A 288,358-nucleotide genomic window follows, 5' to 3' on the forward strand; every position below is an offset into this window, starting at 1 on the left:
CCTGAGGACTGGTGCCCAGAACTGGAGAGCATACTTCAGGTACAGCCGGACCAGAGTCTTGTAGAGTGGGAGAATTATCGATTAATCTCTGGAGTTAATCCGCTTTTTAACCTCCCTGGCGGTATGATTCTTTCAGAAAAAAGGTGCTGAAAGCGGTACCATTATTTGCAAGGAAATTTGGTGATTTGTACTGTAGGCCTGTCATTTTTAGGAATAACTCACTTAAATCTGACCAAACAAGAGTCTTGTAGGCATCACGGGTATGAAATTTTTTTAAAAACAAAATTATAATATAATAAATAATTATAACAACTAATAATATAATTATAATAAAAATTATTCAATAATGTAATCAACTCAAAATCACTGAAATTTGCTCAGTTGCAGAATTGTCGCTGTCATTATTATTATTTTTTTATGACGAATTTCCCCACAAATCGCTATCGCACAATTCTGCAAGTGATTATAATTTATTATCACTGTTTTCTAGCTGCTCTAAAACCATTTTTGACATAAATGGACAATTTTTGGTTGCTATGGACAATCTACAGTTTGCAGGCAGAAAGAACAGTTTTTATTATATAAAATAACATGTAGGGCACTGGGCAGACCACTAGGGACAAGGGGGGTATGTATTTTTTACATACAGTACTGTAATCTATAAGATTACAGTATACTGTATGTAATGTGTTTGTTTACATTTTTGAATTTGGCGCCGTTCTCCACTCCCGTGCGTCGTAACGTCGCAGGGAACGGAGATTGGCGGCACAGGAGAACGCTGTGTGAATCGAGCGAGGTCCCGCTTGCTCACACAGCACAGTGGCATCGCTGGATCCAGGGACAAGGTAAGTAAACAATGCCTGTGGATCCAGCAAGGCGAGCCCGAGTCTGACTCAGGGTTACTGATCCTAGCACAAAAATCTAACCCCGAGTCAGACTCGGGAATACCGCCAGGGGGGTTTATGTATGCCAATTTTCTGTTTAATCTGTTAGCAGCAGCTTGGCATTGCATGCCATTGCTGAGCCTATCTTCTACTAGGGCCCCCGGGTCCTTTTCCATCCTAGATTCCTCCAGAGGTTCTCCCCCTAGTGTATAGATTGCAGTCATATTTTTGCCACCCAAATGCATTTTTTTAAATTTTTCAACATTAAACCTCATTTGCCATGTAGTTGCCCGCCACAATAATTTGTTCAGATCTTTTTGCAAGATTTCTACATCATATGGAGAAGTTTATTTTTCTTTTTATCTAAGTATCATCCGCAAATACAGAGATTGAATTGTTTACCCCATCCTCCAGGTCGTTTTAGAACGAATTAAATAGGATTGGTTTACAGCACAGAACCCTGGGGAACCCCACTACCCACCCCTTACCATTCCGAGTATTCCCCATTTATCACCACCCTCTGAACTCGCCCTTGTAGCCAGTTTTCAATTCATGTACTCACCCTATGGGCAATGCCAATGGACCTTATTTTGTAAAGTAAACGTTTATGGGGAACTGTGTCAAATGCTTTTGCAAAATCCAGATACACCACGTCTACGAGCCTTCCTTTATCTAGGTGGCAACTCACCTCCTCCTTGGTTTGGCAAGAACGATTCTCCTTGAATCCATGTTTATTACTGCTAATGATACCGTTCTCATTACTAAAATCTTGTATATAGTCCCTTATCATCCCCTCCAAGAGCTTGCATACTATTGATGTAATTCCTAGGGATGTATTTTGAGACTTCACTTGTTGCAGACTGTTACTCCTCCAGACTAGCTAGCACCACATGGTTAGGTCTGACACTACTTCAGTCAGGCCTCAATGAACTGCTTTTTGTGGGCAGGGACCTCGGGCCCCTGTGACGTAGAAATAGTTCAGGTGCTAACTATCCTCTATTCAGCTACCACTCCCAGATAGCTCTTTTCGGGGGCCCTGCCAGCCTGCATGGTTGCAAAGACCTCTTTTCACTGCCCTTCCCACAGTCCTCTCTTCTGGTTCTGCACCCATCTCAAACTGAACTCTCCCAGGTCTCTCAGGCATGCTTCCCCAGTCGTCCCGACTGTGCTCACTCACCAACCCCCCCGGCTGCGACCAGTAGTTCTCCCTGGAGACTCTTAGAAATGTTCTCTCCTGCTGTCCTCTACTTGATCTCTTCACTCCTCCTGGATGCACCCGAGCCCCAGCACAGGGTCACCCCACCAAGACTGCAAAGCTCCCAATGGGCCCGACAGCCTCCACACTCTCTCACTCCAGCTCTTCCACCCAACAACTCCTCTGCAGCTGGGCTGACCCCAGGTATTTGAGGAGGCCTGCCAATTCAAGTTGGGGATTTGTCCAGGCTTATTTAAATACCCCAGGCAGCCCCACCGCTCCTCTCCTCCTTTCCTTCTAGCATCTTCTAGAAAGAAGAGGGAGTCAACAGTGATGCCACCTGTGAGTGACCCAGCCCTACCCTAGGCCACTCCCAGCCCAAATTGAAAATAAACAGGCCTAGCCACCAGCTAGACCTGCCAACATTTTCATACTCTCCAGAAAAATCCTCACTCTAACACCTACCTAACTAGAGGACGCTACAACAAAGAAACAAAGTATGGTTGGTAGTGCCCTGCAAGGTGCATCTATCCTTATTGTACATACAAATGCAGAGTTTTGCCCATTGGGACTTTAGATGAAGCACCACGCGGCCAGTGATAAAAACATAGAACAAGGTTTATTGAGTATATACTAGCAATAGTTGCCACAGACTAATCTGTGGGAAGAGAGGGATCGTAGTGGGCACAGGCTAACCTGGTAGGAGGGGTTGCTGTGGGCAGATACTAACCTGGGGGGGAATTGTAGTGGGCACAGTCTAACTTGAGTGGGGATAGGGATTGTAGTGGAAACAGACTAACCTGGGGTGGGGTTATAGTGGGCACGGCTTAATCTGGGGGGGGGGGGGGGTTGAAGTGGGCACAGACTAACCTGTAGAGGGGAGGGATGGATTTAAGTGGGCACAGACTAACCTGGGGGTAATTGTAGTGGGCACAGACTAACCTGGGGGGACCTGGGTGGATTGTAGTGGGCACAGTTTAACCTGGGGGGTATTACCTGTGCAGTTATTGTAGTGGACACAGACCAATCTGGGAGGGGCAATTGTAGTGGCCACAGACTAATCTGGGAGAGGAGAGGAATCATAGTGGGCACAGACTAACCTAAAGGGTGAGAGAAATTGTACTGGGCACAGACTAATCTGGTGTGGGGGGGGGGGATTGTAGTAGGCACAAACGAACCCGTGGGGATTGTAGTGGGCACAGATTAACCAGGGGGAGAAAGAAACTGTACTAGGCACAGACTAACCTGGGGAAAATTGTAGAGGGCACAGATTACCCTGGGGGGGAGTTGTAGTGGGCACAGACTAAGCTGTGGGAGAAGGTTGTAGTGGGCACAGACTAACCTGGGGGTTGTCACAAACTACGGTGAACGAGAGTGAACCACAACTGTGGTTAGGAAAAGATTTCAACGCACTTCTCTATGCAATGTGATTTTCAGTACTGGACCCCAGGCGTCACTCTAATCAGAGAAAATTAGTTTGGGGGTTCACTACATCATCTAACTCATCGAGTAACATGGGGGGGAGGTAATTGTAGTGGACACAGACTAATCTGGGGGGATTATAGTGAGCACAGATTAACCTGGGTGGATTGTAGCGGGCACAGACTAACCTCGGTGGATTGTAGCGGGCAAAGACTAACCCTGGGGAGGGGGGGGCTATAGTGGACACAGAATAACCTGGGGGGAATTGTAGTGGGCACAGACTAACCTGGGGGGTTGTAGTGGGCACAGACTAAGCTGGGGAGGGAGGAAATGTAGTGGGTACAGACTATTTTGATTGGGGAGGACTGTACTGGGGGTTATTGTAGTGGACACAGACTAACCTGGGATGGGGAATTGTATTGGGCACAGACTAACCTGGGGAGAAACCATAGTGGCCACAGACTAACAGGGGAGGGAATTGTAGTGGGCACAGAGTAACCGGGTGTTATTATAGTGGGCACATACTTACCTGGGGGGATAGTGGTGGGCACAGAAAAACCTGGGGGAGATTGTAGTGGGCATAGTGGGCACAGACTAATCTGTGGGAGGAGGAATTGTAGTGGGCATAGACTTAGCTGGGTGGGATTGTAGTGGGCACAGATTAATGTGTGGGGGGGGGTTGGAGGAATTGTATTGGGCACAGGCTAACATGAGGGGGGGTTTTAGTGAGCACAAACTAGCCAGTGGAGGGAAGAGAGGAATTGTAGTGGACACAGACTAACATGGGGGGGGGGTAATTGTGGGCCAAGCCTTTTAGAATTCTAGCAACAACTCTATCAAAACCATGCTCATCTTTGCTGCATTGCATACAGCACACCACATACCTCCCAACTTGTTGAGATAGTAATGAGGGACGCCTATTAGCAAAGGTATGTAGGCATAGGACACACCCCCTGCCACGCCCCATAAAGGAGAATTATTCAAAATTAAAATGATTAGTTAAACCCGCACATGCTTTTCTTTACCACTACTTTTATACTGGCTTGTGAAACTTACAAATGCAGCAAATTATAAATTGGATGAAAGGTTTAGCACCAGGAAGCAGTTTTTGAAAGCTAAATATTGCATTTTATATACATCTATATAAATTAGACCAAAATTAGGGACAAAAAAGGAGGAAAGAGACAGAGGGACTTTATTCCAAATCAGGGACAGTCCCTCGAAATCAGAGACCTATGAAACCATGTTTTTTTTGTTTTGTTTTTCTTATCAAGCAATGGGCCCATCTTATACACAGGCCCAATGATTTCATAAATTGCCCCTGGTTTAGGCATCATGGGCCAGATCCACAGCCAGCCGCCGTAACTTATCTTTTCCCATTTAAGTTACACTGCCGGAAAATTTCTACCTAAGTGCCCGATCCACAAAGCACTTACCTAGAAATTTTCGGGTGTGTAACTTAAATTCCGCCGGCGCAAGGCGTTCCTATTCAAATGGGGGCGAGTCCCATTTAAATTAGGCGCGCTCCCGCGCCGGACGTACTGCGCATGCTCGTGACGTCATTTTCCCGACGTGCATAGCGCGAAATTACGTTACGCCGAGCTTCGTGAATCGCGCCGGGTCAAAAAAGTTGCGTCGAAAAAAAAGATACGGCGGAAAAAATAAATAAAAAAATAACAGCGTTGCGGGTAAGAAGGGTCTACTTTTACAAGGTGTAAACAGTTTACACTTTGTAAAAGCAGCCCTAATTTTACACATGCAATTTAATACTTACGGAGAAAAAACGAAGCGTCAGTAGATACGCCGGCGTATCCCTTTTGAGGATCTGGCCCTAAGTTTTGTTTTACCTTCATCATTAAGAGGTTAATATAAAGTAAGTGCAGTGTAAAGATTCACCTAGTACCTAAAATGCTATCCTAATTGTGTTTACCCAAGGCCAAGATTATTAGCTTTGTGTGCCAGTCTTGCCAGTCTTGATTAATGCTAAACTCAATACAGATAAAATATAGTAATAGTAATATAAAAACAAATACCTGATATTGTCTTGATATCGGCCTCCTATAATTCCCTATATACTTAAAGCGGTGGTTCACCCTAATAAAACATTTTTTTTTCTATCATTAAATTAGGCATAGTAGCGCGAGCTACAGTATGCCTGTATTTATTTTTTTAGTCCGGTACTCACTGTGCAATCCTAGCGAGACGATTCCGACTCCTGGGCGTTCCTATCCAGAGGCAGCATGATTGACGGCCGGCTATGGCGCGTCACGCTTCTCCGGAAATAGCCGAAATAGGACTTGGCGCTTCACAGCGCCTGCGCATAGTCTGTGCGCAGGCGCCGTGAAGAGCCGAGACCTACTCCGGCTATCTTCGGGGACCGTGACGTGCCATAGCCGGCCGTCAATCATGCTCCCTCTGGATAGGAACGCCCATTCCCCGGGGGGAGACGGAATCGTAACGCTAGGATTGCACAGTGAGTACCGGACTAAAAAAATAAATACAGGCATACTGTAGCTCGCGCTACTATGCCTAATTAAATGATGGAAAGTTGTCAATAAGGGTGAACCACCGCTTTAAAGTGGGAGAAGAAGGAGAAGCAGTTATGTGCTACTACTTCCACATGTGATGACAGGGAATAATTTAAAATAAGAGCAGAGGGCTAACCTGCCCAGTGTGCTGGTGATCCTTAATTGTCCAGTCAACAGGCTTTGGTGTAGTTTATTGTCTGGCAATGGGCCCTGGATGAGAAAACTAGCCCCACAAAGCTTCAAATCTTTTAGCAGTAGCATGCCTTTAAATTAACTTTAGAAATGGAAAGATATAACGCCTACTAAACATACTGAAATATTTGTTATATAATGCAACTAAATGAATAAATGCATAATGCTAATAGTGTCATGTATTTTCAATGCATATTTTTCATCTGTTTCTGTTTACATTTATTTTCCTCAATATAGCAGCTTTAGTTTAGCTTTAGAGTTGGAAAGATATAGCACCTACTAAACATATTGAAATATATATGAACTAAATGTATAATTACATTGTACTAATAGGGTCATGTATTTTCACATTGTAATTTCCATCTGTTTCTGTTGTTGTGCATTAATTATTATCAACTGATCCATATGAAAAGACATTTTGTTAAAAAAGAGTACTGTATTATTTTAAAAGATGTGCTGTGTAAGCTATTTGAAGTCAGTTTCTTTTTCCTAGAAAAATAGGAGTTGTACTGAAAAATTGTAATCTTAATAACTGCAACAGGAAATAAGTTATCAAAGTACTTAATTACAAGTAAAAAATATTGCGTAATGTACTGTATATAAATACAGTATATTTGTGTAACTACATCAGTGAACAGATTTATGCAATTGAGATTGCATAACCAGTTCACTGATCTACAACTTTGATTTATGATCATGAATTTTATTTTTCCTATTGCATTATTAGAAGAAACAATGTTAAATTTGGCTTGTAAAATAAGTGAAAAGCATACAATTTAAGGACTTTTTCCACTTAACAAAAAAGGCTACTCCATTCTTGTGAGAACGCCATCATTTGGTCCTGTTTATATAAGAAATAGATGTACCAGTTAAAGTCCAACATCAGTATATTAGAAAAGTCAACCCACTGTTGGTTGAAGGCGCTGTCTGGCATGAAACGTGCAGCAGGGTAGGATAGCATTTAAAGTGCACCACCTCCACCCAGTCATCCAGTCTGGACAATCAAAAATTGATGGCTGTGAGGAGTAAAACAGTATGTGCATCAAAAAAGTTATTAGTTATTAAAATGCCGCCTCTTAATCACTAAGTTACCCTGCTGCTATGAAGGCGTCATTTACTGTATCTCACATGACACGTGCAGGAAGGAGGGTACTTTGAGATACAGAAAATGTACATGTGTACATGTCAGGCCACCTCTAAACAGTGGTCCAGACTGGGCACCCAAAAATTCACAAATGTGATTGCTTGTTAGCTTTATTTTTATATACTATACATGTATCTCTCACAATTTGGGTTTACAAGCAGTACCGCATTTTTTGTGTACAATTATAAACCCTAATCGCTAATATTATTGCCCCAAATAAACTCAACACTCTTGATTCTTCATCTCCCTTTTTCAGTTTTTCCAACATATGAGGGGCCTACAAATATGGATTCAGTTTTAGAAAATGTGCCTTCATGGAGCACAGAAGATAATAAAGTGAGAGACTTCCATATCAAGTGATTTATCAATTTTTCTTAATCTTATGTAGTCTATGGTCTTACCCTTCAAACTATGGCCCTCCAGTTGCTCAGGAACTACAATTCCATCATGCCTAGTCATGTCTGTAAGTGTCACAGTTTTACAATGCCTCATGGGACGTGTAGTTCCACAACAGCTGGAGGGTCATAATTTGGAGATCCCTAGTCTTACCTTTTCTTATGGAAACAATAAAATAGGCTACATGATTCACACCCTCAGGACCAAGTTTGTTGAGCAAGAAAGAAACATTATTAATAAAAAGTGGATCATAGTGTTCTATGTCACTTTCTGAAACATCGTATTGGGGATCGAAATCATGATACAGTGTTGGCCATGAAATTATAAACACCAGCCTCGCAGAGGGGGTACATGTCAAACGTTTGTGCACCTAGGAAAAATTGGGGATTTTTACCAGGAATAGTAGACATGTGCACACTGAAATATTTTGTTTCGGAATTTCATTTTCGTCCGAAAAATAACTTTATTTAGTTACTCCCGAAATTCGTTTTTATTTATTTAGTTTTTCGTTAGAGATTGCATTAGTCCGAAAATCCGAATGAATTAAGGTTGAATCTGCCATTGAATACTTATGGTGTCTGTCGAATGTTCAAAGAAGATTCGACGGAGCTGTGAAACTGTACATCGAATCGTACATTTACGGTCGAATGTTCCGCCTACAAGCTATAGAAGAATTCTAATGTTGTATGACTAGTAATAATTATATTTATTAATTATTATTACTAGTCAACCAACATTAGAATTTTTCTATAGCCTATGGGCCGAGCATTTGACCAGAAATGTACGATTGCTGCGTCGTACAGTTTAGCTGCTTCGTCAAATCTTCTTTGAACATTCGACAGACACCATAAGCCTTCAATGACAGATTTGACGTTTGTATGTTTGTTTGTTTTTCGATGCTTTGTCGAATCTTCGTCGTTCATGTTGAATTGTCAAGTTAGTTCTAGCTATTTTACTGCTCCTCCTCTTTGGTTACAATCAGCCAATAAAATTCATCATCATCATTATTTTTATTTTACTTCCAGCACCCAATTCCAGCAGCAATCTTTTCTCTCTATAATGTTGAATCTTTTCTCTCTTTAAATTATTTAATATTTTCTCTCTCTAATGTTGAATCTTTTCTCTCTATAATGTTGAATCTTTTCTCTCTATAATGTTGAATCTTTTCTCTCTATAATGTCGAATCTTTTCTCTCTATAATGTCGAATCTTTTCTCTCTATGTTGAATCTTTTCTCTCTATAATGAATAATCTTGGACTAATAGAGTTAAGGTTAGGCACATTCGACCAACGAAAACGAAAATAAAGCATTTGTTTATGTCGGATCTTTCGGTTTTCGTATTCTGCACTTTCGTTTTCGTTTGTTAAAACATAACGAAAATTGCTGAAATTCGGACGAAAATGTATTCGGACAAAAACGAATGCACATGTCTAATGAATAGTTTATCTCTACATAGTCTTAATTAGGAACCCATACTTTTGCATAATATATTATTTTCTACTGCTGCTTCGCTTTTATACATTGTTTATCTTAGAGTTTATAGATTACATTTTTTAACAAGGTTTCATCCATTTATAACTATTATATATATATATATATATATATATATATATATATATATATATATTACTTTTCCTTGTAGTATTGCATTTTTATACAGATGTGGCAACATATAGTGACCTTGTATCTGATGACCTATTTATATGATATAATACTGTGATAGGATCCGGGAATACAAGAGGGATTCTCCCAACTTTGCATACAGGATGTTGTTAGCCATGGAGCGCCTGACAGATCTGTGTTTACATCTGACTCTATGACAATTCTTACAGCTAATCTGGCTCATTCCTTTTCACTTGCCTAGCTCTGAGACTTCCTTCTCCCTGGTCCTGTGATGCTGTGGGGTAACTTTGGGCACCATTTTCCCAGTTCTTTTGAGCCTATTGAAGGCTCCCAGTACTTCTTTCTGCACTCCAAGAATTTTCTGCACCAGTTCAGGATTTTTTTGTGATTCCTTTCTTATGAATCTCCCAGTGTCCACTTCAGAATATCCAGCTGGGCTTTCTTCCTCTCCTCCTGTTGGATCCTAGTTAGAGTGCTATTATATCTTTTGGTGTGACCTGACCTTCCCCTTGATTTGTTTTACTGAGATACACTGATCAAGTCACTTCAATGTAGGTGCAATTTTATCCTTTCCACTCATTAAGGTGGTTTACCACCATTAGCCTTGCTGTCTCTACATACAATCTTTACTTTTCCAGCCAGGGACAGCCTTTACAATGAAAATGAAATAAACCTCTTTCATGAAAACAATAAACAAAGGCTGATATTCTTCCAAGTAATTTAGCAAAACATAAAAATATACTATTGACAGAAGGGAAAATGGGTTGTCCTGAACCAATGTTTGGCTTTCATCACTTCCTGAGGCAAAAAGCATGGTCCAGGTGTTGCAGTGTAGGCATGGCCTTCTGGAAGAAAAATGATCAACTGGTACCTGTCTGTGCTGTGCAGTACAGGCCATAAACTGGTGTATCCATGGAGGGCAGGAGACATCCTATGGCTTTTTCACCTGGGGTTCACAAGGACCCTTTTCCGGACAATGAGTGTGGTGCTTTTGCTACTACCTCTGCCCATCTCTTTGGTGCATAGGCTTGTGTTTCCCCATGCATTTGGTACACAATAAGGCTGAAGACTGCAAAAGTGCTGTTGGCAGCTGATACATTAAAAAAACTCACATTGCAGAACTCTCTCAATTTGCTTCCTGTTCAAGTGCTCAGAAACTGCCCAGAAGCTAAACAATTCCTTTAAACACATACCTAAAATTCTTATTTTGAATATTTTGGGAAAATTGAGGATATAGGGATAGGAGAAGGGGTTCAGGGAATGTGGAGTTAGTGTTTTAAAGTGCTCTGGTTCACTCTCTTTTGACATTTTATTAACCACTTAAGGACCGCTCCCAGGGTATATATACATCGGCACTTTAAAGATGGATATCTCAGTAACGGCAGCAGCTGCTGCCACAACCAAGACATTCAGTGAGCAGTCCTGTAAATGATAATGGTGGTCTCTGCGGTGGATTCGCGGCGAGAGAGGGGCCCCCTCCCGCTGCTTTCCCACGCCCTCCGCCGCTTACCGGAGCCATCGGTAGCGGCTGAGGCGATCGGGTCCTCTTCCTTGCTGGGTATGGAGACGAGTGAGGGGAAGATGGCCCCCACCCATCTCTATACCATAGCAGGTAGTCTAAATATGAGATCTGAGGTCTTTTTGACCCCAGATTTCATATTTAAAAGGACTTGTCATGCTTTTCTCTATTACAAGGGATGTTTACATTCCTTGTAATAGGAATAAAAGTGACGCAAATTTTTATTTTTAAAAACTGTGTAAAAATAAATAAAATCAAGTAAAATAAATACGCCCTGTCCCGACGAGCTCGCGCACAGAAGCGAATGCATACGTGAGTAGCGCCCGCATATGAAAACAGTGTTCAAACCACACAAGTGAGGTATCACCACAATCGTTAGAGCGAGATCAATAATTCTAGCCCTAGACCTCCTCTGTAACTCAAAACAAGCAACCTGTATATTTATTTAAACGTCGCCTTTGGAGATTTTTAAGGGTAAAAGTTTAACGCCATTCTACAAGCGGGCGCAATTTTGAAGCGTGATATGTTGGGTATCAATTTAGTCAGAGTAACATTATCTTTCACAATATAAAAAAAAATTGGGCTAACTTTACTGTTGTCTTGTTTTTCAATTAAAAAAAGTAAATTTTTTCCCCAAAAAGTACGCTTGGAAGACTGCTGCGCAAATACGGTGTGACAAAAAGTATTGCAATGATCAACATTTTATTTTCTAGGGTGTTAGAAAAAAAAAACAATATATAATGTTTTGGGGTTCTAAGTAATTTTCTATCAAAAAAACTTGTTTTAAACTTGTAAACACCAAATCTCAAAACGAGGCTCGGCCCTTAAGTGGTTAAACTTTTAGGAAAAGGCAGTGTGTTAGTGTGATAAACAAAGAAGCACAGCAACTACAAATTCTACAGCATTTAGATCTGTTGTGCCTGCCTGCTAAATCAGGTGTAGCATCTGCAACCAACTGAAAAAGCAATTTTTTCCTAGTTATTTGAATTAATTAGATTAGAGTGCTGCTGATGTTACATTAAAGCCAAACCATAATATAACATTAAACAAATTTTAACAATACAAATTATGGGATGTCAGTGTGTGGTGCCAATGATGCTATCTGTGAGGCCCCATACACACGATAGGATTTATCCGCGGATACGGTCCGCCGGACCGTATCCGCGGATAAATACTCTGCGGATTTTAATTCGATGGAGTGTACACACCATCGGATTGAAATCCGCGCCGAATTCCCATGGCGGTGACGTGTCGCGCCGTCGCCGCGATGATGACGCGGCGACGTGCGCGACGCTGTCATATAAGGATATCCACGCATGCGTCGAATCATTACGACGCATGCAAGGGATGGGTTCGGATGGATCGATCCGGTGAGTCTGTACAGACCACCGGATCGATCCGCTGGAGCCGATTCCAGCGGATAGATTTGTAGACATGTCTACAAATTTTTATCTGCTGGAATTCGGAAATATCCGCTGGAACGTACACACCAGGGGATCTATCCGCTGAAACCGATCCGCTGAGATTTTTCAGCGGATGGATCCTCTCGTGTGTACGGGGCCTAAGAGTTGCACTGTACTGTAACATCACATACAACTTAAATGCATCTCCCAAGCATGTCATTGAAAGGGTTGGTGTTTTTCCCATGGCACACTTAGGGGATCATTTATGCAGATTATACTCTTTTGGAATCAAAACATTATTTGTAGTTAAAATGTAAAGTGTTGAATTCAAAGTATAACTAAAGGCAAAACTTTTTTTGCTTTTGTTTTGGTTAGAGTGGAGAGGGATTAGAATTCTTATTTGCTTTTATGGCTGTATGTGCCCCTGTTAAGGAGATACCCCCTCTTTAATTGTCCTGTTTACCATTATCATTGAAAGTGAAAGAAAATTTGAAATTTTGCATTGTCCCCAGAAAAGTAATAGGGGGAATCTTCCAATGGGGAAGCTAGTTCTGGGAACTCGGGGGTCCCCAAGGAATTCCCTTAATTTGCAGGGATTTCCTCTTGCTTCCTGTTTGGCTATGGGACATGAAGACCCAAATCTGACAGGAGTTATAACCCAACCTTACTCTATCCAAAATAAAAATAAAAGTTTTGCCTATAGTTCTACTTTAATGTGCTTCTTTTGGTTGGGCTGGGTTGCCATTACAACAATACTGGGTATCATAAATGTTGTATCTTTCACGATAACAAGATCAGGCAGGCACTCGTCACTTCCATGTGCAGCTTTATGTTTACATAGACATGATATGATTGAGGCAATATGCTGCATATTTGCTGTATATATTTATGATATTCAATTAATTAACTAGATAGGGACATTTGAGTATACTTTGCTATCGGTTTGTTAAGAATTGTGAATTCTTGCAACATATCAACATGCATGACACCTCAGGGATGATTGATTCAAGTTAAAAAACTGAAAACTGGAGACCATAAAAATCTTAGCTGTACTTATCTGTATTAGCCATATGAAAACTGGCATCTAATCTCTTTCTATAGGAAAGATCTCAATTAACTGTGTATTTATACCATATGTGTCTTAGGAATGTTCAGATTCTCCTATTGGAGTCATGTTTCATTTATTAGAGACTTATTCAGAAAGCAACGTGAAAAGCAACGATGTACGGCAAAGTGTAAAGTCTCGCAACCATTCATGTTTCAGTTCTGTGAGATCAAATATGTGAATAAACAGTTTGTTTTGGTTGCTATAAGTTTAGCACTTTGCAAGTTGGCATTTACCTTAGACCTGGTTCACGCTTGTGCATTTTGCAGTGCTTAAAAGTGCATGTGTCATGAAAATACAATGTTTCCAATGAGGCTGTTCACATCTGCTGCTATGTTGTAAATGATGATGCATTTTCAATATCTTATGTAATTACTTGCATTTTTATGGCCCATTGAAGTCCATGGAAGCACATGGAAACACATTTTGTTTGTCTAATAGGGTATGTCAGATTATTGGTATGCTAAAAAATTCTGTGCTTCTTGATATTGTAGCAAGAAAATGATCTACGTTAGAATATAAGCAATTAAGAAGACAGGATGTACTTAGGCAGGCTCTGCTGGCTATTTTGGAGAAACCTGTATTTGGGTAAGATGCTCAACCTCTTTGAGGCTAAATATACATTGTACAGGAATTCATATAATGTGAGTATGTGACTATACAATCTTTGTATAATCACCTTTATAATTTAACGTACCTTTTACCTTTGCACTATACATTTTTTGTTCGAGCGGAAAACCAAAATCAACACACCTTGTGCTGATGGGGGAATCTTTCCCGCAGTGCTTGTGTTCTGCCGACGGGGAGCCTTCCACCTGCCATTTTGATTTTTTTTGTCTCTCATATTGTAGTTATCGTATGTTATAATTTATTACCTTTTTTTATAACAATAAAACACTTACAAATCCATCGGAAAATAAAACTTCTTTAGTTCATTATAACTCTCCTGTTGTCAGTGATAAATCATTTTATTGCCCTCCTTTATAAGCTTCTTCATTTTCTTACATTTTAAAATAGTTTTTTTTAAGTAGTTTTATGGTGATGACACCAACATGTTTTCACAAAAATTGAACATATACTCTCCAAAGATTAAGTCATACATACATCTGAAAACACAGACTTAGAGGAAGAGGGGGACAATAAGAGTTCTCTAGGCGAAACGAAAACCCACATTTCGTTAGCATTCCTAAAAAACGTTTCCAGCCTTTGTAACTTCTACTGAAGTTGAAATATGCTCAGCATCACCTCAAAAGTGTCCACGCTAGGTATAACTACAATACCATGCTTATTCTTTATTGTTCATGAAGTGCCTTTGTTTTCCATGGCTTCACTACATTAGAAGTCTTATGCAAGAAAGTTCAAACTTCATGACATTATTAACTTTTCTTTTACCAAAAGGAGTTTTGCATTCACTGATTGTGTAGGTGTTTAAGTTGTAGCAGTGCTCCAGTTCAAAAGCATCTTACATACATAGCAGCATTAATCTCTTGTTGTGGCTTTTCCTAATGTGCCAGTTACTTGGCTGGAATAAAAGGAGGGATGGCCATTGAAGTCACTCACTATTATTTATTTTTCTTCTGTTCAGTTTCTTTCTTCTTATCTCCTTCATTCACCATGGCTTCACTGCATTAGAAGTACTATATAAAATAGTCTCATCTTAACTGCAGTATTAACTCATTTTTTTATATCTAGGAGTTTTGCATTTGCCAATTGTGTAGGTGCTTAAGTTGTAGCAGTGCTCCAGTTCGAGCAAGCATCTTACATACATAGCAGCATTAATCTCTTGTTGTGGTGGTTCATAGAGCTACTTTGCTGGGAGAGAAGGAGTGATGGGTATGGAAGTTACTCGCTGTTGGTTTTTCCTTTTTTTGTTTCCACTTTCCTCCTTGTTGCGATTTCTGTTCTTTTTTTCTTTTCCTTGGTTTTCCTTCTTGGGTTTTCCTGTAGCTACTACAAAAAGTAAATATGTATGCATTAGAACTTGTATATCTAAAGATTCATGTGCATAGTCATAATATGGAATTAAAACTGAACTGTAAAACTATACTATAACCCTATAAATTAGCATTTTGTCTAAAGGCGCTTACAACCTAAAAAAAAACCTGGGTTCTGATATATATATATATATATATATATATATATATATATATATATACACTGTATACAGTAGCTCACAAAGTGGCTTAGGGTCTTGGCAATCTTCTCATAGCCTATGCCATCTTTATGTAGAGCAACAATTCTTTTTTTCAGATCCTCAGGGATTTCTTTGCCATGTTGGACTTCCAGTGATCAGTATGAGAGAATGAGAGTGATAACACCAAATTTAACACACCTGCACCCCATTCACACCCGAGACCTTGTAACACTAACTAATGACAGAAAATGGCTAATTGGGCCCAATTTGGTCATTTTCACTTAGGTGTGCACTCACTTTTGTTGCCAGCAATTTAGACATTAATGGCTGTGTGTTGAGTTATTTTGAGGGGACAGCAAATTTACACTGGGCTGTACACTCACTACTTTACGTTGTAGCAAAGTGTAATTTCTTCAGTGTTGTCACATGAAAAGATAATAAAATATTTACAAAAATGTGAGGGGTTTACTCACTTTTGAGAGATACTGTATGTATGTATATATATATATATATATATATATATATATATATATATATATATATATATATATATATATATATATATATGTATGTTGTGACAGTAGGAGCTACTGTCAAGATAAAACGGACAGTTTGCTGGACACAGGGTATGCACATTTGCAAGGTGCAAGTCTACAAGCGTAGATGTGGACTGGAGAAGACTGCTTTTGCAGCTTTCTCCAGGCTTTGGTATTTCATCATGGGGCTCTGTAGTTTGGAGATTCCATGGTGTCTTGGGTGGGACAGGATCTCCAACCCTGTATCCAGACTGTTGATTACCAGCAGGATGTGTGCTCAGGTGAGCGGGGCCCTTATATTGAGTGTATAGGAAGACCTCATGGCTCCCAGTTATAGACAGCTCCACACCAAGTGACAGGAGGCCTAAGGCCTTGTACACACGATCAGTCCAAACTGATGAAAACGGACTGAAGTTCAGTTTCATCAGTCCAAACCTACCGTGTGTATGCCCCATCGGACTTTGGTCCTTCAGACCAAAGTTTTAGAACTTGCTTTAAAATCGGACTGATGGATGCCTGGTCGGTCAAAACCGATGGTTAGTATGCAAAAGCATCAGTTCAAAACCCGTGCATGCTCAGAATTAAGTTGACGCATGCTTGGAAGCTTTGAACTTTGTTTTTTTCAGCAAGTCGTTGTGATTTACGTCACTGCGTTGGACTCGATTGGTTTTTGAACCGATGGTGTGTAGGCACATCAGACCATCATACCATCAGTCAGTTTTCATCAGTTTGGACTGATCGTGTGTACAAGGCCTTAGGGAGTCAGAGAGGCTGTAGGAGACAGCCAAAACGTTGGTGACTGCAAGAGGCAGAGCTGTGGATGCTAAAGGGAAGCCGTCTACTTTGAGGAGTCCGGTGGTCTGAGTGACCCGGATAAAGTGCAGAAGTACTGCTACAGATACTGCTACAGAGAGCCAGGTGGGCTAGCATATTCTGTTCTGTGTATTTGATGGAGAAGAACACCTGCTTTTATTTTGCCTTTTTAATAAAAATGGGCTACCATGCCCTTATAGTTCCTGACTGGCTTGAATCACTGGAAAAACGCATCTACCATGAGAGCTAAACAAACCCCCATGCCACAATATATATATATATATATATATATATATATATATATATATATATATATCACAAAATGTTAAAAGGGCACTGTCTTTATATTTAGCAGTTAGCAATGCATGGCATGGTACAATGATGGTGCTAGATGCGCAACAACCACATCTAAACGTATTGCTACTCTTGTTTTGCTACCAAGCATCTGTTCCAGCACTGTGCACATGTGGGTCTTAAATGATATTCATTCTGGCTTTATTAAATTGTGTTTGTGATTGCACATTAAATTACAGTAACTCAGAATGTAAACCCAGCCAAAGCTATTGCATGAGTTCTATTCTTTTTTTACACTGAGCATTCTACTTGGTAAATTATATCTGTACCATACCAGAGTCTTACGGGAAACGTTTCCCTTCAGTTCCTTAAATGGCAGTGGCTCGGGGCCCCATGGGTATTCAATTGCATAACAGTTCTAATATTTATGTCCCATCTAAGTGGATGTAGTTAAGAAAGCTCTTTTTTATACCTTCCATGAAACAGACCCAGCAAATTCTAGTTTATGTAACACCTTACTTGCTGGGAAACTTCCACTTATGTGTTTATAAAGGAGAACTCTTTACAGCAAACTGATACAGATTGCAATTGTTTACCCCCAAAACAACAGCCTTCAGATCTGCGCTTTCCAATAAAAACTCACATTTTTTGTTTTCCATGGGGGGTTGGAATAAAGTGACTCTATTGCTAGATTAAAAAAACTTAAAAACAAATGCCTTTACACAAATAAAAATAAATTAAATTCACCTGAGCTGTCAATCTTTACTTTTTTCAAAAGATAACATTGCTGGAGAATAATTTGCATTTAACATATTTCAGGGTGTGTCAGGTGTCTTGTCCCCTGAGCTGTGCTTCCTTCCACCCTTCCTACATCATAACTGTGTCATGTAGTGAAGTAGAGGCTAGGAAGATCAGACCAAAGATCATAGGGGTTCCAGGAATCCAACACACCTAAAAGTGTTTCAGATGTTGACAATTCTTCAGAAACTTAGCTCTTCAAGATAATGAAGATTATCAGCATGGATGGCATTGTTCTGCACCCATGAGACAAACTACATATAGCACTTTGTACCATGTAGCTAGGTGTTTCAACCTGCCCCGATGCTCATCACATGATAAATCAGACAACAGCTAGGAAGGAGGCCGATCCATTGAACCTGCAGCTTGTCATAGCTCAGGGCATTTTCCCAAGACCAGAGGAATGAAGGGGGGGGGGATGTCAGTCCCCTATCTTTCCACATTCCTCTTGACAATGCTTGTCTCTGTAAACTGCTCTGAGCCAAGACAAATCATAGTTATGATGGATCCATCTCTTTACAAGCTGTTGTCAGATTTGCCATGCAGGGAACAGGGTAGGTGGAACATCATAAGAATACTACATGCATTTACTTTGTCTCATGGTGGGCAGAACAATGTAAACAAATTGTAATAATAATTCCTCTGTAATTATTTTCTTTGCAGGGAGATGTTTATTAAATCAATCAACAGAGCTTCTGTTGGTGATTGGTGAGCTAATATCAGTCACCTAAGGATTTATCTTTCTATAGACCTTGGAGTGCACTTCTATGTGTTAAACCCATGCAGCTCTCTCTTTTGTGTCAGATACGTCTATTGATCTGTCACTTACTACCGAGAGAGGGCATTTTAGTAGATCTAGAGTATATTTAAAATCATACTTGTCATTTTAAACATCCTAATATGTGGAACCGGGAGTAGGACATTACAGTTCTCTGCAATGCTAATAAAACTGTTGACTAGAGTTCTCCTTTAGAAATGCATTTAAATGGGTACAGAATTTCAGAAGAAGCATGACTATAGTTATACTGATTCTTCACAGACCGTGGCTGTTGAGAAGGAGCAGGCACATCATAGATTTGTTTCTGCAGTTTTTCTCCCTCTGTTGATGTTTTGCAGCTCTAAAACTTGAGGTTTTGTTTTGGAGATAGCATCCGGGGGTCCAGCCAAGTTTGTACAGGAAGAATGTAAGCTGGCCCCTTTTAATTAATGCCCTTTTAACAAATGATACGTATCAGACTAAACCAGAGTCTAGAAGTTCACTCCAGAGAAATTCCTGGAGCAGAAAGGTATCTTAAACAGAAGTCCACTTTCACAAACTAAGCCACTAAGACGCCTGTGGCACAGTCTGAATTCACATAATCCTACAAAGCAGAGGGCAGACAGCTGCAGGCACCACACTTTTATCATCACTGTTGGCCCTTACAGAATTTTATGGTAGTCTAACATATCTTCGCGGTAAAACTTTCATTGCCATAACGTATTTTGAATAAGGCTTGCTACAAAAAATCTCACAGCCAATATAAAATTCTCTGCTAGCTTTGCTGTCTGGAGTATTCCCAAGTTTCAGTGGCTATGTTTCTAAATTATCCAAACATAAGGGTGGGGGGGGGGATAAGAAAATTAGAATAAGGTAATACTTTTTTACTCGAAAGACTTTACATTCCTAATTGTAAACAAAGATCAAATTGTATGAGCCATAGATGTGAATAATTATCTATTTTATGCTTACTAACATTTTAACTGAACAGACGACATCTGAGATTTGTGTAAAAATGCTTTGACATATGTTCATATAAGAACATTTTGAAAACTGCAAACACATTTCCTGAAAAATTAACATAAAAGTACATTCTATCCACTCAGTACTTCAGTTTTTCCTACATGCACTGCTGCAGTGCACGAGTCCAGGAACAGGATGGGAGGTGTGAAAGTTGTGGAACGACTCTGTTCTAGTAACACAATCCAATCCTTGGGGTCATGAAGTCATTGTAGGTGTCAGTTCTTTGATTTGTATAGCTACAAGTGTGAATTGCTGTCAAAAGGCAAGGGCAGAGATCTTAAAACAGCATTATACGGTATGTGGAAGACAGATGGTGTCAAAGGGCTGCACTGTTCAGTGATGGTTCTTCCAGTTTGACATACTGTAAGTGGCTTCTTTCCCGCCTCTTGGGAACAAGTTGTCCTCCATATATTTTTTCTTTTTCTTTAAAGTGTAGGAAGACTGTAGAATGTACTCTCCTAATTTGAGACATTTGTTTGTTGAAAGGTTACTTTGTCATCCTGATGTACAGGTCTTTCATTCTTCTCTATGTTGCACTGCATGTGCTACTATTACTACTACTACTACTAATTGTAGCACTGCCCCCTGGGGGGTTGCTTGGTAATGTATTTTCTCTAATACCGCCTTGACCCTGTGAATTCTCCAGTCCCACTCACACACCTTTAAATGACACACAGATACAAAGCAAGCAGTTTCAACTCTCTCTCTGACTTTACTTGGTGTAAACTAGAATTGTTCAGCCAAATCCTTGGTTGAACCAAGACTAGGTTTAAATAAATCTTGTGACAATAGTAATTAGTAATGACACATATATGCAACAATGTACACAATCATGTAGGATATTATAGTAGCTATCAATGGATATAAGGAAAGTATTCACTTTAACCTCCCTGGCGGTCTTCCCGAGACTGACACGGGGTTAGATTTTCTTGCTACTATCGGTAACCCCGTGTCAGTCTCGGGCTTGCCTCGCTAGATCCACAGGCACTTTTTACTTACCTTGTCCCTGGATCCAGCGATGCCACCGCGCTGTGTGAGCGAGCGGGACCTCGCTCGATTCACATAGTGCCTCCGTGTGACGCCGATCTCCGTTCCCTGCGACGTTACGACGCACGGGGACGGAGAACGGCGCCAAATTCAAAAACGTAAACAAACACTATACATACAGTATACTGTAATCTTATAGATTACAGTACTGTATGTAAAAAAAACACACCCCCCCTGTCCCTAGTGGTCTGCCCAGTGTCCTGCATGTCATTTTATATAATAAAAACCTTTTTTTCTCCCTGCAAACTGTAGATTGTCCATAGCAACCAAAAGTGTCCCTTTATGTCAAAAATAGTTTTAGATCAGCTAAAAAACAGCGATAATAAATTATAATCACTTGCAGAATTGTGCGATAGCGATTTGTGGGGAAATTCGTCATAAAAAAATAAAAGTAATGACAGCGACAATTCTGCAACTGAGCAAATTTCAGTGATTTTGATTTGATTACATTATTGAATAATTTTTATTATAATTATATTATTATTTGTTATAATTATTTATAATTATTTATTATATTATAATTTATAATTTTGTTTTTAAAAAAATGTAATACACGGGATGCCTATTAGAATCTTGTTTGGTCAGATTTAAGTGAGTTATTTCTAAAAATTACAGACCTACAATATAAAACGCCAAATTTCCTTGCAAATAATGGTACCGCTTTTAGCATGTTTTTTCTGAAAGAATCATACCGCCAGGGAGGTTAAAGGAAACTCCAGACTGACTTATAATACCTTTATCCTAATGGGAGCTAGTATACTATAATGCCTTGTACACACAGTTGGACTCTTGACCGTGCAAAAGTCTTCCGTGAGTCCACTGGAAGTGCGACGGAAAGAACAGGTTCTCTATCTAAAGGTTCGTCGGACTTCCGAAAAAAAGAAGTCAGATGGAGGCTAGACACGGCCAGACTTTCCTAGAAAAAATGCCCGTCTGACTTTGTTTCTCTGAAAATCCGGCCGTGTGTGAGGCATTATGATCAGTTGAGTGTCCCCTTTAGGAATACTAACAACACTGTCTAACAGCAAGGCCTTGCACTGTCTTCACCGGGCAGGGTTGGAGCTAATAAAATAGAAATTCTTGGCTTCAACGGGATCTGTGAGCATGAGCTCTCTCACCAATCCTGATAGACATCAAAGCCTCCAGACGGGACCAACGAATAATTATTCCTCAAGCAGGTAGGTCAAGCAAGCATTCGTCTGTGGATTCAGCGATCTGGTTCCCAGAGTCCAACGCTGCTGCAGTACGTCTCTCCCAGCAGCCGTCAGCTGAACTTGCTGGGAATGGAGTGGTGGTTGTGGATCATGCTATCGGCCACAATCCTCTGACAGCGGTGGCATGGTGCTCACACAGTTAGATCCAGGAAGCAAGAGAGCATGGGCCTGATCTCCAGATCCCTATATAGTCTCTCCCACAATCCCCACTTGAGAGCAGACAGTCTTCTGGGAGATGCGGTGCACAGTCAATTCTGTAATCTCAGCAAAGCCTACTAAGAAACTCCCACAATACCTTTCTTTGTGCTTCAGGAAATTATGTCAGTGATTTAAATCCAGCACTAGGGGGTTATAGAAACAAGGCTAGGATAATAATAGACAGTCTGCAGAGGTCAGATAACCGTAGTCCGCTCCTGGGTTCACCCCCCCCCACTTGAAAGTCTTAGGTCATGACTATTCAGTGGGATTGTATCCTATCTTTGAGGGACCAAACACATTAAACCCTGTAGTACCCTAATAGTAATCTGCTAACCATAATCTACAGCGGCAAGGAGCTGAGTAACAGAAGTATTTGCCAACAGTAAGTTACATAAGTCATTAGACAGAGCTAAATCACTTTGTTTACAGGCCAATAATAGAGTAGTGGCCCACTGAGCAGTGTCAGAGGGTGAAACAGAATCATTCTTTACCAAAGGTTCGGTGGAAGAAACTGGCTCTTGACTAGAATGTTGAGCTGTAGGAATTAGTTCATCAGAGCTTTTCAACCAGAGTGTCATAGGTTAGTCTTCTGGGAGGCCAGATTTTCTGGAGTATATGCTCTTCAAAGCTTCGGGCCCATGGTCTGTTCCCCAAAAACTACAACCAGTCTCCGGTTTCTCCTCTCTCTCAGGTATATTCTTTTCCACAGCTTCTTGTAGGGGAGAAATGAAAGCTTCGTCCTTGCACTCCTGATTTGTCAATCGGTTCTGGTTTGACCCATCCAGTCTCACTTCACTCACAGGGAGTGGTTCGGGTCTCTCCTCCTTAACAGGTTGGGGTTCCACCCTTTGTGTCAGAGAGATTTCCTTTATGTCATCTACTGGAGACAAAGGAACTCTAATGACGTCTTCAGATGGGAGAACCCACAACCAGTCAATTACCAGTCTGGTAAAGGAATCAGCTTGGAGACCCGACGAGTCCTAGGGCTCAATGTAGGAGGACAGTGTACATCAGGGCAAGGGGGTGAAGGCACCCCAACATAGGCAGAAGGTGGTTTTGATGCCATGTCTTTAATGGGCCGGTCTTTCCCTCGGGATGAATTTGGTAAACAGGAAGCCCCAGGAGCCATCTGCAAACAATGTAGGGTTACGACCACCAGCAGTCGGCTAACTTATGTTTTACAGCACTCGATCTCCTGGTTGCAAGACTTGAACTCTTACTTTCAGATCAAATTTCTTTATGTTTATTTTTTCTCTGGCAGTGGATGCTTCCATTAGCTCACTCATAGGCAGGCATCAAGTTTTTCCGAAAGTCTCTTGTAAGAAGCTTGGGAAGTATGTTCCAGGGATGTCTCAAAAGCCAGGTCCACAGGCAAACAAGCTTTTCTTCCAAACATCAACCGATAAGGGTAATATCCAGCGGGGTTGTTCGCATGGGCCACTGCGGCAATGTTATCACCCCAGTGCTCATTCTTTTTGGAAGGTAAAGTCCCTAGCATGTTTAGCAAGGTATGATTAAAACTTTCTGGTTGTGGGTCTCCTTGAGGATGATAAGGGGTAGTTCTGGTCTTTTGAACACCCAGAAGTTCACATAAACATTTCACAATTTTACTCTCAAAATTCCGACCTTAATCTGAATGTAGACGTTGAGGCAGACAGTAGTGAACGTATAACTTCTTTACCCTAGTCTTGGCGACCATATTGGCTTGTTGGTTTTTGATTGGGAAAGTTTGAGAATAGTGGGTGAAATGATATGTCACAATCAGGACATTGCTCCGCCCACTCAAGTCAGGTTTGAGACACTAGAAATCAATGCACATCAGGTCCATGGGGCCCTGACTTTGTAAATGGCCCAGTGGGGCAGCTCTACTAGGCAAAGTCTTCCTTTGGATGCACCGGACACAGGAATGGCAGTAGCTTTTGACTTCAGTCTGCATGGATGGCCAATAGAATCGATCCCTAACTAACCTAAGAGTCCTATCTAAACCCAGGTGTCCATGGTCGTCGTGAAAAGCTGTTAATACAACCAATCTGTACTTTTCTGGGAGAAACAGTTGTTGAACACCTCCTGGTTCTTCTGTGGGGCCTTTCCTGTAGATGATACGGTCTTCAAGTCGCATTCGCTCCCACTCTTCGTGCACCACTTTTGCGCCATCCACAGAACTTTTCAACAACTTTTGAGGATCTCGAGCTATCAGTGCTTTCTTAACCAGGTTGCCCAATGGATACTCCCCAGCTGATATCTCCTCATGTCCTCCTTGGTCAACTGAGGCAGTTCTTGACTACGTACTTGAGTCAGATCACAATAGTACCGATGTACTCCTGGGTGACCCCTTGTGATGATGCTCTACTCCTTGACGCACAGCATGAACTCCTTCAGTGTGAGATGAACCCAATTTCTGATCGATGGCCAGTAGCATCTAGTTTGGCAGTAGACGGCAAGTAAGGGGAATGCTGTCAGTTTTTACCACAAAAGTTTCCCCATTCAGAAAGTCTTGTCGTTTATCCACTACAGCTCATTTGAGGGGCAGAAACTCCAACTTGTGCACTGAATAATTCTTCTCAGAGGAAGTGAGGCTTCTACTCACATATGCAACGGGGCAAAGTTTTCCTTCCGCCTCCTGATAGAGGACTCCTCCTAACCCATCTCAGCTGGCGTCCACGTGCAACTCATAAAACTTGGAAGGATCAGCATAGGCCAAGACAGGATCTTCAGTAAGGTAGATGTGAAAAGCCTTTTCACATCTAATGTCCTGTACACATGATAGGTTAGTCTGATGAAAACGGTCTGATGGATTTTTCCATCAGTTATCCGATGAAGCTGACTGATGATCAGTCGTGCCTACACACCATCAGTTAAAAAACAGATCATGTCAGAACGCGGTGACGTAAAACACAACGACGTGCTGAAAAAAATGAAGTTCAATGATTCCAAGCATGTGTCGACTTAATTCTGAGCATGCGTGGATTTTTAACCGATGGACGTACCTACAGACGATTGTTTTTTTCTATAGGTTTTTTATCCATCAGATAATTTTAAAACAAGTTCCTATTTTTTTAACCTATGGATAAATAACCGATGGGGCCCACACACAATCGGTTTGGTCTGATGAAAACGGTCCATCAGCATCAGAGTTCACTGATCATGAACAGGCCCCTGCGGCCTTCTTAGTCTCAGCTGTTTAGACTCCCTTAAATGAGACTTCTGCAAACTTTTATTTAACTTCCTTCTGCAAAAACTCATTGAGAGGCTTTGCAATCTGAGCAAAGATTTTCACAAACTTTCTGTAGTAAGAGCAGAATCCTATGAAGGATCTCAGCTCTGTAACAGTCCTAGGTCGAGGCCAGGAGGTAACAGCTTCCAAATTTCGTGGGTCAGTTGCGGAGACCAGATGTCCTAAACAGGTGACTGAGGTCTGGTAGAATTTGCACTTCTCCAATGACAGTTTCAGCCCCTCCGCATGAAGTCTCTGGAAGACTTTCTCAAGTCTGGCCTCATGCTCTTCTAGTGTCTTCCCAAACACAATATTATCTAGTTACACAAGCACCTCTATCAGATTCATGTCACCCACAGTGTTTTCTATCAATCTCTGAAAGGTGGCTAGGGCTCCTGCTAACCCTTGTGGCATGTGATCAAACTCGAAGAACCCCAATGTGCTAGTAAACACTGTCTTCTCTTGATCATCAGGATGTATTGGGATATCATAGTATCCACTCTTCAAATCCAGCACACTGAACCATTTTGCTCCAGACCGACATTGCAAGGCATCCTCTATGCGGGGCGTGATATACTGATCGGGAATGGTCCTTCGATTTAATGTACTATAATCAATACACATACGAATAGTCCCATTTCTCTTATGCACTAACATGAGAGGCATAGGGGCTCCTGGACACTCTAATGACCCCAGACTTCTTCAGTTCAGCCAACTGCTCCCAAAGATCCGCAAGGTCACTCAGAGGGATCCACTGAGCTCTCTCTAAAAGTCTTGTCCTCACTCACTCTGATACAATGCTGTGCACTTTTAGCACAGTCTACATCAAAGTCATTCTCGGAGAACATCTCTTCCTACCTGGCAATATGAGCTTTTACCCTCTTTCTCCAGCAAGGAGACAAATCTGGACTTTGGACGCAGAGTCCTTTGCCTATATCCGCTAATACCAAGTCATCCACCGTAACAGGGGTGGCCACATGTACCTTCTCCAACACCATGCAGGACTTCAGGCGGATTGGCTGGTGATGTTCCGCACACTGACAGGGGTCCTCTCCCCATTCTGCAGCAACATCCTGGTAGGCACAACTTCTGGAACCAACTCTATACCAGTTTCCTCTTTCAATGGGTCAGCTTCCAGCACTCCAAATGGACCTGGCTGGTCCCAGGACAGCTTGATGGTGGCCTTTAAACATACTCTCTTGCCCGGTTGTAGGGTTCTATCCTGAGTTCCCAGCTGCCACAGCCTTTTCACCCCATCTATAGGTGTTTTTTGTTCCTGCATGACATGCTGAAAAACCTGTCTAAACTGAGGGTGAATCTTCTTTACCTGGGAACACCTCACTGCCAATGGAGTGAGCAGTCATCTCACAAGATCTTTATTTATTCCCATCAACAAGAAATTTTGTCCAGGGGGTCGAGAGCAAACAACAGCCAAAGTATCAAAAGGTTCTGGCTTCCCAGCCAATGAGTGGTCAAATGTTATCTTGAGGGTGATATATCGTTTGTAAGGGAACGTCTTGGTACCAATACCCCCATATTTCTAAATCTTTCAGCTTCCTTAATGGGATATGCTTCAATTGTCGATCATTGAAATCCCTATATAGTAGCATTACTTGATCACCTATATCAAGCAGGGCTTTGGTGTAAATCCCTTCCACTTAGAGTGAAACTATTGGAAAAGGTCCTATCAAATTCTTTGGCAAATCTCCCATTTGAGTCTCCATTTTGTGAGCCCTAACTACCTTCCTTAATGGTTGAACAATCCAAGTGTCATTACGACTAGGATGGGGTGCATTGATCTCCTGTGTCCGTGTACCCTTTCTGCACTAATTTTTTGTTTTTGTTTGGGTGCAAGCAAAGGAACAGAAGAAGGGCAGATGGGAGACCCTCCATGAATCTTAGAGCTACGTTTTACCTTGGGATGCCCAATTGGCTCTTTCACTGAGGTCCCCAAAAGTTTCCCTCCTTCTTTGAGTAGAGGGCCCTTTGTAATGCTTTCAACACCTCTTTTAGAAGCTCTGGGCTGATTAGTGTCTTGGGGAATCTAGCCTTAAAATGCCCAGTTTCTCCACATCCAAGTACTTCCTTTTCCGGACCTCCTGGGCTGAAACGTTGTCCGTGTGCCATCCTTTGAGTTTCCATCACCCTTATCAAAGCTTGATACATCTGTGCTTGCGCATGTGCAACTTGAGTCATCAATTCCACGACTCCGTTTCAACTGTCGACTTCTTACTATCATGGCTCACAGGTACTTTTGGCTTGGTTTCTGCCTCACTGTCCTCATCCAAAAAGCTGGGCTCAACATGAGCAACACAAGCAGACACCTTCTCTATCCTTCTGGTAATGACAGCAGAATTTTTTGCCACCAAGCTTTTCTCCTCCAACAACACTTTCGCCTCCTGAAGTTCTCTCATCAGCTCTGGGTAGGTTGGAACCATTCAGGCTCCCTTCAATAGCAATTTTAGAATAATAGGGTGGTTTGGACGGGCCCCTGGTCTAAACAAGCTTGATCAGCTGTCTTTTGATCAATGCCTTTTTTAAGGATGACCTGGTGCGGCATTCGATCTATTCGAGAGATATAATCAGAGAGTTTCTTTCCTCATTGCTGATGAGTGTGATAAAATTTGTATAGGAGATCGGGGGTCTTTTCCACCCTTCCAAAGACAGCATACAAAGCATCTATGTAATCCATAGCGACACAATCTTTCCCTCCTATGGGTAGGTTTCAGATCACTTCTGCGGCGGGTCCCTAAAGACCCTCATTTCCGCTGCCATTTCACAGCCTCCGAGACATTCCATTCTTCAACCCACTGAATTGCTTCAAGCCTAAAATTGCTCCTCCCAACTTGGGAAGGGTAGTTGCCCTGAGAAGAACCAAAAGCCTCCTATAATCTTGATTGTCGGTATTGGAGCTATTCTTCACCAAAGTCTCTTCTAAACGGCTCATATCCAAGTAAAATGAGACAGGAGGAGCATTAACCCCATGGGAATTTGTACCAACTAGTCCCATGCTTCCCACACTGGCTTGCGGTGGCGACTGCCCCCCAATGTCCTCTTCCCTCACCTGAAGTGGGATCACTCAAGCAACTATGCCTTCTGCTAGAGGCACCACTTCTCCCTGGAAACAGGCAGGTATGTCTTCCTGCCACTCCAGCAGCATCCACATCCAGAGTGTAGGTGTCCTGGAACTAGGGCCCTCACCCACTTCTGGATCTCCTTCTCTGTGCATTCACTTCCTGAGATCCCCAGAACAGTGTTTCACTTCATCTGAACTCCTTTTGCTCTTCCCCAGATGACTGCAGCATCTCTCCACCATGTGATGGCTCGTGTCTGGAATGCCTGCAGCAGAAAACATCCCGGATGTGCCCCCTGTTGTAGTACTGCCCCCTGGGGGGGGGTTGCTTGGTAATGCACGTTCTCTAAAAAGGCCTTGACCCTGTGAACTCTCCATTCTCTCTGACACTCTAGGTTCAGGCATGCTATGTACACCTTTAAATGACACACAGACACAAAGCAAGCAGTTTCAACGCTCTCTCTGACTTTACTTCTTTGAAATGAGAGGTGTAAACTAGAATTATTCATCCAAATCTTAAGTTGCACCAAGACTAGTAACAATCAAAATTACAGGTGATACACATCCACAGCATGGGGACAAATAGATAGATGCATTTCACGCTGCTGTCAGCGCTTACTTATTACCCTATGGTAATGAGTAAGCCCTGACTAGTAGCATAAAACCCATATACCCGTTTGCCCCCTGCTGTAAGTGTGTACCACCTGTTATTTTGGTAGTTTAATTGGCAATAAAGTAGATCTTTGGAGTGCAGCCATTTGGACTTCTTTAATTCATAGTGTACAGCATGCAAGCTGGGCTAGCACCCAATTGAGTCTTTGCATGCACAACCTACCATCTCAGTGTATTTTTGGGATACAAGACGCTATATTTACTAAAGATCCTTCTGAGCTTTTCCAGCACTCAAACTACATATGTGATGACTTGACCTTGTGGATGTTTTAATCAAAACCCAGTCTGCATTGCCACAAACATCCAAAGCACTCCTGAGATGTCTGCGTTTTTTGTTTTTAGACTTTGTGTTTGTTGTTACTATCTCAGCCCAATGTTGTAAAATCCTAATATTTCCCAGTTTGTGTTCCAGTTGGTGGTGGGAGTCAAAAAGCAGATACAGCTCCGTGTGGATAGGTTTTCTGTTGGCCTCAGTGTCCAAGTCACCCCCCCCCCTCTTTGACATGTAACACACAGTCCAAAAAGGGCACCTTTCTTGTGCATCTTAGGGAGTCTGTACAATCATGATGGAGCTTCCCCAGGATAGAGATGGTGGCACTAGGTTTAATCAATAACTTTTACCTTTTCTATCTGTTTTAAACCATCTATCACCTGTTTCCTATAATAGCTGATGGGGACCTCTTAAGTGGCCCATAAGTTATGGCATCACTGAGAAGAGTGGTCACTTTAAAATGGTTATCGTATGCATTCAAGACCATGGTGCATCTTTCCTAGTCTGATGGCAGAACGGTGATGTTTGGATCGTTACTAAGTAATGTAAGAGTGCGTCTCCTTAGTGGGGTCAAGTTGGAAGGAGATAGTTTGGCACATGACATGAGAGACTTTCAGACAGAGTTAATCAGCTACTGAGCAAGCCTATGAAACACGCTGTTCCACTACTTTACACTTCCCATGCTGTTCTTGGACAATCAACAACTACATTTTCCATAGGTATACTTACTAAGCGATATAAGAGCCCTTCTCCCTAGTGGTGTCAAGTTGGAAGAAGGTAGTTTGGCAGTGGACAAGAGCGACAATTAGACAGAGTTATTCAGCTACTGAACAAGCCTTTCAACACGTTATACCACAACTTTTACCCTTCCCAAACTGTTCTTGAACAATCAACAACTACACATTCCATGGTGACTGGATTAGGATGTCTGTGGGAAACAATAAGCCTCCTCATATATGCATAGACCCCACTAGGTGGTTTAACTTTTAGCAACCGTTTTTTAAGTGGTAGAGTATCGTTAAATTTATGTGAAGACAAAATTAATGCTTTGAGTTACTTCTCAAAATTCCACCAAAATTCCACCAAATAATATACCAATGGAGACTGGAGACCCTGCCTTAGAATTTTGTAGATGTGGCATAAATTGACAACAAGATGTTTTAATATTCAGTCTACCTCTGTTTTAAACTTCCAGGCTGCTGATGTATAAATATTGCATAATCAAGTGAAACAAGAGCCAGAGTGTGGGATGGTTTGTGTGCTGCGATCTGTTTTCTCTAAATGCATATTACGTAATTTGTGCAGTAACAGTTAAAGCTCTTTAAGAGAGGTGGGTGGACAGTTGTAAGGGTAGTAACTAATGCTACAGTGATATACAGGGATCTAATATTTTTAAGGAGGAAGATAAACACTTGTACCCTTTTTGCTTCCTACAGATTTCCATGTAATTCAGAAATGGTGTCATGAACAGCTGGATGCTGTTGATGACCTCTCTGATGGCCTTTAAACCTCAATGCGTCTTTAAGGCTGGTACCAGCTCTGAACATCAATGAGCCTTTTAAAGAAGTCCTGAAGACATTCACCTTCTTGGGAAAATTGGGCAAAATAACAGAACAGAAAGTTTATAGCCTGAAAGTGCTTTTCATTAGAGTATTGTATATACAAAGCCAAAACTATTATTTTATTTTAGATAGAATAGGGAATACAGTAGTTAAAACCCTTGATGTTTTGTTTGCCATTCATGTCCAACTGGGGAGAGTTCTCTTCTTCACTTCTTATCCTGTAGACAAAGCAGGAAGTATGAAGAAATCTCTCCAAAGTAAGGCAAATGCTCTTTTAGACAGTTGTCAAAGAAACATTTCCCCCCCATTGGAAGATTTATCTTTCTTTTTCTGGTGACAACTCCAAATTTTGTGTTTTCTCTCACTTTCAGTCCCAGTGACTGTGGTCACCAGGACTAATACAGACACTAGGGGGGTTATTTACTAAAGGCAAATCCACTTTGCACTACAAGTGCAAACTACAAGTGCACTTGGAAGTGCAGTCGCTGTAAATCTGTAAATTTGCCTTTCGTAAATAACCCCCTAAATCTTTCAAATGGAGACACAGACATACAAATCTGACAAGAGTTGGAACCCTACCCAAAACTAAAGTTTTAAAACACCTTGATTCCATATTTTTGTTCTGTTATTTGACTACCACACTTCTTTATGTCTGCGGACATTACAAAATCTGTACTTCCTAAACAGCCATCAATTATGATTACAGGCATATCCCACTTTTAAGTACACAATGGTGTTTATTTACTAAAGGTGGAAAGTGCAAAATCAGGCTCACTTCTGTATAGAAACCAATGAGCTTCTAACCCCGGCTTGTTCAATTAAGCTTTGGTAATATAACCTGGAAGCTCATTGGTTTCTATACAGAAGTGAGCCTGATTTTGCACTTTCCAGCTTTAGTAAATAAACCCCATTGTGTACTTAAAAGTGGGGTATGCCTGTACTGTTGCTTGCAGTTTATGCAGTGTTTGATTTTTTTCCCTATGTGCTTTTTGATAGTAAATATTAATGGTATAATATCTGTGAGAAGTGATTTTCAAGTATCCTGGAAAATCTGATCAGCATAGGATTCTGGATCACAGACTTGTCTACTATGCATTGTGCAGATTTTCAAACTGTGCTAAACAGATTGAACTGCCTGTGGGTATTACAGTACACCGTTTGTGACCAGCGTATCTTTGCAATTACACCTGAAAGCTCAATTTTAACCATGTGTCACCTAGAAAAACATTCATAAAAAAGCAACTAGAAGACCTTTAAAATAGAACTATTGTGCACTTTGGTTTTTAGTGAGATCGCATACAAACCTTTTGGACAGGGGGTTTGGAGCACTGTGCATTTCCTCCTTTCTTTATTGATAGGGCAAAGGGATGCTTCCCCCAGTGGTGCTTTTAGAACTTTCCGACTTCTCACTTGTGTTCCTTTTTTTTTCCAGCACTGTTTTGCTGGACGAGAGCAATGACTCCAAGATCCCCACTCGCTCATTTCACATTGTTCTGAAATACAACATAGGAAACCTCAAAACTCATAAAAATGCACACAGCAATTTTTGCTACATGTTTAAGCTGCCTTTTTTCTTTATATTGAGATCAAAGCAACAAAACAGTATGTCAGGCCTAAGGTTAAAATGGAACTTAAAGGGGTCCTATCAGTAATGTCACAAGTCTGCATGGATAAATTCCTGAAATGTGAAAATATAGAGTTTAATAATGCTTCAAAAAACTTGTAGCCATAACAGTCCTTTTTTTCAATCCAGAAAATAAATTTACTAAAGGAACTTAACTCACTGTACAATTACAGGGTTAATACAGGAATACTGGCCTTTGATCCCTGTTATCTCAGACCATGTAGGAGTTGAAATGGAATGAAGCTACACAATAAAGCCCAGCAAAGCCAAGTTGTTTGTCATGGGCACATATTTTCTGTTTCAGTTTGAAATGGCTACTCGCTCTTGCTCTGTCAGGTACTCAGAGCTAATGAGATTCCCTTTTATACTTTATTTTCCTAATTTACACAATTGCTTGCTAAATCCTGACAGCCCTCTAACTGCTTAATCAGAAGTGAGAGAAACACTGTAAATCAGGGTTGTCCAACCTGCGGCCCAAGACAGCTATGCATGAAGCCCAACACTAAACTTACCTAAAAATTTACATTTTGTTTTAGAATATTTTCTGTCCCTTTTCTGAGCTAATAGGCAGATTATTCTCAAACAAAAGGCATAGGGACTGTACACTGGCCTAGAGGACATGTAGCAAAGCAAAAAATAATCTTTAACTACTTCCGGACCGCCCGCCGTAGTTATACGTTGCTTCTTTGAAGTGGAGTACCGCAGCTAGCTACTATAACCCCCGGTATCCTCATCAAGAGCGGGCGGTCCGCTTCAAGATAAAAGTGGTCTCTGTGGCGGATTCGGCACAAGATCACTTTTATCGGCGGCGGGAGAGGGCCCCCCTCCCGCCGCTCTCCGGTGACCTCCGCCGCTTACTAGAGCCGTCAGTAGCGCCGGAGGCAATCAGATCCTCTCCCTAGCCTGACATTTTTTCTAGCAAAAAAAATGTTTTTAACTTGTAAACACCAATTCTCAGAAAGAGGCTCGGTTCTTAAGTGGTTTGGAAGGATCAGTGGTTTAAGAAATTCTTAAAACATAAAAAATGCAAAACTCCATCAAATACCATGCCTGGGGGATGCCCTGACCTTGCTTGTGAAGTGATTCATCTCAGGCTGATTAAGCCTAATGCTTGTCAGTCTTTACATACAATTTTACAGCTCTCACAGACATAACTTGTCTGTTCCCCAGGCTCTAGAGGACTGACTCTAAGTTCCAGGTGATCCTTAGCCTCAGTTCGCAATATTAACTGCACATGAATCTCACTGGAACCGCACCGCATGCCTGTGCAATTCACATGCAATTCAGAGCGGTGTGATGTAAGCCTATTCATTTCTGAATGTGTTGATAGGAGAATCTAGCATTTTTTTTCTTTTAACCCATGGTTGAAGGAAAGAAAATTGCTTAATGTATAACTAGCTTTAGGCTTTAAAGCTCGGTACACACATACAGTTGTTCTCATAAGTTTACATACCCTGCCAGAATTTATGAGCCATTTTTCAGAGAATATGAATGATAACACAAAATCGTTACTTTTACTCATGGTTAGTGTTTGGCTGAAGTCATTTATTATCAATCAACTATGTTTACTCTTTTTAAATCATAATATAAACAAAAACTACCCAAATGACCCTGATCAAAAGTTTACATACCCTGGTAATTTGGGGGTTTTGAATGGCTATTAAAGGTAACCATCCTCCCCTGTGATCTGTTTTCTTGTAATAAATGTGTGTGTGTATAAAAGGCCAATGAGTTTCTGGACTCCTGACAGACCCTTGCATTTTTCATCCAGTTCTGCACTGACATTTCTGGATTCTGGGTCATGGGGAAAGCAAAAGAATTGTGAAAGGATCTGTGGGAAAAGATAGTTAAACTGTATAAAATAGGAAAGAGATATAAAAAGATATCCAAGGAATTCAGAATGCCAATCAGCAGTTGTTCAAACTCTAATCAAGAAGTGGAAAATTAGGGGTTCTGTTGAAACCAAACCACGGTCAGGTAGACCAACTAAAATTCCAGCCACAAATAACTTTAAGATGCACAATAAGGAGGCACCTGAAGAAATATGGGCTGCATGGTCGAGTCGCCAGAAGAAATCCATTAATATGCAAATTGCCACAAAGTATCCCACTTACAATACACCAAACAGCACAAAGACAAGCCTCAAACCTTCTGGCACAGTCATTTGGAGTGAGGAGACCAAAATTTAGCTATTTGGCCACAACCATAAATGGAGAGGAGTCAACAAGGCCTATGATGAAAGGTACACCATTCCTACTGTGAAACACGGAGGTGCATCGCTGATGTTTTGGGGATGTGTGAGCTACAAAGGCACAGGCAATTTGGTCAAAATTGATGGCAAGATGAATGCAGTATGTTATCAAAAAATACTGGAGGAACATTTGCATTCATCAGCCAGAAAGCTGCGCAAGGGACGTACTTGGACATTCCAACATGACAATGATCCAAAACACAAGGCCAAGTTGACCTATCATTGGCTACAGCAGAATAAAGTGAAGGTTCTGGAGTGGCCATCTCAGTCTCCTGAACTCAATATCATTGAGCCACTCTGGGGAGATCTCAAAACGTGCAGTTCATGCAAGACAGCCCAAGAATTTACAGGAACTGGAGGCTTTTTTGCCAAGAGGAATGGGCAGCTTTACCATCTGAGAAGATAAAGACCCTCATCCACAGATACCACAAAATACTTCAAGCTGTCATTTAAAGGGGGCAATACACGGTATTAAGAACTGGTGTATGTAAACTTTTGATCAGGGTCATTTGGGTGGTATCTGTTTTCAATATGATTTAAAAAGAGTAAAAACAGTTGATTGATAATAAATGGCTTCAGCCAAACACTAACCATGAGCAAAAGAAAAGTTTTTGTATTATCATTCATATTTTCAGAAAAATTGCCAAGAAATCATAAATTCTGCCAGGGTATGTAAACTTATAAGCACAACTGTATACTGTGTGTGTGTATATATATATATATATATATATATATATATATATATATATATATATATATATATATTTATATATATATATATATATATATATATATATATATATATATATATATATATTCATCTGGTTCGGTAGGAACCGGGACACATTTCAATCTGTGTGTAGTCTTTCCTGTTCAACAGAAGCTGATCTGGCCACAGTAATGATCAGTGTATTCTGACTGGGCTGGGGGGGGAGTCCTCACTGTCAGAATATGATCCCTGCATCCATATCGCTTGTGTAGATGCGGGAATCATTTTTTTTGTGTTCAACTCACTGATTGAATGAAAGGAAAACTGTGTTGACTGTTAGACAGTCCTGTTTTATATACAGTACAGCAAATCCTATCCTATGGTAATGAGATTCACAAGTTGTATAAAAGTGTACACTTACCGGAGCTGCATTCCATGGTACCATTTGCTGCAATAAATCCCTCTGGACAAGTGGAGTAACAAACTCCTTTATGTAAGTAGAAGCCATCATTACACTTTGTGCAAAAGTTCCTGCTGAAACAGTTCTCACAGTTTGTCACTCTACATTCTAAAGAATAAAAAAATAAAAAATAATTGTAAAACTCAATTTTAAAGGTGTCATGTATGCTATCCAATAAATTATAATAAAAGTCGACGTGACTGAGATTGCTTCATATAGTATTAACAATAAAAAAGTAAGTTTATGCAAGCCCAGGAACTAAAAGGATTGTAGTACTGTATATCAGTCCTTAAATGTATTTATTGCATTTGTTTTTAGTCCTTCTTCCTTTTACTTGGTGATCCTGCCAGGAACATACTTTCTGCCATAAACCCCCTATCGGCAATGCAATTTTCCTTGTATTTTTGCAGATGTGTATTGATGTTGTATCAGTTTCTGAAATAATAAGACTAATGACAGTGTGCGTTTGAAATGTACATTTTGTCTAAAACAAGTTGGTGCTAAAAAGTGTACTTTTCCTCTTTCAATACTGCAATGATAAAATTGTTGAGATGAGGTATCAAGCAGAGAGCACTTATTACTGTAATATACAGTAGAGCTGCACGATTCTGGATAAAAAGAAAATCATTTTTTTTTTGCTTAGAGTAAAGATCATGATTCTCATGGCGTAACATCATCTTTTACAATATATGAAAAAATTGGGCAAACTGTTTTTTTCTTTTTTTTCGAAATTAGTTAAGTCTATTTTCCCCCCAAAAATTGCCTTTGAAAGACCGCTGCAAAAATATAATGTGGCATTAAATATTGCAACGATTTTATTCTCCAGGGTCTCTGCTAATAAAATATATATAATGTTTGGGGGTCAAAAGTAATTTTAATTTTCTAGCAAAAGGCACAGATTATAACTTGTAAGCAGCAAGTGTCAGAAAAAGACTTATGCCCTGTACACACGATCGGAATTCCCGATGAGAAAAGTTCGATACAAGCTTTTTTTTTGGAAATTCTGACCGTGTGTACGCCCCATTTGACTTTTTCTGTTGGAATTTCCGACAGCAAAAATTTGAGAGCTGGTTCTCAAATTTTCTGACGGGAAAAGTTCTTGTCGAAAATTTTGATTGTCTGTATGCAATTCTGACTCGCAAAAAAACATGCATGCTCGGAATCAATTTGACGCATGCTCGGAATCATTGAACATAATTTTTCTCGGCTCGTTGTAGTGTTGTACGTCACCGCATTCTTGACGGTCAGAATTTTGTGTGAGCATGTGTATGCAGCACAAGTTTGAGCCAAAATTCCGTCTGAAAAAAATCTACGGTTTTCTTGTCGGAATTTCCGATCCTGTGTACTCGGCATAAGTCTTTAAAGTGATTGTAAAGGTTTGTCTTTTTTTGTAAAATCACAAACATGTCATACTTACCTGCTCTGTGCAAGGGTTTTACACAGAGCAGCCCCTATCCTCCTCTTCTGGGGTGTCCCGGCAGTGCTCCTGGCTCCTCCTCTTCATCGCTTTCCCTGGGGACCCTCATCCAGGCATGCTCCTGAGTCCTGTTGCTGCGTCCATTTATACAGACAGCAGGACTCGGCCCTGTCCTCCCATGTCACTGGATTTGATTGACAGCTATCAATATATCCAATGAGGACCCAAGACTGGAGCTGCTGGGCTCGTGCTCATTGCTGGAACGATCAGGTTTAGGTAAAAAGGGGGGCTCTGGGGGGCAGTTGCAGCGCAGAATGTTTTTCACCTTAATGAATAAAATGCATTTAGGTGAAAAACTCCTTTAAGTGGTTAAACTGCCCTCATTTGCAGACAAAAGTGTATACCAGGGACATGAAATTAGCGGACCTCCAGCTGTTGCCAAACTACAAGTCCCATCATGCCTCTGCCTCTGGGTGTCATGCTTGATGCTGTCAGAGTCTCGCTATGCCTCATGGGACTTGTAGTTTGGCAACAGCTGGAGGTCCGCTAATCGCATATCCCTGGTTTATACCTTTGATCTAATAGGACCAAATGATACCATGTGTCTTTTTATCTCAGCGCTGAGCAATGTTGTGATAAACTTTGCTGAATGCCTTTTTTTTGACAGCTCTGAGCAGATAACGACTCTGTACTTGTTACATGAATCATGGAAATGCCGGATTAAGATGGTGAGGGGGGTTGAATCGCGATCGCAATTTTTTAACAATTAATCGTACAGCTCTTATATACAGTTACATTTTGTAGAACATATATAACATGTTGGTAGACTTGTAAATAATGGTAACAAAGATAAATCTTCCCTTTCTGTGTTCCCACCACTGCGCTTATGAACAAATAGTGATAATCAAATTGGCAAAAGAGAGAAGCAGCTACTTTAAAAAAATCAAACTGATCAATCCCATGACTAAGTCTTTTATGACGAAACATGTCGGGGCGTGGCTGTGTGGCAACCATCTGAAGTGAACGTGTGACGTATCAATGCCGATCAAGGAAGCAGAGATCCAGGAAGGAACAGCGGGGGGGTGGTGAGCGATTAGTTGACACCTTGGGTCTGCTGTGACCAATATACTCGGTTTTTGGTTCATCTCTGAACGAGTGTTTGCTGTGCAGTGTATTGCTCTATTTTTTTGAGATTCATGTGAGTGCTCTATTTGAAGATTCAAGTGTGTTATTAAACTGATTTTATGGTATCGTGCTATTTTGAGCACTTTTTTTATTTACATGCAGAGCTTTCTGGCAGTAAATTGGTTGGAACTGGAATTATCTGCTATACCTACCAGTGAGGTCTTTTTGTACACGTTTACACGCCGAACACGAGAGTGTAAGGCAATTTGAGTTGGTGAGTTGTGCATCTGACGGGAGAGGATTCACTGACACCTGGTGTGGTGGAAGATTGGAAGCTATTATCATTATTTTTTCACAAACCTACTTGATGTGTTTTATGGACTTATATTTAATTAATATTTAAACACATTTATATATATTTTTTGGAATTTTTGCACATATTCACTTTTGTCACATGGTGATGTTTATGGACATTAGCATTATTTTTGAATACCTGTGAAAACGGATATTTCATTTTACATTGTTTACCATGCTGTTTATATTTTATTACACTAATTTTAGGGTTTTAGAATATGTTTTTCACATGTTGGTAGACTTACTTGTACACTTGTTTATTTCGCGACTACGATCACCATAAAATCCTGGGGGACAGGACTGCAAGCAGACTCCAATCTGTCGAATATCATTCCTTTCCAAAAGTATAAAAAGCCTTGGTAAGCACTTAATACATCCATTCACCTCTGAACATGCTTCACAACCTTTGGCACAGCCCAGGCTCACCTCTGTGCTTCCTGTAAATAAACAGCATTTGGAAAATATATTTAAAAATATCTAATTTGTCACTTTAATGACATACTGCAAATGAAAGCATAAAGTTATTGGGTGTATTCAGTAAATCAGAGCTATCTTTTTGTTAAATATGTTGCTGTTTTATTTGACTCAATCCAGACACTTTGAACTGTCTACCACTACAGATCTGCTGCAGCTTTTATCCACAAATATCTAATGCCAGGTGTACACATATTCATACATTCATTCAGTAATTGTCAGTATATCGATTGTATCAGACAACGTTTTAGATAAGGAAAAAAGGATATTTTCATCAAAGAGGAACGATCCATCCTGATGGAAAATCAAATTACAATCACTAAATAATTATTTTCTGTTGCGTCAAGTGTTCATTTTCAAGCAAGGGACATTTAAAACCATCATATTTATAAAATTTCCATTTATTGTAACATGTATGGGCAGCATAAGGGAGACTAAAAGCAAAAATGTAATCTAAAAATGGAGGTTTCATTACATGTTCGGCTTGAACTGATCAGGTGACACTTTTACTTTATTTAACACTTTGGTGGTATTAAGCAACACTCCCTCAAAGTGCACTTACCGGTAATTAACATTACTAACAACAAATAGCAGAGGCCAGCCTCTAAACCAAATTAGACCCTAGTTGTATAACACATAATAACACACACCTATCATTTTTCGATTAACATGAGCTTGATCTTAACCCAGCCTGTTCGCAGTTCAGGGAATAGGCAAATCGACTGTCCATATTCATCCAGTTCCCCCGACCGAACCTCTGGTTGATGTTTGTAAACAAACATTAGTCAGAAACCTTTCATTTAGCAGTGGTAGCACTGATGCTGCCTAATGATATAATAGATCTATGTTTGTAAACAAGCCGTCTGGCTCCTGGGTGATGTCAATGACCAATTCTTACCATATTTGGTCAATAACATCACTCAGGACCTTTCCTGGCTTGTTTATATATAGAACCTGTCAGGGATCTGTTATTTGCATTGGTGAGTGGCACTGTCGTTCAGTAGGTCATTGTAGTGGTGGGTCAACATCTTCAAGCGGTGCTCTTTATGAGTGATGAGGATCTACATTGCTGGACGATGTGATTGATGTTGGACTTTTCGTTTTTTGATTTAATCTTACTTTCAATAAAGGATTTTTTTATGGTGTGTTTTTTTAATTGTTATTTACTTTTAATTTGTGTTTGTTTTGTTTGAGTATAAAAGGGTACTATGTATCCTGTACTCATTTACATGGCGCAACAGATATTTGGGGCCCTCTTTGCCCCAGGCCAGGCAGAGGGTATATAGAGTATGTGGCCCCACCCTCCTAAACCATACCAGGTCACATGCCTTCGACATTGGGAGGGGACCTTACAAGGGGGCAACAAACCTTAACCCCTATGTTAAGAGGACAAGGGCCTCACCCCCCATCCCAAAAGGCATGTGGGGTCTGTAGGTGAAATTTTTTATATGAAACTCCACTTTACAGCAAAGCAGACCTCCGATATCTACCCCCCCCCCCCCCCAAAGTGGACCAGTACAGGTTATATAGTACCACTTGTTACTCATTCACAAAAAAATGTAAATAGTGAAAAAAAACATCCACACTGTGAAAATACTTTTATTAGAAATAAAATGATAAATACTATCCCCCCATGTAAACCCAACATCAATCAAATTGTCCAAAGATGTAGATCTACCTAAATCATGTTGACTCGCTGACATGAGACCTGCAGTGCCTGATGATGTCCACCTGCCACTTCTCCCATTATTACAACTGATTACTTGTTTACAGTAGCCAACAGTGATCCTGTGTGGTATCACTGACCAAATGTAGCCAATGATGTCACCTAGGATTCCTGCCTGCTTCTTTTTGTAAGCATCTGCCACCAAATGGCAGATCGCCTGGTTTGCTTACAACCAGAAGCCAGACAGTGACTTTTAATTTAGCAATATGCTAAATGACAGATTCACAGTCACTGTTTGTAAACTCAGAATGTCACTTTTAAATGAGTACATCCTACTCCATCTGCAACTCTATGTGCAGGTCTAAGGCACCCCCAAAGCATGCTATGTTAAGAATTTGTGCATTTTATTGTTTCCATTTTGCACACATTAAAAACCCCTCTCCCTGCTAAATGTTAGTTTTATTTTTTTGCAAAAATTTGCATTGAAAAGGACCAGAAACAAATAAGATTCTGCTCCTTTAGACTTCAATAGGGTTTGGCGCTATGTTTAGGTTTAGAGGACATTTTGCTGGGTTCACTGGACCTCCCGCAAACCAAATTCATTAGTTGTGGCCATTCAGTGCACTATCATTTGGCACTTTTTTTTTCTTAAAAAAATATTCAGGTAAACACGGAACAAATTAACAAATTAGTGGCATTAACAAATTAGTGGCAAATTAGCAGCAGAACAATTCAACAATAACTAAACTCATATTTATGTTATGGTAGTTGAAAGTACAAGGGGTTATCTTTAATATGTATTCAGTGAATACATCTATGTAATAAAGTACAGTATGTGATGACAAATATTTGGATGTATAAATATTTCAGTCGGAGCCACAGATGAATGATGAACCAGGTTCCTGGACCCTAAGCATTATATTCCGAGTACAAGTAGATATCATATTTAGCAGTGTTAGGGGTTGTCATTATAAATAGCTCAGTGCCTTATGAGTTTGTGGTGAGGATGGTTTTCCAGAAATGCCTAACCCTTTCCATGCTAGAAGTGTTTACAACCTTCTGTCTGAAAAGAATGTATGATTATTTATATTCTCAGCCCAAAACAGCTTGTTATATCCTGTAAACAACCAAAGCAAATTACATCTCTTTTTATTCCAGCAGATCTTGGACATTATTATAGTACTTGTGGTTTGTGGTTACCTTGTTGTAAATCCTTTTTCTACTCAGATTTTAATAGTCTCCTAGAATGTGAATTTAGCATGCAGTGTGACTTATATGTTGTTCTGATGTATCAAATTAGCATTAATAGCCAGATTGTATAGTTGAAATAGCCTTGACATATAGATGACTTTCTTGTAAGTGTAGCTCAGGCATTTTTGCCTTTTAATATTATATTACTGTTGTGCAGAGTTATTCCATGACTAATGCTATAAACTGGTATTTGGCAGCACCTAGTGGCTAAAACGTGAAATGGACTTCATTTATTTTTGTTTTCAAGAACATGGTGAAATATTATGCAAATGACCTACCCATGAACACTCGGGGCTGAAGTGCATGCTGGGTAGGAGATAAAAGGCCCTGTGGTGGCCATCTTGGGTCTCTTGTTCCTGGGACGCATGGCCTGCCAGCAGAGCTCTGTTTGTGTGTGGGTTCCATAGAGGTCTGGCCTACATTGTGCGGAGCAAAACAGCAGTCCTTTGATTCTGCTTTATACCACAGCGTGCTGGAGCAGCAGTGTGGTCGAACCAGAGACCCTTGAAGGAGGTAACTGAGGACTCCCGGTCGTCTGTGAAACAGAACAGCGTGACAGTGTGGTCGCAGCAAACAGACTGAGATCCTGTGGAGCGGAGGCATCCATCTGTCTGGACCTTGTGTGGTGAGAGGGCTGATGCTCAGAACTTTGTACTGCTTTTCACACACCTAGACTGATTGCATAGTGTTGCTGGGACCGGTAGTTCCACGGAACAGTTCAGTTCAATAGAGTCACCTGTGCATAGGCCTCAAGCCTGATTTAACTATTTAGTGACTACCGCTGGAGGTACATTTCTAAGAAGAAGTACACAGATACTTTTCACAATTTAAGCTACTGTTCTATGTTCTACATTGCTTTATTGATCAGAGAACCCTTTGGATTACAATCTTTGTCTCACAATAGCTAGCAGAAGACAGAAGAAATAAGACCAGAGACTATACTGTATTCTTACTGCAAGACCTTGCAGTGCTGTTACCACTTACTAGAGACTGTAGGGGGAATATTGAGTTAATTATACTGTGATATATCATTCTTGCCAAATACTGTGTGCCACATAGGGGATTTCATAGTGTCTACATGGTGTGCTGGAAGTGGGAAGGTGCCCAGTGCTGAGGTTGTTGCCAGAGCATAAGTCCCACTTGGAGACACTCCTGCCAAAGCAATACAGGTGGCTCTCAGGCAATTGCCACCTACAACCTCTTGTCTCATTATTGTATACCAATTGTGGTTCCATGTTAACGATAAAGCCTGTTCTAGTAAATTTACCTTTTGTTTTAACACAATCTGTTGTGAGACTTGTTAATTCTCCAAACAGGTGTAGCAGTGTATGCCCGGGTAACAACACAGGTAAAGTGAATATAATCTGTGTCTATTCACCTGTTTTTTATTATTGAGCTTCACACCAGCACTGCACCACAGGGGAGTGAGACCAAATTATTGGGGGTGTTAGAGCAGAGTACAGGCCCAATCAATCACCAGCGGCTCCTTCGGGGGTGAGCGCTACATAAGACAAGCAAAGTTTGCTTGTCTTACAAGAAAAATGCCAAGCCACAACTCCTATCTGTTACTGCTAAGATGTTTTTTTATGGGACATGATGTGTTTAGGCATAGATCCCACCATACCATACATGAAATTCAGCATCCTTTCCACAGGTATAAAGTTTGTACTAGGGTTGTCCCGATACCACTTTTTTGAGACCGAGTCCAATTACCAATGCTTTTTTTTTAATGTCATGTGACAGTGGCAGTATTTTTTATCTTTCTTATAATTTTTTTTTTACAGTGCTTTCTTCTTTTTTTTAGGGGGGGGGGTGGGGGTGAATTGTCAGTGTGTTTTTTTTTATTTACATTTTTATTATTTTTTAGATTTTTTTTTTTATTTATTGCAATTTTTTTCTTTTTTTAACCAGCCCTGTTGGGGGTCTTTGGTGAGATATCTGGGGTCTTAACAGACCTCTGAATCTCCCCTTTAAAACAGAGAAAGGGACTAAGGACCAGGGGTGGATCCAATGGGGGGGGCAATGGGTCCTGTCCTCCTCTCCGTCTGGCTTCTCCCACCCTGTCCTCCTCTCCATCTGACTTCTCCCACCCTGTCCTCCTCTCCATCTGACTTCTCCCACCCTGTCCTCCTCTCCATCTGGCTTCTCCCACCCTGTCCTCCTCTCCGCCTGGCTTCTCCCGCCCTGTCCTCCTCTCCATCTGGCTTCTCCCAACCTGTCCTCCTCTCCATCTGGCTTCTCCCGCCCTGTCCTCCCCTCCACCTGGCTGCATCCACCCTACAAATTGCCCGCAAATATTTGGCAGTGTCCCTCCCAAGATTAGACTCTGGATCCGCCCCTTTTAAGGACACAGATTCCCCAGTCCCTTTCTCTCAATCCTTAGCTAAACTGAATGGAGAGAAGCTCCTCTCCATTCATAAACTGAAGCATCGTAAACACAGGTTTCAATGCTCAGTTATGTGAATGGACAGAGTCAGTGATCACTGACTCTGTTAATTCGGAAAAGGTAGGAGCCGCATGGGGACAGCACAGAGCACGGAGGGGACAGCACGGAGGATGGAGGGGGACAGCATGAGGGGGGACAGCACGAGGGGGGACAGCACAGAGCACGGAGGGGACAGCACGGAGGGGACATCGTGGAGCATGGAGGAGTACAGCACGGAGGGGACAGTACGGAGCACGGAGGGAACAGAACGGCGCACGGAGGGGAACAGGTTGGAGGGGGACAGCACTGAGGATGGAGGGGGACAGCACTGAGGATGGAGGAGGACAGCACAGAGCGGGACAGCACAGGGACAGTCAGCGGTGATGATCGTTGTGGCTTTGGGGGGAGTTACAAGCACCGATGACCACTGTATATACAACTCCCCTGCCGCATCGATCACCCTGACTGCCTAGGTATCGGGTGAAGCATCGGAGCATTTCCCCGAGTACTTACTCAGGGAAATGCTCGGTATCGGTACCCATACTGATACTAGTATTGGTATCGGGAGATCCCTAGTTTGTACATGTGTACCTTTGACTTGGAAATAGATCTCTACATCAAAAGAAGTATATTGTATTTGGCCTACACACTTTTGGGTTATTACTATCAGGGTGCCTTAAACTTAAAGCCTGGAACAATTCCCCCTCCTACCTACTGCATTCCACTGCTGGTCAAAACAAATGACCATCAATTGAGGCAATGAAAATGCCCTGGAGCTGTGCTTCTCTGAGGGAGCGTGAGGGTGTTTAGGAACATGTTACACTCTAAATACAGGTGTAAAATGTGACAGGTTCCTAAAGATGAACTTAGCCTTCTTAGCCTTTATAGAGGTATAACACCCAAGATCAAAAAATATAAAACATTGCAGCTTACCACTTCATATATGTGGTGGCTACATTAGTTATCTTTTCTTTGGGTTTTTCTCCTTTATTTTCACCTGGCGATCCGGTCAGCAAATCTCTTATTTTTCAACTTCCCCTAGCAGACTAAGGCAGGCCATACATGGGTCTCTAAGAATTTTTGTTTGGGCTGCAGCAACAGCCGATTTTCGTGCGACAATCAAATTTAAGTAATTGGGCATATTAAAAATATTGGAAATGTATTCGAAAAATAAATGTGCATGAGTGCAAGAAAAGAAAATTCCCGTAAAGAAAAGAAGATTCTCAGCCACAAAAATAATTGAAGGCTTGGTTGAAGGTGAAATTGAAGGCTTGGTTGGTCGAATTTCTAAATCAATGGTGGCACCATCTGATCACAAAACACACAAAATTTCTGATTATCAAAAGGAAATTCTTTCAGTATTCGACCATTTATGGCCAGCCTAAGCTGTCCAGCAAAAAGAGGCAGTTAGAAGGTTGAAGTAAACTATTTAACACTGACAAGGGTGTTTACAAAGGCTAGCTTTTGTTTATTTACAGTATGTAAAACCTTTATCCAAAAATAAAAAAATGCTGTTTCTGTAACTGCTTAAAAGTGTTAACTTTGCCCTATGGTGGTACTAGAAGGTTTGAAGCAGGCCCAGTGTGTGGCGGCACATGACACAACGCATAATGAGGTTGCATGCGGGTGTGGGTCCTCTATGTGTCTATTTGAGAGTCAGAAATGTTAGAAAGAGCCCCTATCAGTGCCCATCAATGCAGCCTCACCAGTGCCCATCAGCTCAGCCTGATCAGTACCCATCAATGCAACCTCACTATTGCCCATCAATGTAGCCTGATAAATGCCGTTCAATGCAGCCTCACCAGTGCCCATCAATGCAGCCTGATCAGTGTCCATCAGTACAGTCTCACCAGTGTCCATCAGCGCAAGCCTCACCTGTGTGCCTATCGGTGCAGCCTCACCTGTGCCCATCAGTGTAGCCTCACCTGTGCCCATCAGCGCAGCCTCACCAGTGCAGCCTCAAATGTGCCCATCAGCACAGCCTCACCTGTGCCCATCAGCTAGTCTCACCAGTGCCCACCAGCTAGTCTCACCAGTGACCATCAGCGCAGCCTGACCTCTGTGCCCATCACCGCAGCTGCACCTGTGCCCATCAGCGCAGTCTCACCTGTGCCCATCAGCACAGCCACAACTGTGTGCCCATGAGCACAGCCTCACCTGTACCCATTAGCCCAGCCACAACTGTGTGCCCATGAGCACAGCCTCACCTGTGCCAATCAGCGCAGCCACAACTGTGTGCCCATGAGCACAGCCTCACCATTCCCCTTCAGCGCAGCCTCACCTGTGCTATCAGCACAGCCTCACCTGTGTGCCCATCAGCACAGCCTCACCTGTGTGCCCATCAGCGCAGCCACAACATTTTTTTTCACGTTATTGCATTCCTTGCATTAAGGTAAAAAATTCTGTCACATCCCCCTTCTCATAGTCCACATTAACTAATTTTGCCTGGCGTATCTCTCCAATAGGGCTGCAATTTACGTAGTTCTGATTAGGACTTCGGCAGTTCAATCCAACACCCGGGGGCCTGTGGTAGATAGGGGCCTGGGTCGCTTGGTACATGTTCTATAGGGGGGTTAGCTCTCACTACCAGAAGCGTGACTCCTTTTCCCTAATCACCACCTGCTCACAAGCTGACCAGGTTTGCACAAAGATACACGCTTGCTCTTCTCCCCAACTGAGACTGAAACTACAGTATCACACTTCTAGTACGCCAAAGCTTCAGGCAAGAAAGAGGCATTAAAAGTTTTTCCTGAACTTTACTTAAGAAACCAAAATTAATAGAAATATGAGCAGATTCCAAAAAACATTGGCAGAAAGTTGCATTGTAAACATTAGCCACATCTTGGCTATCATAGCAACTTGGTCCTCCTATCTTGATGGGGGGGGGGGGGGGGGTGCTGTGTTGCTACTTACAATTTAGGATTACATAATGTCTTTTTGCTGGCCCTAGGCCCCATCTCTTTCCTCTCTCAGGCCTCCAGGGGAAGCGCTTCTTCTGTAGTGCTGCATCCTGCCATCCTTGCTGTTGATAAAGACCTCAATTAGCTCCTCACATTCAAATTTAATGGAACAGGGCTGGGCTATTACAGAGGATACACCTCCCGAGAGGAGTGGCCACACTTTAAAAGGAAACACCTGCCTACACTCCCCCCTCTAAAACCTGGCATGTCCCTGTGCCTGCGACTACCACTAAAGACATAAATTGAACACATTGCCCCAATACAAATAACATATGTAAACATTTTAGAAACAAAAAAATAACCAACAACATACACATTGAAATAATAATTAATCTGTAACACTTTAACAATTATGAGTCTCGAGATTATTGAGTTCAATGTGTCATTAGACGTAGTACAGAGGTGCACATTTTTCAGTCCTGGGATGAGGCAGCTGAACATAACAGATTAAGGGGCAGATCCACAAAGCGAGTACGCCGGCGTATCTACTGATACGCCGGCGTACTTTCAAATTTCCCGCGTCGTATCTTTGTTTTGAATCCTCAAAACAAGATACAACGGCATCTGGGTTAGATTCGACAGGCGTACCTCTTCGTACGCCTTCGGATCTAAGATGCAATTTTTCGGCGTCCGCTGGGTGGCGTTCACGTTGTTTTCCGCGTCGAGTATGCAAATTAGCTATTTCCGACGTTCCACGAATGTACGAGCGGCCGTCACATTTTTTTACGTCATCTCTAGTCAGCTTTTTTCGACGTATAGTTAAAGCTGCTGTTTCGTGGCGTATAGTTAAACCTGCTATGTTAAGTATGGCCGTCGTTCCCGCGTTTAATTTTAATTTTTTTTTTTGTTTGCGTAAGTCGTCTACAAAATAGGGGTAGTTTTATAGTATTTTTATTATTATTATTTTTTTTACTTGTTATGATGGGAATCTGCGATTTTTATCGTGACCACGACATTATGGCGGACATATCGGACACTTATGGCGCTATTTTGGGACCATTCACATTTATACAGCGATCACTGCTATAAAAAAGCACTGGTTACTGTGTAAATGTGACTGGCAGTGAAGGGGTTAACCAGTGGGGGCGCTGAAAGGGTTAAGTGTGTCCTAGGGAGTGATTCTAACTGTTAGGGGGTCTGACTTACTGTGACACGTCACTGATCGCTGCTCCCGATGAGAGGGAGCAGACGATCAGTGCTGTGTCACTAGGCAGAATAGGGTGATGTCTTATTTACAAAGACATCCACCGGTTCTGCCATTCCGTGACTCGATCGCGATACACCGGCGGACATCGAGTCCGGGGTCCCACAGGCACGGTCACGGAGACTACGGCATGTGTGCGCTAGGGGGCAGGCTTAAAGCAACATATATATGCGTTGCTTTGTCTGCCCGTGCCATTCTGCCGACGTATATCTACATGAGGCGGTCGGCAAGCGGTAATGTAAAACCCTGTGCGGGATTGTTTTATCAGGTTTACTTCTGGCATGTGATATGTACAAATCCTAACATTCCAAGTTTGCCTTATTTATACTAAATTATTAATGAGATACAGTAGCTAGATAGATAGATAGATGGCTACAAAGTTAACACTATAATACATGTGCAGTCTGATAGCTGCTAGCACATATAGTACTACAACTACAAAATGCTCTTTTATTTCAAGGTAATACTGTATTTGTTTGAAATGTTGCTAGATGGCACTGCTGCTTTAAAGTTCTATGTCTGTGTATTTTACAGTTCCTGTTTCTTTCAGGATACTGCTAAACTGCTTTTAAGCTGTTACACTTGAATGACAACGAAACCTTTTGTAACCAATCAGCAACATCACAGAAAGACAACTACCTCTCCGTACCAAGTTGTAAATATTTGATGCAAAAGATGAGCTCATGTCCTTGCAGAGAAAGCATGTACGTGTTATATGATCAGTAGCAGTAAATAATTGATCTTTGTTGTACCTGCAGCAAAACACCATGCCCTGGCTTTTTCTACAATTACCGATGATTCTCTGTGATTCTGCCAAAGGGGCTTATCGCTGAATTTAATGTTGGTGTGACTTATTAACCTTTATTTCCCCACAAACCTAAATATGCACATGGCCCAGCAAATGTAGTCACTGCATGTTCCTAATATCATAGTAAGAACACCACTGAGAAGAAAATTCTGCGACTTTTCAGGTGCCACAATGATATTTTGCACATACCACATTGAATTATAAAAACACTATGGGGCAGATCCACAGAGCAAGTACGCCGGCGTATCTACTGATACGCCGGCGTACTTTCAAATTACCCGCCTCGTATCTTTGGTTTGAATCCTCAAACCAAGATACAACGGCATCTGGGTAAGATCCGACAGGCGTATGGCTTCGTACGCCTTTGGATCTTAGATGCAATACTTCGGCGTCCGCTGGGTGGAGTTCGCGTCGTTTTCTGCGTTGGGTATGCTAATTAGCGATTTACGACGATCCACGAACGTACGCACGGCCGTCACATTCTGTAACGTCATCTCTAGTCTGCTTTTTCCGGCGTATAGTTAAAGCTGGTATTTTGCGGCGTATAGATAGACTTGCCATGTTAAGTATGGCCGTCGTTCCCGCGTCCAAATTTTTTTAAAATTTTTTTTGCGTAAGTCGTCCGTGAATAGGGATGGATGTAAGTCACGTCTAAGTTAAAAAAATTACGTCCTAGCAACGTCATTAAGCGCAATGCACGCGGCAGGAAATTTCGGGACGACGCATGCGCAGTTCATTCGGCGCGGGGACGCGCTTCATTTAAATGAAACCCGCCCCCCTAATCGCCGATTTGAATTCCGCCGCCAGAAATACACTACGCCACCGTAACTTACGGCGCAAAATCGTTGAGGATTCAAACTAAAGCCAGGTAAGGTACGGCAGCGTAGCGTATCTCTGATACGCTGCACGGATGTAATTCTATGTGGATCTGCCCCTATGTTTATTAGCACAAAAATATAAACCACATAAAAATAAGAAGATGACTTAATGAATATCCACAAATGCTTCAAGAAAACAGTAAATAGTAAGGACAGCTACTCCACATACAGTACGCTTTGACACCCCACCAATTAGCGCTTTACATGTTCCATTGATTGTAATAATGGGGTAGAGGTACCATTTGATGCATTTTGCAGATCAAAAAAGTTACTTCAGTAGGAAGTATGGGGAGCAGTTCTGAAGATATATTACAGGAACCTTTGACATTATTAACATAGCACAGACCTTCCAACATGTACCAACATATATGGTAGTAGGATGGTAGCAGTATTATATGTGTATGGTTAACCTATATATGTCTGAACTGTGTGTCAAACAAATAAAGAATTCAAGCCCAGTTTTCATACAGAGGGAGATAATAGGGGACTTAAAAAGAGGGGTCCAAGCCTACCAAGACTAACCAGCATACTCAAAGGAGCAGTGGCGGCTGGTGCTCTATTTTCTGGGGGGGGGGGCAAACAACCCCTCGCCGGTTCGTTCTGTTAAATTCCTCCTGCCGCTCGGTTGATCGACGGACAAAACCCCCAACCTTCTCCGTTGCCCCAGCCCATCCACCCATCAGTCCCGCACTTAACCCATCCAGGTCGTGGGAAGCTTTTGTGGCTTCTCCCTGTGCCTCCTCCTTGGCACCTCCCCCCTGCTCCCGGCCAATACAGTAGTTTCTAATCTGGACCAATCGGGTCTTAAGACCCGCATCCTGATTGGCCAGGAGGAGAAGCAGGAAGACAATCGCAAATATTAATTCGCTATTGTCACACAACTGGATAGGCTCGGAGCGCAGTGCTCTACGCCCCAACCCACACTTTTTGAAGCCATTTAGAGTCTCAGACTCGAATCACGTGCTTAAAAAAAACATTTAAATCAATGCATCCAGCATGTAGATTAGGGGCAGGACGCATTGATTAGGGGGGCCCCTAATGGAGAGGCTGCCACTGCAAAAGGGCCAGAAATTGTATAACGTATGCATGGGTATTAGTGTTGGACTGGTATCCATTAAATTAAAAAATATAATTTTTCATAGTTATATAAAATTGTGTTTATTCCTAACTTTACCTATTCATATTAAGATTTCATATTTCAGTTCTATGCACATTTATCCAATTGTAGTATAGCTTTCCAAAGGCACCAACACTCACCTGTGCAATCAAAATAGTCTAAACATGTTAAATAGTAAAAGCAAGTCTATATCAAACATATCCCAAGTATCAGTGTTAATGCTTTGTATATATATTTAAAATTGTGGTTATGCCCAATTTTACCTGTTCATGCCAGGACTTATTCTGGTGACATGCTTGTATATTCAGTTGTTATATAGGTTTCCAAGATAGGGCTAGATTCAGAAGGACTTACAACGGCGTATCAGTAGATACGCCGTCGTAAGTCCGAATCCGCGCCGTCGTATCTTTAAGCGTATGCTCAAACTGAGATACGCTTGTCTGTTGCTAAGATACGCCTATTCACGAACGTACGTACGCCCGTCGCAGTAAGATACGCCGTTTACGTAAGGCATTTTTCAGGCATAAAGATAAACCACCAAAAAGATGGCGCAGCCAATGTTAAGTATGGCCGTCGGGACAGCCGTCGAATTTCACGTTGTTTACGTCATTTGCGTAAGCCGATTCACAATGGTGGCTGGGTGTAGGTTACGTTCACGTCGAAAGCAAGGAGTACTTGCGACGTGATACTGAGCATTCGCGCGCATGCGCCGTACGATCGGCGCTTAATTTACATGTATGGTAATGAATCGTGAATTCATTACCATACAACACGCCCCCTACCTGCCTATTTTGAATTAGGCGGGGTTACGTCGGGCCATTTGCGCTACGCTAATGTAACTTAGGAGGCAAGTGCTTTGTGAATACAGTACTTGAATCTAGCCCATAATATGTAAAGGTTACTCAAGGTGTTCTAATACAAGGTAACACTCGTCATGAAGGTGATAAAGTCTGGTATGAATAAGTTATCAAGTGAAATAATATCAAAGGCTTATTGGTAAATGATAAAAAAAAGTACCTGGTACGATCTAAAGGCTCACAGAGTTGGTGATGTCATGTCAGCTGACGCCAAAAGAGGACCCTTGCAAAAGGGGAAGTGAAAGCAGACTCCCGATGCAATAGGAAGGAGAGCCAACACCCCCTTAATAACACCGCAGCTGTGAACACATGGGGGTTGATTTACTAAAACTGGAGAGTACAAAATCTCGTGCAGCTGTACATGGTAGCCAATCAACTGCTAACTTTAGAAGTGGTTCTGAAGTCAGAAGTTTTTTTTTATCTTAATGCATTCCATGCATTAACCTCCCTGGCGGTATGATTCTGTCTGGAATTACGTACCAAAAGCGGTACATTTATTTTGCAAGGAAATTTGGCGTTTTATACTGTAGGCCTGTAATTTTTAGAAATAACTCACTTAAATCTGACCAAGCAAGAGTCTTGTAGGCATCCCGGGTATGATTTTTTTTTTAAAACAAAATTATAAATTATAATATAATAAATAATTATAAATAATTATAACAAATAATAATATAATTATAATAAAAATTATTCAATAATGTAATCAACTCAAAATCACTGAAATTTGCTCAGTTGCAGAATTGTCGCTGTCATTATTTATTTTTTTTATGACGAATTTCCCCACAAATCGCTATCGCACAATTCTGCAAGTGATTATAATTTATTATCGCTGTTTTCTAGCTGATCTAAAACTATTTTTGACATAAAGGGACACTTTTGGACAATCTACAGTTTTTAGGCAGAAAGGACAGTTTTTATTTTTATAAAAGTACATGTAGGGCACTGGGCAGACCACTAGGGACAAGGGGGGTGTGTATTTTTTACATACAGTACTGTAATCTATAAGATTACAGTATACTGTATGTAAAGTGTTTGTTTACTTTTTTGAATTTGGCGCCGTTCTCCGCTCCCGTGCGTCGAAACGTCGCAGGGAACGGAGATCGGCGGCACACGGGGAGACTGTGAATCGAGCGAGGAGGTCCCGCTCGCTCACACAGCGGGGTGGCATCGCTGGATCCAGGGACAAGGTAAGTAACTTGCCTGTGGATCCAGCGAGAAGGTAAGCCGCGCCGCTGCACGTCCACCCCGAGCGTGACTCGGGGATACCGATCTTAGCATTGAAAACCAACCCCGAGTCACGCTCGGGTTTACCGCCAGGGAGGTTAAGATACAAAAAGCCTTATGTGTGCAGCAGCGTTCCCCAGCCCCCTAATATTTACCTGAGCCCCATCTTGATCCAGCAATGTTGCACTAGAGACTCGGCTGTCCAGGACTCCCTCCTCATTGGCTGAGACAGCAGTGGGGCGCCATTGGTTTCCGCTGCTGTCAATCAAATCAGTGATTCAATGAGGAGAGAGAGGGGGTGCTCCCATAGCAAGCTGCTTGCTGTGGGGGCACCCAGCAGGAGGGAGGGACCAGTGGAGCCAGTGAGGGACCCGAGAAGAGGAGGATCGGGGCTGCTCTGTGCAAAACCACTGCACAGAGCAGGTAGGTATAACATGTTTGTTATTTTTAAAGGAGAGCAGGAACCAGATTTTGCACTCTCCAGTTTTAGTAAATCAACTGCATTGAGTTACTTTTACATTTCATGTACTTATATTATAACCTTGATATACAAGCATGACAAGTGGAATAGAGAAACCCTGACATGGGGAGGTAAAACTGTCCACAATTAAAAAAAATAAAATAATATATATATATATATATATATATATATATATATATATATATATATATATATATATATATATATATATATATATAAAGCATTAATATATAAGTTCATCTTTACAGGGAGAATTTCACTTTTCATAATAAATAGAAGCGTTTTCCAATGCCTGTCCCAGCCATCCCAATGTACTTTCCTTATCCACAGGAGGTTTAAAATCTTTTCAGTTAATGCCATTTTTAAATTGATTTTCAGATTCCATCACTTCCTGTAGATCGTCTCTAAGCATTCACTTCCTGTAGGTCATCTCCCATAAGCCTTCACTTCCTTGTTGCATCACAGAAGAGAGCGTGATAGAGTGTGTTCTCTTCCACTTCCTATACAATCTGTGTACAATCTCCTTTAGATCTCCCATCAGCTCTGTAGTAGAATGACCTGTCTGATTTGATACAAATTGAATGCATTTATCAGGAGTGTCCTTCAATTCCATAATCCTGGTAAATCTAAAGGAAATTGTACAAAGATTGTGCAATCAAATTGCATAGTGTATGGACCACTTTATACAAGTACATAGGAGGGAGTGGACAGAGATACTCAGTTGTCAAGCCTTGTTCGCTCCATGTAACAAAATTTTACTTTCCCACGTGTTTTGGCCACCTCGCCATTGTGATGGGTGGATTGGCCACAATTTTCCCGCCAGTGTGACATTGGGAGGGAGTGGTTTCCTGTATATTGGCTTAACATATGGGTTAATTTTGTTTCCCCAGCTGTTTGGTAAACTTGCCGCCTCGTTCTTATGTGAGATTTGGGATCCTCCAGTAATTAGTTTTATCCCCAACTCCCGGACAGAACTGTGTGGAACCGTTGGCACCTTTTCCTTCCCCTCTCGTGTTTGTTGGGTCATTTTTCACTATTGGGATTTACATCCTATATGGGTTGATTTTGGATACCCTGGCAAATTGTAAGTACACTTTTTCTACAACAAATACATTCTTTTTCTCCCATTTCTTTCCACTCTTTTTCATGACCTGGTTTCTCCTTGCAGATAAATTTGTTTCTAATTCTCCTAATGAAGTGAGTGTTGTCCCGTGAAACGTGTTGAGAGATAGTGTACAAGAATCAAATTTTTATGTATTATCAGGCATGTTGCTAATTATGTAACTATCTACATTTCTATTGTGCATTCTTGCTGAAATGTTCTATATTTCAGATTTTTACTTTTTAGGACAATATTGTTTTAATAAAAAATGTATTTTATTCATTTCAGTATGTTTCTCATAATCCCTTGGGCATTGTTTTGTATACTGTATATTTGCTTCTGTGTTTTGTGTGCCGTTAACAATTAATGACACTGAAATCGCAACTAGGTGTATAAATGTGGCCATACGCTATACATTCTAATTGTACAATCTCTGTACAATCTCCTTTAGAATTACCAAAACGATATAATAGGAGGATACACCATCTATCCAATCACATGCCCTTGCATTACACCAGGGGTGTCCTGTGGGCTGCATGCAGCCTAAGGGAGTTCAGCACATGGCCTGAGACTGTCTGGAGAGACGCTGGGGAAGCCAGGCAAATGCACACGTGGAGGCAACGCTGTATCCTGACCTAGGCCAACAAGGCAGAACTTTGCAGGGGGGGCAGCACGGAAAGGGTCCCCGCCAGCTTGAGCTACACTGTTAGTGTAACGCAAGCTGCTTCTAATTTTAACTGTCCTATCAGCCTGGACCACAAACCCTCCTCACTGTGCTATATGTTTTCTGCTGCACCATCGGCATGTTATAGCTTCTTAGTCCTCTCCATAAAATTATCAGAAATTTGTGCTTAAAGTAGAACTATAGGCACATTTTTTCCATTTTGGATAGAGTAAGGGAGGGCTATAGCCCCATGTCAGTATATTTTTTACCCTGACCCATTGCAGAGATTTTCCTTCACTTCCTGCCCCATAGCCAAACTGGAAGAGAGAGAAAATCTATAAAAATTAAGGGAATTCATTGCCCCGCCCACCCCCCCAGGCCCCTCAGAACTAGTGTGCCCACTCGAAAATTGCAGGGTGGGTCTTAAAGAGAAACCCGTGTGGCCTTGACAGGAATGGGTGGGTCATATTTAAATGAGGGGATGCATGAGTTTAGTCAGGCCTAGGGCAGCACAAAACCTAAATACACTACTGCGTGGAGGGATGCATTCTGTGCAAACATAGTTGATGGGTGAAAGGTGTGTGCTAATGAAGTCAGCAGGTAAATACAGCAAGGGCTAAGGTAAATGCCGTGTTCTAAAAATCATAGAAAGCTTTTATTATTCTGCAACTGTGGAACATTAATGGCATATTGGTACATAGGGGAGCTAGATTTTAGAAAAAAGAAAGGTGAACTTAGCCTTTAATGCTTAGAATCTTTAAATTAATGGAGACATATATAGATATATTTATATATTTACTTACATTATATACTATTTTTAAACTCCATTATATGCATGGGTCAGTCTTGGTGCCTTTTGAAAACGATATTAGAAGTATATATTTGTGCATGGAATTGAAATAGGAAGTCTCACTATAGACAGTATAGCAGGTAGCAGGTAATAATTGCCAATACCATATTACATTTTTAGACACTGGGGGCCAGATTCACATAGAATTGGGCCACTCTGCGGCGGCGTAACGTATCCCATTTACGTTACACCGCCGCAAGTTTACAGCGTAAGTGCTTGATTCACAAAGCACTTGCCTGTAAACTTGCGGCGGCGTAGCGTAAATCCGCCCGGCGCAAGCCCGCCTAATTCAAATGGGGCGGGGACCATTTAAATTAGGCGCGTTCCCGCACCGAACGTACTACGCATGCTCCGTCCCTAAAATTACCCGACGTGCATTGCGCTAAATGATGTTGCAAGGACGTCATTGGTTTCGACGTTAACGTAAATGGCGTCCAGCGCCATTCACGGACGACTTACGCAAACGACGTGAAATTTCAAATTTCGACGCGGGAACGACGGCCATACTTAACATTGGCTAGACCACCTAGAGGGCAGCTTTAGTTTTACGCCGCCTCTCTCTACGGAAACGACGTAAATTTACAGCGACGGGCAAAGTGTGCGTTCGTGAATCGGCATAACTAGTCATTTGCATATTCTACGCCAACCGCAATGGAATCGCCACCTAGCGGCCGGCCTAGAATTGCAGCCTAAGATCCGACAGTGTAAGTCAATTACACCTGTCGGATCTTTGTGAGATCTATGCGTAACCTGATTCTATGAATCAGGCGCATAGTTACGACGGACGGATCTCAGAGATACGGCGGCGTATCAGGAGATACGCCGCCGTATCAGGAGATACGCCGCCGTATCTCTTTTGTGAATCTGGCCCTTTGAGTGTTTGGTCAGTCTTGATGGCCTTAGACCTCTTTTTTGTAGGCCTTTCTTATCTCCCTCTGAATAGAAACCAGACTTGGATTACATTTTTTGTTAGGCAGACAGTTCAATACATATGTAAGTTAACTATACACAATCTTTGATAAATATTGCAACAATATACGTTGGTACATGTTGGAATGTCTCTGATATGCTATTGATGTAAAATGTATCTTTGATATATTCTCTGATAAGCTCTCCACATTTCTTGACAAACGAGATTGTTTGATCTGGAAAATGTGTTGAATGTCACTCCTACCCCATCATCAAAATCAGTTTTGGCTTTATGTTTATATCTTTTATTTCTTGCCTTGTGAGATTGGCTAAGTCATGAATATAAAGGAACGGGATTGTATCTCTTAGAATATGTCCCAGAATACAGTTTATCTAGTCTCAGCCATAGCCATAGCAGAGTCTAATTAACTTTGTTTTCTGTTTAATCCTGCAATATGTTTTGATGTACATTTTCCTTTCTTTATTGTCTTAAAATGTCATGTACATCACCATCATCAGCAACTCTTCACGTAAAGTCTCTGGTATTTGGTACATTGTTATGGGATCTTAAAGTGGTTGTAAACCCTCACATATACCCAGTAAAGTGAGTATACTCAGATGATACACAGAGATGAAACAAATCCTCTTACACAAATTTTACTTGCTTATCTGCAGTCTTCTATTCTCTACACCCCTACAAAGGGCAGAAAAGTGTTAAAATCTTTCTTCATCTGTCAGGAGCATAGAGGAGGGGGCGAAGAGGCTGCAGTTACAGTGTGTGAGAGCTGATTGGAAGAAAGGAACACACCCCCATCCACACAGCAGAAGAACTTTGCTCTGAATGGAAAATCTGTCTGCTGAGCTTCCCCCCTCCTGACACAAATGTATCTCACGTGTCAGGAAAACTTCTCAAAGTACCAGAGAGAAAATACACTTAGAGCTTTGGAGAGAGATAAGAAAACACTATGGATATATGTGCTTTGCTTAGATTTCATGGCTGAGGTTTAAAACAACTTTAATGTTAATCACTAGGTAAACAGCATTAAATTACATATGTGTAAGCTATTTTACAGTATATGACAAAGATTTTGCTTCTGTATTTCTGTCCAGCCAGTCTTGAAATATACACACCCTGCCAGATAGCACATCAGCTAGGTGACGTGACTTTTCTTCCTGCTGCAGTTAAACACAAAGTCTAATCACCTCTCTGTCCCCAGGCTACAATTGGACAGTGAAGGAGCAGCAACAGACTGAGTAAGTCCTTCCTTTTCTCTCTCCTCCCATCACACATGAGAATGAAGCACACCTGACTATCTTTTAGTGCCACCCCTCCCATTCCTTAAGAACTGCTTAGCAGGGGATTACAAGGGGTACCTAAACCAATCAAGATGAAATCTCTCCAACATAAAAAAAATCCCCTTATAGACAGTTGTCACTGGAACAAGTGTCCTTGTTGACCCTCTGTTTCTGTTCCAGTGACAACTCAAGATTATTAATTTTCCCTCACTTGAAATCATGTCACCAGGACACAGAGAAAGAGTGTGAATCTCCCCAATGGGAACAGAGACAACAATACAAACATGAAAGATGATCTAACTGTTTCCTGTTTTCTTCATAATTTTCGTCAGGGGTGGGAGTGGCTGGCTCAGGCTCTCAGCGGCTCACATAGAGACTGAGCTGGGTGCCAGTCCAGGCATGTGAGCGGATCCCAACCATATGGTTGCAATCTTTCCCCAGCCTGGACCGACTCTTTGACATCAGCCGAGAGTTGGCTTAAGCCCCTATCAGTTGAAAATGGGTCAGGCCCCGTACACACGGCCGAGGAACTCGACGTGCCAAACACATCGAGTTCCTCGGCCAGTTCAGCACTGAAGCCGCCGAGGAGCTCGGCGGGGAGAGAGCTCCCATAGAACAACGAGGAAATAGAGAACATGTTCTCTATTTCCTCGCCGAGCTCCTCGTCGGCTTCCTCGGCCGAAAGTGTACACACGGCCGGGTTTCTCGGCAGAATTCAGCCAGAAACTCGGTCGGAAGCTGAATTCTGCCGAGGAAACTGGTCGTGTGTACGGGGCCTCAGAGGTGTGCAAAACAATCTGCACTGCTGTGATCCACAGGAGAAATCCAACCAAACAGTCTTTGGCTGTACTTCTCCTTTAATAAATCTATCACATGACCTGTCTCTCTGCTCCTGTTTGGCATTACTTGCGACAATTGATAAATGTACCCATCCCCTCCAGGGCCCAGGCAGGCTCTTCCTCTGCTCGGGCTTCAAATCCAGGCTCTTTCTCCCTGAAGCTGGAAGGTCCTTTAGGCACCCTCTTTCCTAGTCCACAGGGCCTTTACGATCCCCCTCCCATAGTCCAGGGCCCCCCAGACACCCCCTCTCCTAATCTGGGACCTCCAGGCACCCCCTCACCTAGTCCAGTATATCCCATTTACCCCCCTATCCAGGGGCCTTTGCCAGACCAACCACCATTTCCTAGTCAATGGCCTCCTCTGTACCCACACCCCTAGTCCAGGGCCTCCTCTGCACTCCTGTACTAATCCAAGACCTCCTCTACAGCCCACCCCAAGTTCAGAGGCTCCTCTGCACCCTGATTTCCGAATCCAGGTCCTTTACCACATCAACCCCATTGCTCTAGGGTGTCACTGCCTCCGGTTCAAGTGTAAGGGACAGGCTGCACCCACTGTATAGTTTGTCAAATACTGGATAATAGGAGGGAGACTACACAGGTGCACTCGTGCTGAATCATTCCGCTCCTCCCGCTCGGCTGTCCTATAGAAAAGCATTTAAGAGCAATGCTGCAGCTACTGTTGCTTAGCAACACAGCAATAGTAGTTGAAGCGTCACTCTGGAATGCCTTTCTTTAGGGTGGGTGGGAGGAGCAGAGTGATTTAACGCTAGTACATCTCTGTAGTCCCCTCCTATTTGATTCTCCGGTATTTGACAGACTATGCAGCGACCGCTGCCTGTCCATTACACTTAATCGGGTGGCAGTGACACCCCTATAGCAGCAGTTCCCAGTGCGGGCGGGACCCCTGGCGACGCCCCCCTAGATTAGTCACCCAGGGCAGGCGCCCCACCTGCCCCCACTAGTTTCGGCCCTGAGTTAGACCATCAATGGCTGTTATTTGCAGCCTGAAGAGGGATGTTCTATTTGGATAGCGGGGGCTTGATTGTGTAGTTAGCCCTCTCACACACTGCCTCTGAGATACACACCTGCAGTGCTGATTGGATCTCTTAGACCCCTTTCACACTGACACATTTTTTAGGCGGTTCAGCACTAAAAATAGCGCTGCTATACCACCTGAAAAAATCGTGCCCTGCAGGCTTCAATGTGAAAGCCCGAAGGCTTTCACATTGAAGCTGTGCGCTAGCAGGACCGCTCCAAAAGTCCTGCTAGCCGCATCTTTAGAGCGTTATAGGAGCGGGGTGTTTACCGCTCCTATACTGCGCCCCCCTAGATTAGTCACCCAGGGCAGGCGCCCCACCTGCCCCCACTAGTTTCGGCCCTGAGTTAGACCATCAATGGCTGTTATTTGCAGCCTGAAGAGGGATGTTCTATTTGGATAGCGGGGGCTTGACTGTGTAGTTAGCCCTCTCACACACTGCCTCTGAGATACACACCTGCAGTGCTGATTGGATCTCTTAGACCCCTTTCACACTGACACATTTTTTAGGCGGTTCAGCACTAAAAATAGCGCTGCTATACCACCTGAAAAAATCGTGCCCTGCAGGCTTCAATGTGAAAGCCCGAAGGCTTTCACATTGAAGCTGTGCGCTAGCAGGACCGCTCCAAAAGTCCTGCTAGCCGCATCTTTAGAGCGTTATAGGAGCGGGGTGTTTACCGCTCCTATACTGCTCCTTCCCATTGAAATCATTGGGAAACCGCGGTAATCCCGCCAGCAATGCGCCTCTACAGAGGCGCATTGCGGGCGGTATTAACCCTTTTTCGGCTGCCAGCGGGGGTTAAAACTGCACCGCTAGCGGCTGAATATCACGGAAAATACGCTATACCGTCACCGCACCTCCACTGCCCCGTGTGAAAGGGGCATTAGTCCAGTAAAGTAAGGGCTGTGGAAGATGGAGTGCTCTGATCACATTGATCCTACAAGGACTGTGGGCTCTCTGCTGTCTGTGGACACACTCAAACTTCATACTAATATATCGAGGCCCCCTGAAGGAGACCTGCTCCTTGTCAATAGGCTTTGCAGCTTGTCCACTATGGGAGAGTAGCACACTTTTTTTTACCCTTTTGCTGCCAGAGCTGTTTTTGAACCCATGCTTAAAAAAATCTATTTAGACCGAAGATTACATAAACCACCCCCCCCCCCCAAAAAAAAACATTATATATTTTCTGAAAGCAGACAAGTTCATGTAAATGTGTACTGCATAGGGGGCTTTATCACACAAAGAGTTTTTATTATTACTTTCTTTTATTTTAAAAATACAATTTTGTCAAAAAAGCAATATTTTTTTAATGAAATTTGGTTTACCTTAAAGACATTATATAATGACTAAATCTGTGTCTGTAGTGCAACCTTAATACCAAACATAATAACATATTCGATTTTTCAATCCAGGAGTATATAATGAGTTTGGAAATTGTAGAGAAATGCTTAAAGCGGGAGTTCACCCGAAAAAAAAAATGTAAGATTAGATTGAGGCTCATTTTGTCAAGGGGAATCGGGTAGTTTTTTTTAAATCCGAGCTGTACTTACCGTTTTAGAGAGCGATCTTCTCCGCCGCTTCGGGTATGGTCTTCGGGACTGGGCGTTCCTATTTGATTAACAGGCTTCCGACAGGCTCCCGACGGTCGCATACATCCGCGTCACGAGTAGCCGAAAGAAGCCGAACGTCGGTGCGGCTCTATACGGCGCCTGCGCACCGACGTTCAGCTACTTTCGGAAAATCGTGACGCAATGTATGCGACCGTCGGAAGCCTGTCAATCAAGTAGGAACGCCCAGTCCCGCAGCCCATACCCGGAAGTGGCGGAGAAGATGCATCTCTAAAACGATAAGTACTGCTTCGATTGTAAAAAAAACACCCGATTCCCCTTGACAAAACGAGCCTAAATCTAATGTTAAAAAAAAAGGTTTTAAGGTCAACCTCCACTTTAAATAATGCATTCCAATGTAAATAAACCCAATAAATTTTAGTTGACATAAATGTACTGGAGGTTTTAGTCCACTAAATATGACTAAATCTAAAACAATTGCAGATGACTAAAATGGGAGTAAAACTAAAATGACATTTTAGTCAAAAGACTAAGACTAACTAAATCGAAATTTGCTGCCAAAATTATCACTGCTCTTTCCAATTATACCCAAAATTGAAAAAAGTTTTGGTTATAGATATATTTTAATTGTTTAATAAATAAATAACTGTGTACCGTATTTTTTATTTTATTATTTTTTTCAATCTGCTTAGAGGTCAGCTTTAACTGAAAAAAAAATATTGTTCATTCATAGATACAGTGGATATACTAAAATGTAGCTACTGGACCAATGTATACAATTTGCATATAGCAAACTGCTATGAATCAAGAGTTTGGTTTAGACAAAAATAAAAACAAATGACCTAATTTCAATGTTTTAACTAAAAGCAGATCTGATACAACAAGCAACAAAAGACATCTTATTTAAAGAAAAAAGTGAAAACCTTTTTTTGAGTGGGCTTAGTTAGTCTGTTTGCGTTTCCCTTTCTAATCTGATGAGTAGCCCGACAAATAGCTGGATAATTCCAGGGTAATGCTCACTTCATTGCATCCCTTAGACAAGCACTTCCTGCAGATTACACAGCATCAGGCACATGCCAGCATCCAGAGCTTGCAAAACATACAACCAATGAGCCAAGCGGGCAGCAATCCCAGCAATATCATTACAGGGCAATGAACAGGACAGTCATTCTCATCAGTTGGTTTATGCTTTGCTATTGTCAATAATATGGCTACAGAATGGACTTTACAGTCAACTTTGCTGTTGTTTATTGCTAAACTGGTTTGAGTTGAATGTTCTTGATATCAGTTTTATGAATAACACTGAAACAATGTGAAAAAAACCTAGGCCCAGATTCTCGTAGAATGGAGTAAATTTGGGCGGGCGTAACGTATCTCATTTACGTTACGCCGCCGCAAGTTTTTCATGCAAGTGCTTTATTCACAAAGCACTTGCGTGTAAAGTTGCGGCGGCGTAGCGTAAATCACCCGGCGTAAGCCCGCCTAATTCAAATAAGGCGGGTAGGGGGCGTGTAGAATTTAAATCAGGCGCGTTCCCGCACCGAATGTACTGCGCATGCGCCGTCCGTAAAATATCCCAGGGTGCATTGCTCCAAATGACGTCGCAAGGACGTCATTGGTTTTGACGTGAACGTAAATGGCGTCCAGCCCCATTCACGGACGACTTGCGCAAAAAACGGAAATTTATAAATTTTGACACGGGAACGACGGCCATCCTTAACATTGGTTGCCCCTCATAAAGCAGGGGCAACTTTACGCAGGGAAAACCTAACATAAACGTCGGAAATGTACTGCGTCGGCCGCGCGTACGTTCGGGAATTTGCGTATCTAGCTAATTTGCATACTCGACGGGGAAAATGACGGAAACGCCACCTAGCGGCCAAAAAAAAATTGCAGTTTAGATCTGACGGCGTAAGAGCCTTACGCCTGTCGGATCTAATGGATATCTATGCTTAACTGATTCTAAAAATCAGTTGCATAGATACGACGGCCCAGATTAGGACTTACGACGGCGTACATGGCGCTGCGCCGTCGTAAGCCCTTTGAGAATCTGGGCCCTAGAAATGAACAGTACAGTCTGCTTGTGTATATATATATATATATATATATATATATATATTTTTTTTTTTCATTTGTATTTTTATAATAAACTGATTTTGAAGGTGCCTACCGTGGCCGTACCACTGCTTTAAAAAGAACACATTTATAATTCAGAGACCTGTGTTTTACAAATATATATCACTTAAACCTATTGATTTAACTGTTTCCCAAAGCATTGAGGCTACATTCACACCGCCAAAAACAACAAAAAAAGTCTTAGGCCTCGTACACACGACAGAGATTCTCGGCAGAATTCACCGAGAAACTCGGTGAAAACCCGGATTCTGCCGAGAATCTCTGTCGTCTGTACAGTTTTGGCTCGATGGAGCCGCCGAGGAACTCGACGAGAAAATAGAGAACATGTTCTCTATTTTCTCGTTGTCCTCGTTCTTCTATGGGAGAAGCCGGCCCGCCGAGCTCCTCGGCGGCTTCATCCCAAAACTCGACGAGGAACTCGACGTGCCAAGCACGTCGAGTTCCTCTGTCGTGTGTACGGGGCCTAACACCAGGAGGATGTTTGGCTCACAGCGCTACACTCTCCCTGAACCGATCATAACAAACAATAAAAGCTATGTTTGACATAAATATGGCATCAAATTATAAATATACATTTATATACAGCAATCAATAAATAATGTGAACTACTGAATAGTAGCCCAACACCTAGACACACAACTACATTCACACCAGTGATTAAGGCATATACAAATTGTAGTGGCAGTACCTGCTGCAGCTCCATTCACCACAATGACAGGTTGCCAGCGGCCACAGCTATTTGGGTCTCTCTGTACATCCAGTGATCACAGATGGACACACACAAAATGTTGCTGCCAGTGACCTCTCATTATAGTGAACAGGTCCGGTGGCCTCACCTAGCCTTCTTTTCGCACTGGCCCTAATCGCCGGTGTTAATGTAGCCTTGAATTCAAGGTATGTCGCTAAAGATAACTGTAAGGCCCCGTACACACGACCGAGTTTCTCGGCAGAATTCAGCCAGAAACTCGGTCGGAGCTGGATTCTGGCGAGAAACTTGGTCGTGTGTACACTTTTCAGCGAGGAACCCGTCGAGGAACTCGTCGGGCCGAAAAGAGAACATGTTCTCTATTTTCTCGTTAGTCAATGGGAAAAGTCGGCCCGCCGAGTTCCTCGGCGGCTTCCACACTGAACTCGACAAGGAACTCGATGTGTTTGGCACGTCGAGTTCCTCGGTCGTGTGTACGGGGCCTCACAGTTTCATCTGCTCTCAGCCATCAAATCAAGCCATCAAATGTTATAGCTGATCACATCTACAGCACCGTGGCAACGGCACATCAAGCACGGTCTAAGGTGGTGGTTAACTGGGCTGTAAAGAATAGTAGAGTTCAATTCAGCTTTAGCATTAAAAAGATGCACCCTAGCCCATAGGGTACAGCCCTGGGACTGGGTCAAGGGTGGTTACAAAAATGGCAAACAACGCTTAAAATAATATACTTTATTTCAATAATTTAGTATCAAAAAGAGTAATAATTATAAAAAAAAAAAATCACACAGTGCTTAGTTCGCTAAAAAACAAAAAACACCATACTAGTGCATATATAAACAATGTACACTAAATTAATATCCGGACGTCTAATGTATGTATATATTCCACAGAAAACCAGCGTAGATTATTAAGCAAGAAAGTGCGGTACATATATGCAGCCAATTGGATCCCATTCCCTGCCATTGACTGACGCCTTTTTGACTGACTGGTACTGTGGGTTATGTGTGATTATGACTAGTAGCCACACTTGGGTAGGAACGCATCTCTGTCCCACTTAGTTCAGGTTCCTCATTCGCCCGCTGTTGCTTTAAGGTAGAGCACTGGTACTTGGTGGGGTGGGTTAGGTTCCCCCTTCTGGTGTGGGGGGAGGTTGTGTTTAGGAGAGGGTGGGCTCAGCTCCACTTTGGGACTGAATCCTCATCCCTCTCTATATCTATGAGGGTGGTCATGGTTCCAGTCTGGGAGGGATTACAGGGGGAATCAGGTGTTTTTTTAGGAGCACATGGGGTTATTCAGGTTATATATATATATATATGCTTGAACATTTTGTTGAGCCAATTGCTTAATAAACATATAGTTAACTCAGTTTAGTGTGTAGTGCCTTCTTGTTTTTTTTTTATGTCTGTGAGCACATATGCACCAAGACCCAATGTTGGCTGCTACCAAATCCTAAAATCACAAACCTATTGCTGCTAAAAATAATCTCTTTGTGTAATTGGAGAGCAATCTCACTAAAATTTAAAATATATGGGGGGGGGGGAGTTCATCCACAGTTGTTGTTGCTTAAAGCGGAGGTCCACCCGACACTTACCTGTCCCGCGATGTCAGCAGACGAGGCTAAGCAATCGCTTGGTCCTCGGCTGCTTCAGCCGCCATCACTGGTCCCCACTCTCTCCTGGGAACAGTGTTTCCCAGAAGACAGCGGGGGGGGGGGGGGCGGGGCTGGACTCCTGTGGGAGTTAGAACCCGGAAGTGGTGCAAATATCTGTCTCAGACAGGTATCTGCACCCCCCTCCCCACTGTAAGGTGCCAAATGTGACACCGGAGGGGGGGTGGAGGGATCCAAAAAGCGGAGGTTCACTTTTTGTGTGAACCTCCGCTTTAATGCTAGACAGTCCCTCCAAGAGATGGATAAATCAGCTAAATCTCACTTAAGATGATAGAGCAGCTTGGCAGCAGGAAGTATAAGCAAGATGAATAGTAGGATCATATATTAGTGACTTAGGCTGGCCATACAATATACAATTTTCTTATAAAATTTTCCTTTAAATTTATCAAAACCATATAATATGAGGTCTAATCCAAAAACTTTCAATTTGTATGCAATCAGGTGGGCCCTTGTACTACATAATAGTGTATGGCCAGCTTTAAGCTTCCAAGAATCCATGGATGCTTGAATTTCAATTGATCTAAATAACCATGTGTCCTCCAGGCAGACAGCACACAGTTAATAATTGAAATCAAGCTATAGGCTCTTACAGTTCCTCAAATAAATGGCCACTCGTTGCAAAGCAGAAGCAGCAATGGAAGTAAATACGGTCATTGCTGACTAAATAGGCTTGCAAAGAGACAGACACTCAGTATAGTCCACGCCTGTAAGCAGGCTGCGATAGAGCTAAGCAGTTACACTGGCAGTATACCAATAGAATGGTGTATCCACACCAACCGCAATCCACAGCTCAACCCAACTATACAAAAGTTAATAAAGGCAGAGGGCTGTCACTGACTCGATGCTCCTTTACTTGACAGCGCTTCACATACTGTATATTTGTCTTCCCGTGCTCCAGGAATGCCATTCAAGCCCGCTGTTACTTGCTGTCTGTCATGTGTATAGTGCGTCCCTTAGTTGGCTGTGGCCAGGAGGTGTACCAGTCTAACTCCTGGTAATCTCTGAGATCCCGCTGTTGAATGGGTTAAATGAGGCAGCATTCCTTACATAACGTGATGCACTGATGACGTCAACGCGTTTCACTAACGTATGTGTAGCTTCGTCAGGAGTTCAGCCTCAACTTGTTTTGGGATTCTGAAGTTAGCAAAGCTCCTTCAAGTTAATGAAGGGAAAAAAGCTGTTAAGCCTCGTACACACGGCCGAGGAACTCGACGTGCCAAACACATCGAGTTCCTCGGCCAGTTCAGCACTGAAGCCGCCGAGGAGCTCGGCGGGACGAGAGCTCCCATAGAACAACGAGGAAATAGAGAACATGTTCTCTATTTCCTCGTCGAGCTCCTCGTCGGCTTCCTCGGCTGAAAGTGTACACACGACCAGTTTCCTCGGCAGAATTCAGCCAGAAACTCGGTCGGAAGCTGAATTCTGCCGAGGAAACTGGTCGTGTGTACGGGGCCTTAGGAGGAGAACCTGACCACATGACCTGTCAAAGTCTTGTGATCAGCCTCTCCTCAAATCACAGAGTGTTCTTTCCAGTGTTATGTTCACAGAGCTCTGTGAGACACCAAAAGCCTCCACACCTCAGCCTGCATTTATGAATTTCTACTAAAATAAAGGAATAAACACTGCAATACCTAGTGTGGCAGGAAAGTCAATTGCATAATGTATGGACTGCTGTTGTATTACGAATGTATTCTCTGTGCTATAGTATGTATGTATATATATATATATATATATATATATATATATATATATATATTCAGTATCTCACAAAAGTGAGTACACCCTTCACATGCTTGTAAATATTTTATTATATCTTTTCATGTGACAACACTTAAGAAATGTCACTTTGCTACAATGTAAAGTAGTGAGTGTACAGCTTGTATAACAGTGTAAATTTGCTGTCCCCTCAAAATAACTCACACAGACATTAATGTCTAAACCGCTGGCAACAAACGTGAGTATACCCCTAAGTGAAATTGTCCAAATTGGGCCCAATTAGCCATTTTCCCTCCCCGGTGTCATGTGACTCGTTAGTGTTACAAGGTCTCAGGTGTGAATGGGGAGCAGGTGCGATAAATTTGGTGTTATCGCTCTCACTCTCTCATACTGGCCACTGGAAGTTCAACATGGCACCTCATGGCAAAGAACTCTCTGCGGATCTGAAAAAAAGAGTTGTTGCTGTACATAAAGATGGCCTAGGCTATAAGAAGATTGCCAAGACCCTGAAACTGAGCTGCATCACAGTGGCCAAGACCATACAGAGGTTTAACAGGACAGGTTCCACACAGAACAGGCCTTGCCATGGTCTACCAAAGAAGTACAGTGCACGTGCTCAGCGTCATATCCAGAGGTTGTCTTTGAGAAATAGATGTATGAGTGCTGCCAGCATTGCTGCAGAGGTTGACGGGGTGGGGGGTCAGCCTGTCAGTGTTCAGACCATATGTTGCATGCACACTGCATCAAATTGGTCTGCATGGCTGTCATCCCAGAAGGAAGCCTCTTCTAAAGATGATGCACAAGAAAGCCCGCAAACAGTTTGCTGAAGACAAGCAGACTAAGGACATGGATTACTGAAACCATATCCTGTGGTCTGATGAGACCAAGATAAACTTATTTGGTTCAGATGGTGTCAAGCATGTGTGGTGGCAACCAGGTGAGGAGTACAAAGACAAGTGTGTCCTGCCTACAGTCAATCATGGTGGTGGGAGTGTCATGGTCTGGGGCTGCATGAGTGCTGCTGGGGAGCTACAGTTCATTGAGGGAACCATGAATGCCAACATGTACTGTGACATACTGAAGCAGAGGATGATCCCCACCCTTCAGGAGACTGGGCCACAGACCTAAACCCTATTGAGCATCTGTGGGGCAACCTGAAATTGAAGGTGGAGGAGCGCAAGGTATCTAACATCCACCAGCTCTGTAATGTCGTCATGGAGGAGTGGAAGAGGACTCCAGTGGCAACCTGTGAAGCTCTGGTGAACTCCATGCCCAAGAGGGTTAAGGCAGTGCTGGAAAATAATGGTGGCCACACAAAATATTGACACTTTGGGCCCAATTTGGAAATTTTCACTTGGGGTGTACTCATTTTTGTTGCTAGCGATTTAGACATTAATGGCTGCGTGTTGAGTTATTTTGAGGGGACAGCAAATTTACACTGTTATACAAGCTGTACACTCACTACTTTTGTGAGATACTGTGTGTATATATATATATATATATATATGTATATATAACAGGATGGCCCGTGGAACCCATAATCCCTTATAAAGTATGGGATACCCTTGCTTCAGCTCCAGCCACCTGTCTGTCTGTTATAATGTAAATGAGTCTAGGATAACTTCTAAGGATCTTTCATTGCTGCTTGTGCTAATTGACCCTGCAATTGTGTGAAGGTGTATTTATGATAATGTGTATTGTAGTTAGGAAGCTAGGTGACAGCAAAACTAGGACCTGAAAGTTCATGCCTTTGAGTCACCTATGTTGTCTAAAGAGATTAGTTAATTAGCTCATGTTAATTAGGTCAGGTCACAGGTGTATTTTCAGAGTAAAATGAGCAAGATATGTATGCACCTCCTCTTTTACTGTATACAAGCCTGTAGTCTTTCAATAAAGATTGTGATTCCTGCTTGAACCTCAGCACGGAGCTTTGTCTCGTATTTGGGGGAGAATTATTTGTATGAGGTCTTATTCAGCTGGTTGGAGTGTCTGGTAGCTGCCTTGTGTTCGGGAATGGAATATCCTAAACAACGTTAACCCCTTTCATACTTGGGGTGTCGTTACAATATATATATATATATTATACATTCCCACTGTTTAGGTACACCTTTCTAGTACCAGTTTGCGAATCTCTTGTTCCACCATATCCCAAAGGTTGATTAAGATCTGGTGACTGTGGAGGACATTGAACTCATTGTCATGTTCAAGAAACCAGTTTGAGATAGTTTGAGATTTGTGACATGGTGCATTATCCTGCTGGAAGTAGCTACACTGTAGTAATAAAGGAATGGACATGGTCAGTAACAATATTAAGGTAGGACGTGGCGTTTAAACAATGATTAATTGGTATTATGGGGACCAAAGTGTGCCAAGAAAATATCGCCCACAAATATCCCCCACACATTACACCACCGCCAGCCTGAACTTTCGATAGGCAGGATAGATCCGTGCTTTCATGTTGTTTACGCCAAATTCTGAACCTACTATATGAATGTTGCAGCTAAAATCAAGACCAGGCAATGTATTTCCAATCTTCTATTGTCCCATTTTGGTGAGCACAATTCTGTGTGATAGGTAGCCTCAGTTTCCTGTCCCTTAGCTGACAGGAGTGGCACCCATTCTCCCTCTGACCTCTGACATCAACAAGGTATTTTCATCCACACAACGGGTCTTTTGGACCATTCACTGTAAACCCTAGACATTTTTGTGCATGACAATCCAAGTATTTCCAAGCAGTCCAAACAGTTTTTTATATACTCAGACCAGCCCGCCTGGCACCAACAACCATACCACGTTCAAAGCCACTTAAATCCCCTTTCTTCTACATTCTGATGCTCGGTTTTAACTTCAGCAATTCGTCTACTCTTCACCACATCTAGATGCCTAAATGCATTGAGCTGCTGCCATGTGATTGGCTGATTAGCAATTTGTGTTACCAAGCAAATTAGCAGGTGTACCTAATAAAGAGGCCAGAGAGTGTATGTATATATATCTATATATAGAGAGATATACATCTCTCTCTGTATCTATATATATATGTATAGATATATCTATATCTAATATCTATATCTAATATCTATATCTTTATATATCTACTGTATATATATATATATATATATATATATATATATATATATATATATATATATATCTATATATAAACTATAAATAAAATCATATAATAAATCCCTATAAATAAAGTCATGCATTAAACTGATAACTAAATAATAGCCTGACAAGACGATACACAATTTTACTGACAAATTAGAATATTGTTTCTGTTATTTTTAACCAACTGGATTTAATTTATTATAAACAGAGAGACTACAATGCTGACGCAGGTTTTGGAACAAGGGTAGCACTTACTTCTCCTGTGTCTCCTCCCCTTCACAAGCTTGCTGCTGTCTGAAATATCCATCAAGACCAAGACAAGCACAGTAAATAGTCCAAACTGCATAGTAACTCTCCAGCACTGAGTACATGCACAGCCGGCTGATTGGAGGGACTCTGTGCCACTCTTATCGTTCTTTCAGTGAGTGCTGATTACAAATGCAAGTCTGTACTTGCCTGGTTCATCTCTGCAAACCATACCAGTTGTATAAAATAGATGTTTTTCTTCTGACATCCTGGGCTTCCACTGAGTCCCATTGGGGTTAACACGAGATTTGCTACATAGATTGATGCCTATGCGGTCTTCTTGAGCCACCTATAGAAAAAATAAAATAATTTGTTACTAAAGTGTTTGATGATTTTAAACTCAGGGTTTGTTTGTGTGTACAGGCATACCCCACTTTTGAGTACACAATGGGACCAGAGCATGTATGTAAAACGAAAATGTACTTAAAGTGAAACAATACCTTTTTTCACTTCTAGGGTGTAGTGGGGGGGTCAGGGGCTGTAGTGGGGGTATCAGAAGCTGTAGTTGAGGTCCCAGGGGCTGTAGTGGGGGTGTCAGGGGTACACTGAAACAGGGCGGGCTATACTCTCGGAGCTTCAGCTCCTTCTACTGTGGCTGCAAAATGTCTGTACAGTACTTGTAAGCCACTTTACATAAACTCGCAGGTATGTCCTTACTCGCGAGTGTATGTAAAGTGAGTGTACTTAAAGCGGGGTATGCCTGTACTGTATGCAATCACTGAAGATAGTTTTTATTTTCTATTAAGAATGAATCCACCCAAAATCTGGCGTTTTAGGTTTGGATAGATAGGATGAATTACCAACCATCAGATTTTATGAGAATTAAATATTTTGATTAATTAATTTCCTATTTTTTTTTTTTTTAAAGTGTATCTAAACCCAAGACCACAAATTGATAGTATTGCACCTTGCAAGCCCTTAGATGTGGTGGCTGCATTTGTTTTATTTTCTCACACTTTTTTGCTTAATTTTAACCACTTCAGCCCCGGACCACTTGTCTGGTTAAAGACCAGGCCACTTTTTGAGATTCGGCACTGGGTCGCTTTAACTGACAATTGCGCGGTCGTGCGATGTGGCTTCCAAATAAAATTGACGTCCTTTTTTCCCCCACAAATAGAGCTTTCTTTTGGTGGTATTTGATCACCTCTGCGGTTTTTATTTTTTGCGCTATAAACAAAACTAGAGCATCAATTTAGAAAAAAAATTCAATATTTTTTTACTTTTTGCTATAATAAATATCCCCCAAAAATATATATATAAAAAAAAAAATGATTCCCTCAGTTTAGGCCGATACGTATTCTACATATTTTTGGTAAAAAAAAATATTGATCAGTTTGCGCAAAAGTTATAGCGTCTACAAAATAGGGAATAGTTTTATGGCATTTTTATTAATAACTTTTTTTTACTAGTAATGGCGGCGATCAGCGATTTTTACCGTGACTGTGACATTATGGTGGACACATCGGACACTTTTGACACATTTTTGGGACCATTGTCATTTTTTCAGCGATCAGTGCTATAAAAATGCACTGATTATGACACTGGCAGTGAAGGGGTTAACCCCCAAGTGGCGCTGTAGGGTTTAAGTGTGCCCTAATGAGTGCTTCTTACTGTACGGGGGATGGGCTGTGTGTGACAAAACAGTGATCACCGCTTTCGATTACAGGAAGCTGCGATCACTGTCATTGTCACTAGGCAGAGCGGGGAGATGCTTGTTTACATCATCAGCATCTCCCCATTCTTTCTCACCGTGAGATGATCGCGGGTATCCCGCGGCGATCGAGTCCGCGGGACCCGACTTCGGGCTCACGGAGCTCGTGGCGGGTGCGCGTCCACAATGCCGCTTCCTTAAAGGGGACTTACAGGTACGTCCTTTTGCCCAGGAGTGCCATTCTGTCGACGTATAAGTGCGTACGGCGATCGGCAAGCAGTTAACCTAGTAATTCTGCCATTAACACACTATCTGATTGTGACAACCATACTGAGCAGTATTGTCACCATGGAACAAGGGAGTATGTTAGGACTACATAACACCTCCCTCTCTTCTCCATACAGGAGCAGGAATTTTGTAGTCCACATAGGAAGAAGGGAACAATGATAACTGATACTACACAACACTACAGGAAGATTTTTTTTTTTTTTTTACACTTGTTGAACAGATATAACAAAACACTTTTAATGGTATAGGTAACAGACCAAAATGAAGTAAATAAGGGAAGTTCATTGTTAGGTTTTACATACACTGTAAGTTTAGAGGTATACAGAATACTGGGCCAGATTCACAGCAGAGATACGATGGAGTATCTCAGATACTCCGTCGTATCTCTCAGAGTATCTATGCGACTGATTCATAGAATCAGTTACGCATAGATAGCCTGTAGATCCGACAGGTATAATTGTTTTACACTGTCGGATCTTAGAATGCAATACCGCGGCCGCCGCTGGGGGGAGTTTGCGTCGTAAACCAGCGTCGGGTATGCAAATTAGTAGTTACGGCGATCCACAACGGTTTTTCGCGTTCGCTACGTCGCTGCTAGTCTAGTTTCCCGTCGCAAATTTAGTCGTCGTTTTAGGTGCCCTAACTTTACACAGCACACGTATGTGCTGTATAAAGTATGGCCGTCGTTCCCGCGTCGAAATTTAAAAATGTTTCCTTCTTGCGTAAGACGTCCGGGAATACGGAAGTACGCTACGCACGTCGCCGTTCGAAAAAATGACATCACTTCGCGCAAAGCACGGCGGGAAATTCAAAAGGGAGCATGCGCAGTAGGTCCGGCACGGGAGCGCGCCTAATTTAAATGGCCCACGCCCCTTTGAATTACGCGGGCTTATGCCGGAGGCCGCCGGCGTAGGTTTTCATTGCAAGTGCTTTGTGAATCAGGCACTTGCGATGAAAACTTGCGGCGGTGTAACGGATCTACGATACGTTACGCCGCCGCGATTCTACGTGAATCTGGGCCACTGTCTCTACAGCACCTGTGCAAATACTTCAGTACTGCTAAAGAGTGTACAGGCCAATATGGACAAGCATACCAGTCGATGAACACATGATAGGTACCAGTAAATATATTTATATAAATGTTTTATTTTTTTTCAAATGTGTAAACTGCAAATTTAAAATGCTGTGTGTTGTTTTGAAATATCCATATATTTGTAGATCAATGCTGTGTGATTCCTGCGTTTATAGAGAGATAGGTACATGTTGTTATTAGTTGTCAGTTATCAGTTGCAAGGTAGAAAATCATATCTGTCAGTTTTGATGTATAGCTGTCAATTCACACAGAGGGATGTTAAGCATGTGTAAAAAGTAAGATACAATGTGGTGTGCATTTGAAGCACTGTACTACATATATTTATGCTTAAAAAAAAAATGATGGATAGTGACGACATTGGGTCTTGGAGAACCCAGGAAAAGAAAAAAGTGGGGTACATGACCTGGGCTCCAGGTGCTAGCAACTACTCTGGCTTTCCAACACCCGGCTGACAGCAGGACCCAGCCTAAATATGCTGTGTCAGTTATTTTTGTTTTTTAATCCAATGCAGCGGCGGTGCGTCCATAGTGGGCACAGGAGCGCCGCCCCCTCTCTCCCCTGCAGGGTCACATTGCATGAATCTCTATGTATTGTCGCCGCTGCCACCCAGTATTCAGATGGCCATCCCCCTGGTGAGCGCCGGCCATCTGAATAACAGCAGCTTGTTGGTTTTTGTAAGTGCCTATCAGAGCCATCGGCCAGCTTTCCGATTACAGCTTGTTGGCTCTAATCGGCCTCCAAATAGTTAACCAGGGGACGCAGGGTGTGTGCGTTCCCTGGTTAACAATGACACTCGTCTCAGCCAATCACGTTCACCGGGTCTGGTTACCGGTTTGATGGGCACAGTGAGGCTGCAATTGATGATTTATTTTGTTTGTTTGATTGCGCCCCCCCCCAAAAAAAAAAATTTGAGCACCAGCCGCCACTGATCCAATGACAGTTCTGTGGAGTCTGGGACTGTTAGGAGATATGGTGGCAGATGTATAAGAGGGAGGTCAAGACACCAGTAACTATTCCAATAGGACTGTTACAGCAGAACCTAATCTGGGAGATACATTGGAGTGATTACCTTGTTGCAGGAAGACTTTCCCATGTGTTCCCATATGTTCACTGCAGCTGTCATGTGACCTGTGATGTCATTACTGAGTTAAAGGGAACCAATAGGAAAGTTTTCCTGGCTTCAGCTATCAAGTGGAGACCAATCACCGAAAAGGTTGAAGTTGGGCACTCCAGGAATGTTAACACTAACCACAAGGGCCAATCGGGGTTCTTGGACATATCTGCCCTGCTTTATACCAGCCTATGAGATATGACTGTAGCTTGTGACATATTACAAACTACTGTACTACAGTATACCCTCTTGCACCATCACTTGCTCACAGAGAGTGAAGACAATATAATTATTTACATAATAAGACCTCCATAAGGTGCTAGATCAATCCCCCCACATAATGCGATGAGACCCTCCAAAAATGCTCTTTTTTATGAAGTAGGAGAAGGCTAAGCAGGAACCACCATGACTCCCAGTGATAAAAACACTCAATGTCTAAGCCAAGCTCAATCACATGAGGCAAGGCAGTTAGCATGTATTTGTGTAGAAACCTTCATAGGGTACAGTGGGGGGCCTGCATTTGGGATTAGATTAACAATAGGCACCTTATGGTCCATAAAAAGCTTAGTTTACCAGCCACAGCACAGTAGTACACATAGCAGAGGTACATTTCTATGGTGGTCACTTACAGAACTAGAAATGTCTGCAAAAAGATCTAGCCAACAGTGTCACCAAGAAGTACTGGAAGTAAGTGAATGATTTAACCCATCAGTATGCACCTATATAATTTTTGCCTTGAAAGGTCTGGGTTTGGCTGAAAACCTCACTGGTAAGTCATACTTTTCAGTTACATGAGTGTACAGTCATAATTCTTACCAGACCGCTTTTTTTTCTGATGACAAACACGCTCATTGCTCAGTAATTTTTAACTATGTAATTGCATGTTTTTTTGTTTTGTTTTTTTTTTAACTACAAATGAATCCCATTAATCAATACTATGGTAAATCTTTATGAAATCTATTTATTTTACGATAGAAACCTGTAAAAACGAATCTTACTTTTACCCCTGCATGAAGGTTTTTGTTACAGCAAAGAACTGGTGACTATTGTTTAAATATTTTTTTGGCATGCATCCTATAGATCCCTCTACCATATTACTAGGGAAGGCGTACCAGCTTTACATATCTCACACAGTTTTCTCAGTTCAGAAGAGGTAAAAGAAAGATCAGCCTATTAGCTACAGTAAGCTAGTGTGTTGATAGTAGGTCTATTTTTTAGGAAGGCCCTTTCTTTTGAATCACCAGCATGAAACCAATGGAAGGGATGGCCAATCTGAATCTAGTGAATAGTACGTGTAGTTGATTTGTAGTTCCTTGGTGCTCTAATACAATTGCATATGGCTGCCTTGTTAAAGGTTGTAAAGCCAAAACATTTTTTACCTTAATGCATTCCTTAAAAAATGTTTAGGCATCAGCATCCCCCTCACCCCCCCCCCTTTTATTTTCCTGAGCCTTAATTTGATCCAGTGATGTGCACATCTGCAGCTCTTCTCTACCCTCGCTTCTAGGTCTCACTGGGAGCCATTGGCCACAGACAGTGCTGTCAATAAAAGCCAGTGACAAGGGAGCGGGGGGCAGGGTCAAAACTTGATGTCTGTGTCAATGGAAGTGTCTTCCCGTGGGGCACTGGACAGAGAGGAGAAGCCAGGAGCACCATCGGGGGACCCGAGAAGAGGAGGTTCACAGCTGTTCTGTGCAATTCCACGTAAGTATAGAGATTTTTTTTTTACCTTTACAATCGCTTTAATGATTACTACAAATTAATAACAAAGTGGGGTGTGTTTTCCCAAATTTCTGAAATGTAAGTCCAAATCTAGGCCTTACCTTTTTTTACTTTTGGATAGCGTGAAGGGTTAGCACCTCTGCGAGCATTTTATTGATGTCTTTTAGGGACTTTTTTTTCTTAATTATTGTCTTTTTAATGAGTGTCAAACAAGCAGGAGGGAAGTTTACTTTCACCCACTTCCATTTATTTTGATGTGTGTCAGGCTGAACAAGAAGTGAGCGGAACACCCCCCACCCACCAGACACAAACATATATATTTTTTTAGCAGATTGAGGAAATTTTTTTGACCTTTGCCACAATTTTTTCCCTGTGACAGGTGTCAGAACAGGAATAAAACCCCTAAAGCAGTGGTCATCAACCCTGTCCTCAGGGCCCACTAACAGGCCAGGTTTGCAAGATAACTGAAATACATCACAGGTGATATCATTTGCTGCTCAGTGATTGCAGTATTCTAGTCTGCATCTCCCCAAGGTAATACATAAAACCTGGCCTGTTAGTGGGCCCTGAGGACAGGGTTGATTACCACTGCCCTAAAGGAACCAGACAGAATTTAAAACCTCAGAACAACATACTCAAATAGGCACTGTGAACTTTTATAGCCAGATGAGTGAAAACTTCAAACAAACTCAATAGCTCTGGCAAGACACTCCCACACAGCAAGGCTTCTCTCGATGGACACCCAACAGTACCTCAAACTATAGGAATACAGAAAGGAGCGCTAGACCAAAATTGTATAAAAAGTCAATAAAAGAGTCCAAGGTAATTAGAATTTCTGGTAGAAAGACATAAAAAAGCAGCTAACACATTTTTTCTGGGGCAACACCACTCCCCTTCATCAAGACTCAATACAGAATAAAAGTTGGACTTTTTAACAATTAAAATGATCTTGGGTTGTTTTGGATTATTTTGGATTATTCTGTTTTGGTCTTGCGCTCTTGGCTTCCCAACTCTATACAAAACTAATGCTGCGTACACACGAACGGATTTTTCGTCGAAAAAACTGCGATGAGAGCTTTTCATCAGGAATCCCAACGGTGTGTATGCTCCATCACAGTTTTTCAGACGGGAAAACTGCCGGAAAAAAAGAGAGCAGGATCTCTTTTTTTCCATCAGGACAAAATCCTAGCGGGAAAACCGTTTATCTGTATGCTTTTCCGAGGGGAAAAAAAACATGTATACTCGGAAGCATAGAACTTCATTTTGTCGACTCGTCATAGTCTTTTACGTCACCGTGTTCTTGGCAGTTAAAAGTTCACCGGATATTTGTGTGACTGTGTTTATGCAAGGCAGGCTTGAGAGAAATTCCGTCGGGAAAACCATTGTTTTTTTATGCAATGGGAAAGCCGGTCATGTGTACGAGGCATAAGGGCTCAAACATGGTTCAAATTTAGACAGGTATTTATCCAGCAGGTATTGGATAAAATTCGAAAGATCTATGGCCAACTTAAAGTGGAGTTCCACCCGTTTTTTTTTAACCCCAAAAATCTTAAAATAAATAAAAAAAATTGAATTGAAAAATAAATGTTTTATACTCACCTGAAAGGGTGGTTGCTATGCGGAAGTAGCTCTTCTGCCTCTTCTTCCACCGCGGTGGATCTTCTAGCTTGTCCTCTGTCGCTGTGTCTTCTGGTGAATGAGCCTTGCTGCCTTCTGGGAACTGTGTGTATCCCAGGAGGCAGCCGCCCATTCACAAAGCGCCGTGCGAGTCGCGCATGCGCAGTAGGAAATGGGCAGTGAAGCCATAAGGCTTCACTGCCTGTTTTCCTTAGTAAGGATGGAGGCGCTAGGACCGAGCGATCGGCGTCGGGGGACCGACATTGCGGGCGACTAGGACAGGTAAGTGTCCTTATTAAAAGTTTGCAGCTACAGTGTTAGTAGCTGCTGACTTTAAAAAAAAAAACGTGGGTGGAATCCCGCTTTAACTTTTTGGACAATACAAATCAATGAGAAACTTTTACTAAACATCTCACTTCATGTTTCAACCTCTTTGTGTGCATTCCAGTCTTTTACTTATTAATGGACAGAATTAAATCTATTTTTGCTCTCCTGGAATGTGCTAAAGGTCTGTTGACTTCCTATTTTTTATTATGCTAAGGGAATTCCAGTGACACGATCATGACATCAATAGTTTTCATCTCCATCAGTTTGTCAAATCCACAGCTCAGTTTTCATTGAGGAGTTTCAACGATTTCTATTTACAGTATGATATTATAAATGCATCTGTACGTATTGGCAATGGTGGGAAGCAGGGAAGGAAAAATCAAAATAGTATCTGCAGTGGATGATTTGTTTAAACTCTTTTTTCTTATTTTCTACAAGAGTTGGGGACAGTTACAACCTCTGCTGGGTATTTTTGACAGTGACCTTATTAGGGGAAATTACAGTGCCTTGAAAAAGTATTCACACCCCTTGAAATTTTCCACATTTTGTCACGTTACAACCAAAAATTTCATGTGATAGACCAACACAAAGTGGCACATGATTGTGAAGTGGAAGGAAAATGATAAATGGTTGTCAAATGTTTTTAACAAATAAATATCTGAAAAGTGTGGCGTGCATTTGTATTCAGCCCCCTTTACTCTGATATCCCCAACTAAAATCTAGTTGAACCAATCGCCTTCAGAAGTCACCTAATTAGTAAATAGTCCACCTGTGTGTAACTTCATCTCAGAATAAATACAGCTGTTCTGTGAAGCCCTCAGAGGTTTGTTAGATAACCTTAGTAAACAAACAGCATCACGAAGGTCAAGGAACATACCAGATAGGTCAGGGATAAAGTTGTGGAGACGTTTAAAGCAGGGTTAGGTTATAAAAAAATATCCCAACTTTTGAACATATCACAGCGCAGTATTCCATCCATCATCTGAAAATGGAAAGAGTATGGAAAAACTGCAAACCTACCAAGACATGGCCATTCACCTACACTGACAGGCTGGGCAAGTAGAGCATTAATCAGAGAAGCAGCCAAGAGGTCCATGATAACTCAGGTGGGAAAATATTAGTCGTTCACGCCACAAATCTGGCCTTTATGGAAGAGTGGCAAGAAGAAAGTCATGGTTGAAAGAAAGCCATAAGAAGTCCCGTTCGCAGTTTGGGAGAAGCAATGTGGGGAAACAGCAAACATGTGGAAAAAGGTGCTCTGATCAGATGGGACCAAAATTTTACTTTCTTGCCTAAAAGCAAAATGCTATGTGTGGCAAAAAAACTAACACTGCACATCACCCTGAACATACCATCCCCACTGTGAAACGTGATGGTGTCAGAATCATGTTGTGAGGATGCTTTGAGAATCTGACTTGAAAATTGCTGTTTACAGATGCTCTCCATCCAATATGACAGAGCTTGAGCTATTTTGCAAAGGAGAATGGGCAAAAATGTCACTCTTTAGATGTGGAAAGCTGGTAGAGACATACCCAAAAGGATTTGCAGCTGTAATTGCAGCGAAAGGTGGTTCTACAAAGTATTGACTCAGAGGGGGCTGAATACAAATGCACACCACACTTTTCTGATATTTATATATATAAAAAAATTGAAAACCATTTATCATTTCCTTCCACTTCACAATTATGTGCCACTTTGTGTTGGTCTATCACATAAAATCCCAATAAAATAAATTTACGTTTTTGGTTGTAACATGACAAAATGTGAAAGGGGTATGAATACTTTTTCAAGGCACTGTAACTATGACTTATTGGAAATTGATGGGAATCCCAGTGTAGCACCCTGTCTTACAAAGGGACTACTGCCTAAATTTAGTCGTGCTGGGAGGTACTCAGCCAAGACTGATTTGTAATTTGGTTCATTGCTTGGTTTTCCTCTAAACACGGCAAAGCTGTGATTTCTCACTTCTGCCAATAGTTGTCACTGGAAACACTGGCAATAGCATGAGATTCCAGAAGAATATTACGTGCATTTTTATATTTCCCCTAGCCAACCCAGTATGGGGACATGGCCAATGGTGCATGCTGGGGGAGAATTTAAATAACTGGCACAGGCCTTGTAATCTCTCTCTTCCCCCAGACTGTCAACTGGGGAGGTGCTGTTGGACCAATTTATCCTGGATGTGGAGACAGGTCGGAAGTTGTTCTGCAACTGTCCCGTCTGTCGATGGGGGAAGCTGTGCCAGGATCAAGACCAGAAGAAGGACCATGCTGGAGAAAACCAGGATGAAGGCTGGTTTCTTGCAAGGCATGGTGACTTTTGAAGAGGAGGCACTGAAGCCTAGGAAAAAGTACAGAAGGCACTGGAACCAGCAAGAGAGAGGATGGACCAGCCAGGTCACTGTCTACAGTGTTACTGGGTAGACTTAAAGGTTCTGACACTGTGAAGTGGACATGGATCTGGAGAAGTCTGTAATTAATCTGCTTGGGTATCTGGGACCCCCAACCCTCACCTCCTTGTGTGTAAAGATCAATAAAACCTCTAAAAAGACAGAAAGTGACTGGCTCCCAATATTATTTTAGCCATGGGGTAAAATGATAGCCCACATCAAGGGTCAGATGGGTGCTACACCAGCATTGACAGATAAACTACTGGATAAGTAGTATAGAGGCAGCTCTCCCAATGGAGACACCAGTCCTGGTGACAGCTGTCAATAGAGGAAGATGTAAGCTCTCATAAACAGGGCCTTCCTAACCCTCTTTAAAACTGCATTGTAACTGTATTTTCTCCCTTTATTTTGTAAAGTGCTACACGTTTGACACTATATACATCTTGTATAATAATATTAATAAAAATTTCCTTGAACTTTCAGCTTTGTCATCATGACAGGAAATGAAAGCAGTAAACTGACAAAAATAAAACCTGACAAAAATTATAACTCTTTTTTTTATTCTATCTAAAAGAGTAAAAAATGTCCTGGAACTGCACTTAAAAGTTTTTGATGGCATTGAAAGATAAGTGCATCCTGTAATGCAAAAATATCCATATGCTGTCCTGTAGACATGCTTCGGGGTATGGAGCCAGCACATGTGCAGTACAGCAGAAACCTCAACCTCTAATTTCCAAGATTTCCTGATTGCAACAGTATAAGTGACAGAGGTTCAGAGAGGAGGCAAGCGTGATCTGTATACTATTACTTTTATTACAGATTTTAAGAGTAAGTTGAGGGGGGGGGGGGTGGCTTTTTGCTTCAATGAATTGCCTATCCTTTAACCTTAAATTCTTAAAAATGTGCTGAACAGTTATAAACGTATCTCAACAACATGGGAGTTGGTATTTGCAGATAAAGAACATAAGCAAATTAACAAACATGCTAAAGACAAGATTTTCCATTGCAAAAAATAAAGAGCAAACAAATCATACTGGAGAGATTACCAAATTATATACAGTAGTTCATAAAAAATCATCAAAATTACAGCCTTGGGAATATTATTATTATAATAATACAGGATTTATATAGCACCAACAGTTTGCCCAGTGCTTTACAACATGAGGGCAGACAGTACAGTTACAATACAATTCAATACAGGAGGAATCAGAGGGGCCTGATCGTTAGAGTTTACAATCTAGGAGGGAGGGCCAAGTAATACAAAAGGTAATAACCGTGGGGGATGGTCTTATGGAGAACATAAAAGTACAGTTGTTGTGAGCAGAATAGGCTTCCCTGAGGAAGAGGGTTTTTAGGGATTGTATAAAAGCAAACAGAGTAGTAAATAGTCGCACAGAGGTGAGCATGGGAGGAGGTGACAAGGAAGCTAGAGAGCAGGAGGTCTTGGGAGGAACAAAGAGAATTAGAAAGTTGGTATTTTGAGACTAGGTTAGTGAACTAGGTGGAGGCTGAGTTGTGGACAGGGTTGTAAGTTGTTAGCATTTTGATTTAATTTGTTGGGTGAGTGGAAGCCAGTGGAGGGATTAACAGAGAGGAGTAGCAAACACTGAACGGTTGGTAAGGTAGATGAACCTGACAGCAGCATTCATGATGAAAGGGGGGGGGGGTAGAAAGGTAATCCCATGAGGAGGGAGTTGCAGTAGTTGAGGTGGAAGATGACCGGGGAGTGAACTAGGAGCTTTGTGGTGTCATAGGTTAGGCATATTTTGGAGATGTTGCAGGGGTTGAGGCGGCAAGATTTGGACAGTGATTGGAAAGTGATTTGGACAGTGATTGGGAATATTATTTAATATGTACTTTTATCATGCTGTTTATTATATTTAACCAGTACTTGTCACTTTAGGTAAGTAAAGACCATCACTAATGATTTAGGATCTGTTGCATACCTCCTAACAGTCTTGGATTCCATGGGACTGTCCCAGGATTTTAACAAACCTGCAGATCAAAGCTGTGTCCCGCTGCTGACTGGGTGTTGAAACATTAATTCCTGCATCTAGCTTTGACTTCTTTACACATAGAAATCAGCCAATACAAAGTGTTCCCTATATCTACCATTGTGGTCACATAGAGAAAGGGGCAGATTCACAAAGATCTGCTCCCGCGCAGCGTATCTGAGATACGCTACGCCGCCGTAACTTACCTGGCTTTGGTTTGAATCCTGAAAGAATTCGCGCCGTAAGTTACGGCCGCGTAGTGTATCTCTCGCGGTGTAAGTTTGCGGAATTCAAATGCGGCGAGTTGAGGATTCAAAACAAAGATACGACGCGGGAAATTTGAAATTACGCTGGCGTATCAGTAGATACACCGGCGTACTTCCTTTGTGGATCTGCCCCATAGTCTGTACACAGTCACACAGTGATGTATATCCATGGTGGAAAATGATAGGCCCAGACATGTAGTGGGAAAAACAAATAGAATCCTAGGATGCATCACTAGAGGGATCACCAGCAGGAGGAAGGAGGTCCTGATTCCTCTATATAGATCTTTATTTAGACCTCATTTAGAATACTGTGTCCAGTTTTGAAGACCTCATTAATAAAAAGATATTTATAAGTCGAGTCCAAAGACGAGCAACAAAAGGATGACCAGTCTAGGGATAAAACATATCAGGAGAGACTTCAGGAGCTTAATATGTACAGTCTGTAGGAAACAAGGCACAGGGGAGACATAATTACAACCTTTAATACATCAAGGGGGTGAATAAGGTTCAAGAGGGCAGTATTTTCAATAAGGAGCCAACACAGGGACATGACCTCAAACTAACTGGAGGAAAGTTCTTCAACTAATCTTAGAAAGTTTTATTTTACCAAAAGAGTAGGTGATCCTTGGAATAGACTTCCAGCATAGATAGTGAGTCAACAGTAAGTGGATTCAAACATGCCTAGGACAAATATAGATCTACATAAGTAAAAGGGAAAAAAAAAACAGAAAAAAATGGGACAGACTCGATGGACCACTCGGTCTTTTATTTGCAGTCACTCTTCTATGTATCTATCCACAGGAAGACTTAGGACTGTAATTCCCTGTACACACAATCGGATTTTCCATCGGAAAAACCTTGGATGGTTTTTCGGATGGAATTCCGCTCAAGCTTGGCTTGCATACACACGGTCACACAAAAGTTCTCTGAACTTTTGTCCGTCAAGAACGCGGTGACATAAAACACTACGACAAGCTGAGAAAATGTAGTTCATTACTTCCGAGCATGCATTGAATTGTTTCCGAGCATGCGTCTGAATTTTGCGCGTTGGATTTGCTACAGACAATCTAATTTTCCGATGTGGAGCCACCATCCTTCACACAGAAAGGCCTTGCATTCTATGACCCCGTGCTCGGTACCTAAGAAGACCCTGTACTGTACCACAACAGGCTCCAGTATAGAGACCAAGCCACTGTATTTTTTCATATTTGCTAGTTCAGCTTTTTAAAAAATAGTTTCAAGTGAATATAAAGCAGAGTTGGTAATTCCTTTTGAACTGTAGACAAAGTGTTCACAAATATTTAGCTTTAATTGTCAGACATGCTACTGTGTGCTTACCTTTGACCCTATCCTTAGGCTGCTAGGTTAGTTGCAAATTATAGTTCTTTAATGTTTTACATATGGTTAAAATATGACAGCATGACTGTCGACTATCATGTCCAATATCCTCTCCTGTCAGAGAGGGGAACACTGCATTCCTAACTGACTAGTAGCAACTCAAAAGTCATTTAGAAAAGTGAGTAATGTGTAAAATAATTTCTCATACTTAACCACTTAGCCCCGACCCTTTAGGCAGCTAAATGCCCAGGCCAGGTTTTGCGTTTCGGCACTGCGTCGCTTGCAACGTGGCTCCCAAACAAAATTTACTTCCTTTTTTTCCCACAAATAGAGCTTTCTTATGGTGGTATTTGATCACCTCTGCGGTTTTTATTTTTTGCGCTATAAACAAAAATAGAGCGACAATTTAAAAAAAAAATCTATATTTTTTACTTTTTGTTATAATAAATATCCCCCCAAAAAATATATATACAATTTTTTTTCCCTCAGTTTAGGCCGATACGTATTCTTCTACCTATTTTTGGTAAAAAAAAACGCAATAAGCGTTTATCGATTGGTTTGCGCAAAATTTATAGCGTTTACAAAATAGGGGATAGTTTTATTGCATTTTTTTTTTTTTTTTACTACTAATGGCGGCGATCAGCGATTTTTTCCGTGACTGCAACATTATGGCGGACACTTCGGACAATTTTGACACATTTTTGGGACCATTGTCATTTTCACAGCAAAAAATGCATTTAAATTGCATTGTTTATTGTGAAAATGACAGTTTCAGTTTGGGAGTTAACCACAGGGGGCACTGAAGGAGTTTCGTTTCACCTAGTGTGTGTTTACAACTGTAGGGGGTGTGGCTGTAGGTCTGACGTCATCGATCGTGTCTCCCTATAAAAGGGATCACACGATCGATGCAGCTGCCACAGTGAAGCACGGGGAAGCCGTGTTTACATACGGCTCTCCCCGTTCTTCAGCTCCGGGGAGCGATCGCGAGGGGGCGGCTAGAAACGAATCGCTCCCTGAGGCTTACCGACCACCGCATGTACCGGGGGGGGGGTCCCGATCCGACCCCCGACCTGCGGAAAGGCAGCGACGTGCGGGCACGTCGTTCTGCCTGTCCGTGCCATTTTGCCGACGTATATGTACATGCGGTGGTCGTTAAGCCGTTAAAGTGATATTAAACACACGCTGTTTAATTTACATTGTCCCTTCTATTTCTGTATATGGATGATGGCACTTTAAGTATTTTAATAAAAAAAAACACATCTATGTACATTATTTCCTAATCAATATACAGCTGTCACATGACCCAGTTCTTTTCCAGCCAGTCTGCAGGGAAACATAAGCGGGGGGAACCTCTAGTCCTCTGCTACTAGTCATATTTAAAAAGAAAAAAAAAAAACTTTGGGATACAGAGTAAAAATAAATAATTCATATCAATAAACTGTTTTAAATAGTCATACAAATATATATTTGAAACAAAATCTTTATTATTTTTTGCCAGTAACATAGTGTGGGTGGATTTTTGCCCACCACAGGCTGTCACGCCCCTCCAGCCTGTGTCTTAGAATAACAGGGAGGTGAAACCCCCATCAATCAAGATGTAACATCCCACCCGCATTGTGTTTAGCTGGCTAGTGGACATGGAGGAGAAGGGAGGGACTGGGCTGCCATTTATCACTGTGTATACACCCACATGTGCGACTCTATAGTCACATGAGCTGCTCAGATGTGATAGAGAGGAAATGCTCAGTGTAGAAACTCACTAAAAACTGAGCATGTGCACTAGCTGCCAACACTGCTGTGCAAAATCTCCAACTGCATTGGGGACATGGATAAAAGGGGGAGATAGAGAACAGCAGGGTCACCAGGGTTTTTGCAGAAAACAAATCTCGTAGTGAGTATGAACAGCATGTAATGCACCATTTATTGATAGTTTTTTTATGATGTGGGTTTAGTGACACTTTAAGCTCAAAGAGCCTGTACTGAGATAAATGTGGTGGCTTCCAGGACTGCCAGACAACTTGTATTTGTAGAAGGGAAGAGTCAACAATGGTATCCTCCATTCTTCTAATCTGAAGAGGTATTCCACATATGGAACCATGTGTAAAGAATAAACTATGTTTATTTTTAACATTTTAACACATCCAATCAAAATGTTGTTTAGACACCCACAAATTCTATGATATCTATAGAATAATTGTTATCTATAATGTATATGTATAGAATAATTAACTGTTAAATTAAAAATCAATAAAATCTCTACCTTATGGCTGCACCATATTTATTGTGTGTAGTAAACAACTGATTTACTGCAATACGGGTATAGAATTTTAAACACATATATTAATCGAATGTTTAATAGTCAGACGTGAGCAGATGTAGAATAATTCCAGCATTGTGGCTAGTCACCACATAAACTCTTAATTTTAGAGGCCCCAGAACAGGGGTCCTGTTGTTGTAAATAACATACCTATGGCAGGGCTCAAAATTTCAAGTCCTGAGCTACTAGCCAGGCCTCAAGAGTTACTCGCCACCAGTTGCCCCACCTAATTCATACACTGCCCTGCGCTTAATTGCACCCGTAAACACGCCCTCGTAGATTATCTCATGGAATGACAATGTTTTATGCAGAATCAAGTTACAACATTAAATATTACCAACAACAACTTTAACAAAATGGGACAGGGCACTGGGGGCAGACCAGAGGGACAGGGCACTGGGGGCAAACCAGAGGGACAGGGAACTGGGGACAAACCAGAGGGCCAGGGCCCTCGGGCAGACCAGAGGGACAGGGCACTGGGGGCAGACCAGAGGGACAGGGCACTGGGGGCAGACCAGAGGGACAGGGCACTGGGGGCAGACCAGAGGAACAGGGCACTAGAACTGGGTCTCTTCCCCATTCTCTTGCTGTCTCCTCTGCAACTCCCATCCATCCTCTCTCTCTCTCCCATTCATCTCATCATCAGGAGCCTGTGTGTGCGGCTCCACGCTTGCATGTCCCCACTTCCCCCTTTTATTCAGGCTGGCAGAGAGGAGAGGAGCTGCAGCACAGTGGGAGGGAGTACAATCCAGCGCTGAGATCCACACAACTGCACAGCCATTGACACCATAGCACAGCGCACACTGACAGCGCACAGCACACATTGAGACCAGTCTGTTCACAGTGCTCAGGCTAAACTGTTGGACACTTACATAGAGCACCAGGAGAAGAAAACTGCACAAACTAGAAGGCTGCCGCTCTCATGTCAGGGCATTTTTCAGTGAGCGCTGCACCGGAGTGGTAATTTTGGCAATCCTCCACCTCACTCATTACTTTCTGCTCTCCAGCTACATTGGTCGGGACCCGGGGGAGGGGGGCAGGCTCAGAGAGGTCATACTGTTGGGTCCCATGGCTTAATGAGAATTGTAAGTAGAGCACCTGTGTACTGCTCTGCCTGTGCGTGGCTCACCAGACTACTTTTCCCGAGCATGCACCTTTCCTCTTCGGCCGCCAATCTCATTGGGACTCTAAGTGTAGGCACAGATTGGAGGGAGATTGGTCATGCAGCCCTGTCATCACTCGCCCCCAGCTTAAATCCACTCGCCAAATGCTAGTAGGCGAGTGGAAATTTTGAGGGCTGACCTATGGCAATGGGCACCTCTCTGTAAAATGTGTCCAATTGCATTGAATCCTATATATATATATATATATATATATATATATATATATATATACATATATATATATATATATATACACACTGTATGTATATATATATATATACACTGTATGTATATATATATATATATATATATATATATATATATATATATATATATATATATATATACTGTATGTGTCAGTTGTAATCCAAAAAAACTTACAGCTCTGTGTCTGAACTACACTATTTCTCTTTATGACAACTTTCTTCTGTAAGGTGTGTTGCAACATACATATTGGGACAATCACACCTTTTTTCCCCCCATATTAAAGCTTTATTTACACTTGTATTTCTCACCTGTATACATGTAATTTTAAGTTAGACCACACGTTCACGGTACTTGTCTTCAAGTAACTAATCATGTTTTAAGACTTTAGTCTTACCTAGGTGAATTGATTTGATTCATTGGGGTTGGTTTACTAAAAGCAAGTAAACCGTTCACTCTGCAAGGGGCATTGTGCTTTACAATGGAATTTTCCTCAGAGTTTAGCTTTTCATCATCCAATCATGTGCAAGCAAAAAGGCGGTTTTCCTATTTTCCGTGCATGTGATTGGGTATTCTTTGCAAAGTGAAATTTCAACACATTCACTAAGCTCTGGGGAAAATTCCCTTGTACAGTGCAACTTCCCTTGCAAAGATAACATCCTATTTGTCATATACTCGGGCAGCTACATTTCTAATAATTATTTAAGGCTTCTGTAGATAGTGGATGCCTATGAACAAGCTTGTGCTTGACCTATCATTATATTCTCCAAGTGTAGGGCCCACTTGGACAAGCAATAGAAGCACATGAGGCTGCAGTGTGAACTTAGACTGTGAGTCAGGTAGATCTTATAGCTGAACTAGGTAAATACACAATAGAAACACTGTATTTACTGTATATGAAATACTTTTTAACTAACAAAGCAATATTTTTTTTGCTTATCCAGTCCTGAGATTTACACAGCTTTGTCACACAATGCAGTGAATTCATATGTTTAAACAGCCCTTGCTAAATGTACCAACTTAATCATAATTTATAAGACATGTAAAAAAACAATCTATAGTGTCAGCCAAATAAAGTAAATGTGAAATAGAAATCCACTTGAATGTGCACTGTACCCGTGCTCCTAAACTTATGAAATGAAACAATAAAACAAATCCATAGTTACAAAAAAATTTAAAGTGAAAAAATCTGCTTCTGAAGACGCTGCCTATTGATGACGAAACGTGCCAAGCAGAGGTTCTAGTGTGTCACTTCGGGTCAGGCGGGTAAAACGCACGGTTGGTTACGAGCGGCTTCCATCTTAGCACACACACAGGGGGCTGATGTCGTACTTAATGTTTTTTTACAATGTTTTTAAACAATAATTTTTAATAACTCCAAGTGATTATACACTATGATAGGCTTCCTCTCTCCTCTTTTATGCCCATCCATTGCCTACTGAAACGAGTGGAGACACATAGGAGACCTCCCACAAGAGGGGATTGGATCCAAGCCAGGAGCCTTTGGGAATTTTGGAGAGGTCCTACAGTGACCTACAAAGCGATAGTGGCTCCTCTCTACTGTACAGTAGGAGGGTCATTGGAGTCTGGTGAGTGCCGTGTGTGTCACATGTGCACGAGGTGGAACAGCATAGGTCTCACAGTGGGACAAAGGTGCACGGAGCATGGGTGCTGTGTACACTCAAGAGGACTTTTTTCACATTTATTTTATTTTGTTGTAACTATGGATTCTGTTTTTTTATTGTTTAATTCCATACGTTTATGGAGCACAGGTACAGTGCACATTCAAGTGGACTTCTATTTCACATTTACTTTATTTGGCTCACATTATGGACCTTTGTTTTTGCAAGTTTTATTTTAAAAGTTATGAATAAATTGGTACATTTAGCAAACACTGTTTAGACATATTGATTCACTGTATAGTTTCCAGAAGGATCACAATTCTGCAGCTGCGCAATTGTTATGAGATTCACATAATTTGGGAGTGTAGTAAGGGTTTACAGTGGCATGGGTGCTTTTAGATATATAATACTTTGTCACACAGTGCAGCTTGGTCTGGTAGGTCAGAAGACATTTTTTTTCCCCCCTACAGTTAGTAACATGTTTTGTTCCTTCCCCATCCTGTCATTAAAAGGAGAAGAGCAGGCTGACAAGCTCATATATCTGTCACACTGCTTTCTCTTTCTTTCAGCATGTCTCTTGTTATACAGCTGACTGGTGCTTTCTGCTGCTTGACCTTCTCCCGTACTTTTTTTTTTTTTAAATATCTTTATTTGTTTTCCATATAAACGCCACATTATAACTTGATACATTACATTTCCCACCCCCCACCCCCCCCCCCACTCCCCCCCACTGATTCCCCGTCCTCACCCATCCAAAATATCACCAACTATCATACTCTCTCTTTGTTATGTACTTTTCCCCTCTTCTCCCTTCTGTAATTCAGTTTTAAATGATTATATAATTTGTTTCTGTTTTATTATGTTATATTATAGTATACTCCCATCACTTCTGCGTATCCCATTGTATGCTTATAGCCTGTCCGTTTCCCGTACTGAGCTTTGCTGTATAGAGGACTTAAAGAGACTGAAACTGGGTCAATCTGAAGTCCTTATACTGCTTGGCATAAAAACATTGTGATATGTTGATAAATATAAAGCTACACTCATTTGTATATCCTCAATTGTGATAAAGTGTCTTGACCATACTAGATAAAATGACCAGATTTCCTAGTTTATAATTGTTGAACTGATTGTTTATTGTGCTAATTATAGGTGGAATTATTCCAAAATGGAGTTCGGTTCAGTCAGGCATGATTTCTAACTTAACCCAGCTATTTTGTGTTTTCACTGACTGTTCAAAGCCATCTGTTTATTTAAGCATTGGCTAATATGCACTATCAAATACCTTTTGAACCTTATACAGCAGATCAGCTTGCAGTGTGTTTTTTCAATTACTGCACCTAAAATAATGTCACTACTGTTGTCAGCAAAATGTTAACCATGTGCTTGTGGACCATACAGTAGGTTAACATCCATGGATATGTAGTTTTGTGTTAGACATATGTCCAATATATCTACTGTATGCTATATATTGTATTATGTTTAGTGGCACTTATTTTGTAGCATTCATCGATAGAAAGTTGCACTTTGCAACAAAGTTTTTGGCAGCTATAAACTAACATCACGTTTGTATTGTATTCTTTGTGCCTTGATTTCCATCCAGTGTAATCAGAAGGAAACCATTCTCAGCAGGAGAGCACAAGGTCTGGAACAGCCGCACAATCAATTCCGAGAAACATCTTAACATGCGGCACTCCAAGAAATGACTTAACGACCGGCAATTTTATGCTAACATTTGGACACCTAGCTGGTTCTAATCTCTGACCTTCTTCCATTCCTATAAATATATTAAAAGACGTTCACGCAATTGACTATGACAGCTGCAGCATCGTAGACTACAGCAAAACATCTGTTGCTTTGACCAGCATTTGTTTGCCATCAAATCCAAACGAAGTTGTGTTTTTTAGATATAGTTCAACTATATTTGGAAGGTACTAGCTAAAGAGCAATGTTAGATCCGAATATATTAATGCTGCAGGCAAGTCAGAGACCAGAATTTACAGTATGATCGTTTTAAACCTATAAATGTTTATGGCTAATGGCTTCTAGCCAGCTGGTAACACTGATAGCTGATGAGAAGTTCAGTGTAAATAAAAGCCCAAGGAACTGTAATGGGGTCAGTGGTAGGAGATAGTGGATATTGATGCTGTACAGTACCTTTAGATAAGTGTATTGCCTTAATTTTTCTGCTTACCTCTCTAATGTGCCTCTGGAGCCCTCTGAAAAGCTGACATTTTAGGGAACATGGCACATGTATGTGCATTCCATGCAGTCCAAGGTGCCTGAGTGACCTGCCACAGACTCCAAGGGCTGTCTTATGGGAGACAGGGTGGGGGTAAGGAAGCATGCCAACCCTATGTGAATACTGACTTTAAAGAGATACACAGTATGTTGCTTTGCTTGATTGCATTAAGATATGACAGGTTTAATGGTGCCTTGTAATTATGAGGACATGGTCATTAAAAAAAACTTATCTACAGGTACCTATGCAGTTTTGAGCCTTTGTGACAATTTTTTGTAAATTTTAAGATTTAAACAGAAGGTTTTGATTTTTGATTTTTCACTTTTGAATACCCAAGATTAACCTGTGAGTTTCTCTTCCCTAGTAATCCAGCAACATGTTCTATTCAAGTGCCTTCATACTTTTTTCTTTTATTCAACTATTTCCTTGGTAAAATAAGGTGAGGCCTTATTATAGGAAACAAGGACCCTCATAGTTAGTCTGCTCCTTCACTTGTCTCCATCTAATTGTAGGCCAATAAAACTGCCTTTCACAATCTGTTACCAACAGGAATAAAAGAAGAACAGAACAGAAGGACCACAACACGATCATAAGTGCTGTGCTAAAAAGATAATGATTTAAAGGTGTTATAGAGGTGAAGCCTACAAGATTTTGACAGTGATTGGATTTGGGGTGAAAGGAGAGCTCAGAATCTAGGATTGCACCTGACGTGACGTGACGTGACGTGACCCTGATGTCAGGAGAAGGACTGATAGTTATATTTTTGATCTTTATGGAAAAGTCAGTGGGGTGATCATGGGCTGGGAATATTATAAACATGGTTTTAGAAAGACTTTGTTTGAGGAAGTGGTGTAATGAGTGAGGTGAGGTGCAGAGAGATAGATTTGGGTGTCACTGGTGTAGAGATGGTAGTGGAAGTCATGGGAGATGTAGATAGAGAAAAGAAGGGGTCCAAGAACAGAGCCTTGGGGAACCCCTAGAGAAAGAGGTAGTGGAGAGGAGACAGAGTTATAGGTAACACTTAATGAGTGCTGTGATAGATAGGAGGAAAACCAGGAAAAAGCAGATGGGATGGTGCCAGTAGAGAGGGAGAGATTGAAGATGTGAGTGAGAGAGCATAGGATAGAAGATGAGGGTGAATGTAGTAGTTGTGAGGGAACAGGATCCAGAGGAAAATTGATTAGGTGGGCATGTGAAAAAAGTTTGGTAACCTCTTTAGAAGAAAATTATTGAATGTGCTGTTAGACAGGGGAAGATATCTGTACAGAGATGTCCTCAAGAATTGCATAGCATCTTGCTTTTGAAATGTTTGGAAATCTCCTGTTAATGTTATATTTACCATCAATATATTATGTTGGCTAAATATTAGGGTTGTCCCGATACCACTTTTTTAGGACTGAGTACAAGTACCGATACCTTTTTTTTATGTACTCGCCGATACCGAATACCGATACTTTTTTTTAAATGTGTCCCCAAATGCAGCCATGTCCCCCCACAAATGCAGCCATGTCCCCCCACAAATGCAGCCATGTCCCCCCACATAGGCAGCCATGTCCCCCCACATAGGCAGCCATGTCCCCCCACATAGGCAGCCATGTCCCCCCACATATGCAGCCATGTCCCCCCACATATGCAGCCATGCCCCCCGTATATCCAGCCATGCCCCCCGTATATCCAGCCATGCCCCCCGTATATCCAGCAAAGTCCCCCGTACCTACTGTTATGATGATGCCGCCGCCGCCGTGTTAATCACATCGCGGGGAACATTACAGCCAGCGTTCGCTTGAATAGCTATTTTCCCCGCCGCGCTGTGTATAGAGACACTCCCCCTTGCTCACGACTGGACAGATCCGTCCAAGGGGGAGTGTCTATGCGCGGCGGGGAAAACAGCTATTCAAACGAACGCTGGCTGTAATGTTCCCCGCGCCACAGTGATTAACGTGGCGGCGATTGCGGCGGGGCCGGCGGTGGCGGGGGGGGGGGAAGTATTCTATTTTAGTATCGGCGGTATTAGCGGGAGTACGAGTACTCCCGCTAATACTCGGTATCGGTCCCGATACCGATACTGGTATCGGTATCGGGACAACCCTACTAAATATAATATATTTTCTAAATGCATCAGAATGCCCTATAAATTAATTTGTTTTTCATAAGTTTTGTTATTTTTTTCTTAAAAGCTATGTAAACAATCATCCTGCATTAATGTGTACTGATGAACTGCTATCCGTTTTATTTCATAATGTATTTTAAATGTTTTGACATGCAGACAGAAAAAAAAATCATTAATATGAAAATATATAATGGTCTGCAAAGAGCATTTACTAACATGATCTAAGCCAGGGGTGCCCAACCAGTGGCCCGGGGGCCACATGTGGCCAGCAGAGCCCTATGATGTGGCCCTCGACCTCCTGCTCTGGGATGGCAGGTTGGCAAGCCCAGATCACGGGTTGCTGACCCGCCATCACAGAGCAGCAGTTTTATGAATGAAGCCGCTGGTAGAGGAAGCAAATGGCTGCGGAGCAGAGCCACATAAGCCAATTGCTTCCTGTATAGCGCCCGCGCCTGTCACAGGCGGAGTGATACCAAATGCATTCCGCCTGGGACAACAACAGCCAGCAATACCCGAATAGAATACTGATGTTAAAAGGTAAGTTTACTACTAAATTCACAGTATATATGGATATATCTGTTTTTCAGTAGGTACTGCTGCTTTAAAACTGATCCGCAGGTGTCATGCAGCTGCTGGTTACCTGCACTGGGCCACAGACTTCTGTTTTTACCCGCGGGTTTGTTGCGCCTTCAGAAAGTGCGCCACATGCGATTTGGGCAAATTGCAGTACATCAGTGTGAAAGCAGCCTTAGGCCCCTTTCATATAATCGGTTTGACCCAACCAGACTTTCTAATCTATGGAGCAACAGATGCAAATGGACGTGTGTCCGTTTACACCCGCCTACCAACAAAAAGAAATAATAGAAAGGGATCGGCCCCCTTCCGTCTGGGCGAATCAGATTGGATCAGGAGGCCCATAGAGTAGAGTGGGCTGTGTCTGTGGACACGGACCTGTCATCCTCCCGCTCCGCTCTTTGTGGCCCGCTTAATTCGCTTAAGTGGCCCTCGCTCTTCAAAAGGTTGGGCACCCCTGATCTAAGCCATGATGTTATCCTGTAGAAAGCTTTGCTGACTTTTCAGGGACATTTTTTATGTCACTGAGAGATAAGTGTAAAATATGAAAGTTTATTTCACTTGGATTACAGAAAACCAGAAAAGACACATCTATCCAAAAACCATAGTGTTTAGGAAGAACACTATAAATCATAAAAACCACAACCATAAAATCAGTGAGAAAACACTGCTCAAGATTTTGCCAAGATCTGATCAAGATTATGAGAAAAATGTATCAAAAGAATAAAATAAGGATGCAATTAAAGAATAACTATTGTTCAAACTATTATTCCTTAAATATCTGCCTGTAGTTTGTATGTTCTCTACATGAGTTTCCTCTTCATGTGTTATTTTCCTTAACCTAAAAACATATTTGCTAGTTAAACAGCTATTTCTTTTTTATTTTCTTTCTTTCTTTTTTTTTTTTCAGAACTAACCATCTCATATGTGTGATAACCACCTCTATTTTTTTGTCACTTTTTGTTCACACCTAACAATCAGTATTCTTTGCTAGAATATTACTTAGAACCTTCAAACATTATATATTTTTTGAAAGCAGCGACCCTAGAGAATAAAATGATGTCACGTGGTATTTGCGCTGCAGTTTTTCAAATTGTTCAGTTTTTCAAATTGTTTAAAAAAAGACAATACATAAGCCATTTTTTTGTAAAATATAAAAGATGATGTTATGCCGAGTAAATATATACTAAACATGTTACACTTTAAAATTGCAAACGCCCATGCAACGGCAACAAAATTCATAAATTTTACTATTTATAGGTGACGTTTTAAAAGCCTTTACAGGTTACCACTTTAGATTTACAGAGGAGGTCTAGTGCTAGCAGTAGCCCATGATTTGACATTCTGGTTATAGCTCACATGTGTGGAATGATCGCTGTTTTCTTTTGCGCACAAGCACGGGAGGATACATTTTTTTCTTCAATTATTAATTTATTTTATTTTTAAACTGTTGCTTTCAATTTATTTTTTTGCACTTTTATTTCTGTCACAAGGAATGTTAACTTCCTTGTGACAGAAATAGGCATGTGACAGGTACTCTTTATGGAGAGATCTGGGGTATAAGACCCCAAATCCCTCCTCTGCACTTGAAAACCAAGATCTGTGTTTTGAATGCTTTTGATTTTTTTTAAATGGGGCAGAGTAAACCGAAGTGATGTCATATCATCTTTTTTGGTTTACAATTACTAGCAGCCAGTCAAAGCCAGTTGGTCGCTGAGGTCTCACAGTGGGAGAGGAAAGCCTGAGAGAGCTGTGGAAGGCGGTGGGAGGTACCCTCCCTTTGCTCATGATAGTAATTACTGGCTCTAAAAAAACGATGACGGGGTAATGCCTGAAGCTGCAGGCATCATCCAAAAATAACCACTGAAAGTCCAGCGATGTATGGGTATGTCGCTGGAAGTGGTTAAATTGTAAATGCCTCTGGGGCAAGAACAGAAATATTCTCTACTCCAAGCTTCTCCTCCCTACAGCCACATTTCACCGAATAGGTTCTAGCCATAGAGATGTCATGCTTTTTGCTTTCCTATACAAATAAATGCAGATAATAGTGATCATTTTGGTGTGCGGCAACATCCTTATTTACCCTTCCTCTAGGACAGGGATCTCCAAACTACGGCCCTCCAGCTGTTGCGGAGCTACATGTCCCATGAGGCATTGTAAGACTCTGACATTCACAGACATGACTAGGCATGATGGAGATTGTAGTTCCTGAACAACTGGAGGGCCATAGTTTGGAGACCTCTGCTCTAGGACAGGCACAAATATGGATAGTTAAGTGCCTTCTTAAATACTAAGCACCAAGTGGTACCAGAGGGTACCCTTATATTTTCAGGTGTGTTCTTCTAAGTGCTTCCAGAGCCTTCTGATAAACCATGACTTCTTGAGGATGTGAAAGAAGACCTCCCCCCATATGACAGTGGTCAGTTTCTGATCAATCAGCTACCATGTCCAAGTACTTTCACACAGAGACAGGGAGCTTCTGCAAATACAGATGTTGGAGAAAGTCCTGGAAAGGAAGTCTTGTGGGATCCTGCAAAGGTGGCAAGCTAGGGCAGGTGTTTTTCTTTGTATTAGTTGCAGGATATTTGTAATGGTTCAATGTCCTGAAAATGTACTGCTAATGGCCCGTACACACGATCAGAATATCGTACGAAAACGATCGTCCGATGAAGAATCGTATGATTTTCGGATTGTGTGTACACTACTTTCGAGAGCCGATCACGACAGTTCATCGGATATTATTCGATCGGACATGCACGAAAATTTTCCTTGTACGATGTTGGATCGTACGATTTTCATTTAGTCAGTACAGTTGTCGTCTGAAAATACAATACAAATACATTACAACACATGACATCACTTCCGATTATTTTTTTCGGTCGTACGAGAATTTTCGTGACTTTAATAACCCATTTCATTTTACTTGCGACTATTAAGCGAAAAAAGTCGTACGATCCATCGTACGATATTAAGATCGTGTGTACGGGCCATAAGTATGAAATATAAAACTGGAAAACTCTGTTCTGTTAGGCCTCATGTACACTGCTGCTGGTAAACGGACGTTTAGGAGCAGTTGGATATTTTTTTTCCCGGCTACTGAACTCTCCCCTATGTTATCTTATCAGTACATGTACACAGGGTAGTTTATAGTAATTTCTAGGCAGTTGAATTTAGAGGCTTTTTTGTAAAGCCTCTTTAAATTTTGTAAAGGCATTTCAAGCGCCAAACACGGCTAGACGCGGTAACACGCGTTTAGCCCTGTTTCTTTTTCAGGCGTTTTTCATTTTTGGCTATTTTGAAAAAAATTATTGTTTTTAAAATGCTTCTAAATGCAAACACGGCTAAACGTGGCATGTAAACGCGGCAAAATGGACGTTTACTATCTGTCAAGTTAAATCATTCAGGAGAGGTTGTAAAAACATCCCGTGTACATTAAGCCTAACATTCATAATATAAATATTGTGGGAAGTGAGGGGGGAATTTCCTGAATAGGGACACTGTAAAAAAAAAAAGTCATGATAACAGGAAGGTTAAACATTTGTGATATCACTCCATTTGGAGGTCTCTATTTTGTGCCACATTTTATTAAATCCACAAACAAAATAGTATGCTAGAAAGTGAGACACTTGCATTATGTAAAATAGCCACAAGGCCCTATATCTTTAAAAGCAGGTATTAACATGATTTGTCCTCAGGAACAAAGAGTCGTTCTCTCTATTTTTGGAGACATATCCATAATGCTGACACATGCTTTAAGTGAATATAGTGTCCAGTAGTTTTTCACTTTTTAAGTTACAGTATTGTGTCTTTTGTAGATTTAATAAAACATACTAAATATTAAGAGATCCCTAACTTTCTTTCATCCTCATATCCATATAGCATTTTGTTCTTTTAGAAATACATACAGTGGTTGACTTACTAAAACTGGAGAGTGCAAAATCTGGTGCTTTCTATGCGGAGCTACAGCAGATTTTGCATTCTCCAGTTTTAGTAAATCAACCTCACAATATATCACTACCTGCTACAGCTCCTCACTTCATCCAAAATTAAATAAACCATTTTGGCTCCAGTTAGGATTTAAACAGGTTCCTGTCGGCCTTTAGCAAAATGATGGCTGGGTAAGATGAAAACAAAAAACAAAAAACCTCACCATGTCTCTTACTAAATACCTTGGACTGTCTTCTTACCTAAAAGGGGCCATTTGGTGGGTGGGTTTGTACTGTCCTGGTGTTTTCGGCCTCAAGAAATTAGATAGTCTGTCAGTACATCAGGACTGATCAGTTTTCAGATACTGTATATTCTATAGTTTATAGACTCTATAATTTTCCTACAGACAAAATAATATACACTGATTTGGGTTACTTGTTTAAAAAAAAAAAATCAGCCTTTTTTTTATTTGTTTAGCAAAAATGTAAAAACCCAGCAGTGATTAAATACCACCAAAAGGAAGCTATATTTGTTTGAAAAAAAATTATAAAAATGTCATATGGGTACAGTGTTGCATGACTGCACATTCAAAGTGTGACAGCGCTGATAGTTGAAAATTGGCCTGGGCAGGTGGGGGTCAATATGCTCAGTGTTGAAGTGGTTAAAATGATATATTTATAAATATTACACATTTGTGAAATGTGTAGAATGCTTTGTTTACTGTATAATATCAGTTATGTTTTGCACCTAGCAAGTTCACTACAAAGTTGATAGTCTTATTTTAAACTTTCCTATGTATTGTAAATTTACATTTACTGTAAATATCCCCTACACACAAGCAATAAATATGCAGATTTTGAAAAAATTCCATCTAAAAAACGAACTTTCCACATAGAGGGCACACCACAGACTTTTGCACATTAATAGTTAAACCATTTTTACATAAATATGACCCCAAATAAATTTTACTGTGTGTGGTAAGTTCATCCACCAAAGTTAAAACCTATTCTTAGCCCATTTGTTTTATTTAAAGTACCATCCTAAGAGCTAAACCAAGCCCAGTGAGTGATTATATAGGAATAGGAATATGATCTTAGCGTCTTGGCAGACGGGAAGCCTAACTTGTTTGACTAAGATGTCATAACAATGCTGGTGTTCTGCAAGAACAATTAAATGTTTTGGAAAGGATTTGTTAGAAATGGGCTAGCGAGTGTCTTGTCGACAGTAACCCTGATTCATAAAAGCTCAAATGCCTAACAAGAGCTCACAGTAGGAGATAACATACTATGCTGCTTATAAAATGCATATAACACACAAAGTGGGGTACTTGTGGGACTATTTCTAACTTTGAAATATCAGACCTATTTGAAGTTTTGGAATCTGATACTGGAGAAGACTCGGTTTAGATGGTAGACAGTGATTATAAGTGTAATCACTCCTAAGAGTATAATTTGTGTGTGTGTGTGTCCAAGTAGAATCAATGACAAGGGATTTGTAAATTGTGTAGTTGATTTACTAAAGGCAACTAGGCTGTTCACTTGGCAAGTGAAAATTCACTTTTCAAAGAATCCCCAATCACATGCTATGAAAATATTTTTTTTTTTTTTTGCTTACATGTGATTAAATGATGGAAGTCAATGGAGCTTTAAGTTATTTACTACACTAAGGGAAGATTGCCTTGCAAAATGAACAGCATATTTTCCTTTAGTAAATCAGCCCCGATATGAGCAGAATTGTGCTACATCCATGGGTGATTGTGAACAATTCCAGGTACCAAATAAAATCAGTCAGTTGACTTGTAATGTTACTTAGTAAACTATACTACTAAACTAAAATCCTCTAGTATGCTTACTTTGCAAAAAATAAATACAAATTATAACTCCATTTTTATTATTGATATAGCCAGGAAGGCAAAGTCATTTTTGCAAAAAAAATCCTACCGCTAGCTTTTTTTTTTTTTTTGAGAGTTGAAACATACATACATACACATACCAGTGCAAACATTGTGTTGTTTACATTACTCTTATCTGCAGTCTGCACTACAGACCAGGACTGAGAACAACCATGACTGTGTCTGCTCACCAAGCTTGATTTAATGCATGTAGTGTCATTAGTCATTAATGAATATCTCTGTAATGTGCTGCACTGCACTTATGTAATTCCTAGAGAAAGAGACCACAAACTGCTGGAGGGACACAAGCCCTGTATAACGTTGACTAAGCTCTCATCTACACATCCCATGTAAATACACATGTCCTTCTAGGGATCCCTTATGTATTTCATTGTTCTATATCATAGTCCAGTGATGGCGAACCTTGGCACCTCAGATGTTTTGGAACTACTTTTCCCATGATGCTCAACTACACTGCAGAGTGCATTAGCATCATGGTAAATGTAGTTCCAAAACATCTGGGGTGCCAAGGTTTGCCATCACTGCCCAAGTATGTGGTCTTCTAGCTCTTTACACTACAGAAAGCAGACATGGTGAATGTAAGCACAGCATTGTTTATGCTTGCACTCACCTATAAAGACACAGGCCATGGGAAAAAGTCAGATGCATGAGATTATATTTGTAGAGCAGCCTATTGTACCTGGATATAATAAAATAGCTACCCTGTTTTAAAATGCAGTTATCCTTTAATTAGCATTTTATACAATTTTTAGGAAGCCTGGATGCATAGTATATCTCTCATTAAGGCATCAGCCTCTTGCCCGTCATTTTAAATTATGCATCCTAACTTCTGATCATTGTCTTTAGAAGTTTGCAATAGCTGTATATGCTGTAATGTAATAGAGTAGAGGCGAGAATGTTTGAGCTGCATTATTAAAGGTTCTCGGTTAGGTGCTTCCAGGACACCAGGTTACCATCAGGGTACAATGGTTTACTATAGGAATGTGGGTTGCCTTCCTTCTATTACAAGCCTTATAGGAGAAGTGACAAATAGCTCTTTAGAGTTGGAGATGGCACTAGACTGACTAACTCAGTTGTGGATCTATGGGTAGGTGGTGGTGGGGGTGGGTTGAAATAGTTCTCTCACAATGATATCTGACCAACTTAGCAAAAGGTGGCGGTAAGCCCTTTTTGGGGGCTTGAGCTGCTACCCCTGGGTACGGCCTCAAGGTCGTTTCTGCATGTACTTGTAACGGTAGGTGAAAAAGAGCACCTGATATTCAATGAAATGCAAGTTGGAAGGTGAATTTGTGATTGTTTTTTTAAAAGTAGCAACAAGTGATCAAACAAATGCATTTCTGGTGAACAGAGACTCTCCCTTATCTTATCAGTACATGTACACAGGGTCGTTTATAGTAATTTCTAGGCAGTTGAGTTTAGAGGCTTTTTTTGGAAAGCAAAAAAAAATAGTTCAGACGCTGAGTTTAGAGGCATTTCAAGCGCCGAACACGGCTAAACGCGTTTCGTTTACAGGCGTTTTAAATTTTTGGCTGATTTGAAAAAAAAAAATGTTTCTAAGCGCAAACGCGGCTAAACATGGCATGTAAACGCGGTAAAACAGACGTTTACTATCTGTCAAGTTAAATCGTTCAGGAGAGGTTGTAAAAACATTCTGTGTACATTAAGCCTAACATTCATAATGTACAGTGTGAGGAAGTTAAAAGTGAACTGATAAGGGACCCCAAAAATCCTTTAATCGGCTCACCTTTAGCTAATAAAATGGCAATGATATCTGCTAAAAAAAATTATCATAGGGGCAAATTTGGAACATCTCAGCTTAAAGGATCTTAACATCTTGTAATATTAATACTGCTGATTTATAACCTTTAGTGCGTTCCAAAGGTGTAATTTAAGTCTATTTAGAGAAGTAAAAAAAACTTCTATACTGCATAGCTGTAAGCTTAATTCCAATCTCAAGACAATTATGTAAAACTACATTTAAAGAGGTGCATTTTTTATTTGATTTCACATACAGTACTGTATAAAAGACCTATATAAGTAGCCTGTGTCCTCTGGAAGTATTTACATGCTGAAGTTTTAAGCCCTTTTTATAAGTGTAATACATTTTAAAAATGCATCAACTACCTAAATGGTATTTGTATACAATTTTATTGTATCATTAATCGTATACAATTCTATTTATAATAATTATATTTGGTGGTGATATGGTTAAAAGATAAACCATTAAAGTCAAATGGATGGATTTACTAAAGACAAATAGGTTGTTCACTTTGCAAGAAAATGATCCTTTAGTTTTGTGAATATGGTGAAAATTCACTTTGCAAATACCAAATTAAGTGCAATGAAAGCAAAAAGTACACATGTTGGATGATGGAAATCAGCAGAGCTTCATCTCATGCACTAATCGAATGCTGGGTTCACAGTTAGTGCAGGGGTCCAGCGTGCCCCTGTTCTCCGTTTCAGGGACAAATCAGGCACACATTTTTTCCTGAATTCGGACCTGAAATGGAGCAAAAGACGCACAGGACCCTTGTGCAATGTGCTCCGTGGCTGTCACAGAGATGTGTGAACAAGCTCCATAGAGAGCGAGGCACACTCTACTGTCATGCAAATTGGATGCAAGGAAACCCACATCCAATTTGTAGTGTGAACCCAGCCTAAGGGAAAAAGCCACTTTAAAGTGAACTCTATTTTTTGGTAAATTAATCCCAAAGTGTGTTAGGTCAAAACACAAAAGCATAGTGTATGTGCAGTACAATTGCACAGAATTAAAAATCTTTTGCACATATAGAATATGCAATTTTTTTCAAGTTTTCTTGGAGTTTAGCTGTTAAGAATTGTGGGAATATTTCCACTTTTTACACATACTTTCAACCAATCTATATCCTCAAACAATGGGTATAGGATATCTAAATGCAAACACATAAATTCTTAGATGCAGAAAATGCATTTTTTTTTTTTTAAAGGACAGAGAAATACATGTTTATATCTCCAGAAATCCAGTGTCTTTGTAACTTCCTGTTGACTTAACTGAAATCTCAAACAATGTTATCAGATTTCCAAGCTATCTGCTGTTAACTAAAAAATGAGGAGAAAGGGAGCTACTTGTAGCTCAAATCATAAGACCAGCTAAAGGTGACAACGCTGTTTCACCATAGATACGGTTGAGCGTAGACAACCTAGGACTGAAAAACATAAAACTAATGTGACCACTACATCTAAGGAATAATACACTGTAATATATTAAATTTTTGCTTTTAAGTTTGACTATCCTTATAAGGATAATGCAAAAGATTATACATTACATTTTAGCTACTTCTAAAAAGGCTTCTACACAGTAGAATTTGCATTGGGTCTATGCATTACTATTATTATAGGTGAGATGAAATGTACTAAAAAAAAAACACGTTAGGCTGGCCATAGATAGATAATTTTCTTTAATCAGGCAGCAGGCTGGTCAAAAAAATCAAACAGATCCACACATTTAAGGTGGCGGTAGCTCTGAGAAACTGATCATTAGATTGACTTCAGACATTAGTCATTTGAGGAATGCATAGCCACAGGAATTTCTTTGTTTAAAATGCAATTACCGTATATACTCCAGTATAAGCCGACCCGAATATAAGCCGAGGCACCTAATTTTACCACAAAAAAAATGGAAAAACGTATTGATTCGAGTATAAGCCTATGGTGTCCTCCTTCTTGCCTCACTGTGCCTCACTTTGCCTCACTGTGTCCATGTGCATGCCTCACTGTGTCAATGCTTCACTGTGCCCATGCCTCACTGTGTCCATGCCTCACTATGCCCATGCCTCACTGTGCCCATGCCTCACTATGCCCATGCCTCACTGTGTCCATGTTTAGACTGATGTTTAACATGACAGTCTATGGAAGGGGTGCCCGGCTTTGAAAAATTGGTGCTCCCCAGTCATAGTTCCCCCAGACAACAAACGTTGTACACTTGTAGAGAATAAATGGGTCTACATGTTTGCCAAGCTCCGGGTCCAGGGGACCTATGACCGTCCGGTACCGGGTCCCCAAACTCACCAGAGAAATTACCATTAAACATGGGAGTCTATGGAAGGGGTGCCCGGCTTTGAAAAAAAATCGGTGCTCCCCAGCCATAGGTCCCCCGGACAACAAACTTTGCACACTTGTAGAGGAAGAGTGGGGCTACATGTGTGTCAAGTTTGGGGTCCCCAAAGTCCAGAAGATCAGGTGCAAAAAGGTGACTCGAGTATAAGCCGAAGGGGGCTTTTTCAGCACAAAAAATGTGCTGAAAAACTCGGCATATACTCGAGTATATACGGTACAAAGAGTCTTTATGTAATTTCTTGCATCCTGTATAAGTAATGAGTTGAGCGACCTGAAAATATAGTCAGATTTATTCTGTCTCAGAGATCAACAATAACAATGGGTAGCTGGGGTGAATTCTGATTTATTTCTTCTTTTAATGCAGCATCAACATTTTCAATCATACAATCATAGTCATAGAATTATTTGCTACTTCTTGTTATCTAAAGAGCTTACCATCCAATGTCCCTAGAAAACTCACAGACAATAGTGACATCTTTGGAGGGAGTTTAGTAACCTACCAATTGGTCTGTGGTAGGAAACCAGAAGAAATGCATACAAACATAATAAAAACATCATTCCTCACAGATATTGTTTTTGATGGGATATAAACCCAGGATCCAGAGCTAAAAATTATGAGGAGCTGAAAATTTCCCATTTAGGCAACATATTTTTTTTTTACAATGTTGGTGTTCTACTATGTGTGCTGTCCAAATTTAAAGATAAATATTTTCATTCTTATTAGTGGCAGAAAAAGTGAATGTTTTTGGATAGCATATTGTCTTTCCGGCCACATAATTTTTTTAGGATATTATCTGTGCATGTGTTGTTTGATTATACTCTAAAAATCAAATTCATCAACTTATTACATGGAACACTCTAATGCTATTTTCACAGAACTGAAAGCCTCATTGCAGAGTTTCTATATACACATTGTGTAATCAAAGACTTTGTTTATTCTACTGCTGCCTATCGTGCAGGCCCAGAAACTAGGACACTCAATTTATCTCTGCCTGCCCAGATAATATAAAGTTATACATGCAACTAAACAGCTATCCGAGCAGAATGATTTTCTGTTGTCACTAACCAGGCGCTGAGTAAAACCAGTTGCATTTAAGTAAAACACTTTCTCAATAATACGCTACTGTGGAACACAGACCCCAAGGATTTTCAATTTGTCACTCCCAGGCAGGGATGAGGAAATATGCCCGGGTACATTTTGCAGAGGGTTCATTGAATCCTGCTTAATAAAATTCATGACACATGAACTTGGCAGCAAATGCCAGTGAGGTCTACGGGGGGAAATTCTGTTAATGCTCTAATATTCTGGCCATTTTAAGGCTAATAGGCAAACTGCTGTTGAAAAGAAAAGGCATGTAAAGTTGGACACCGTGAATAGGGAGCCTGTTTTAATGCCCACCGTTTTCTTTAAAAGGGAAAAATTTCAGTGAGGGCAAGGTCCTGTCCAAATGCCTTAGAGGGTGACAAGAAAAATACACAAATCTTTCAAATACCAGGTTTGAGAATTGTCTTAAAGGCTGGCACACACCATCAGTTTTTTTTTTGTTCAACCCAGGGGACTGAATAAAAAAACAACCGAGGAGCTCGCTGTACTAACTATCTGACTGCCCCCCAGCCAGAACACACCTGGTCAGCCATTGGATGCCAATCAGATGCTGGTTTTCCATTTTACCCAATCGTCAGAAGCTGGCCATTCGGCCGTCTTCTGTTGGACAGGCTGATGTACACACAGGCCGAATGTCGGGCCAGTTTCTGTTGAACCAGTTAATACCAGCCGATATTCAGCCCATGTGTACCAGGATTAAAGCTGTATTTTGTAGATTGTAAAGAGCATGGTCTTAAGGGATATCTTTGGTCACAGTGGCCCAGATTCTCGTATCGGGGAGTAAAATTGTGCGGGTGTAACGTATCTGATTTACGTTACGCCGCCGTAAGTTTTACAGGCAAGTGCTTTATTCACAAAGAACTTGCCTGCAAAGTTGCGGCGGCGTGGCGTAAATCACCCGGCGCCATCCCGCATAATTCAAATTAGCCGGGTAGGGGGCGTGGAGCATTTAAAATAGGCGCGTTCCCGCGCCGAACGTACTGCGCATGCGCTGTCCGGAAAATATCCCAGGGTGCATTGCTCCAAATGACGTCGCAAGGACGTCATTGGTTTCAACGTGAACGTAAATGGCGTACAGCCCCATTCACGGACGACTTACGCAAACGACGTAATTTAAAAAATGTTGACGCGGGAACGACGGCCATACTTAACATTGGTTTCCCCTCATATAGCAGGGGCAACTTTACGCCGCGCACAACTAACATAAACGTTGTAACTTTACTGCGTCGACCGCTCGTACGTTCGGGAATTCGCGTATTTAGCTAATTTGCATACTCGACGGGGAAAACGACGGAGGCGACACCTAGCGGCAAAAAAAAAAATTACATTTAGGATCCGACAGTGTAAGAGCCTTACGCCTGTCGGATCTAATGGATATCTATGCGTAACTGATTCTAAGAATCAGTCGCATAGATACGACGGCCCAGATTAGGACTTACGACGGCATACATTACGTTGCGCCATCGTAAGCCCTTTGAGAATCTGGGCCAGTGTACTTTGGCAGTCGATTTTTCCATGAAGAATAATAGACAACAACAGTCTGCGAATTAACTTTCATTTAAATGATATCAGTTAAAAAGCTCAGGCGGCTTGACTGGCTGAAGTAGTATCCCCAAAATACTGTAATTTAGGGGTGTCAAATTCAGTTTCATTGTGTGACACATCGGCATTATGCTTGCCCTCAAGTGACACACTGTATCTGTAAGACTATCTAAAGGTATCTACTCTTTACCATATTAAATTATTGCCTCAGCAATCGATTATTACTGGTTTTAGTAATAACGTAAGACTTAAGCTGTGATAGGCAGTTGCAGACGAGAACAGAGCCCACTCACGTCCTATAGCAGGTGATGCAAGTCTTAAAAGGAGGGTCATCACTGCTGGTATCATCCACATATAGCTTTATTGGAGACTGCTTAGACAGAACATGGTTCTGCCATGGTGTTCTGTCTGAGCAGTCTCCAATAAAGTTTCTTGCAGATAATACCAGTGATGTGCGACAATCTTTTTTAACTGCAATATAATTGTATTATTATCATAACAGTTATAATTTAGATGTCAAGCGCATTCCAACCCCCCTTTACATCGGATGTCAAGAGCCCCCCCACCATCAAAAGACAAGACTCCCTCCACCCTGCCTTACATCACAGTGCACCCCCTTTTCTTTGTGCTGCTGCTGGGAAGAAGCTGGGGGCAGAGCTGGGAATGAGAAAGTGCAGGGTCTGGAGGAGGGCTGGAGTCAGCTTCCAGAGTCTGCTGAATTCTGAGACCAGGGGAGGCAGAGGATCTGTAGGAGGAGCTCTGTCCTCCTCTCTGCTGCCAACTGCTGAGGCAGAGTGGGGACTGGGTTGCTGCAGCTGCAGAAGAGGTGCCAGGGCCACATGAAAAAACCTTGTTTTTGTCACATGTGCTGCAATTAACTGCTAATAAAAAAGCTGGTATTGCCGATGTACCCTATTCCTCCTCATCCATTAATCCTGAGAGAGCCCTTGAAACTGGTTATGACTGGATACAGCATAATTGTTTGAGCACTACTTACCATGTATTTATACGTCTGTCTATACTTAACTATGAATGTTATCTATCTATTGAATGTTATTATCAGTGTAGCACCCTCGAGTGTACTAGAAGTGTATAGAGATTGTTAGAGTAGGTACATTTCAGGTAGAGCTGGGTGACTTACAGGCAGCTCTAGACTTCCCACTTCTTTCCAGAATGTGCAGGAATTTTCTGGAAAGGAAGGAGGAGCGGAAACCTTTATTGGCAGGGGGAAGGCCTCCATAAATTCTCAGAGTCAGCCCAGCTGGGGAGGAGTTGTTCAGGTGGAAGCTAGAGAAGGAGTGCTAGGCTGTCATGGCCTGGAGGGAGCTCCCCAGTCTTGGGGGTAACTTTGGGCCTGGGCTCGGGTGCTGACAGGACCCTCTATAGACACACAGAGGTGTTCTGGGCAGGTGGCATGGGAGCAAGGAGAGGACAGCAAGAGAGCACTGCCAAGCAAGTCTCCAGGGAGGAACAACAGGTCGCAGCCAGGAGGACTGGTGAGTGACATGCTTGAGAGGACTAGGAGATTACAGTCTGGGATGGGTGCAGAGCCAGTGGAGTGGACTGTGGTGGCACGGGCAGTGGAGAAAGGCAGCTGCAGCCAGGAGTTCTGGTAGGGCCTGAAGAGGTGGTGCTAGGATCAGTAGCCATCTCCGTGTTTATTATACTATTGTCATTTCAGTGTAACTTGCTATTTTCAACACCCTTTTTGACCAAGTTTTGTCATTATTTTTTACTGTATGTTTATATTTTTCTTTGAAAAGGAATTACAATTTATTTGCCTATAAAGTTGCGTTCTGTTTGCAGAGCTTGCAGAGGAATGTGCCTTCTGTAGTCTGTTTAAGATCATAACAATAAAATGAAATAAGCAAAATGAATAGTGCCCCTAAAACATACATGGCAAAGAACTGGTGAAAACATTCCTCTTTGTCTAGTTCATGGTTGGCTGATTGGTCCCACATTAACACATTCCACCTAACATCATACCCCACACACCCTCCAGTAATAATTTTCCCACTGCAAGCTTCCCATCCCCCAGCCTCTAGAGTGAAGGAAAACATTTCCCCAATCCACCTTCACACCCAGCACCTAAATACAAGCCTAATAAAGCTGTTTGGCACTTTAACTGTTTCCATACAGGCTGGTGAAAACAAAACTTTTTTTCTCCAGTTCATATCCTGGGTGGTCCACATTAACATATTTCCACCTGCCAACACAATTTGTTATGTGTTTTATTTTTGGTAAACATTTATTACCAATTTATGTTTTAGTAATGCTTTTTATTTAATTGGTATCATTTTTTTTCCCAGTAGAGCCAACCCTGCCCTAGTCAAGCACATGCAGGCTGGGATGACAAGGCTGTAAACCAGGGGTGCCCAAACTTTTGAAGCTTGAGGGTCACTTAAGCGACCTGGTAACCGATCGTGGGCCACAATAAATGGAACAGGCAGATGGCAGGTCCGTGTCTGCTCTGCATATGCAGAGTGGACACAGCCCACTATACTGTTTTTGTCGGATTGGAGGTAGGACACGAGTCGGTTTACATCTGCCACTCCTTAGAGGTGAATGGAGGGTCCAATTGGGTCAGACTGACCATGTGAAAGGGGCCATAGCTGCTTTCACACTGATGCGCTGCGGTTTACCAACCTTTGGCTTTCCTGCACTTTGCCATTGACTTATATTATATTCTGCAGGTTTGGTGCACTCTCAGAAAGCTCACCAAATTCGCAGGTAATAACGGAAGTCTATGGTTCAGTGCAGGTTCAGTTTTAAAGCAGCCCAGTAACCACTGCAGAACAGATATGCCCATATGATTTTAGTAATAAACTGACCTTTAATAACAGTATTCTATTCTATTCCATCCCAGAGCAGGAGGTCGCGGGCCACATCAGAGGGCTCCGCGGACCACATCAGAGGGCATGTGGTTGGGCACCACTGCTGTAAACAATAACAAAAATGGACTGCTGGTGGAGGATGAGCTACTGGCTGGAGGTGAGCTGATTTCTACTGAAGGTAATGGCTTGCCCTGCTTAAAATGTCACGTCAAAAGGGCCTTTAGTGCAAACACCCACTGTGGATCAATACTTTAATTTTATATCCATGAGAAAATACCAAACATTTTAGTCTTCAGGCCTCGTACACACGACCGAGGAACGCGTCGTAAATGAAACATCGTTTTCCTTGACGAGTTTCTTGTCAGGCTTGTCGAGAATCTTGACAAGCTTTCTTTGCGTACACACTGTCAAGACAAAATCTCGTTGTTCTCAAATGCGGTGACGTATGACGGCAATATAAAGGGGAGGTTTGATTCCACTGGCGCCACCCTTGGGGCTGCTTTTGCTAATCTCATGTTACTGCGTGTTAAGTAAAAGTTTGGTGAGAGACAATTCGCGCTTTTCAGTCTGTTACAACATGACGAATGTGCTATCTCCATTACAAACCCTACTTTTACCGAAGGCACGCTCCCATCTCATACTTTATTCTGAGCATGCGTGGGTTTCTAAGCATACACACGAACGTGTTTCTCGTCGTAAACCAGCCCGACGAGCAAACACGACGAGGAAATTGAGACTCCCGACGAGGAAAAAGAGAACTTGTTCTCTTTTTTTCTCGACGAGTTCCACGACAGTTTTCTTGACGAAAAACATACACACAACCGTTTCCTCGGCAGAAAAGCTCTGCCACCAAGTTTCTTGATGGATTCTGTCGAGAAAAACAGTCGTGTGTACGAGGCCTCACTGTTGCTGACACTGATGGCAACTTTTCCACCCTTCTCTCTCTTCTTCTTTCCATTCTTCCCTTCATTAAAAATGGCCCTCTTAAATCCACAAAGATGAAGCTCTAATTATTTTGGAAGAGAACACTCTTTGCCTTCTGAATCAACATTTGACTTGTTCATTCTTCCTTGTGTCTCCACATTTAGGCCTGTGTTTATTTTAAAAATGTGGTACCATAGCTGCAAGTTTTTCCAAGGCCTGAGCTCTGAAGAATTTCTTGATGATCATAAGCATTTCTGGCAATTAGTGATGGATTTTGCTCCAGAACAGCTCCCTTGGGTACACTAAGCCTACTTTTAAAGTAGTAGTGAATATCATTTAAAACACAAACCTGCCAACAAAATTCACCTGCAGTGAATGTTTGGTGAATGTCAGATTTGAAAAGCTCACGTACTGTAGTGTATTTACATTTTTTATTATAAAAAAAACTGCTTTTTTGCAATTGCACAGTTTCAATTATTCTACTTGGATACGTTAAACAATCAGCTGGTTGCTTGTCATGCTTTCTTAAATGACACTTTTATTTCCAGTGTAACAAAACAGCTGCATTGTCTAAGTCAGTGTTTCTCAACTCCAGTCCTCGGGGCGCACCAACAGGTCATGTTTTCAGGATTTCCCTCAGATCAAACTGCTGTGGTAATTACTAAGGCAGTGAAACTGATAAAATCACCTGTGCACAATAATGGAAAGCCTGAAAACAAGACCTGTTGGTGCGCCCCGAGGACTGGAGTTGAGAAACACTGGTCTAAGTCCTCTTCTCTCTTCAATCCACTAACAAAACAGCGTTGCTGCTGATCAGTTTTTTCCCAAAGTGATTGTAAAGGTTATCCTTTTTGTATCTTAAAGTATTGCCTGCATTAAGATAAAAAATGTCCCAGTAGCAGCATCACCTCTTAAATACTTACCTGAGTTCTCCCCTTGATCCAGCACTGTGCCAGACCGCAGCACCTCTTTTCTCTCTCCATGAATTCACAGGGCAAAGAGGCAGCAGTGGGAACCATTGGCTCCTTCTGCTGCCAATCCTATGAGCAGAGAGCAGGAGGTGGGGCCAAGCCAGACTGTGGGTGTCAATGGACACACACTGCCTCTCTCAGGAGTGAACCAAGAGTGCCAGCAGGGGACCCCAGAAGAGGGGGCTCATTCACAGTTTCCTGTGAATGAATGCCTACAAGTAACATCAGCCATTGCGGCTGATGGCTTGTAGTTCTTAATAAACTGCAGGGGCACTGGTGAACATCCTTGTAGTCTATTGATCTTCCTGCTCTCAAGTAACAGCCTGCCCATACGAGGTATGTGTACAGACAGCTATGCAAAGAGTCTGAAGGAGCCTATGCTTGGGCCTGTGATCTGCTGATTGCAAATACAAGGCTCTGCAGGCTCTTTAGAAAAAATAAATAAATGCACATTTCTTTACCTTCAAAATATGTGCATTTATTATACATTTTTTCAAATGGTAAACTTATCCTTTTAATTCTAAGGTGTTCATAGTGTACATGCTGAGCTACAGGATCTACATTGACCAGCTAACCACTCTTACTATAATAAAAAACAAACAATTTTTTTTTTATTAAAATCATAAATTAAATGGATGTCTTAATGCATTTCATTATTAAGAAGACCTTCCATCTCTTTTAATAATTTGTCACCCACTTTTATACTCTCTCAAAATCTTCTATGTTACTTTAAGCTGGCCAAATCAGTTGTCCATATTTAAAATGCTCTCTTATAAGCAGGGCCGGATTTCCCACAAGGCCAAAGAGGCCAGGCCTCGGGGTGGCACTGTGTGCAGGGGCGGCACCGCGTGGCGGAGGAGACAAATAATTTTTTCAGCCGTGCTGACAGCGGAGAGAGATTCCTTTTATTGCCCACACTGCTGTTACAACTTCCGCTCTAACTTACAGGCTGCGCGACACAGAAGAGAGAGAATGACGTCATCTCTCATCGCCTGCCCGCCCTCACTCGCATCTCATGTGCCTCTGTTTTACGATTCACCTGCAGCTAGTTTCCCCACGTGGGAAAGGAGAGGCTGACAGCCTTGTACCTGGCTGAAAGTACTCTGCAATGCTGGGGGGGGGGGGACTTGATTTTTACATGCAATTAGTGACAAACGGGTACTTTTTGGGTGGCAGCCAGGTAACTGTGACAATCCCCATTCTGCTAGCAGGCAGTGTGGCAAGTGACATCCCCATCTGGTGACAAGCGACGGTGGCAAGTGACACGGCTCAGGGCTCCCACTCATTCTGCTTTATGGTGAGTTGAGCTATTTCATCTTATATTACAATGTAATGATAGAAATAATGCATTTCAATCATCCTGACACCATAAAAACTATGGTGCCGCAATGATTGAAGCACTAACACCAGTCATTGTCTGCGAAAAATCGCTTACCCCCCTCGCATCGCCCCCCCCCATGTGATGATGGGGGGGGGGGCGGCATTGAAGGACCTGGCCTTGGGGCGGCAAAGGGAGTAAATCCGGGCCTGCTTATAAGTGATTTACATAGGTGTAATACTATACTTGAATCAAGTTATTTTTATCTTTCTTTATAATTTCCAAGACTGCTTTTGTAGTGGATGTTTGACATTGAATTAAGCTGATAGCCAGTATTACAAAGATCCTGTCTAAGTCTGTTTTCCCCAGCTGTTTCTATTTAACGGATATTGCAGGGTTCTCCGGACTACGACCCTTTGGCCACTTCTGGTCCAATACAAGATTTTATCCAGCCCTCAGCTAAGGTCAGTGGCCTATCCTCAAAGTGCAAAAATAAATACCGGTAAATAAATAAATATATAAGTGTGCTTCCAGTAGCGTGCTAAGAAATGATAAAACAATATATATTAAATGATAATACAGGATAAAATATTCCAATAGTGCACGTGAAGGTGCTAATTATAATAAAATTACAGTGAACAGTCCATGTGCAACTATATTATCAAAAAAGTGCTGGATGTTGCATAACAAGTGCTTTGTGTCTTCATTCAGAAAGTGCTGGATGTTGCATAAAAAGTGCTTTGTGCCAGTTTCAACACTGTTGCCATGTTCCACACAGTGCCCCCTTCTTTTGTGCTCTGATATGGCTCGCACTCACCAGATCCTACACCCCCTCTTGGGGCGAAAAGCTTTCACAGTGTATGCCCTGTGCTGCACTCTGGTAATTTCTCGTCCCCCTGTATTCCTCTTCAATTTCCAACGTTAATTCATATGCAAAGAGAGAGGTACGTTACATCATAGAAGGCCTGAGGATGGCAATGAGTCATAACTATTTTTGGCATAAAGGGGAATTTTTTACCCAAACCAAAGGCGTGGCAATGGGAGCTAAATATGCCCCCAGTGTAGCTAACATCTTCTTAAATCATTGGGAGGCCAAACAGATACACAGTACCCAAAGGACAAATCTTAAAATGTACCGTAGGTACATAGATGATATTCTAATCATCTGGCGAGGAACAGAAGATGAATTACAATCTTTCTTTGACTAAATTAACCACAACGCCTACGGGATTACTTTTTCAGGTATTTGGAATAAACAGACAATCGACTACTTAGATTTACAACTGTTCAAGGAAAAATGGAAATATTAACACCAGAACTTTCTTCAAGAAAACGGACAGGAATGGTTATATCCCAACCAAGAGTTGTCACCACAAACAATGGCTAAGTAATATCCCAAAGGGACAGTTAATGAGGATTTCTAGAAATTGCAGCAGTGCCAAGGATTTTGAAACCCAGGCAAACTCCATCATTAATAAATGTGTGGAAAAAGGATATAAGAAGAAAGATATGGTAGCACTTAAAGAAAAAGTTAAGAAAATGAACAGAGAACTTATGACAGTAGAAGTACCTAAAAAGAAGAAAAAGGCCATGGACATGGCCTTTCTAACAGGATATAATATACAACATAAGGATCTTGAAACCATAATAAAAAAACACTGGCCCATCCTACAATCAGAAAAAACCCTGAAAACCATAATACCTAACAGGACTTCTTTCATTTACAGAAAGGCACCAAATCTTAGAAACCGACTCGTGCACAACGCACTGGACCCTCCTAAACAGATCAAAATCTTTAAGAATCTAAAAGGGTTTCATAAGTGTGGTACAGGTCTCCCCTGCAGGGTGAGCAAAAAAACTGACAAGAAAAAAGTTGATTTCACCTCCACAGCAAATGGATCAAGACACCATATAAAACAGCTAATAACATGCAACAGTACACATGTGACGTATGTCATTGAATGCCCATGTAAAAAACAATATGTAGGAAGAACTACAAGGGAACTGCATGTCAGGATCCGTGAACATATTGCCAATATAAAGAAAGGGTTCAACAAACATAGGCCTGGATTCACATACATCGGCGCATATTTATGTCGCCGTAGCTTATCTCTTTTACGATACGCCAGCGCAGCGCACAAAGGCAAGCACTGGATTCACAAAGCACTCGCTCCCACTCGCTGTCAAAGATACGCTGGGTTTCCTCGGCGTAAGCCAGCGTGGGTGGAAGTAGGCGTGAGCCATGCTAATGAGGCGTCACCCCATGCAAATGAAGGGCCAAGAGCCATAGAAGTACTTAAAATGATCACGTCGGAACTACTCCCTAAGATACGACGGAACACTGCCTACGACGTGAACGCCCAGCCCTATTCACGTACTACGCAAACAACGTAAAATACAACGGCTCTGTTCCCTGGTCCATACCTTTGCATGAGTTATATATGGGGAATAACTTTACGCCGGATGTGACTTACGCAAACCGCGTATATTATGCGCCGGGCGCAACTACGGTCGTGAATCGGCGTATCTCCCTCATTTGCATATGTGCATAGAAAATCAATGGGAGCGGCAAATGCGCCCAGCGTAAATATGCGCCCACGATACAAAGGCGTAGGCAAGTTACGTCGGTCGTAGGAAGCCTATTTTTAGTCGTATCTCAGATTGTGGGCACGGCGCATAGATACAATGGCGCATAGTTACACTTACTCTGCGTATCTCGAGATACGTCGGTGTAAGTGCTTTGTGAATCCGGACTATAGTGTATCGAGACATTTTAGGGACTATCATAACAGAGATCACACATGCATGACATTTTATGCAATTGACAAGATAAAAGGACATTGGAGAGGAGAAAATAAGAAAATGAAAGTATCACAAAACGAAACCAGATGGATTTTTGAGCTCGATACCCTACAACCCTCAGGTATGAATATAGATTTGGACTTAAACTGCTTCCTGACCAATTTCTAATTTTTAATTTTTAATCTTTAATTTTCAATTTTTAACAGAATCAATTTTTATAGGGCATTAGAAATACCTTAATCCACCTTCAGAATATTATTAATAAGTTAACATCTGAATCACTTTTATTAATTTTATTTTATATATACTGCACTTACTCCACCATTTTAATGAGTACAACCTCCTACCCCCAGAAAATACACATTATTTCAATTATTTCAATTATTTCAATTATCTCTACTTTATTTTTATATATATTAATTCAATTTAATAATATTATTTATTTGCATTTTTAGCACATAAGTATATGCTATTATAGATGGCCACTGATAGGCAGTGAAGCTGTATCACATAGATGGCCACTGATAGGCAGTGAAGCTGTATCACACAAAAAAATATGTCTCTCAGCATATCCATAGACCTCCTATATATTTAGATATGTGTTTTACAACCCATAAATTCATCGTTGCTCGTTTCAAATTCTGTGAAATAAGAAGGTTTTTATTCGTTTCTACATGTTTTTATATGCCTTCGTATTGTTTTTGTATGTTTTTATATACCTTTGTTTTGTTTAAAAGAAAGTCACAATGTGTCCGTTTTAAAATTGGAATTCGATGACGAAAACTATATTAGTCTTCGGTCTGTAAAATCTTTCCAAAGATGGCCGCCATCCAAACAAATGGACTTCGGTCCTCAAAATCGGTAGGAAAATGGCGGCTGTAGCATAGGACACAATGTGATGATAAATAGGAAGTGAAAGTAACGGTCTGTACGCTCCAGACGACGTCTGATGACGAAACCGGTCGAGTGAACAGACGCTGTCACAACACACTTCCGAAAATATGATATTTTTACCGCTTTTTTTAATCTGCAAATTGTGAGTACCCAGTTTTTAACAATAAAAGCAAATGCTTTTTTGATGGTATCACACTATTGGGATCCCTCTCTCTTTGCATATGAATTAACGTTGGAAATTGAAGAGGAATACAGGGGGATGATAAATTGCCAGAGTGCAGCACAGGGCATACACTGTGAAAGCTTTTCACCCCAAGAGGGGGTGTAGGATCTGGTGAGAGCGGGCCATATCAGAGCACAAAAGAAGGGGGCACTGTGTGGAATAAGGCAACAGTGTTGAAACTGGCACAAAGCACTTTTTATGCAACATCCAGCACTTTTTGATAATATAGTTGCACATGGACTGTTCACTGTAATTTTATTATAATTAGCACCTTCACGTGAACTATTGGAATATTTTATGCTGTATTATCATTTAATATATATTGTTTTAGAATTTCTTAGCACGCCACTGGAAGCACACTTATATATTTATTTATTTATTTTTACACTTACTGAAATAGTATTTGCCAGGCAGGCGCCAACTTCTACTAATTTTCTCCATTCCATTCATTACCCCACCTAGGTGGGATAAACACGTAGAGGCAGCCACCTTTAAATAATTCCTTCAACTATCATTTAATTTCTTCATGAACCAGATTGACTAGGTTCTGGTTTTATCAATAAATTTTGGCTGCACATACAGTACAGACCAAAAGTTTGGACACACCTTCTCATTCAAAGAGTTTTCTTTATTTTCATGACTATGAAAATTGTAGATTCACACTGAAGGCATCAAAACTATGAATTAACACATGTGGAATTATACATAACAAAAAAGTGTGAAACAACTGGAAATATATTTCATATTCTAGGTTCTTCAAAGTAGCCACCTTTTGCAGCAGACACATCTCTAGAACTGTGCAGTAAATTTAATAATGCTAAAAGTGAAACAATAAAAGTGAAATATTACTTTAAGTTTCCCGTACATAGAACTGTCCCTGCACAAAGTGTCATTTCTGAAAGGAAAAAAAATCTTTTAAAACCGGACTTGCGGCAATAATAAATTGTCGGCTCTGGCAATTCAGAGAGAATTCATTCATTAAAAAAAAAAAAATTGCGTGGGGGTCCCCCCAAATTCCATTACCAGGCCCTTCAGGTCTGGAATGGATATTAAGGGGAACCCTGCCGTCAATTTAAAAAAGAAATGGCGTGGAGTTCCCCCAAAAATTCACACCCCTTATCCTAGCACGTTAACCTGGCCGGCCGCAGAAAAGAGGGGGGGACAGAGTGCGGCCCCACCCTCTCCTGAACCGTACCAGGCCACATGCCCTCAACATGGGGAGGATGTTCCCATGTTGATGGGGACAAGGGCCTCATCCCCACAACCCTTGCCCGGTGGTTGTGGGGGTCTGCGGGCGGGGGGCTTATCAGAATCTGGAAGACCCCTTTAACAAAGGGGACCCCCAGATCCTGGCACCCCCCCGATGTGAATTGGTAATGGGGTACATTGTACCCGAACCATTTCACAAAGGAAGTGTAAATAGTTGGAAAAAACACACACACACACACACACCGTAGAAAAAAGTCTTTTTAGGACAATAACTTGCATACTAGCCTTTAAAATTAGCACTTTAGATTTCAAATGTTCGAGTCCTATAGACTTTAACGGGGTTCTAAAGTTCACACAAACATTTGGTGTGTTCGCAAGTTCTAGTGCGAACCGAACAGGGGGGTGTTCGGCTCATCCCTACTGAAGAGGTTACAATATGTAACATCCCTACAAAGTGATAAAATCCCTATGCAGAAGGAAGTGGAGAATTGCAGCTGAAAAACTGTAAGGCCTCGTACACACGGCCGAGGAACTCGACGTGCCAAACACATCGAGTTCCTCGGCCAGTTCAGCACTGAAGCCGCCGAGGAGCTCGGCGGGGCGAGAGCTCCCATAGAACAACGAGGAAATAGAGAACATGTTCTCTATTTCCTCGCCGAGCTCCTCGTCGGCTTCCTCGGCCAAAAGTGTACACACGGCCGGGTTTCTCGGCAGAATTCAGCCAGAAACTCGGTCGGAAGCTGAATTCTGCCGAGGAAACTGGTCGTGTGTACGGGGCCTGAGAGAGCTGATTGGAGGAACGGGAAACCCTCTCCCCCCTCTCCACATAAGCAGAGGAATGAAGGAACATGCAGAGCTGTATTCTGAATAGACAAGCTGTGTGCTTATCTCCCTCCCAGACACGAATTTTAGCTTGTGTTATTTCATGTCTAGGGAAAACTTCTCATAAGTGACTCATGCTGATAACAGAGGAACGAAGCAGCAGAAAGAAACGACACTTAGAGTTTTGGAGAGAGACAAGTAAATACTACTTATATATGTGATTAGTTAAAATTTCATGACTGGGGTTTACAACCACTTTAAAGTAATTGACCAACTTGAACACAAAAAACCCCCCCACAATTTTAAACAAATTTTGTTTGGGTGTAAAACAGTGTGTAGAGGGTCAGTGGAGAACATCAGTGGAAATATTAGTGAAGTCTGGTTCCAAGGTCAATCAAATGAAATTGACAGGGTTTGTCACTAAAAAAGGTACAGAAAAAAGTTACAGTATGTTCTCATGAAAGGGAAACAATAACAGATTACTCATGCTAGAAAGAGAGAGATTTTTTTATGATATCCAGATATGCTGAGACTGATGTGCTTACTTAAAGTGGAGTTCCACCCGTGTTTCAGTTTATTAAAAGTCAGCAGCTACAAAAAGCATAGCTGCTGACTTTTAATAAACCGACACTTACCTGCCCCACGGTCCAGCGATGCGGCCGCCCGGAGGCTCGCTCCTCTCTCCCTCCTCTCCTTGGCGCCATAATCTTAACTGTGGACACCCGGCCGTGACAGCTTACGGCAGGGGTGTCCAACCTTTTGAAGAGCGAGGGCTACTTAACCACTTCCCTACCGACGCATTGTCAAATGACGTCGGCAGGAACCCTTCCTCGATCCGGGTGGACGTCATATGATGTCCTGTATTCCCGGCGTTCTAGGGCGCGCGCGCCCCTGGCACCGCTCGTGACCCGGCGTGCGTGCCCGGCGGCCGTGATTGCCAGTGATCACGGCAGGAGTGTGGATCTGTGTGTGTAAACACACAGATCCACCTCCTGTTGAGGTGAGAAGACCAATGTGTGTTCCCAGTACAGAGGAACACACATCGGTCTCCTCGCCTTGTGAGTTCCCTCCCCCTACAGTTAGAACACACTATAGGGAACATTTTAACCCCTTCAGCGCCCCCTAGTGGTTAACCCCTTCCCTGCCAGTCACATTTACACAGTAATCAGTGCATATTTATAGCACTAATCACTGTATAAATGTGAATGGTCCCAAAAACGTGTCAAAAGTGTCCGATGTGTTCGCCACAATGTCATGGTCACAATAAAAAAATTGCAGATCGCTGCCATTACTAGTAAAAAAATAAATAAAATAAAAATGCCATAAATCTATCACCTATTTTGTAGACGCTATAACTTTTGCTCAAAACAAAAAATATACGATTATTGCGATTTTTTTTTACCAAAAATATGTAGAAGAATATGTATCGGCCTAAACTGAGGAAAACATGTTTTATTTTTTATTTTTTAAATAAATTGTGATATTTATTAAATAAAAAAGTAAAAAACTGTGTTTTTTTTTATAAAATCGCTCTGCTTTTGTTTACAGCGCAAAAAATAAAAACCGCAGAGATGATCAAATACCACCAAACGAAAGCTCTATTTGTGGGGGGAAAAAACATAAAGATTTAATTTGGGTACAGTGTTGCATGACCACGCAATGACTAATTGCCATTCAAAGTGCAACAGCACTGAAAACTAAAAATTGGTCTGGGCAGGAAGGGGGTGAAAATGCCCTGTATGGAAGGGGTTAAGCGACTTGGTAACCGGTCGTGGGCCACAAGGAGTGGAGCGGGCGGATGGCAGGTCTGTATCCACTTGGTATATGCAGAGCGGACACGGAAACAGCCCACTATACTCTTTATTTTTTATTTTTTTAGCAGATTGGATTAGAGGTAGGACACAAATCGTTTTACACTCCTTAGAGGTGAATGGATTTCCTGCAGTTTGCAATAGACTTCTATTATATTCTGAAGTTTTGGTGCACTTTCAGGAAGCTCACCAAACTCGCAGGTAATAACAGAAGTCTATGGCTCAGTGCAGGTAACCCACAGGTCCACTGCTCTGCATCTGTGGATCAGTTTGAAAGCAGCCCAGTAACCACTGCAGAACAGATATGCCCATATATACACTGTGATTTTAGTAATAAAACTGACCTTTAATAACAGTATTCTATTCTATCCCAGAGCAGGAGGTTGCGGGCCACATCAGAGGGCTCTGCGGGCCACATGTGGCCCCTGATCCACTGGTTGGGCACCCCTGGCTTACGGCTTTACATGCGTGAGTCACGCTGCACTCTCCTATTGGCCAACCGATCTTCTAGGACCTGAGTTGTGTCCCAGAAGATCGCTGGCAGGGAGGGGCCGCCTAGGGCAAGAGGAGGAGTCGCCTTGTTTGCCGAAAAAAGGAAGGAGGAAGTGGGGCAGGAAGTTCCACTAAAAAGAGGGTACACACTTATGTCACATAGAATACAATAAGAGAGTGAAGCTCTTTAGTAAGCGACAGAACCAGGAACTAAGACAGGCCAATTTCATCGCTAGAATAGCCAAGGGATTATTTTACTAGCCAATAGCCACCATTGAAAACATGGACTTGGCCTTTAAGTTACCCTGTCTTAGAAATATCCCAAATATTGAGATGGCACACACATTTAAATGTGCAATCAATCTACTGTACCCTCTATATAATCAGTATTTCCTTTCATGTACACATTTGCTTATTCTGTTTAAGAAGGCTGCTTAAGCAACTCATTGTGCTCACATTTCAGCATCCCAAATATACACAGCAGTGTTAAAAGTGTGAGAGACCACATGGAAAGAATTTAAGTTAGCTTGTCTGTGAAGGGAAAATTACAACCAAATGAGTTCACCAGCCCCTAGAATTCCCCTGTAGTTCTACCCACTGCTCATCTCTGGTTGTTTCAAAGCTCTGAACATTGTTAGCTAAAAGCATTGTTCTCTGGGAGCTAGAAGGAACTCTCTGTATTCTCACACTGTTTACTATCAGCAGACATATTTAAACACTCACACTTTGGATTGGATGCTTGGCTGAGTTTATCTGAGGATAAGATGTAAGACCTTGAAAACAGTCTCTGTCAGGTGCTGGTAAAGTACAGACTGTAGCACTGCATAAATTACATGAAGAAATCTTCCCATGAATGAATCAGTTGTAATTGGCATTGGTAAATCTCTACATACACATCCGGAGTCAGAGTAGTGTCAGTGGTTGCAGTGCTTTCCCAGAATGTGCCCTATATTTATATCCTGCCTATAGTATTTCCTTGCAGGGCAGCCATCAGAAATTTACAAAGCTTTAGGCCTGGGCCCCCCCAGGGCTGACCACCAACATTCCCGAGGGCCTGCCGACTGGCCATCCCACTTAACCCGCCCACTGGTTATCCTATAGAGTCCTTCAGTGCACCCACTTTGATTTTGATACTCTTAAAAGTTAATGTATACTCCATCCCATTTCCTCCTCCTCCAGTCCTCCCTCCAATTCCATATCCTCCATCTCACATCCTCCTCCTTTATCTGTGTGACTTTTAATGGAGCATCAGAGCAGCCCCCTGACCCAGGCCCCTCGAGATGCCTGGGCCCCCTACATATCCACCCCCCTAATGGGGGCCCTGTTTGCTTGTATTTCTACCTAGGCAAGAGTGCCCACTCATTTGGGTTACAGTATCTCCCATTTCTGTTGAGCATATGATGCCAGCTCTGTCTGTATCATTAATTTATCGGCGTATACCGCGCACTTTTTTGCCCTGAAAATCAGGGCAAAATCGTGGGTGAGCGATATACGCCGATACCCGCTTCCCGCGCAGAGTTTGAACCACTGCGCCAGCATATATCGAGCGCAGTACACTCGGGTATAGTCGGGCAGGCTCGGGTCCTCTCGCGGTCACGTCCTGGATGTACAGGACGCACAGGACGTGACCGTGAGAGGAGCCGAGCCTGCCCGACTATACCCGAGTGTACTGCGCTCGGTATATGCCGGCGCAGTGGTTCAAACTCAGCGCGGGAAGCGGGGATCAAGCAGGGAGGACACCGCAGAAGGACGCCGGACTCGACGAGGAGGACACCACCGAAGCCGCAGACGGACGCCGGACCCGACGAGGCCGCCGATGGACTCCGCGCAAGACACCAAAACTGTAAGTACTAAAATGTTTTGCGCGCTATACGCCGGAGCGCGCAATACCCCGATAAATATGGTAGTTAAACATTATTTGCAGCAGTTTACAATCTCATCTAAACATAAATTGCAAAGAAAAAGAGCCGCTGCTCCAGGTGTATGATGATAACCTGAGGTGGAATGTCTTGTAGAGTGCCAGCCCCGGCCCGCCCCCGTGGGAAACTTGTAAGAAAAGAAATGGCTGCACATCCAGGAATTCCGATTGCCTTTTATTGTTCAAAGTGATAACACCAAAGACACCAACACGAGGTGACGTAGACGCGTTTCACACAAACATCTTGTACTAAATTGGTTTTAAACCTCAGACATGAAATATGAACAAAGCATATCCCTCTATAATGTAGTTGTCTCAGTCCACAGCCCTAAGGGGTTGATTTACTAAAACTGGAGATTGCATAGATTCCAGGTAATTGAACAAGCTGAAGTTAGAAGCTGATTGGCTACCATGTACAGTTGAACTAGATTTTGCACTCTCTAGTTTTAATAAATCAATCCCTAAAGCCCCATGCACACTATCAGTTTTCCTGCAGGTTTTTCTCTTCAGGTTTACCAAAACCATGTAGTGCAAGGGCCTGCCTGATTGCATACAAATTGAAACTCTTAAGGTTTGACCTCATATTAGATGGTTTTGGTAAACCTGAAGAGAAAAACCTGCAGGAAAACTGATAGTGTGTATGGGGCTTAAGAGTAATTTCTGTTTGCTGCGTCATTCCTCTGCTATCTGCATGAGTCACTTCTGACAGGTTTTCTTGACACCAAGAGAAAAAAGGTGACAGGGGAGGGAGTTCCAGCACACAGGTGGTTATTGACATCCTCTGCTTTGTCCATGTGTGCTTTATGCCGTGTCCCTTTCCTACAATCAGCTCTTATTGAGTGCAGAGTGTAACTTTAGCTCCCCATCCATACTTTCTGGAAGCTCTGAAGCTGCAAAAATCCTGGACTTCTAACAAATGTAGAGGAGAGATGGCTGTGTATCACCTTAGGCTAGTCACTTTACTGGGTATATGTAAGGGTTTACAACTACTTTTTAAAGCTATACTGTTTAGGTATCTAGAGAATGTAATGTAATGCAGCTGGATTTTCATTATATTCTATGTCATTTATATGTTAAAGTGGTTCTAAACCCTTACGTATACCCAGTGAAGTGACTAGTCTTAGGTGATACACAGAGACTAAACAAATCCTCCTCTGTAACTTGTACCTGTTTATCTGCCGCCACCTGTCTTGTACAGCCTTCTACAACACACAGATGAAAGGATTTTTCTCAGCAGCAGAAAGCAGGGGATGGCGATCTGATATCACACACTGGAGTTACAGAGATAAAGCACATAACTAAAAGCAATCTAAGACCTGATTGAAGGAAAGTGACACACCTCCTCTACACAGGCTCAGATAAACATAGAGCTGAGGGTATGAGTCATCTGCTGTGTGTTGGGGAGGAGGCGTCTCCCAGGAGGCTGTGGTGTTGGCTTAACCTATTAGAAGTGAGTCATGAAGGTAGCAGAGAGAGGAAAGTTGAGAGAGGAACCAGGTGCTTTGGAATCAGGATAAGACACACTATAGAAGGATATGCGTTGTTCACTTTTCATGTCTGAGGTTTACAATCACTTTAGAGTAGGACTATAGACAAAAAGTTTTTTTTTTTCATTTTAGATACAATAAGGGATGTTATGACACCTGCCAGTTTTTTATCATCTATGTCCCATTGGACAGGTTTCCCTTCACTTCCTGTTCCGTAGTCCAAAACTGGAAGTGAGAGGAAATCCCTTTACAGTGAGGCATTATAACTTATTATACTGAACCTTTACAGTGACTTCTACCTTGCACCTTTAATGAGACTATACGATACCTATACTGTACCTACTGCATGCAGGTTAGCTGGGACTGTCGGTAAGTGCAAAAGATGCTTTTAATGGGCCGCAACGATAGCCAAAAGAATAACATCTCAAAGGAGTACCCCTCCCATAATAATTATTCTACAAGTCCCTTTGGCTACCATTCACCTTTCCTTTTGGACTGTGCTAGGACTAGCATCACCACCATAAATACACTATGGAAGTATTGTTTCGGCTGTTACTGGAATAAACTTTACTATTGCTCACTGCTGCACTTGAGGAGGCCTTGTTACTGTTTATGTTGATCTGGGAACCAGATGTCATCTTATGGCAAGTCCTTACTGTTAATAATTTGTATGCTAAATTGTGTTGTTACTATTGGTAATCCATTTTATGCTTGACACCAAGTTACCAACTATTTTGGGTAACAATACAGTATATTAAGTTTCCCTTTACTACCTGGTTTGATGCCTGTATTCTTTGTTATGGCACTACTGTTGGGTATTAAGTATTACTTTCAGTGATTCCATGTGATAATGTATAGTTGTACACTCAACCTGGTGTGTCAGAGGGGCTGAGGTTCTTGAGAAGGACAATCAAGGCAAAGAACAAAGAACCCCTCCTATCCAGCAGCTTCTATGGGGGTAGTACTACATCTACATTCTCTATCAAAGGCTAAATCCACCTGGAAACCTGAGGACACACTCTACTAAATATATGCGATCTCAGTGGGCCCTGTGGAAGTCTATGTGTGGACATCTACTTTCTTCACAGATTACAGGCTAAATCCATCATAAGACTTCTTTCACACTTTGAATGTTTACATTTCTTGCATTACATCTATACAACACTTACAGATCTGCTATGTCACCCAAGTGTGATGACTTCAGCACATTAATGCAATGGTTATGTTCGAAAGATTGTGCCAGTTAAGAGCACCAGTGTAATCTTGGTCCTCCTTAACTTTCTACGGAGGATCAATAGTTATATTGTCTTTTTGGATGAAGCAGATGACCTAGTATACTCTTGTTCAAATGTTCTAATGCATTGCTGTTTTACTCATTCAAGATGCTTTTTGGAAGCAATTAAGGGACTTTTGTTATTTTAAGAGCGTGCCACCACTATTCCTAGCTATTACATCCGTATTGTCTCTGTTTAATATGTTTAATGTCCTTTTATAAGTAAGTTAACATACATACCTGCATTCATACGTTAGGATGTATTCATATATTTCTCTATTTAAAGGATCGTCTTGGGGGATATTTTGTTTTTAATAGATATACCTTGATTTTAATATGTTTGCTTTATGTCTTTATAATTTTGTAATCAAAAGTTTTGTGTTTGTTACTGTAAGGAAAGGACGGAGTGTCAAGGAAATGTCCGTAGAAGAAGTACTGGCAATCTTGCCAGTAGAAGAAATGGCCATGGAAGAAGTACTGGCAATCTTGCCAGTAGAAGAAATGGCCATAGAGGAAGTACTGGCAATCTTGCCAGTAGAAGTAATGGGATCCATAGGCTCATCATGTGACAGGAAGATCCTTCCTGCTGCCTATTTAAAGAGAGCTCTGATCATCAGGCGGTGCTGACTGGTCTTCAGCAGTTCCCTGATTTCCTGACACCTGTATTATCTACCAGATTCCTGTTACCGACCCGGCTTCCTTGACTCTCCCTCTGGACCCTGATTCCTCCTGAATACCTGGCTTCTGATCCCGGCTATCCATTTTGACCTTGCTCCTGCTGATCCTTGTGTACTTCGCTGCCCGTCTGTTATCAAACCCGGCTATCCTCTGACCACTGCATTCCAGACGTTCCCGCTACTTGTTCAACTTGACTCTGCAAGTGGGTTGGGGTTCCTCTTAACTCCAGCTGTTCTCTTCACACCACCTTGCCCGGTGCCTGCTGCTCTACCAGTGTCTTCTGTCTTCACCTCCACCTGACAGCACTCCAAGCAACACTCACAGGCACTCGTGTTCCTCCTAACCTGAACCGCCATCTGTCCCATCCTCAGAGGGGTTCTGGGCTGGAGATACAAGGGAGGCCGACCTCGTCACATCAGACTCCTACCAGGTACGTGACAGTTACGAAGTTGGCCGCATAAGAGTCATATATATATATATGTATTCCTCATACAGTATATTTAAACTTCTGTGGCAGTCCTATAAAGCAGACATTTAGTAAGTGATTTGCAGATTTAAAGTGTATCTGCACCAAAAAAAAATTATTGTATTGCAGCTTTCAAATCCTTGGAGGTGAATTCTTTTTTTTTTTTTGCATTGCTGCTTTTTTAGGTTATAGGTTGTCCCCTTATTTTTCACCCGTTGATTTAGCCAGTAAGTTTTTTATTTTCCAACCTTCTTTAAACAAATGAATCTGTCCAACAAAAGTGTCAGTTTAGAGGATTGGGGCAAACCTCCTAACATTAACAGGGGTGGTTTCAATGGTTAGTTTTTATTTATATATATGTAAAACCTTTATCCCAAAAAGAAATACAACTTTTTCTGTAACTGCTTATAATGTGTTAGCTGGAGTTGGGCATTTATTTGTTACTCACTTATGTAAAGCCCATTTATATTCTATCAAATCTAATGGTGGCTTTACATGGTGAAAAAACGAAAACCAAAAACATGACTGAATCAGAATCAACTGAGTGAGACAAAAATAGCACAATCAAGCAATAAGCAACTGATAGTGAAAATTTGGATCAACATAAGTTGATAAGTTGTGGCGGAAAAAGCCAATTGTACAGGGTCAATTCATTATGTTTTTTCACTCTTTATGGGACATGTTTATTTACATGTAGTTTGATTCACAATATATAAAAATGCCATCTACCAATCCTGTACATCAATTTTACTCAACCACAATTGAATTCACTTGGGTCAATGGAAATTCTCACTGTTACTCATTACACTACACTCCCCCCAGATCAACATCAATTTTTCTGTCTAAAGGTGCCTCTGTTTCTCCTCCAGTGGAGTAGAGACAACCTAAAACTGGCCATATACTTTTTTTTTATTCTGCCTTGGATACTTGGGACTTTTTGCAACTAAATTATTTTTATTTAAAGTGTATGTAAGCACACTCTAATTTACATGTACAGTAGGTCACATGCTTACTAGAACTGCTATTGCACTCTTACTTTTACATAAGTGTTTTATACAGTGGGGACAATTATTTATTCCCCTGCAGATTTTGTAAGTTTTCCCACTTACAAAGAAATAAAGGGTGTATCATTTTTATCATAGGTGTATTTTAAATGACAGAGACAGAATATCAACCAAAAATCCAGAAAGAAAAAAACATAAAACAAATGTTATAAATTAAGTTGCAGTTCAGTGAGTAAAATAAGTATTTGATCCCCAAGAAAAACACAACTTGGTACTTGGTGGAGGAACCCTTGTTGGCAAGCACAGAGGTAAGACATTTCTTGCAGTTGGCTACCAGGTTTGAACACATCTCGGGAGGGATTTTGGTCCACTCTTCTTTACAGATCTTCTCTAAATCCTTAAGGTTTCTTGGCTGTCGATTTACAACTTGATGTTTCAGCTCCCTCCATAAATATCCTATAGGATTAGGGTCTGGAGACTGGCTAGGCCACAACATGACCTTAATGTGATCCTTCTTGAGCCACTGCTTTGTTGCCTTGACCCCTTCACCGCCCATCTTCAATGTCCTGGCTGAGGGAAGAAGGTTCTCATCTAAGATTTTACATTACATGGCAGAGTCCATTGACTCCTTAATGCAACAAAGCCGGCCTGTACATTTAGCAGAGAAGCAGCCCCAAAGCATAATGTTTCCACCGTTGTGCTTGACTGTAGGGATGGTGTTCTTAGGATCATAGTCATAATTTTTCTTCCTCCAAAAACGGTGAGTTGAGTTAATGCCAAAGAGCTACATTTTGCTCTTATCTGACCACAGCACTTACTCCCAATCCTTCTCTAAATCATTTAGATGTTCATTGGCAAACTTCAGACGGGCCTGTACGTGTGCCTTTTTGAGGAGGGAGACCTTGCTGGCGCTGCAGGGTTTTAATCCATGGCGGTGTATTGTGTTACCAATGGTTTGTTTGGTGACTGTGGTCCCAACTGCCTCGAGATGATTCACAAGCTCCCCCTGTGTAGTTATGGGCTCATCTCTCACTTTTCTCATGACCATCCTTACCCCATGAGGCAAAATCTTGCATGGAGCTCCAGATCGAGGGTGATTGATGGTTATTTTGTATTTCTTCCATTTGCCAATAATCGCTCCAACAGTTGTCTCCTACTCACCAAGCTTCTTGCTGATGGTCTTGAAGCCCTTTCCAGCCTTGTGCAGCTCTCCGGTCTTGCCCATAATGGTAAGGTTTGAATGGAAGAATAAGATTCTGTGGACAGGTTTCTTTTATACACATAATGAGTTGTCGTAAATTGACAGGACTAAGCTGTGTACCTCTTGAGCACATACTGTAGCCAGTGTGTGGGAGCCAGAATTATTGTTGGTTGGTAGAGGATCAAATACTTATTTTATTCACTGAACTTACAAAATTTGCAGGGGATGAAATAATTATTTTCCCCACTGTGTATACATAATCATGCACATTTTTCTTTACAGGAGATAAAGTAGAAACTGTACATTTCCGTCTGCATAATCTTTTCTACTGCTTTTTCATGAAACACAGAGAGAAAAACAAAAGGATCAATTTTAAATATTTGCTGATGTTTTCTGATTTCATACTTTTCTTTATTCGATCTTTTTGTTGATTTTCATCAGACATTGATTTCAATAGACAAACACAAATAAACAGCCAAAAAATGACATAAAAAAGAAACAGCTGACAGCAGCTGTTGCCAAACATACAAGTGAATGCAAACTCATCTAATGTAGTTTGGTTCATCATACAAAGCATTTATTATGAATGACAGAATGCTTAATGCCCAACTAAAGCCAAAACAGTTTTTGTAGTTCTGAATAGCGTGACATAGCAAATCTCTTCTGTTAGGTTGCTATTTTTGTTTATGACTCCATTAGGAATTTCACCATGTTTTTTTTATACCTGTGACACAGTGAAACAAAGGGAAAGGGGTTCACTGGTACAGAAAGATACAGACAGCAATAAAAACCCCAGAGAACTAACTGTTCTAAGTGTTCTCATCTGTGCTAATAAAATGTGGTTTTAGTGTTTTGGTGCTGTATCTGGTCTCAGTTGAGAGATTTATTATCATTTCCTTGACCTATAGTGCCCAGTCACAGGCCAAGGGAGTAAAAGAGAAATCTCTCTAATAAGTGCATAGACGCCAATACAAAATCCACCAAAATCAGACCAAAAAAGAAATTTGGCTTGAGTTAGGCTGTTAGGGTTCATACTGGTTCATACTTGTCAAAAGCTTGTCAATAGTTGTATAGCTATAACACTAAAGCCTAATTTAATTCTCTTTGATGTGGTCAGGCTGCATATACAGTTCTAAATACACTGATCCTTTTGATTTTTTTTTATTCTAAGGCCTCGTACAAAACACATCGAGTTCCTCGGCCAGTTCAGCCCTGAAGCCGCCGAGGAGCTCGGCGGGACGAGAGCTCCCATAGAACAACGAGGAAATAGAGAACATGTTCTCTATTTCCTCGCCGAGGTCCTCGTCGGCTTCCTTGGCCGAAAGTGTACACACGGCCGGGTTTCTCGGCAGAATTCAGCCAGAAACTCGGTCGGAAGCTGAATTCTGCCGAGAAAATTGGTCGTGTGTACGGGGCCTAAATGTTGCATCAAAGGTTTAAATATCCTGTGCTGGCATCTCCTTGAAGAGTTAGACCGCTGCTCTCACACACAAGCTATTGTTTGTCTTCAGAGGTCTGACATGCTTCCATGCACATTGCCCCAATCAACAGCCTGATCGGGGATTGCTGTTGATTGGAGCAGTGTGTGCAAGTGGACAGTAATAATTTAAACATCAGCACAGTCCTTATCAGTATTTTAAAGACAAATTCCAGACATGGTGCATTTTACATAGTTACAGTGGTCCAGCTTGGACGACTATGTATATACCATATTTGGCCGATGACCCTTTGAAACAGGAGATCTCTGAAGCCGACACCCTTTATTCAGATGCTCCGGGGTCCTATGTGCAGCCAGCCTGATGTATTGCAAATATAGGAGGTCGGTTGCATGGCACAGGTGCTAATCAGGGAATACTTTGCATTTTCAGAAGATATGCAAAGCATTCTCTGACTGGATAAGTTGGAGAGTGTGACATCACCCCTCCACCTCATCCAATCAGAGATCGCTTTGCCTCTTTCAGGAAATGCAAAGCATTCTCAGAATGGCGCCCTAGCAGGCAACCTCCTGTGTTAAAAATATCAGGCTGGCTACTCTGGTACCAAGTGATCAATGTAACTCTGGTATATAACATAATATATGATTATAAGTATATAATCTATCTCATTGAACCTGTTTAGCATTGCCTTGCTGTGATAGAATTGACAAATGTCCACCAATGAGTCAACTTATCATTTTTAATACAGTATAAAATGTTTTCCCAACAACATTTATTTTTTTCTTATTTCACAAAGTGTTAATTGGATTTCAAGAAAAAGGAATGATGTGCAATACAAAACATAGAAAAAGAAAAGGGTATAGTCTCGAAAAAAAAGCACATAAACAGAATGCAGAATTGTTACAGTACAAGGGGAATCCAGGATAACAGGTCCAATGCAAAACAAGCAAAGTGGATGAATCGTGAACTATTAGAAAACTGACTATAAGGGGAAAGCGTACCTTGAAGTGGGGAACTCTTTTGAAGCAATCTATTAGCTTGTCAAGTGCTAGGGGAAGAAGAGCCTGTCAGTGGGCTATGCTACGCATAATGGTACGTCCGGAGAAGGGAAGAAAAAGAAAGTGAAAGGAATAAGAAGCAGAGAATGACAGAGAGAGGGGGGGAGAGCTGCAATAAATAAGGTATCAATCAAGAAAGGAAGTGATGGGGGAACAGAGGAGGAAGGAACAGGGATACAGAGGTAAGGAAGCCAGGAGGAAGGGGTTCCGCGAGTCTTGGGCAAATTTCAACGCCCGAGTAAGTCAGTGTAGGTAAGGTTTTTTTGGGGATAAAAGAGAATGATCCAAGTTCAGTTGACCACTATAGTCCAACCAGGGGGTCCAGATTTTGAGGTATTTAGTGTAAGTGTCATTTAATATGGTATAATAATATATTATAATACGAACAAGGTTAATCGGGGATTGTTCCTATGCCTTAGCCAAAACCTGCCTGTTTGCAAGATAAACAAACTCCATTAGTTTTCTTTAAAACTTGGCCGGTATCAGGCCTTTGTGCAAGGTTTTCCAGGGGTTACAAATTATGTTTTCCTTTAGAACCATATATGGCATTATATAAACGTATATCTAGAAGCAACAATTAGGGACAGTGCCACCAAATGTGTTTGGATGTGCCTGGGTTGCTACAGTCTCGTAAGCAAGTCGATGAAGCCTTTGGTCCTTACTTTTACTTAGAACTGCAGATTCTGAAGTTCTGATTGATTGGCTGTATTATACACCAGATTTCTGATATCTACATATTACCTCAGTGCCATGGTCCATGTTCATGATTTAAAATAACTAGTAAGTACAGCTTGTCACTCTAGCAGGTTCAGTCTGGATGAATGACTTAGGGGGCCAGGCTTACAGAAATAGGTTTCAGACTGCTGAAGATGATGAATGATAGCATATATAGCTAAAACAAAAATGTACCGTTGAGTTTGTTTTGAATTTACACAAATGTATAAACTTTTCTTTTAAAGCAGCAGCATACTTGACAGACTTTTTTGATCAGTTAGCTTTCTATCCATTTGCAGGTTTAGATTTTCTTCATTCCATGTGCTGCACTCTGATTACTATTCAGCTTTTACAATCTTTTTCATATTTTCAGTTGGATAAATCAAACACATTTTTCTAAAGATAAACTAAGTAAAAGAATTAAACATACAAACAAATCATTTGATGTTTCCATAGTAACCAAACCATGTTTCCGAAACTTGGTTTCATGCAAGTATTACACTAACCCTTATCTGGTGAATTTCTAGCAGACTGATGTTGACACATGAAATCGCTAACTCTTGCGGTGATATATTAGTCCAAAAAATCCCTTCTAGCTGTTGTCATGTTTATTTCTACACCTATACAGATAAGCCAACTTCTTCTGCTTCTGTTTTCTTAATAAATATTTGGGGGATTGCTGATTGTCGCTGTATTTCTATTGAAAATATAAAAATGTATTTCCATCCAAATGTACTTTTTAGTCATGGACAGAGTAGGGAAATTAATAGAGTTTTTTTTGTTTGCCTTCTGTGCCCCCTTAGGTTTACTTCCTCATGAAAACAATACGTGAAGTGGGTAGAAGTTACCCCAAAGGTAGAAAATAACCCCCCTTAGACAAATGCCCCCTTCTACAGTTGTCTCCATTAGATTTCCCCTCGCCCTCTATTTTGGTGACAATTGTTCATTTGTGTTTTTTTTTATATTTTCTCAGTGACAATGATCCAGTGGCTATAAAAACAGCAGCAAAAAACGGTCAACAGTCAACATCCTGACCCACACTATTGCCCACAGTCATTATAGAAGGGTACACAGCCAAGGGTGGTGCCGATTGATTAAAAAAAAAATAGCAAGCACTGCTTCAACACCTTGTTTTAAAAACAGAGGTTTGAGGCTGGGTTCACACTTGTCCGACAAACGCTCCTACATTGGGAGCTCATGTCGCATGACGTGTGAAAATCAATGTTTCCCTATGAGAGCCGTCTTAACTGGTCCCACACAAGTCGGTCCGACTTTGGAAATGCTCCCTGTATTACTTTGGTCCGACTTTGATCCTACTTCAGCCCATTGAATATCATTGAAGTCGGACCAAAGTAGGAGCCTTGTCCTTATCATCCAACTTTTGACATCCAACATGTGATTACAGCAGCAGTAAAAGGAATTTATCTCACTCTGGGATTGTTTTGATTGGTCAAAGAACAAGTCAGACTATTACAAAGTCGGATTAAAGTAGTATCCTGTTCATGAAAGTCGGATGGATGTAGGATCAATGTAGGACCAATGTAGGACCAATGTAGGACCAATGTCGCAGAGCAAAGTAGGATGAAAGTCGTGTAGTATAGTGTGAACCCAGCCTTAGTTGCATACATGTGCAAAAATATGTCAGACACACTATTGTGTCAGGGTTCCTACTTAGGATGTGGTCCCTAAGTGTAACAGAGCTCCCATCCTGAGATATACAGAGCAATAAATATATAATAACAGGTATGTCTGGAAGTAACTAAATCCTCCTTAAGGACTCAGAGAGTTGGTGGGGGACAGATTTTTTTTTATTTTGAGCTGCATTTTTACTAACTCTACCCCTTCACAACAACCGGACACCTACTGGTGGCAAGGCATCTGGGGGGGGATTGTACACATGCCACAGCCGTGATGCTTTGCTTTCCTGCCATAGTAAATTTCAGGCTGTACTGACTGAAGTAATTGAAGTCAAAAGGAATGCACCACAACCACAAGCCAAACGTCCCCATGTCTCAATACAAACGATACCTGAAGACCTCCAGTGAGTCTCAGCAATAAATACCTATATTTTAAAACAAGGTGCATAATTCCAGCACACTTACCAGCCACTCAGCAAACAGATTCTACACTATGAATAAATGTCCTAAGAGGGGGCAGCATGAACATTTTGGGGCTGCTGGTGACAGCCACAGCCAAGGTAACCAACATTCAACATCCACTGCCAATGGTAGTGCCAAGTAAATCCTAATTTAGATCCAAATAAAGCAAACATATAAACACATTTAGAAATGCTTATGAACAAAAGCTATTAACGTGATAAAATATATCTTGATGGGTATTATTGATTTTCAGATACAAACATAAGCTATTCCATAGAAGCCTGCAAAGCCCTGCATATTTTAATTTTAAATGCACAAATATGCTACATCCCCTTTTTTATATTTTTTTAGAAGCATGGACATTTTTTAGCGTGAGTGGTGTTCATAACCCATCTGGATTTCCAGCCACGTGCTCTTTTGCCTTTAGAAATGTCAGACTTACAAGAGTACTGAGCTGAAATAATACAAAACAGATATTATTGCCCCACATTCTGTTACAAGCTTGTGAAATACGCAGTTCTGGCATTCGAGATGTTTTTACATACAACACTGATATGCTGGTGCTGCAGTGCTGAGGACATATAAAGGTATTCTGTAATGTAAACGGGGTTATTCAAGATTAGTGAGCAGGGGAAGACAAGATCCAGATGTGGGTGATGGAAGAAGAATGAGAAGGAAGAAGAAGAGGCTGCTTGACACACATACATAATGTCTTGACATAATGTCAAGACAAGTCCTGATGTTTCCTGAGGTTAATGTGTTAAACATGAAACTTTCTGTGTCTTACTAAGAAACAAGAAGATGGTTGAACTAATTTTGTGCAAACATTAAAACCAGTAAAACTGTGACGTGCAACAAAAAAATTAGATTGTGTCAAAAAACGAATTCCAGCGTACAAATGGCATCAATATGGCTTACATGTGTTTGTGATGCTTTATACTATGAAGATATATGAAGGATACTCAATGATCTGCATGACATTATTCTAGATGACTTACGTTAATCTGCACAGGGTAGTAGCTGTATATTAGGATGTCTGTGGATCACTATTAACATCTCTGCAAGCATTAACAGATCTGCAGAACTTACTGAAGACGATACCACATAATAGAATGCCGCTGACATTTAAAATATAATTTTAAAGTCTGCAGGCTAGATATCCCGGAGTGTATTTCTCAACAAAATTATAAGAACAGATGGAGCAAAACCATTACCAGTTATATTTCAGCAGCCTTTGGCTGTCAAAGGGTTACCGCACACCCTCTGATATTTGAAGTCAGGGTGATCAGTCCAAGCACAGTGAAATAGAATCATAGTGAATCAGAAATCAATCCTTGCAAGACTGTTTACTTATTTCCTCATATAAAAGAGAGCAATGGATGACGACTTCTGCACGTGTATGTGGCCATTATGTGATTTTGGATTTGTTCTAACTTGTTATGACAGTCTGCTAAGCTGTCACACAACTGGAATGTTCACTTATGGCCAAATGTTTGTGCGGCAAAATGCAGTCATGTGGCACCCATAAGGGTAGTGATGAATGGGGTGTATAACAGACATATTGTTAGGTGCTGTTGATAAGCCAACATCTTTGCCTAAATGAGCAAAATAACTATTCAGTGATGGATGGAATGAGCGCTATAAATTGTATGCTAAATGTTTATAAGGGTGCATTCACATTTCTGCATCCAGTCCAAACCTGGGTTTGTTTTTTTATCAATACAGAGGTACCTAGCATGTATCAACAAGCACCATAGTGGAGTATTAAAGGCAACAATAAGGGAAAGAGGAACTTCTGCGTATTCTGAAAGCGATACTATACAAAAAATTATATTAAAAGTTTGGTTCTATACTAATGTTGCCTAGGCAAATACGCCTGCATACTGTACTTAGTATATTCACCAATTACTAAGTAATTTGTTGTCAGGTGCAGCTTTTATATACTGATTCCAGCCAGCTGCTGTTAGTGCAGATGGAGGGGAATCCCACTTTTCATTTACGACGCTATCATTAACACATTAACAGTTAAGACATTAACAGTTGTGTAAAAGATAGTTCCCTTTTAGCTAATTATTTTTACTTGTTCCATCTTCTGGCCCATTATCACTCCAAGACACAGTAGTGATGTAGAAGGCAGTGGGAGGAACCACAACATAGAGTCAGACAATTAATTCACCTGGAAATGTGCTGGAAGTCCAGACTCTGCCAAAGTTCCTTAAGGCCGCATACACACGGTCGGTCCAAACCGATTAAAACGGACTGAAGTTCAGTTTCATCGGTCCAAACCGACCGTGTGTACGGCCCATCGGTCTGTTGTCCTTCGGTCCAAAAAAAGAGAACTTGCTTTAAAATCGAACCGATAGACGGCTGACCGATGGGTAAAAACCGATGGTTAGTACGCAAAAGCATCGGTTCAAAATCCGCGCATGCTCAGAATCAAGTCGACGCATGCTTGAAAGCATTGAACTTCATTTTTTTCAGCACGTCGTGTGTTTTACGTCACTGCGTTCTGACCCGATCGGTTTTGGAAATGATGGTGTGTACGCACATCAGACCATCAGTCTGCTTCAGCGGTGAACCAATGAAAACGGTCCATCGGACCATTCTAATCGGATGGATCGACCATGTGTACGCAGTCTAACAGAGGCCTCCCACCAGTCCTTTATTTTCTTTTTAAAGCAGCACTGGCCTGAGTAGAAAAAGCCTATCTTCTGGCAGCAGCTGCATAATGGGGCCCCTGCTGTCTATTTGGTAGCAGGGGTCTCATTGCAGAGGTCAGACATGCCCCCTACGTGCAATCAGCAAAGATCACACTCCATGTTAAATGGAAAGGCAAAATGTCTTCTTGCCGGTATAGCCGATTCCCACTGCGGCCTTGTGGTGGTGTGCACTCAAAAAGTAGTGCAGTGCAGGTCACCACATTACGTCACCAGTTAATAGAACTCTATAAAATGTCACGGTGTGACAGTTCAATAAAGTTTGTTAAAAAAAATGGAACAGTGCAATGCGCTGGTATTGCATCAACTCTGCGCTGGTCCAGCTGGACTGCACCGCACACTGCATTGCAATGCAGCTGCATACTCATACAACCAAGGCAGTCAACGGAGACATAGAGCCACTGAAAAAATAGGAACAATGGGCCATATTCTCAAATACTTTACGCCTGCGTGAGACGTCATTTAGCGCAATGCACGTCGGGTAATTTACCCGACGGAGCATGCGCATTACGATCGGCGTGGGAGCGCGCCTAATTTAAATGATCCACGCCCCCTACCAGGATCATTTGAATTAGGAGGGCTTGCGCGGGTGGACTTTACGCGACGCCGCCGCAAGTTTACAGGTAAGTGGTTTGGGAATCAGGCACTTGCCACTTAAACTTGCGGCGGCGTAACGTAAAGGACATACGTTCCGCCGCCTCAGATATTTAAGAATATGCCCCGAAATGCTCAACCAATAAGACAACTAAAGCAAATGAAACTGGGTTTAGGGAAGACAAGAGCAATAATGGTGACTAGTGGTTCCAAATGGACTTCTTCATTTGCATTCAAAGTGTTCTGTGTACAAAATTAAAATGATATTATAGTAGCTACATCTATTAGCCGTTTTTCCCAAAGTTAAAGTACAGCACGAAGAGTAAAGAGTTTAATGTAACTGCAAAGTCAACAAAAAATAACTTGATTGCCTAGAAGTTTCAAATAAAGACTTCCTTTTAGTAACATTACCCAGTCCAGTCTGGTTTAAATCACTTGCTAGATTACAGGGGTGTATGGAGATCAATGTTGCCAGAGGGGGTCAGACTAATTGTAAAGATTTCCTTACATTTCTTCCTGCATGTTCTGGAATAACGGCTTAGGGAACGTCAGCATGTAAGTTTTCATGTATTCCCAAGTATAAATTAGTATGATTAGGAATATGATAGGTAGATCTGCTAGGGCCAGTCTATGAGATATTGCACTCTTAGCTATACTTAGCCAGTAGTATCATAATCTGGTTCACTAGCAGAAACCAGAATTTACTTACTGTGGCATATTTATTTCATTTTCAGTAAGCATTGGAATGTGGGTGGTGTAGACATTCTAGTCCTCATCAGGCTGCAGAAATCAACATAAAAAGACTATTTACATAGCAACATAGAAGATTGATAACAGAAAAAGAGCATGTGGTCAGTGGGCCCCATTTTTTTTGTCTGAGTATAGATCTATGTTTGTTACAAACATGTTTAAAACTATTTAGTGTTGATTGACACACTACCATTGCTGGAAGTTTATTCCAGGCATCAACTACTCTTGTAAAATAATACTTTAAAAAAATAGTTTTGAACTTTCCGTCTATTCTTGATCATTATTATTATTATTATTATACAGGATTTATATAGCGCCAACAGTTTGCGCAGCGCTTTACATCAGGGAAGACAGTACTGTCACAATACAATTCAATACAGGAGGGATCAGAGGGCCCTGCTCGTTAGAGCTTACAATCATAGATCCATATTGAAAATACTAGACGTGCACACTGAAATATTTTGTTTCGTAATTTCGTTTTCGTCCGAAAAATAAATGTATTTAGTTACTCCCGAAATTTGTTTTTATTTATTTTGTTTTTCGTTTAAAAAATGCATTCGTCCCAAAATCCAAATTAAGGTCGAATCTGTCATTGAAGGCTTATGGTGTCTGAAAGAAAGAAGAAGAAGATTCGATAGAATCTTTAAAAAAAAAAAAAAAAATTGACTCTTCATGTCTCTCTATGTCGAATCTTCATGTCTCTCTATGTCGAATCTGTCATTGAAGGCTTATGGTGCCTGTCGAATGTTCTAAGAAAAAAAAAGAGATTCGATAGAATCTTAAAAAAACAAATAACATTTTTTGACTCTTCATGTCTCTCAATGTCGAATCTTCATGTCTCTCTATGTCGAATCTTTTCTCTCTATCTCAAATCTTTTCTCTCTATGTAGAATAATATTGGACTAATAGAGTTAAGGTTAGGCACATTCGACCACAACGAAAACTAAAATAAAGCATTTGTTTATGTCGGATCTTTCGGTTTTCGTTTTCTGTGCTTTCGTTATCGTTTGTTAAAACGATAACAAAAATACCTGAAATTCGGACGAAAATGCATTCGGACGAAAACGAATGCACATGTCTACAAAATACTGCCCTCCTAAACTTTATTCACGCACTTGATTAATTCAAAGGTTTCAGTCATGTCTTCCCTTTCCTTTCTTTCCTCTAGACTGTACTGTACATACTAAGTTCCTGAACTCTCTCCTGATATGTTTTAGCCCTCAGACCTTTCACCATTTTTGTTGCCCATCTCCGGACTCATTCTATCTTACCAATATCTCTTTGTAAGTGAGGTCTCCAGGACTGAACACAGTACCCTAAATCGGGGGTCGGCAACCCGTCGATCACCGACAGGTGACAGGTAGACCACGTCCCTGCCTTGCCAACCCCTGATCTGAACTGCTCTTCCGCCTCCTGTGAAATCCTTCACCTTTTGCGCATGCGTAGGCTCCCAAGAAAACAGGAGAGGTCAGGCGCCGAGCAGAAGAATTATGCAGAAAGTGAAAGTAATTATCCCGGGGAAGAACAGAGGCACGGGGCACACAAGGTCATTGGCAGGATTGAGAACCGCATCCAGTGTAACAGCCGAACAGAGACACAGACATGCCATTACTTATACCAGAGGCAATCTCCCGGGTATACACAGGGGAACACAGGATTTCAGGGGCAGTCTGTATGAGGAGAGGGAAGCTGAGTGACCACACACAGATTTTCCCTCTTCCAGACAGAGAGCCAAGTGGGTGGCTCACAATAAACCGCTGAATTGCCAGGCACTTCTCTCCTAAATATACCAACCACTGCGCTACTGACACCTTCCACTGCGCCACTGACACCATCCACTGCGCTACTGACACCGTCCACTGCCCTATTGACACCTGTAATCTGCCCTGCAAACTGCTGACCCCTGCACACTACCTCACATACTACTGACCCCTGTACGCTGCAATACATCCAATGGACCTCGGTCACTGAAGCTAACTTTTAAGATAGGCTAAGATTATTTTTTTATGACATCTGTTTTATTATACTTTTCTATATTTTCTTCATGCTGTCCTGGCTAGTTAATTCCTTTAAGAGCCTGTTCACACTGATTGCACACTAAATCAAATCGGTTTAGTGTGTGGGCATCTGTCCATTTTGGCTGCAGTGAGCCACTTGTGGGGGGAAGTGTGATGCACATTTAAGCACATCAGTTTCCCTTTTTTTGTGTCATTGCACAGCAGCATGGTGTTGCGTTTGCTGTGTAGTGACATGCAGGGGCATCCACTGAGATGCAATATTTTGCAAATGTTGCATATCACACATCTCTGGAACACAGAGAAACAATGTTCTGGTATGAACATGACACATAGAAAACTATTTTCTTCTGTGGTCATTGTAGTCACCTGCATTTATCCATGAGGAAGAAAACACAAGTAACTGCACATAGTGTAAAAAGAAAAAGGCGCTGAATCCCGGTGATCTCTGATCTCTTGCATGTTGTTTAGGTAGATCTCCAACCATAGGCGTGCGCACTGGGTGTGCTGGGTGTGCCTGGGCACACCCTATTCACCCCATGTGCATTAGCATTATCCAGGGGCAGCACCAGGTGGGTGGTTGGGGGTGCCAGTGGCCAGTGTAAATACCCCCATTATATTAAAGGCTAGGTTTAACTTTAGGAACATATTACACCAGTTTTTAGGGTGTAACATAATATGGTTCCAATCAACCATCTCCCACCACCAGAGCCTCCTCACTGTGACAGCAGGTGGCATTCATGTGTGTTTAAACTTTGGGTGTGCACACCCTAATGCAATATGCTGTGCACACCTACATCTCCACCTCTCGGTTGCCTCCCCTGCTCTACATAAAGTCTAACTAAAGATTTATGAAGGAGAAAAAGGACCTCCTTCCTCCTGGTGGTGATCACTCTAGGGATACATTTTAGAATTCTATTCACTTTTTCTGTCATAGTTTAGCCTGCAGTTTCCTGACTGCGAGTTTCTTACTTCCTTACTGCAGTGGTTCTGCTAAATCTGTGATTCTATTCATATGTGTTCTTTGCCTCCTGTGTTCATCTATGAGTGTCGCCTGCTATACTGTGGGTTTATATTCCTTTCCTTTCTATCACTTCCTGGCTCGCCTCCCAGTTTGGTAGGGAAGATAGGCAGCCGGCAATCCAAAACATCCATTCGTCTTTTTTTGCTACAGTGTAGTTACAAAATAAAACACCTTATGTGTTTTGGCTGTCTGGCCTTAGTCATAGCATATGCTCCCAGTTTTCTCCTCTATATGACATGCTCAATGTAGCCTGCGTTGCTCAAGCAACTTCTTGCTTAATTTGTGCTTGCCTGCTGCCCGCCCTGACCTTTTCTCGATTCTCAAATCTTCTTCTGTCTTCTGCCATCTATAATCTGCATACATGAGTGGTATCCGTTTCATCAGCTGGTCATACCTAGGGGTTGTGAACTGGTTCCAGCTTGTTGCAAGTCCATCCCTACCATCAAGGCCCTGGTGAAGAAGCAGGCTGGGGCTAAAACTCTTCGCCATGGGGAACCCAAAATTGGTGTTCTACAAGGACTCAGTACCATAGTAATCTGACGTTTTCCACTGCTTGGCCACACTTTTTGCATGTTTTGCAATCATCTGAAATAAGTACCCTAAATCTTTTTCTTCTGTAGTTCCAGCGATCACTGTACCTCCAATTTTGTACTCTAGCAGGGTATTTTTTTTCCAAAGGGCATTATTTTACATTTACAAACATTGATCGGCAGATTTCATTGCAATGATCAATCTTCTAGCAATGCCGAATCCTGTTCTATGTTACACACATTCTGGAATATAAACCCTGTTGCACGCCTTTCATCAGCAAAAATAAATACTTTACCCACTAAACCTTTAGTTATAGCACTTACAAATGAATTAAATATAACTGGACCTATTACAGAGCCTTATGGTACACCACTAGGTTCTCTGTTCCAAATGAAATTAATTTACAACCACATTCTAATATATATCATTAGCCAACTGCATATCCAAGGGTTAAGCCCTAGCTTGTACAACTTTTATATGAGATCATTATTGATACAGGATGTCCACGGCACCACACTGGTCCAAAACATTTGTAATATAGTCAAAAATAGCCTAACATGATCAGTAAAGCCATGCTGTTTGGGGTTGAGCAAGTCATGTGTATTTAAATAGACAAATGACATACATAGGATCTGAGGCTTGTTTCCAGATGCACACAATTCCTGTATTAGTGTAAAATAACATTCCAACTAAAACATTTCATTTTTTGATAGAGTAAGCTAGGGTTAAAACCTTAGTAAGGATGCGTTACTTTTGGGGAAGATTTATTTTACTTCCTCTACTAGAGATTATATAGAAAATGATAAGAAAATTTCCCTGAAAGGTGTGGAAATAACGGCTTTGACAGTTTCCAACAGAACCAGTTTGCTGAGCCTGCATCCACTTCCCGTCCAGCGCACCTCTGTTACCTCACTCCCAGTAACAGAACAGGGTCCCGCCGAGCACCTAGCGAGGGGCCTCATGCATTGTCTCACTTAACTCTGTCCTTCCCGTATCACGTGACCAGGCAATAGATCTCTGTAATGCTAGTTTGCTTCCAGTTACCATGGGCGATGGACTCTTAAGCTGGAAGCCAGAACACCAACCCCCTCGCTTTCGGTGGACCTGTCACCTTAAGTGCCATGACCTGTCACCGTAGGTGCCACTCTTAACGTCTGGTTGCTGTAGCTTGTTCCTTCACTTAGTTACCCATAGCAACTACACTTCTTTTCCTTGTCTTGCCAATTTGACTTTTTGTAGCAGCGTTACTTAATACCCCATAGTGCTATTCCAGACCCAGGCTATTTGGAATACACCAGAACCAGCATGCACTCCTTTCAATAACTTCAGACCAGGCTTAGATCTACAGAATGAACAATGTCCTAAAAAAGAGATGCGGCGGGAAAATTATTATTTTTTTTAAAATTTGACAGCGACGCGGGAAAGAAGGGTATACTTTTACATGGTGTACTAAGTTTACACTTTGTAAAAGCAGCCCTAATTTTGCGACGGCAAACTAACACTTACGGAGAATTAACAAAGGGAAAAACCTTTGTGGATCTCCGTAAGTGCTAATTTGCATACACGACGCGGAATTTCGACGAGAAATGCCCCCAGCGGCGGCCACGGTACTGCATCCTAAGATCCGACAGTGTAAAACTATTACACCTGCCGGATCTTAGGAATATCTATGCGTAACTGATTCTATGAATCAGTCGCATAGATAGAAACAGGGATACGACGGCGTATCAGGAGATACGACGGCGTATCAGGAGATACGCCTGCGTATCCCTTTTGTGGATCTGGCCCTATGCATCCAAAGCTGTTATTTGCCACCAATTTAAAACGCATTTTTTGGGGAAAATGTCAGTTTTGCTGTAGTAGTTTGTATATGTCGTACAGATACACCACGTAACAGGCAGGTAACAGCACCTCCCAGGCAAGTTATTTAGCATTTTTATTGTTGACCTTTAAGCATTAAAAGTTGCTGGTCCCTACAAAATGTTTCTATTTTTTTTTTTTTTTCTTTTGCTTTGGTACAAGTTCCACATGGTAGTGTACAGGCCCTCAATTTCTTTGACAATCCCCTTGTGAATTAGCTTAGAAAATTACCATTACTTTTTTTTTTAAATATCAGCTCCCATTGACTTGGGGCTGTAGCGACTCCCCGCAGGGATGTAGTCCCAAGGGAGGGGGTGAGCACGCTGACTAACCTCCAGGCAGAATGGCTCGGATGATGGGGGCAAGCTTACTGAGGAGGAACAGGAAGTGAGGAATTCAGACAAAGAAAAAAAACATTTAGAAGGGAAATGGAAGGAAAAGGTAAGTGAACCAACAATGCACTAGCTTAAAGGAACCTATTTAGAAAAAAAAAAAAAAAAAAAACCCTTTACAACCCCTTTAAGGGGGCAGATCCTTCCGGGGCTGAAGTGGTTAAAAGGAATATTTGCCAATAGTCATTACAGGGAGAATCCATTGTTCTTTGTATGAATTTCATTAAAAAAATATGGAACGGCAATTATGCAAATTGTAAAGATCACTACAAAAATTACTTTCGGGTTAATGCTTAAGTAATGAGTCAAAATTTGTAGTGACCCAAATATATTATAGTTTCAGTTTAAGCATCATAAGATTTGTTTACATATATTTTAATGAGAGCAACTCAAAGTTTTAAGATCAGTGTAATTAACACTTCATTAATCAATTATCCCAGCCGTTGCTAGCACAGAAACATCTGGCTTAGTTCTGTGTTAGAGTTAGAATCTAGGTCTGTTGGATGCATACAAGTCTGAGTCTGATCTTGTGCTATGTTCTTCCAGCAGATGACGAAAGTGAATACACTTGAGATTAACTCACTTCAAGTATCAGACCTCATCATTTACAGTGTGGTAGCAGTCCTCCAGTAATCGGGTCCTGCTATTTCTCATGAAAATAAAATGTTCAAGAAAGTGTCAATGAGTGAGTCTGGAAATTGTAAAAGTATGTATGTAGATTTTAGGGGCATATTTAGTGGTGGCAATACTATATGCCTTGTACTATTGAAAATTACTCTAATATGCCCTCTTATCTAGACTGCACACAGTGGCCCGGATTCAGATAGCAGTTACGATGGTGTATCTCATTCTCCGGATTCGCCGTCGTAACTCTGAGTTGCGGGGTCGTATCTATGCGACTGATTCAGAGAATCAGTTACGCATAGATTTCCCTAAGATCCGACCGGCGTAAGTCTCTTACACCGTCGTATCTTAGGCTACAGATTTACGCTGGCCGTTAGGTGGCGCTTCTGTAGATTTCCGCGAGGAATATGCAAATTAGGTAGATACGCCGATTTAGAAACGTACGTCCGCCCGGCGCATTTTTTTACGTCGTTTACGTTAGGCTTTTTCCGGCGTAAAGTTACCCCTGCTATATGAGGTGCATCCTATGTTAAGTATGGACGTCGGGCCAGCGTCGTATTTTCCGTCGATTACGTCGTTTGCGTAAGTTGTTCGCGAATAGGGCTGGGCGTAATTTACGTTCACGTCAAAAGCATTGGGGATTTGCTGCGTAATTTCGAGCATGCACACTGGGATTCTTTCACAGATGGCGCATGCGCCGTTCGTAAAAAAATGTCAAATACGTGGGGTCACAATTAATTTCAATAAAACACGCACACATCATCCACATTTGAATTCTGCTGGCTTACGCCAGACCAGGGCTCAAGAACTGCGGGAACGCGTGGGAACGGAGTTCCTGCACTTTTTTCACAGCAGGAACTCAGTTCCCTTTGCAGGACTAGAGCAGCCGAGAACAGCCGAGCCGCCCGAGCCAATCCTTCACTAAGCGACGATGCCCAACTCGAGTCACTGTCAGGGGCAGGCGAACCTTAGTAATCCTTTATGTTACTGGCTGCCTTCGTGTATATGGATTCATCAGGTAGTGTGCGGGTATTCCGTCACTTCCTCAATGCCGCAATGTCTCCTGGGAGCTTTTGTCATTGTTCCCAGGAGACATTGCGGAGGTCTGCCACGAGTTATTGCAGGATTTAGAAAGAACTTGCGGTTTAGTAATTATGCATATGAGCGTATCATTTTTATTTATTTTTTGGTGGGGGAGTGAATCTTGGGTGGGAGTTCCCACACTTTTTTCCCCAGGACTTGACCCCTGCGCCGGACCACATACGTTACGCCGCCTTAACTTAGGGCGCAAGTTCTTTCTGAATACGGAACTTGTGCCCTAATTTACGTTACGCCCGCCGATAGATACACTATTGTATCTGAATCCGGGCCATAATATTTATTTGTTGTAGTTTTAAAATATTTTAAACTCTTTCTGTTTAAATTGTATTAATTTTTTTCCATCTGCATCTCTGTTTTCCACCTCCTTTGTAGCTGTCAAAGCTAAGTAAATCTGAATCAATTAAAGATGACATTTAGAACCCAAGGTACTATGTAATGCATAAACTGCGCTGTTATTAGCATGCTATGGTGGGAAAGGTAAGTACAGATTCGTCAGGTAAAAGAATGCAAATTAGTTGTTCATAAACGAGGCTATATTTTGTAATACATGCTTTTCTTCTTCCAAAATACTACGTTATGAGACTGCACTATTCTCCATAAAACATTAACTTTCTTACATTAACTTACATTAACTTCCTGATTTATACAATCTATTGGAAAGCAATTTTGTGTATAATTAGATTTGCATGGCTGTAGCAATGTGTGATTCTAGCCGTACCAATGTTTACATACCTGGCTTCATTGCAAGCTCAAGATACCTTCCCAACTTTACAGATGTTTGACTTCAACCCAAATCTGTCTCACTGTTTTGAAGATCTTTCATTTTTTTTTTCCTTCACAATAACCCAAGGCTATGAACTGAGGCCTGAGTTTTCTAGTTCTGCTAAAATCTGTTGTATCCAATTAAATTTGCTATAAACTGATTGGATTAGAATGAACATTTTTTCTGTTTAGTTATTGAAAGTTTGAAAAGTTTAGTTATGTAAAAAGTTGTTTTTAAAGAATTGCCTTTACCAATGTAAAGGTATGATGTGACAAAAAGAAAATATATCTTTCTAGAATAGAATTATCTGATAGCAAAGTTTAATTATCTTAAATGGCTATCTGTGCAGTAGTTTTTCAACTAATGTAATGGCATGGTTCAGCAAAAATGTCTTCCTACTCCTTGTAATGTAATATTTGGCAGTACCAAAAGTATGTTAATAGTAAAATATATCAAAACAGACAGGTTAATGGGTTTTTAACCTAGACATTGCATTGAGTTTTAAGGAGCCACTTCTGCCCACTATGCAATATACTCATTCAGCTGCCACATCTGCATACCTTACAGACCAGACCAGTTTTCTCATTTCAGCTAGTAACTCACTGGTTCAGCAAAATGTTGTCATTGCTTGTGATTATGAAGTAATACATATATTTTTCTTATTCTTTTGTTGTTCTTGGGACAAGCAAGGCTTCTTTTGGCTTCTTTTGGCTTCTTTTGATAATGCTATACTGTATGACTTGCAAAAATGATTTTATTTTCTACGTGTTCCAAACACAAAAATACATGGTCAAACCATTGACAAGTGTTCGTTATTTAGCTTTACTGTCGATAATGGGACTTTTCCCATTACTAACATTTTAAGTTTCTGGTACAAAGCATGACAATGTAATTTAACAATGTATTTATTTTATGCAAAGCTTTAAAACGCTTAAGGTTAACAGGATGCTAAGTACAAACTATTTTTATTTAAAATTTTTAATTTTCACTTAATTGATTGGTTAGCTGAGAATGGGCTAAATTCACAAAACTTTAACGTGTTTGTAAACCTCTGGAATGAAAGATGAACAACGCATATGCCTTTGTAGTGAGTATATGCTTCAATCCAGATCACTAAGTGGCATTTCTCTCTGGTGATTTTTCGCTCTGCTATCTGCATGACCCACTCCTAATAGCTTAAAGGGTCACTAAAGGATTTTTTTTTTTTTTTAGCTAAATAGCTTCCTTTACCTTACTGCAGTCCTGGTTTCATGTCCTCATTGTTCGTTTTTGCTTTGATGTTGCTGTAATTCCTCTCTGTTCTGGACACTTCCTGGTTGTCTGTTTCCTGATCACCACAGTACTGGGAGATTTCTCACTGTGGTCACTAATCAAGGAGGTTTGATTACTGTGTGTATAATGCCCCGTACACACGATCACTTTTTGTGATGAAAAAAAATGACATTTTTAAAAACATCATTTAAAATGATTGTGTGTGGGCTAAAACAACGTTTTGAACGCGCACATGCCCAGAAGCAAGTTATGAGACGGGAGGTAAAACTACCATTCATAATGGAGTAAGCACATTCATCACACTGTGAGGCCCCGTACACACGACAGAGTTTCTCGGCAGAATTCACCGAGAAACTCGGTCAAAACCCGGATTCTGCCGAGAAACTCTGTCGTCTGTACAGTTTTGGCTCGATGGAGCCGCCGAGGAGCTCGACGAGAAAATAGAGAACATGTTCTCTATTTTCTCGTTGTTCTATGGGAGAAGGCGGCCTGCCGAGCTCCTCGGCGGCTTCATCCCAGAACTCGACGAGGAACTCGACGTGCTTGGCACGTCGAGTTCCTCGGCCGTGTGTACGGGGCCTAACAGACAAAAAAGCACAAATCGTCTTTTACTAACAAGTAACCAGCTAAAAGCAGCCTCAAGGTGAATAGAACTTCCCGTTTAGAGTGCCGTCACTTTGTTCATCATTTTTCAAAAACGATGGTGTGTGGGCAACATCATTTTTAATGATGAAGTTGAAAAAATGTCAGTTTCGTTTTTGCATCTAGTTTCGTTTTTGCATCTAGTTTCGTTTTTGCATGTTATCCTGTCTCTGTGCTATACAGAGCCATAGAGCAGTGATGGTTTGGAAAATGAAACTAGAATCTCCCAGTACTGTGGTCTTTGGGAAACAGACAACCAGGAAGTGTCCAGAACAGAGAAGGATTACAGCAACATCAGAGCAAAAACTAACAATGAGGACATGAAACCAGGACTGCAGTAAGGTAAAGGAAGCTATTTAGCTAAATAAATAAATAAATCCTTTAGTGATCCTTTAAGCTCTGTGCTCTAGCTATGCAGTGTACAGTGATCCACACCTACAATATGCATTTTGCTGCTGAAAAATAGCCATTGATCTGTGTATTTTGAACAGATCTGGGGAAACAGGTACATGTGTATCACCTGAGAATAGTCCTTTGACTGGACATTTGTAATGGTTTACAACCACTTCAACAGTATGAGATCTGTATTTTAGCAATATAACTGTAATTTTTAATTCCTATGGCACTCAACTGAAAATAACTGTCACATTTTTAAAAATAGGTATTTATGCCAATCTAATCCTAAGAATTACATACCTCTGTCATTCCACTGAGCCCTGTCTGGCAGAGCAGAAGACCTACTGCAGTAACAGTTACAAGCAGACTTATGAGCTTATCTTTCTGTGACTTCAATCCCCCCTCCCCCATCAGCATGCTTATTGTTAGCACATGAGCACTGCAGCACAACTCATTGGCTCCTTGTTCTACTTTTTCCTTTCCTATTCTAAGCTTGGCTATGCAGGGACTGCAAGATGCTGATAAATTTGGTTACTTGCACTACTTGTGTCAAAATAAATTGAAATCATATGTAAAGGCAAAATATATCCATAACCTCTCAATGTTCACAAAGAGCACATGGATCTATCAGATCACAAGATTTCTACCAAAATCATTAAGGTCTTGTTTGCACCTAAAAGACAACAGGTATAACGAAACCAGTGGTGGCTGGTGGTATTTTTTTTCACCCGTCACCCAGGTTGGGTCAGTCGGTGCACTTATCTTAACCGTGGGTGGCTTCCCCCGCTCTCCTCCCCAGGCATCATGAGCAGGCATCTCCTTCCTCTGCTTGGCATCTTCCTTCTCCTGCCAATCAGAACACTTCTCCTTTCGGCTAATCAGGAAACACATCTTACGCCCGCGCTTCCTGATTGGTGGAGAGGCTATTCAGTGTTAGAGAAGCGAATATTCATTCGCTATTCTAACACACCTGGGAGGGCTCCGAGCGCATTGCTCTGCACCCAGAAGCCTATTAGAGCCTCTGGCTCTAATCAGGTGCTTAAAAAAAACTTAATTTGTGCGTCCCCTGTCCTGAAAGGGGCCGGACACATAAATAGGGGGTGGCGGCGGTGTCGATGGAAAGGGGAGGTGGCGCCCGTGTGCCCTTAATGGACGGGCCGTCCCTGAACTTGTGGGCTTGTGGAACCCAGTTTACCTTGGAAAGCTCTGGAAACTTTTTGTCCTGCTCAGTGGCTGTAATATCTAATATCTGCATTCAGACTGGAGGAATCGGTATATGGCGGAAAGCACTCATGCAGAGTTCATGACATTCCGTTACAGTAAACATGCACAAAGAATCACAAACCTCCATGTTGCCAATAGTAAATATGAAATGTTGATTTGCAGTGTTTAACGTTTATCTATATAGATAAAATGAAAATGAAAAAAAAAAAAAAAAAGTCCTGAACAAATAAATGAAACTACAACACAGAACTATTCCAAATTCCCCCCCAAAAAAGGGGAAACCTGTAAAAGGCATGTGTCAGTCTTCTTCTTCAATCATAGTGCTCTTTCTGCAGTGTTAGGCAGAGAAAACTGATTGGGATACTGAAGGCTGGCTCTACACTGTGGACTGTATTCTATAAATGGGATGTAAAATGCTGGCTGAGATGTGGTATAATACTGTGGCATCCGGTGTAAAGTGGTTTCCCCTTTATAAACTGGGCCCATATGTTCCCTTTAATGTTCTGTTAAAATATAGCTGTAGCAATTTGGACTATGCAAACTGTTCCCGGGGCAAAACCAGACGCTCTTTGCTTCAGAAAAGCACCATTGTAATTGAGTTTATAAACCAGCTATCCTAACCATACAGACCATGGTTGTTTCATTCTGAAGACAGACCATTTGGCAAGCAAAGAAAGGCAGTTTTGAATGAAAAAAAGGTTCAATCCTTCCAAAATAAAGACACTTTAGATGTATGGGTTAAAGCCAGATGAACCTAATCACTCCTATGAGGCACTGGCAGTGATAAATTAGATATAAACAGAGTAGTTTTATGACTGAACAGATTCAGTTTGTAGTGTTCTCTACGGACTGGCAGGAATGCATTAGTTGACTGTGCCTTTTAGTCTGGCCAATTGGAAAGCTATAGTGTGTAAAATGAGACTTAAATGTCTTACACGGCTAATCGGACCACTACAAAATCAACACTGCCGCATCCCACAGTTCATGGCTGACTTAGAGTGGTTTCCTGTACATGATGCTAAAGCTACAGATAAAATATTGGAGCTAACAGGCCCTATGGTGACAATTAAACTGAATACGGGAAGGTTCATTTAGCTTTTTTGCACTGCTCTCTTAAAGCAGAAATAAATTAAGTTAATGCTGTCTATGAAATTGCAGAGAGTAAACCAGCTAAAGCTGAACACCAGACACATAAATAAAAAAAATCACTATTTAATCCAGCTAAATGCTGGAAAAAAAGTACCCAAAACTGTCTTGGTATCAGTCTCCTATAACCTGCTGCTCATCAGGAAAACTCTGCGAGAGGATTCAGCCTACTGTGCCAATCAAGATTTACAGTAGCCATTCTCAACCAGGGTTCCATGGTACGCTAGGATTTCTCCATAGGGTGCTAGGAATTATTTGAACTGTGGCTGAACAACCTCCCACCTGATGTGGTCTTCACCGTTCCAGGTCCAAGACCACTTGGCAGAGCCAGCAGCATTGCACTGCTATGCTGTATCAGGCACTAATCTTAGAGGCATTCTTCCTCTTGACCCTTGATGAATTCATTTTATCAGGGGTTCCATCAAACCTGAAAATGATTTCAAGGGTTCCTCTGGAGTAAAGTTGATTCCGTGTACACCAGTTATAGAAAATCTCATCCTATGTTTTTTTTTAATATGCTTACAGAAGGGAAGAGCACACCTCCTTTCTATATAATCAGCGGGCCCAACATTTACCAGGCATAACCTTTGCCTGTAAGCACAGGCAATGGTCATTAATATAGGAATGAATGGGAGAGTGGTCTTCTAGGTAGCATTATAAAGTTAACAATAACGTTTTTGTAGCACCCTCCTAGATAGGTGCTAGGTTAGGTAAATTCATTTCTTAGCTCTCTTCGAATCAGTGGAGCTGTTTGTTATTACTCTGATCTGCTCTGAGTTTCACAGACTTCGGGCCAGATTCACGTAGATCAGTGGATCTTTAGATCCGCTCAATCTATCTGATTTAAGATACGCTGCCGCAAGTTTGAGAGGCAAGTGGGTAATTCACAAACCACTTACCTCCAAACTTGCGGCGGCGGATCGTAAAACCCCTGGCGGAAATTCAAATTCCGCGGCTAGGGGGAGTGTACTATTTAAATCAGACGCGTTCCCGCGCCGATTTAAATGAGCATGCGCCGTCCGTGAAATTTCCCGGCGTGCATTGCTCCCACTAACGTCACTAGGACATCAGTGGTTTCGACGTGAGCGGAACTTGCGACGTGCGGGTTTCTGAATCGGCGTACGCAAACGACGTAAAAAAATTCAAACTCGATGCGGGAACGACGGCTATACCTAACATTGGCTGCGCCTCATAGAAGCAGGGGTAAGTATACGCCGGGAAAACCGCTACGGAAACGTCGTAAGAAACTGCGTCGGGTCCGCGTACGATCGTGAATTTGCGTATCTCGCTGATTTACATATTATTCCTTGTAAATCAGCGGGAACGCCCCCGTGCCATTTTCAAATTGAAAAAAAGATCCGACGGTGTAACACAGTTACACCTGTCGGATCTTAGCCATATCTATGCATAACTGATTCTATGAATCAGGCGCATAGATACGACCAGTTTAAGTCAGAGATACGACGGCGTATCAGGAGATACACTGTCGTATCTCTTTGTGAATCTGGCCCTATGGGTTTGGATACTTCTCCCTGTTTTCTGTATTGTTCTGGAAAGTAGTGGGATGGGAGAGTCAAATCTACAGTATGAATATTTATGTGGTCTCAGCCAATCCCTGGGGGGGGGATGGTGCCCAGATAGAGGCTGGGAGTGAGCATAAATAGTCTGAAGCTTGGAGCTGCAGGGTTCTTGTCCAGGAGGAGGGGATCCCAGACTGAAGGGTTATTGCCCTTCTGGGTAGTGCAAGCTGTGCTTCTTCTCTTTTGTTCAATGAGGTCCAAGCTGTGCTAGCTGGGGGGCCTATTCTACTTATCTGTGCTGGAGCTGACTGCTAGACTGTCTAAGGAATTCAGACGAGATATATCTGACAGGTATTGAAAGGAGGCATCCGACTATCTAAGGACATTAGTAAGTATACACCGGTGTGAGATACCAGTGACTGTGCTCTGCTGCTACCCCTCTTGGACATTGGACATTGTTCATGGCATACTTTTTTACTTAACCCATTATTTTCTGTCACAAGTGGACTGTGCACAGGATCTTTAGGAAGAAATTAGGCATCCCTAAGTTACTACTTAACATTGCTGGTAGCATCCCAAGGTTACCCTGCACCCATCCAAGTACAAGTTTTTCAATAAAGCATCAAAAAGAATACCCCTAGACTGGTCATTGAGCTGGAAGAGTGTCTGAGACTGTGTGCCTGGCTGCTAGGGCATTTACTGGGGAAAGAATATTGGGACCAACACAGAGGGTCCTTTAGGGGGTGAGCGCTACATTAACGTATGTAAGGTCTGTAGTAGTGGGTATTTTTACAAGAGTAGTGAAGGGGAGGCACTACAATTTTTTTTTACTTTTTGTAAAAGTACTAGCTGCAATTGTAAAAACTGAAATCAAAGAAGTTTAATTGATAAATAATCTGGGAAGAGTATCTGGATCACTTGAGCTACAAATAAAGCCCCATACACACTAACAGTTTTCCTGCAGGTTTTCTCTGCAAGGGCCTGCCTGATTGCATACAAATTGAAACTCTTGAGGTTTGACCTCATATTAGATGGTTTTGGTAAATCTGAAGAGAAAACCTGCAGGAAAACTGATAGTGTGTATGGGTTTTAAGAAGAAATGCTTTGGTAGAATGTGAATAACTTCACATTTAGACTAGTGGTACACAGCACTTTCACAGGAATGAATAGTGCGAGAGCACTATATATGAATAAATGAATGTTCAATATAGGAAATCCTGTTGCATACTAAACATACAAGTGTACAGTGTACAGAAATTAGATTAAAAGTGGTAAGTATAAGCAATATTTGATGGTGGTGATGAAAGGACTAATGCTATTTAAGAAGGATTGTCTGTTTCCTAATAACCCCATGCCATGTGCATTTTGTACTGATCACCAGGGATTTCTATGACCCCTTTGCTTAAATAACTTGTTTGCAGAGAGTGATTGTCTGTGAAAATTGGGCCACATAAACAGTGCTGAAGCCTCTAGATACACAATCTTTGGATCACATCTTTTACACAGAACATTATCTTGTGCATTGTATTACTGATTCCAAACAATCTTAGAATATTGTTTATGTAAAATAAAGCATGTTGATCATGTGTGGCAAGCCTACTGTACCTATTGGTAAATACACTTACCAAAAATACATATGCTGTACCTGCCAACTGGGACAATAGTGAAATTGGGTTCCGAGACAAGTCCATGTAGAAGGTTGCCCTAGTCCCTTGTTTTACATTTTGAAGATAACATTTTATTTTTTTAGGAATGTTACATATAGATATATCTAAAATTACATATCTATGTATCATGTAATTCATTGTTTCCAATATGCACTGATGGTTCTGTTGACTGTGCAGACCTATGGTATATGAGTGACCAGCTTAGGTACAGTTCTTTAGAAGATAATCGTCACTGGAAACCATTTTAAAATGTTGGCAGCTATGACAGAACTGTCTCATTCTGTGACAAGGAATGATACATCTGAATACACAGACGTCCTTCATCTGTATATTCATATTAAAAGCAATTATCTTTACTGCGGGTGACATCACACATTGCCCCAAATTAGATTCACTGAATCCCAGACAACACTTTTTTTTTTTCATTTAAGAAGTTATAATTTCCTTACATGTTAGGCCCCATACACACGATAGAATCTATCCGCAGATAAATCCCATCGAATGGGTTTCAGCGGATAGATTCTATGGTGTGTACACTCCGGCGGATATTTATCCGCGGATATTTCCGAATTCCAGCAGATAAATATTTGTCGACATGCACAGAATATCTATCTGCTGGAATCGGATCCCACGGATGGATCCGCTCGTCTGTACAGACTCACCGGATCCATCCGTCCAAAGGGATTCCCCGCACGCGTCGTAATGATTTGACGCATGCGTGGAATTCCTTATATGACAGCGTCGCGCCCGTCGCCGCGTCATAATCGCGGCGACGGCGCGACACGTCATCGCCAGAGGATTTCGGCGCGGATTTCAATGCGATGGTGTGTACACGCCATCGCATAGAAATCTGCTGAAATCCTCGAGAGGATTTATCCGCGGATACGGTCCGCTGGACCGTATCCGCGGATAAATCCTCTCGTGTGTATGGGGCCTTATACAAAGCACCAATTTAGGTACAGTGAAAGTGAACCTATAATATGCATTAAAGCTTAGAAGTAAAGTTTTTTTTTGAATCATACTTACCTAGGTGGATGTAGCATCAGCCTGATGCTGCATCAGTCCACAACTGGCTCTAACACTGACAGCTGAGCAACCAAAGTCACAGCTGTCTGCTTTGCCACCCCCCTCACTGAAGTTCTGAGTTGTGGAAGGGGCAGAAGTGGCTGGCTTAGGCTCTAGGCGGCTTGCTGAGAGGCTGAGCAAGGTGCCGGTCCAGGGTTGTGGGCAGATACTGACTTGATTGTCGCAATCTTGTCCCAGTCTGGACCATCCCTGTGACTTCAGCCGACAGCGGGCTTCATAGGACAAATACAACCAAAAGCTGAAGCTGTATTTCTCCTTTAACCCTAAGATGATATAACAATACATGATTGCAGCTAGGTTTTCATTAATACATCATGAAGCATATCATTGTAAACTCAATTAATTAAAGTATCTGGTTTGAATTGATATCAGCCTGTTGCAATGCACTATAGAGGTACATCCAGGCTTTGAGAGGAAAAGCAGGGCTGGGAGTCAATTAGTTGCACTATATGTTCTGACAAGGAGCATGCCAAGAGAGAGAAGAGTGAGCAGAGAGATAAACTCATTAGTCTGTGGTTGCTTTTATACTGTCCAGTGCTGTGTGACAAGACTGTAAATCTCAGAAATGTATGGACAGGAATACTTGGCAGTAGGATTGCATGGTGCCGATACTAAGCATTTGCATGCGTATCGTTACTCGTGCAAATGCTCCGATACCTGAAACCGGTACTTTTTGGCTTGGTTCTTTCAGCTGTCAGCAGGATTTCCCCACTGAAAACTGAAATGTAAAAAATTAAAAAGCTGGCAATTAACAGTTTTTAAGGAGCGGGGCTACCCAGTCCTTAACAACTGATGACTCATTCAGCTGTCAGTGGGGTTCCCCTGTTAAAAAGCTGAAGTGTAAACAAAGTCCTGGCAATTGGAGCTGTCAGCCGGGCAAAGTTTATCAATAACATTGCTCAGCTGCTAAAACAAAAAGATAAAAAGATAAAAAGAAACGTTGTTTCTTTTTGTATCTTTCTGTTTATTCATCTGCAGATCAAAGGGATAAAATTCGATCCGTAGATGAAGTAGGTTTAAAGCAGCCTGTAAAGTGTTTTTTATTAAATGTTCCTCTGCTTAACCACTTATTAACATTTAATTTACTATAATCAGTCTGAATTAACTCCTTATTCTCCTTAATATGTTCCTGCTGAATTTTTTATTTACTTCTAATTTATAAACTATTAATAATTAAAACTATTTTTGTTTTTTTGTTCGTTTATATATCTGCACCTTTACCATGTATTTACATGTTTCACATTGAAAAAAGCACAAAATTAAAAAATACATTTATTTAATTTGTAAATATCTTTTCAATGCTTGGCAGTTTGTATCATTGTCGACAGCTGAAGTGTAAACAAAACAGTTGCGGTAGGTATTGGTATCGACGAGTACAAAAAAAGAAGGATCGGTACTAGTACTCAAAATGGTATTGGTGCATCCCTACTTGGCAGGTAAATCATCTCTTATATTTCTTTAAATATGTGTATTTAGCTTTTTTGCTTGGAATTTAAAATCTCAAAACTACGAGAACTGACATTACTGGTTTGTTTTTGCAGATGCATCCTCCAAGAGCATCATTCATATCTGTCTTTGATTACTTGGTGAGTCAGAGATCTGGAACAAGCATTTGGTGTCAGAACACCTCTTATGCGCATGCTTGTTTTGGGTCAGCAACTCACTGAACAGGTTAGCGATTATAAGAACTGAACAAAACTGAATCTAAAGGTTATCAGAGATATTGCAGATTTTAAAGGACTTTTAAACTGTAACTATTTTACATTTTTGTTTTAGGCATTATGGTTCCTAATCCATTAAAACCTGCATCATAAATAAATTAAGTATAGCATCAACCTACAGCACTGTGGTTACTTAAAAAAATTACAGATGATTGACAATAAACTGTTCAAGCATATGGAAATATTATATCAAAGTTGAACCCTATTAAAGTGATTCTTAAGGTCAATTTTTTTGCCTTAAAATAAAAAAAAGATGTTATGCTTACCTGCTCTGTGCAACGATAGAGTGGTTCCTTTCCTTCTCTTTGGCAGTTTCCCGCCAGTACTGTCTGCTTCTTCCTCCAAGTGCCCCATTTTCAAGCCTTGTGCTATGGGGGGCAACCAGACGTGTTCCCTCCCAATCTGGACTGTGTGTGTGCATAGGCACACACAGCACCAGTAAGCCACACCTCCCACTCCCTCCTCATAGGAGTTTGACTGACAACAATGGTTCCCCTTACTCACATCTTCTGTGAGACCATGAAGATAAGAAGATAAGAAAGTGATATTGCAGCCAAGACAGCGCTGCTGTCCGGACCTGATCCATCTGCTGGTGGCACTGTGATTTCCTGAGAGCAAAGTTGTAGTTCCAGTGTCCAACTGTTGGTGTTTCCCAGCAGCCAGCAGTTTCTAGTGATGAGTCTAGTCTAGATCTGATGTTGGTTGCTGGGATGGTAATTAAAAACCTCTCCCCTGCTAGATCAACTTGTGTCAGTGTTTTGATTTGCTTGTTAAAGGGGTTGTAAAGGTAAAAGTTTTTTCACCTGCATTCTATGCATTAAGGTAAAATAACTTCCGAGATTACCGGCCTCTCCAGCACCCCCCCCCCCGTTTACTTACCTGACCCCTCGAACGTCCCGTGCCATGAACGCGCTGGCATCTTGGTCGATTAAAGCAGCGCAGCCATTGGCTCGCGCTGCTGTCAATCACAACCAATGACGCGGTGTGCCGGGGCCAAGTGATACAGTCGATGGCTATGGCCATCGGCTGTATCACAGGAGCGCACCCGCAAGGACTCCACACCATGCGAGCTCTCCCGCATGAATGTGTGAAGTTCTTGCTGAAAGGACCAAAGACAGCCGCCGAGGGACCCCAGAAGACGTGGATCGGGGCCACTCTATGCAAAACAAGCTGCACAGTGGAGGTAAGTATAACATGATTGTTATTTTTTAAAAATAAAAAAAATTCCTTTACAAATCCTTTAAGCTAAGTCTAGTTGTTGCCATTTATCCTGCTCCTGATTTTAAACTGCCCTGCATTCTGTAGCCTGTTCTTTTCTGACTTTCATCTGCTCCTCTTGTTCCATCCTATACCCAGGCCTGATTCTCCCCTTTCTTTCATGCCTGGTATTCTCTTTTACCTGTGTTCCTTATCTTGTACATATTGTATATTCACTTTCCACCCACCGTATTGCAAAATACAGCTGCGGGTTGGCTTTTCAGTTCTTGGAGGGTGTCCATGGATGTCCTCCCACTCACACGCTCTATGCGTGCCCCCCAGCGCACACACTGGTACGATCCTGTGATCACAGTGCTTGGTACCCAGCTGCTGCAAGAGACCCAGTTGTCATGTGATCAATCACAGCAATCATATGATATAACATATAAACAAACTGTCATGAATGACTTTCATTGATACCATCTTGTTTACTATTGTGATCTCTGTGATAGACCACAGTAATCACATAGTACAGGGCCATTCACAGCAGCCTTGTACCATGTGATTGCTGTAGCCAATCACAGCAATCACAATAGTAAGCAAGCTGTCATTAATAAAAACCATTCATGATAGGTGTCCCTGATCACTGCCACACCAGTTACAGTGTCCCTGATTACTGCCACACCAGTTACAGTGTCCCTGATCACTGCCACACCAGTTACAATATCCCTGATCACTGCCACACCAGTTATATTGGTCCAGATTCACAAAGCACTTACGCCGACGTATAAAAAGTTACGCCGACGTAAGTGCAAATGTGAGCCGTCGTATCTGTGCGCCAGACCCACAAACTAAGATGCGCCTAAAAACAGGCTTCACCCCGCCGACTTAACTTGCCTACGCCGGCGTAGGATGGGCGCACATTTAGGCTGGACGCATGGTGGCGCTCCCATTGATTAGCCATTCAAATATGCAAATGAGGGAAATACGGCGATTCACGAACGTACGTGTGCCTGACGCAGGCTGCGCGAGGTGCACGTAAGTTGTAAGTCCGGCGTAAAGTTATGCCCTAGATAGAGAAAATTCCTGGACTGCCGCACTCCTTGAAACAATGTATTTATTCAGCAAAAAAAAAAATTCAAAAACACAAAACAACCAAAAACAGTGCAGTCAAAAAGGAGAGGTGGACAAAAGGAAAAGGGTGGCTGACATGTTTTTACATCTTTCGATGCTTAGTCGTAGCTTAAAGTTATGCCCCATAAAGGAGGTGCAACCCAGCAGCAGACATGCAAAGCTCTGCACCAGGGAACACAAGCCAGCGTATTTTACGCTGGACGTGTGTCTGGCTGGGCGTAGGTTACGTTCACGCTGTACGCAGTGATCCAGCGTAGTTAAGGCAGTTGTTCCAACGTGGTTGTGAGCAGGCGCAGGGGGATGCGTCCACGTCACGGCGCATGCGCAGTTCGTGATATCTGTCTGGCGCTCGGCCCGTCATTTGCATGGGGTCACGCCTCATTTGCATGGGTCACGCCCACTTCCACCTACGCCGGCGTACGCCTTTGAAACCCACGCCGCGCTGGCGCAGCGTTGGGAGCACTGGCTTGCTGAATTCCATGCTTGCCTATCTGCGTTGCATTGGCGTAGCGCACATTGATTATTCTACGGCGGCGTAATATGCACCGTGCTCTCTGTGAATCTGGGCCATTGTCTCTGATTATTGCAGCAGCAGTTAGATTATCCCAAATCACCGCCACACCAGGTACAGTGTCCCTGATCAGCAGCACACCAGTTACAGTGTCATTAACCACTTAAGGACCGCCGCACGACTATATACGTCCTTAGTTTGAAGAGGGATATATATCGGTAACGGCAGCAGCTACTGCCACAACCAAGGTCTCCATCTCTTCAGGCGGCAGTCCTGTAAACGATAATGGTGGTCTCTGCAGCGGATTCGCCGCAAGATCACGCTATCGCCGGCGGGAGAGGGCCCCCTCCCGCCGCTTTCCCGTGCCCTCCGCCGCTTACCAGAGCCATAGGCGGAGGCGATCGGATCCTTTCACGTGCTGGGCATGGATACGAGTGAGGACAAGATGGCCCCCACCAGTATCCATACAATAGCAGGATAGAAGCAACGTCAAAACGTCACTTCCGCCCATACGTCTTAAAAGGCCAATTTATTTTTGTCATTTGTTCAAATCACAATTTTTTTTATTGCATTTTAGTCTAAATATGAGATCTGAGGTCTTTTTGACCCCAGATCTCATATTTAAGAGGACCTGACATTCTATTCCTATTCTATGTTTTTTAAAACAGTGTAAAAATTTATAAAATCTAGTAAAATAAATAATAAAGCACCCCGTCCCCACGAGCTCGCACACAGAAGCGAACGCATGAGTGAGTAGCGCCATCATATGAAAAAAGGGTTCAAACCACACATGTGAGGTATCGCCGCGATCGTTAGAGCGAGTGCAATAATTCTAGCCCTAGATCTCCTTTGTAACTCAAAACATGCAACCTGTAGAATTTTTTAAACATTGGCTATGGAGATTTTTAAGGGTAAAAGTTTGACGCCATTCCACGAGCGGGTGCAATTTTAAAGCGTGACATGTTGGGTATTAATTTACTCAGTGTAACATTATGTTTCACAATCTAAAAAAAATTGGGCTAACTTTACTGATGTCTTATTTTTTAATTAAAAAAAGTGATTTTTTTTTTCTAAAAAAAGTGAACTTGTAAGACCGCTGTGCAAATACGGTGTGACAAAAAGTATTGCAATGACCGCCATTTTATTCTGTAGAGCAGGGGTCTTCAAACTATGGCCCTTCAGTTGTTCAGGAACTACAATTCCCATAATGTCTAGTCATGTCTGTGATTGTCAGAGCTTTACAATGCCTCATGGGATGTGTAGTTCCGCAACAGCTGGAGGGCCGTAGTTTGAGGATCCCTGCTCTAATACTAATATAAGTAATTTTCTAGCAAAAAAAATGTTTTTAACGTGTAAACACTGAGTCTGAAAAACAGGCTCGGGGGTTAAGTGGTTAATCACTACCACACCAGTTACAGTGTCCCTGATTAATGCCACACCAGTACCAGTGTTCCTGATCACTGCAACACCAAATACAATGTCCCTCAGGGCCATCTTTAATATTGATTGGACCCTGGGAAAACTGTTTTCTTGCCCACCCAATCAGTTTACTGAATCAGATCAGGCAGCGATTACGATTGGTTGCCAGAGGTTACAGTGTATCATTACTGCTCACTGACTGACTGCTAGAGGTTACAGCACACATTATGCTTACTACTTATTTGCTAGAGGTTACAGCACATGACTTCTGCTTATTGATTGGTAGCTATAGATTACTGTACATCAATACTGCTCACAAATTCGTTGCTAGAGGTTACTGGACATCCTTACCACTCACTAATTGGTTGCTAGAGGTGCACATTATTACTGCTCACTGATTGTTGCTAGAGGTTACTTTATATCCTTACCGCTCAATGATTGGTTGCAAGAGGTTAGTGCACATCATTACTGCTCACTGGTTGGTTGCTAAAAGGTTACAGTACATCATCTCCTCACTGCCTGCACACCATGGACTGGAGAGGTGAGGGGAACCATCAATAGACAGAAAACTCCTAGGGATCCTAGTGCCTAGTACACACGAGAGGATTTATCCGCGTAAACGGTCCGGAGGACCGTTTCCGCGGATAAATCCTCTGGCGGATTTTGATCTGATGGTTGTACTAACCATCAGATCAAAATCCGCACGGAATTCCCTCCGCGCGAAATTTTGATCCGCTGGAAATCCATCGCCCGGAAAAATATCCGCGGGATCGTACACACCAGCGGATCTATCCGCTGAAACCGGTACGCGGATAAATTTCAGCGGATAGATCCTCTCGTGTGTACGGGGCCTAGGACTCCTCTGATCAATTGCAATGATGGGGAGATGGGATTAGTTAGGGGGCAGTACACTGTGGCAAATTCTGAATCATGTAGAGAAAAAGCTGGAAATCTTTGCCAAGTATATAGTGGGGGATTCTACACTGACCACCACTGTAATGAGGAATTAACAATGTTCATCAATGTGTGTGTGTGTGGGGGGGGTTGTACTGACCACCAATGTGAGGGGGAATTTACACTGGCCACCAATGTAATAAGGAATTTACAATGACCACCAAAGTGAAGGGGGATTTACACTAACCTCCAATGTGAGGGCGAATTTGCACTGACCACCATGTAGGGGGGATTTTACGCCAACCACCAGTGTAAGGGGGAATATACATTGACCTCCATGTAAGAGGGAATTTACAATGACAACCATTGTCAAGGAGATTTGTACTGACTATCAATGCAAGGTGACACTTCTACACCAACTACCAATGTTAGGGGGCATATACACTGACCACCAATGTAAAGGGGGGTTTCTACACTGATCAACAATGTAGGGGGGGATTTACACTCACCACCACGTCAAAGGGGGCTTCTACATGGACCACCAATGTAACGGAGGATTCAAAACTGACCACAAATGCAAGTTTGATTTTTTTTAACTGATTACCAACACAGAGGAATTTCTACACTGGCCACCAATGTAAAGGGGGGTTACACTTACCACTAATGTAATAGGAGAATTCACAGTAGGACCTTCACACTTGCCACTAGTGTGAATGAAAGTATTGTACACCAAGTACCAATGTAATGAGAAGATTTACACTGACCGCCAATGCAACTGAGACATTTAGCCTGTGTCCACATTTGTATGTGTCCGGAATGCATGAATAATCGCTTTCCTGACACCACAGAAACATGCTGCCCTATAGCAAAAACACACCAGTGCTATTAATTGTTAACGGCACCCTCATGCATCTGCTGAAATGTGCATATTCACATGCACCAAAATTCACGGTGCTGTTATTTAAAAAAAAGGGTTCCACCTTCAAATTGTTGAACTTTGCAAAACAGGCTTAATGATCACAGCTGTGATCACAGACTTTCAAGCATGCTCTTTTACCTCCCCAGTGGGCATAATTTAGCAGAGGTGATGGTGGATATGGGGGCATGATATATATATATATATATATATATATATATATATATATATATATATATACAAAAGCTGCCTCTATTTACATATAAATGCCGCTGATCCATGGCTATTTACATATTAATGCCACCACTATTTACATATCAATGAAGGTTATTTACATGTAAACTCAGCGTCTGCAGGTGAGTCATCTGAACACAGCAATAGGGCAGAGCTGGGCAACATTAGTAACAGAACTTCACACTGAGATACAGCACGGGACTAAAACTTCAAGGAGCAAGGGAATTTAAACTGGAATATTTGGCAAGTATGAGGCAGTTACATTGGGCCCCACAACAATGATGGGGCGCAGGGCAGCTACCCCTTTTGCCCTGCCTTAAAGACGTCACTGGTGTCCCTGATCAGTGCCACACCAGTTGTAGTGTCGCTAATCATCGCCACACACAGTTAGAGTATCCCTGGTCACCACGACATCAGTTACAGTATCCCTGATCATCGCCATAGCAGTTACAGTGTCCCTGATAATTGCCACAACAGTAAGTGTTCCTAATCACTGCCACAATAGTCACAGCATCTCTGATCAACACCACATCTGTCATCGTGTCACCATAAGGATTTGACAGGCAGTAAGGAGGCATTGTATCGCCTCCTCACCACCTGCTTTAACCCCATGGACCCCGCAGAAGCAACCTCATTCAATTAAATGGGTCACGATCGGTGGGCGTACAGGGGATATAATTCCTGCCACAGCTGGAAAGCTAAGCATTGCAACCATAGCAGGTGGACACCTCCAGCTGCTGTCTCTGCAGCTAAAGGGGGAAGCAGTTGAGGGGTGGTTCAACTGTGAGGCTTTACTGCCTCCCAAACTCATGTGTAAACAAGCCCTAATAGTGCAGCCAGTCACAGTTCTCCAATCACCACCACACTATCTACAGTGTCGCCAGACCACTGTAGCTAGAATCAGTGTTCCTGATTTGCTTGTTTATTGACCGTATTTCTACCTGTCGCCTGAACCTTTCCTTTGCCCATATGCTGACCATGTCTCTGCCTGTGCCTGAACTGACCCATTTGCACAATCCTATGACTAATTATATTGCTGTGAGACACCAGTCCCAAAAATCCCCTGTGGACAACTGCACTCCTGGAAGCAACTCTTTTCTTATAATTTTCTTTAGCCTCCATTTCTTCCTGGCCAGTAAACTGGGGGCACGGAATAGGCTTGTTTGGCTTATAGGAAATTAAACTGCAATAGGTGATGCTACACTAAGCTATATTCCCTGACCATTCATATAGCGGTGACCCTTACAGTACATTGGTTTTGATACAATTGGTTGATTTAGAGGATACACAAGATACAATGTCTGGTACATAATCAGTCCAGACTGTGAAAAATGTTACTCGTGTGGTAGGAGTAGCAGAATGAGTTTTGGGTTGTAATTCTAAGTATGCTCATGCTTTATGTAAGAAATATCATATTAAATAAACAACTTTGTGTAATATATATATATATATATATATATATATATATATATATATATATATATATATATATATATATATATATATATATTTATATTCTGAAATTTCAAAAAAACTTGTGGCAAAAAAAAAAACTCTTCAAAAGACTCCCCAAGCCTTTTAGAAAATTCCTTCCAAAAAGTGGCAATTTTGTGGGCGTTTCCTCTGTACTGGTGCTCCAGAGCCTCTAAAAATGGTATATGAGATTAGATACATAAATTAAGGCCCTTAGAAATCCCAAAGGTGATCCTTGGATTTTGGGCCCCTCTATGTGTTTAGGCTGTGAAAAAGTATCACACGTGTGGTATCCCCATACTCAGGAGGCATAGCAGAATGTGTTTTGGGGTGTAATTATAAGTATGTCTATGCTTTGTGGGACATAAAACTTGTTAAACTGACAACTTAATTTCTTAATTTTACATAAAACTGTGAAAAAAAATGACAACTTAAAAAAACTCACAATGCCTCTTACTTAATACACTGGACTGTTTACTTTCCAAATAGTGGTTATTTGAGGGGTATTTGTGTTGTTCTGGCATTTTAGGGCAGTCAGTACATAGCTTGTAGACTCTATAACTTTCACACAGACTAAATAATTTACACTAATTTGGGGTATGTTTGCCAAAGTAATGTAGCAGTATAAATTTTGGCCTAAATTTATGAATAAAAATTACACATTTGCAAAATTTTAAAACAGAAACTAAGAAAACTGTGGGTTTTGTTTTTCAAAAGTTCTGTAGTTTTTTGTTTATTTATAAAAAAACAAAAAAAACAAACAAGGGGTGATGAAATACAACAAGCTCTATCTATCTTAAAAAGAAAATTATGAAAATTATTAAAAAAATATATTAAAATGTAATTTGGGTACAGTGTTGCATGAGCAATTGTCATTTAAAGTGTGAGAGCTCTGAAAACTTAAAATTGGTCTGGACAGGAAGGGGGTGAAAGGTGGATACAGTTAGTTTGTTAGGTTTCTTGTTACTAAGTTAGGCATTTTGGTTGCATGGTTGTAGTTCACATGGCTCTCCTGTAGTCCAAGGGAGGGGGCGAGCACGACACTCCACACCAGGGAGAAAGCCTTGCATTACTGTGTGTAGTTACAGACAGAAGAACAGGAAGTGAGGATTTCTCAGAAGAAATAAGGACAAAAAGCAAAATCGAAGGATGAGGTAAGTGAAGAAGGACTGCACTAAGGTAAAGAAAGGTATTTAGGAAAAAAAATTGTACCTTTACAACCCCTTTAAGCTTGTGCATTGTTGATTCGATCACCTTTGATTTCCCTTCTAAAAAATGTTTTTCTTTGTCTAAATCTCTCACTTCCTGTTCCTCCTCAGTAAGCTGTTCTGGCTAACAAACCCCTGCCCGGATGATGGGGGCAAGCTTACTGGGTAGGAACAGGAAGTGAGAAATTCAGACAAAGAAAAAAACATTTAGAAGGGAAATCTAAGGAAAAGGTAGGTGAACCAACAATGCACTAGCTTAAAGGAACCTTTACAACCCCTTTAAGAACAAGTACAGCTATTTTGCACTAACATAGTACTACTTTCATCTTAGTGCTTCTTTTGTGTAATATATTTTTTTCACCTGTTGATCCTGCCATTATTTTTTACTTCCTTTAACTAACCAAGCTGTGCAACAAAAGTGGAAGTTAGGAGGTTGAGACAGCTCAGCTCTTATCATTCAGAGGGCATTATAGCAATGGTTTGCAGGCATTCAGGAGGCAATTTTGTAGCCTCCTAAACATATGAATTTTTTCAATCCCAAGGAGATTTAGTAAAAATGCTGTGGCCATTGCATATGTACAGCCATGTCATGCTGTAATGTTAGCATTTGGGTGGGTGGTTGGGGGCAGTAAAACAGCTTCTAAGCCACCGTTTCACGTCGAAACCAATAAGTCTTTGCGGCGTAATTTGGAGCATGCGCACTGGGATATGTCCACGGACTGCGCATGCGCCGTTCGTAAAAAACGTAAAACACGTCGGGTCACGATTCATTAGCATAAAACACGCCCACCTCTTCACAATTTGAATTAGGCGCGCTTAGGCCGGCACATTTACGCTACGCCGCCGTAACTTAGGACGCAAGTGCTTTGTGAATACAGCACTTGCCTCTCTAACTTACGGCGGCATAGTGTATATGCAATACGCTACGCCTGCCTAACGTTAGGCCCATCTATGTGAATCCAGCTAAATGTGATCAGCTATGACACAAGCAAATTGATGGCTTGACAGGTCATTTGAGAACTAAATTAAGCAGACTAGTATCTGTAGGAGTTATAATTCACAGCATTCCTTGTATGTAACTGTTGTTGGAAATAGTTATATCAGTAGGTGTAAATCTGCTTTAAGGATTAATAAGGTGCAATATATTACATTTTTGTTTCTGAGTTTAGCACCATTTTAATGCACATGAACAGGAACCTATAAGTACATTGAGTCATTTCAAAGTATTCTATAGATGCTTCCTTCCAAGTTAGTGGTTCTGGTCCCCATGTAGTAAGCTTTCTGGGTAGTACTTTGATAAAGAGATTTACCGCTATTGTTAAAAAGTTGAAATCCCCTTCAGCCCTAAGTAATGTTCTGCAGCTGGGACCATCACCCACTGGACTCTTGCCATCTGAATATTGTTCCAGCAGCAGTACTCAAAAGCTGAAGGGATTTTCCATGTTAATGAAAAAATCTCCTTTAAACTTGTCAGAATAATTGAATGGTAAAGTGTTCCCTATATCTGCACTTTGTTTATTAAATCATCATTATTTTCCTTATTCTTTTAGTTGATGTATTCACTGTTTGTTCTTGTTATTCACACCACGCAAAGGTCTTTATTAAAAAAATATGATGCAGCCAACCAAAAACCATCTTTCATTGGAGTTTCTGGAGTAACCTGCCAAATGCCGATTTGTGAATTTATGTGGGAGCTCGCACAATGACATAGAACGGAATTTCATAAATGAGTCTCAATGATTGGATTTTATTATTCTAAATTGTTCTTCATAGTGGCAACAGCATGGCCAAGAACTAATCCTAACTTGATTCAGAAACACAAAATTAAATATGCTGAAGAGTTACATATGATGTTAGATTTATAGCTAGGGAGTCATTTATACACATGAATAACTGAGAAGACATGCTCATACTGAGAGCGGTTAGTTAATGGTTGGGGACTCAGCATTTCAGACACATTAGAATTAGAATTTATACACCAAGAGAGACCCATAAAGCACACAGAAGACAGAGGAATTAGACTCCAGAAATGTGTTTGAACAAGAGGTCATGATCTGAGTGAATGGCTCAGGGGAGATGTGAGGAAGTTGTACTTTACATAAGGTATTCCTAAAGCCATCATGTGGTGTAGCTTCATAGATTTCATAACCACCAAATGGACGGAGCTAAATGATGTAGCATAACTAATAAAATCACAGGGGAAGACTTTCTTATATTAAATATTCATGTAAATGTCTTGTGAAGAAAAACAAAATAATGCCGAAAAATATGGTAATACTTTGTTGACTTTTCAGTTTTGCTGTAAAGCTATGTGTTCCGGTTGACGCATGGAAATAATTACATGTCATGCTGGTTTTTAGCAGAGTTTCTGACACAGAAGTACAAGAAAACTATCTATATTAACACAGACACAGGTTTATTCACTCTAGACCACTTTCTCAACTAAAACGGTATCATTGTAGAGTCTACCACCCCAGGAGAGATGGGAATCATTTATGAATGCTTGTACAACGCAAAGTATTGGTGGTGCACACAATCAATGATACAAAAGCTTGCCAGAGTCCACATTTATTACTGAAAAATTGGCAAGAACACTTCTAATGCCTCGTACACACAGCCGGACTTTCTGAGAAAAAAAGTCAGACGGGCTTTTTTTCTTGGGAAAGTACGGCCGTGTGTAGCCTCCATCTTTTTTTTGTCGGAAGTGCGATGGACCTTAGATAGAGAACCTGTTCTCTTTTTGTCCGTCGGACTTCCGACTGGGTCATGGCGGACTTTTGCACGGTCAAAAGTTGGACCGTGTGTACGAGGCATTAGGCAGATTCTACTGTCTTCTTCCAAATGAAGTCTTCCCTGTTGTTTTGGCACCACTTAACTGGTGTGAAGTAAAAATTACAGATATATAGATATCTATTGAACAGCTGAGGTATGTGCATTTGGTAAAGAATACAGACAGACAAATATACTGTCAGATAAACTAGATAAATGGCAGCTTTATATGTTCTAGTTTTCATACTGTAAATAACCACCAGTGTACAAAAAAAAAATTAGACACTCACACAACTTCAACTATATTCCAAAACGCCAAGTATAGCTATATAACTTTCTTCTAATACAACATACCAGACTACAAATAGAAAATCTATATTTTTACCTGGACTTAAACTACATGAAAATAGAGAGTGCTAAAAATGAGGGACATGTGTTTTTTTATGAATAAAAGGGACCTCAGCTGAACTGAATTTGTTATCCTTTGAGAAGAGGTGATTAAGAAGGGATATACCCACCTATAAATACAATGGTCTATAAATAGTAAACGTGGTATTAACAGACACTTAGCATTGTTTACTTTAAAATGTATGAATATTGTTTTTGTTTTTTTTTGGATAGATTAGGGAAGTATTAGAATGCCTAACATCTATGACAAATTTTCTTTATAAATTACTTTTATAGACATGCCCATCCAAACAGTTTTTGCTGCCCCAATTTGATGACTTTTGGAAACTGTATATTTATAGGCTTCCTTTCGAGATTATCCACCTTTTTTTTAGGTTTACCACACCTGGTGCCACATATTAAACATGCCTATTTTGGAACCATGTAAATCAATAGTGTTCTCTTTTATTTTCTATAGTTCAGTTTATTGGTACATCTTTGTGCAATTTATTGACAGCAGGCCATTCTCCCCTGAACCTTCCCCTGGCCTCTGGGTTGCTTGGGGGAGTCCCTGGGTGTCTGAACATTTTTGGTCTCCATCAACCACAATGTGAGTTATCTTTGTAATCCAGAATGTTATATTGTTAAAAATTCATTGTTTATTGCTTGTTACTTTTAATTGTCATCTGCTTTTCAGAATCTATCCATCTTACTATACAAATCCCCTGAAGAAGACTTTGAGAGTTGAAACCCGTTGGGGTTAATCTCTTCATCCATGATTTTCTGATTGATGGAGATTCCTCTTTTTTTGTACATGGCCATTATGTATATGGATATGCATGTTGTATGAATTTTAACACACATACCTGGCTTTAAAATAGATGTACAATAAACTTTTTGTAGTTTAGTATAATTTTGGTTTCATGATGCCTATAAAATCCTTTCCATAGTATTGTTTTTGTTATTCTGTTTAGGGATGTGGCACAATTAATTGAGCATTTAAAATGTATCTTACATAACCTACTATTATTATATTTTTAGAATGCCTTAGGTTTGTATTGCTGTGTGTGTGTCAACTGTCACTGGGGCAGAAAGTGATAGCAAATTCAAAATATTCCCATGAGGACACCTATTGTCTAAGAGGAGAATGTCTCTTTTTCTCTCACTCCATGAAAATGTATTTTCAATTCTATTGCGTCTCTGGGACAGGATGTGAAGGAAAATCTCCCCAACAGGACATAGACAGCATGTGTTTGGAGGAAAATTGTCTTTATATACAGTATATACATATAAGTATTTGAATATTAGGAGGGTGAACATCACCAGCAGGTAAAATAGTTATCTATGCATACATATAACCAGGTGTATTTCCCCATGTCTAAAAAACACCAAAATAATCAATAGTATAACTCAAAGAGGTTACAGCACAGTAAGCATAACAGTATAGTTTCATAAAAAAAATAACATAGCAAATTCAGGCATCCCTGTCCTTTTTAATTATTAACCTGCAGCATGCAGTAGAATTGAAGATATGAGTGTTCAGGTCCAGAAGCTATATGTAGCTATTAGTTTATGCTCACTGTGCTTCCTTTGTGATTCCCTCCTGCTGTGCCCCCTGGTTTATATATGTATATAGTTAATTTTTTATTTATTAATAATATTTTTTTAGTTATTTAATAAATAAATAAATGAATAAAGGAGCATTGATTGTGTGCAATTTAACAACCAAAGGCCTAACTCTGTTTTGACAATATGGATCCCACAACAGTTTATCCTATTTATTGCATAGTTTTTACTCCTCTTTCTATACCTTGTTTTTTTACACAGATATACATTTAAAAACACTTTGTACACAGTTTAGCACTGTCAGAATTTAAATTCCCAACCATGAAACGCTGCTTTAAAACAGTGCAAGGAATGCATCTCCTTGCCAGATTCAAGTTTCGAAAGAAAAACAGGATGACACAGTAAAATGGTTGCAGTGCGGATTAATGTATCCAGTTTATGTTTAGCAGATGCTTTATTTGCTGTGCTGCTTAACAGACTGTAGAAGTGGTGGAAGATATTTCTGTAGACAGGAGTGGGATTTCTATCAGTCCATTCTAAGCCAGACTAATAAAACAAGTATTTCAGTCAGAGTTGGTTATCCGTGTTTTATAAATGCATGGGACATTACAATCCTAGAGGTTTGTAAAATTTAGCAAAGGAAGTACACAAATACTATTTATCGGTTTAGAAACTAAAATATCTTTCTTGGATACTTTTTCTTGATTTTCAAGAGGAAAATTCATGGCCCAAAAGGTTTTCTCAATTTTTAAGAAAAGGTTAAAACTTATGTCATGTTATTTTTTGTTACATTTGTCCTGCTGGGGAGATTTCCCTTCACTTTTTCCTGTCTTGGACACGCAACCAAAAATTAGAGTACATCTCACCAAAGTTATGGGAATACACGTGGTTGTTATCAAAACCTTTGTACCCACTGGATTATTTACCCTCACCTGTTGCTCTGCTGACAACTCCTAAATCATGGATTTCCCCTCATTTTCTTTCTTGGTGACCGTGGTCACTAGGACATTTAGAGAGGTACATCTCTCAAATTTATTCTAACCCTTCTCAAATCCATTCACATCTAAAAGGTTTGCCTTTACATTTTGAACCATTGGAGTTAAATCACTAAAAGCCAACAGTTCATTTTGCAAGGGAAGTAACACATTGCAAGGGAATTTTGCCCAGAGCTTAGTATATTTCTTGCGTGTGATTGGGTATATTTGCAAAGTAAAATTACTCCTATTTTACTAATCTCTGGGGAAACAGTATGTTTGCTTTTAGTAAACCAACCCCAATGTCTACACTTTATGCTTGCAATTGGGAAAATTGTTTTTTTCTTATATGTCTTCCTAGATCTCTTTGAATGTTTGAATGATAGCTATTTTGGATCAGCTTTCAATTCCTTATCAGCTGTCAGACTTTTTTTTAACAACAAGTCTCCTGGTAAGCACTTTATCTGGTGAACCTAAAAATTTTTTTTAATATACCAATAACACAGTTTAACTCATTCTGTCCTAGATCCAATCAGTTTATTGAGGAAGTGAATTTTGAAAGTTAGGAGTGTAACCAAAACAGGGCTTTAATTATTCTCCTTATTATTAATGACCTACGAGTAGTAGTGCCACTTAGAGCAAAAAAGCATAATGATGTTTCCATAAGAGCAACGACCATTTCTTAATTAGAGTTTGAACTAGATACCCAGGCCAATTTGACAGGTCAGTACATATGCTACCTTGGTTGGTATGTTGTCACAAATCTTCAATCAAATTGTTGCTTTTGTCCAAATGAAATCCTGTTACAATATACTGTATGTATATGAACAATATGTGCTAATGCTATCACCGCATGCACATCGCAGTAGAATATAATATGCCACGTCCTATAACTTATTTAAGACATTGAATTTGGAAAGAATGGACTTCATAGGCATACCTTAAAGAAATATCACAAAATGTATTTTACGTATAACACATTCATAGACAGACAATGGATTAAACACATATACATAAGTGAAAGTAATTAAAAACTTCTCCCAGGTCTGCCGTCTATCCAGAGACCAGTCGGGCTTAATGGATACAGCGGGTCGGCCTGAATGAATCTGAGTTGTCTCAAGAACAACCGTAACCCACAGGCTCCATTAACTGAGCCCCCTGTGGCTGGTTCATTGATAGTACTAACATCTCTGTAGCCTCCCTGGCGGTATGATTATGTCAGATTTTTTTAATTAAAAAAGGTACATAGTTTTGCATTGAAATTTGGCGTTTTCTATTGTAGGCCTGTAATTCTTAAGAATAACTCACTTAAATCTGTCCAAACAAGAGTCTAGTAGACATCCCAGGTATGATAAAGTTTGAAACACAAAATCATAAAGTATAATATTATAAATAACTATAAATAATTATAAAAAATTATAATACAATGAATTTCCCCACGATTCACTATCGCTCAATTCTGCAAGTGTTCTAATTTACTAATATCAAAAACTGAGAAATAGTAAACCAAGTTCAATATATCTCCCTCAGCGCACGCGGAAAACATTGTTAATAGAAACAGTAAGCAGCTACTATGATAATACAAGATATGTCCAAAAATATGTCAAAAGTACTAATACTCAAACATTAGCAGCGCTACTGCAAACAATAGCAAGCAATGGAAACAATATATTTGAATAAAGTCCACTGGTAAAGAAGATAAAAATGGTAATCCACTTAGATATTGCACATTAGTGTGAGTCCATATAAAAGCAAAAGGTGAGTATAAAATAGTCCATCAGAGAGAAAGGGAAGATTGAATACACTCCAACACTGGGTAAACTTTCCGTCACCACACAGCTTGTGTCACCCCTCCAGGTAATACACTTACCAGATAATACTGGATAGTACGCTTATCTCTCAACAGATGCTGTCAGTGGACAAAGTACTTGCCATCTAGATGTTGCTCATCGCAAGCAAAATAGAGAAAAAGTATACATAGCGTAATCCAGGACAACTCATATTTATTGTTTAAAAGCGTCTCACGATAACACACTTACAATTCATAAATAAAAGGAGGGCATGTAACGATATATTGAGACAATCATGCTTTCCTGTCTAACCTCTCACAGCTCCCGCAGTGATCCCGAGTAGGGAAGACGAGGGGAAGCCAACGTTTAGAGGATTGCTGCGTAGCGTAGCAATCCTCTAAACGTCGGCTTCCCCTCTTCTTCCCTACCTGGGATCACTGCGGGAAATCTCATAAAAATCAAATGGTTGTACTGATATTCCATTTCTACTGAAGGTAACCTTTAAGCTGGCTATACATGAATTTAAAGTCGACCAGTTTGGCTGGGACTGGCTGAATTTTGATCAATGTCTAGGCAGGGAGGTTGTGGCGATCAACTTCTGTACAACCAGCCTGTCAGCAGTTGTATAGCCAGAAACTGATCGGAGTATTCTGATGATGGGGAAGTCTCCTTGCTGTCCAAATACAAAAGTGGGGAGAATATCCTCATCTACAAATGAGGGAAGTGGGACAGTGTTATGTGTTCAGTCTTCCGGTTGAACACAAAAGACTAACTTACGTATGGGCTGCATTTGTCATAATTTTTTTTATCATACAGTATCTCACAAAAGTGAGTACACCCCTCAAATTTTTGTAAAAATTTTATTATACATTTTCATGTGACAGCACATTGACATTCATGGTTCCCTCAATGAACTGTAGCTCCCCAGTGTCGGCAGCACTCATGCAGCTCCAGACCATGACACTCCCACCACCATACTTGACTTTAGACAAGACACACTTGTCTTTGTACTCCTCATTTCGTTGCCGCCACACACACTTGACACCATCTAAACCAAAAAAGTTTATCTTGGTCTCATCTAACCACAGGACATGGTTCCAGTAATCCATGTCCTTAGTCTGCTTGTCTTCAGCAAACTGTTTGCAGGCTGTCTTGTGCATCATCTTTAGAAGAGGCTTCCTTCTGGGATGACAGCCATGCAGACCAATTTAATGCAGTGTGCGGCGTAGGGTCTGAGCACTGACAGGCTGATCCCCCACCACTTCAACCTCTGCAGCAATGCTGGCAGCACTCAGACCTCTATTTACCAAAGACAACCTCTGGATAGAACGCTGAGCATGTGCACTCAACTTCTTTGGTCGACCATGGTGAGGCCTGTTCTGAGTGGAACCTGTCCTGTTAAACCGCTGTATGGTCTTGGCCACCGTGCTGCAGCTCAGTTTCAGGGTCATGGCATTCTTTTTATAGCCTAGCCCATCTTTATGTAGAACAACAATTTTTCTTTTCAGATCCTCAGAGAGTTTCTGGACATTTTAAAACATCTAATATTTTAATTATCCGGTCTTCTGTTTTTCTGATGCACTTCGTCTATTGATGAATTACTCTTAGACACTGTATTGTTCACTTATGAATAAATTATTGAGCACTATGCACTTTATTTGTTTATACTATACAATTTAGCCTATAGCACATAATTCTTGTTTATTGTTTAAGTGCCCCCTTTACACTGTTATACAAGCTGTACACTCACTACTTTTTATTTTAGCAAAATGTCATTTCATTGTTGTCACATAAAAAGGTATAATAAAATATTTACAAAAATGTGAGGGGTGTACTCATTTTTGGGAGATACTGTATATTATGCATGAACGCCGTAGGTTTGTATTAACTTTATTCAGAACTAAATTAGGGTGATACAATGTGTATTTGTACCTCTGTTTTATTTGTTCATCTCTGACTCGTACTCAACCTTTTAAAGTAATTGGGGTTGATTTACTGAAAACAAATAAGTTGTTAACTTTGCAAATGAAATTACACTTTTCAAGGTAATTAGCCCTAGAGTTTAGTGAATGTGGTGAGTGCACTTTGCAAAGAGCTTAACTCTTCTGATTGTAATCACACAAGACCCCATAAAAATACTTGGATTCAAGTGCTACATAATAGTCCATAGATCTGGTATGAGTTAAAGAATGATTGTTGATATCAGAGCTAACCTACATGTTTTTTTGGTTTTGGATATATTCCAATAAATATTAGACACCCCTTTTTGACCTCCAACAATGAGGGCACAATTGGATATCCTTAAAGTGTTATTAAACCCTAAAACAAAAATGTGATATGTTGCCTATTAATGATGTCCTCAAAACTCTAAAAGCAACAGTGTACATAAACCAGACTCTGTGGGTTATTTACTAAAGGCAAATCCACTTTGCACTACAAGTGCAAAGTGCACTTGAAAGTACACTGAAAGTGCACTTGGAAGTGCAGTCGCTGTAGATCTGAGGGGGACATGCAAGGAAAATAAAAAAACAGCATTTTAGCTTGCACATGATTGGATGATAAAATCAGCAGAGCTTCCCCTCATTTAAGATCTGCCCTGCAAATTTACAGCGACTGCACTTCCAAGTGCACTTTCAGTAAAATTTCAAGTGTACTTTGCACTTGTAGTTTGCACTTGTAGTGCAAAGTGGACTTTCCTTTGGTAAATAACCCCCTCTGTCTCCAATGGAACCCAAACTCATTGGACAAGTGCTGCTCAAGGCTCCACCGGGTCCTCTTATTTAGCAAAGAGGAACTGCAATCTGCTCACATAATTTGTAAAAAAAAACATCTTTCCCATTCTGAAGCTTCTCTCCAACGACTTTTCATATTATTTTATATATACTGTGATTCTGTACTTGCCAAATATGCTGCAGAAATCTCTCTCCACTAAGTTTGATATAGCCATTTTAACCATGCAAAACTGAAGCTGCTGCCTGTTCACTTCCTAGATTTGCACAGACACGCAGAGGCACACCTCCAGCTCTGCAGCCCTACAGCTCTCATTGGCCCTCTTATGACTCACCCGCCCTCCCTTCCTGGTACACTCTAACTAACATGAGAGAGAAAGCTGTGCATGATGTCATAAGCCTAGGCTTTTTACCAGACAAGAAACAAGAAGTGAGCTGTATAAGGTATTCACTGGCAGAAAAAAAATGTAAGTTTTACTATCCAAAGTTTAAACAACAAGGGCAGAAGAATAGCTGGAAAGCTGAAACGTTTTAAAGAGGTATTAAACCTAAAAGCAATCATTAATTATATTTCCGTTTGCCAATTCTTAGATGCAATGGCTGCACTAGTTTTCTTTTTTAGACTTTCTTTCATTTTTAATCAAGCGATCCAGACACTAAGTCTGTTGTTTTTCAAAATTAGCAGTTGGAAGGCTGAGAGAAACCATTTAACACTGACAGGGGTGCTAACAATGATCAACTTTTACTAATTTATGTAAAATCTTTATCCCAAAATCAAGACAAAAAAACTGAAAACGATTGCTTTATCTGATTATAAAGTGTGAGCTGGAGATTAGCTTCAATTCATTGGCGTATCTAAATTTGCTAGTACATCTAACACTCCCCTCTCCCCAGACTGACAATGTTTCTGTCCAAAGGTGTCTCTGTTGCTTCTTCATCCAGAGTGGAGATACTCTAAGGCTCCATTCACACCTAGGCGTTTTTACGCCCGACGCTATTGCAGCCTAAAATACGCTGGAGGGGTGATTTAACATTGTCGGCTATGGAGATGGTTCACATCTCGACGCCGAACGCCGAAACGCCGTACGCCTGAAGCTCAAAACAAGTCCTGGACCCTTTTTCTCAGGCGGCTTCGGCATTCGGCATAGCCGACAATGTTAAATCACCCCTCCGGCGCATTTTAGGCTAAAAAACTATGCGTTTTGTCGCGGCAAATCGCGGGACAAAACGCCACAATTTGTCGTGGCAAATCGCGGTACAATACGCGGCGTTCAGGTGTGAATGCAGCCTATTACAGGAAGTGTGTTGAACAACTTATTTACTCACACAAAAATGCCTACAGTAAACTTTGTCTGGTTTGGCAAGGATGTCTGGATGTCCTGGGACTGGCTGCACTACAGCTAGTCATGGACAGGCTGTTACAAATAAAATGTTTACTAGTTGTTTATTGGGTACACAAACTCCCCATGTTACCATCTTATGTATGCTAAGGAGCTTTGCTATACACCAAGACTGGCTGTTTGTATTTGAATGTCTGCCTTATGTTTTTTTTTTTATCAAACTAGGACAATATGCAATGTGATACTTTACAATACAGACTTCCACTATAAGTGCTAATTGTTTACTATAATGTATGTATCTTGATATGTATCTTCTTTTTTGGTCCATTGTACTGTTATAGTATGCTTTTACACTAATAAAAAAAGTTTGATAAAAAAAAATACAGGTGTGTTACTGCCCAGATCACAAGATGAAGGCAGAGGGGAAAAAAAGAAAATTAGGGTAATACATCCAAAACATATAATGATTGGAAAGTTGTATTATATTCATTTTTGTTTTTGGGTTTACCACTTTAAAGCCCTAACTCGGAAATAAAAATGCATGGTAACACATGTAACAATCTATGTATATCCATTAGACATGAGTACTCAGATTGCAAGCAACTGAGCTGTAAGTTTGAAAATGACTTGCTAAGCTATTGCTAGACTTGCCAGGCTTCACCATGGCAGGAAAAATTTAAAACATGTTCTATTTTTTTTCGCCGATGGAAAACAAACCGATGGGGCCCACACATGATCGGTTTGTCCAATGAAAACAGTCCATCGGTCTGTTTTCATCGGACAAACCGATCGTGTGTACAGGGCTTTAGTGTACAACTTGCCAGTGAAAATGTTCTGCAAGTTAACAAGACTTACAATTCAACACAAATGCGTGGCAAGTTATCCTTGCTATCTGGGCAAGGGCACATAACCAAACACCTATGTGTATAAACTTAACAGCAGACACCAGGTAGGCCTGACACTACTAAGGCCACAAAAATGTTGAGTGTTGTTAGCCAACAACCATGCCTAATGCCTTGTACGCACAATCGGAATTTCCGATGAAAAATATCAGACAGAATTTTTTCATTGGATATTCCGACCGTGTGTGTGTGCCCCATCTGAGTTTTTCCTTCAGAAATGTTGTTTGTCTGTATGAAACTCCAACGGAAAAAAAAAACACACATGCTCAGAATCAAGTCGACATATGCTCAGAAGCATTGAACTTAATTTTTCTTGGCTCGTCATAGTGTTATACGTCACCGCGCTCTTGACGGTCGGAATTTGGTGTGATGGTGTGTATACAAGACAGCATGAATGAAATTCCATCGGAAAAATATGTTGGAGTTTATCCCGACGGAAATTCACATTGTGGGTACAAGGCATAACAGAGCCTGGGAACTGAAGGCATTTCTGGTAGATTAATTATTTGTCTATACTTGCAGGGTAGAGATAGGTTGTTCCTAACACTCATTTACAGCATGCTTGTCCCAGACATATGAAGTCAGATACAGCTAGGTATCCAGCATTTCAGAGGAAAGCCAGCAATGGCAGCCCTATGTATTTCTAATCATAGAGTCACTAAAAGGGTAAGTCTACATCCAATTTTAGACATCCTTCTGGTCTAAACAGCTCTTAACCATAATATTGGTGGAGTAGTAGATAGCAAGTACTACATAAGGAGTGCACAAAATTCCTGAAGGCGCTTATTGTTCAAAGATATTTGAAAACCTCTCCAGCAGCAAATTATAATTTTCTTTTCCCTCCTAAAAAAGGAATGTGCATTGCACTAGTAGTAATCTTAAAACAGTCAAAACGTGTTAAGAACATGAAAGGCTGATGTACCATTTACCAATTAAAAAAATTAAAATACATATATATGTTTTTTTGTTTTTTTTCAAATAAATATTGGTTAAATTGGAGTATTTTCATTCTGCCTACGGTTCTGCTTAAATTAGCAGGTAAATATCAAACAAACTACAGGGAATTGGTGGTAAAGTAGACTCGTAAAGAAGATTTCTCATTTCCTAAAGTTATTAAAAACAGATGTGACTGTTAAGGTCCAGCGTTAAAGTGCCCATAGAAATTCAGGGCCAGATCCACAAAAACCTGGCGCAACTTAAAAAATCCCATTTAAGTTACACTGCCTTAAAATTTCTACCTAAGTGCCCGATCCACAAAGCACTTACCTATAAATTTCAGGCTGTGTAACTTAAATCCGGCCGGCGCAAGGCGTTCCTATTCAAATGGGGCGAGTCCCATTTAAATGAGGCGCGCTTCCGCGCCGGCCGTACTGCGCATGCGCGAAGTTACGTTACGCTGAGTTTTGTGGATCGCGCCGGCTTAAAAAAGTTGCGTCGGGAAAAAATAAAAAATTTGACAGCGTCGCTCGGCATGCATTCCTGAGGGAGAACTCCATGCCAATTTTCAAATAAAAAACCGGCATGGGTTCCCCCCCCAGGAGCATACCAGGCCCTTAGGTCTGGTATGGGTTGTAAGGAGACCCCCCCTACGCCGAAAAATCGACGTAGGGGGTCCCCCTACAATCCATACCAGACCCGTATCCAAAGCACGCTACCCGGCCGGCCAGGAATGGGAGTGGGGACGAGCGAGCGCCCCCCCTCCTGAGCCGTACCAGGCCGCATGCACTCAACATGGGGGGGTTGGGTGCTCTGGGGCAGGGGGGCGCACTGTGGGCCCCCCACCCCAGAGCACCCTGTCCCCATGTTGATGAGGACAGGACCTCTTCCCGACAACCCTGGCCGTTGGTTGTCGGGGTCTGCGGGCGGGGTGCTTATCGGAATCTGGGAGTCCCCTCAAATAAGGGGGCCCCCAGATACCGGCCCCCCACCCTAAGTGAATGGATATGGGGTACATCGTACCCCTACCCATTCACCTGGAGGCAAAGTGATAATTATTAAACACACAACACAAGGGTTTTTAAAATCATTTATTAGTCTGCTCCGGAGGCCCCCCCTGTCTTCTTTAGCTCTAATACCAGGGGGGGCTTCTTCTTCCACTCTCCGGGGGTCTTCTCCGCTCTCCGGGGGTCTTCTTCTATCTTCGCCGCTCTCTGCTGTTGAATCGGCGCACCCCGGTTCTTCTCCAGCTGTCCGGTGCCTTCTCCTTCAGCGCTGGCTGCCTGCTATCTTCTTGTGTTAGCTCAATTACTAGCAGGCAGCCAGCGCGGTCTTCTGTGACGTCATGTTCTTCTCTTCTGTTCTTCTCCCCTCTTCCGATGTTAACTCAACGCCTCTTCTCACTGCAATGATGGAAGCGCGCCTTGCATCCCATTTATATAGGCATCACCGTCCCATCATGCTCCGGTAAGGGTACCCACGTGGTGGGTGCCTACCCACGTGCACCCACCACGTGGGTACCTACCGGAGCATGATGGGACGGTGAGGCCTATATAAATGGGATGCAAGGCGCGCTTCCATCATTGCAGTGAGAAGAGGCGTCGAGTCAACATCGGAAGAGGGGAGAAGAACAGAAGAGAAGAACATGACGTCACAGAAGACCGCGCTGGCTGCCTGCTAGTAATTGAGCTAACACACGAAGATAGCAGGCAGCCAGCGCTGAAGGAGAAGGCACCGGACAGCTGGAGAAGAACCAGGGTGCGCCGAGTCAACAGCGGAGAGCGGCGAAGATAGAAGAAGACCCCCGGAGAGCGGAGAAGACCCCCCCGGAGAGCGGAAGAAGAAGCCCCCCCCGGAGAGCGGAGAAGACCCCCGGAGAGTGGAAGAAGAAGCCCCCCCTGGTATTAGAGCTAAAGAAGACAGGGGGGGCCTCCGGAGCAGACTAATAAATGATTGTAAAAACCCTTGTGTTGTGTGTTTAATAATTATCACTTTGCCTCCAGGTGAATGGGTAGGGGTACGATGTACCCCATATCCATTCACTTAGGGTGGGGGGCCGGTATCTGGGGGCCCCATTATTTGAGGGGACTCCCAGATTCCGATAAGCACCCCGCCCGCAGACCCCGACAACCAACGGCCAGGGTTGTCGGGAAGAGGTCCTGTCCTCATCAACATGGGGACAGGGTGCTCTGGGGTGGGGGGGCCCGCAGTGCGCCCCCCTGCCCCAGAGCACCCAACCCCCCCCATGTTGAGGGCATGCGGCCTGGTACGGCTCAGGAGGGGGGGGGGGGCGCTCGCTCGTCCCCACTCCCATTCCTGGCCGGCTGGGTAGCGTGCTTTGCATACAGGTCTGGTATGGATTGTAGGGGGACCCCCTACGTCGAATTTTCGGCGTAGGGGGGGTCTCCTTACAACCCATACCAGACCTAAGGGCCTGGTATGCTCCTGGGGGGGGAACCCATGCCGGTTTTGATTTTACAAATTGCCGTGGAGTTCTCCCTCAGGAATGCATACCAAATGCCGTCGCTTAAATGGGCTTTTACAAGGTGTTACTAACTTTACACTTTGTAAAACCAGCCCTAGTTTTACACTTGCAAACTAAAACTTACGACGAAAAAACGAAGCTGAAAAGCTTTGTGGATCGCCCTAAGTGCTAATTTGCATACTAGAAGCGGCATTTCGACTCGAAATGCCCCCAGCGGCGGATGCGGTACTGCATCCTAAGATCCGGCAGTGTAATTCAATTACACATGCCGGATCTTCTGCCTAACTTTGGAAAACTGCTTCTGTGGATCAGTTCCAAAGTTAGGACAAGGGATACGATGGAGTAACAGCAGTTACTCCGTCGTATCTCTTTTGTGGATCTGGCCCACTGTGACTAAATCCAAGTCTGTGGGTCAGCAGCAGAAGGAGAAGTAACTGGACAGGTTGGAAAACTTCCTTCAATCCCTATATTTTCCCGAAATTTGCCTATGTAGTGTCTGCAGTGGACTTCCATTGCCCTGTCTGTAGGCTAAATTCAAATGGTAGCATGATGTGAACGTTTGAATTTCCTCTAAATATGTTCCCTGAAATGCTACTCTGCTTTAAAATACATCAAAAATAAAAAGTAACATAACCTCTATAGAATTTTAGAACTAAGTAGCATAATGGAAAGGATCATGGAAAACTTTTAGTAGAGTGCAAGACAGTTCATTCTCGACATCCTTTTACTGTATAACCAACCGCTTTCCCAGCACAGGATTATCTGAAAAACCACACCGAGCCTTATCTGCATTTTGAGATAATTATTCCTTGCAGGCCTGACTATATGGTTGTTTGACCCCTTCCAATTTCGGTGTCTTGCAACCCTACAATTGTGAGTATTTGTCCAATATTACTCTATATGAATGAAACCCAAATACTAAATTCAGCAGGATCTCTACTGGGACTTTATATTCCTTGTTCTCTTTTTCACTCTTCATCCTTTGAAGTTTATTCTTATGGTATCTTTTTACCGTAGAAAACGTTATACTTTGAAATGCATTATTAGTGTTAACTGTTCTTGTATAGAAAAGGGGTGGGGACATACAACACTGTACCCAAATGAAATTGTTGTCCTTTTTTCCCACAAATTGAGCTTTCTTTTGGTGGTATTTAATCACCGTTGTTTTTTTTTTTGCGCTATAAAAGAAAAAAGACTGAAAATTCTGTAAAAAAAAAAAAATTCTTAGTTTCTGTTATAAAATTTAGCAAATTTGTAATTTTTCTTCATAAATTTTGGCCAAAATTTATACTGCTACATATCTTTGGTAAAAATAAGTACAAATTGGTGAATACAATTTGGTCTTTGTGAAAGTTATAGCGTCCACAAACTATGGTGCCGATATCTGAAAATTGATCACACCTGAAGTACTGACAGCCTATCTAATTTTTTGAGTCCCTAACATGCCAGAAAAGTACAAATACCCCCCAAATTACCCCTTTTTGGAAAGACGACATTCCAAGGAATTTAGAAAGAGGCATGGTTAGTTTTTTGAAGTTGTCACTTTTCCCACAATTCTATGCAAAATCAAGATTTTTTAAATGTTTTTTTTTTTTTACAAAATTGTCATATTAGCAGGTTATTTCTCACACACAGCATATGCATACCACAAATTATACCCCAAAACACATTCTGCTATTACTCCTGATTATGGCGATACCACATGTGTGAGACTTTTACACAGCGTGGCCTCATACAGAGGCCCAACATGCAGGGAGCACCATCAGGCGTTCTGAAGCACCCAGGCCAATTCTGACATTTCTCTCCTACATACACAGAGGTAGAGCGGATTACAAAATCACCACTAAAACAGAGGGGAAAAGATATTGCATCATAATCCACTGCGCAGTATAGAACATAAACTAACAAGTGGGATCTGACTGTGTTTCTTGCAGTATTAAACATTAGCCTAAGCAAGTAGAGGAAACAAACAAGACCAAAATAAAAAAGGGAAAAAAAATAAAAAATTCAAAACTGAAAATTAAATGAAAATAAAGAGAGCATTAGTGTTATAGCTCACCAGAGTAGTCACATCCCCCAAACAGCTCCGCAGGGGAGCACCACACACCACACCACCCCCAACAACCTACCATCATCACCATTCACAGTACAGTGCTCACACCGTCCACCCTCCTAATAGGCAGATTATCCCTGTAGCAGTCCCTGATACGTAAGTTTCTCACGGATCAGTAACCTATTGACCTGCTTTACCCACTGTCCACCCGTTGGTACTCTCAGAGTAATCCACAGCCTCGCAATCTCCTTGCGGGCAACATATCGGGTAACTCCAAGGCACCAAGCAGGCATACAACTGGATCCTGTATGACTGGAATCTGAAATAGTTGAGATATAGTATCAAGGACGTACCTCCAATACCTGAAACTTTTTGGACACTTCCATAGCATATGTAAAAGATCCCCAGTATGTGCTTTACATTTTGGGCACAGAGGGGTGTCTTTGAGGCCCCATTTATGCAGTCGGGCCGGTGTTCTGTACACCCTATGTAAAAGATACAAATGGGACAACCTCTGTGATGCAGAGACAGAAACCATGGGAGCAGATGTCAGGCACAGCTCCCAGACCTCCCCATCAATAGGCCCCAGGTCGCGTTCCCATCCTCTCCTACAGGGAAGTTTACTTGCATCATGTGTGGAATTAAGTAACCTGGCATACACCCTTGATATCATGCCCGTCCTTTCATCCGTAAATAGTACGTCCCTCATCAGAGGGTGCACTGTCTGAGCAAGCGGGGACAGCCTACCTTCGCAATGTATAGCATGCCCTAATTGAAGATACTGATAGAATTGGGAGTTATGTAGATTAAATTCCTCTTTTATATCTGCAAAATATTTAAGTACCGTGCCAGAGTATAACTGAGTGATATAGTGAATTCCCGCTTCCTCCCATGGGCTGAATCCCCTGAGCTTAAAGAGTTCCTTAAAATATTTATTCCTCCAAATTGAAGTAAACGGACATACAGCCCTAATTTTAAAAATGGACCTTACATATTCCCATAATTTATTCAGTAAACTAATAGTGGGGAGTAGGGATGAGCTTCGAGTTCGAGTCGAACTCATGTTCGACTCGAACATTGCCTGTTCGCCTGTTCGGCGAACAACGAACAATTAGGGGTGTTCGCGGGAAATTCGAAAAGTCGCGAAACACCCTGTTAAAGTCTATGGGAGAAATCTAAAGTGTTAATTTTAAAGGCTAATATGCAATTTATTGTCCTAAAAAGTGTTTGGGGACCTGGGTCCTGTCCCAGGAAACATGTATCAATGCAAAAAAAAGTTTTAAAAACGGCAGTTTTTTCAGGAGCAGTGAATTTAATAATGCTAAAAGTGAAACAATAAAAGTGTAATATTACTTTAAATTTCGTACCTAGGGGGGGTGTAAAGTCAGCATGTGAAAAAGCGCATGTTTCCCGTACATAGAACTGTCCCTGCACAAAGTGTCATTTCTGAAAGAAAAAAAAGCATTTAAAACCGGCTCTAATGAATTGTCAGCTCTGGCAATTCAGAGATGATTCATCCATAAAAAATAAAAATAAAAAAGCTGGGGGTCCCCCCAAATTCTATTAACAGGCCCTTCAGGTCTGATATGGATATTTAGGGGAACCCTGCCGTCAATTTAAAAAAAAATGACGTGGGGTTCCCCCCAAATATCCATACCAGACCCTTCAGGTCTGGTGTGGATTTTAAGGGGAACTCCACCCCATATAAAAAAAAAATGGCGTGGACTTCCCCCAAAAATCCACACCAGACCCTTATCTGAGCATGTTAACCTGGCCAGCCGCAGAAAAGAGGGGGGACAGAGTGCGCCCCCCCTCTCCTGAACCGCACCAGGCCACATGCCCTCAACATGGGGAGGATGTCCCCATGTTGATGGGGACAAGGGCCTCATCCCCACAACCCTTGCCCGGTGATTGTGGGGGTCTGCGGGCAGGGGGCTTATCAGAATCTGGAAGACTCCTTTAACAAAGGGGACCCCCAGATCCTGGCCCCCCCATGTGAATTGGTAATGGGGTACACTGTACCTCTACGATTTCACGAAGGAAGTGTAAATAGTTAAAAAAAAACCACAGACACCGTAGATAAAAATCCTTTATTAATAAAAAAACAATTTAAAAAAATACAGCGATGTGAATCCACTCTCGGCCCAGCCCCCCGCTCCAACGTTGTCTTCTATCCAGCGATGGATGATCTCTCCAGCGACGGGTGATCAGCGGTCCGGTCAGGTCCCCAAACACTATTTATGACAATAACTTGCATATTAGCCTTTAAAATTAACACTTTAGATGTCAAATGTTTGAGTCCCATAGACTTTAACAGGGTTCTAAAGTTCACACGAACATTTGGTGTGTTCGCAAGTTCTGATGCGAACCGAACAGGGGGGTGTTCGGCTCATCCTTAGTGGGGAGGGTAATAGAAAACTGTGTGAGGCCCGCCTCCAGATGCACCAAAGCTGGAAGATCCGAGTTCTCAGGAACTATCAGGGACCTAATCGGGTCAGATTCATCCACCACCCCCCAATTACCTAGGTGGTGGAGCTTCAAGGCTATGAAATAATACCTGGCATGAGGAACCGCCATACCACCTTGGTCCTTCGCAAATTGCAAAGAGCGCAAGCTGATACGAGCCAGCTTGTTGCCCCAAATCAGCTCCCTAAACTGGGTGTCTACTCGGGTGAACCACCTGTGTGTTATCCAAATCGGGGTATTGTGGAAAATATAAAGAAGTTGAGGTGCCCATACCATCTTGATTAAATTGACTCTTCCGGTAACGGAAAGCGGTAGTTTTCTCCAGGCAGAGCACTTCAACGAAGCTTCTGGAGCATCGGGGACAAGTTCTTATCAAGATATTGAGTAGGATCCGGGGTTACCTGTATACCTAAATATCAGAATTCATCAACCACAGCAATGTCTCTCGCGCAGTCAGGTAGGGGACCCGGCAGAGGGTCCAGGGGCATAAGAACTGACTTGTTCCAGTTAATACTGAAACCCGACAGCCGACCAAAATCAGGCCCATTACATTCTGCAGAGACCCAACAGTGTCTCCCAGATATATCAGTGTGTCATCCGCTTAGAGGGAGACCACATCCTTCCTTGACCCCCTATGAAACCCCACTATGTCCTGGGACTCCCTGATATGTATAGCCAGGGGTTCTAGAGCCAGGGCAAACAACAGGGGTGACAAAGGGCACCCCTGCCGAGTGCCTCTAGCAAGACGGAAGGAGTCTGATACATCATCATTAATGCGCAGTCTCGCAGTCGGGGGAACTGTACAACAATTGGACCCATTTCAAAAATGAGGGACCCACCCCAAATTTAGTCAAGACCTCCCAAAGGTAGGGCCATTCCACACTGTGGAACGCTTTAGCAGCGTCCAAAGATAGAACCGCCCTATTTCCCGTATTGTCCAAGGGGACCTGTAAGTTTAGAAAAAGTCTACGTAAATTCTGAGAAGTAGATCTCGTAGGAATGAACCCAGACGGATCCTTATGTATCACTTTTTGGATACAGCTAGCCAATCTATTCGCCAATATCCTGGCCAAAAGCTTGACATCACACTTAAGCAGCGAAATTGGTCTATACGAGTCCGGTGACAGGGCATCCTTGCCGGGTTTCAACAGAACCACAATAAGGGCCTCATTCATGGAAGAAGGGAGAGTCTCTGTTTCAAAAGCATGGTTGTAGACTTTAAGGAGGATAGGGAGAAGTTGAGCTGAGTATCGTTTGTACACCTCGGATGGTAACCCATCTGCTCCAGGAGCCCGACCATTTTTTGCATGAGCCAGGGCTTCTAGTAATTCCTCCTCAGTCAGAGGAGCATTGAGCAGGGCAGCGTCCGAAGTGAACAAGGGTGGCAAGGGGTATCTATCCAGAAACGTACAAATGTCGTCCTGGGTAGGTCTGACCTTGGATGAATAAACATCCTGAAAAAAGTGTTTAAAAACGTCAGTGACATCATTAGTGGAATAACAGGGTGTCCCACTGGCATCCAGTATGGACACAATATGAGAAGATGACTGCTGTGACCTGGCTAATAGCGCTAACATATGTCCTGTATTCTCACCCTCCTCAAAGTGACTTTGTTGTAAGAAAAAGCGTTTGTTCTCGGCCAGTTGCAGAGACAGGTCTTTAAGCATAGTTTGAGCTGCCAACCACGAGCGTTTCGTCCGTGGGGTCAACAACATATCTGGCCTCAGAGGAGCGAGCCTCCTCCAAGACCGACATCTCCCACTCCTTGGTAGAGGTTTTAATCCTGGAAATTACTCTGATAAACTGCCCCCTTAAAAAAGCTTTAATCGTCTCCCAGACCACATCCAGTGTCGCAGAATCTAAGTTATGCCTAAAAAAAGTTGTAAGGAGTTCCAGAATGGGGTCAGGGTCTGGAATAAACAAGAGCCAAAAAGGGTTAAGTTTCCAGAGGGTGTTGCCCTTACACGCCCCAAATCGAATATCTATCGACAGAGGGGAATGATCCGATACTTGTCGGGGATGATATTGAGATGATTCTAACAATGGCAGGAGTAAGTCATTCCCCAACCCTAAATCAATTCTGGACACGCCCCCCACAGAAGCAGATTGGCACGAGTAAATTCTGGCATCTGGATTATGTATCCTCCAAACATCGGTCAGGCCCATTTCTAGCAATAAATGAGCAAACGGGGTAGGCCCACTCTGTCCCTGCACCCCATCCCCCCTCGAACAGAAAGCCTATCCCTAGCATGGTCTAGACAATTATTGAAATCACCAATCACCAACACCGGAATACCAGGGAAGCGGACAATAAAGTCTGCCAATATCTTCAGAGTATTAGCTGAAAAGGCAGGAGGAATATACATCCCTGCAAGAATACATTTAGTCCCGTAAAGGGAACACAGAATAAAAACATATCGACCATCTTGATCAATTTGTACCTCCAGGGCTGAGAACTGTACACCCTGTCTAACCAGAAGGCTCACCCCCCTCGAGTACACCGGGAAAGTAGCATGGTACTGGTGACTGAATTGTCTTCCGGCGAATTGGGGTGTAGAGGTCTGGGAGAGGTGAGTCTCCTGTAAACAAATGATATCCGCATTTATCCGCTTGACTGCACGAAGTACAGCCAAGCGCTTGACAGGATTGCTCAATCCCCGAACATTCCAGGACATAAATCTGGTCATCTTAGACATTGTATTGCATAAATTATCAAAATAAGGATAGCTCTGGTATATTTATAGCACTGTAAGGCGAGGTAGTGAAGTACACTGAAAGAGAAAATTAGCATCAGATCATCGGATGAATTCAAAAAAAGGCAAAGTAAAATCAAGCAACACAGTAATGGTGTCAGGCTCAATGTAAGGTATATCTCACAGTAGGCAGGTAAGGTAGTCACGTGGGGGCCAGTGGCCCTAAGGAACAGTTGGAATGTCTGTGGCGGTGGTCCCACAGCGGAGCTTTCAGAAAAATGAAAAAACAACAAAAATAAAAATAAAATCAGATAATAACAGGCCAACATGGCCAAACTTGTGCGCCCTGAGGCAATGGGAGGCCTGCACCAGACCAACATGAGGGCAACAGTGGAAGCGCACATAAGCGTCCAAACTTCTCAACAGCTAGAACAAATAGCCCCGGTGTTAGAAAAAGGTCCAAACAACAGCAGCTTCTCCGCCTTGGCAAGGGAGGATAGAAGGAACATAACTAAATGATTTACCAGTACATCACCCATCTTGTTGAGCACAACGTCGGTTGCGACCCTCCCGGATCGACTGTTCCTCCCTGTCCATCCATTGTGCGGCCGCAGATGGTAGATCAAAGAAGAGAACAGAGCCCAATGCTTCCACTCTCAGTCTGGAAGGGTATAACATAGCATATTTTACATCCAGGGCTCTAAGGCGACGTTTAACATCTAGAAACTTTGCACGTTGCTCTTGCAGCTCAGCAGAAAAATCAGGAAAAAAATAGATTTTGGCGTTGTCAACTTTCATGGCTTCTGGTTTAATCCTGGCATTGCGAAGTATAGCATCCCTATCTTTATAATAGAGTAGTTTTAATAGGAAGGGTCTTGGGGGAGCCCCCGGCGGAGGAGGCATAGCAGGTACCCTGTGTGCTCTTTCCACAGAGAACAATGGAGTAAACACCTCCTTGCCAAATGCAGTTACCAGCCAGTTCTCAAAAAATTCTACAGGATTCTTCCCCTCTGCTCTCTCAGGCAATCCAACCAGCCTTACGTTATTTCTTCTCATCCTATTCTCCAATTCCTCTAAACGAGATGAGTGTTGTGTGAGAAGATGGTTGTTGTATGTAAGATCCCTCTGCATGGGGGCCATGTCATCCTCTATGGAGCTCACCCTTCCACCGCAGAGGTCCTCTCCCTCAGCTTTTGTGCATCCTGTCTCATTTCTGCTTTCACTCCCTTTATATCAGCGGTTAGGGCAGTTAGGGAGGTATTACATGTGGTTATGGTTGCGAATATGTCCCTAAGTGAGGGTTTACCATCTGAGGCAGGGCTAGTGAGGGTTTGCGGCCTAGTAGAGCTGCCATGAGGTGTACTCACAGCGCTCCCATGATACCCCGATCCGCCCCCATCCTCCAGGGGATCCGTGTCATCTGCGTCCGACGAGCCAGCGGGCGACTTGCCATGTACCCCAGGGTGAGTATTAAGGTCCGCAGCCAGTGTCATGGAGAAAAGTTTTTCCGCCCCCTCCCTATGTTTCTCCTTGGCCGTGCGCTGGGCCTGAGCGCCATTTTGGTGAGCCATGCTGTCTGTGGATCAGGCCGCGAATTGCTGCCTAGCAGCCGACATCCGACGCGTACCGAGGCACAGAAGGTACCGGGATACTCAGGGGACCTTCCCGCAACCAGCGGGCGAGAAAAGCAGGCAAGCCGGGTGTTAGAACAGGATGGATTGAAGGAGATTCGGCAGGGGAGCTGAAGAAGCGTCCGGCTACATCCGCTGCTTGGCCACGCCCCCTAGCCCAATGTTTTTGCATAATATGAAAGATGAAGTTACTCTGAGTAAATAGATACCCAACATGTCACCCTTCAAAATTGCACACGCTTGTGGAATGGCGCCAAACTTCGCTACTTAAAAATCCCCATAGGTGACGATTGAAATATTTTTACTGGTTACATCTTTTTAGTAGGGCCAAAATGATTGCTCTCGCTCTAGCGTTCGCAGCGATACCTCACATGTGTGGTTTCATATGTGGACGGGACTTATATGTGCGTTCGCTTCTGTATACGAGCACACGGGAACAGGGGCGCTTTAAAAAAAAATAATAACATTTTATTTTTCCTTTTACTTTATTTATTTTAGTTTGAAATGTTTTTCCCCAAAAATAAATGTTTTGATCACTTTTATTCCTATTACAAGGAATGTAAACATTCCTTGTAATAGGAATATTGCATGACAGGTCCTCTTTTTCAGTGAGATATGGGGTCAATAAGACCCCACATCGCACCTCTAGGCTGGGAAGCCTGAAATTAAAAAAAAAAACGATCCTGGCTTCGATCGTATCGGTGAGTCGGAAGAAGCACCGGAGGGCGACGGGAGGGGGTTGTCCACTTTCGCCTCCCGTAAGAACGATCAAGAGGTGGAACAGCCACCATGATCATTCTTATGGTGTAGAGAATTTCCGGCTGAAAAATATGGTATCTGAATGATGCATGTAGCTGCAGGCATCATTCAGATATCCCTGCACAAAGTCAAGGACGTCATATGACGGCCGGCGTGCGGGAAGTGGTTAAAGCACATTTTTTTCCAGAGTATTTTCCGGGTATTGCAGAGTATTTTCCGGGTATTGCAGACTATTGGCCGGGTATTGCAGAGTATTGGCTGGGGTATTTCAGAGAATTGGCCAGGGTATTTCAGAGTATTGGTCAGGTATTTCACAGTATTGGTCGGGGTATTGCAGAGTAATGGTCGGGGTATTGCGGAGTATTGGCCGGGGTATTGCGGAGTATTGGCCGGGGTATTGCAGAGTATTGGCCAGGGTATTGCAGAGTATTGGCCGGGGTATTGCAGAGTATTGGCTGGGGTATTGCAGAGTATTGCAGAGTATTGGTAGGGGTATTGCAGAGTACTGGCAGGGGTATTGCAGAGTACTGGCAGGGGTATTGGCAGGGGTATTGCAGAGTACTGGCAGGGGTATTGCAGAGTACTGGCAGGGGTATTGCAGAGTACTGGCAGAGTATTGGCAGGGGTATTGCAGAGTATTGGCAGGGATATTGTACAGTATTGCAGAGTATTGCAGGGAAGGAAGAGTATTGCACAGGGTATTGCAGGGATGGCTGAGCATGGATGGCTGGATCTGTGACTGCAATTGTCACAGATCCAGCCCACAGCGCTGCTGGCACCCGCTCTCTCCTCTCAAATGACGCCGGTTCGTTTACATGTGATCGCTCTGTCATTGGACGGCCGCTCCCGTGTGCACGCCCCAGTGCGTATCTGGGATGACGTCCATAGACGTCCTTCCAGAGTTAACAAACCACCCTGTAGACGTCTTTTGTCTATGGGCGGGTCGTTAAGTGGTTAAATATAGGCATCACAAATGCCTATCCAGTGATACTATGTCAGCCATTAAAGAGTCCCTAAAAACAATGGCTTTGAAATTACAGAGCTAAATTCTTTTAGAACCCGTGAATGTATGCCACCTGGTCCAGGTGCCTTATTGACCTTTTTGCTGTCTAAATATTTCTGGACCATATCAGTTTTGAGCCATAGTGGATCATTTGTCAACATTATCCTCATTCTGGACATGAGTTTATCCATGTTCCTTTGTATACACAGAGCTGAAGAAGGGATTGCCGGAGATGACCATTAAAATGTTACTAAACCCTCAACAGTAAAATCAGTCTGTATATGCAGTAAATCATGCTTGTTATACTCACTGTGAAACCTAAGGGGTTAATCCTCTGCATTGTGTAAAAAGACTATTTGATCCTCCCCATCTTCTAGGATCCCCAATCCATTTGCTGATCTACAGAGCCTTCGGGGCACTCTGCACATGCTCAGTTTGATGTGTATTGCTGGAGTTTTTTTTTTTGGAAGGGTGCATGTGATCAGCGGAGGGCCAATCAGCACTGTCCAGACAGAGGGTCAGGGGTCCTGCAGCCTCATAGCACAGTCAGGGGAGAATGAAAACTCCTCCTACAAACTTTCAGCAGTGCTCAGCTGGACACTGATAGACGTCACAAGACTTCTATATACTGCTGATGAGAAAAGGTATTTAGCAGTTTATATTTACAGCATAAAATGTCCATGCTCTCTGTACTGTGGGACACCTTATATAGTTAATGCAGGGTCCTGGGTTTAGTAACACTTTAACCTCCTTTTGGTAAGCATACCAATAATCCCAAAAATTATACTAAATGCAGCAACAGGGCTTAAGTACAAATATCCTCTGGTACCTGCACATACCTTTCTTAACCACTTCAACCCCGGACCATATTGCTGCTCAATGACTGGGCCCCTTTTTGCGGTTCGGCACTGCGTCGCTTTAACTGACAATTGCACGGTCGTGCGACGTGGCTCCCAAACAAAATTGGCATCCTTTTTTCCCCACAAATAGAGCTTTCTTTTGGTGGTATTTGATCACCTCTGCGGTTTTTATTTTTTGCGCTATAAACAAAAATAGAGCGACAATTTTGAAAACAAATTAATATTTTTTACTTTTTGCTGTAATAAATATGCCCAAAAATATATAAGAACATTTTTTTTCCTCAGTTTAGGCCGATATGTATTCTTCTACATATTTTTCGTAAAAAAAATCGCAATAAGCGTTTATTGATTAGTTAGCGCAAAAGTTATAGCGTCTACAAAATAGGGAATAGTTTTATGGCATTTTTATTAATATTTTTTTTTTACTAGTAATGGCGGCGATCAGCGATTTTTATCAGCACTGCGACATTATGGCGGACACATTGGACGCTTTTGACACATTTTTGGGACCATTGGCATTTTTATAGCGATCAGTGCTATAAAAAAGCCACTGGCAGGGAAGGGGTTAACACTAGGGGGCGAGGAATGGGTTAAGTATGTTCCCTGGGTGTGTTCTAACTGTGGGGGGTGGGACTGACATGAGGAAATGACTGATCTTCTGTTCATAAATTGTATGAACAGACATACAGGCATTTCTCCCCCTGACAGGACCGGGAGCTGTGTGTTTACACACACAGCTCCCAGGTTTTCGCTCTGTAACGAGCGATCGCGGGTGCCCGGCGGTGGTCACGCCTGCCAGGCACATGCGTCGGGACCAGGGGGCAAGCGGGAGGCGTGCGCACCTCCAACGGCACGCACGCGCCCCTATTGGCTGATTCGCGAGATGACGTAATATTACGTGATCTCTCGCAGTCGAGCCGAGCTGTCGCCGTAAAACTGCGGCGGCTGGTCAGCAAGCGGTTAAAGTAGAACTAAGGGCAAAGTTTTTTTTGTTAATTTCAGATAGACTAAGGGAGGCTTAAAACCCCCTGTTACATTTTTTGCCAACCATTTTCTCATTGGGTAGATTTGCCTTCACATCCTGCCCCATAACCCAAATAGGAAATTCCTCTGTTTGGGATTTTCTTTCATGGCAACTCTTAGTGATAACAATAAACAAGACAAATAGAGAGGGGAAATCTCCCCAATGGGAGCACAGACAACAATAAAAACTTGAAAGGTGTTTTAATTTCTCTACACTCTACATATAAAAAAAATCCCTCCATTACTATACTGGTGACAACCAAAAAGATTAGATTTTCTTCCAGGAAGCGCCTTGAGGCGAGTAAGTTCGCATTTGTTGCGCTATACAAGTTACTCACTCACTCAGGACTAATAGAGTGGGTAAATTTCCCTAACGGGGGCACAGACTGCGGAAAAAAAACCCTGACAGGTGTTCTAATCCTTCTCCACTTAAATTTTTTTTTTTTTACTTATACTTAAAGTCAGATATTGTACTGGTACACCAAATAAAATGTATTTTTTAGAGGAAAGGAAGAATCACAGCTCTCATTATTGCACTAGGATCCACCCTATCTGCTCTAGTTGTCTTCCTGATGGCTGCAGAGTAGTAAATGCATCCTTACTGGCCAATGGGAAGGTATGAATTGCGTGAACAAGTGGTTCTTATTGCATATATACACCGATTAGCCCAACTGCCAATTTCAAGCGTTTATTTTGACATGGGTTTTGGATTAAACAATGCAACAGTAAAGAGTAAAATGAATACGCTGCTCAATTCACTAAAAGTTCAAATAGATAAACAGTATTCTATTACAGTTCTAGCAGGTATCATTAAGCAAGTGTGTAGTTTACTTTAGACCTCTGTTGTGCATCAGTTCCAAAACATATGACACATTGTAATTTGCTTCTCTATTGTCATCTCTGTTATCTAGCAAATGATCACCATATGATAGCAGCTAGCAAAAGTGCATCAGTCATCACTGCTTTGTGAACCAGTGTTTCACCAGAATCCCTTTTATCATGTGCTGCTTTATAATGTCAGATGTATGCTAAGTGCCCCCTGGTGCTTGTCAATTTATGTAAAGCAAGTCTGTACATTTTGTAGTACATACCCTCTATATTATTCTTCTTGTGTGTTTTGCATAAGGTGTATTCATTTTTATCAAGCAATTTTATAATGCTATTTTTAGGCTAAGATGAAAAGATAATAATATTCACTGAGCCTTTCAGGACTACCACTAGGGTTACAGGTGCCACTGCTTTAGAAACTGTATTTTACACAGAAAAATTCTAAATTATAATTGCATTGCAATAGTAATTTGGACCTCAATGCAGACTTATGGGGGGGCTAAAGGTGTTTAGATGTTGGTATACTCAGATTATATATTAAACCCTTTTCCGTGGGCGTGTCAGGAAGGCATGTCTTTAGCACAGATTCATCAAAAGATTCTCAGAATTACACATTGATTTACTGGCCAATATCCATTGTATGCAAGCCCTAGATTCTAAAAAAAAAAAACATAAAGGGGAAGGGTGACAATCTGTGTATAACACTGTACTTAAACTGGTACACCTGAAGTAGAGAGTCAATGTAATTAAATTCCCCTGCTGATAATCGCCTCTTTCTACATATCCCGGAGCCGTCTGTCTTCTTAGCAGATGCCTCTTTATTAAATCCAGTAAATGCGGAACATTACAGTGACAGGCAACTGCAGGATGACCAACAGGGGCATAAGAATGATGGAGGAACATCACTGTACTGGCTGTTCACATCAGAGTAACATAAATCAATATAACTGCACAAACACAAAAGGATGACAAAAAAAAACATTCTTGATTGACTGTCTTCTTTAAGTAATTTAAGTAAGAAAGTACTGCAGATGTGCATAAAAGATGGTGCAATGTGTCATAAAAATCTGTTGCATCAATGAAGACTATAAACTCACAAAATACACATAAACCCTCATCATCCATGTGGTTTGTCTTTCATGACCCAAAAAAACAGCAAGGAAATATTATTTCTTTGAAAGGGGAAAAAAAAAAAAAACCTTTCCATTTCTCTGTTTTACATAACTAACCATGATCTAAATTTGTCTGTTTCAAATTAAATAAAAAAAAAAAGAATTGTAAATTTGACCTTGCAGAAGCTACTTTTGCTAAACACATGCATTTATTACAGAGCAGACTTCTCACTCTTTTCTGCAATACAAATAATATATATATTTTTTTTAAATGATTTTTTTTTATTATTTTTTTTTTATTCCAATCACGCCCACAAATGTTTGTTTCCAAATCTGATAACCGTAGGATCTTCTTGGCACTAAATCCTTGAAACGATCCAAAAATTAACAGCAAGAAAAATGAAACATTGCGAGAAATGTTTTCCTTGCTTAGTTTCACCACTTACAACAAGCTGTAAAAAAAAAACATCAGACACCATGCGTGTATATGTGCACTGTGCAAATGAGCTGAGAGTTTTCAAAACTGGCTGTCAGTAAATCAGCATCTCCTGACATGCAACCATTTCTGGTTTCTCTTGCTAAACTAAACTGTTTTCCTTTTACCATCAGGATATAATATACAGTATCGCTGTATATATACATTATGAATATACAATCTAAAGCACACAAATGATTTTCACTGTGGAGCTTGGATGACTTGATCTATAATCATACACTGCAAGACTTTTTCTTTCAAAGCAAAACATGTATATCAATACTGCCTTAAACATTAAAAGGCAGTAAACAGCAAAAAATAAATAAAAAATAACTCAGAAACTGTTAACCTTACCTTCTGTATAGTTTCCAATTTGAATGAATGTATATCTGTATGATTGCAATCCTTTTCCAAAGAATCTTTCCCAAAAAAAGCATCAACCGGCACAAGGAAATAAAAGAATTATAATAAAAGGTTCCAGAACTGTGGGTTTGTTTCTTCTTATTGACACAAAGTGGCTAAAGAGCAAAAAGTAAAACTTCAGCTCTTATAACTGTGCTAGTGATAACTCCAACTGGCTTTCAGAGAGAGAGAAAGAGAGAGAGAGGTCTGGCTGTGTCTGCATTGTAGTCCATCAGCAAAACCAAGTGTTCAGGCAGTGTAAAAAAACAGCGTGTTAGCTCCTCTGGCTCCAACCACTTTCATGCAGAGACTGACTCTCACTTTCCCTCTCATTGTTTTTTTTTTTTTTTTTTTAATGACCAAAGCATCCAGTTTTTTTTTTTCTTAAGTTAAGCCAGATATCTGTTGAATGCAAGTGCCACCTCCTCCATGGGTAACAAAGATTTTTTTTTTATTAACTCTTACCATTCTCTTTTCTTTAGCTGCGAGGTTACAAAATAAGGGAATGGAATGAATGACAAATGGGGGTTCATTTTGCAGCACATCTGTAGACTTTTTGTAAACCCCTCTTCCTTTTTTTTTTTTTTATTCATGCATCCTTGACAGTTTAAATTAAACACAAGTTTCTAGGGCTTCTGTAACATGTCCGGTGTGTGAAATGTACCCCCTCAGTTTCTAGGGCTACTGTAACATGTCCAGTGTGTGAAATGTACCCCCTCAGTTTCTAGGGCTACTGTAACATGTCCAGTGTGTGAAATGTACCCCCTCAGTTTCTAGGGCTACTGTAACATGTCCAGTGTGTGAAATGTACCCCCTCAGTTTCTAGGGCTACTGTAACATGTCCAGTGTGTGAAATGTACCCCCTCAGTTTCTAGGGCTACTGTAACATGTCCGGTGTGTGAAATGTACCCCCTCAGTTTCTAGGGCTACTGTAACATGTTCGGTGTGTGAAATGTACCCCCTCAAAATGTAGGAGTTAAAAATTAAACACCTAAGTTATAATTTTAACCTGTTTTCCGGTGGATAGAATAGTATGACTTTCAGATAATTTTATAGTGTTATTATTTGAGTTACATGTCTGCTTCCTCAAAAAATGATCTGCCTGACAGGTCCCCAAACCGCTCACGCTACCTCCCTGTTTGTAATATTAATAATAATAATAATAATAATAATAATAATAATAATAAATGATAGGCGCTATTCAGAACACCCAAGGTCTCCTTACAAAGATAAAAAAAAAGCCAAAAAAAAAAGCAGGTAAATAAATAATAAAAACAGAAATATATATATTACATAACCATTAAATTACAAAAAAACAAATCACTGAAATCAGAGTATGCTAGCATAAAAGATGAGTTTTGAGATGTAATTTGAAGATGGGTAGGAAATGAATGTTGCGAATGTCAGGTGGCACTGGAAGGGTGTTCCAAAGTCGGGGGGGGGCAAAGCAGCTAAAGGCTCTTAATCCCAGTGATCAAGAGGGTGAGTGGAACATTGAGATAAATGGAAGAAGACCTGAGAGTATGAGAGGGTCTGATATGCAGGAATTCAGAAAGGTATGGAGGAGCGAGGTTATGAATGACCTTAAAGGTAAGTACCAGAATTTTGAAATCAATACGATATTTTACCAGAAGCCAGTAAAGGTGCTGAAGGACAGGAGTGATGTGATTAAAGGGTAATCATGTGGAATCGTGGGGAAAAAAATTGCAAATATAAACAATAATAATATTGCATATACAATTGCGACTCCATATTGTAATTGAATGTTATTTAAAATGCCCTTTCCTTTTTAGACCGTGTTCACACCTATGCGAATTTAATGCGTGTTTCCCCGCATTCAATTCGCATAGCAGGAGAATGTGACTGGCTCTCACATATCTCCACAGTGGGTCCGGTGCGGTGTGCCAGAAAAAACACGTGCCTTTTTTGGTGGGTTTCAGGCTTGATTTCAGCCCAAAATTCGGGATGAAATCGGACCTGAACCGGTGAACCAGCATGCACCGGACCCCTGCTGTGCGCCACCTGCCGCAACAGTGTGAACCGGGCCTCAATCTTTTTTTTTAATGACCAAAGCATCCAGTTTTTTTTTTCTTAAGTTAAGCCAGATATCTGTTGAATGCAAGTGCCACCTCCTCCATGGGTAACAAATATTTTTTTTTTATTAACTCTTACCATTCTCTTTTCTTTAGCTGCGAGGTTACAAAATAAGGGAATGGTATGAATGACAAATGGGGGTTCATTTTGCAGCACATCTGTAGACTTTTTGTAAACCCCTCTTCCTTTTTTTTTTTTATTCATGCATCCTTGACAGTTTAAATTAAACACAAGTTTCTAGGGCTTCTGTAACATGTCCGGTGTGTGAAATGTACCCCCTCAGTTTCTAGGGCTACTGTAACATGTCCTGTGTGTGAAATGTACTCCCTCAAAATTTAGGAGTTAAAAATTAAACTCCTAAGTTATAATTTTAACCTGTTTTCCGGTGGATAGAATAGTATGACTTTCAGATAATTTTATAGTGTTATTATTTGAGTTACATGTCTGCTTCCTTAAAAAATGATCTGCCTGACAGGTCCCCAAACCGCTGACCCTACCTCCCTGTTTGTAATATTAATAATAATAATAATAAATTATAGGTGCTTTTCAGAACATCCAAGATCTCCTTACAAAGATAAAAACAAAGCCAAAAAAAAAAGCAGGTAAATAAATAATAAAAACAAAAATATATATATTACATAACCATTAAATTACAAAAAAACAAATCACTGAATTCAGAGTATGCTAGCATAAAAGATGAGTTTTGAGATGTAATTTGAAGATGGGTAGGAAATGAATGTTGCGAATGTCAGGTGGCACTGGAAGGGTGTTCCAAAGTCGGGGGGGGGGGGGCAAAGCAGCTAAAGTCTCTTAATCCCAGTGATCAAGAGGGTGAATGGAACATTGAGATAAATGGAAGAAGAAGACCTGAGAGTATGAGAGGGTCTGATATGCAGGAATTCAGAAAGGTATGGAGGAGCGAGGTTATGAATGACATTAAAGGTAAGTAACAGAATTTTGAAATCAATACGATATTTGACCAGAAGCCAGTGAAGGTGCTGAAGGACAGGAGTGATGTGATTAAAGGGTAATCATGTGGAATCGTGGGGAAAAAAAATCGCAAATATAAAAAATAATAATTTTGCATATACAATTGCGACTCCATATTGTAATTGAATGTTATTTAAAATGCCCTTTCCTTTTTAGACCGTGTTCACACCTATGCGAATTTAATGCGTGTTTCCCCGCATTCAATTCGCATAGCAGGAGAATGTGACTGGCTCTCACATATCTCCACAGTGGGTCCGGTGCGGTGTGCCAGAAAAAACACGTGCCTTTTTTGGTGGGTTTCAGGCTTGATTTCAGCCCAAAATTCGGGATGAAATCGGACCTGAACCGGTGAACCAGCATGCACCGGACCCCTGCTGTGCGCCACCTGCCGCAACAGTGTGAACCGGGCCTCAATCTGCAGCTCTGAAATTTTCTGTAAAATTCAATGCAGAATAGCAACCTGGAGGTGTTCTGCACACAGAGTGTGTACTGACCACCCCCAGAAACATTATTTAATTGTGTGATTGGCTCACCGATTTTCTCAGAAGTCTGCACTAAGATACAAATCGGATATCCAGCATCCCCTGCAAAAAAAATTAAATTTTTTGTGGGATACTCCCAATAGGAAATCACATCTAAATTGATGCAGGCCCAGCAGCTTCACTCATCAGAGCTCTGCAAGTGCACTGCTTATTGATAGTTATGAAACCACTCCCATTAGATTGACTTTCCAAGTGGACACATTACGCAGTAATTTCTTCAGAATATCATAAGGTAGAAATCTGCAACAAAGTTTGTTAAAATCCTTGCAATGTACATAGCTCACCCAGGGGGGAATGTTTTTTCTTAACAAAAATTGAGTTACTCTTTAAAGGAGGGGGGTCTGGTAATGATGCAAGCAGCAGAGTTCTGAACCAGTTGCAGTTTATGGAGGGGCTTAAAAGAGAGACCAAAAAGAAGAGACTTACACACGTACACACGGTCGGTCATGCCATGGAAGCTAACTGATGGTCAGTCGTGCCTACACACCATCAATTAAAAAAACAAACGTGTCAGAACGCGGTGATGTAAAACACAACGACGTGCTGAAAAAAACGAAGTTCAATGCTTCCAAGCATGCGTCGACTTGATTCTGAGCATGCATGGATTTTTAACCTTATCCATCGATTGAATTTAAAACAAGATTGCTTTTTTTTAACCTATGGATAAATAACCGATGGGGCCCACACACGTTCGATTTGGACCGATGAAAGCGGTCCATCAGACCGTTCTCATTGGTTTAACCGATCGTGTGTACGCGGCCTAACAATAATCTATGGAGAAAGTGACCAGATTGTGAATGAGAATGGCAGTGCTGTTGGGTGTGAGAGACGGACCAAGACGATTAATCTTACATGGATGAAAATATGCTGACCAAATGACATTACTGACTACAAAGGAGATGCATGTGTGCTTCCAACTGACGCCATGTGTGTCCATTGAAATACACACTCCTCCCAGCTCCTGACAGAGGCAGGAGCCAATCATATTCCTACCCTCACTTCCTCTCCGCAACCAGGAAATTCGGAGGAACAGTGTGGATCATGGTAAGGTAAGTGGTTGGGGACAGGGAGTGACTAGCACAAGCACTGGGGTATTTTTAACCTTAAAGTATTACTAAACCCAGGGCCCTGCATGTATTATATCTGGTCTTCGACAGTACACAGCATGTGGAAAAGCAATAGTATTATTAAGTATAAACTGCTAAATACCTTTTCTCATCAGCAGTATATAGCAGTCTTGTGACTTCTATCAGTGTCTGGTAAAGCTTGCAGTAGGAGTTTTCATTCTACTCTGATTGTCCTATGAGGCTGCGGGACCCCTGACCCTCTGTCTGGACAGTGCTGATTGACCCAGAGCTGATCGCATGCACTCTTCAAGAAAAAAACTCTCTAGCAATACACACCAAACTGAGCATTTGCAGCTTGCCACCAAGCCTCTGTTCTATCAGGAGATGATTTGGGGACTGTGGAAGAAGAGGAGGATCAGAGAAGACAGGATCAAACTGCCTTTTTACACAATACAGATGATTAACCACTTAGGTTCCACAGTGACAACAAGCATGCTTTACTGCATATACGGACTGATTTTACTGTTGTGGGTTTAGTAACACTTTAATGCTGTGAGCTTTAAGTGCTACTTTAAAAAAATTTAACACACCTTCTGCTGTTTTTTACCAAATGGATTGTCTTTCTCTGGCAGCTTACATTTATGTTTTTCACGTGTATGCAGAAAAGAAACAATGCTCGATTAGTAAGATTTCATTCTATGGGGTCCGTTCACTAATGAGGAAAGTGCTGTCACATCAAAGAAGTACAGGCAGGAGCGATTGTTTTTGGCCCCCATAGACTTCAATGGGAGCGCCTGAAAAATACGCATGACATGCAGTTTTTGCACGTTTTCATGCATAACAGGGAAAAGTATCCTCCTCCTAGTAACCTGCTTTCCATTTTTTTCCCAGAAAGAATGCCAAAACGTGTAAAAACACAAGTTAAAAATGCTTCAAAAACGTGTGAACCTAACCTTTTAGCTGTAATTATCCACGCTTGTACAGATTTGTTTATTTGTATTGCTCTGGGTTACAGCTCATCACTCTTGTGCTTTCTTTTTCTGTTGTATTCTTAGAGTGCATAATTAAGATAAAAGCTTCTGCATGAGAATATTAAAATATATTCTGAAAATAAAGTTAAAAAGCAGAAAAAATATACATAATACAAAGTGAGGGAAAGCTTGTGTGCGTTAGTAAAAAAAAAATGTTTATCTTTTACATAAAAGCTAGAGAAACATGCATGCCCTAGACTTTTTTTTTATTGGAATTGCTTTATTTCTGCAGTCTTACCTAGTTACCAGTCTAAAAATGAGTCTGCAGAGATTCTCAATTATGCCCATCATAGTGTCACTGCAATTGAATTATGCCCAGACATGATGTAATCTAAAGACGCAAACTGCAGACCATTTACAAAGAATATATTTATACCTCTGCTCCACCCTGCTGCTGTTTACATGAAGCATTACCTATGGATCTAAAGCAGGAAGGGTGCACAGCACAGAATGACAGGGAAGAGGTGGAAGACCTTGTAAAAGACCTGTATTGTCTGGTAATGGCAAAATGATAGAAAAGCTTCAATCACTGCTCTCAGGAGTGCCTTGGAACCCCTGAATCCGGCATTAAAATGTTTACTAACTCATGATCAAGCAATGAGCTTGCCCACCTCCCACCTCACATTACACAACGCTAGCTTCTGGATTAGATGAACAAGTGCAGAGTATTTCATAGTGGCATGCAAGCTGGGGCAATGGTTTTAATTGTTATTATAATACAGGATTTATATAGTGCCAACAGTTTGCGCAGCCCTTTACAACCTAAGGGCAAACAGTGCAGTTAAAATACAGGAGGAATCAGAAGGCCCAGCTTGTTAGAGTTCACAGCAGTTATATACTGTACTGTATATACAGTTAGGTATACAGCAGTTATATACTGTACATGGAAAAAAACTTATCATGTTGGGTGTTCTCCATCTTCACCCCATGTTTGGTGATGCCCCCTTTTGAGTACACTGTATCTAAAAAAGCATGTGTAATCCATTTTAATATGTATTGTTATTTTGTAGATTTTTGTAATAATAAAGAATTTGCAAACTTTTAAAATCCTTTCCAAGACACTTTCTATTCACTTAAAAAATTACCCATTGTCGTTAAAGTCCCATTGTGAGGGTTTTTTCCATGTACTGTATATACAGTGGGGCGAACAAGTATTTGATACGATTTTGCAGGTTTTCCTACTTACAAAGCATGTAGAGGTCTGTAATTGTTATCATAGGTGAACTGTGAGAAACAGAATCTAAAAAATCCAGAAAATCACATTGTATGATTTTTAAGTATTTAATTTGCATTTTATTGCATGACATAAGTATTTGATACATCAGAAAAGCAGAACTTAATATTTGGTACAGAAACCTTTGTTTGCAATTACAGAGATCATACATTTCCTGTATTTCTTGACCAGGTTTGCACACACTGCAGCAGGGATTTTGGCCCACTCCTCCATACAGATCTTCTCCAGATCCTTCAGGTTTCGGGGCTGTCGCTGGGCAATATGGACTTTCAGTTCCTTCCAAAAAAAATCTATTGGGTTCAGGTCTGGAGACTGGCTAGGCCACTCTAGGACCTTGAGATGCTTCTTAAGCCACTCCTTAGTTGCCCTGGCTGTGTGTTTCGGGTAGTTGTCATGCTGAAAGACCCAGCCACAATCTTCAATGCTCTTACTGAGGGAAGGAGGTTGTTGGCCAAGATCTTGCAATACATGGCTCCACCCATCCTCCCCTTAATACAGTGCAGTCGTCCTGTCCCCTTTGCAGAAAGCATCCCCAAAGAATGATGTTTCCACCTCCATGCTTCACGGTCGGGATGGTGTTCTTGGGGTTGTACTTATCCTTCTTCTTCCTCCAAACACGGCGAGTGGCGTTTAGACCAAAAGCTCTAGTTTTGTCTCATCAAACTACATGACCTTATCCCATTCCTCCTCTGGATCATCCAGATGGTCATTGGCAAACTTTAAATGGGACTGGAAATGCACTGGCTTGAGCAGGGGGACCTTGCGTGCACTACAGGATTTAACCCCATGATGTTACTAATGGTTTTCTTTGAGACTGTGGTCCCAGCTCTCTTCAGGTCATTGACCAGGTCCTGCCGTGTAGTTCTGGGCTGATCCCTCACCTTCCTTATGATCATTGATGCCCCACGAGGTGAGATCTTGCATGGAGCCCCAGACCAAGGGAGATTGACCGCCATCTTGAACTTCTTCCATTTTCTAATAATTGCGCCAACAGTTGTTGCCTTCTCACCAAGCTGCTTGCCTATTGTCTTGTGTCTACTCCAAGCCTTGTGTCTACAATTTTATCCCTGATGTCCTTACACAGCTCTCTGGTCTTGGTCATTGTGGAGAGGTTGGAGTCTGTTTGAGGTTGTGGACAGGTGTCTTTTATATAGTTAACAAGTTCAAACAGGTGCAATTAATACAGGTAATGAGTGTAGAACAGGAGGGCTTTTTCTTAAAAAAAAAATAACAGGTCTGTGAGACCCAGAATTCTGTGAGAGCCAGAATTCTTACTAGTTGGTAGGTGATTAAATGCTTATGTCATGCAACAAAATGCTAATTAATTATTTAAAAATCATACAAATGTGATTTTCTTGATTTTTGTCAAATTGTGAACTTATGGCTGAACACATTGCGGGTTTGTTGCCAGAAAAAAGGAATGCAATACATAACCTTAGATCCTGTCAGTAATTTAAAGGAATGGTAAACCAAGCTGAGGGCTCAAAGCAGCCATGTTGTTAGTGTGTGTTGAACCAGTTGGGGAGAGTTTAAAATCCTCTTCCCAACTATGAGATGTTATATTATTTTTATTATTTATTTATTTATTTATTTATTTATTTATTTATTTATTTAGCAAAATGTTGTCCTCAATGGCAGTTGCTGGCCTTTTACGCTAAACAAAAATTGTGACTGTCCCTACCCTTAATTTTCTCCCTTTCTAATATATGCTCCAATATGGAGACTCGATTATAATTAGACAGAGGGGCCTTGATGAGGCAGTGCAGCTTCCACATATATTTGCAACTGTCGTGCAACTAAAACGTTTTAACACAAACTATTGGAACATGTGCTGGGAAAATATCTTGCTTATTAGCCCTACAAATGGTCATGGATAACTAGATTCACTGCATCCCATAGACCAGAATGAGGTTCATCACAAAGTTTGAAAACTTCAAGCAAGATTCACAAAACAGATTTTATTTGTTTTCATCCAAACCCAGGCAGATTTGATCATCCCTATTGCCTTACTGGAGAAACAAAATATACTGTACAATATATGTGTAGTACTGTATACAGTAGTTTTACAAGATGAGCTGAAAGGAGTATATTCGCAGTGGCTACAGTCATAAATCAGTATGGTTACCAAGAAGCATCTACTTACTTTAAAGTTTTTTTCTCAAGGACTTCCCCATATGGGCAGTCCTTGTAAAAAACTACAGATATAAGTCTAGGTTTTCTGCATTTTTCTTACGTTATAGTCAACAACGAGCACTGAGATAATGCAGACTTGTCCATGCTCAATGGTACTTGGAGGCATGGGTCAAACATCTTAAGGCCGGCCACACATGGTTCGAATCATGGTCGATTCAGCAGAAACCGGCAGAGATCTGAACCGATAACAAGCAGGCTAAATCAATCAACTTGGGTACAACCAGCCTTACAGATTTTCTTGCTATAGCCGCTAGCAATAATCACTGTCTTCTCCCGATGGGGCACGAGGGACAATTGATTGGGAGGAAGGATTCCTCTGTTAGCACTGACTGTGTTGATGGGGAAATCGTGCAAATTTGGGTTGCAGGAAAGAAATTTGCACCGTGTATGGTCTAGTCACTAGTCTGGTAATGCATTGTTAGCAGACATGAAAAGATGACCAAAAGAAAATCTTCTTAGCTAACCAACATATCATTAAACTGAAAGCCAAAGAAAGCAGTCTAGGCCTTCTCCCAATTTCCTACCTTTAGAAGACACCAGGTGCCATGTTAATATAAGAAAAAAAAAACTACAATAGAAAACAAAAAACATCTTCAGAAATATTAGAAATCGAGGAAAACAATGATTTGGAAAAGCAAATGCTATAAATATGATTTGTTTATTGAATGGCATTGTGCAATAAAAATAGAGAGAGTTCTGGAACCTTACGATAAAATCTGTAAACATATAAAACCTTATAACGGAAACAGCTCATAATAAATAATCATAAACAGACTCAGCAGGACTGTAATTCATGTTGCATTTGCCACTGCCATTGCCCTTATTCATGCAATTTGATTGAAACTGAGAATGATTTTCATTCTTGGATTGCACAAACAACTGCCAAGAATGTATTATTTGAGGAAGTTTTCATTCTAAGTCATTTATATGTTGTTCATGTGTACTTCACAATCCAGAGATTTCCCCTACTACTACATGCCCTCTGATTGTTAGCATAATTTAATCCACTTTCTCTGAGTCCAAGTTGTCCTTGATTTACCCTAGCTAATTATTGCACCTTAACCACTTGCTTACTGGTCACATATACCCCCTTCCTGCCCAGGCGAAATTTCAGCTTTCAGCACTGTCAAGCTTTGAATGACAATTGCGCGGTCGTGCGATGTGGCTCCCAAACAAAATTGACATCCTTTTTTCCCACAAATATAGCTTTCTTTTGGTGGTAGGGAAGGGGTTAACACTAGGGGGCGAGGAAGGGGTTAATGTGTGCCCTGCATAGTGTTTCTAACTGTAGGGGGAGGGGAGTGACTGGGGGAGGTGACCGATGGTTATCCCTATATACAAGGGACACACCATCGGTCTCCTCTAACTGACAGGACGTGGATCTCTGTGTTTACACACATAGATCCATGTCCCTGTCTCTGTGACTGCCGATCGCGGTTGCCTGGCGGACATCGCAGCCGCCAGGCACGCACATCGGCACCTGAGTGACGTGGCGGGCATGCGCACGCACGCCCTCCAGTGGTCGGAGGCCGTAAATAGACGGCCTCCCAGCAATTAACATCCACATTGCGGCCCTATATGGTCGTCTGGCCGACGGGAGATGGTTAAAAGGAGAAGCAACACAGTGAGAAGCTCATCTTCCTGTCCCTCTGCTTTCTCCTCCATTCACATGCTTCTTGTCTTGAAAGAACTGACCGAAAAATACATTTAGCCCCTGTCGGTGCGACTTGTCATGTGTTAGTGGTCATTTTGTGATCAAAATACATTACACAAGTAAACTGGCCCTTGAAACCACAGAGCTTACTATAATCAGCTCAGTCAATAAAGGCAACTATTCTATGGTAAATCCTTACATAAAGCTACTCTACATATATTCCCCTTCCTGTGTCTTCAGAAAACATATAAATTATATGATATCAAACATCAATTAGCTAAAAATAAATAAATAAATAAATAAATAAATAAGAGAGACAAACAGTATGATCTAATGTGTGTAAGGACCCATAGACATAGAGTTGAGAATCTTCACAGAATAAGTTCACTCAATTACCCATTCATAATTGGATATTCAAATTGAACAGGGATTTCTTTTCACACGATTGAATAATTGAAGTGAACATATACACTATTTATTGTGTAAAGATTCTCAACTCCTTAAGTAAATCAGCCCATAAGTCTGAAGTGTTGAAGAGTACTGTATACAACCACAGAAACATCTGACTACACATGTAATGCGTAGAACACACTAGTCCTTAATAACTGAGACTGCCCTGATCTACTTGGACTTTTTGGACTGCCCTACTTGGTCTTTTGGTGTGGCATGGATTTTTAATCATTAACCACGTGCCGACCAACCTATAGCAAAAATACGTAATTTGACTTTTTTTTTGTTTACTATAGGTGATTCGCTTTCAGATAAATGTGATCTCGCAGGCAGATTCAATTCCCCCACTTCTCAGTCATTCTAGGGCTTGCCTGACCGATCAGTGAAGCCCGGGAGCAACCCGATACTGACAGTAGCTGGGTATGGAGATGAGTGAGGCTAAGATCGCTGCCACTTGTCTCTATGCCCTTGGAGGACTGGAGCGACATCATGAAGTCACTTCCGGTTCCTGGGCCATAGTAAAAAAAAATCTTTTTTTGCTTTTAAAGGTAAATGAGAGATTTGTGGCCTTTTTGACCCCAGATCTCTCAATAAAGATGACCAGCCATTATTATTTCTATTACAAGGGATGTTTACATCCCTTGTAATAGGAATAAATGTAAAAAAAATAAAAAATAAATGTAAAATATATAAGATTAAAAAAAAAAAATGTAAGTGCCCCATCCCTCCGAACAAGCACGCAGAAGTTAATGCACACATAAGTCGCACAAGCACGTTCAAACCACACATGTAAGGTATCACTGCGAATGTTAGAGCGAGAGAAATAATTCTAGTGCAAGACCTCCTCTGTAACGCTAAACAGGTAAGCTGTAAACATTTTTAAAATGTCGCCTATGGAGATTTTTAGATACCGTAGTTTGTCGCCATTCCACGGGCGTGAGCAATTTTAAAGCATTATATGTTAGGTATCTATTTACTCTGCGTAAAATCATATTTTATATTTTACTAAAATATTGAGTTATCTATGGTGTTTTTTTGCATTAAAATCCATTAAAGTGTATTTTTTTCTAAATTGCATTTGAAAGAATACTGTGTGACATAAAATTATGCAACGATTGTCCTTTTAGCCTCTAGGGTCTCCACCAAAAAATATATATATAATCTTTCTCAAGACTTCTTGAGAAAGATGGACTGAGCTTCATTGAAAGGTTGACAATAAAAACACTGCTGTTTTGATCTACCCTCCTTTGGATCTTTGGATTGATATGTATATATGTATATATATATATATATATATATATATATGTATATATATATATATATATATATATATATATATATATATATATATATATATATATATATATATATATATATATATATATATATATATATATATATATATATATATATATATATATATATATATATATATATATATATATATATATATATATGTGTGTGTGTGTTTGTGTGTGTATATGATATATGCCAGCTGTATGGCAAACCCTTTCTTTGACTATACATTGCATGAGAATCACAGTCACAGTCACAGTCACTAATAATTCATAAACTATTGTACATATTAAGAGTCTTTATAAACTATTTGTATAATTTATTTTTCTTTAAAGAATGTAAATCTTTAAAGGCCTGAGCTTGCCTTCTATCCTTTGAGTGATTACAACATATGAAATAAAATAATGAAATACAAAAAATAAAAATAAATATAAAAAGTATATTAATGTTACAATAATTATCCTACTAAGTTCTACTAGCAATAAATCATAAATCAGTATTTTCTTTTTTATTTGTTTGTTAGTTCTTGGCAATAAGGTGGATTGTAGTATACCATTATTATTTACACTACATACAAAGTGATGACTGTACATTAGGTAACTATTGAAGAACTCTGTTTAAACTTCTTATCCAACCTGAGTACTGTTCTGGAGCTCTGATTTTGGGTCATAGTACAAATTTCCCATCACGTCTCTGCTCTTTTTTGTGTCTGTACTATCATTGAAGGGAATTCACTGTCCTAGACTAACCATGTTCCCCTTATGTACTAGAATTCCCACATTGTATCTAAGTTCTAAAAAGGAGTGCACAAAAATAAATGAAGTTCTCTGTTTCCCCATCCCCCAATAAACACATGATAATGAGAATTAGCACATTCTGACTTAACTGTGATTAACACCTTAACACTGTGCCTGCAGGCCATGGAGAAATGACACTAGAATAGATTGCTGTGAGAAGATCAGATATAACTCAAGTGACAGAAAAAGTGAGAAAGATATAAATTACTCTTAAAAAAAAAAGAGGCACCCTTTCTGTTTCACTCCATCTTTTTTATGGATGTTTTTCCCAGTTGTGATTCGGAAGTGCAGATTCATACTTGGAACAGCTGGTACTTCCAGGAAGGGATCCCGCATCTAAGTCCCTCAGTTACACAAAAAAAAAAAAAGAAAGAAAAAAAGATCCTATTAAAAATGCAAAGCTAGCAGTTAGAATTTAAAGGCTTTTTTTCTAGCATACTACACAATCAATGCAGAACATGTGTGTGTCATCTCCAGTTACAATTTATATACCTTGAAAGTAGGGCACATAAGCATTGTGCCTACTTTTATCTAGGCATTTATCTTTTGAATAGACATTTCTGCTTATTTTTATACATTTAATACTTATGCTTACTAAACAAATTGCTATATTGTTACTAATATTTTATTTTCTAGAGATTAAAATTAGAATAATATGAAAAATGTAAATACAGACAGCTGCACTGTACAACAGATGCGTAGGGACGTTCATAAAACCTATACAGATCTAAAAGTGATATTAAAGGCAGATTTTTTTTTTTTTTTAATAACAAACATGTCATGCTTGCTCTGTGTAGTGATTTTGCATAGAGCAGCCCCAATTCTCTTCTTCTGGCCCCTCCCTCCTGCCAAGTACCAATCTTGCTATGGGGGCAACTGAGCAAGCTCACTCCCGTAGCCACTACTCCATTCAAACACGGAGAGCAGCTCTGCCTCACCCCCATTCTCTCCTCATTGGTTCACTGGCTGTAATTGACACTAGTGGGAGCCAATGGTCAGGGAGAGTCGCTGCTCTCGTGCACATCACTGGATCCAGAAGGGGCTCAAGTAAGTATAAGGGGGGGGGGCTGGGGGAGCTGTTGTAACAGAAACCTTATGCATAGAATGTATGAAGATAAAAATACCTTGGGCCTTTACAACCACTTTAACCACTTCAGGCCCGGAAGGATTTACCCACTCAATGACAAGGCCATTTTTTGCGATACGGCACTGCATCACTGACAATTGTGCGGTCATGCAACGCTGTAGCCAAACAAAATGTATGTATTTTTCCCACAAATTGAGATTTCTTTTGGTGGTATTTGATCATCTCTGCGGTTTTTATCTTTTGTGCTATAAACAAAAAAATACAGATAATTTTGCTATAATAAATATCCAAAAAATAACAAATTTCTTCATCAGTTTCATCAGTTTAGGCCAATATGTAATCTACTACATATTTTTTGTAAAATAAATTGCAATAAGTGTATATTGATTGGTTTGCGCAAAAGTTAAAGCGTCTACAAAATAATTTTGTACTAGTAATGGCGGTGATTTGCGATTTTTAGCGGTACTGCAACATTGCGGCAGACAGATTGGACACTTTTTTGAGACCAGTGACATTTATACAGCGATCAGTGCTATAAAAATGCACTGTCTACTGTATAAATGACACTGGTAGGGATGGGGTTACCACTAGGGGGAAAAGGGGTTACGTGTTCCCTAGGGAGGTGTCTCTAACTGTGGGGAGAGTGGACTGCCTGGGAGTACAAAGAGATCGCTGTTCCTCATCACTAGGAACAGACAATCACACTGTACTCCCCTGACAGAAAGGAGATCTGTTTGTTTATACTGGCAGATCCCTGTTTTGCCTCTCTGTGGACTGATCTCGGGTGGCCAGCGGAGATCATGGCTGCCGGCTATGCGCATCGGCTACAGCACCACGCACGCGCCTGCTATATCCCTTAACCTCCCTGGCGGTATGATTCTTTCAGAAAAGAGGTGCTGAAAGCGGTACCATTATTTGCAAGGAAATTTAGCGTTTTATACTGTAGGTCTGTAATTTTTAGGAATAACTCACTTAAATCTGACCAAACAAGAGTCTTGTAGGCATCCCGGGTATGACATTAATTATAACAAATAATAATATAATTATAATAAAAATTATTCAATAATGTAATCAACTTAAAATCACTGAAATTTGCTCAGTTGCAGAATTGTCGCTGTCATTACTTTTATTTTTTATGACGGATTTCCCCACAAATCGCTATCGCACAATTCTGCAAGTGATTATAATTTATTATCGCTGTTTTCTAGCTGCTCTAAAATCATTTTTGACATAAAAAGACACTTTTGGTTGCTATGGACAATCTACAGTTTCCAGGCAGAAAGAACAGTTTGTATTATATAAAAGTACATGGGCAGACCACTAGGGACAAGGGGGGTGTGTATTTTTTACATACAGTACTGTAATCTATAAGATTACAGTATACTGTGTGTATTGTGTTTGTTTACGTTTTGAATTTGGCGCCGTTCTCCGCTCCCGTGCGTCGTAACGTCGCAGGGAACGGAGATCGGCGACACAGGAGGACGCTGTGTGAATCGAGCGAGCACCCGCTCGCTCACACAGCGCAGTGGCATCGCTGGATCCAGGGACAAGGTAAGTAAACCATGCCTGTGGATCTAGCGAGGCAAGCCCGAGTCTGACTCAGGGTTACCGATCGCAGCATGAAAATCTAACCCAGAGTCAGACTCGGGAACACCGCCAGGAGGGTTAAACGAACCACCACACAGGTACGCCGATTCGTGCAATAGAGCCACCCTGGTCGGCAAATGGTTAAAACCAGATATTTCTCTATTTTTTTAATTCTTTACGTTGTATGGGATTATGCCTCATAAAAAGTATACACTACAGGCAAAATTAAGCTAGCATCTGAAATTGTCTGATTTTCAGGAAATCATTATTCTTCTTCCGTTTATCCAGCTCACAATTTGATAAAATTTTTATGAATATTTATAAACTGCCATATTAATAGTCCTATATATGCATTTGAGAAACAGATAGATAACCTGCTAGACTCATAGATAAGAGCGATTTTGTATAGTATATAGACTAGAGTCTATATAAAAGTAATTACTTGCTATGACTCTCTGAAACCTAATAAAGAAACAGGGAGAACAAAATCTATTTGTGCAAAAGTGAGAGACTAGCACTGCTAGTGCAAGGTTCTGCTGCCAGCAGAGGCAGAGGGCAGTGCCGTTAGAGACGGGGGCCTGTATTTTCCAATTCCCCTGGAAGTGTTGATTCCAGATCAACTTCCAGATCTGATACAAGACACTACTTTACCAAACAAAACCCATTGATGGTAACTACTTTTAACTAGGTACACTGACAGTAGTGACCTGACCTATGTACACTGACGGTAGTGACCTGACCTGTGTACACTGACGGTAGTAACCTGACCTGTGTACACTGACGGTAGTGACCTGACCTGTGTACACTGACCTACCTGACATACCTACACTGACGGTAGTGACCTGACCTACCTACACTGACCTACCTACACTGACCATAGTGACAGACGTACACTGACCTATATACATACACATTACACTGTCTCTGACCTACCTCAGCGGTGGAGGAGCTGAGGAGGGTAGAAGAGCCAAGGACTGGAGTCTGGAGCCTGGAGGGTAGGAGAGCCGAGAAACCTGAGGAGAGGAGAGCCGCCCGCCCGAGCGCCGAGTGATGTGTATTTGTAATTCCCGCCTTCTGGAGCCTGCAGTGCCTATGATGGACGTCACACATCCCGCGGCGCGGTATTGGACCAGTGGGACGTCCATCACAGGCTCCAGAGGCGGGATCTGCTGCTATGGCAGTCGACTGCACTCGTCAGGAATCGGCTCGGCGGCGCTCGGCTCGGGGCTCACAATGGCAAACCTGCATGCCTGAGACTCTGGGCTTTTCGGGGACCCATTCAGGGCTCCAGCCACCCAAGCCCGGCCTTTCCGACGCCCCTGAAATCTATGCTGAATGTATACTACACATTCACTGTTCTCTTTCATCTGTGCATTTTCCTTGTACTCACCACCATCCTTTTATCCAGCATCTGTATTTAGGAATTAGAGCTTTGGTAGCATGTTCATCAATCACCAATTTTAAATGGCAAATCATTCATTCCAACAATAATTCACTAATGACTTCCTGTGTGGAGACCTACTGCTCTCAATACCACACTGTCATCTACATTTATGGTTGCTGCACTTTGGACACCTGCAAATTAATATTTTAGTCTAAAATCCTGATTCTCCAAGGCTGGTATTCATTCTCTCCAACCACTGTACATTCACTTCACACATAATATGAATTCTGAGAGCGGAAGCCAGTCAAGGATTGTGAGTGAATATACCTAGATCTGCTTTCTTTTTATATATAATAACCCTATGTAAATATCTCTGGCTAACATGGGCTTTGCAAACTGCAATAACTGAATTGAAGAGGAGACAAGATATATTGGCCTACAGTGAGCTACATGGGCCATAGTGTGGTACTCTGTTTTAGATAACATCTATAAACTCCACTACGTTCACAATGTTTTAATGAAATTAAGATATTTAGAGACACTGCAATCTTATGACCTTAACATTTTGTAAATAATTTAAATTTTTAAGCAACATTTACATAAGTGCGTAAAGGTCCTTGAAGACATTAGATGACCATATTTCAATGCAACTGATTTTGGGATGTCTACATTTTCTTCTTGCTATTTCTACAGGTATTCAATCACTGAGAAAGTATAGCTTGGGTATGTATCACTTCACTAAAGACATTGGCGGTTATTTACTAAAGGCAAATCCACTTTGCACTACAAGTGCACTTGAAGTGCACTTGGAAGTGCAATCGCCGTAGATGGGGAACATGCAAGGAAAATAAAAAACAGCATTTTAGCTTGCACATGATTGGATGATGAAATCAGCAGAGCCTCTCCTCATTTCAGATCTTCCCCTCAAATCTACAGCGATCTACAGCGACTGCACTTACAAGTGCACTTGCAGTGCAGAGTGAATTTGACTTTCGTAAATAACCCCCCTTGTGATGGTCTGACACTGTAATTATCTGTTTGGATAATAATCTGCAGTATCCAGGAACAGAGAAGTAGACTGAATAGATATTGTGAAGTCTTTTGTGGTATTATACATACAGTAGTATGGGACCTGAAGAGCATTAAACATGAGCTGCTTGCAAACTGAACACATTTCTTTAAGAAACACAAGACTGCATCACGCCTTCTCTTTCTATTGTTTTGGCAAGCCTTCTGGAACTTTTTTTCTTGTAGTTAATTGCATTTAAGACTTTAGCCGCTGTATTCAATAAACACCTAAGGCCCGTTGTCTTACTGTCCTGTAATTTCCAGTCAGATTTTTTTTTTAAATGCTGTTTATTTCATTTTACTTTCTTTTTCTTGTTTTATTATTAGAACAAAGTATGCTTGTGAGTATGTTCACATATGTGTCCACTGACATGTGTCATCAATGCCAGATTTTATCCTCTGAATATATGGGCGGTGTACCTAATTTGCACTGCACCTTATTAGCTTTAACTTAAAGTGGACCTAAAATCAGATATGTTTCATGTTATGTGTATGCATGTTTATTAACTTGTAAGTGTAACACATACAGGTTCACAATGATCATTATACCTTGACAGTGTCAAGAGCCATCATTGTTCAAGCAACATCTAGGATCAACATCTCCCTTCTGGATAAAAATGTGAGCAGGCCAAAAGATGATATAATCATCTAAATGATGAGAAGTTATTGGCTGTCTTCTCCAATTTCTGACACAGAAAAGCCCACTGCTCTGGGTTGTCACTTTGATTCAGTCACAATCTGATCTGTGGGGTAGTGGAGACTGCCAACTTCACCTTACCTTCTGAAAATTCAGTTTTTTTGGTTGCCTTACAAATAGTTTTATTACACTTTTTAAGTCACTGACTGGAAACAAAAGTCAAGATGAAGAAGTACAACATTTCTCTGACCTTCATTTTTGCCATGCTTGTTCCAGGTTTAACATTTTTAACTGTACTGTAATTGTGTTGTCCCCGTATACATTGTAAAGCGCTGCGTAAACTGTTGGCGCTATATAAATTGTGTAAAATAATAATAATAATTTTTAGAATGAGGCCAAAAATGTCAGTGTCCATATTACTTTTATGACAGCTGTTCTTTAAAGTGTAACTGTGACCAAGCTATGGACATTCAAATATTTGCATATTCCTAACAAGCAGTAACTGTTTTTTTAAACAAGCCCTCACTGACCTCTGTTCCTAATGGGTGGACAAACTCAACCTCAGGCCCCGTACACACGACCGAGTTTCTCGGCAGAATTCAGCCAGAAACTCGATCGGAGCTGTATTCTGCCGAGAAACTCGGTCGTGTGTACACTTTTCAGCGAGGAAGCCGATGAGGAACTCGTCGGGCCAAATAGAGAACATGTTGTTCAATGAGGAAAGTTGGCCCGCCGAGATCCTCGGCGGCTTCAACACTGAACTCGACGAGGAACTCGATGTGTTTGGCACGTCGAGTTCCTCGGACGTGTGTACGGGGCCTCAGAGTTCACAAGCAGAAGCACCGGATTTGAGTACTTTAGTAAGGCAACAAACTCAGCTTACTCTGCTCCCCTATCCCAGAAGTAATTTAAGCAGCCCATAGATGATTAATTTTCTTTTTGTTCAACCAGTAGGTTGAAGGAAAAAAAATATTTGATGGCACCATCCACACATTCGATGAGATTGGGTAAATCTTCTTCACTGTGCTATTATATTCTAACAGGGAGACTTAAGAAAGGCCCAACAGATGGTCTAACACTTCTCACTGCTATCCAAAACTAAAGCTCTAATTGAAAATGGTGGTGTCAGAGGCAAAACTAGAACCTTCAGGGCCCTGGTGCAAAAAAACATAAAGGGCCCCCTGAACCCCAGCCAGGGCTCCCCCCATGCTGGCAGAATGCCAAGGCCCGGTTGCAAGTGTGACCTTTGTGACCCTGATAACTCCACCACTGGTGTCAGTTTTTTTTTTTATTTCTATTATTCAATTTTTTTATATTTTTTTACCCTTTTATTTTATTTATTAATTTATTTATTTGTATTGTTATTTTTTAATGATTTTTTTTTTTTACAATTTTAGGAGCCCCATTGGGGGGCTTTGGTAAAATATCAGGTGTCTAAACAGACTTCTGATGTTTCACGTTTGAGATTAAGAAGTAGATTAAGGACACAGCCCTCAATGCTGGGGGGATAGGATCAGTAGCAGTGCTTGGGGGGAGTGGGTGGCATCAGTACCAGGTCAGCTGACATGGTTTCTTCTCCTCAACGGCATGCCCCATCATCTGCCAGAAGCTGCAAATTGAAGATGTGGACCCAGTGGAGAGACTATTAGCTAGATTCAGGTAGAGTTAGGTCGGCGTATCAGTAGATATGCTGACCTAACTCGGAATCTACGCCCACCTAAGTTTAAGTGTATTCTCAAACAGAGATACACTTAAACCTATCTCAGATAGGACGGCTTGCGCCATCCTATCTTAGGGTGCAATATTTAGGCTGGCCGCTAGGTGGCGCTTCCATTGCGGTCGGCGTAGAATATGTAAATCACTAGATACGCCTATTCACGAACGTACGCCCGGCCGACGCAGTACAGATACGCTGTTTATGTAACACTTTATCAGGCCTAAAGTTATTCCATCTAATAGATGGAATAGTAATGTTAAAGTATGGCCGCCGTTCCCGCTTCAAAATTCGAAAAGTTTACGTCGTTTGTGTAAGTCGTCCGTGAATAGGGATTTACGTCGTTTACGTCCACGTTGAAATCAATAGGCCCGTGCGGCGGACTTAGCCGCAATGCACACTGGGGAATGTAGGCGCCCGGTGCATGCGCAGTTACAAAAAACGTCAATCACGTCGGGTCAAGCCTCATTATCATACAACACGCCCCCTCAGACAAATTTGAATTAGGCGCCCTTACGCCCGCCCGCTTTAGGCTACGCCGCCGTAACTTAGCAGGCAAGTACTTTGAGAATCAAGTACTTGCCTCGCTAACTTACGGCGGCGTAGCCTAAACACGCTAAGCGGCCATCTTTCTGAATCTAGCCATATGTGGGCAGTCTGCTGTTCTGTGCGGTAATTGTCCCAACCCGAGCGTAACTAGAAAATAAGTCAGCGGGCCCTCCAACAGTGGCGGAACACCAGAACCCGGTCGTATGTGCGACCCTTGCGACCATGGTAGTTCCAGCACTGGGTAGTGTAATGTAAACTGCATCACAAACTGATTTCATTCCAATGTGACAGATGGAAGGACTGTCACTGCATTAAGATTCAGATAGTACCTAATACAGCAGAGCAAGGGCCCCCAAATAGGTGTTATGTGGGTTTTGATCACATAAGAGATTTTTGTCTGGTAAGTTATTTTTCCTGTGTGCTATAGTAGCAGTTTGAAGCCTAGCATGTGGGGAGTGTGTATCAAGGCCTGTCCCAGCTACACAGAAAGACCAATGAGCCAGATTAATGTTTGAGAGTTGGCGACTGTGAAGGGTCAAAGGTAGTGTGTAACCGGACAGACCAATGTAATTGAGCTAATCAAGTAGACATTTCTATCTGAATAGACACAAGGTCCAGTCTGGTCACTAAATGATTCATCTAAAAAGAGAGGCTGAGACTGTGCAGCTTTATTCTGAGAAAGAATGGGTGACAAAGTAGCCAGGAGACTAAAATCCATTTTTGTTCTTTTTACGCTAAATAAACCCTCCTTGGTGTTTAAATGCAAAGGTCATACAGACCCACACACCTAAGGTTATATTTACATTATACAGACTTCCGTGCATCCTTCCAAAATTTCTACCAAAACACAATATATGCTCCATAGGGAGGAGAAATTAGGCAAAACATTATCAGATGAGGACTGGAAAAAAATATGGACCTCTACAATAAAAATTTCCATTAGCAGTATACATTAAAGACAAAACCAAAGAAAATTCCCAGCTCAACTTGCCAGCCTGTCTGCAACCAACCAAATTATCCAAATTATCTTACAGTTTGCGTTAAAAACTGGTTTAGTTAGCCCACATTGGCAAATACATGCGTAAGCTGTAGAGTCACTCCAAGGCATCCCATTATTTTCTGCAGTCCTCTCTTGTATATTTATGAGAGCCTCCATACAACAATTGCATTCAAATAGATAGATAGAGGGCAGGTGAGCCTGGTGGTAGCCCACCTCTCCTTAATGGGCACAAGGACACACTGGACACCCTGCACTTATTACAATGGTAGCTGTATTGAAACGACTCACACTCCACTTGAGTGCTTTCGTCATATACAGCTTCCTTCCAGTCTGAATAGAGATATCAGATATTGCAACTGCTGAGATCCATAAACAAGACAATACTTGTTTGGTTGCTCACCATGAATTTTTTATTAGAACAAGAATACAGTCTTATATACAGTTGAAGAGGAGGTTTATATTACTCTAACAATACACCTGTAACCAGAAACATAAATTAACATGAGCTAATTAACTAATCCCTTAAAACAGCTGATGTGACTCCGTGCCCACCTGGCCATTGTTGTGATTAATCAGGATTTCACTACAGGTCAGACTTGTTGTCACGAGCTTCACACAGTAGATTATACATTATCATAAGTATAAACACAGGACACCTCACAATAACAGAAACTCCAATAGGAGTCGGCCCGTCTCCTATGTTGTACAGAGGCCAATGTGATCAGCTCTTTCAATTAACATGTTGAGTTCAGAATCAAATAAACCAAGAATAGCCTTTATATATATCCTAGGAGATATTGTGAAAAAATATTGCTGTCCCATTTTAAGTAATCCAAGCCATATTTCTCAGTCATCCAGTGCCCCTACTGGACACAGGATGACTTAGACATAAGAGGTGCATGGGGAGCTGAAACAAGGGTTTCCCAACCTTTCCAAGTGATTCTGGGTTCCAGGCCCCCCCTGTCATAGTAGCATAGGTGTCCAGTGTGTCCACTCACCAATATTACATCAGTAACAAACAACTGGCCACAGCCCCCACCTATAACTGGCCTTCACAACAAGGAACACATGGAAGGGCAAGGCATGCAAAACAAAACAAAATAACATTTCCAGCTCAACTCGCCAGCCTGTCTGCAACAAACCTAATTATTCTGTCTAACCGTTTGTGTAAAAAACAAGGGGTTAAGTTAGCACACATTTGCAAATACAAGGCATAAGCTGCAGAGCCGCTTCAAGTATATATTAAAGTTCTGTTTTGTTGGTACCTGCCCCCTTTCATATTGCTAAGTTTGTACCTTAATACTCATCCTTTAACATCCTTTAGAAAAGACTAGACGATGTTCCATGTCTGGTGGACCTGTCCCAAGGTACATGTTTTATGGACCCATATTTAGGGCCAGATTCACAAAGAGATACGACGGTGTATCTACAGATATCTACAGATACACCGTCGTATCTCTGACTTACACTGGTCCTATCTATGCGCCTGATTCATAGAATCAGATACGCATAGATAGGGCTAAGATCTGACAGTGTTACACTGTGTTACACTGTCGGATCTTTTTTTCAATTTAAAAATGGCGCCGGGGGCGTTCCCGCTGATTTACGATAAATAATATGTAAATCAGCGAGATACGCAAATTCACGAACGTACGCAGACCCGTCGCAGTGTTCTTACGTCGTTTCCGTAGCGGTTTTCCATCTTATACTTACCCCTTCTTTTATCAGGCGCAGCCAATGTTAAGTATAGCCGGCGTTCCCGCGTCAAATTTGAATTTTCCTACGTCGTTTGCGTACGCCGATTCACGAACACGCGTGTCGCAAGTCCCGCTCACGTCGCAACCACTGACTTCCTAGTGACGTCAGTGGGAGCAATGCACGCCGGGAAATTCCCCGGACGACGCATGCGCATTTAAATCGGCGCGGGAACGCGCCTGATTTAAATATGACACTCCCCCTAGCCGCGGAATTTGAATTCCGCCGGGGGATTTAGGATCCGCCGTCGCAAGTTTGGAGGGAAGTTGTTTGTGAATTAGCCACTTGCCTCCTAAACTTGCGGGAGCGGATCTTAATTCACGTAGATCGAGCGGATCTGTAGATCCGCTGAGCTACGTGAATCTGGCCCCTTAGTCTTTAATAGGGGTAAGCTTAAAGTTTGGCTTGAACTGAATTGTGGCTGTTCAGGCATTTGTCTAAACATCTGGCTTTTTGCTTATTTGACGGGGAGCCTAACATCAAATACACAATGCTGAGAAAAAGTATTTGCCCCTTTCTGATTTTTTATTTTTTTTTGCATATTTGTCACACCTAAATGACTCAGATCATCAAACAAATTTTATTATTACACAAAGATAACCTGAGTAAATACAAAATGCAGTTTTTAAATTATGGTTTCATTTATTAAGCCAAAAATAGCTGTCTAAAACTGCCTGGCTTTATGTAAAAAAGTAATTGCCCCCTAAACCTAATAACTGGTTGTGCCACCCTTGGTAGCAACAACTGCATCAAGCGTTTGCGATAACTGGCAATGAGTCTTTCACATTGCTGTGGAGCAATTTTGGCCCACTCTTCTTTGTAGAACTGTTTTAATTCAGCCACATTGGAGGGTTTTCCAGCATGAACAGTCTGTGACAGGTCATGATGATACAGGATCTTAATTGAATTTAAGTCTGGGCTTTGACTAGGCCACTCCAAAACCTAAATTTTGCTTTGTTTGAACCATTTGGAGGTGGACTTGCTGTTGTGTTTTGGATCATTGTCTTGCTGCATAACCCAAGTGCACTTGAGCTTGAGGTCACAAACTAATGGCCGGACATTCTCCTTTAAGATTTTCTGGTAGAGCTCAGAATTCATGGTTCCATCAATTATGGTAAGTCGTCCAGGTCCTGAAGCTTGAAAGCAGCCCCAGACCATCATGCTACCACCACCATGTTTGACTTTTGGTATGATGTTCTTGTTATGAAATACTGTATTCGTTTTATGCCAAATGTAATGGGACGCACGCCTTCCAAAAAGTAAAATTTTTGTCTCATCAGTCCACAGAATATTTGCCTAAAAGTCTTGGGCATAATCAAGATGTTTTTTGGTAAATGTGAGATGAGCCTTTGTGTTCTTTTTGGTCAGCAGTGGCTTTGGCCTTGGAACTCTCCCATGGATGCCATTTTTACCCAGTCTCTTTCTTATTGTTGAATCATGAACACAGATCTTACCTGTGGCAAGTGAGGCCTGCAGTTCTTTTGATGTTCTGGGTTCATTTATGACTTCCTGGATGAATCGTCGTCATGCTCTTGGAGTAATTTTTGTAGACCGGCCACTCCTGGGAAGGTTCACCACTGTTCCAAGTTATCTCCATTTGTGGATAATGGCTGTCCCCGTGGTTTATTGGAGTTCCAAAGCCTAAGAAATGGCTTTGAAACCCTTTCTAGACCAATACATGTTTGTTTCTACATGTTTGTTTCTAATATGTTCTTGATTTTTTTTAGATTGCAGCATGATGTGTGGCTTTTTGTAATCTGTTAGTAAGGGTCAGTTTGTCAGACAGCTTCTATTTAAGGATTTCTTGATTCAACAGGTCTGGCAGTAATCAGACCTGGGTATGGGAAGTGAACTTTAACTCAGCTTTCCAAAACATTGTGGTTAATCACAGTTTATTCATGATTCAGCACAGGAGGGGGCAGTTACATTTTCACATAGGGCTAGGTAGGTTTGAACAGCTTTTTTCCCTTAATAAATTAAATAATAATTAAAAAACTGCATCTTGGACTTAATCGGGTTATCTTTGTGTAGTATTAAACTTTTCTTGATGATCTGAATCATTTAAGTTTGAGAAATATGCAAAAAAAATAAAAAATTAGGAAGGGGCAAATACTTTTTCACAGCACTGTAGTAGTGGTATTTATGAAAGCTGCCTTCCTGTCAATGATTGTTAAGGAAGCGGCACCCACTGCTTAACAACCAGTAATGTCACCAGGCCACGTTCATTTGCTGGCTGTGAATCTCTGACCATGTAAACAAAGGTGCATGGATAACACTGACATCCCTGCCTAAATATGGTCCTTTGACATATTTTGGATATGAGGTTGACCAAATATCGTCATGGCATATTTGGTCAATGACATCATCCAGGAGTCCCTGCCCCTTTGTTTACTTTTAGTGGCAGGGATCAGAGATATCATTTGGTGTGAATGATTCATGGGAGCAAATTGTGACAGTATTTTTTATTTTGCTGGGTTGGTGGGCATTGTTCATTATGATTGATGTGAATTTGCATCCTGAATGATGTGATTATTGAAGGATGTGAAGCATGGTTAATTTTTGTATTTTCTTAGCATAGGACTTGTCAAAAAGTGTTGTGTCATTATTTACTATTTACATTTTTTGTAAAGTAAGGGTACATAGTATCCTTACTCATTCACTATGGGGGGGGGGGGGCAGTATCTGGGAGCTTAAATCCTCCAGATTCTGATAAGCCCCCCACACTCTGATCCCCTCTGTCCTTATCAACAGGGGAACAAGAAGTTATGGCAAGGTACCACCCCATGCTGAGGACATGTGAGCTGGTATGGTTCACGATTGAAGGAGGTGCATGGTCATGGAGGGTCGCCTCCTGGCCAGGCTGCATGTTAGTTTAAGTGTCTGCTAAAGGTTTTTTATTTTTTATTTTATACATAATTTTATTTAATTAATTAGTGTTGTGGTGGAAATTTGAAGATGTATTTAATATGTATTGTCATAATGGCACCCAGTCTTAGTACTGTCACAACCCGCTCTAAATAGAACTGACTGGGGCAGTCTGAGGCTGGTTGAATCTCGTCTGGTAGTAGAAAATGTCTTGAGGTTGGAATGTGATGTTTGCGGCGTGGGCATATGTCCGCCCCCACGAGGGGCCCTCTGTGCATTTAGCACAGACGATCGTTGAGGAGGGGATGCGCTCACTCCGCAAGTACACGAGTGGTTATGGACAGATGTGCGCTCTTATCTGGGTCTTGTCTGATCAGCAGGGCTTGCGATTCATGGCGTACGCCTGTAGATAGCTTCCTTTCCACCTTAATAAGGGTATAATCTGGATATGCATAATTCTATGGAATGGCGCAGATTAAGGATTCTATTAGGCGATTAATATGAGAGCTTATGGACGGTTAGAGGCAGGGGGGCACTCCCTGCCACGCCCATAAGCCTTTAGCAGCATTGTATGTATTTCTATTCATTGTATTGTATTGCGGTGTTGTTGTATTATATTGTTATTGTTATATTACTGTATGGAATCCCTGTTGGAAGGGCTTCCGTATATGGGCATCTGCTGGGTGGAGCTGACACCCTGTGAGCTCACTTCCTATGGAGGCGGTCACATGTTGTGACCTCACTTCCTACTGAGTGTTTAATAAAACTGCCTGTGAGGGCGTCGGCAGAGGAGTGATGACTGGGACGGTGACTTGAGAACAAGCTGAAGGGTGATGGTGTCTTTTTGTATGGATGGTGAGTGAATCTATTTAGTTTAAACATGGATTATTTCATTAAGAAGACTGAGTATGTGCTTTTAGCACAGGGCAAAATGGCGTACAGCCGATTTTGCCACCACAGTGTTATCATTTACTACACTATGAGCTCTTTCATCTGGATTAATTTTTGCTTTGTCAGGACAGGAACAAGAAGGTACATGGCTACCATGATGAGAGTGATAGATAATAGAAGTGTCCTGAGAAGGCAGCAAGGCTTACTGTCCTTTTGTGGATACAGTAAAAGGTCTGCCACTATGAAAAGATACAGGCAGTGCCTGTTTCTGCCGGGAAATGGTCTCAAACAGGTGTGAAAGTGATTGGATTTTGAAAGCATTTTCTATGCAGTCATGGCTCCTGTGTGCTGCAAGAGCAGCTTGAAGCCCGACAAGTGGGGAGCATGTGTTCAGGCCTATCTAGCCTACACAGTCAAGCTGCTGAGTCAGACTGACGTCTGAGATTTGGAAATTGCGATGGGGTCACGGTCAGTAGTAATTTGTATCTGAACAAACCAGTATATCTGAGCTAAGCAAGTAGCAGTCTGTATGTGAGCAGGCAACAGCCTGACAAATAGGAAGTGAGGCTGAGACTGGGCCAGCAGGGGACAAATAGCCTGAGTTGTGAGACAAAGTAGCCAAAAGGCTGAAATCCATTTATGTTTGTTATTATGCTAAATAATCCTTGCATGAGCAGATCACGTGTTACTTTGATATTTGGATGAATAACAGTGGAAAAAAGGTCCTAAAATTCATTCTGTTGAGTTTACTAAGAGCTTAAAGAGTAAGTTCACCTTCAGGAAGATTTTAGAAAAAAAAACAATACATTTATGTATCCTTTAAATAAGAGAGCTCAGCTAGAGAATGGGGCTGTGTACTGTGCATGTGACAGCCGCATCTATAACAGGAAGATGGGCACCTTTACCAGCAGTTGGTATGCACTATTCAGAGAATATAGACTTGCATAGGTAATTTTTTGGAAAATCTTCCTGCAGGTGAACTTAAACTTTTAATCTCCCAATCACACTAAGACTTCATTCACACTGCACACCTTCATCAAGGATAATGATCTGTATGTATTTTCAAGATCTAGCATTTTTTGCATTTCACCAAAAACTTTATGAAAATGACTGCTACACACCAAATGGAACTTATTTTTTTTTCTGCCTGTAAACTCCCCATGCCACTAAACACTAAAAGCTCTAATGCCTATAGGAGCAGCTTCTTTGAGCTGCATTATGAATGGGGCCTTAAAGCGGAGGTTTACCCAAAAATCAACTTTCTGCCATTAGATCCAGCATACTGCTGACATCTGCAGTATGCTGTGTTTTTTTTTTTTGTACTTATCGTTTTATTAGCCGTTGTTATCCGGCTCCGAGCGGGGATTTCTGCGGGGAATAGGCGTTCCTAAGCCAAGCGGATTTGATTGACGGGCTGCTAAAGCGCGTCACGCCTTCTGAAAATACCCGAGGTGACGGGTGTTTACGGCGCCTGCGCCTGCCATGTAGAGCTGACTGCGCAGGCGCCTTAAACACTCGAGTGTCACTTCTGGTATTTTCGGAAGGCGTGACGCGCTTTAGCAGCCCGTCAATCAACTCCGCTTGGCTTAGGAACACCTATACCCGGAAGGAATCCCTGCTCGGAGCCGGATTACAACGGCTGAAAAAACGATAAGTACAAAAAAAAAAACAGCATACTGCAGATGTCAGCAGTATGCTGGATCTAATGGCAGAAAGTTGATTTTTGGGTGAACCCCCTAACACTGCCTAAAAATGCTGCTAAACTCCTGTAGGAGAAAAAACATATTTAAAGCAGAATTCCACACGCAATTTTTTTTTAAAGTCAGCAGCTACTAACAGTGACTTTTAATAAGGACACTTACCTGTCCTAGGTGCCCCCGCGATGATGGGCCCCAGATTGCGATCGCTCGGTCCTGGCGCCTCCATCCTGACTAAGGGAAACAGGCAGTGAAGCTTTACTGCGCATGCGCGACTCACACGGCGCTTTGTGAATGGGCGGCTGCCTCCTGGGATACACACTGTAATGGGCTGCCTTATGGGCCAATACGGATATGCATGAAGCAAAATGGGGGGTGGTATGGCTTTAACACTACCAGAAAGTGCTGAAGCTTTGTCCAGTCACTTTATTCCTAATATTTTTTTTTTTATGCAAGTCACTTTAAAGATCTGAGAAGTTAAGGAAGAATGTTTGCAAATTGGGGAAGGAAAATCAATTGAATCTTCAGAATTACTTAATGGAAATCTACAGTATATGGGCACTACACTGAAGGGTAAAGGAACATCAGAATAAGCCATTTTTGCACATTGCTGTCACATTTTAAATGTGTTCATTAAAAAAAAACAGCATGGGGCCTCCCTTAAAATGCATACTGTTACCTGTAAGAAAATTTAATTAACGTTAAAATTGGACACTCGCATCTTTGCCTATCACCAGGACCCTCTGCTTCCTAATAAGAGGATTCCCCTTTTTATAGACACTTAAAAGGGGGACAACTTTTTTTTTTACAAAACTTCAACTAAGATTAAATGGGAATAAGATGTGGGTAAGGAATGTTCCCTGCAGCGATGGAAAGCTGCATTAAATAGTGTGTTCCAAGGTTCTCAATGTTCCATTCACTAGGAACTACTGCAAAAGTTAACACGCTGCTGGTACATCACTCCAAAATACTCTACATCACTCTACATCACTCTAAAATAGATATTTATAATTATCCAATGCTTTGGCGAGTATAGCGAGTTGGGCTCTTTCGTACTTATTGCAGCCGTGGGCACCCTCACGTTTTATCCAAAATGTCATGGCTGTGTTACATGATGCATCACAGGGCTCAATTTTCTATTTTAACTCGAGCGGGCTGCACTGTTACAACTTGAGCACAGAATCCTTATTGCTCCCTGGAGCTACTGAAGCCTTTTGCCTTTGCCTGACTCCCACGGCCTTGTAGCCCTGCACCCACAGTTTCTGCAGGCTCTGTTGCAACCTTGAAGCCTCAACTACACTGACATTATGCCCTTCAGCCCAGTTGCCTATCTTGCTATATCCACAGACTGCGCATATCTACTGCACCTGCAGCCCTTCTGTACCTTTGCAACATGCACAGAATGTGCTGTACTCAGCCCCACTGCTTCCCTGCAACATGCACAAATTTCTCCACATCTCCACTGTACCCACATCGCCACTACACCACTGCAACAGCCACAGACTCTGCTGCTATCACAGCCCTGCTGCATCTCTGCAACATACACAGTCAAGCTGGAAGGGAGTGTGCCTCCGAAACGTGTCAGGTCTACACCCCTTTGAGGTTTACAATTTTTTTGTATGCACAGCATAGAATTGTGTGGTCTGATGGCTATTTCTGTTGCAATTTTTTGAGTATTTATTTTTATTTGCTTCTACATTGTAAAAAAAAAAGGCACTAGGTGTGAGCACCTTCTTGTCCTTTTGTTTTTTGCAACATCCGCAGCCTTATCACATCTCAGCTGTATCCTCAGCCCTGCTGAATCTCTACAACTTCCTCTGGCTTTGCTCTATCCTCAGTTTTGCCGCACATCAGCTACACAAGCAGTCTCAGAGGAAATTGCTTGTACAGTCCTAGTTGCACCTGCAGCCTTAGTTGCACTTTCAAACCGACCTCTGCTATGTATATTGTTTGGAAAAAAGATGGCCCAGAATCCTGGGTAACATCATTGACCAAATATGTGATGATGACCATGTAACCAGCATCACTAAATAGTTTATTAACAAATACATGTGCCACTAAATGACAACCCGAATGGGTTGCTTGCAAACAATCGCCAGCTGGGGTTTGTCATTTTGTGGCTGTAGTGCAATGATGTCAACCAGGAACCACTGTTTGTTTACAAACAGAAGCCAACCAAGGAACTGACATCTTGTGGTGGTAGTGCAGCAGGAAAAGACAGTCGGGTGGCAGATCTGCATGGTCTTGGGTATTATTGATAGGCACGGGATCTACATCCCTGGAAAATATTATTGATGAGGGATTTACATGGGACATTTTTTTTTTTTTAATTAGATTTTTATTAAATTACTTTTTCCCAGTGTGGGTGTCTTTGACATGTTTTTAGTAATGACTAATAGTGGGTGTTCATGCATTAGGCAGTGATGTAGATACAACATCAATCTCAATGACCCTCCACCACAATGACCCACGGCTCCACAAAAACCGCTGCCACAAAATGATAGATCCCTGGCCAGCTTCTGTCTGTAAACAAACTGGCCAGGAAAACTGGGTGACGTAATTGTCCAAATATGGTCATGATCAGTTTGTTTACTAATAGTGGCCAGAGATTACAGCTGTAAAAATGGCCAAATGTGGCCAGTTTCCTCAACAGTTCAATGAACTGCGAACAGGCTGAGTTCAGGTCATATCCAAGTTCAACCTAAACTCAAAGCTCATTTCTAATTACTACTCTGACGGAAAACCATGAATATACAGATCTCGAGCAACAGTTTTGTAAACCATAAATAGCACCTAATTACTTTATCTGCAAATGATGATAATAATAATAATAATAATAATAATAATAATAATAATAATAATACTGCACATTGAAGAATTTAGGGCATTTGAAAGTGTAATTTTACTTCTTTTCCCACTACACAGTTTGCATTGGCAGTGTAGCTGCATATGCACAGGACATACTAATGGCTTTATTAGAATATTACAAATACAGTGCATCTCTCATAACTATTTTCAGGCTATAAACCACCCTTATAAAAATCTATGAATAAAATAAACTGCTTCAATTTTTTCATGATTAACCGAGATATATTTCCCTAACCCAATATTCCTCAAATACTTACCCTATAAATATTTATTGCAGATTAACCTTCTTTTCCTTGCATGCACTGTCGGCTGAATTCCTATAGGACCAGTTAAAAAGGGCCATGTGGTTTCAATGAAGAGCACACCTGCAGCTAGAAATATGCAGCGGTAGAAATACCCCATGCATGCTTTATTAAGCAAACAAGTAGAACATGGATACTATTGCAAAAATAACTGTCTTGTTTTTAAACTCGTGTTCCCTAAGAACCAAACATTTTCTCTGCATCCAGCCACACATAATTCTAGTCAGCAGGTATATTTTTTTGTTTGCAATTTTTTTTTATGTTATAAAACAAACAGATATTCGGAATAAGACTTAACAGAGTGTCTGGTCTAAAGCAAAACTGCCTTGCCAGAAATACAAAACTACTCTTGCTTGCTTTCTTTTCTAAAATAATAGTTGCCCTAATGACTGACCCTCTAGCTTGAATAATTTCAAAGCCACTGACCTGCAATAAGTATGAAGAATCAGTAAAATAGAAAAAAAAGGTAAAAGTTAAGCTTTGCCTATATGTTTGGAATCAGTGTCTCACTCTAAGTATTACATACAAAGGGTAAACAGGACAGGAATGCTTTAAGCCAAACATTTTCAGCTGGAAATATCAGCAGTACCAGTTTCTCCTCACAAGTCATGTTTCCTTTTAGGGCTATAACCCATTCCTGTCCGCTGCCTTTAAAATAAAATAACATTCCTCTTCATGATATTCAATACTGAAAATACGTTACTTTTTGATAGCTAGGAGGGCACAGTGCTTTCTCTTACTAGTTGTAAAGGTTGCACTGTGAGCCTACACTGACAGTTCCTGGTCTTAACTAGGGTTGAGTGAATCTGCCCAGATTTGTTTTGTGTGGGGTAAGTCAAACCCTGCTTGAAATCTGCAAACCCTCAATATAGCAGTGGGATCCCCATTCCTGACACTAAACTCTGACCATTTTCAAGGCTAATATGCAAGCTATTGTAAATGCCTTTAGGCTTTACAGTATATGGTACAGTACAATTACAAGGGCAGCTTAGAAATCAGATAGCATCAGGACAGTACATGAGTGCTTGAATAAGACAAATAGAAAGAGACAATATAAAGTGCAGGTTTTATCTTGCAATTAAAATTTGAGTTTTTCTGAGGGACAACAGCCATAAATATTGTGCAGCGGCTAGACAGTATAGCTTGATTGGGCCACAGTATAGGAGTGAAAGTCGAGGCAGGTTTTATATTGCAAAAAAATAAAATAAAGACCATTTTTTATTTTACAGATAATAGCCAGAAATATTGCACAGTGGCTGAACAGTATGTAGGCAGCTTGGTTAAGCTGCAATTAAATTGGGAGACAGAATAAGGTTTTGTCTTGAATTAGAGTGTATTGTTTGAGAGACAATGGCAACATATTTTGCACAGTAGCTGGACATTGCAGCTCCAGATTGTTGTGAAAATCAACTGCTGTCTGGGGATGCAACAAAAAACTACATTGTAAGCATGCCCCAGTCTAAAGGTGTGACCCCCCCCCCCCTTTGTCCAAGCTTTTTGTGCTCCAACCCCTTCCAAATAATGCAGCAGAAAGTTTCTAGATATAGTTGAAGATTCCAAATCACCATTTTTTTTTATTTGTTAGTGTAAATGTTTGTAATTTGTATTTATTTGGTATTGATGCTGTATTCATGCAGCACACTACAGAGACCAAACATGTCTGCAATTCCTCCACTTTCACAACAAAATGTTTCTCCTCCCAGGCTCCCATAGCCCGCAAAAACAGGCTCCAGGTGGGTAGCATTATAGGGCACTGCTATGCTCAGAGCCAGTACACAGAGCTCTGCAATGTGTATGGACCTATTTTAACGTATTGGATGCTGAAGAGAAAGAAAAAATGTCTAAAAACCCACCTCATGCCTAATTTGTTAATGCCAGCTTGGCAAAACTGCTGCTTTTCAGCTGCTCTTCTTGGAATAAGCCCCCACTGTGATTATGATCTGTTCTATACAGCAGTTGTATGGAACCTAGTACCATTATTTTGCTAAGATCACCATCCTCCAAATTCATTATTTTGTGAAGAATGTGGTGCCCTCCACCAGCATGCAGGATGCAATGCGGCAACAGGAAGCAAGGGAGGAAAATAAATTAGAGAAGGGTTGGGGTACTGGTGAGGAAGTTGAGAAAATGGGGTAGGCTTTAAGTGTGATGTTTCCTTCCCTCTCTAATCCCTGCAGTTGTTTGTTGGTGTCAAGAGGGTGACTCTGGGTTCTCTGCTGCAGGTTTTACATTTTTGGCTATTGGGGTCCACAAGAATCTGGTCTTCAAAGAGAAGGACCGCTACTGGTTGGCCACCATATTAGAATCCTGATACATACAGTATCTCACAAAAGTGAGTACACCCCACACATTTTTGTAAATATTTTATTATACCTTTTTATGTGACAACACTGAAGAAATTACACTTTGCTACAGTAGTGAGTGTGCAGCTTGTATAACAGTGTCAATTTGCTGTCCCCTCAAAATAACTCACCACACAGCCATTAATGTCTAAACCGCTTGCAACAAAAGTGTGTACATCCCTAAGTCAAGTACAAATTGGGGCCAATTAGCCATTTTCTCTCCTCTGTGTCATGTGATTCGTTAGTGTTGCAAGGTCTCAGGTGTGAATGGGGAGCAGGTATGTTAAATTTGGTTTTGTCGTTCTCACTATCTCATACTGGTCACTGGAAGTTCAACATGGCACCTCATGGCAAAGAACTCTGTGAGGATCTGAAATTTTTTTTTTTTTTGCTTTACATAAAGATGGCATAGGCTATGAGACGTTTTCCAAGACCCTGAAACTGAGCTACAGCACGGTGGCCAAGACCATTCAGAGATTTAACAGGGAAGGTTCCACTCAGAACAGGCCTCGCCATAGTTGACCAAAGAAGTTGAGTGCACGTGCTTAGCGTCATATCCAGAGGTTGTCTTTGGGAAATAGACATATGAGTGCTGCCAGCATTGCTGCAGAGGTTGGAGGGGTGGTGGATCAGCCTGTCAGTGCTCAGACCATACAACTCATACTGCATCAAATTGGTCTACATGGCTGTCATCCCAAAAGGAAGCCTCTTCTGAAGATGATGCACAAGAAAGCCCGCAAACAGTTTGCTGAAAAAAAGCAGACTATGGACATGTATTACTGGAACCATGTCCTGTGGTCTGATGAGACCAAAATAAACTTATTTGGTTCAGATGGTGTCAAGTGTGTGTAGTGGCAACCCGTGAGGAGTACAAAGACAAGTGTGTCTTGCCTACAGTCAAGCAAGGTGGTGGGAATGTCATGGTGTGGGACTGCATGAGTGCTCCGGCACTGAGGAGCTACAGTTCATCGAGGCAACCATGAATGCCAACATGTACAGTGACATACTGAAGCAGAACATGATCTATTAACCAAAAGAAAAGAGCATGCCCCCACTGATTTTTCTATTCAAAACTACCCAAAGACCCTGTTGTGTAGTCACTCCTCCAATCAGGAGGTTGCCGCCGTAGCTAAAACTAGCATACAAACAATGAGGTGATATCCCACGGGGACAGACCAAGAGTGGAACACCCCCGGGGATGAAGGGGCTACTATAGGCAGCAACGGACAATATAGAGGGTCAAAATACAATTTTTTTTGAAGGTACAAAATATAATATTGGGTAATTAAATGACAGAATACTGCTTACAATAGCTAATCCTAAAAACCAACCACTAATTGCCGGGCTGTATTGCACCAATAAACAGAGTTTATTGAGTTGTGCAGACAAACAACACATAAGGACATATACAAACATAAACAATAAATAACAAAGGCAGTCCAGACGCCAAATAATATGCACTTGCTGGAGTTCCCCTCCTTTTCGGAAACTGGGCTGCAGGGCAGTATTCCAACATGATAACGCCCTCAAACACACCTCCAAGATGACCACTGCCCTGCTAAAGAAGCTGAGGGTAAAGGTGATGGACTGGCCAAGCATGTCTCCAGACCTAAACCCTATTGAGCATCTGTGGGGCATCCTCAAACGGAAGGTGGAGGAGTGCAAGGTCTCTAACATCCTCCAGCTCCGTGATGTCATCATGGAGGAGTGGAAGAGGACTCCAGAGGACTTCAGGTTAAATCTATGCTCTCAAAAATGTTATGTCCACTGCCTTTGAGCTGGACTTCTCCCATAGGATGGCTAATGGAATGTCTTAGTTGCATAGGTGAGAACAAGGAATAACTTAAATGCATCCAATTTGCCATAAAGTCCAGTTTTTGAGAGAATCAAAAACATAAGTATGCATTAAATATCATGAATGTTCCTATTTATGAGAAAGGGGATGGGAGACTTTGCAAGCACTAGCTGTCTAAGAATTAGCTTGAAATATCTATTCTGGTTTATCATTTGCTTTTCTGAACAAGCTTAGGCAGAAGGGACCAAGGAAAGCCTACTGAACGTTTGCCAAACTGTCTCTTATGCCTCGTACACACGGCCGGATTTTCCGAGAAAAAAAGTCCAACAGGCTTTTTTTCTCGGAAAGTCCGGGCGTGTGTAGCCTCCATCTGACTTTTTTTGTCGGAAGTCCGACAGACCTTAGATAGAGAATCTGTTCTCTTTCTGTCCGTCGGACTTCTGATGGACTCACGGCGGACTTTTACACGGCATAAGTGTCTTATTTTAATGAACTTTGTTCCATGTATTCTGCTTTACTAGTTGATTCTTAAACTAGCCATGTTGTTAAGATGTGGACTAATCTACTTATCCCCAAGTAAAAATAATGCCTTGTACACACTATTGGAATTTCCAATGGAAAAAGTCAGACAGACGTTTTCCATCGGATATTCCGATCGTGTGTAGCCCCATCTGAGTTTTTTCATCGGAAATTCCGCTGAATTCCATCGGAGTTTAGATATAGAGCATGTTCTATTTTTCTCCGATGGAATTCCGATGAGATTTGGCCGGGCAAAAGTCTGATCGTGTGTACGCGGCTTAAGTCTTACTATTTCTATTAAACAAAAAAAGAGTATGCTGGATAACAAATGGCATAATTGTTTTGTATTGGGACAGTGAGTTCAATCATTATGATTATCATTTAAAACATTTCTAATCATTTAAAGACTACCAGTCATGTGAGATGTTGGATGTTGATGGTCTGATGGATATTTGCCATACATTATTTGATTTGAATTATGTCTAGGCATCAAATATCTGTAATATAAAAATGAAATTTTTAAGTTATATCAGTTGTTAGGAATTCAAAATCGTTATTAAAGATTTTTATATTCCTGATGTACTTCCAAAAATTCTTTGTACCCAGGGCATGCAGAGAAAATAGCTTGTAATTAGAGATTGGCAAATCATCTTGATGGTCTAACATATTATAAAGACAGGGTTGAATGCAAATTTTACATGGGAAAATCATGTAAAACTGTTAAGTTACAGACTTACGTCACTAAGAAGTGACTGGTATTTGCTGGCAATAAATATCTGCTCCACTCCCTTTCTGTAATTTCACTTGCAAAAAAATAGACAAGGATAGCTTTATGATAGTGTATGTTTAGCCAAAACTGTTTCTTTAAAGAATAGGCAAGGGTAAAACCCCTGTCAGTTGAATGTTGTACTCCTGGTGAGGTAGGGGGTGTCGAGAGGAACCACAGAGCGCAGTGGGGGCCTGGGAAATTGACACTCCGGGAATTGTCAGTTTATGAAGATTTTTCAGCCAGAGTTTTTTACTTACTACTGTACTTCAGCAATCAGTGATTTGAACAGCGGGAGAGGTGGGTATTTAACATCTACCTTGCAGAGAGACATTTAGGTCTGGAATTATTTTAGTCACGCAAAGTGTTTGTTACCCCAGCGTTTCATATTTATGATATATGCCTGCTGTACCATGAACTTGTAAGAAAACATATCCTGTTGTCTTGTTTCCTTTGTGTGAAATCCCAGGTGTTCCTACCAGTCCCTCTCACTGACCACACTAAGCAAGAGAACACACTGTGGTTAGTTCTCTAGCTATGTTGGGAACTCAGCCTGCTCTTCTCCAATGATAAGACTTGTCCTGTCCCCCCCCCCCCTTGCACAGCCATTCACTGGGAAGATCAGTGTACTGTTGTTTTTCTCCACCAGCTCTTGTGCATCTAAAAACAGTTTTTTTTTTAAATCTATACACAAATGTTTTGCATTTAAATTCAGTTTTAAACTGAATGGGTTGTTTTACAAGGAGATCGTTTACAATCACTTTAAGTCTGCTGAGAAATAGATTACAACCGGACCAGGTTGTCTTTTGTTATGAAAATTGGATAATTTGAAAGGATGAATTGCTCAGCCACAGAGGTCAGTGAGGGCTCGTTTTAAAGCTACTCTGCTTCTTGTTAGGAATATGAAAATGCTAAAATGTCAAACTCCCTTACTAAACATAGCAGAAACCAAACACAGGATGAATCGGTCATTATTGCATGCAAAAATGGAAGCCCTAGATAAAGAAAATTTAGAAAGGATATGAAGATCTATGGAAACTATGGGTCACACGTTGTTTACCTATAAACTTTGACCACCAGGTACTCCAGTCATGGCAACTAACATTTGTATATGCAACAATAATAAAACTATAATACCCGTACACACGGCTGGGATTATCAACGGGAAAAAGTCAGTCGGGAATCCCGACGGGAAAAAAGAAAGCCAGTTCTCTTCTTTTTTTGCAGGCCGTTTTTGGCAGTTTTCCCGTCTGAAAAACTGCGATGGAGCATACACATGGTCGGGATTCCCGAGCCAAAAGCTCTCATCGCAGTTTTCCGGTCGGAAATCCCGGTAGTGTGTACGGGGCATAAGAATAGATTATGCCTCCGGAACACCCCATGCCCTCTGTCCCCTGCACCTTTCCTTACCCTTATTTTCTTTCATTTCTTTTTCCTTCTCTTCCTTTTTTCTCTCTTATTATCATTTCATAAGTTACCTAACAGCTACAGGTGATATGGAATATATTTAACCACTTAAGGACCTGACCAATATGCTGCTAAATGACCCAAATTGGCGTCCTTTTTTCCCCACAAATAGAGCTTTCTTTTGGTGGTATTTGATCACCTCTGCGGTTTTTATTTTTTGCGCTATAAACAAAAATAGAGCGACAATTTTGAAAAAAAATCAATATTTTTTTACTTTTTGCTATAATAAATATCCCCCAAAAATATATAAAAAAAACATTTTTTTTCCTCAGTTTAGGCCGATACGTATTCTTCTACCTATGTTTGGTGAAAAAAAAATCGTAATAAGCGTTTATCGGTTTGTTTGCGCAAAATTTATAGCGTTTACAAAATAGGGGATAGTTTTATTGCATTTTTATAAAAAAAAATGTACTACTTATGGCGGCGATCATCGATTTTTTTCGTAACTGCGACATTATAGCGGACTTTGGACAATTTTGACACATTTTTGGGACCATTTTCACAGCAAAAAATGCATTTAAATTGCATTGTTTATTGTGAAAATGACAATTGCAGTTTGGGAGTTAACCACAGGGGGCGCTGAAGGAGTTTCGCTTCACCTAGTGTGTGTTTACAACTGTAGGGGGGTATGGCTGTAGGTCTGACGTCATCGATCGTGTCTCCCTATAAAAGGGATCACACAATCGATGCAGCCGCCACAGTGAAGAACGGGGAAGCCGTGTTTACACACGGCTCTCCCCGTTCTTCAGCTCCGGGGACCGGTCGCCGCACTCCAGCGGCGATCGGGTCCGCGGGACCCGCTGTCCAGGTCCCGGAGCTTCGGACCGAGTCGCGGGAGCGCGCTGCGGGCGCGCGCCTGCGACCCACGGCTGGGTACTAGTACAGGACGTACTTGTACGTACATGTGCCCAGCCGTGCCATTCTGCCGACGTATATGTGCAGGAGGCGGTCCTTAAGTGGTTAAAATATCACACTCAGTAGTTTGATACATATACTTTATTGTTTAACACACATGAGACACAAATAAACCTAATTCATTGACTGATAATGATCCTCTAAATATTGATGTAAGATAATATCAAAACAGTCTGAAAACTCTGATAAATAGGGAACTTATCTAACATTAATTTTACCATCTCTATGCTATATTAAAACAATGCTGTAACCTGTTTCTTTATTTTACACGTAACTACTAAAAAACTTTTAATTGATACATTATTGTTATCATATGTTGATCTATAGCCCAGAGTGGACCCCAAAAAAGTCCCGGGTTTCATATTGTTAATGCAGAATTATTAGCCTTAAGTCCCAAGGCCTGGGGTTTGCCCGTAACTCAAGGCTATACAGAGCTGGACAGGCTGTCTGCCCTGGAGCCACTTTGCAGGGCCAATCCTGGGGGTTCATGGACTGCCTCTGAAGGGGGCAAGTGCCGCCAGATTACACAGAGCGGAGATCTAAAGCTTATGTCACACTGGTCCAATGCCAGGAAGTGTGATGTGCATCATAGGAGCCGATCCAGGAGGCGGGACTTAGTGTGACACTGTGGTTGTGCCAGGTAAGCAGGAGATCCCTGCTCTGTGGAAACCGGCTGCTCTCCTCTCCCCATGCACTGGCAAGGCTGCGCTGATCCTCACTGGCAAGGCTGCACTGATAGGCACTGGTGAGGGTGACCCAAGGTAGTGGTCATCTTGGAGGTGTGTTTGAGGTCGTTATCTCGTTGGAATACTGCCCTGTGGCCCAGTCTCTGAAGGGAGGGGATCATGCTCTGCTTCAGTATGTCACAGTACATGTTGGCATTCATGGTTCCCTCAATGAACTGTAGCTCCCCAGTGCCGGCAGAACACATGCAGCTCCAGACCATGACACTCCCACCACCATGCTTGAGTGTAGGCAAGACACACGCTTGACACCATCTGAACCAATACGTTTATCTTGCTCATCAGATCACAGGACATGGTTCCAGTAATCCATGTCCTTAGTCTGCTTGTCTTCCACAAACTGTTTGCGGGCTTTCTTGTGCATCATCTTTAAAAGAGGATTCCTTCTGGGTACGACAGCCATGCAGTCAAATTTGATGCAGTGTGCGGTGTATGGTCTGAGCACTGACAGGCTGACCCCCCACCCCTACAACCTCTGCAGCAATGCTGGCAGTACTCATATGTCTATTTCCCAAAGAAAACCTCCCGATATGATGGATGCTGAGCGCATGCACATGCACTTCTTTGGTCGACCATGGAGAGGCCTGTCCTGAGTGGAACCTGTCCTGTTAAACCGCTGAATGGTCTTGGTCACCGTGCTGCAGCTCAGTTTCAGGGTCTTGGCAAGCTTCTTATAGCCTAGGCCCTATTTATGTAGAGCAACAATTCTTTTTTTCAGATCCTTAGAGAGTTCTTTGACATGAGGTGCCATATTGAACTTCCAGTGACCAGTATGAGAGAGTGAGAGTGATAACACCAAATTTAACATACCTGCTCTCCATTCACACCTGAGACTTTGTAACACTAACGAGTCACATTACTCCAGGGAGGGAAAATGGCTAATTGGGCCCAATTTGAACATTTTCCCTTAGGGGTGTACTCACTTTTGTTGCCCGCGGTTTAGACATTAAGCTGTGTGTTGAGTTATTGTGAGGGGACAGCAAATTTACACTGTTATATAAGCTGTACACACACTACTTTACATTGTAGCAAAGTGTCAATTCTTCAGTGTTGTCACATGAAAAGATATAAGATATAAGATATGAGGTGTACTCACTTTTGTGAGATACTGTAGCTGAATAAGTCTGGCATACTTTTTGCTCCATGCAGAGTTTATAGAAAGAGTCTTAAGGGAAACATCTATTGCTGTGCTCTCTCTTTAGGAAACCAGTAATATGATGTGATGCTGTCACACCAGTGCCATGGGTTGACCCTGTATAATATTTATAAAATAAAGATTTTATATAAATAGTAAAAAGAACAAGTATATAAAATGTCAGTTAAAAAAATGATAAACCTAAAAACTTTAAGTGCCGGGATAGTTAAATATCATAGACAAGCATATTTACGAGCACAGTTTGCTCTGCACATTCTTCAAACTACATTGTTGTAAAAGAATTTCCACATGAAGTATACAATCTGCTTACATGCTGCCAGTGTGTGAACATTTGTGGTTTTGTTCTTGGGATATGTATGCAATGCCAACATTTTGCAAGCAGATCTGTTTCTCAGGCTCTCTGTTAGTGATCATCTCTTAGCCAGAGATGGGCATGTGCCAATATAGTCTGTATCTTCCATCTATGCAGTCAAAATAATCAAAACAAAGGGTTGCTTCTGGATCGTAAAGACAACATACTGTATACTGTGAATATATATATATATATATATATATATATATATATATACCGTATTTATCGTCGTTTAACACGCACTGGCGTATAACACGCACTGGCGTATAACACACACCTTAATTTTAAGAGGGAATTTTTAGGAAAAAAAATTAATTCTAAATAAAGAACTTTGAAGCAAAACAAGGGTAGCTCAAAACTGTTTTTTTTTTAAATTAATATTTATAAGCAGGTATAAGTTAAATAACGTAACATGAATTTTTTTTTCAATTTTTTTTTCTTTTTTTTTTTACACTTTTTAACATTTCATTAATTTCATCTCATTTCATTAATCACAGATTTCATATTCTCCCCCATTATTGGGAACTAACAATTCCCGTTTACATTTATTAGGTGGCATTTTGAATTATTGGAATCATTTACCGATTTATTGAGGGCTTGGACATGGGCTGTCACACAGTGTGTATCTTTGCTCAAACCTCCCACTAATTAACCCCCCCCACTCTTTTTCACACCCTGCCATTTGTACCTGTCACGGCTGGGCAGATTCCTGTCAGCATAACTCCTGCGAGCCGTGCAGAGGGTTTCCATGGTTACACTCTGACGGCCACGAGAGCTACTGTAGAGCCGCGAGAATTACACTGACTTCCTCTGTGCACTGCAGTGGGGTATGGCTTCCGGAAGGTCTGCAAAGCAGAATCGAGTGGCCCGAGACCCCCACATCCCCAGGTTGTCTCCAATGATGTCTCCGATGCTGTCCGCTGTCATGCCGATCAATATACAGTATGTACCATGCTTTTTTTTTATATACATATCGGCGTATAACACGTACCCGCGATTTTCCCCTGATTTTAAGGGGAAAAAAGTGCATGTTTTATGCCGATAAATACGGTAATCAATGTTATTCACTTAATCTGACTGTGAGCAGTCACAAAGTTATGGCTAAACAGTGTATATACATAGCATCCAGAAAGCATTCACAGCGCTTCACTTCTTCCACATTTTGTTCTGTTACATCCTTATTCCAAAATGTATAAAGATGTATTCTCCTCGAAATTATACAAACAATACCCTATAATGACAATGTGATAGATGTTTGTTTAAAAACATTGCACATTTATTAAAAATAAAAAACAAAAAAATTACATGTACATAAGTATTCACAGCCTTTGCTCAATACTTTCTAGAAGTACCTTTGTCACCGATGACAGCTTCAGGTCTTTTTGAGTATGATGCTGCAAGCTTGGCACACCTATTTGTGGGCCGGTTCTCCCATTTTTCTTTGCAGGACCTCTCAAGCTCCATTGGGTTGGATGGGGAGCGTCGATGCACAGCCATTTTCAGCTCTCCAGAGATGTTTAATTTGGTTCAAGGCTGGGCTCTGGCTGGGCCACTCAAGGACATTCACAGTTGTCTTGTAGCAACTCCCTTGTTATCTTGGCTGTGTGCCTAGGGTCATTGTCCTGTTGGAAGAGGAACCTTTGCCCCAGTCTGAGGTCCAGAGCGCTCTGGAGCAGGTTTTCATCAAGGATGTCTCTGTACATTTCTGCATTCATCTTTCCCCCGATCCTGACTTGTCTCCCAGTTCCTGCCGCTGAAAAACATCCCCACAGCATGATGCTGCCACCACAATGCTTCACTGTAGAGATGGTATTGGACAGGTGATGAGTGTTGCATGGTTTCCTCCAGACATGACCCTTGCCATTTAGGCCAAAGAGTTTAATCTTTGTTTCATCAGACCAGAGAATTGTGTTTCTCATGGTCTGGAAGTCCTTCAGGTGCCTTTTGATAAACTTCAAGAGGGCTGTCATGTGCCTTTTACTGAGAAGTGACTTCCATCTGGCCACTCTACCATACAGGTCTGAGTGCTGCAGAGATGGTTGTTCTTCTGGAATGTTCTCCCATTTTTACAGAGAAATGCTGGAGCTTTGTCAGGTTCTTAGTCACTTCACTGACTAAGGCCCTTCTCCCCTTATCGCTCAGTTTGGCCAGGCAACCCACTTTAGGAAGAGTCCTGGTGGTTCCAAACTTCTTCCATGTATGAATGATGGAGGCCACTTTGCTCAATGGGACCTTTAATGCTGCAGACATTTACTGTACCCTTCTGTAGATCTGTCCCTTTATACAATCCTATCCGGGGGTCTTCAGACAATTACTTGGACATCAATGCTTGGTTTGTGTTCTGACATGCACTGTTAACTGTGGGCCCTTATATAGACATATGCCTTTCCAAATCATGTCCAATCAACTGAATTTACCACAGGTGGACTCCAATCAAGTTGTAGAAACATCTCAGGGATGATCAGTGGAAACAGGATGCACTTAAGCTCAAATTTGAGTGTCATGGCAAAGGCTGTGAATACTTATGTACATGGGATTTTTTCTATTTTTATTTTTAATACATTTGCAAAGATTTCAAACAAACTTCTTTCACATTGTCATTATGGGGTATTGTTTGTTGAAATTTGAGAAAATAATGAATTGAATCCATTTTGGAATAAGGCTGTAACATAACAAAATGTGTAAAAAGAGAATCGCAGTAAATACTTTCCGGATGCACTGTAGATAGAATGATAAAAGTGAATCGCATCAAGCATAGCAATGTAAACTGAAGGCTATAGTATTGTTCACAGTGATATATGCTAGTACTCAGACATTGAGTTAAAGTGTCATTAAACCCACATCACTAAAAACTATCAATAAATTCTGTATTACATGTTGTTCATACTCACTTGGCCACTATGCGATTCGTTTTCTGTATTCTGTAAAAAAAACTGGTTGATTCTGCTGTTCTCTGTCTCCCTCTTTTGCCCATGTCCCCACTTAAATTGGATATTTTTGCAGAGCAGTGTTGTCAACTAGAGTACATGCTCAGTTTTCAGTGAATTTTCTACCCTGAGCATTTCCTCCCTATCACATCTGAGACTATAAAGTCACACATGTGGGCGTACACACAGTGATAAATGACAGCCCACTCCCTCCCTCCTCCTCCTCCATGTCCACTAACCAGCTAAACACAGTGGGGTGGAATATTACAACTTGATTGATGGAGGCTTCACCTCCCTGTCATTCTCAGACACAGGCTGAATGGGGCGTGACACAGTTTATGACTGGCAGAAATCTACCCACACCATGTTATTGCCAAAAAATGATAAAGATTTGATTTCAAATATATATTTTTATGACAATTTAAAACCATTTATTGATATCAATTATATATTTTTACTCTGTATCAATATTGTTTTAGGAGGATAACTTACATCAATTTAAAAATAAAATCATATACTTATGATGAAAAAATACTCAAGGTTGTCATGTTAGCGTCTCATACTATAAACAAGCTATGTGTGGGCTTCATTCTAAGACAGTGGTTCTCAACCTGGGGGTCGGGACCCCCTTGGGGGTCGAATGATGATTTGCCAGGGGTCACCTGGCCTGTTCCTGAAGCCCACACCGCTCTGCCCACCTATTTGCTGCCCAGCAGGGCTGTTCCTGGAGCCTGCAGCTGCCCATTCAGTTCACGGCATGGCTGGGGGGCAGAGACTAGAGGTCAGCTGACTGGTGAGGAATGTGAAGTCTGAGGAGCTAGAGGAGACCCTATCTCCTGATTTCAGCATATGTGTCACAGAAATCAGTCCTTTTTTTTTGGTATTTTTTCAGGGGATGATAACTTGGATGGGGTAAGGGATTATGGGATGTCCATGAAAAACAGAACCAGGGACAACTTCCTTCCTATTTATAGACTCATCTTCTTCCTTTCTCCTGCACAAACTTGGTTCCCTTTTTACAGTACTGCTGGCTCAATCCTGCGGGAAATAATATTAATTTTGTTAGCTCAGCAAAAGTCCATTTCAGGCTAGGAACTCTCAATCCCTTTGTGAAGTACTGTAGCATATATGGAATGAACAGCATTTTGCACTACGCTTTGCCTCTCTGTAGACACTGATCCCAGTTCTACTACCTGCAGAAAATGCCAGCCCACCTGGCTGCCTTCCTCTTCCCATTCCTTTTGACTGACATACAAATGGAGACTCCCCAGGGCAAGGTTCGGTGAAGATGTGGCACACCGCTGTCTTCAAGAAAGCACTGCTACAGCTGGCAGTCTCTCTGCAGTCTGTCTCTGAACCATGCTGATCTACTCACTGTTTCTTCTTGCTCTCTCTGCTGCCTCTCCAGTTAGAGTCCCTCTAACTGTCCCCTGGTATGGGATCCTTCCAGGCCAGCCTCCCGAGCTCCAGTCCGAACTAAACCCCCCTGGTAAATATCTTCTTAACAGTGCACGTTTAGGAAGTATTTTCACTACCTATGGGTAAGCCTTATTCTAGCATCACAAGTTTACAACCACTTGAAGAGCTTCTGATTTTTAGTAAGTGAGTCCATACTTGCATGACTGCCTAACTTATAAAGCCATAGGGGAGCCTTAACAACTAGACCCAGGTAAAGTACATGAGTGGGGATCATATAGCTACTGCTGTACTCTTAAGATGAAGGGACAGAAGTTTTAAATAGCCATAAACCCCCAAACCTAACCATGCAAAAACTTGGGGATCAGGATTGATAGTATATTTTCAAAGTGTGAGTTCAATATTCTTTCAAAATTGTTGTACATCTTAAGTAATGCTTTGATTTTAGTATTTTACTCAGTCCTTCCTAAACATTGGATTATTGGTTATATATAGCTCATTTAAGACTGCACACGGCACCTGTTCAGTCATTTTCCTGAACTTCATCTGCATTATGTACAACTTATAGATCTAATCTTGATTTGTCTAATGCATAGGAGCTGACATTATTAACAATGTGCATTATTTTTCATATTTAATGTGGCTGAATGTCACGGGATATACAGTGTCTCACAAAAGTGAGTACACCCCTGACATTTTTGTAAATATTGTATTATATATTTTCATATGACAACACTAAAGAAATGACACTTTCCTACAATGTAAAGTAGTGAGTGTACAGCTTGTATAACAGTGTAAATTTGCTGTCCCCTAAAAATAACTTAACACAGCCATTAACCACTTCCTTACTGGGCACTTAAACCCCCTTCCTGCCCAGAGGACTTTTTGCGATTCGGCACTGCGTCGCTTTAACTGACAATTGCGCGGTCGTGCGACGTGGCTCCCAAACAAAATTGACGTCCTTTTTTTCCCACAAATAGAGCTTTATTTTGGTGGTATTTGATCACCTCTGCGGTTTTTATTTGTTATGCTATAAACAAAAATAGAGCGACAATTTTGAAAAAAAAAAAAAAAAAATGTAATTGTTGCTGTAATAAATGGCTCAATTTTTTAAAAAAAAAACATTTTTTATCCTCAGTCTAGGCCGATACGTATTCTACATATTTTTAGTAAAAAAAAAAAAAATCGCAATAAGCGACTGGTTTGCGCAAAAGTTATAGCGCCTACAAAATAAGGGACAGAATTATTATTTTTTTATTATTATTTTTTTACTAGTTATGGCGGCGATCTGCGACATTTATTGCGACAGCGAATTTATGGCGGACACATCGGACACATTTTTGGCGCCATTCACATTTATACTGCAATCAGTGCTATAAATATGCACTAATTACTGTATAAATGTGACTGGCAGGGAAGGGGTTAACACTAGGGGGTGAGGAAGGGGTTAAATGTGTGTTCCCTATATAGTGTTCTAACTGTGGGGGAAGGGGGGTGACTGGGGAGGTGACCGATCTGTGTCTCTATGTACAAGAGACACAGATCCGTCTCCTCTCTCCCCTGACAGCACCGCTGTCTGCGAGAGCCGGGAATGAGAGATGATCTCATATGTAAACATATGAGATCATCTCTCATTGGCCGCACAGATCGCCTAGGAAACGGCCGCTCCGATTGGCCGTTCACGGCGATCTGTGACTGGCTGTGTCCAAGGGACACGGGCAGTACAGAAGTTCCCCGCCGCGCGCTCGGGAGCATGCGCGGGGAACGCGGAAATGAGCTGCCGTCAATTGACGGCGGCTCAGAGATTTAGAACCACCCTGCGGCCGTCAATAGTCGTACGGCCGTAGGGAAGTGGTTAATGTCTAAACCGCTGGCAACAAAAGTGAGTATACCCCTAAGTGAAAATGTCCAAATTGGGCCAATTAGCCATTGTCATGTGACTCGTTAGTGTTACAAGGTCTCAAGTGTGAATGGGGAGCAGGTGTGTTAAATTTGGTGTTATCACTCTCACTCTCTCATACTGGTCATTGAAAGTTCAACCTGGCACCTCATGTCAAATAACTCTCTATAGATCTGAAAAAAAGAATTGTTGCTCTACATAATGAAGGACTAGGCTATAATAAGATTGCCAAGATGCTGAAACTGAGCTGCAGCACGATGGCCAAGACCATACAGCGGTTTAACAGGACAGGTTCTACTTAGAACAGGCTTCACCATGGTCAACCAAAGAAGTTGAGTGCACAAGCTCAGCGTCATATCCAGAGGTTGTCTTTGGGAAATAGACGTATGAATGCTGCCAGCATTGCTGCAGAGGTTGTAGGAGTTAGCCTGTCAGTGCTCAGACCATATGCCGCACACTGCATCAAATTGGTCTGCATGTCTGTCATCCCAGAAGGAAGCCTCTTCTAAAGATGATGCACAAGAAAGCCCACAAACAGTTTTCTGAAGACAAGCAGACTAAGGACATGGATTACTGGAACCATGTCCTGTGATCTGACGAGACCAAGATAAACTTATTTGGTTCAGATGGTGTCAAGCGTGTGTAGTGGCAACCAGGTGAGGAGTACAAAGACAAGTGTGTCTTGCCTACAGTCAAGCATAGTGGTGGGAATGCCATGGTCTGGGGCTGCATGAGTGCTGCCAGCCCTGGGGAGCTACAGTACATTGAGGGAACCATGAATGCCTACATGTACTGTGACATACTGATCAGAGCATGATACCCTCCCTTCAGAGACTGGGCCACAGGGCAGTATCCCAACATGATAACGACCTCAAACACACCTCCAAGACAACCACTGCCTTGCTAAAGAAGCTGAGGGTTGAGTTGATGGACTGGCCAAACATGTCTCCATACCTAAACCCTATTGAGCATCTGTGGGGCAGCTTCAAATGGAAGGTGAAAGAGCGCAAGGTCTCTAACATCCACCAGCTCGTGATGTCATCAGCTCTGGTGAACTCCATGAGGGTTAAGGCAGTGCTGTAAAATAATGGTGACCACAAAAAATATTGACACTTTGGGCCCAATTTGGACAATTTCACTTAGGAGTGTACTCAGTTTTGTTGCCAGCGGTTTAGACATTAATGGCTGTGCATTGATTTATACAAGCTGTACAATCATTACTTTACATTGTAGCAAAGTGTTGTCACATGAAAAGATATAATAAAATATTTACAAAAATGTGAAGGGTGTACTCACTTTTGTGAGATACTCTATCACTTTGCTGCTGACTGACTGACAAAGCTGATTGGACTGTATGCTCTTGAGGACAGGGGTCCTATTTGTTTTTCTCCTTTTGCTTATGCTCTGATATTTAACCTTGTTTAAAATTTAAAATAATAAAAATTTCATGGTGTTTTACAATATGCCAGAATAGTGCATACTGTATACTACAAATGTTATTCTTATACCAAGTTCCACCTTTATTAGCTCCTACAGCTTTGATCCAGAGGAAGGCAAATCTTGCATGGGAGTAGATGGAGTATAGACTGTAACTCCCAGATATACACTCTTAATAACAGGAGGGGATGGGAGCGGATTTTCTCCTGGACTTTAGAGAGATAATTTCCTCTTGCTGTGAGGGGACAAGAGTGTGCACATTACTACCCCTGAGCATTAACTAACCCGCTACAAGCCTGCAGCCTAAGACAGAAACTGGAATACTGTTAAACCTGTGTGCTGGGGACTGGAGTCACTCAAGGTGCATCAAGAAGTGAGGTGACATATGCACAGTGGAACCAAAGTAGCTTTATCACTGAGACTGGTGAAAGGGAATTTCTACCATTGATCTATCATTGATAGTAGACACTGACTACATAGGGACTGGCCATGCACCTAGCAGCCTTATTTACTGTATGCAGATTTTACCTGGACTGTACTTATGCACACCACCAAAAAAGCTGGGCCTCAACATTAGTTGGCTGAAGAATTAGGTCAGAAGATTATCTTCTCAGATAAATGTTCTATAAGAACTTTACTTGTCATCCAGAGGTACCTCTGTATGAAGGTCTGGGTGGGTCTTAGCATAACAATTCATATAGAGTGCAATATAAATAGAATAGCCTGATTGCAGAAATATTATTGAAATATTGATCACCATTGTCTTTTGATTATTGCTGATTTATAGATTATAGGGTATACAGTAGAACAATTCAACCATATAAAATTTCATTCTAAACTGCTATAACTTTGTGATCATATTGTTTTGTGAACTGAGGTTGACCTATTTCTCTATTTTAGCTCATTTGTGTACATACTGTCATTTATCTCAACCTGTCACAATACACTGAGTTTATTTATTATTAACTAGTCTAGTGTTTATTTTCTGGTACCGGAAGTCTTCATTTTTCAACATCTTGCTAATGTGTGACCACACTCTGCTGTGGCTAATCGCATATCTGCAATTTCATATGTAAGGCTACTTTTTAGTAAATTATTGCTTCATACTACACCATGAGGAGATGTCTTCTTATTGTATGTGTGATGACCATTGACGGATGACATCATATGGAGATTGCTTTGGTAGTTGGATGTGCATGATCCTCAGATTTGATGTGAGCGGCCATGGCACATGGTGGCGGATTTGTGCCCTGTTTGGGATTCAGCACTAATTTATGATTATTAACACTGGGATATATTTGTCAATCACTCATTCATCTTGGAAGAAGGACTGTACTCTATTGTTATTTAATTTTTAATATAAATATTTTTTGCACTCACCGTTTATTTTGGAAGAAGGAGTGTGCTGCATTGTTATTTGATTTATAATTTGTGCACTAGACTTTTTATTTTGATCCATTTTCACTTCAATGTTGTATTTTTTAACTTGATTTGTTTTTATTTATGTTTCTTGGGTATTTACACGTATATTTGGTGTATTTAGATTTAGCGCTGCTCCAATATATAGGCTTTTCAATATTATATGTGTTAGTGACACTAAAGGAGGTTGACAGCTTTATCAAAAATGTTTGCACTGCACTTTATTATTTGAATGTTGTTGTAATCTACACACAGAGTAGCTCATAAGGTAATTTCCAATAGTTCACATATATTTTCTGGTACTGAATTATTGCTGGGTGCATTACATCCATACTGATGTTCCTATAAGGCTTTGCAGCAACTTTACTTTAACCAGGTGTGTGAGAGGGTCTGAGGTGAGGCAAAATAATAGAGAACCCAATCTACCAAGTGGCTCCTGCAGGGAGCAGATATTCATTAAGGAGGGTGAACAATAGACAGCACATTAGAGCACACAAATTCAGTAGCAGTTATGATTAGCTACATGTGTTTAACCCAAACTAAACCAGTACCACCTTGCATGTTGGCCAGGGAAATATTAAATATGAAACCACCACAACCCCTCACAGGAAAAAAAATAAGATGCACTGTTCATGTAAAGGATTTAATTTAATAAATACAACAATATGAGAAAACATAACAACCAACCCCTAAAAAAAGTAAAAAATGCCATGCAACTTATAAGAGAACCATCAGAAATGTTAATATCAGTTAAAACTGGTGTATAAACCAACAGGCACAAAATAAGAATCTTTATATCACAGTTGATATTAATTAATTGCACTTTTAAACCCCAAAAGGTTCTATATGAGGAGAACAAGGGTTCTATAAATGTAACACAAATGTATATAAAAGTAATACCAATAGTGTTCACAAGGATAAAAAAACATGAATACTGATTAAGGATGTAAATGTCCAATGCAGTCTGGATATTGTGATGGTGCCACATCCCAAAATGGAGTACAGATTTACTTGTGTAGGTATGTGTCATTTTAAAGGCACTCAATATACACCCAAATGTACAAAAAATGTATAATAATTATTATTATAATAATACAGGATTTATATAGTGCTGACAGTTTGTGCGGCACTTTACAACATGAGGGCAGACAGTACAGTTACAATATAATTTAATACAGGAGGAATCAGAGGGCCCTGCTTGTTAGAGCTTATAATTTATAAAAGTGGAAGAGCTGATGGAGAAAAAAGACATACAGCTGTTAGGTGTGGGTAGGATAGGCTTCTCTGAAGAAGAGGGTTTTTAGGGATCGTCTAAAAGCTAATAAAGTAGGAGATAATCAGATAGATTGGGGTAACGAGTTCCATAGGATTGGAGAGAATCTGGAAAAGTCCTGGAGGTGAGCATGGGAGGAGGTGACGAGGAAGCTAGAAGGCAGAAGGTCTTGAGAGGAATGAAGAGAATGATTAGGTTGGTATTTTGAGACTAGGCTAGTGATTTAACTGGGGGCTAAGTTGTAAATGGCTTTGTAAGTAGTTGTCATTATTTTTAACTATTTAATTTGTTGGGTGAGCGGAAGCCAGTGGAGGGATTGACAGAGAGGTGTAGCAGATACTGATGGGTTGGTAAGGTGGATGAGTCTGGCAGCAGCATTCATGATGGATTGAAGGGGGGGTAGACTATGTAGAGGTAAGCCAGTGAGAAGGGAGCTGCAGTAGTCGAGGCAAGAGATGAACAGGAAGTGAATTAAGAACTTTGTTGTGTCATTGGTTAAAAGGGGTCTATTTTGGAAATGTTGCAGAGGTTGAAGCGGCAAGATTTGGACAGTGATTGGATGTGGGGCTTAAAAGAGAGTTCAGAATCCAGGACTACACCTAGTACCTTGGGATGGGCTTATAGTTGTGCCATTGATTTTGACAGAGAGATCAAGGGAGGGGTTAAGTGGGGGAGGAAAAATTATAACTTCAGTTTTCGATAGATTGAGTTTGAGGAAGTGGTGTGACATCCAGACTGATATATCTGTTAGTATATTAGAGATACATGGGGAGACGGAGGGAGTGAGCTGAGGGGTAGAGAAAAAGATGTGGGTGTCAGCATAGAATGGTATTAGAAGCCATGGAAGGCTAGCAGCTGACACAGGGAGGTGGTGTAGATTGAAAATAGGAGAGATCCAAGAACATAACCTTGGGGGACCCCAACAAAGAAAGGAAGAGGAGGAAGTAGAATTGTAAGTAAAGCTAAAGGTGCGGTTGGATAAGTCAGAAGAGAACCAGCGAAGAGTACAGTCATGGAGACCAAAGGAGTGGAGTTTTTTGTGGAGGAAGGGGTGGTCAACCCTATCAAAGGCAACAGAAAGTTCCAAGAGTACAGAATGGTGTCCATTGGTTTTGGCTGTTAGTAGCTTGTTTGTTAGTTTTACAAGAGCAGTTTCTGTGGAGTGTTGGGGATGAAATCCAGACTGAAGGGGATCAAGAATGCTATTCTCAGCAAGGTGGTCGCTCAGTCGTTTGTAGACCAGACATTAAAGGAGTTTGGATAAAAAGGGGAGCAAAGAGATGGGGCATAGGTTGTTAAGATTGGTTGAGTCCATTGAGGGCTTTTTAAGCATGCGGCTGATTAGTGCATGTTTAGAGAGTTGGGGAATATGCCAGAGGGAGAGATTGTAGATCGTGGGTTAGAGCATGTAGAACAGAGCCAAAGGGTTAACATAGAATTTGAGGATCCAAAGGGCAGGTGGTTAGCTGGACGTTAGCAAGTAATTTAGCAACCTCGTCTATAGTAGTGGGCTTGAAAGAGCGAAGTAATGATTGTACCTGTGGGCATGAAATGTAAAGTGTGGAGGGTATCTGAACAGCAGAGATCTCCTTGTGAATTGTATCAATCTTCTGTTTGAAGTGATTGGCGATTTCCTGGGCAGTGAGTGAGTTAGTGGGTGGAGGCAGTGGAGAAGGAAGTAGATAGTTAAAGGTAGAGAAGAGTTGACGTGGATGGGATGATAAGTTGTTAATGAGAGTGATAAAATAGTGGTAATTAGATCATTTTGTTAAAGGTTTTTAAAATCCCACATATCTCCATTCTCCACAAGCCAGTCTTTACTAATAAAGTATGCACTAACCACCTATATATATATATATCGAACACAACAAATATTGTGCAACTCTTTAAACTATATATATAAAAAAAAAGTACAGTATATGGTTATACAGGTGAGTCTGGGACTTGATTATTAGGTTCTCAGACATAAAGGTAACAAAAGTGAAATCCATATCACAACAAGGTTCAAATCCAGTGAACATATACATGGCGATTTTGCTTTTTTCTAAAGTAGGTTCCTAGAGAATGTTCATTGATTTGTTCAACACCACATTTGAAGAGCCACCATGTCTATACACAATCTAAAAAAAAAAAAATTATTATAGCCACAGCAGATAAGGACTGGAAAGCTGCAACTTAATACATATATATTTGGGGGGGGGGGGGGTTGAAATATACTGTATGCTTTAAAGCTGCAGGAAGGTAAGACAGCTGTGGGTAGGCAATGCTTCCTGGCTGTTCGGGAATGCTAACAGTGTAGATTAAAAGGTTCAGTGAATTGTTTACTATTGCATGCATAGACAACTTTTTCTGCTTTATTCCCTGTCCTCATAAAGCCATGTGGCCTCTAATAAATTTACTAAGTGGCATGCCAGGTTGCAGTGTGTCATAGAGAGCTGGGGGTATATCCTTGTGCTGGCTTGAGCAAAATGATGGGACATTAATATAATCTGTGAAGTGGGGAAACAAGTAATACAAACTGGACGGTAAGCTTAACAGTCCTATGGGCTGAGACCTGCTAAGCAGAATTCCCAGGGACCATCAAGACTACAGATGGTTAGTCCTATCAATAATAGCACACTATTACTTACTTAGGCTCAGTCATCAACTCCATATTTCCATTCCAAGCAGCCTTTTTTGTTTATTACATCTATTTTATTTATGTACTGATTTTTCTAGAACTAGAAGCCTAAGTCCAGTAGCTACCCACCATGGAATGCAGGAGTGCAAATGTCATAAGTGTATACATAGCTTTATATTCCCTCTGATGTCATGCATATTCTGGTCTATGCGAAAAGGCTAGGAGTTACTATTGTCATTAAAGACATTCATAGACATGTCATGAGATAACTTCTTGGGTCCAATAAATATTAGGCTGCTGTATGATGGCAGTAAAATGCTTTAAAGCATAACTTTATGAAGACAGTCAAATTAACCTTGATGTTCCAGGTAAACTGCATAGCTGGAGCTGATAATGTGTATTTCTTTTATTATTATTCTGCTGCTGCTAATTTGTAAAACTCCATATAAAAATTTGTAAAAATGCAAGAGGATTTTTTGAATATTATTATACTTGTAACCCCAAATATCCACGAACAACAAAGACATAAGTCTTATTTTTTTAATTATCAGAGTAGGAGAATGCTAGTATCATTGTGAGCTATTTATTACTGCTCAAATTCCTGTTGTTGCCTGTATCTCATGAAACCTGTATTATCATGACAGAAATCTCTTTAATGGCATCCCAGAGAGGAGCAACAAGGGCTTGAATCCTCCCATCTATCCAAAACTAAAATAAGAATTTAAAAAAATGTGGACATGTACTTTAAAGTGATACTAAAGAGTTGTCTTTTTTTGTGAAATTAAAAAAGAGGTTATACACCTGCTTTGTGCAATGACATTACACTGAAAGGTCCCTTACCTCCTTTTCCGGCAAACCCCCAACTCGGAAGGCAAGTGTGGTCAGGGGAAACTAGCTATCCCTATCTGGCATTGCATCATTTCCACTTGCAAATAACGCAATGCTGGAAGCAGAGCATGCCAGTTGACTTCTAGGATTTATGAAACGTATATCCAAGGAGCCAACAGGTGAGGGTGATATGACGTACCTTGCCGCGGCGAGGAAGAACACTTTAGAACACTTTAGTTTTTTCTAACACATTCCTAACACTAATCTAATAGCGATGAGTAGTTTCAGCAGTTGCAGAAGTAAAAAAAATGTGTGGAACTCCGCTTTAAGGTAAAAAAAAAAAAAACTGATTGACTTAAGAACCACTTTATGCTATTATGTGCATTAGCAATCTATACAAACAGTTAAAGCGGGAGTTCACCCATTTATTAAATTTTTTTTGTTCTCCCCTTAGATTCCTGCTCGTTCGGTCTAGGGGAATCGGCTATTTGTATTAAAATATGAGCAGTACTTACCCGTTTTCGAGATGCATCTTCTTCCGTCGCTTCCGGGTATGGGTCTTTGGGAGCGGGCGTTCCTTCTTGATTGACAGGCTTCCGAGAGGCTTCCGACGGTCGCATCCATCGCGTCACTCGTAGCCGAAAGAAGCCGAACGTCGGTGCGGCTCTATACTGCGCCTGCGCACCGGCGTTCGGCTTCTTTCGGAAAATCGTGACGCGATGGATGCGACCGTCGGAAGCCTCTCGGAAGACTGTCAATCAAGAAGGAACGCCCATTCCCGCAGCCCATACCCGGAAGCGACGGAGAGGATGCATCTCGTAAACGGGTAAGTACTGCACATATTTTAAAACAAATAGCCGATTCCCCTAGAGAAAACGAGCAGGAATCTAAGGGGAAAAAGTGCCCTCTAAGGGTGAACCCCCGCTTTAAATATGTGGCTATATTACATACAGTATATGTAAACTATCTTACCTGCCAAAAACACATATAATTCTATTTTGACAATTTTCTAACTCAGACACTCTGCCAGACACTACATAATTTCCAGATCATTTAACTTTTTGCTACTGCTGTCAAAGCAAAAGAGCTTTGTCAACATTATGATTGGGTATTGAAGGAAGAGCAGTTAATGTTACTAATAGTTCAGTTTAACAGTATGCAGAAGGCCCAAATACTGTAGAAGACTAATTGCCTTCATCTTCTTTGTCCCATTCCTTAAACTGTAGGTTTAGGTAAAGGAAAGTGTTAAATGCACCAAGCATTAAGCATGCATAGGTAATGAGCTTACGTTTATCTTTTCCTCCATCCCACTATTGATCAATCAGCTTATGTTAATGGGTTCTTTAGTCTGTTTTGCTAAAAGTGTATTCCATCACCGGTGCTGTTAATAATTCATACCTTTGAGCTCAGTGCGTAGAAAGTGAGCCCCTTTGGGGGACAAGCTTAGCCATCTATCTTCCAAAGGAGCTTCTAGACCAATTAGATGGAATCCATTAGTAGAGTTGTTTAGAGGAGCTAAAGTGGGAACACTTTTACAATGCATCAGCTATCCAGAGATCAAAGCTATAATTAAACATTTTTCTTATCTAGTTTATTTTTTCACTTTCATGTGTTTATTTATAGTTCTTCAGCCTGGGGTGCAGGATAAAAAAGAATTTGATTCATTTTTGTTGTACTGAGCCAGTAATGTGTTGAGAATCTATTTACTGAAAATAACATGCAACACATAATGCTGTCTTACAATCTGTAATACAGAAGTTTATACTGGGTTTTACCAACACTAGAAGAAGAGGAAACACATTTCAAACAATTATTCATTTAAATAGCTTGTTTTACTTGTACCAGTAATTTGTTCATATTGGGTGTTTTGGTTGTTATAATCTACCTTTTTGCTACTCTTTTTGTATTCTGTAACATTGTATTTTTATTTATTCATGGATATATCTTATGTTAACATTGAGCATTATACTAATAAGAAGGTAATCATATTATTGGTCAGTATTATTAAGATAAAGGGCACTATGAAAAAAATTGTGGGGGGGCGGTCCTGCCATCTAAGCAAGACATGTCTGCTTAGAGCTCTGTACCGACCGGGACCCAACAGCCTAATTTACAGAGTCACGCCAGAATATATCCCCCTCACAGTGCCTAAATTATCTCTGATGTTCGTGGGCATACATTGGAAATATGTACAGCATAAGAAAATCCAAAATAAAATCTGCAAAATCTCAGGAAACTCTGACAAGAGCCGCATCTAAAATGGTGGCTGCGCCATGTTACCTCTCCTCACAGACTGGTACCAAGAAACAACTCAGGTCTCACTCTTCAGCACAGCGCAGTGAGCCTGATTTTAATCGAAGTATGTCTCCTTTTACTATACAAAGCACCCCAATTGGCTCTGACCTTCTTGCCCAATTTGAACGGGTCCTCCACAAAGCACTGCAGAATACCTCAGATTCCATTACAGACAAGCTAACACAGGAGATTCGTGAGGTAGGCTGATGCATCTCTATCCTAGAACAGAGGGTAAATTCATTTTATCGGCGTCATCGCTTCCTTGGGGACACATGCGGTACTCATTTTGCTGACAAGGCTGCAGGAACTAGCCTTGGTAATCTTACACAATATCCTTGGGTTTATATACCCAGGATTTTTGGATTGCCTTATTATACGCTATTACCTATCTTGCCCAGCCCAGCACTGTGAGCTTTGAATTACCGCATGTTTTAGATCCCTGGATCCGAGATTTCAGTGCCTACCAGCACCTGACTGTCCGAACACCTGTATGTTTATAATTTAGTGTTTTTGACCATACCCCCACGTTTGGCTGGCTTGATATATTCTGTCCGTCCAGCCACTGTGGGGCTAACACGCTACTGTCGCTTGTCTACCCCCAATGCGACCTATTTTTAGATGCAATATCCTATGCTCCCGAGGAAGCGCTAAGCGCGTAAAATGTAGAGCAAGCTCTTCACCAAATCTTTGGAATACTACACTGGATATACAACTCAACATTGTACCTGTAACTGTGCTTTCTAACGAAGCCTATATATAACAAGATTGTATACTGTTGTAATCACAGCTGTAGTATTAGTTGCTGACTTAATTTCGTAATTTTTTGATTTTATGTCGTTCCACTTTTATGATATTTCATACTAAATAAATCTCTAGTTTTCTACATCTATTTGTACTGTGTGTCCTTAAAGCCCAACTTATTAGTTCTTCTTTAAATTCTTTTTATATCATTACCTCTACCCACAACGAAGGATTGGAAGCTTAGGTACCAAGTCTTCCATTAAATATTTTAAGTAGCACTAATTAAACACAAAGAAATTAAACCTCACCTGCAAATTCTCAAATTTCACTGCATCGCTTGGATTTCCCCTTTTCTCTTCACTTATCCTATAAAGGGACTTCCTATACCTGCAAATCAACACATGACCTTCTAGCAACTATTCGAGACCTTCACCTGTCAACACCTGCAACAATAACAGATGGAACCAAACGTCAAATTTCTTCATTCTCGCAACAGCTCCAAGATCCCCAGACAAACCAGGTCCCTCTTAGCCCTCACAAAAGAGATCGCTTTGCTTCACCACCACCTGAAGAAGAAGACATTACAGACTGATGTGTTCTATATGGGTGAAATATAACCACTTAATCATCGCCTCATAGCCGAAATACAGCTACAAGGCGGTCCTCCAAGAATCGCGCTCCCGCACGCCCCTTGGGGCACGCCCCTTGGGGCACGCACACAGGAGTGTCCATGACCGCCGGGTCCAGAGGACCCGACGCGTCACGGATCGCGGTAAATAGCCGCTGATAGCGGCCATTTACCACGTGATCAATTATCACGTGATCGCTCCGTCCAGCGATCACATGTAAACAAACCGGCGTCATTTGATGATGCCGGTTCCTCCCTCCTCTCTCTGTACCGATCGGTACAGTGTGAGAGGGGGGAGCGCGGGTGTCAGCAGTGCTGTGGCTGGATCTGTGACTATTGCAGTCACAGATCCATCCATCCCTGCTCAGCCATCCCTGCAACCCCCGCCCCAATACACTCTACAATACCCCCTGCAATACACTCTGCAATACCCCCTGCAATACCCACTGCGCTAATACTCTGCAATACCCCCTGCGCTAATACTCTGCAATACTCCCTGCGCTAATACTCTGCAATACCCCCTGCGCTAATACTCTGCAATACCCCCTGCACTAATACTCTGCAATACCCCCTGCGCCAGTACTCTGCAATACCCCCTGCTCCAGTACTCTGCAATACCCCTGCGCTAATACTCTGCAATACCCCCTGCGCCAGTACTCTGCAATACACCCTGCGCCAGTACTCTGCAATACCCCCTGCGCCAGTACTCTGCAATACCCCCTGTGCCAGTACTCTGCAATACCCCCTGCGCCAATACTCTGCAATACCCCATGGGCCAATACTCTGCAATACCCCAGCACAATACTCTGCAATACCCCCTGCGCCAATACTCTGCAATACCCTCGCACCAATACTCTGCAATACCCTTGCACCAATACTCTGCAATACCCCCGCACCAATACTCTGCAATACCACCACACAATACTCTGCAATACCCCCACACAATACTCTGCAATACCCCCCACACAATACTCTGCAGTACCCCCGCACCAATACTCTGCAATACCCCCGCACCAATACTCTGAAATACCCCACACAATACTATGCAGTACCCCCGCACCAATACTCTGCAGTACCCCCGCACCAATACTCTGCAATATCTCTGCACAATACTCTGCAATTCCCCCGCACTAATACTCTGCAATACCCCCGCACCAATACTCTGCAATACCCCCGCACCAATACTCTGCAATACCCCCCGCACAATACTCTGCAATACCCTCGCACAATACTCTGCAGTACCCCCGCACCAATACTCTGCAATACCCCCGCACCAATACTCTGCAATACCCCACACAATACTCTGCAGTACCCCCGCACCAATACTCTGCAATACCCCCGCACCAATACTCTGCAATACCCCCCACACAATACTCTGCAATACCCCCCACACAATACTCTGCAGTACCCCCGCACCAATACTCTGCAATACCCCCGCACCAATACTCTGCAATACCCCACACAATACTCTGCAGTACCCCCGCACCAATACTCTGCAGTACCCCCGCACCAATACTCTGCAATATCTCTGCACAATACTCTGCAATTCCCCCGCACTAATACTCTGCAATACCCCCGCACCAATACTCTGCAATACCCCCGCACCAATACTCTGCAATACCCCCCGCACAATACTCTGCAATACCCTTGCACAATACTCTGCACTACCCGGGGAAAAAATGTGTTTTAACCACTTCCTGCCCCGCCGGCCGTCATATAACGTCCTTGACTTTGTGCCCCTGCACAAGTTAAAGGCATCATTCAGATATCCTCTTTTTCAGTCGGCAATTCTCTACACCATAAGAACAATCATGTTGGCTGTTCCGCCTCTTGATTGTTCTTACGGGAGGCGAAAGGGGACGTCCCCCCTCCCTTCTCCCTCCGGTGCTTCTTCCGACTCACCGCTACGATCGAAGCCAGGATATTTTTTTTTTCAGGCTTCCCAGCCTAGAGGTGAGATGTGGGGTCTTATTGACCCCATATCTCACTGTAAAGAGGACCTGTCATGCTATATTTCTATTACAATGGATGTTTACATTCCTTGTAATAGGAATAAAAGTGATCAAAACATTTATTTTTGGGGAAAAACATGTCAAACTAAAATAAATAAAGTAAAATGAACAATAAAAAAAAAAAAAGAAATTTAAAGCGCCCCTGTTCCTGTGTGCTCGTATATAGAAGCGACCGCACTCGTAAGTCCCGCCCACATATGAAAACGGTGTTCAATCCACACATGTGAGGTATCGCTGCGAACATTAGAGCGAGAGCAATAATTTTGGCCCCAGACCTCTTCTCCAACTAAAAAGATGTTACCAGTAAAAATATTTAAAGCGTCACCTATGTTTTAAGTAGCGAAGTTTGGCGCCATTCCACAAGCGTGTGCAATTTTGAAGGGTGACATGTTGGGTATCTATTGACTCGGCGTAACTTCATCTTTCATATTATGCAAAAACATTGGGCTAATTTTATGTTTTTTTTTTAAAGCACAAACCCGTTTTATTTCCCAAAAAAACGCGTTCGAAAAATTGCTGCAAAAATAACATGCACAATAAAAAGTTGCAAATATGAATAGAACATCTTTTTTGGTCTGGTCTCAAATAGTTGCCGACACCCCTGATGAACAGAAAAAAATGGAGGATCCCCCAGGGTGGGGCTTTTTAGGCAACAGTAGTACAAGTAGTCATAGTAGATACAAAAATATGTAATAGTTTAATAGTAACAAACGGTATTGTCAGGGAACCAACCGTGGAAGAGCTGTCAGATGTGCTCTTCACGGACCAGCAAGCACAGTGCGCATGCGTGCGCAAATGCGCGCAACGCGCATGCGCGCGCAAAAAGGCAACAACTCTGCAAATCCTGTATTCTTCACTGCGCATGCGTGTGCGCCAGTACGCACGCAATGCGGGCGGGACTCCTGGCGTCAGTGCCCTATTTAAAGACTTGCTGCAGCAGTTACCAACTGCTGCATGATCGTTAGCCTGTGTGTGTTCCTGAGCCTTTGTTCCTGTGTTCCTGTTTACCCGTTGACGACCCGGCTTGCCTGACCTGACTTCTCCAGTGTATGACCCCGGCTTGTCTTTCGGATTACCCTTATCCTGTTCCTGCCTGATTGTTCCAGTGTATGACCTCGGCTTGCCTTCTGATCTACACCAACTACATCCTGCTTCCTGTGCATGACTTCCGGCTTGGCTCCTGACTCCGCCCCTGGGTTTCCCTGCGTACCTACCTCATCTGGTACTTCCGTGGTACCCCTGCCTAACTACGTATCCTGGTGGATAGCTGAGCTTCTACACCTTCTCAGCAAGTCGCAGCTGGCAACCCCTGCATCTCCGGGCACAGCACCCCCTGTCTCACCTCCAGGGGGCGTTCTGCACTCAGTCGCAAGGGAAGCCCTCTCAGCACTTCGGCCTCTGGTAAGGTACCTGACAGTATCATGCAGCCAGAAGTTTCAGAGGCCGACGGAGGTGCTTCCCCGCTTGGGACTTTGTGCCAGCAGGTCGCAGCCCTTACGCAAACAGTGACGTGCCTACAGGACCGCTACTTCCAGCTTGAAAGCGACCCCCCGAATCAAACGATGTTTCCTCCTCCGGAGCCCCGTGTACCCACTCCTGAACATTTCTCAGGTGACCGAAAGAAATTCCGAGCGTTCAAAGTCTCCTGCATCCTGTACCTGACCCTGCAGCCAAGAACTTTTGCCTTAGAAACTGTTAAAGTGGGGTTCGTTATCACTCTGCTGTCTGGGGGACCCCAATCCTGGGCCCATCAGTTATTGGAACGAAAAGACCCCGCCATCAACACTTTGGACTCCTTCTTTAAAGCTATGGCCACCTTATATGATGATCCTCTACGTCCGGCCACCGCGGAGGCAGCTCTCCATGCTCTACGACAAGGACAGCGCCCTGTAGAGGACTATACGGTGGACTTCCGTAACTGGGCTGCAGACACGGGATGGAACGAGGTCGCCCTCAGGCATCAATTCCGCCTGGGCTTGTCTGAACTTATTAAGGACGAACTGGCACGAGTAGAGGCTCCTGCCACCCTGGAGGGGCTCATTCAACTCGCCATTCAACTTGACAGGCGCCTGCGGGAGCGTCTGTCTGAACGTGCCTGCCGGCCCTCTCACTGTCAGTCTACGGCTCCAGACGCTCACGCGCCCTCCTCTTCGGCCACGTTCAATAGGAGGCCTATACAGGTTGGCATGGTTCGCCCTGCCCTGACCCCCAATGAAAGACTTCATCGCCGGCAGGCGAACCTTTGTTTTTACTGCGGAGAGGCCGGACATCTTCGTTCCAACTGTCCAATCCGACCCAGTAGATCTTCTCCCCGCAACCTGCTGCATCTCCGAATTCCGAACCCCTCCTCAACTCACCTGGTTCTCCATGTCGCATTACAGTTGGCAAGTGGGGAGGTCAGATTCCCAGCAATCATCGATTCCGGGGCTTGTAGTTGCTTTTTGGACATTTCCATTGCTAAAGACTACCAAATTCCTCTGCGGAACAAGACACATAAACTTGAGATTCATTTAGCTGATGGATCTCCACCTTGTTCAGGGCCTGTTACCCAAGAGACTTACCCTATATTCACCTCAACTGATTCTGGTCATCAAGAGTTCCTCTGTCTTGATGTTATCTGTTCACCAATGTTTCCTGTGATCCTGGGACTCCCTTGGCTACGGGCACATAGCCCACAGATAGACTGGAGCAAAGGGAGTATCTCCTTCAAATCAAGTTACTGCCGCCAGCACTGCATGAGGCCCGAGCTTATAGTTCATCCCAGTTGTCTCACTGTCCAGCCAGTCTCCACTTCTAACCTAGATGTTCCGTCAGTCTATCATGATTTTCTAGATGTCTTTGACAAAAAGAAGGCCGATACGTTACCACCCCATCGTCCTTACGACTGCCCTATTGAGTTGTTGCCTGGTGCAGAAATCCCCTTTGGGCGAATATTCCCACTTTCAGAGACTGAGCTCGAGACCTTGCGTCAATATATTGACGAAAACCTAGAAAAGAAGTTCATCCGCCCATCTTCCTCTCCAGCCGGTGCCGGGATATTCTTCGTGGAGAAAAAAGATCACACCCTCAGGCCCTGTGTGGATTACCGGGAACTCAATAAAATCACCATCAAGAATCGCTACCCTCTACCTCTCATCCCCGAACTTTTTCAAAGATTCCGTACTGCACGAGTCTTTACGAAACTCGATCTTCGAGGTGCCTACAACCTTGTGCGCATCCGGGAAGGGGACGAATGGAAGACTGCCTTTAGAACCCGTTTTGGACACTTCGAATATCTCGTTATGCCTTTCGGCCTATGTAATGCCCCGGCGACGTTTCAACATTTCGTGAACAACATCTTTAGAGAGTTCCTAGATTACTTTGTTATTGTTTACTTAGATGACATTCTTATTTTTTCTGCTACCTTGGAATTACACAGAACCCATGTCCGGAAGGTACTAGCCACATTAAGGTTGCACGGGCTCTACGCAAAAGCGGAAAAGTGCGAATTTGAAAAATCTTCCATACAGTTCCTGGGTCTAAACATTTCCACGTCCGGAGTCTCCATGGATCCTCAGAAAGTGTCCGCTATTTTGGAATGGTCAGCCCCTACTGATAAGAAGGGCATCCAAAGGTTCATCGGGTTTGCAAACTTCTATAGGAGGTTTATTAAAGACTTTTCTGGCATCATTGCCCCCATTACCCAGCAGACCCGCCAGCATACCCGTTTTCAGTGGACCCAGGAGGCCCAGGAGGCTTTTAGTAAACTAAAGACTCTGTTCACCTCAGCTCCCATCTTACGACACCCGGATCCAACGCTACCTTATGTCCTCGAGGTCGACGCATCAGAAGTTGCCGTAGGGGCCGTCCTGTCTCAACGACAGGGCCCTAAAGCTTTGTTACACCCAATAGCCTTTTTCTCCCGAAAATTGAGCCAGCTGGAAAAGAACTATGACGTGGGGGACCGGGAGTTACTGGCAATAAAAACTGCTTTAGAGGAGTGGCGGTATCTCCTGGAAGGTGCTGCTCATCCCGTCATGGTATTCACAGACCATAAGAATCTCGAGTACCTCAGATCTGCCAAGAGATTAAGACCACGGCAAGCCAGATGGGCTTTATTCTTTTCAAGATTTAATTTTCATCTTACCTATCGCCCGGGGTCCAAGAATGGTAAAGCAGATGCCCTTTCACGCATGTTCCCAGAAACTCCAGAGTCTGTCGTTCCTAGCACCATCCTGTCCCCCCAGAATTTTTTGTTGATTCAGCCCGACCTAAAGTCAGCTCTGAAACAAGCCTCTGCTCAATGTCCTGAATCCGAGAGTTCTGCATTCAGAAAACAAGAAGGGCTCCTGTGGCACGGAAATAAGATTTTTGTACCTGAGGGAGCCAGACTTCAGCTTCTCAAGACCCTTCATGAACACCAGCTTGCGGGTCATTTTGGGGTCCATAAGACTTCTGAGTTGATTCAGCGATCCTATTGGTGGCCGGACCTGAGGAAGGATTGCAAGGACTTTGTAAGTTCCTGTACAGTTTGTGCCAGAAGTAAAGGAAGCCGCACGCAAGCCTGGGGTCTGTTAAGACCGCTACCTGTCCCTGACCATCCATGGAAAGCGATATCTATGGATTTCATAGTGGAATTACCCCCCTCTGAAGGGTTTACCACGATCCTGGTGGTGGTCGACCGACTAACGAAGATGGCCCATTTTTTGCCGTTATTAGGGACCCCCTCGGCCATGGACACGGCACATACATTTATCAAGGAGATTGTGAGATTGCATGGCCTGCCCAGTAGTATTGTATCCGACAGAGGGGTGCAATTTACCTCAAGATTTTGGAAGGCTCTCTGTAAAGCCTTGAACATCGAAATCTGCTTGTCATCCGCTTATCATCCACAAAGTAATGGCCAAACTGAGAGAACCAATCAAACACTAGAGCAATATCTCCGCTGTTTTTCCACCGCCTCTCAGGACAATTGGGTAGCCCTACTTCCATGTGCCGAATTTGCATACAATAATTCGGTACACTCCACCACTAACCAGTCTCCATTCTGGGCAAATTACGGCTTTCATCCGTCCTTTTTGCCCAATACCGTTCCTGAAGCAACGGTGCCTGCCGTACAAGACAGATTAACCTTTCTCCAAGACAATTTACAGATTCTTCAAGAAACTATGCAAAGATCCCAGGAGGACTATAAAAAATACTATGACAGAAAGAGGAAGGAGAGTCCGACCTTGGAAGTAGGAGACAAGGTTTGGCTCTCCACTTTGAACCTTAAACTGTCCTGCCCATCCCGGAAACTGGGTCCTAGGTTCATTGGTCCTTTCGAAATTAAGAAAAAAATTAATCCTGTGGCCTTCGAATTATCCCTGCCAAATACCTACAAGATTCATCCAGTCTTTCACGTCTCACTTCTCAAACCAACCATTACTGGTTCCTTTCCTGGAAGAGAAGATCCACCTCCGCCTCCAGTTACAGTGGGTGAGGACACAGAATTCGAAGTGGAAGCCATTTTGGATAGTCGAAAGAGAGGTAGACAAATTCAATATTTAGTAAAATGGAAGGGCTATTCTCTCGAGGAAAGCTCTTGGGAACCTGCAAAGGATGTTCATGCCCCTAAACTGTTGGCTGAATTCTTCAGGAAATATCCAGAGAAGCAAGTACGTCTGGGCATCCGGAGGCTGCCCCTGAGGGGGGGGCACTGTCAGGGAACCAACCGTGGAAGAGCTGTCAGATGTGCTCTTCACGGACCAGCAAGCACAGTGCGCATGCGCGCGCAAATGCGCGCAACGCGCATGCGCGCGCAAACGGGCAACAACTCTGCAAATCCTGTATTCTTCACTGCGCATGCGTGTGCGCCAGTACGCACGCAATGCGGGCGGGACTCCTGGCGTCAGTGCCCTATTTAAAGACTTGCTGCAGCAGTTACCAACTGCTGCATGATCGTTAGCCTGTGTGTGTTCCTGAGCCCTTGTTCCTGTGTTCCTGTTTACCCGTTGACGACCCGGCTTGCCTGACCTGACTTCTCCAGTGTATGACCCCGGCTTGTCTTTCGGATTACCCTTATCCTGTTCCTGCCTGATTGTTCCAGTGTATGACCTCGGCTTGCCTTCTGATCTACACCAACTACATCCTGCTTCCTGTGCATGACTTCCGGCTTGGCTCCTGACTCCGCCCCTGGGTTTCCCTGCGTACCTACCTCATCTGGTACTTCCGTGGTACCCCTGCCTAACTACGTATCCTGGTGGATAGCTGAGCTTCTACACCTTCTCAGCAAGTCGCAGCTGGCAACCCCTGCATCTCCGGGCACAGCACCCCCTGTCTCACCTCCAGGGGGCGTTCTGCACTCAGTCGCAAGGGAAGCCCTCTCAGCACTTCGGCCTCTGGTAAGGTACCTGACAGGTATCAAACAATATATGGTAAACATGTATAATACAAAGGTTTAAAAACAACACATTATTGGGGTGTAGTTGCAAAAGAGTGAAGAGTCCACAATATAAATACTGGGCCCAACGCGTTTCGGGTTTCCTTCTTCAGGGACCGAAGTATGTGTGGAGTCAGAAAGTGTAACAAACAACTTTTCTAGAAAACAAATAAATGGCAATGTGTTGAAAATAATAACATACAAAGGAAAAATATATGAATATTGAACTGGTACAGATAAGAAAACATCATACCACCCAAGACGTTTCAACGGCTCAGCACACCCCTTAAAAGGACATCGCAGTCGGGACGCATGGCAAACCTCAGATGGTGAAGAGAGGAGTGAGGACTGGCATCTAATATCAATCACAACGTAGCAAGACCTTTGGCCCGAAGTGTCACAGCGTAAAAAGTTTATTGGTTGTATTTTTATTTATACCTGTCCCAAAATATAAATAAATAAGAGGACAGGATAATATCAACGATGCCAAAGGCAAAAAAATCGCAAGAAGGATCGCAAAAAGAAAGCTGAACCAAGAATTTATATATGAGGTTAGAGACATACCTGTAATAACAAAGAGTAGCCAAAGAGGTCAGTAGAGGGCTCAGAAGCTAAAAAATGAAAATAATATAAATCACAATTTAGAGATGTACAGAGTATAGGAAATGACATGTAAGGCAACAGGTTGGGAGTCGAGCTGGGAAACATCAAAGGAAAAGGTACTTACATGGGAAGAAAACACAAGCAGTGTGAAGTGTATACAGATGCTGCAGCCGTCCAGCAATGTCTGACATTGTGGGGCTGCTTGGCTTTAAATAGGAGAGGGGAGGGAAGGGGGAGTAAGGTGGGAGGGGTCTGTCAAAGAGAGCCTGAGTTGCTATGGGTCAGTGTGGAAAAAGGGGGCGGTGCTGAAAGATGTCGACGTGAAGCGCCTCCGAGTGAGGAGAGGGGAGGGACGGGTATGCCCTGCTCTCCTCACATGGAAGCCCGCACTGGTGACGTAAAGCTGCAAGGAGAAGCAACCATGTATGGTATGCAGTGGGCGGGACAGAGAGAGAGGGCGGAAGATACGTCCTGCTCTCTCACCTCCGCCCACACTCGCCGCCTGATAGCGCGGTGACGTAGGCACGCCGCAGCAGAGAGATGCAAGTATGTGTGGTGTACAGTGGGCGGGACAGAGAGAGAGGGCGGAAGATACGTCCTGCTCTCTCACCTCCGCCCACACTAGCCGCCTGACAGCGCGAATGACGTAGACACGCCGCAGCGCCGTTAGGAGCTACACGGCAAGTGACCAAGGAGATCACCTGACACAGGGGTGGAAGATATGCAGATTAGTTGGCTGTTTATTAAGAGTATGTAAGAGACGTATGATAAAGGGGCATGACCAATGCTGGTACAGGGGGAGATGGGTACATAAAAGGTCAGCTAGGGAGGAAATAGTAAAGAAGAGGGATTGGTGTGTTGAAAATGCTGAATGCAAATAAAGGTTTGTATATAGAGTGATTTGTAAACACAGATACTGCTCAGTGCAAGTAGAAGTTTGTATATACAGTATTTTTATATACAGGTATGCTCAGCCATGAAATTAAAGGGACAGCAATCTAAAAAGATATTTTATTATAAGGATATTATAATTATGCGAAAATAGGGACACATGGGCCAATAGGTCCAGGGGCAAAAAGGAAAAAACAGGGGCATGGAAATGTCCACTGTGTGATCCCTGCCCCTGTTATAGGCGCAAGTATCGACCCATGGTCAAAGACACCAGAAGGTGCAAGGGGACCAGGTCAAAAAAAAGCCGTCTCCCATGGAGAGAGGACAGACGGCTTACGTGCGCCCAGCTAAGGAGTGACAATAAAGGGGATGCCAATCGAGCCAAAATGCGCTTAGAAGGCGAATCCCCGGGGGGTGTGCAGAGGGGTACATGAGCATAGTGATAAATACAGGGAACATTCAGTATGTGATACTGACATGGGAAATTGACAGAGTAGAAAAAAGGGTTACGAATGGGGACGATAGGTGACATAAGGTCCCCGAAGTATAGAGTAGTCTTAGTCAGTCTTTTTCACAACCCCCGGAGGAGAAACCTTCCAAAAAAGGCCTAAAGCTAATCTGCTCATTGAGGCCCGGTGGAAGATTAGCCTCTAGTTCGGCAATCCAACGAGTTTCATGTTGTAAGAGGATCTTATTCCAATCCCCACCTCTGGGGCTTGGATGGATCCTATCGAGGATTAAAAATTTAACCCCTGAAAAAGGTCCATTGTGTTGAGACAAGATGTGGCGCCCTAGTGGTAAGTCTGGGTTGGCCGAACGCATGGCATGTAGGTGCCGGGAAGCTCGCTTAAAAAATGGTAATTTGGTTTTACCCACATAGAACCTGTTACATTGACAAGTGAGTAAGTATATTACGCCAAATGTCTTGCAATTAGCAAAGTGTCTCGGTCTGTAAGGCCGACCATTGGGTAATACAATATCTCGCTCTATATTGATGTATCGACAGATGGAGCAGCCCCCGCAGGTGAAGGTACCCTTCCTTTTTCAAGGATCTTTCCTGAAGTTGTCCTTGAACTCACTGGCCACAAGGTGGTCTTTGAGTGAGCAGGCCCGTCGATAAGTTATCGCTGGCTCTTTTGGTACAAAGGGACCGAATTGAGGGTCAAAAGAGAGTAGGTGCCAGAATTGTTTGAGGATTCCTCTCGTTTTTTGATGTTGAGTGTGGTACTTAGTGATAAGTCTGGTAGTATCACTACCAACAGGGGACTTCTTGCCTGATTGTACTAATAGGTGTGACCTGATTTGTCCATTGGCCCGTTGAAATGATCTTTTGAGGATTTTTTTCGAGTACCCTCTATGCAGTAATCTATCACGTAGTCCAGCTGCCTCCCGTAGGAAGGATTCCTGGGTAGAACAATTGCGTCTGAGGCGTAGATATTGACTATAGGGTATTGATCCTATCAGAGATGTGGGGTGTGCACTAGAAGCGTGCAATATTGTATTACCCGCCGTGGGTTTTCTGTAGAGCCCTGTTGATATGTACCCATCAGGGTTTTTGAGTAGGGTAACATCAAGAAAGGGGATTTGAGAGTCGCTGGAGGACACTGTGAACTTTAGGTTCAGCTCGTTGCAGTTCATGATGGACATGAATGACTTGAGCTCCTCAGTCGATCCCTCCCAGATCATAAGGACATCGTCAATATATCTGAACCATCCAGATACGAGATGGATAAATGGTTCTACCGGATTACTGGTCAGAAATAGTTTTTCCCACTCCCCCAGGTACAGGTTGGCATACGATGGGGCACATGAGGTCCCCATCGCTACCCCCTGCACCTGGAGGAAGTGGGAGCCGTCAAACGAGAAGACACTGTGATAGAGTATGAACTCCAAGGCCATAATGAGGAATTCCCCAAGCTTCCGATCAGCGCGGAAGATGGGAAGTAAAACATCCCGTATAGCAGCCAAGCCCAGGGGGTTTGGGATGGAGCTATACAGGGCCTCCACGTCGATGGCTACCAATAGTGCTCCTGGAGACACTCTAAGATGTTCAACTTTGTTTAAAAGATGGATGGTGTCCTTAATATAGGATGAGAGGTGCGTTACAAAGGGTTTCAAGTGTGAATCGACAAAGATACTCAAATTCTCCGTTAGGGCGCCACTGCCGGATACAATGGGACGGCCCGGTGGATTTATGAGATCCTTGTGGATTTTGGGCAGGCAATAGAAAGTTGGAATTTTGGGGTATTTGGTGCGGATAAACTCCCATACATCATGGTTCACTGCACCCTGGGAGAAAGCTCCATCCACTAGAGCATAAAATTCAGTTTCGAACTTTATAATGGTAGATGTGGAAATGGGAGTATACCAATCCCGGTTGGAAAGGATTTTTGTACACATAGCCTTGTATTGATCATTCGTTTGGATCACGATGTTGCCCCCCTTATCGGAGGGCTTGATGGTGAGTGAATGACAGTCTTTAAGTTTCTCTAGTGCCTCATTGGGTTGGTAAGCAAACTGTCTGGTGTTGAGTGGTTTTCGTAATTTCTTAATTTCTGCTGTCGTGAGTGCTACGAAAGCAGCCAGGTTCGAATTGGTTTGTAAGGGAGGAAACTTGTCCGACTTGATTTTCAAAATGTTGAAAGGTCGTTTGGGTACTGGAGTGGGGATGGCGTCTGACATAAGGGTTTCTATGTCTGAGATGTCATCAAAATCAGAAAGGTCTGCCTCGTCACAAAGTGATAGAAGCAGATCCATATCTTCTTTGTGCTGTTGGGCACTGGTAGGAGAAATTTCTGTTTTAGGTTTAGAGTACAGACTCTTAAGTAACAACTTCCTTGCAAACAGGTGAATATCCTTTATAATTTCAAAAGTGTCCAGGGGTGCCACTGGGCAGAAAGAGAGGCCTTTGGTTAATAATGTCGTTTCGTCAGTAGAGAGTAAAAGTTGCAACGACCGCCATTGTATTCTCTAGGGTCTTTGTTAAAAAAAGCATATATAATGTTTTGGGGTTCTATGTAATTTTCTAGCAAATAAATGATGATTTTCCATGTAGGAGAGGACTGTCAGAATTGGTCTGGGTGTTCCAGAACGCCTGATGGTGCTCCCTGCATGTTGGCCTCTGTATGTGGCCACGCTATGTAAAAGTCTCACACATGTGGTATCGCCATACTCGGGAGGAATAGCAGAATGTGTTTTGGGGTGTAATTTGTGGTATGCATATGCTGTGTGTGAGAAATAACCTGCTAATATGAACATTTTGTGGGGAAAAAAAACTTGATTTCGCAAAGAATTGTGGGAAAAAATGACAACTTCAAAAAACTCACCATGCCTCTTTCTAAATACCTTGGAATTTCTTCTTTCCAAAAAGGGGTCATTTGGGGGGTATTTGTACTTTTCTGGCATGTTAGGGTCTCAAGAAACGAGAGAGGCTGTCAGTACTTCAGGTGTGATCAAATTGATACATTTTCAGTAATTGGTACCATAGCTTGTAGACCCTATAACTTTCACCCAGACTAAATAATAACCAAATTTTTTTTTTACCAAAGATATTTTAGGCCAAATTTATGAAGAAAAATTACTTTTTTGCAAAATGTTATAATAGAAATGAAGAAAAATTAATTTTTTTTACAACATTTTCGTTCTTTTTTCATTTATAGCGAAAAAAATAAAAACCACAGAGGTGATCAAATACCACCAAAAGAAAGCTCTATTTATGGGGGAAAAAGGACAACAATTTAATTTGGTTACAGTGTTGTATTACAGTTATTGACATTCAAAATGTGAGAGCACCGAAAGCTGAAAATTGGTCTGGTCATTAAGGGGGTTTTCGTGCCTGGTGGTCAAGTGGTTAACTTCTTTTCCTTTTCCTTATTCCTAGGGCATAGCCTTATCTGCACAACATATGTTAAGCCCTAGGGGTAACACCACCAGTGATTTTAACATTGACTTTATCCCCAGGATAGTTTACCAATGATAGTCATCTGATACTAGGTCTATTAGATGCACTAATATCTGATCTGGTGTAACCTAACTGACCAACTATTTCTTATAGAACAGATAGACTCAGACAGATACATTGATCCCTACAAGTTATACCTTGGAGATGTAGTTCTAGTTTTAAATGTGTTACTTCAACCACCTCACGTGATCTAGTTGATACTCCTCTCAAAGAGGATTTAGTGGTCTGGTCTATTAATCTTCTGTTACTTTTCTTAAACAATATGACAACAAATCACATACATGGATTACCCCTCTCTTGCTCAAAAGTTCAAAAGTAAAAATGTACCTCCTATTATACTAAGCTGTAATTCTATTTGGAATTATCCTAATCCATAAAATAATATACATTCTTATTATAAAATTACACTTATATTACTCTTATGACTCATTGATTAAATACGTTTTTTAATTATTAAAAGTTTAATGGCTGTCGTAGTCCCGGAAACAGCTCACTGCTCCTCCATTTCAGCCTTGAGTGCCCAACATTGATTTGGACGGTGTTTGGATTTTTTGTATCCATTCGTTGGTGATTATTCACCACCCATTGGATACTCGCTCCAATTAGGAGCCCTTTCCTTTTAATAATGATGTATTTCTTTTTTAGATATCTTCTCCTAAACACTTATTTCATCAGTATTTATAAACGCTACACAACCCCTATTGGAATCCCCCTACTAATCCTACTTTCCAGAATAACCCAACCCTCCCTAACCTTCTCTCCTCCAGAGAGGAAACTATTTGCTTCATATTCAATAACCTTTTTTTTTATCCTATCAGCATTCTACAATGTCCTCTCTAAATATATTGACGCTTAATGTACAAGGTCTCAACTCTCCCCTGAAATGTACTAAAGGTTTCAGCTTCCAAACTTTTGGCACATCGGGTTTGCCTACAGGGGACACACTTTCTTTCACAATCTTCATCAAAAATTTTCATCCGCAAATACTCCCAAGTTTACACTGCTTCGGCCACTACAAAAAAAGGGGAGTTTTGGTTGCATTCCATCGTGCAACACCATTTACCCTTAAAAAATAACTCAAAGACCCAGATGGTAGATACCTGATTTTATCTGGTCTACTATTAGATAATAGAGTTAAGATTGTTTCTTATTATGCTCCTAACAAGAACACATGGGCATTTCTATCCTATTTCTTTTCAGTTGTTGAAACACATAAACAAGGTTCCCCCTTATAATTGGTGGCAACTCAAACCAAATATTATATCCATTCCTTACAAATCCCCAACCCCAACTACCACCCCTAAACTTTCCTACCAACGACTCTTACACCAATACATCCCTTCTCGACACATGGCATGAACTTAACCCTGCAAAACGACAATACACATACTATTCCCATCCCCATAAATAATTTTCCCGCATAGACCATCTTTTTCTTACTGTTAGCACTTCAGCATTCATTCTAGATTCACTAATTTTACCATGCACCTGGTCAGATCATAATGCAGTAATAACAACTATTTCCTCCTTGGTCCCACGATCTAATCATTGTACTTGGTACATTAGTGATAGTTTGCTGGCAAATCATTAATTTCGACAAGAATTGGAAAAGGCCGTAAAAGATTATCTTTTAACCAATAATTCCACTGATACTGACCCCCTGATTCATTGGGAAGCTCTCAAACCTTACATCAGAGGAGTTTGTATCAGCCAAACTTCTTACCATCGTAAGAAAAATCAACAACTTCACAAATGCCTGGAAGAATCATTTTACAAAGCCTCCGAAAATGTTCAGACCAAACCCTCACCATCAAACAAACTCATTTACAATAAAACACGCCTAGAACTTGGCCTTTTTTTGTCAGATTCTGTAGAAAAATCTCTTTGTAAATCGAAAACATACTTTTTACATGAAAGTTAAGGCCAGATACTTTCCTGGCCTTAGCATTATGAAAGACCATTTATACCCCAAAACCTATCTGTCTAAAAATTACCAAAGGTATATATACTAGCAACCCACTAAAAATCCTTAACGAATTCCATAAAAAACAAACTGAATTATACAAAGATACTAATAAGTTTGACCATAATAAGTTTGATCTAGTCTCACCCTGCTTTTATCTTCTATACACCTCCCTTCCCTCTCCCCATCCCACCAAGAAATTATAGATAAACCTATCACTGAACTAGAATACAAACCGCCATAAAGTCACTGAAGCCACGTAAACGTCCAGGCATTGATGGCCCTTCTGCAACTTACCACAAATGTTTTGCATCACTTTTGTCACATCTACTGGTCGATGCCTTTTACTCCCTCCTTATAGGATACTATTTTCGTACAGAGTCACTCACAGCTTCTTTTTCCATGATTCCTAAACACGACACAGACGACACTTCCTGGTCTAATTATAGACCAAGTTCCATCCTTAACATTGATGTAAAAATATTGGGCAAAATTCTCTCATCCAGACTTAACCCCCATTATAGGCTCTCTAATCCATAAAGATCAGACTGGATTTATCCCCTCAAGACAAGCAGGTGACAATATACGCAGAGCTACACTTCTGGCCCATGCAGCGTATTCTCGTCATATCCCTACCCGTTTCCTCTCGTTGGACATACGTAAGGCATTTGATTCATTATCATGGCCTAAGCTACACTCTATCCTTAATAAATGGGGATTCAGACCACATTTCCTGAGATGGATCACCACCCGAAAGCATATACAGTATTTCCTATTCAGGGAATTAAATCTGACCCCTTCAATACTGAGGTACCAGACAGGCATGCCACCCTTCCACTGTCCTATTGTCTTTGGCAATTGAACCCCTGGCCCATGGAACTTGGTGGTCATCACCATAAATGATGTATGTTTGCAGACAATGTCCTAATATTCTTTACATCACCCATAGTATCAGCACCGACTCTCTTGGACACCCTCTCCAAATTCAAATAAGTATCAGGTCTCACAATAAATCCTCACAAATCAAAAGCTCTAAATATCTCATTGCCACCTGCTCTCCAAACCCAACTACTCCATTCACTTCTATTTACATGGTTTATCTCTTATCTAGGAATAAACTTTACAGTTTAATCAAAAGAACTCTATACAACAAATTACCCGCCTATCTTATCATAACTTAATAAACTCCTCACAAATTGGTCATCCCTACCATTAGCATGGATAGGTAGAATTACAGTGACAAAAATGTCTATCCTTCCATACCTTTTTCGAGTACTTCCCATAACAATCCCGTCACATTACGTATCTTACAATGTAAAACATTGCAATTTATTTTGGGAAAAAATAAACCCCCAATTACCTAGACCCACATTATATTCTCCTAGAATTCGAGGAGGTCTTGGTGTACAAGACTTTACCAAATATTATTATGCAGCCCAGTTGTCACAATTACCTAAATACTATGCTAAGAGGGAAATACCACTATGGGTAGCATTGTAGTCGGTCGACTGTGACCCTCTTACCACTGCAAATCCTTAATGGCTAACTCCTACACAATGTTGGACAATTACAAACTCCATTACCAAACACAGCCTATCCAATTGGCACAGAAAAAATAAATGATTTGGTCAATCTAGACACAACCCCCTTCTTTCTTTTCTCTATAACCCCTCATTCTACCCAGCCTGGTCCTCCCCTAATTCCTTTTTTAGCTTGGTCAAAGGCTAGATTAACATTTGCTCACCATTTATACAAATCTACTACCATCACATCATTCCCAACCCTATGTGGAATTTACGATCTTCCAACCACAGAAACCTTTAGATATCTTCAAATGTATTTATTTGTTAATAATAATGGACCCCCCCCCCCCCCCCCAGGTTTCACTATATTTGAACTAGCCTGCAAATGTGATCCACACAGACGTGGACTCATTTCCGACTTATATGCCCAGCTTCTTTCACACATTACTTCTTCCCCCCCAACGTATACAAATAAATGGGAAATGGACCTTAATTTACAATCAGAAGTTATAAATTGGACCCACATCTGGCAAGCGACCAAATCTACCTCTCCGATTATAGTGGCACTTGAAACCAATTATAAGGTACTCACCAGATGGTACTTGGTCCCAGCCAGAATACATAAATTCTCTTCACAATATCCTTCCCGCTGCTTTCGAGGCTGCTCTGCTCTGGGAACACATGTACATATCTGGTGGGAATGTAACATAGTCAGATCCTTTTGGTCGGAAGTGTTTAAAATTCTTTCCACAATGTTTAAAGTGTTATTACTACCTAAACCAACCACATCACTCCTGAATAGCAAACTACATGCCTTGTCTCACCGTCAGTTAAAACTTATGCTCTTCGTAACTACAGCGGCGAAACCAAATATTGCGAAAACTTGGAAATCTGATTCACTTTGTGTATTTACAGTCAAACACAGAGTTACTCAATATCTATGATTCACGCAAAAACTGAAACCATCTTTATTAATAATGTATCCAAATTTGAAGCCCTCTGGAGCCCGTGGATTGAGCATTTCTTACCACCGGGCTTTGATGACACATTATTACTGTCCTGAGGATATATGTCTTATAACATTTCATATTATTCAGATGCATATCTAATTAACTAGACTAGTGACTCCCTCATCCCCCTACCTCTATACTCATTCAGTTTTTCTCCTACTTTACTTAATAGTTTATCTTATTTAAGTAAGGATTACTTGAAATAGTCAAAAAATTGCTTTTCTCTCTGCAGGAACTTGGCCCTGCAAAAGCCTATTTACTTAACTATCCTGCATCATTTGTAACCCACTATTTCATACAAATCTTGATCTCCCTCAAACTCTGACGTAATACTTTTACTTACACTATCTTATCTTCCTATCTTGCCTCTCTACGCTTGCTATACGAATAGCTGAAATCATAGCTCCTGTTATATACGTTAAAAGAAATATAGCTTTGTAAGATGCTCCTTACTTTATCTCTTGTCTCAAACTTTTCACCAGAGGAGCTTTATTATGATGTAATATTCTTATTGTATTGTAGTATTACGTATGATATTATTGTACGACTTTTGTTATATTTTGAAATAGATAATAATATATTTTATAAGAGAAAAAAATTGTACCTCAAATTATCTTGGTATCAACCAAGGTAGCAGCAGCACAAATGCTGTTTAGGGTTGCTGCAGTGCTTGTGTAGTAACAAGGATCATGGTTTGCGGGTCCATGTTGTACATGGTTCCGCATTCAACAGCGCTAATTGTTCATTCATAAAAATGAAATATCCCTCAGCACTGTGGGGCTGTGTGACTTATCTGTGGGTACTTCTAAACATCCAGGGCACCTGCTAATCAGCACTTTCCAAGCAGTGCTGATTGCTCATTCATATTAATAAAAGAACAGCCAGCGTAATGAAGAGGTTGTACCTCCCCTAACAGGAACACCCATAAATTGGGCTTCAGACTGGGGTGAAGCTTCAGCCAGCATCAGCATAATGAAATAGAAGCTTTATCAGAATGGGGCCAACTGCTATATGCACTTGGCCCTTTGAGAGGATTAAATAATATCTTTAAAAATTTGTGAAAGTTATTCTTTCACATAGTCACATTTTTTTTATCAGTTTTACACATGCATCTTAGCCACATTTTCTACTGTCAAGCAAGTTCTAAATTACCACTTTGCTTTTTAGCACAGAATGAAGACGACAGTACAGATCAGAAATTGAAAACAAATACTAACAATACACAAAATTGAAGCAATAAATTAAGATTGTATAAACAATTAAGCACCTAAACCAACATTCCTCTGGAAGTTTCACTTCTTTTACACAGAATATTTTGAAACAATTTGTTGTTTTATTATTTCTAAGATAGATTAGAATATTAGTCTAATGCATAAAAAAGTTTTAATGAGATTACTATGGGCCAGATTCACGTATATGGGCGTATTTTTGTGCGGGCGTAGCGTATCCTATTTACGCTGCGCCTCCGCAACTTAGACAGGCAAGTGCTGTATTCACAAAGCACTTGCTCCGTAAGTTGCGGCGGCGTAGCGTAAATTGGCCGGCGTAAGCCCGTGTAATTCAAATGTGGAAGAGGTGGGCATGTTTTATTAAAATGAGCCGTGACCCCATGCAAATGAAGCACAGATCGTACGACGCATGCGCGCGCATGCTCAGTATCACGTCAAATTTACTCCATAAGATACGCCAGGCCCAATGCCTGTGACGTGAACGTAACCTACGCACAGCCCCATTCACGTACGACTTATGTAAACGACGTAAAAAGATATGCTTGCCGATGTCCATACTTTGCATTGGCTGCGCCTCATATAGCAGGGGTAACTTTACGCCGGACGCAAGCCTAATGTAAACGGCGTAGCGGGAGCAAGTACGTTCGTGAATCAGCGTATCTACCCAATTTACATATTCGACACGTAAATCTACGGAAGCGCCCCTTGCGGCCAGCGTAAATATACACCCAAGATACGACGGCGTAGGAGACTTACGCCGCTCGTATCTTGGCCAAATCTATGCGTAACTGATTCTAAGAATCAGGTGCATAGATACGACGGCTCACATTCGGACTTACGACGGCGTACGTGGAGATACGCCGTCGTAAGTCCACTGTGAATCTGGCCCCAAATTTTTATTAATGATAAAAAAAAACATGGTCACTAACTAAATAAGAAAAAGCTTCCTATTTGTCATTGTCTACTGAGATCGTTGTAGTAAATCCTGTCCTGGCTATTGCTTGCAGTAACAAATTTAAGAACATTGCTGTAAAAAAAAAACCTATAGCATTTAGAACATTGTTGTAAAAACAACATCATTTAGCATATAGAAATATTTCAGTGTTATGAAAAAATTGTAATGCCACGGCATTACTTTTTTCCCAAAATGTTTTTTTTTTAAGTGGTACAACTCAATAAGAAATGGTTAATATAAGGATATTTTGTACTACATACAAAAGATTTGCCTTTGCATGAAATGTATTTGTTGATTATACAGGTTATCATGGTGCTATTATGTTTCAGTCAGACCCTGTAACAATGATAACAACTCATGAGCTAGGAATACTAACTTAGTATAATTAGTCATAATTAGTCATAATTTTAATAAATTGGGTTTGAATACCATGTTTATTCACTATCGTATTCTGTTTGTGTTTCAGAGATAAGCAAAGCACTGCATGTCCAAGCCTTCTTGATCTTCAGGTAAGAATTTTGCTGTTTTCTTGTTTTCTGTATTCTGACACCTAGGTGGTTGACCTTTTTTTATAAACCATTTTTGATAAACGCCAGTGTCTTTTTTAATAGTACTATACTCCCTCACAAAATTTTCATTAGCACATAACTGAAACAATGATAAATCAATGTGGCTGGGGTCTTGGAAGAATCTGTGATCACATACAATCCAACAAGTCAAATAGAACAAAAACAGTTATTCTGATTAGCTAAGAAACACAGAAAGTTCTTCTTGCTAACAATGACCAAAATCAAGGTGCTTCCTGTGGATAGGATACATTTTCCCACATTCTCTTTTATGAATCCATTCATAGAGAGTGCATTTAAAAGAAAAACTGAAGAAATTCAAGCTACTTTATGTATAATATTTTGTAACATCACATCTATCATCATAACAATGAAAGCAGGGCAATATTTTTGTATTTATGAGTGTATTTTCACTGTAATCCAAGTGAATACAGATGAGATTTTGTTGCTAACTGCACAAGTGATTTCATATGGTAGTTCTGTTTTTTTTTTTTTTTGGATGACTGGATCATCACTAAAATATTTACAACTTTTGAACTAATACTGGGACATTTGCCTTCAATAGCCACATTAGCCAAGTCTGTTCTCCCAATTTCTGATGTAACTTCAATTGGAAAGTTTTGACCACTCTTTTGATAAGGTTTGGCCGCAGACAGTGGGAAAAATGTCTCATGCATACAGGTCTTTTCAACATTCTAAAATAGTAGCTATCATTTTCTAATAATTTTAGGCTTGTTTGTTAGGTGTTTTCCTCCTTGTTGGGGGAGGCTGCATATCAGTCCCTGGTTCTTATTAAAAAAATGGATTGATAGTGTTCTATTGTAAACAAGTTTATTGCTGGTAAATTACACTGAACATTTTTTTATCCACCCAGGATATTAAATCTAACTGGCAAGTCATTATCACTTTAAGAGAAAGGAAGGGTAAAACGACTACAGTTTTCATTACTTTAAAACTTTGATTTTTTTTATGGAATATTTTTTTTTTTTTTTAGCAAAGCTTGCAACTAGGAGTCTGTGTTTATGAGCAACTAAACATGGAGACATTTAACTCATTAGGAAACACAAGTATAAAATAGAACTTCTTAAAGTAGACTGCGTTTCAGATATCTTTTTTGTAATAACTACGGGCCAGATCCACATACATTTAGTTCCGCGCAGCGTATCAGAGATACGCTACGCCGCCGTACCTTACCTGGTGCATTTTCGAATCCTCAACGATTTTGCGCCGTAAGTTACGGCGGCGTAGTGTATTTCTGGCAGCGGATTTCAAATTGGGCGGGTTGGGGGCGGGTTTCATTTAAATGAAGCGTGTCCCCACGCTGAACGAAATGCGCATGCGTCGTCCAGAAATTTCCCGCCGTGCTTTGCGCGAAATGACGTTGCAATGACGTCATTTTTTAAATTTAGACGTGAGTTCCGTCCATCCCTATTCACGGACGACTTACGCAAAAAAAAAAAAAAAATGTTGACGCGGGAATGACGGCCATACTTAACATTGCAATTCTATCTATATGCCGCAAAATACCAGCTTTAACTATACGCCGGAAAAAGCCAACTACAGACGACGTTAGAAAATGCGACGGCCGCGCGTACGTTCGTGGATCGTCGTAAATCGCTAATTTGCATACCCGACACAGAAAATGCCACCCAGCGGACGCCGAAGTATTGCATCTTAGATCCTAAGGCGTACGAAGACGTACACCTGTCGGATCTAACCCAGAAGCCATCGTATCTTGTTTTGAGGATTCAAAACAACGATACAACGCGGGAAATTTGAAAGTACGCCGTCGTATCAGTAGATACGCCGGCGTACTTGCTCTGTGGATCTGGCCCTACATCTTGGTTTTACACTGATATATTTTTTGTTTATTTAGTCTGAAGGCTGAACATGACAAGATTTAACAGATTCCCTCATCCTTGCTATACTGTGCACATGGACAAATCAGTCGTGCAGGCTATTGCATTCTGACAATTTCCATTATTGGCAAAGTGCCAGACTGGATGCAGCTGCTGTTGGGCTTAAAATTTTCAACCCAGGTGCTTAAAAATTTTAGTCAAAGGATATTGAACAGGGGGTACCAACAGGGCCACTCACAGAGCAAATTTCATGGGTTCATCTGGAGCCTACCAAAATTCTCTCAGTGTATTTCCAACATTACACTAATGTCATTTTTTCCGATGGAATGTGGCTCAAACTTGTGTCGCATACACACGGTCACACAAATGTTGTCGGAAATTCCGAGCGCCAAGAATGCCTGTGACGTACAACACGTACGACGAGCCGAGAAAAATTAAGTTCAGTAGGCAGTGCGGCTCTTTTGCTTGATTCCAAGCATGTGTGGATTGTTGTGCTTTGGAATTGCATACAAGAACTTTTGTTGTCGGAAAAATTGAGAACCAGCTCTCAAACATTCCGACAGCAAATGTCTGATGGAACCTACACACAGTCGGAATATTCAACCAAAAGCTCACATCAAACAGTTGTTGTCAGAAATTCCGATTGTGTGTACGTGGCATTACAGATATTTAGGTCACAGTAGTCCCCCTGACAAAGTCTTTACGTTTTTTTTTTATCTAGAGCAACAGCATCTGCTGCACTCTACTTTAGGGACTGAACAAAAGACAATACATTTCTCCATCCACATTGAACAGCATATATGGAGAGCTTTCCCCTACTAGCTATTTTACTCAGGGAGTGGCAGCACTCACGGCTGCCTGAACAACTAATAGGATGCAGTCACTGTGCAGCAAGAATCAGCCAACATTTTAGCCTGTCATGGCCAGCTTAAGTTACAATGTTGCAGTCTGATCGCTGTAGGTTAGAAGAGACTGTAGCAGATTACCTTTTAGTAGAAAGGGTATTACTTTTACAGAACATGTATGCTGTTGCTGTAAATTGTGATGTCAAAAATGTATTTGTGTAGACATTTAAAGTGCTTTTTTTAGGGTGCACTTTAATAAAAAAAAAATAAGCTTTGTCCTGAAAAGCTATACTGTTTCTGTATATTGTCACGTGTCAGAAATGTATTATTGCAGACTTGTAAATTTGTTGGGAGGGCACTTTAAGAAAGTGATTAAATAAAAATATCATAAATTGCAAATTCTAGGAAACATTCCAATCCCCTGAAACATCAACAATTTTGAAAGAAAGAACATCTCATCTGGCAGGATCAAAGGTGTTGGCATTATGAATAGTTGTTTTGTAACCCTATGCTTGGTAATAAACCATGATGATAAGCATGTTATCTTTACTTACAAGAGATGCCTGTGTATATATGTGATTAGTGTGTGCATATGTGGGTCATAGTTGATTGTTAAAGCCCATTAAGGGCTTGTGTCACGATCAGGGGTCAGGCTCAAGGACCAGTTGCTATAGCAGTAGTGGGACTACCTCCGCCCAACAGGATAGGTACGCAGGCAGTCACCCTGACAGATGATGTGCAGAGTCTTAATACTAATCAGTGTTCACCAGAGCTCCTGATGGAGGAGATGGCTACTGCTGAGTGTTAGTACCAGATCGCGGTGCTCCAGATCACCCCACCAGGAGGTGAGCAAGCCAGGGCTCAGTAGCACATAAGCAGTTAAGAGGTACGGACTCAACCCAGAGATCTTCACAGAAGATGCGGGTCACGTACTTTGAGTGCCAGGTGTTAGTGATGCCCCATCCACATTATAACATGGCACATAGGGAAAGTGCCCCTTCTACTCCCTCTTAGCCCGACCCTGCACACCAAAACACATGGTAGCACACCATTTACACCACAGCATTTTGTGGTGCCATTCATGCCATTCACAGTTATTTTGCTTGTCCTGACTAGGGGATGGGTGGTGCTGGGGGTTAACAAAATCATCACCAGGATATTATAGGAAATGTATGGGAATATACTTACATCTGTCTCTACTAATCCTAAATCAACATATAACATACATGCTTCATGTATGAATCCCCACAGAAATAAATGCCAAAATAGCAATAGCTGCAATGAGGCTTTACTGGGGAACAGAACAGACACCCATATTAGTATATTATCTTATTAGTAAGGCAAGTTAGGCAACTTTTAATTTTAATGGGGTATGAAAATGTTAGCTGTGTGGCTTTTTTTTAAACTTTAACTTTGCAAGAAAGCATTCAGCTGAATAAAACATAAAAAAAATGTATGGTCAAAAGTAGTTCCAGATCTGTTTAGATTGGATTGGAAAACAAACTGTAGGCTCAGCTGAGTTAATTTGAAGTAATTATTCTAATTATATAGTATACACAGAGAACTTAATGAAATAAAAGGAAAATTATAATGGGAAATAAAGGGAAATTATAATGATTTGCTGTATTTTTCTAGTTCTAATTATTAAAGTTTATACATTTTTAAACTGTTGTGTTGTATAACTGCCGTTAGGGTAGTCGGGAACCCAGTCCCTATGTAGTTATTGATATGTGCACACAAAAGCCTGTCTGCAGCAAAAACAAAACATTATACCGTTCTTAGAGCTACACTGATGAGGAAAAAAGTCACTCACCTATGCCTCGTACACACGATCAGTTTTTCCAACAGGAAAACCACGTTTTTTTTCAGCAGGAAAATGGCTGAAATTTGTCTTGCATACACATGGTCACTCAAATCTTGGCTGAAATTACGAACGCCAAGAACGCGGTGACAAACAACACGTATGACAAGCCGAGATCAATGAAGTTCAATAGGCAGTTCGGCTCTTCTGCTTGATTCTGAACATGCGCGTTTTTTTGCGCGTCGTAATTGATTACAGACGAATGCGATTCGCGATAGGAATTTTTCCTGTCACGAAAATTGAGATCCTGCTCTCAATCTTTTCTTGGCAGGAAAATTTACAGAAAAAGTGTGATGGAGTATACACACGGTCGGTTTTCCTGACAAAGACCACACATCGCACTTTTCCTGTCAGGAAAACCGATCGTGTGTATGGGGCATAAGTCATTTTCAAGTCTTTAGACATTAAATGATGAACTATGGAGGATGGTAAGGAATGTTTTTTAAACTTTACTGCTATTGTGGATAGAGATCTGCTGTAGGCATTTAGGTAGATTCAGAGAGAAGTGCCTAAACTTGCGGCGGCGTAGCTTAGCGTGTTTAGGCTACGCCGCCGTAAGTTAGCTAGGCAAGTACATGATTCCCAATGTACTGTATGTTCTGGCGTATAAGACTACCTTTTACACTTAAAAAAAATGGCCAAAAAGCAGGGGTCGTCTTATACGCCGGGTCAGCTGCTCGGATGCCTGCTGGATGTGCGGTAATACTGTATGTAGCTTCGTATATACCGCTTAGCCAATCCCGGTGAGTGATGTATTCAAATGAATACAGAGCCTGCTCGGATTGGAGTAACAACCTCTGCCAATCCGAGCAGGCTACATACAGTAGCCTGCTCAGATTGGCTTTGAGAGTCAGAGAGGCATGAGCTGATGATGTTACAGCCTCTGCCAATCCAAGCAGGCTGTGTATTCATTAATAGAATACATTGCTTGCCGTGATTGGCTCCAGCAAGGAGGAAGAAGAATATGGCTCCAGCAAGAATGAAGAAGAACATGGCTCTAGAAGGAAGAAATATAAAGCGTCGGAAGGGGGGGACGTCTTATACGGTGAGTACAGGCAAAAAATATCTTAAAAAACTGTAAAATTAGGAGGTCGTCTTATACGCCCGGTTGCCTTATACACCGGCAAATACGGTACTTGCCTGCTATGTTACGGCGGTGTAGCCTAAAGCGGGCAGGCGTAAGGGCGCCGAATTCAAATGTGTGGAAGGGGGGTGTGTTTAATGCCAATAAGGCTTGACCTTACGTTTTTGACATTTTTTTTTACTGCGCATGCGCCAGGCGCCTACATTTCCCAGTGTGCATTGCGGCTAAGTACGCCGTACGGTCCTATTGATTTTGACGTGGACGTAAACTATGTAAATCCCGATTCGCGGACGACTTACGCAAACAACGTAAAAATTTAGAATTTCGCGGCGGGAACGGCGGCCATACTTAACATTACTATTCCACTAGGGCCTAGCTCTAACTTTACGCGGCCTATCTCTTACGCAAATGGCGTAAAAGTACTGCGTTGGCCGGGCGTACGTTCGTGAATCGGCGTATCCCCTCATTTACTCCTGTATTGAATTGTATTGTGACTGTACTGTCTTCCCTGATGTAAAGCGCTGTGCAAACTGTTGGCGCTATATAAATCCTGTATAATAATAATAATAATAATAATTTACATATTCTACGCCGACCACAATAGAAGCGCCACCTAGCTCTAACTTTACGCGGCCTATCTCTTACGCAAATGGCGTAAAAGTACTGCGTCGGCCGGGCGTACGTTCGTGAAACGGCGTATCCCCTCATTTACATATTCTACGCCGACCACAATAGAAGCGCCACCTAGCGGCCATCCAAAATATTGCAATCTAAGATAGGACGGTGCAAGCCGTCGTATCTTAGATATGTTTAAGCTTATCTCTGTTTGAGCATACGCTTAAACATAAGTCGGCGTAGATTCTGAGTTAGGTCGACTTATCTACTGATAAGTCGGCCTAACTCTACCTGAATCTACCTAATTGTCTTTTATCTTAGATAACTTTTATAAACACATGACCCATTTGGTACTAGGTTAGTGGTGCTCTGCTACAACAGGGATTCCCCCCAGTCAGTGAATGTGGCACAAGCACTTTTTAAATAGGTCCTTGTACATATCCTACATGGTTAAATATAACATTTTCAGTGGTTGTATCTTTTTTTTTTCACCTACAGATTGATTAGATATTGTAGTGTAGACACTTTATTTGCATGACCAAAAAATACTACATTCACAGCATGGGTGTGTTTTCAAGGGTTGGTGAGAAGAGAGCAGCTCTCATTGATATAAAGTATATTTTTACCAGATTTATATTGGGTTTGCTATATTTGCAAGAAACACAAGTTAAAGCTCAATCAGACAGTGACTAAATTAACCTAGCTGACCACTTCTTCAATCTGTTACATGGAAGAGACTGTTGGAAAATGCCCACTTAAAGGAGTTGTAAAGGAAAATGTTTTTTCACCTTAATGCAATCTATGCATTAAGGTGAAAAAACATCTGATGCTGTTCCCCCCCCCCCCCCGGGCCCCCTTATACTTACCTGACCCCTCAAGAGTGGTCCCGAGATCCTCTTCGCCGCTCAGCCTGGCCGCTGATTGGCTAGAGCGGATGGATTGAGAGCAGCGCAGCCATTGGCTGGCGCTGCTGTCAATCACATCCAGTGACCGTGATACAGTGAGCGGCTGGCTGTATCCCGG

General features: G+C 41.6%; 1 protein-coding gene across 2 annotated transcripts; it reads right to left on the minus strand.

The window, feature by feature from the left end:
• Positions 1-14,342: 14,342 nt before the first annotated feature.
• Positions 14,343-199,989, minus strand: RSPO1 (R-spondin 1). 2 transcript variants are annotated; one of them, XM_040337222.1, is made up of 6 exons: positions 199,620-199,989; positions 72,161-72,500; positions 39,203-39,394; positions 36,023-36,169; positions 32,322-32,510; positions 14,343-15,358 (listed from the first exon to the last, which is right to left on the minus strand). In XM_040337222.1, the coding sequence occupies exons 2-6, from the start codon at positions 72,249-72,251 to the stop codon at positions 15,216-15,218; spliced, it is 762 nt and encodes a 253-aa protein (XP_040193156.1). In that variant the 5' UTR covers positions 72,252-72,500; positions 199,620-199,989; the 3' UTR covers positions 14,343-15,215. The 2 variants fall into 2 exon arrangements, with proteins under 2 accessions (XP_040193156.1, XP_040193155.1); XM_040337221.1 differs by having other exon boundaries at positions 14,343-15,361; positions 199,620-199,988.
• Between the last annotated feature and the right edge of the window lie 88,369 nt (positions 199,990-288,358).

Source organism: Rana temporaria, chromosome 2 (assembly GCF_905171775.1).
Source record: "Rana temporaria chromosome 2, aRanTem1.1, whole genome shotgun sequence".
Taxonomy (NCBI): domain Eukaryota; kingdom Metazoa; phylum Chordata; class Amphibia; order Anura; family Ranidae; genus Rana; species Rana temporaria.

Coding starts and splice junctions, on each gene's coding strand:
- RSPO1 (XM_040337221.1), bottom strand. CDS start 72,251: ATGCAGTTTGGACTATTTACTGTGCTTGTCTTGGTCTTGATGGATATT. Junction 39,395..72,160: donor GGGGAGGAGACACAGGAGAA/GTAAGTGCTACC, acceptor GTTTATTTACAG/GAAGCACAGAGGTGAGCCTG. Junction 32,511..36,022: donor TACCATGGAATGCAGCTCCG/GTAAGTGTACAC, acceptor GTTGTATTTCAG/AACAATGTGAAATGAGCGAG.